The sequence below is a fragment of the Neodiprion pinetum genome, chromosome 5, assembly GCF_021155775.2.
Source record: "Neodiprion pinetum isolate iyNeoPine1 chromosome 5, iyNeoPine1.2, whole genome shotgun sequence".
Lineage (NCBI taxonomy): Eukaryota > Metazoa > Arthropoda > Insecta > Hymenoptera > Diprionidae > Neodiprion > Neodiprion pinetum.
Genome location: NC_060236.1, coordinates 34,877,657 through 35,157,305, shown reverse-complemented (window position 1 = coordinate 35,157,305; position 279,649 = coordinate 34,877,657). Strand labels below are relative to the sequence as shown.

At 41.2% G+C, this 279,649-nt stretch overlaps 14 protein-coding genes and 2 long non-coding RNA genes across 42 annotated transcripts; 10 read left to right on the top strand and 6 right to left on the bottom strand.

The window, feature by feature from the left end:
- The first annotated feature begins 16,670 nt into the window (after window positions 1-16,670).
- On the top strand, window positions 16,671-79,632 carry LOC124218672 (cell adhesion molecule Dscam2). 4 transcript variants are annotated; one of them, XM_046625327.2, is made up of 26 exons: window positions 16,671-16,911; window positions 27,524-27,643; window positions 43,192-43,512; window positions 43,921-44,082; window positions 49,824-49,973; window positions 59,370-59,695; window positions 60,437-60,686; window positions 65,311-65,455; window positions 68,302-68,564; window positions 68,649-68,810; window positions 70,609-70,950; window positions 72,045-72,350; window positions 72,465-72,764; window positions 72,835-72,966; window positions 73,056-73,195; window positions 73,356-73,519; window positions 73,799-74,013; window positions 74,103-74,696; window positions 74,758-75,030; window positions 75,121-75,575; window positions 75,652-75,925; window positions 76,002-76,160; window positions 76,455-76,609; window positions 77,124-77,343; window positions 77,573-77,663; window positions 77,752-79,632. In XM_046625327.2, exons 2-26 carry the CDS (start codon window positions 27,571-27,573, stop codon window positions 77,987-77,989), a joined length of 5,910 nt encoding a protein of 1,969 aa, XP_046481283.1. In that variant the 5' UTR covers window positions 16,671-16,911; window positions 27,524-27,570; the 3' UTR covers window positions 77,990-79,632. The 4 variants fall into 4 exon arrangements, with proteins under 4 accessions (XP_046481283.1, XP_046481282.1, XP_046481284.1 ...); XM_046625326.2 differs by having other exon boundaries at window positions 73,775-74,013; XM_046625328.2 differs by lacking the exon at window positions 70,609-70,950 and adding an exon at window positions 69,282-69,563 and having other exon boundaries at window positions 73,775-74,013.
- Window positions 55,037-57,359, bottom strand: LOC124218674 (uncharacterized). Of its 2 annotated transcripts, none has more exons than XR_006883148.2 (5): window positions 57,151-57,359; window positions 56,797-56,929; window positions 56,472-56,716; window positions 55,825-56,181; window positions 55,037-55,467 (listed from the first exon to the last, which is right to left on the bottom strand). It is a non-coding gene; the product is annotated as an uncharacterized lncRNA (long non-coding RNA). The 2 variants fall into 2 exon arrangements; XR_006883149.2 differs by having other exon boundaries at window positions 56,472-56,713.
- A 9,214-nt stretch (window positions 79,633-88,846) lies between the features above and the next one.
- On the top strand, window positions 88,847-90,688 carry LOC124218673 (cytochrome P450 9e2-like). The gene has a single exon (XM_046625332.2). The coding sequence runs from the start codon at window positions 88,952-88,954 to the stop codon at window positions 90,473-90,475; it is 1,524 nt and encodes a 507-aa protein (XP_046481288.1). The 5' UTR covers window positions 88,847-88,951; the 3' UTR covers window positions 90,476-90,688.
- Window positions 90,689-103,819: 13,131 nt separating this feature from the next.
- Window positions 103,820-154,134, top strand: LOC124218670 (cell adhesion molecule Dscam2). Of its 10 annotated transcripts, XM_046625317.2 has the most exons (30): window positions 103,992-104,033; window positions 115,239-115,351; window positions 116,095-116,230; window positions 119,802-120,122; window positions 121,263-121,424; window positions 121,716-121,865; window positions 126,969-127,086; window positions 133,014-133,257; window positions 134,526-134,730; window positions 138,188-138,484; window positions 138,714-138,824; window positions 139,082-139,240; window positions 143,683-144,018; window positions 146,746-146,865; window positions 147,428-147,607; window positions 147,925-148,072; window positions 148,626-148,924; window positions 149,240-149,388; window positions 149,456-149,610; window positions 149,709-149,890; window positions 149,970-150,281; window positions 150,378-150,674; window positions 150,775-150,916; window positions 151,013-151,140; window positions 151,370-151,798; window positions 151,878-152,162; window positions 152,229-152,518; window positions 152,604-152,862; window positions 152,965-153,055; window positions 153,574-154,134. In XM_046625317.2, the coding sequence occupies exons 3-30, from the start codon at window positions 116,185-116,187 to the stop codon at window positions 154,034-154,036; spliced, it is 6,078 nt and encodes a 2,025-aa protein (XP_046481273.1). In that variant the 5' UTR covers window positions 103,992-104,033; window positions 115,239-115,351; window positions 116,095-116,184; the 3' UTR covers window positions 154,037-154,134. The 10 variants fall into 10 exon arrangements, with proteins under 10 accessions (XP_046481271.1, XP_046481272.1, XP_046481276.1 ...); XM_046625315.1 differs by lacking the exons at window positions 115,239-115,351; window positions 116,095-116,230 and having other exon boundaries at window positions 103,820-104,033; XM_046625316.1 differs by lacking the exons at window positions 115,239-115,351; window positions 116,095-116,230; window positions 143,683-144,018 and adding an exon at window positions 141,877-142,209 and having other exon boundaries at window positions 103,820-104,033.
- Window positions 154,135-156,087: 1,953 nt separating this feature from the next.
- On the top strand, window positions 156,088-171,690 carry CRMP (Collapsin Response Mediator Protein). 4 transcript variants are annotated; one of them, XM_046626457.2, is made up of 11 exons: window positions 156,088-156,485; window positions 159,043-159,137; window positions 161,461-161,773; window positions 163,053-163,232; window positions 163,360-163,473; window positions 164,330-164,562; window positions 165,303-165,639; window positions 165,719-165,874; window positions 166,319-166,610; window positions 166,711-166,786; window positions 167,088-171,690. In XM_046626457.2, exons 1-11 carry the CDS (start codon window positions 156,447-156,449, stop codon window positions 167,128-167,130), a joined length of 1,878 nt encoding a protein of 625 aa, XP_046482413.1. In that variant the 5' UTR covers window positions 156,088-156,446; the 3' UTR covers window positions 167,131-171,690. The 4 variants fall into 4 exon arrangements, with proteins under 4 accessions (XP_046482413.1, XP_046482414.1, XP_046482415.1 ...); XM_046626458.2 differs by lacking the exon at window positions 164,330-164,562 and adding an exon at window positions 163,660-163,892; XM_046626459.2 differs by having other exon boundaries at window positions 166,711-171,690.
- LOC124219196 (epidermal growth factor receptor kinase substrate 8) lies at window positions 169,204-186,418 on the bottom strand. Of its 5 annotated transcripts, none has more exons than XM_069136074.1 (11): window positions 186,294-186,418; window positions 178,067-178,143; window positions 177,744-177,979; window positions 177,321-177,660; window positions 175,132-176,372; window positions 174,554-174,671; window positions 172,282-172,437; window positions 171,414-171,689; window positions 170,920-171,088; window positions 170,567-170,702; window positions 169,204-170,443 (listed from the first exon to the last, which is right to left on the bottom strand). In XM_069136074.1, the coding sequence occupies exons 2-11, from the start codon at window positions 178,110-178,112 to the stop codon at window positions 170,339-170,341; spliced, it is 2,823 nt and encodes a 940-aa protein (XP_068992175.1). In that variant the 5' UTR covers window positions 178,113-178,143; window positions 186,294-186,418; the 3' UTR covers window positions 169,204-170,338. The 5 variants fall into 5 exon arrangements, with proteins under 5 accessions (XP_068992175.1, XP_046482406.1, XP_068992176.1 ...); XM_046626450.2 differs by having other exon boundaries at window positions 171,420-171,689; XM_069136075.1 differs by having other exon boundaries at window positions 186,205-186,400.
- LOC124219201 (uncharacterized) lies at window positions 185,459-187,806 on the top strand. The gene is made up of 2 exons (XR_006883343.2): window positions 185,459-186,946; window positions 187,316-187,806. It is a non-coding gene; the product is annotated as an uncharacterized lncRNA (long non-coding RNA).
- On the bottom strand, window positions 187,575-188,671 carry UQCR-Q (Ubiquinol-cytochrome c reductase ubiquinone-binding protein). Of its 2 annotated transcripts, none has more exons than XM_046626462.2 (3): window positions 188,521-188,671; window positions 187,917-188,082; window positions 187,575-187,823 (listed from the first exon to the last, which is right to left on the bottom strand). In XM_046626462.2, the coding sequence occupies exons 2-3, from the start codon at window positions 188,068-188,070 to the stop codon at window positions 187,729-187,731; spliced, it is 249 nt and encodes an 82-aa protein (XP_046482418.1). In that variant the 5' UTR covers window positions 188,071-188,082; window positions 188,521-188,671; the 3' UTR covers window positions 187,575-187,728. The 2 variants fall into 2 exon arrangements, with proteins under 2 accessions (XP_046482418.1, XP_046482420.1); XM_046626464.1 differs by having other exon boundaries at window positions 187,917-188,095; window positions 188,521-188,656.
- A 221-nt stretch (window positions 188,672-188,892) lies between these two features.
- Kdm5 (Lysine demethylase 5) lies at window positions 188,893-205,400 on the top strand. Of its 4 annotated transcripts, none has more exons than XM_069136071.1 (18): window positions 188,893-189,601; window positions 191,417-191,633; window positions 191,715-191,875; window positions 192,134-192,487; window positions 192,616-192,894; window positions 192,967-193,459; window positions 194,449-194,576; window positions 194,656-194,850; window positions 196,715-197,169; window positions 197,280-197,541; window positions 197,714-198,536; window positions 198,615-198,823; window positions 198,920-199,144; window positions 199,233-199,281; window positions 199,744-200,144; window positions 200,315-200,435; window positions 200,552-200,691; window positions 202,079-205,400. In XM_069136071.1, the coding sequence occupies exons 1-18, from the start codon at window positions 189,377-189,379 to the stop codon at window positions 202,211-202,213; spliced, it is 4,872 nt and encodes a 1,623-aa protein (XP_068992172.1). In that variant the 5' UTR covers window positions 188,893-189,376; the 3' UTR covers window positions 202,214-205,400. The 4 variants fall into 4 exon arrangements, with proteins under 4 accessions (XP_068992172.1, XP_068992173.1, XP_046482404.1 ...); XM_069136072.1 differs by having other exon boundaries at window positions 199,233-199,317; window positions 202,148-205,400; XM_046626448.2 differs by having other exon boundaries at window positions 199,233-199,317.
- A 3,255-nt stretch (window positions 205,401-208,655) lies between these two features.
- Window positions 208,656-225,311, top strand: Fim (plastin-2 Fim). Of its 2 annotated transcripts, none has more exons than XM_046626456.2 (3): window positions 208,656-208,952; window positions 220,421-220,851; window positions 221,133-225,311. In XM_046626456.2, exons 1-3 carry the CDS (start codon window positions 208,902-208,904, stop codon window positions 222,544-222,546), a joined length of 1,896 nt encoding a protein of 631 aa, XP_046482412.1. In that variant the 5' UTR covers window positions 208,656-208,901; the 3' UTR covers window positions 222,547-225,311. The 2 variants fall into 2 exon arrangements, with proteins under 2 accessions (XP_046482412.1, XP_046482411.1); XM_046626455.2 differs by lacking the exon at window positions 208,656-208,952 and adding an exon at window positions 220,071-220,251.
- On the bottom strand, window positions 224,810-231,368 carry LOC124219193 (vitellogenin-like). The gene is made up of 6 exons (XM_046626444.2): window positions 231,255-231,368; window positions 230,304-231,022; window positions 228,547-230,180; window positions 227,997-228,463; window positions 226,148-227,902; window positions 224,810-226,056 (listed from the first exon to the last, which is right to left on the bottom strand). The coding sequence occupies exons 1-6, from the start codon at window positions 231,283-231,285 to the stop codon at window positions 225,035-225,037; spliced, it is 5,628 nt and encodes a 1,875-aa protein (XP_046482400.1). The 5' UTR covers window positions 231,286-231,368; the 3' UTR covers window positions 224,810-225,034.
- A 5,950-nt stretch (window positions 231,369-237,318) lies between these two features.
- LOC124219199 (uncharacterized) lies at window positions 237,319-240,048 on the top strand. Its single transcript, XM_046626461.2, has 2 exons — window positions 237,319-237,578; window positions 238,838-240,048. Exons 1-2 carry the CDS (start codon window positions 237,576-237,578, stop codon window positions 239,294-239,296), a joined length of 462 nt encoding a protein of 153 aa, XP_046482417.1. The 5' UTR covers window positions 237,319-237,575; the 3' UTR covers window positions 239,297-240,048.
- A 5,092-nt stretch (window positions 240,049-245,140) lies between these two features.
- Window positions 245,141-252,381, top strand: Synj (synaptojanin). 2 transcript variants are annotated; one of them, XM_046629430.2, is made up of 8 exons: window positions 245,141-245,626; window positions 247,244-247,601; window positions 247,757-247,921; window positions 247,994-248,054; window positions 248,127-249,051; window positions 249,141-249,712; window positions 249,843-250,017; window positions 250,112-252,381. In XM_046629430.2, exons 1-8 carry the CDS (start codon window positions 245,500-245,502, stop codon window positions 251,125-251,127), a joined length of 3,399 nt encoding a protein of 1,132 aa, XP_046485386.1. In that variant the 5' UTR covers window positions 245,141-245,499; the 3' UTR covers window positions 251,128-252,381. The 2 variants fall into 2 exon arrangements, with proteins under 2 accessions (XP_046485386.1, XP_046485385.1); XM_046629429.2 differs by having other exon boundaries at window positions 247,994-249,051.
- Window positions 252,382-252,844: 463 nt separating this feature from the next.
- calypso (ubiquitin carboxyl-terminal hydrolase calypso) lies at window positions 252,845-259,840 on the top strand. Its single transcript, XM_046629431.2, has 8 exons — window positions 252,845-253,073; window positions 253,318-253,532; window positions 253,670-254,430; window positions 255,027-255,160; window positions 257,827-257,931; window positions 258,646-258,962; window positions 259,043-259,191; window positions 259,274-259,840. The coding sequence occupies exons 1-8, from the start codon at window positions 253,016-253,018 to the stop codon at window positions 259,350-259,352; spliced, it is 1,818 nt and encodes a 605-aa protein (XP_046485387.1). The 5' UTR covers window positions 252,845-253,015; the 3' UTR covers window positions 259,353-259,840.
- Window positions 253,671-257,400, bottom strand: LOC124220482 (uncharacterized). Its single transcript, XM_046629432.2, has 2 exons — window positions 256,880-257,400; window positions 253,671-256,506 (listed from the first exon to the last, which is right to left on the bottom strand). The coding sequence occupies exons 1-2, from the start codon at window positions 257,051-257,053 to the stop codon at window positions 255,181-255,183; spliced, it is 1,500 nt and encodes a 499-aa protein (XP_046485388.1). The 5' UTR covers window positions 257,054-257,400; the 3' UTR covers window positions 253,671-255,180.
- A 397-nt stretch (window positions 259,841-260,237) lies between the features above and the next one.
- LOC124220483 (uncharacterized) lies at window positions 260,238-275,357 on the bottom strand. The gene is made up of 2 exons (XM_046629434.2): window positions 274,527-275,357; window positions 260,238-266,343 (listed from the first exon to the last, which is right to left on the bottom strand). The coding sequence occupies exon 2, from the start codon at window positions 266,321-266,323 to the stop codon at window positions 264,959-264,961; it is 1,365 nt and encodes a 454-aa protein (XP_046485390.1). The 5' UTR covers window positions 266,324-266,343; window positions 274,527-275,357; the 3' UTR covers window positions 260,238-264,958.
- Window positions 275,358-279,649: the final 4,292 nt, after the last annotated feature.

The window sequence follows — 279,649 nt, the reverse complement described above, 5'->3', positions numbered from 1 at the left end:
TGTAAAATGAATTTTCGGTCAACGACTTTGGATTGGAAATAATTGATCGGTTGAAATCGCAACGCATATACGCGAAACACGCGCGTACTCAAGATGATGTTGGCAGGCAGAGCTGTAATCACGTGTCGTTATGCGTGGGAAGGATTCGACACGCGTGACGATAAATATTATTTTGCCATTTAATGTTGACGCAGAGTTGAAGGCAAACCTGCATTCGATCTGCAACACGCACCGGTACCTACAGCGAGTTTCAATGTTTGTTGTGTGGTGTTGACCTCTGCTTTACAAACCGAGTGTGAATTCATTTTATTTATTTATCAATCACCGTGTGTTGACCGTTTTTCGTCAAAACTTTGCGTCGGTTCACATTCGTGCTGGTGCTACAGGTTACAGGTATACCTATGTACACGAAACGGGCTGTAACGGACATTCAACACAGGCTGTTTATTCTGTGAAATAAATTATTAGCTCTGCAAATTGTTACAATTTTTTTTTTATTTCACCGTACGATTGAAATACAAACAGAATATACTTTTTTACTTTTGATTTTCAGTACTCTGCAGCTGTGGTCGTTGTAGATCTCGTTTGTTTTATACCGAAGGAAAATGCGGTGATTATATACTTTATACTTTTTGGTGGAATATTAAACCGGTCAACACCAATTTGGAGTCCGGGTTTTAGATTTCAAATTTTCATTTCTGTCACCTAACTAATAAAAGAAAAAATAATTTTATTAGATAAACTTTGCTTTTGTAGAGACAAGAACGATATGCGGGATTTTAAAAAAAGTTACCTGTTTTCATTAAATTTAAGTCATTTAAATACGAAACTGAAGTTTGTTTGATTGTTATTTATAATAAATGTTTGAGAAAATATACAATTTTTCTTAAAATCCGACATATCGTTCTTGTTTCTACAAAGGCAAACTTGAGCTACTAAAACTATTTTTTCATTCATTAGTTACCTGGAATAAATCTAAATTTGACGTACAGAAATCGGACTCAAAAATCGTGTTGACCGGTGTTATTTGTCAACGTAAAAAAGATGAAAGCAAACTTTACAAGTAACAAATACAGATTTTGGTTATTATTCGATGTATAGAATCAAAATTTATTCATTTAAATATAAACTCGAAAACAAAAACCACTTTCTTTGTGGCCTTTGTTAGTATACGTATAGTACATCTGTGTAATACCAGTGTTGACTCGCCGTGATCAACCACAGCAGTGGCAACAACATGTTAATTAAAATCATAATTAGAAATACCCACTGTGGTTGATTAACGCTGAATTTGTTATGCTGTGGAGTACGTGTGGGTAAATGACCCTATTGAAATGCATAACTTGCAGTGTTAGTCAGACTCGCCTCACATGCACCGAAATACGCGGCTTATATTAATTTCAAACATGATTAACCAAGCCTGCGTGGCGAAGAATGAGCGGACCGTTTGGGCTCGCGGTGAAACGGTCATGAGTCGTGTTACACGATAAAAGCCCCCATGATCGCATTAGGGTTTTTCCCGTAAGCCGCGGCAACAAGCTGTTGCCCTAAAATTTTGAAATCCAAGCTCAGCTACCCTCGTTTCCTGTATAAGCAGACCATAACACAACATGGAGGCAGCACCGCGACGCCGAGACTCACGATTTGCAATTCAAATTCCCAGTGACGCCTTGACTTGATAAATATACAGGAAGGCACCGCGAAGTACCCTCTTCTCCGATTCTCTTGCAGCCGCACGTATACATCTAAAGATGCGTGACCGCGACGAACGGAGGGTGAAAAGATTGGCGGAACATCGCGATTTTTGTCTTTTTCTTTTTTTACTTCTTACGGGGATCCAAGTTCCGCTTCAGTCGCGATTCGAAGAGATTCGAGAACCGAATTGCAGGATTCGTACCTTTCGCGATTCCGATGTGGAATATTGGGCGCAGTTCTAAGCCCATAAACTGCAGCACATGCACCCAGACTGCAGGGGGATGCAGAAGTCGGACAGGAAGCTGTAGCCAGCCAGTGACCCTAATCCTCTCCCCGTTTTATTCATAGCTGACGATAAATGAGAGCAGCTGCGGCATCTGCGGGGGATGAAAATTCCCCGATCAATCCGACGACGTCGCGTTTCACGGCTGTAATCGGGACGTTTTTTGTCTCTTCGTCGATGGAGCGCGGGTGATGGAAGAGAAGAGAAATTATTCGCTCACTCTGTTGAAATGTAAGGTATTTTAAAGCGCACTGCAGGAGCACGCAGGTCGCTAGAATACACCCCCTGATTCCAAAGACTCGTTTAAGAGGATTAAATTCTACACGCTAGGCGAGTCACCGAGTCGTCCGTTTGTAACGAATTAATGACGAGTGAAAATAATCTTATTCAAATCTGCAGCTCTGCGAAATGTTTCAGTTTCTTATTCTTCCGCGTGTTTTTCCTCGAGTGCGTTGCAGCCTTGTTACAAAAAGCTGCTGGTTACAAAGAATGGAAATAAAACAGGTCGGCAAAAAAATATTTCATTTCAGTTAAATGCGATGTTTTTGGTAAATACTATGTTTTCGAGTGTGCTGAATTAAAAAATGACAGCCGTTTCCCTCCATCGTGTACAGTATTTTTGCAGAGTAGAAGGTGTTTGCATAAAAAAAAGCCCAACAATAATGAAAAAACCACCATTTCATTAGCAATGAGCCACACAATATTTCTTATAAAATTAAACAAACAATTTCTTCATGAAACGTACTTAACATTCCGTGATCATTCTTTTTGCCTGTGAAACCCTTTCTTTTTCTCTTTCTCTTTTTGTATGTATTTTTGAGTCTCACTCTAATACATATTAAATGAATATAAGAAGTTACTTTTCCACAGGATTTTCAGAGTCAAGAATAGGATACCAGATTTTGAGTTGAGCCGGAGTTTGACTGTAAATGAAATTGCAGACACGAGTTCAAGAAAAAACCTCACGTGGCGGAATTTTTTTAATATTTCGCCCGGTTCCAGTGATTAAAAATCTATAAGTAACAGTATGAAAAACCTGTGCCGTTTTTTGGTTACAGAGCTGTGTAATTCATATGGACAAAATAACGATAAATTATCGTGAAAACTTCACCAGTTGTATGACTTGCGTAATTTCACAATATATTGTTTACCTGAACACTAAGGACAGGTAAATGTTGATTAAAATCTTCGTCGTCACTACCTCTATAAGCTACCGGTTAAAAGAAGTAGAAAAATAAAAAAAAAAATTAAAACGTGATCAACTTGCCCCATATTATTGCTCGTGGCTGTGCGCTAGTATAGGCTGTGCAGGTGAATACGGTGACAAGAGAGGTTGTTTCCTCGAAAGAATATAGATTTTATGCATGAATAAAGAGGCGTTGAGACCGGCTTTCACAACCCTGGCTGAGGGCGCTGCGCTGCCCAAGAATACATGCCACGATATTGTACATACCTACAGCTTTTAGAAAATTTATTCTACGGCCCGACTCTCTCCCTCTCTTTTCCTCTCTCGGCTCACGCCCTAAAACAGCCGCAGGCTATTCTATCACCCGCCGCGTCGAGGTAGACAGACGGAGCGCGTCTGCATTTTACGTTTTTGCTATTTTATGAATACCTTCCGTACAGACAGCGGCAAAATTTATAACGCCGTATCGTCTATATTTTCAGATCTTATGCAAAAAACTCGCGCAGAAAGAGAAAAAAATGAAGTTATTCTAATCACTCCGGGAATAAGAAGACGAGTTTTCACTGGATCTCGACGTTTCAAGGTCTAGATAATCACCCTCGATTATTTTCGGACGGACGTCTGCGCGTATGTATGCACGCGTGTATGTATGTGATCAATTTTTTTTCCCGACGATATCTCGGGAACGAGTTACCGGGTTTCAATGATTTTTTTATCAATCGACGCGGCTTTTCCAACCTTGGTACTGATTACATTACCTTTTAAATTATATAAATAGCAAATTTTCAAAAAATCAAATACAAATTATATCTTGAGAACGGTTGAACGGATTTGAATAAAAATTGGTGCTATGGAGTTCTTCGGGTCCCTAATCACGAATCTAACGTCAGATTTGCGAAGTTTAAATTTGGCGTATTCAATAAGCTGAAATAAAAAAAGATTTGGATTTTCACGAAAATTGGTACTCGTCGGTTTTTTGGGTGTCTGATCACGAATCTGAAGTCAGATTGCGAAATCCAAAATGGCGGTCCAATATGGTGAAAAAAATCTCAAAATATTTCAATTTTGATAGAAATTGATAGACAGAGGCTTTTGGGTCACCGATAACGAGCCCAAGGTCAGACTTGCAAAGTTTGTAATGTTGCATCCATTACAATGGTTTAAAATAAAAAATATCGTTATATTTTCACGTAATGTGGTACCCTAGGGCTCTAAAAGCATTAACCACGAATCTGAATTTACAGTTCGAAATTCGAATTCGATATTATTGTTTTTGTTCTCTATAAACTTGGAATCTGCAGTGTGAGAACGGGAAGTTTGAGGGCTGGCTCGTGGCCAGTCTAAAGTCGCTAGTTTTTGAAACCAATTCACGAAATGAGAAAAATACTGAAATACTTATAACGCAACAGCTAAGTACGTATAGGCCGAGACGATTTTATTGGTGAATAGCATCCACGCCGAGCGTTGCGATTCCGGATGCACGACTCTTGAGGATAACGATCAAGACGAAGAAAGGAGTACCGTGAAATGTCGTAGAACTACACGTGTGCATGGAGGCGCGTTGCGGGATTTGAGGTTTTGAATAGGACCGATAGAAACGATGAACCCTGTAGATTGCAAACCCGTGTGGTGATGGAATCGATTAATTCGAACGAGCGCTGCACCTAACGCAATAAACGAGGAGTTCCTTTTCATTCGGGTAGTCCTCTGTGTGCGAAATCGCGTCGTTGAACCGAGCCCAGCAAAATCAAGCGAAATGAGGTTGAAAAATTCGCAGGAACTTTCAGGCGACGCCCTCTCGTCTGAAAAAGTCAAGGAGTCAAGTTGTTTCGTACAGCAGTTTAGGAATATTCGAACGGAATTTTATTCATAATGTCACCCTGCAGAGTCCTTCGATCCTTCACACTTCTGCTTCGCAGTAAGAAAAATGTCCGTTCAAATTCATTTTTTGATAACATTTTCTCACGATGTGGACATTTTCGTTGTACGAATCGACATTGACTACCGTTGGAAATCAGGAATAGATTCTAAAATTGGGCGTCTGCTTTCACGTGATGCCACTCAACCTCTTCGCATAGGTACGTAAATCATGCAGCTGAATACTCGTATTTCGACCATAAACGACAGCCCCATGATATATATATATATATATATATATATATATTATTTTTTTTTTCAAATATCCACGACCGCTTCCATTGAATTTCATTATCCTCGTTAATTAACGATATTTTTTTTAAACCACTTAGTACACAAACGTCGAAAAGAGCCCCATGCTCTGCTCGGTGGTTCTATTGAGCATTCGCAAATAGCCGCATGTAAATGTAGAGAAGCCGGTATATTGTTAGCACAACGTTGTCATCGATTGATTTCACGGAGCAAGTCCAGAGGCGGTAAACGAGCCGCGCTGTATGCTGGGGGTTGAAAAGAAGCAGCCCTTATTCATTGAAATTTCCATGTCCTCATAGTATTTTTTTGTTCCGTTTCATCCTTCGACCGAATGATATTACTCGTCTGTGAAATCCTCCCGTGCTGATGCGGGGTGTATTTTGAAAATGGCGAACAGCCCATGAAATTCCAGTGTTTAGGGGGAGCTTTTTTTGTTTGACCAACGCCTGGTGCACGCTTCGCTATGACAACGGCTGCACGTGTCCTGACATTAGCTCGGCATACGTCACGTCACGTGTGAGGCGTGTCATGTGTGTGTACGTCATCTAATGACATTGTTCACGCTGGATGCATGACACCCTTACTGCCCACACCGTTGTTCAAACACACCGGATGTACCAGGCCCACTCAAAGGTCGTTTGGAACCGAACAATTATGCCTGGGCGGTGCCACGGATAGAAATTGCACGAAGAGTCATGACTTTATTTTTATGCCTTGCAGTGATTGATATCTTGGACTCACTCTTCGGGCCTTTTGAACTTGGAAAAGGTCCAAATAATAGTACATTATGTAACAAGGAAATGAAGTCGACTTTTAGATCTGTGTTACATACATATAGGACTTTATTTCCGACTCAATTCTGGCCACATTAATGACTTGAAAATAGTGACTCGATATATCGTTATCAATATTGGGTGTAAAATTGAGAACTTGGATTAATAATTGAAAAACTCGTTCTAAAAAATGCATATAATTAGCAGATAAGAGTAGCAGTAGTAGTATTAGTATATAAAAATCTTCATAGTTTTTTTATTCACGCGTAATAAGTTTATAACAATACATACGGCCGGTTTTGCCAACTTTTTCAATTTTCACCACAAACCCCCCGCTCCCCAACTAGCAAACTGTCGGCGCCCAATACTAGATGAAAAAAGGAGAGAACTGAAAAAATAATTTGCAACGATTTCAACATTTCCCGCAAATGCGGGAGAAAATTGCTACCCTTTTCACGCAGATTAGGGAAAAAAGTTTAGACGGAATAATATGCTGCTTTTGCCCCGCTTTTCAGGTCAAGAAAGTTAAAATTATGATTGAGTCGGCAATAAATGAATAATAATCTTCACCATGGTATAGTTTGTGTGGTTATATCGCATGAAATGATATTCAACTTCGGTGAGTATAAGTATTCATCCGACAATCTCCAACGGCAGCTTTATTTCCTGTCACCGAACGCTTTGTCTGTATCTCAGCACCCCAGTCTCGAGTTACATTCTGGATTCTTTAATCAGAACCTTGTTAAAGGAGCCGATGCGCCTCGGTGAACGGAGCGAAATCCATCGATCCGCGCCACTCTGAATAGCCAAAGAAAGACAATTCAGTAAAAACTCGGGCAGTACAGGAGTTAATGTTCTTGGATTTCTTTACGAGTATAAGAAATGTATGTAACTAAGGTGACCGTTGAAAAGGTAATTTCTGAATTTCGACCGGCTCAGGTCGCCAATCCATTCCAAACAATTCAAAAATAATTCCATTATTTTTTCACGTTTTTATCTCAACTCTAACCCGTGTCAGCAAGAGGTTGGATTTTCTCATTTAACCCTTTCAGGGCACATTACACATACCGGACGGATAGCGATAAAATTTGCTATCGGGGGATTTGTTGGATCGGTGATTACGAATCTGAACTCGAAATTACAAGATTCAAAATTATGAATCCAATATGGCAACACCAAGTGACTTTTGGTATTTTGCTCCGCCATGTTGCATCCGCCATGTTGAATTTTGAAATTTCGAGTCAAGATTCGTAATCAGAGACCCAGAGAAGACCCACTTTATCAAATTTTATCGAAATCCGTTCGGTAGATTCAATGTGCCCCTGAGAGCGTTGAATGGGGAAATCGGTCGAAATTAAAACATGACCGTTTTAAGAACCACCCTGATGTATACTCATCAACGGTTCCACACGGAATCGCGGTAACTATCGTGTATGGAATATGGACACTATTCGATTCTGAAGGCCGGATCAGTAATCTCTGAGATTTCCTGATGTATGCGGCTGGTGCATTGAGAAATGTTAAACTTGTAACCATCGATGGGGAATTGGTTAGGGTTCCATTGAAGCGGATGGGAGCAAATGGCGCTAACGGATACAAAACGTGAATGTTCCGGTGAATCGGATAATCGGATAACCAGCCAGACTGCTCTGCATCCGGCTGCTGGAATTTCCAATAGTTTGTCTTTCATTTGCTGTCGTGCAGTCCGCAGGTGCCAATAGTCAGTTTCGCTGCAATAAATGCACTAATTTTGTTCAGCGATCTGATCCAAGCGATCATCCCGCAGCTCTGGATCCGCGAAAATATACCGCGGAAAGTGGATGAGAATTTTTTTTGTCGAAAAAGTGAATCAAGACCATCAAAAATCATTTCAAACGCCGCATATTTAAACTTTGAATAATGAGAAACGTGCGTTATGCGGTTCTTGCCTGTAGTTGAGAGCTTTCTGCAGATCGTAATTCTATAGGTCTGCACCTTGTCGGCAGGCGTCACATTATAATCAACTCTATCCCGACGAGGAGAAGTTAGTATCGAACAGCGGTAGCGATAGACTGAAACCCCCTTCTCCGCCCGGCATTTATAGCTGATAACAACTTCCAGTTTCGTCCAGTGAAACTGTCTGCAAGCCCCGACCATGCGGTGCGGATCTCTGTATACACGGCTGCCTGGAGAGTCCATCCGAATTGTGCCATGTGAATGGTTCCACTATTCGAACATGGCTTTGTTTTGTAGAAACAGCCTTTGTGCGGAATTGGCGACAAAAAGAAATAGAAAATTTCACATAATTGCTCGAATACTTCATGTACGTATTTTTTCGGTCCAGATTCGCGATGCTTGATGGAAATTAATTTTCATGAGCGATGAAAAAAGTTGTTAAGTTGGCGTCTAGACGATTGACATTCCATTTAGTCTGACAAATGTATATCGACACTTTCAACTTGTCAAAAAGTCATTAACCAGAAATGTAAATGGTCACACGAACACCAAGACAATCAATTACACACGTAGACAGTACTCTGACACCATGTAGGCTCAAATACGGAGTACAAATATATTGCACTGGTATTTAGGCAATGTTCAAATCATGGTCAAATTGGTGACGGTATTTACGGTTTGACCCGTATTCAATCACTCGTAATACCATGGATAGTTTAATTGTCGATTCACTTACAAGGAAACCTAAGTCGGTTGACCCCTTCGATTTTTATCTAGTTCATGTATGTGTAATGCATCGAAAACCAAGTGACCCGGATTTTTTTCATCTGCTAATTAACGGGTTAAAGGGGCAAAAACGACCCCTGACGATGGACACCGAGCAGGGTGGTTTCATTCAAATACATCAAGCGCTTCTATCCGAAGCTGAGAAGGCACCTTGCTGGTGTCCATTTTTGGGGGTCGTTTTCACGCCTTTGAATCATTTATTAGCACGTAACTAGAAAAAAAAATGTGTTTCTCAGTTTTCAATGCGCTACAACATATATTAGTTAGATCAAAATCGCAGCAAATGATCTACCTAGGCTCACTAGCCAGTATTTTCAAACGCAAACTCACTGAAAGATGGAGTGAGACCATTCGAAGCTAATTAAGTCCCTGCATAACAAACGAGAGGTGTTTTCAAACGGTGGCTACCCAATTAGAAGTCTCTGCAAATTCGAATCTCTGGTAGCGAAAATGTGCTAGGAATAGACACGATCTTTTTATCGTAATTCTAGCCAATACAGTTTCGCTGACGACGAGTTCAAAAGGAACACAGTGCCAGATAGTCCGTATTCCTCATTGACGGGACTTCGTTACTACAATTTTCATGTAACGTATTTTTCTCTTCGTATTATAGTACGAAATATCATAGGGGTTGACATGCTCAGGAGTAACAAAATATCTAATTATCGATCAATATAGTTTTTTGCCATGTTCAGCATCGTCGAAGCATAATTCGACCGAAAGACATTCGTGCTCACGTTCACGTAGAGAATAGTTTCTATTGCCATACGAATATAATAACCTTTATTGGTTTCCGTCAGTTCAGGGATATTCATCGGATCAATATCTCCAATAAATTATCATACAAGTTAACAATCGTGTCGAGCAGTTAACTGCATTGCAGTTATACTTTACACTTCCTTCGAGACGCTGTGAAATCGTTATTTCACATTTCTATTGCATCTTTGCTAGGCTAGGGCATTGGTCTTCATTTTCAAAAGTTCCAGAATTCCTCATCGAAATGAGATTTTTCGTTCAACTAACGTATCTGGTAGCAAAAATGTTGGGCTTAGCTCCGTTTTCCTTGAGAGACGATAAGGCTCTCAAGGCTTCTGTCTATGAACGTTGTTATCCTTTGATCTTGGTAATAGTGTACGTAACGTTTTTTTGTAAAAGCGTTAAAGCACCGGCCGAACATTACGTTTGTGATTGATTCAAATTTGTCAACGATATCCTACATCTTTTGGAAGTGCGGAGTACTTCTCACTTGCGTCACGTCGTGGCTTCTTTTCATCCACAAGCACGATCAGTTCGTCGAAATCATCGACACCTTTTACGCGATAGATACATCGTTACAAGACGGATTCGGCGTTTGTCAAAACTATAAACAGTTGTTCAGATGTACCGCCATTCAGGTGCTGATAGTCGTCGGTGGAAATATTGGCCTCGAAACAATAACCCACGTGCTGATTTCACCAACGTCAACCTACGATGTGACGTTTTGGTACTTCTACAACATAACTTGCTTGGTTCGCCACTGCATCGTTTTGATCTTCGTCAATGTTCTGCTCTCTGCGAAACGCCGGTTCAACATTCTGAGCAGAAAGTTGCTCGAGGTCTGCAGCACAGACACGGACGAGCTTTCGACATTTCAAGGGCGAGCCAATACCTTCGTTTCTAAACGAGAACCTTGTTCGGAAAGAACTGCGGATCAAGGAGCCAGACTCGTTTACGAGGCGCAGGAACAAATAAGGAGCATCAAAGAGCTGCACGGGCTCTTGTGCGACCTCACGGAAGATATTAACGACGTTTTTTCGGGGCCGCTCCTGCTCACCATATCTCTATACTTACTGGGCTTACTGGCGAATACCTGGTACATGTACGTGGCGATGCACGCACATTGGATATTTGACAGACCATTCGATCCGGGCCAAGTCTACGCGAGTATCACTGACATTGCTGTGATGACGAACGTACTACTCGCAATAGCCATATTTTGCTCATCAACGTGTACAGCCGTAAAGTTCCTATTGTTTCTCGATGTCTTGTTCAATTTACAGCTTGGGCGGTCGAAAATCAAACCTTTGTTTGTTTTTTTTTTCTTTAATGAAAACACTTTGAGCAATTTGAGTTTGATGGCTTTATTGTTTATAGTGTCAAGCTCAATTTAGAATTTTGTCATTGAAATTGCTAACAAAATGGTGGCATGGCGCATATAAGTAGCGAACGACTCTGATCTCGATAGCTTTTGCGATGGAGCATCTCCTGACGTCACTGTCCAACTTGTGACAGATAGAAATTTTTTTTTCAGATCACAACACTTTTTCAGTTTTGAGCTCGTAGCGCAAATGTAAAGAAAAAACATTTCAAATATATACGATTATGAACAATGAATTTTATTTTTTGACCAAAAATTGTTGTAAGAATATTTATAAAACAATTCCGAAACAGAAACAGCTTCAAGCTCGAATCGATAAACAAGTTTTAAAAGTTATGTGAAAATTTCAAGTGAATCGGATAAATATTGACCGAGGAATCTGCGCCACCGGATTGAAAACGTGGTCGTTCACTACTAATATATGCGCCATGCCGTCATTTTTTTATTAATTTCAATAAAAAAAATTCTAAAATGTTCTTGATACTACAAACAATAAAGCCCTCAAACTCAAATTGCTCAGTCTTTTCATAAAAAAAAAAAAAAAACTCCGAAAGATAGGTATGATTTTAGACCACCCAAGCTATACCCCCCACCCCCCCTTAAATGCTTCTTTGTTGCAGGCAAATGATATGGCCAGTATTCTCCACAACGTTTGGATAAAATTCAGACCACTGGACTCAAGGAATGAGGTAGGTCATCTGGATCAACATCTTGTGATCAAACAACCATTAGCATTTTTCATGCCTCACGATGACCTACATTGAGGTAAGCAAACTGTTAGTACAATATTTTTCGCAAAAGAGCAATGTGGCTAGAGTGCGTGCTGGTAAGTAGTTTTAGTCAACGAGCGCTGCAACATTGCTGCAGGTGACATCGATTTCCATCGTCAGGTGTATAATTATGAGATTCATTTTAAACTGCGGTTACAGCTGGAGTGGTAATACCTCAGTTTTTCTAGTTTTTCACAAAGTGCAACCTCAAATTATCACCGACACCACTCGCCATCTGCTTGTTGCGTTACGACTCACTGGTGGTGGAGTAACCGATTATTTCCCAGACGTAAAAACGAACTGAAATTAGGTGCGCAAGTCCGTCAGTCTCGACGTTGCATTATTTATTATACCCAGCTTTTTCTACTCTAGGTCAGCGTTCGTCGAAACGAAATGGAAAATTTCAAACGTTTTTTCTTATGACGATATACCTTTCTAAGAACCCTCACAATACATTCTGGAGTTGTTAAGTCCGCACTTGAAGTTGATGTCTCTTACAACGAACATTTGGGGCTTAGCACCATTTTGATTGGCAAACGACAGAATTTACTCTCATTTGTCGCTTGAAGTACTCTCTATCCAGTAGTCTTGATAGTGTCTTATATCAATCATACCCGCGAGGTTGATCACAACGGTATTGTTCTTCTCGCAAAGATTATGGATATTTTTGGTATAGAAGTACAAGATTAATTCTGGAATCACTTTTTCATTGATCGATTAATTTCGTAAGTGCTTTGCGCAGTGCTTCCATGTCCTATGAATATTCAACACCTTACGCCTCGAATAGAAGTTCGGATTTAATGATAAGCCACTTCAATCTTTGAATCGATGATAAGATGGTTTATTTACGCGGGGCACAAATATGATTTACAAATACATTGTTATCAATTATGCATACTGTTGGGGTGAAAATTTTTTTGCTTCACTAGGCGTCAACTCAGTGACACGTGGGCTATGAGGTGAACATATACGTTCAAGCTGCACACTTATGTTACCAGCGATTCGTTGCATATTATGTGCACCTCAGTAATATCGACCGAATATTTGCGTTTTCCTTGGCGGCTTATGAAGATCATTCGGGAGTTAGACACACGAAAGGTTACATCACCAACCGCCAAAGTGTGTCAAAATATGCCTGAATCATCGGCTCCGCAGGCAACCTTTTTATATTATTTCGCGAGGATTTGGGGTTTGGCGCCATTGTCCCTTGAAAAAAGTAGAGTGTCTTATGGATCGTTTACCGATAAACTTTGGTGTATTGCTTTGTCCGTCACACACATCGTTGCCCAAGTGATTATCATTTTTGCCAACATGCATACTGAGGGTCAGAATAAGATAATAAAGTCGGGTAGCATAACATCGTTCGAAATTGGAGTTTTTGCAAATTTAATTATAACGTTTACGTTCTGGCGTAAGAGCAATACAACCGTGGATATTATGAGATTATTTGCCATAATTGATGAACGCCTAAATCATCTGGGAATTGAGCAAAATTATACAGAACAGCTCAAGGCAAGTGCAATATTTGTTGGGATATCATCGTGTGTGATAATTTGTGTACAAATTTATATGTTAGTGGTATCTCTGTCCATCGTGGATAAGGATTGGACTCAGGTAGTTAGAGTTATTTTATCAATGTACGCCGTAATGGTCTCGACTCCGCAACATTTGGCAGTGTTGTATTTTTCCAACGTTATGACCTTCGCTAAGAAACGTTACCTACAATTAAACGAATTATTAAGCAACGTATGTGCGACAACTGTCGATTCGCCGGATTTTCAAAATTCGCGCAAACATTTCATAAACCGAAATGCGCTCGGCATTACAAGCGAATTGAGGGAAATTTACTCTGACATTTTTCCCCCGAGTGATAAATTGAAATCATTCGATAAACTTATCAAGATTCAAGATGTGCACGACAAGCTTGACGATGCAACAAATAAAATCATTCAATTGTTTTCTCTCCCTTTGATAGCTACGATTATTTTTTACACCTTCGAAACACTGGTGAACTATTTTCATTTATACAATCTTGTTACAAACGACGAATGGAGTCATTCTCAGATACACGTGGCTTTTTCCTGTTCTCTGTGGTTGATTTTGCTGAAGGTGGAGCTATTTACTATCGCCACAGTTTGTTCTTCGATTCAAGCAACGGTAAGAAGGTATATTTTCAACTTTTCGACATTATGGAAAACAACTTGAGAATAATGCCATTTGTTCAGGGAAATTCGATAGGAACCATTCTTCATAGAATTTGGATTCGATACCATCCAACCCAGTTAAAAAATGAGGTATGTTTAAACCGATGACAAATTGATCTGAAAGATGACGTTTAAATTTTATTTATTTATTTCGAATAGTTGGTATCTGCCATAAAAACGTGCTGGTCTTGTTGCGGGAACTTCCAACAATAGTAAAATCTTTTCAATGATTCGTGTAATTCACTGTTACAGATTCAGATGTTCTCTCTACAGTTACTCCAAAGACCACTCCGCATATCTGCTTTCGGATTTTTTTCACTGGATTATTCTTACCTGTACAAGGTAAGATTGATTTTTCCGAACAGTCTGTTCACAGCGCGTCACTCGTGTCATAGAATTTCACCTCGATTGTAGAATATGATGCAGTATTTACATGAGGTACGATATTATATGGTTTTGCAGATATTCAGCGCTGTGGTGGCCTACTTTCTAATCATGGTGCAACTAGATACTTCTAAAGCGCGCTCTATTTCCACCCCCAATAGCACCGAGTGGAATGGAACGGACATGAATTAGACTACCGATTTGATTGAGCGTGCATAGAAGAAGAGAGTGGTGTTCCGTTTGCGTTATTAATAGTGGGTAACAAGTTATACTTAAATCTTGTTATCGGTTGACCGATGAGCAACTTTTCCTAGCCAAGACGGCCAGGGAAGCTGTTGTGGTCCAACCAAGAGTTGCTGGTTTTGGTTTTGGCTCAGTACCTCGTACAGACTTAAGGCAGACTACAATGCAGACGCGACGAGCTATGTTAGGGTAGAATCGGGTGGAGGCCGAGGATGCAGACCTCGCCAACTATTTCCCAACAATTCTAGCGCACTGCTGCAATTATAATTAATTGCAACCCCTGCCTCCTATTAGAGAATATGCCAGCGTTTGCTTCGAGTGGGAAGCCAGTATAGCTATACCAATACTATGAATACAATAATCCATTTTACGTCGCACCGTGGTCTTGTTCTGGGACTATGCCGGCGCTTCATATCACTTAGACCAGACTCTCGGACCAGTCTACGTAGTGCACTCACCTCTAACATCGCCGTGTTTTCCTCTAAGAGGTCCATTAGAGAATGTCACTTAATCCTGGAGGCCATCGCAAAGGACGGCCCTCTCAGAGTCAAATTCTTGTTCTACTGACTCGCACGATGACCCGGGGACACAGGCATTTGAGGGTCTGATGTCATTGCCTCATCATTTCTAACAAACAGGCCTTCAATTTCGAACAATATGCACCAACGAAAATGTGTTGTCACTGAAAATTTTATTTTTGTCTTTCTGTCTTCCAGAATGATCACCTGGAAATCGGCACCCCTTCCAAATCGCTTTTACCGAGTGAATCAAGTCACTTTTGAAGGACCCATACCTTCGCTACTTTGGAAAACACATTGGCGTGTGGTGATTAACGTGACTCGGTTTTTATAAAGATATTTGCGTACTTTCAATATCCAGATATTGGACGCAGTTTGGTTTTTCTCTGGACGCCTGCGTTTTCGGTTACTGCATACTATGTAAGCACGTGTCGAGGTGTAGATTTAAATATAAAAATTGCGGATTTGGTTTTGGCCAAAGTCAACGGGAGAAATTTAGCGTAACCTAAGCCTGCTCGAATCACTAGTCGTAGTTATGTTTGTATAATTGCATTGATTCAAGAGTTAGCGTTTCACACTGCAAACACTAGGGATGCATTAACCCTTCGAGTCACGGTGGTAAGTATCCTTACCACCTACTTCGCATCCATGTTTTATACATGTAAAGGACTTTTGAAACATATTTCTCTACGATTTTCTGCTATTTATGATAGTGTACTGATAGGTTCTCAATACGCGAGAGTAATCATTGCGATATAATGTAAATTATTATTGTTGGAAACAAATTGATTGAAAAAAAGCTTGAAAATTGAAGGAATAATTCATTTCGAAGAAACTTACCCTTCTACACATATTCATGTTTTACATAAATTATAAGTTTTTGGGGTCACCGATTACGGATCAGAAATCATTTTTTGAAAATTCACTAAGGCGAATCCAATCAGTCATCCCAAAATCCCTGCATAGAGTGTTTTGGCCGTATTCAATGAAATTTGAAATCTTCATCACCATATTGGATCCGCCATCTTGAATTTACGAAATCTGATATCAGATTCGTGATCAGCGATCTCAAAAACTACAGAACGCAATCTTGTTATAAAAATTGACTCAGCGCAATAACGTGTGACTCAAAGGGTTGAAGCCTGTTGTGCGGTTTTCTTGTCGTTCTTGAATAACACCTCTGTATTCGCAGTGTAATTGTACTTCGGTAATAAAATACCGCAGCTTACCGTCATCATATCAAAATTCATACACTTCCTATTCCACCCCAGAAGCAGAGGTTCAAGAATTGGAATTTTCGTACTGGCAGCAGTTGTGATACCCTGAGCCGAAGAATCGACTCCGAATCTTAATATATTAAAAAATCGATATTCAGTCAGCGAGGCTCTGACGCGTCGCAGCAGCCCCCGACACCTTTTACCGCAAGTCGTTGTTTCCGCGCGCTTCCAGCTTCCATCTGCCTGCGACGTCCGTGGTGGTAGGCAGGCATTGTGAGTGTGGGGGCGGAAAGTGGTCCACGGGGGGCGGGTTTCGCGAGCGTTCGGCTCGGCTCGGCGAAGCTAAGGGATGCTGGATCCGCGCGTTTCTGCGTCAGTTCTGCGCGCGATCTCTTCACGATCAGTGGTGTGCACCCTTCGACACATTTGAGGCTAGCCCAGGTGTTTAGAGGCATCCACCGCGCGGCGTGAATTATCAGTGAAACTCCGCCGGCCGGCCCTTGGATTCGGTTCTCGCACTTTTGACCACTGGAATCATCCCTCGGAACTTCTCACACGTGGCAGCCTCGGATCTGCTTCCGTCAACTTTCGGAATGTCCGGCGACTGCAATGTACGTCACTCTCATTATCATTCTCATCGTCGTTTTATATCTGAGAATAATCTCAGCCGGTTATCAGTTGTTCATTTTGTCCTTCGATCGTCATGATATAGACACGAATTGTCTGCGTCTTTCCGGAACTGGCAAATTAGGCTACTTGCCATTAAAGGACCGATAGAGCAATATTATTGATATTATTGATAGTATAGAACCATATGGAGATGCGAACGGGGCGTATAATTGGACAATGCGGAGTCAACTATTGTTTGCTTCTCCACCTCGATGCGTCTAATTGAGGAACAGGAATCGTTGTTCTGGCTGGTTTCAGTAAGCGAATTGAGTGTGTTGTTTAATAAAAATACTATTAGATTACAAAGAGAACTTACAAATATTGAAGTTCTAGTACCGGTCGAGATGTAGAATATTTCGAACGGGACGTACAGAACACCGCATCGAATTATCTATGGGATTTTACGATGTTTACGAGCATCGGAATCTCTTTTTGTCCAAAGATAATTTTGGGCAGAATTATTCAGTAGGATCATTACACCGGTTTAGAAAGTCCGTAAAAATTCGATCGATCGGTAACGAAACTGAAGTACATGAAAGAATACTTTAACTTATTTTACTGAAACCGTGCATCGAGTATCTAAATCACCATTCTGTAGTTATAAGTAAGGCAAAAGTAAAGTAATTAAACATTCCTCGTACACAGCATCGTGACAGTTTAATTTTGTTTTCTTCTTCCCAAGAGTGTGTCACGTTGACGAAATTACTTACGTACAGGTATATGAGAGAGAAAATATCCACGGAATGCAAGAGCAAAGTGAAATTACCTTTCGTTTCCAGAAGAGAAGACAGGCATCTCCTGTACAATAAAAAGTAAGTAACAAAAAAGAGATAAAAAGATAAAAAATAAATAGATGGAATAACGAGCCACATGGTGCAAAAATTCTGACGGGCAAATGAGAAGTTGGCGAGTTGATGAACAAGTAACTACGTACGTAAATAAATAATCCGGTAGCAATTACTCCCCGGATTAGGACCGGAAGAATACTCTTGCGTCATTAAATTCTAGCCCGACGAGATCTTTAATGTTTAACCCCGGCGTGCTATGCTTGAAAAAAACCCGAGGGAGTAAGAATATCAAACACTTTGTACACTGTCGGCGAACCTTGGAAGATTCGCAGAAATGTGGAATTTCGCATTCGTTTAGCCCAACTAATTTCGGTTCTTTCAATGGGCTTGTACCCAGTGCGTACCAGTGTATAAAGCCATTCACTTGCGCACACTCTAGCTTCGTACCAATTATCGGAGCAATCTCCTTCGGAATTACACAGTTCGAAGCATCTGTTCCCCCCATTGCAGAACACGTCGCTGCTCACGGAAACAGAATACGGAATGACGAGACGAGGTGCGCCACCTCGCATAGATACATGTGTAAAAATTTATTGCACCGAGATCGAGTCGTAACAATTACGAGTGTCTTCGGTCCTTGGAGGTTCTTTGGAGTTGAAACTAGTACGAGTGATTTGATAAGCCTGAAATCTCTTCTGTAAAGCCAGGTGGTAAAGAGTACGAAACGGATGAATAAATGGTGGTCCTACAGGAGAGTGACATTGTACGGAATAGAGATAGAAGTTTGGGAAAAACTGGGTCACCTTTTTTTGCCCTGGTTCTTTTTCACCATCATCGGATTTGCCTAAATCGCCCTGAAAATTAGTGACGTGTTTTTGATGTGGATATTATCGTTCCGAGTAATGAAGGGAAGGCTAACGGGAATTTTGAGAACTTTCGGATGGAGAATGTGCGGGACTAAGAACAGACGGACAATGTGCTTTTGTATTCAGTTCGTTTCACTTACGCGCTATACGGCGGAAGCCTTGCGGATGAGAATAAATCTTTCACCGGAAATATATTCGCGGAGGGTCCTTGACGATCCGCAGGCAGCCCACCCTACACCCGCCACCGCGCGAGAAGCCAAGATTGTGTTCTGGCCATTCACGCCAGTTTCGTTTGGTTTCTTCGCAGAGCATTCTATTCACAATATCTAACAAGGTTCTGGTACAGTATAATAACGATTCTTGTATTCCGAGAATTCTGTGACGCGATACGGCGATGTTCTCGAAACAATGACAAAGATACATGCGTTGTAGGCTGATGTTTTCGTGGATTTTAGCGCCAACAGGTAAAATTCAAACCGCAGACATGTAATCCATCATCATCATCATCGGACGCGAAATAACATTTTATATGAGGTTGAACTTATAGCAACGTTAACGTAACGAAAGATCAGGGAAAATATCGTTATTGCGCTGTTTTAGAATGACTTCCGAGTAGTTCGTTTTGCAATATATGAGTATATTTTGTTTATCATGTTTTAGTCGATTTCAGACATTCCCAAAAGTGGAAAGTAACGATTTTTCCTAAACACCCATTGTTACAGTAACGTTACTCACTTCGTCCTCATCATTTTATCGTCTCCATTCACAGGTATGGAAAGGAATGTGTGTATCTATATGTATATTTTGCTTTTCGTGCCCGAAGAATCAAAAGACTCGAGGAACACCCTTACAAGAAACACGGGTCGTTGAGTTTCACGTCAGATTTCACGGTCTTGTTCCCGTCTGGTTTCTAAGGGACGTGACTTTGATCGCGCCGTACGAATTCGCGGACTATTGGTTAGAATAAAACGCGAGAAGAGGGCAAGAAAACTGTCGAGATATGGGAGGAGGCAGTGAAGAGGAGAATCGAGAGGAGAGAAGAGGAGAGAAGAGAAGAGGACGGCAGTGAACGACGGGGCGACGGGGTGTGGGTCGATGGGTCCGGGACGGCGCGATATTGACTAAATAATGCAGGGCTATCCCGCGGCGTGTGTGTGCCAGGCTGTGTGTTGTTATCCTCCATGTCTGCGTGGAACGTCCTGTTGAAATGCCAGTACTGGAGGGCTCGGAGAGAACCCGGCTCGCACCGCGAGGATCACCCTTCTGTCTCAACTCTCAAGTATCCGAGGTACAATGAGGGACTACACACTTATCCAGGGTTCGTGGTTCGTGGTTCGCGGCGGGTTGTAAGTTGGGAAGTATGCTGCAGGCACATGCTGAAAGGCGGAACATCCTCCAGGCACGTTTAGTTTCGAGGCGGGACGCGAGTTCTCGAAATTTGAGTAAGTGGAATGAAAAGCCGTAGGTAGCGATTGTCCGTTTCCAATTCTACAAGTTCTTCATTCTTATCTTGTCCGCTTTGTAATCATGGGCCATGGAAACCGGCTAGACCACTCGAGCAACAATTACTGCCGATGAGTTTGCAGCTTATATACCTTCTTTTAATGCTGCAGGTTATTGTGGAAAAAGGCGAAACTATTTAGGACTGTCCAAAAGTATGCGGTAGACGTGTGCCCTTCAGTCACGGCAGTAATTGGACTGGAACGGATCCTCTGTGCATCGCAACTCCACGTGAAGGCATCGCGAGTTCGATATTTCGGCTCTTGGGTTCAACATATTGCATTTCTTATTTTCTCTGGACGCTGCAGCTGCAAAGTGAGCAGGATATGCATCGGATGCCAAGTACGGAACAGACAGGCTGATGGTTATCTGCACTCGGCTTTAATTGATCAACTCCTGAAGCGTAATTGTGGCGACACGAGCAAGAATTGCGACTCCTTCTTCACTTGCCGTGATAATGTCAGGGCGCAGAATGGAAAGGAATGGTGAGGAGGGATATCAGTAACATGTGGAATCCACCTCGCAGATGCTGACTCGACCGGTAATATCGGTAGCGTCCCGGGCATCGAGTGCGCGGCATCGCGAGGCCATAACCTCACTGGAAGTAATAAAGTGGTAGGCAAGTAGGGAAGCATGGAAAGCTGGCGCGGCGGTGCATCGGTTCATTGGATAAGCTGCAAATTGGAAACTGGGAGTTCGAAGGTGGGAAGGCTGAACTGCACGGCTTTCCCGAATGGTGTGCGCGCGCTCATTACCCGAGCACAATGACCGGCGTCCTCGTCCCGGCGTAGTATTGGCGTTTGCGCGAATTCCGATAGAATTTAATTGGAGAAGATTGAACTAGCGCGGCGCACACCATGGGCAGGAAAATGCCGTCGCTGCCTCGCGCGGCGATACGAAAATTTGAAAACAATAATACTCGATCTCACTCTGTTCCGCGCTAATTGGACAATGCGGGATCGAGTCCTTCTCTCATGCAGACTACACAAGGGTTGAGATTCTGTAATTTCACGTTTCACATTTCCCACCATCCAAGCATTCCGATCGCTTGACCAAACTTTGCAAACCAATCAGAATGCTTGGATGGTGGGAAATGTGAAAAATGAAATTACAGTATCGCAACGAAGGAGACTGAACTGAAATGGGTGAATTGACAAAACTTGTCACAGTAATCGAACGCATTAAGTTTAGTTTTTATACCACTAGCGTCGCTAATGTTCGTTTTGCACCGGAGTGTCATTGATTGCAGGAATGCTCAAGATCGATCAATCGATGATCTCGCAATATGATTGTTAGATAGTTCTCAATTCAAGCCGTCGCCTTATACTTGTTACACTGTCTTCGGTGCATGCGAAACACCAATTCCATCTATGCACTTCATACAGCTGGAGGACTCCACTACTGTTCTTCGGATTACCTCGTTGTTGCAAGTACCCGAACAACGGGCTTCGGTCCTCTCCTGAAGCGAATTCAACGATTAAATTCGGATGCGTTGTTTTATTCTCAGCAACGAGATCAACCCTGCATTGCAACTAGAGCTGCGCAGAAGACTTAACGGTTTCCAAAATTGGCACTTGATAATTAACCTCGCCTATTACGAATCTAAATTATAAATGAAATTGCCTTTTAGGCATCCTGCAAGTGTTAGCCTAGTGCCTAGGGGATTCTCCGAGATCGCGTTGACGGCGTAACTTAGCTCAGGGTATCGGGTTGGTGAATGTTTAATTACCAATTAGACGGGAGGACCGAAAATGAGTTTTGCCTATCCGTACTGCTGGTGCGCGTTTATTAAGCCCAGTATATCTCTGACAATTAAGAACCAGCGTTAAAGGGGCCTTCGTGTCTGTTTGATAATCGCGCGAGTATTGATTCAGCGAGGTTCGTATAACTTCACCTCACATTCCGGCACCTGGGTTCCACCAGCCAGTCCATCCTCCCTCCGTGTTCATCACCCAGCACCCAGCCTGTATGGCGCTTCTTTGAGGAAAGTTTAAGAATTTTTTCAATAGCCTGACAAAGTATCATACTTTCTTATACATGGCCTGTCGCGATATGCACTCAACTCCGCAAACCCATTACGAAACTCTCAACTTGTTTTAGCTTCACAAGAAATACTCTGTATAACGTGACGGAGCCGTTCGTTCGTTGGTCCGTTGCACTTCATCACGCGCCGAGGAGTGCGAGTGATTCAAAGTTACGAATTGAACCGTAGTTACAGTCGATCGGTGCTGTATAAATTGAAATTGACGAGATAACTTTTCTCAAGCATCTCAATGGCTCGATATTTCAACTCTCGCCGCAGCCTGAACAAAAGTGACGCTGACTTTGAGCATCATTACGCAGGGCCGATTACAGCAATCCTCTTTCTGACTCTTGAGGAGTTCTTTGTTCCTTTGCTCGGACAATCAGATGGAGAAATGCCGCGACGTAGTTTCCGCAAGGATGGTTCGTCCTGATTACATCTTTCAATGACCTGTGAAATGTTGCAGGAGGGGAACGAAACTTTGTTTTTCAAGAAAGGTGAATTTGACAAAATGTCGAGGATATACTGTAAATCGAGAATTGCGTGAATGCGATCTTTGCCTAAAATTATTCGATCCCCATCGTAAATACAAAGGAAACATTTATCGACGACAGCTGCGAAGAATGGTGGGCAAAGTGGCTCTTCTCTTCTCCCAGCCCGAAGTATCTCTTTGGTAAATTTGAGCCATAAAAACTTTTTTGTATAGACAAGCCCGAAACTTGACACCGTAATATCATGTTTCGGCCCTTACTTTTCGCCATCCTGGTATGTTCAGTTCGGTCAATAAAACCACAATAGGCGGCACGCTTTTTCGAAAATAAATCTTCCCAGACCGCCGTAAATCGGCGAGAACTTGTGTCAATATGAAAATTGCGGGTAGTCGGGCACTTTAGCGAGCGGCGATGAAATAATCCTCGCTTTGTATTCAGCCCGGCGTCACAGGGTTGCAGTTCTACCAGTATGCTGTGCTTTCGGAAGATCAGCGTTACATTTCCATACATGTATTCTCAGACATGTTCCACATCGCAACTATATGACTGATGTGCTGTTTGATGTTTGAATTATTTGAATTTCACGAGAGGAAGGAATATCGAAAGGTCGCTAGAATTTGAGGCAGATTAACGCATCCTCCTCCGTTCCGTGTTACATTCAAAGGTCGATATTAAAACACGGAGTAAAACATTAATCGCCGAGTTTACAGTGATCCGAAAATCCCCGAACTACGCCAGCAAATATCTCCAGAAGTCGTAGGGATATGCAAAATTACACATGTTCACTAGGGATAAACTTTGGGTGCGTACGCTTCATTTTCCGGTTTTTTTTCCTTCTTCCACAAATCCGGGACAAAGGAATTCACAGAAACAGGTGTAGCGATTCACCCCGTCGCATGCAAGTATTGCCGCAAGGGAAACAGCGGCGAGATCCCGCAATAAAATGTCACCGAATGAACCGTTAGCTTGCTCTGAAGTTTGAGCCGTACGTTCCATTCTTTGCACGCGTTCATATTGCGAAATTAATCAATAGCGACTGCAGTTTAATCGCTATGGCAATACGGAACACGCATACTTCGTCCATGCAATTGAGACGTGGAAAAATTGCGCGCGTTACGTATTGCGATCAATTCACTAGCTGCACGCCGCCGATCGATAAATACCGTCTAATTCATCACGGCTGGAAGCTGGAACGTCACGACGCCAAAAAATGCGAGCTCTCTCTCCCTATCCCAATCGCCAACTCGCTCTATTCGTTTTCAGCCCACAGAATTCGCTGCGTCGTAGCCGCATACCTCGCGCGATCCTCGGCGTACATTCGCTTCCCAATATCCGAGTCATAATTTTAATGAAATTCTCCAGGTATTTGCGGTTCCCGTGTCTATACCAATACCTATAGATGGCGGCATCATCTTTGACAAATAACGAGGATCGTGATGGTACATTGAAAATTGCACTGTTGAGTTCTCATCAGAATCCGGGGTGTACTTTTGATATTTGGAAAGTCAAGATGGTCTGCCTTTCAAGAAGCAGAGAAAAACTCCACTGCAACGTGACAAACTATGGCCGTTCATCACGATCCCCCTGCAGGACTTTGAGACAGACAGGTACTAATTTTGAAAGTGGTCTCCGCACTTGTGAACGGCGATAGAATATAGAGAGCCTGGATTCTTTCGGGTTGAATGCGCAGGAGTTGCTCGTGTGTCAGTAGTGCCGGGAGTGTTAGTGAGGCCTGAGTACGACGGCGAGGATGAGAGGGATATGGATGAGTGGAGAAACTGAGGGAAGAAGAGGCGGACCCACGAAGTGCTTTTCGTGACGCTGCTGGTGGTACTGGTGGCAGGGTGGAAACGACGTGGAGAGACGTCGTTCTGACAGCCCTGCAGGAACGTTTTTCGAGTTCCCAGCGATGGAAAGTAGAGAACCGAAAATTGATCCCCTGTCAAGCCGTAAGATCTTTTCCCTGAAGCCAAACATGCCACGGAATCAGTGTCGTTTCGATATTTCATCCAGAGATTGTAATCAGAGACACGTCTTTTAGAACATCTTCGCGGCTCGTTCTTACCTGCAAATTCGTTGTATGACGACTTTGGATCACCCCGGGTTAATTCAAGGGTGTATGGAGAATAGTCGGCACAGGAATTGGAAGGTGAAAAGGGAAGGGAAGATTGTTTCCTCGCTTTGCCGTTCCAATGTGCAAGCTGGCTGGTTGCCTAAAGTTAAACGAGACATCCATACGAGCTGAGTGAGAGAGTTCCATCCTCGGTCCGGCGGTAGGATGAATTGTGTCCTGACCATCATGAAATGTGGCATTCTGACAAAAACGCTCTGCGGCAATTATATCCAAACCAGAGAAGAATTGTTTCTTCACGTCAGTCGGATGCTGCTGCGTTGTCGAGGGGAGTCGTTCCACTCCTGCAGGACGAACGCGAGATCGGATGATTTCGGCAGGGAGAGTTCGAAAAGGGTGAATGAGAACTGGATGAGTGGAAGACGTGACTGTGCAGCCGTGAGGCGAATCAAACGATTTCACGCTCCAGATTCTACTTCTTTGAATCAACGAGGTAGCCAAGCTGATGGAAATTCATGGAAGTGTCGCTGGTGAATCCCTTATTGAAGGTTCGGGGGCTGGTTTTTCCTCCGCCACCGCTTCGTTTGCTCAAATCGTTGTGAGAGACGAATTTTTTAAATTCGCTGTCGAAGGAAGTTGCACAGCTTTTCCCTGAGAAAAACAGCCGACTTGGACATGGAATCGTAGTTTAGATCGTGTTAGCAATCACATTTACGAGCAGCGACGGGTAAGAAGTTGAACCTTGGAATGAAAGGGAAATCTACATTCGAGAGATGTTGCAAAGAGCTTCGAAACTTGTTGACAGCTCTTTGTGCTCCTTGTTCCATCCGCACATTTCGACGAGGCAGCATTCCTCCGAGGAAAGACCCGTGAACGCCGGAATACATATTTTATGCAAAGTAATTCAACGAAAAATTACTCAAATTGTCACGCGGGCAAGGCGAAGAAACAGAGAGGAAAAATTGAGGGAATCGTTTCTTCAAGGTCCGTTTCTCCTAGGGAAATCTTATTCAAGCAGCAGCTTTAAAAGGTCGAGTTTGGTGAAACAACACACGTCAAAGATGCTTTTCTTAACCCAATTGGGATTCTCCACTCTGAAAGTACACCAATTATGTATCAAAAACACAGGTTTTACCTACGGAATAATAAATATGAAAGGAAGACACCATATGCGATCTGGCAGTAAAGAATATATCGACCCAGCAGAGGGAATCTCAAGCAGGCGGTCCCTTGGGGCGTGAAATATTTTTCCTTCTAGAGAAAAAGCATCTCAGGTCAAAATAACGCAGCTTTTAAAATATGTAATGCCTCGCATTTTCGGAGTTTTAGCAAGAAATGTGCAAGTCTTCCTTCGGGATTTCAGCTAGAAGAAAACAAACAAAAAGGGAGTAAAATTTCAGCTTCGAAACTTTTGGAGAGTGTGAGGGAGAGAGAGGGAAAAGGTATTTCTTGTTGTGTAATACCTAGCAGAAGATTATAAGCTCAAACTGCTTAATTAATTATTCAGTGCTGACAAATATTTAATAATTTGAGGTCAAACCGAAACACCTTGATCGCTATCCATCTTAGCTTGACGATGAGATTCCGTAGGCGGAATTGAAATGTCGGTTTTCATTTCACGGACAAATTTCATTCTCAGGCTCAACGCATTTTTAGCGGAAATCTAAAAGCAGCGTCTCGAAGATGGCTGAGTTTGGTATGAAAGGTACATAAATTTTAGATTCCAAAATTGAAGAAACACCCCAACACTTTCCAGAGACTTCAACATTTCCTTTCCTGTAAGAAAGTCAATTTTTCTCTCCGTCTTTTACAGGCTCGATATTTTCATCGGTAGACTACAGCCTGTCAAATCTTGAAGGCAAAAAACAACCAACTGCACTTGACAATGTTCTTGCGGAGGAAAAAAACTCTTTACTCCAAGAGAAACTTTTGTCCAACCTCGTCTTGACCATAATCCTTTGATCAATAGCCGAATCCTTTGCCTAAATTTTTTGTCAGATCAAGTTTAACGTAACAATATTGTTCAGCAGGAATTTAAGACTAATCACGTACATTCGTAAATTCTTACCCAAGTTTTCAGGCATGGAAAACTGGCATGACGGAATTTAACGAAAAATTGAAAGACCTTGTTTCACGTGAATAACGTCACGTTGCAGAATAGCGAGAATAAACGGACAACATCCCGCGGAACCGGAATGATTGTTTCTACGTTCTACGGTAGACGTGATCCCATCAGGATTCGACTCGACAAGCGAAACCTTATTCAACTATTCATGGAGACGTTATACCCTCGAGGCTATATAATCGGGATAAACAAGAAGGGTAACCGTAACAATAAATCGTGCATTAAAATCAGGCATATTAATGCCGTCGACTCAGAATCGTATTCCATTTCACCCGTCTCATCGTCAGAAACAAGTTAAACAAATCATACTTCTGTGGTACCTTTAAGAGGTTACTCGCCGGTCTGGCTTAAATAAAATCCCATTGCACATGGGTTCATATTACAGTGAATAATATTTATTAACGATTAATTGGCTTTCACATTGTTTTACATTACGCGTTTAATTACGAATTGACGCTGCTTGGCGTCGGCCACAGAAGGTTAGTTATTTAGATTGGACGTCTCGTACACATACGTGTCTAGCTTGTCTATCGGACCTTGGCCTAACTATTTTGCGTTCAGGTTACAACACTTCCGTCGTAGATTTTGACGAGGGATATACATACACTCTAAACTTGAGCTGTGAACAGGACGTAGGGCGATGTATGGATCGATAGGTTGATTGATTGTACCTGCTTTGTATTGTTTCAGGAGGAACCTGAATCGACGTAGCGCAGGAAGCGCTTCAGGCCAGCTCCATGGCCTGCTATCTCCAGCGAAACACGGCCTTGTATGCCGTGTTCCTATTCGTCATACTGGTGTTGGTCAGTGGTGAGTAGCTTGAGCTATGACTAGCGAAGCGATTTTGACGGGGGACTTCGGTGAAGTCTTGATAATATGGATGCTGCAAAGATTATTATGGGACAGGATTTATTTCATGGCACACTTTAACCTTTAGAATGTATTTCTTACGGTATGACAAAAAATGGAACATCAAACAATTAGCATAGCGTCTATTGTAGCCTTATTAATGGCGTCAGTTACAACAAGGTAACGGTATAGAGCTTTCGATGAGAAGGCCATAGAATAACATCTGTCTAGCGGATCAACTCAGTCTATGTCTTAAATCTATCTTTATAGTAAGCCTCTCTCTCATTGGCTTATTATATTTCCAGCAACGGATGATTTGAATTTTTTTATCAAGACGCATACCATTATAATCTGAATCTTGTTGCAACCAATTTTCCATCAAATCTTTTTCAGTCATTTCAAAAATGAAAAACTCATATTTATCAAAATTTCTCCGAAGTCTCCTTTTAAGCTTGAACTTGAGGGAAGGATTGGAATTAATTCAAATATGACGTATGTATGCGCATACCTGTCGGATGCAAACTACGGATTGTAAGTGAATTAACGGCGCATCGAGAAAACGGCCAAAGAAAATTTTAGAGACTTAAATGAGCGCGAGCTTTTTAATGCTGAATGATGAATATTCTCCGTAAAAATACCTCGACGTAATTAAGTATAAAGGCAAAGTACTTTACGGCTGACTGAAATTTGACATTTCTTAAAAGTTCCGAGAACCAGCCACGCTAAAGATGAAGCTACTTTGTCACTGTGGGCATAAAATACCAGGAATGCTTCGCGTGCAGGCTTCTAATAAAAATTGAGGGACGAAGAAACTTTGGCTGAAGAATTTGACTGTCATTGCTCTGGTTTAAAGGCAAACTCGGAAAGTAAGAAACCGCGGCATCATCGTTGCGTAAAAAGCTGCAGTGTAATCTGAAATAAAATGAAAATGATCCTGAAAAGGCAAGAACAGATTTTGCACCCGAATTCGCGGAGGTCCCATTAATCTTCATCCCCTGTGTTCGAGATCCTGATTTTAGGGCTGGAATAAAATTCATTGGTAGTGGAAGTATAATGAATTTGGATAAAGAATAATTTCCGAAAGCGCGAAAAGGATCACCAAGTCATTTAATAAACTCGAAAAAGAGCCGAACGTAGAACCGGCTGAGGGCCAATGAACGTTTCATCATGCAGATAGCCAAAGTGATTCTCAAAGTTTTTTCACCCTCACACGCCGCTTCTCGGGGAAATTCTCTCTGATGGAAATAAGTGAGCGTATTGGCCTTGGGAGCAACCCGTGGCGTGCAGGGCGCTCCAAGAGCTGGCTGTTAAATTTTTTATTGCTGCTTATTTACGTTCGCACTTTCCTTGGCGTGAATTTATTGCAGTTAGGGGTTGCCGGGCGTTTACCACTCTCGACCGTCTTTTCACTCGCCACTTCACCCGCCGGCCGGTTGGCTATACCGATAGTTTCCTAGAACTGGCTCATTCTCGGTCTCTGCCACCATGTCTGCCAGGAAAAAGCCAATGCCCTCGCCTTTTACCCGGCCAAAACACTCTCAGCCAGCCCGGAAATCTTCGGTATAGTTCAAGGCTGCATTTGTCATGTCATTCGCTCTCGATATTATTGCAATTTAATGCCACATTTGCGATTGAAAGGATCAGTTCGTAATGGATGGGATTTCGAGTACCGGCTGAATAAGAGGATCGTATAATTTTACCCTCTTTTATCTCCTGAGTAATAAAGTCGTCTCAAACTTTGAGAAATTATAGTTTTTGCTGCAGTTGTGCTCGCATAGTCGTTGATAAAAGTTCGACAACACCGAATGCATATTCACAGCAAATTTTTACTTACTTTGCGGTTATGCAAACACTGATAGCTCTATCTGAATACTGTATTTTTCTTATTCATGCATTGATTTTCCGGAATTGTCTTCTCGATCGCACAAGTTTCCGCAAGCCCTATCATTCGAGAAATGTGCGATTAGCTAAATTTGTCCATAGAATTCGAAGGCCCGAGGTCCTCGATTGACATCTGAACAAAGTGCGACGGGACTTATCGAGGAAGATTGAACAAGGCCAGTTAACCCCGAGCTAATTGTATAAAGTTTCTCTTCGCATCTATGGAGATTGTGGCCAGAGTCAGGTTGCGTTTAATGCTGCGCGTGATTATAAGCGGTGAAAAAAAAGAAAAGCCAAGTTGGTCAACGACGAACGGGGAAAGTAGCTGCGGGGCGTCGTGAAGGTTGAGCTAGTGATCGTGGGGAGGTTTCTTAAAGACGGCGAGGGAGGTGAACACTTGTTGCATTGGCTAGGTGGCAAGGCGAAGCTTCCACCTTGAACATTTTCACCTTCGGCAGTTCTCACCGACGCCGAATCGCGTCTGTAGTGTCGCGCCTGAACCGTGAGAATGGCAGTCGGGACGAAACGGTGGAATCGAATTGATTCTCCTTTACGGCTCGAGTTACCGTCCTGCACCCTGCACCCGCCTCCTTTGACTGAGTAGGGTTTTCCTCGATTTATTTACCGGTTTCGTGCCGCGCACGTGTCTTACTAAGGAACGGGATCAGTTTATAGAGGACCCTAAAACAATAGAGCACATGCATGGCAGGGGTCCGGATGTTAGAACTGTTATTACCTGGATCTCAATCAGATAATCCGGGGCAAACACATCGGCGTAGAGTCACGGGCACTCGACATTAAATCGGCGGCAAAACGGCCCTGCAATTATCCCTTGGGACCCGCTTCCTTAGAATTATTCGCATGATGTCGATTCTGCGGGAATATTGGTTAGGAAGAGAAATCAGGTCTAGGTTATACCGACGGTCTTCATTCTATACGCGGTTCTTTTGTCAGCCGTCTTCAATGCCCGCCTCGCTCTTTTCCTAAGAAAACTTTGACAATGCCGTTTTCCCCCCAATTGCTTGGCTATTTCAGAATCACGAATTCATCTTCAAGTCTTGATACGGTAATGTTGACGAGAAAAATTTCGAAAATCGGTACAGCGAATGAACTGCTGCAATTCGATTCTCCCGTGAAAAACTTACCGCCAAACACCTTTATCAAGAGATCTTTCTAGCACTTCGGAGCTGATATACTTCGACCATGAGGTTATATCTGAGTGACTTGTGGGATTGATTTTCTCGGTGGCAGCTACGAAGCCAAGCGGGTTCTTATCTTTATCTTTATCTTCACGAGCGCCGAATGAAAAGTTCAGCAAGCGTTCGTTTCTCGTTCGATTTAAAAGCCTTTCACGATGAAATATCACCGTCCATACCAAACCTTTTTTGGCCTCGTGCGGATTCAATGCAATGTAAATATTACAACGTTTGAATTCGACCTCAAATCGTCTATTGTGGATGGTGTTCGCGACAATCGAGTACGTTTTCGGCCTTGAACCAGCCTTGCAAATGAGTTATCAGGTATTTATTGGAGTGTTTCTGCATACAGATGCCGATACCGATGTTTTACCGACATTTCTAGCCGCTTCACAGCTCAGACACAACCGCTTTTTTCGGAATGGGCATAACCCTCATGCCTGAAAAAAGTGGGGCGTCAACCAGAGTGGAAATCGTCCCCGCCACGAAAAAAAGAGTTTGTGTCTGAGCTGCGAAGCGGCTAAAAATTTCGATAAAATATCAGTATCGGAATCTGTACGCAGAAACGGCCTTATATGCCTGACTAACTCATTTGCAAGGCTGGTTCGAGGCCAGAAAAACACTCGATTGCCACGAAGTGAGTTCGATATCTTGCGAGCGCAATTTTGCTGTGAAAGAAAATTGATTAAGACCATGCAGGACAATCGAAACGACGGCACGCAATTTGATGCTAAAGTTGGTGGAAGAGGCGGCGAACATTCGTTTGGGCCTGAAATGTTCATCGCTGTTCAGAATCCAAGATGAGAGAAGGACCCGACATAAGTCCGCGAAGGAGCTCAAAAGGGAGAGGCGATTTAACGCTTGGTCGCTTCTGTTTGACGCTCCATGAGAGGGATTCGCGCTCTACCGCCTCAAACTCTCAAGTCACATTCGCCGCTCCCTCGTCGACGATTTTGAAAGACAGTGCCGCACCCTTGAAGTCGTCGTTGAGACAGGTATTCTTGTCGCAAGCTTCCAAAGTGCACGGAGATTTTTATTCCGTTTGTTTTACATTTTTCTTTTCGCCGATTTCAAATGCAAAGTCAATGGGACGTCTTCAGCTTCCGCAGCTGAAGAGATTAACGCAGATATTACGAAGCCGTCGTTTCACGCTGCAAAGTGAAGAGAAAACAAGGGAGAGCGTTACAACCATTTTGAAGACACCCTAGCTGTCGTACTATTTGATTACCGTCTGTCCGCCTCTTTGGGAGATGGCTTATTTCACCCACGAGTACTTTTTACAGCTCTCATCCCCGCGACTCGCTCAAAGGACTACGAAGTCGCAGTCGTTTCCCGCTTAACTTTTCACCAGCGTTCTTAAAGAGGACGTTCGCTAATGCGCCTAAACGAATGTAGACGTTAAGAAGGTCTTCGGATTCGAAAATTAATGCATTCTATCTTCAAAGTCTTGAATATTTTCGGAGACGTGACTAATTTTTTGCTGCTTTTATTGCGTGTTCGTTGATGATTGCCCGTCTGAAGCCAACCGGAGGACTTAATACCCACAATTAACTTGGAATACATTTCGCTTACTTGCAGTCCTTGCGTTTACTTAGCTCGCTTGTTTTACCCCGGGAGTTTGGGGAGCTGCATGAATTGTTTTCAAATCGGTCAGTAGATTCCGTTTCCCGTTGCGATGATATATTATTCATAAGCGGATCAACAAGGACACGTAATGTTATAAAATTATAATGTAATATTTGCCGTAATTAAAAACGTGCAGGATGTGTTATTAATTCGGGACGAATTTGAGTTTCCAAATTACACTCCCTGTGACGACGAATTTTCTGTTCGCTCGAAATTATCGCATGTAATACCGATTATACCGTATGCACACAATCGACAACCAGAAAACTGATGGCTGCTGGGTGATCAGGAAATTGCTATTCCGTTTGAACGAAAGCGATGTGAATTTTCACCCTTTGTAATTAAAACGATTGATAGCGTGCGATGGAAATTTCAGTCCGTTGTCCGTTGAAAAGGGTGTGCTAAAAAATCGCTGGGCTTTTCCCTCGGTTGTATTTGATCTTCATTTTCGTATTCGATTTTCACATTTTCAATCGAATTCGAAATTCGAACTTGGGGTTTTTTCTAATTTTCCACAGCCCACGTAGCTTTTGATGATATCTTTTGGCGGTATAATTTTCCTTAAACATGACGTCTGACTTAGCCTTCGCAATTCACGGCTTCGCTACGAAACGTAGAATTACGAAGGTCGCGTATAAAAAACTACCCAGCTGGCTATCAGAGCTTAGTTTAAGAGCGAAACTGAGGTCTCGAACACGATTGTTCAGAAAAGATCCAACAAACTGGTATGAAAATAGCATCTAGTGGTGAGAATGCACGGAGACGGAAACATCGAAGCCCCGCGGAGGCAACGCCGCCTGTTTCCAGCCTCGGTTATGCCTTACAGGCACGCCGGTATGCGTATAAACATACGTGTGTATACGTGTATGAATGTACACATGTGCCTAGCTCGTATAACGAGTAAACATCCTCTCCAGCAGTTCCCAATTAAGGGTTTTTAATCCGCGGAGTCGAGCCTCGTACCGCGGTTGCAATGCGCATGCGAAACGCGTGTAAAAGGATTAAAAGTTCACCCCGTGCAGAATTTGCAGCCGTATACATATACGTAATATATATATATATATATATATATTGTTGGCTCAATTGAGAGAAAAGAAGTTTTTTATTTTTGTGAAAAAATTTAAAATTCAACCGAAGCACTGCAGCACATTTTATGTTTTTTTTTTTTTATCTGAGATTTCATCACCGAATATCCTATATTCGCGTTAGAGATGATTTAAGTACGGTCGTTATTGTCAAAGAATGATATAATTTTTAATTACTCGTCGCGAATTTAAATAACGAGAATACACCTACGAGTATGAGCTGTTGTTCTGTATTATAATTTAAATTTGAAACGCGCTCTTACGTACCAGCAGTAAAATTGATAAATTACGAGCATACAGTTTTCATTTGCAATTCTGGAGTTTTAAAGATTCCGGTTCGGTACTTTTTGCGATCTCTCGTCATTTTCATTCTCTTTGATAATGCGGATAAAAGAATATGAGTTTAAAAATTGTCGAGGAGTTTGCGCGGTTTCGCTGAAATCTAATTTCGATGTATAAAAGTGTTTTCAACCCTCCGTTGAAAAGGTGTTTGAGAATTTTCGCGTCTCTGGAACGTCTTTCGCAATTTGTTGCGACTAGCTGATAGAGCTTAATTGAGCGCTTTAACGTTCAAGTCCGCTCGCGACTATTCGATTACCTTCAGGGAAAGTAAAAGCCCAAGAGGGAGAGAGAGAGAGAGTAGAAGGGAGGGAGAAAGGAAGAGCGAAGGGGGGGGGGGGGGGGAGGGGGATGGAAACGACCAAGAAATGGAGGGAAGAAGGTCCCTCAAGAGAAATGAAACGGAGGTGCGAGATCGTCCGCGGAGAGAAGAGATGCGGAATAAAGTGAAGGGGTGAGGAGAGGAGTGGAGAGAAGGGTAGCTGCTCAGTTCGCTTGAGCTGGCTAAACTTTCTTAAACCCTTTCCGAGCCAAAACAGGAATTATCTGTGCTCGGAGGGATTACATTTGCATAAGTTATTACGGACTGTGTCTCATATTCTTCTTCCGCATAAAAGTTTCCTGGCTATATATATGTATGTATATACATCTACATACATAAATGTACTTCATATGTACACGTGCAGATTCACAGACACATACCTCGTTGAAAAATTTGGACGGATGCTGGGAAGTACGCGGGCTTTCAGAAAACATATGGGCTCCTCTTCTCGCAGCTATTCAGCCATTACATTAATCCTCGTGCCGGTTTTCTTCATTTCCTTTTTTATTTCCAACATGGCTATTTTGAACTCTCTTCAGAGATAGCCTTAAAAATCACAGCCGAATTCCGCGGCCAGCAAAAACTCAACGTTGTTAGATGAAAAAAATTCTATAATATTTAATTTTCTTCGCACTCTTCACATTTTCTTGATAGTGCGCGTATTCGACAATGATACCTACGGCTTATATGTGCACTTGGTATTGTCAGCTTATCTCTTCCGCAGCTATTTTCTTATTGTACCGACGTTGAAAGTATTTTCAATGCGATTGAAATAACTTACGAAACTTTGATATTTCCTAAGATTAGTTAGTTTTAAAGTTGAGAATATGTTTGTTCTATAAATACGGGCGCCGTTGTTTCGCGGTTATAATATTTGTTGTGAATACCCCGAGGCGTGCCTGCTTTCTTTTCAATTATTGCAAGAATATACGCTGGAAAACTCGCCCCGACGCGCATTATATACATATATATATATATATACATATGCATATAATACATGGGTATATTTTTCTCAACTTTTTCATCAGCAATTTCTTCACCTGATTGTGAATAACGTCATGGGATACTGAAATGCTCTATGCCAGCTAAAACCATGGATCTATTGTTCTCCACGCGACGCCGTCTCGAGAGAGGGTTTGCGCATATAGAAAAGGCTTCTCGCTGATGAAATCGATAATTAAGAAGCTGAAAGTCGATTGCGAAATTGCGGCGCACGGTGCGAACGACTATCACAATTTTTTCCACAGTCGAGTCTGTTTTAGCGTTCCATTCGTTTTGAATTGACGCGTACACTTTTACTTGTTGTTGTTCAAATTTGTTGTACAATTTTTCACGTTCACAAGAGCTGGAAAATTTTGTAGAGCTTCATTCTTACGGAAATTGAAGCCATCAAACTAGCAATGCATAATTGTATATTGTTACTATTTTTTGTTGTTCATTATAATTGTATATTACTGTATAATTATAGATTACAAATATGAGTATACCCATGTAAGACGCAATTCTAGCAGTTTCCAACATCGGTCAAAATTTTGGCGGAAATTGATACGGTAAAAGAGTCAGCTGAAGCATTTTAAGAATGTTCGAAGCGCAAAAACCTTTCGTCGCGGTATCGATTTTCAAGAATTTCTCCTCACTAAATGCAGAACCCTTAGGAGCTTAAAATACATAACTAGAACGTCGTACAATCAATTACTGAGAAAATAAAATGGGTTTTTATTTTCCGATACTTTTTGCGGCAGTAACCAGTTGAGACTAACGTAATTGTTGATTTCAGAAAAAATGCATCAATATTACACGCAAATTGGGTGTTTAGAAACTAAAATAGCTTGGAACGGCTATAAATTCATAAACTTCTGGATGTTGCTGCCTTGCCCGAGGATAGAATTATTTCTCAGAGAGGGAAATGGCGCCGAAGGAATGAGGTAGAGGCAGAGAGAGCGAGAGAGAGAGATGGAAGCCCTAATTTCTGCTGGTTTAATTGAGCGTGAAAACATCGTCAATGAAATAAGGCGAAGTTACGAAAATTGGAGGATTGTGCGGTACATAACATGAGGCTATAGTGATTACTATATAGTGAAAATTCATCCGAGAATGACGCTGCTTCTCTCATCCAAGAGCCGTTTCTTTCGAGTGACTATAATCAACATGCGAAATCACCAACGAACATTGCGCGAAGTAATTAGGCACAGTGGTTTGTCCCTGGTTCGCTGTATACGGTGTCAGAAGTGGGATTTGCCAGAATGCGTGTTTCGTGATTGGAGAACTCGCAGGAAGTGGGCTCTCGTAACTTGCCCACTTCGAATTTGTTTTCGGTCGAGAATAGCTGGAGCGAGAGAATCCTCGACACTCCATACCGTCAAGGGATTTCGGCAACACCTTTCGGGGTATTCAGCTGGCGAAGAGACGTGACTTGCTTCAATCAATATTAATTCTGTTAGTGAATCGCGGACCCGTAGCCCGAGGGAAGGAACCGGAGGGATGCGAAGCCTGGAGAGTGAAGTGGATGCCACCCGGAGAAGGTCCTATTGTCTCTAATAGGGTTATATTTGGTTGTAAGAGCAGGGCACCGGGCTCAGCCTTGTCTCCCGTAGTCATTCGAAACGATAAAATGTTTGTACAACCGTTGGCAATTTCTGTTGAGAGAAAATTTATACACGTTCCGCAATGGAGAAAGGTTGTTCCGAAGAATTACATGTACAGGTGTCCAAAATTATCGAGAAACCGAAATTTTACAGGGAAAATCTCTTCAATATCCATGCGGACCAAACCGCTTGAATAAAAATATTATCACCTGTCTACCGGCAATCCTTCAGTAGCGATCAGTGGATACGGCAGAATCAATGGACACGGAAAGAAGTTTTGATTGAACGATGATGAGCTGAGCCGACAGACAGATTGGAGAATGACTGAGGTTCACATCGTTTGCAGCATATGAGGTGAAAGGGTCGATTGACTTGCTCTATTGAGTGTGCCGGAGTCCTGCAACGTTTTCCAACCCGGGTTGCAGTTCAAAGCTCGTATATCAAGAAATTAGTTGCGTCATTTAATGCCGGGTTTAATCCCCATCGGTGGGACGGAAGAGGGAACAAGTTTTGACGTTTGATGAATTCGCTGGCATTACCTGCTCGACCAAGAGAGTGAAGATATCAAAGCGAAGCTGAAGGGCCCTGTGGAAGAACGCTTCGTGTCACGCGTCAGTTTGCAATGCTCAGTTGGGTCGGAACTCTCTGTCCCCTTGGTCGTGCCTACCGGGGCTTCAATCGTGGATGGGGCGTGTATGCGAGAGTGCGTATTACGCTTGCGTGCACACAATCGCTGTCCACCGGACTAACGCGATTCCAGCTCCAACTCCATCATGCAGAGCCGGGCTGCGAGTAACCTCCATTCGGAATCCCCGATAGAGCTGGAATATTCAACGTTCACCTTCCTCCCAGCTTGACGCCGGGATATCATCCGTTTCTCTATTTTACTCACCTCCGAAATACACCAGAATCATGTACAGCTCGTACCTTCATACCTTACCTTCCGTCGAGGGGAAAACTTCCCCGAGCATCCAATAACGCGACGAAGTTATCTTTACGGACTATTTAATTATGCATCAAAGCTGAATGAGCACCTTTGTGGTCAAATGTCTGGTGGAGAGAGATTGAGGCGGGCTTACATGGACATTTCGACTACACAGGGTAGGCTGTAGTAATCTACATCAGGTGGAATAGCCACCCCTGGGGACTCCGTTAATTTCGACAAACTAATTAATCGGAAACGGGACTATCACCCAAAGCCGTACAATAACCAGATATCGCGTTGAACCATCGCCTGTCTCATGCCCTGCAACACTGAACACCAGAATCCACAAGTCTATCCCGTCATCAACGAGAATCTCACGTATCGAATACAGCCCATTTAATTATCCCAGCACCGCAAGGCATGGCCTCAATGCCGAAACCTTATGCCGGCTGGATATTGGCCTCTAATAGTTACGGTGTTATGTAATCTATGATCACTTCACCGATAAGAAGATAAAAGTAATTGAAAAGGCGCCGAAATGCTAGACAGTTCACTATTTCTTTACTTTTGCGTGAAAAGAAGTTCTTATACAGTGAGAATCCGCTTCGCTACACTCAATACTTTGAAAACAGCGCGTATCTTTATTGGTCCAACAGTATGCTCAAAGAATCTAATTTCTAGGCACCATTAACCCTCGAGTTCGAAAGTCAAGCGGATGCATAAAACAGCTGAATGAAATTCAGTGACGGAAGTAGATTTGAGGATCTTTACAGCCGGGGGAAGCTGTACTGCGCAGTTTACGAAGATACCGTAGACGCCGGAAGAGAGAGAATCGCTTTCTGACCTACTGCAGAGCAAAGCGGGAATGGAAGGTTTGGTTGATGGATATTGCCGGACAGGTGAGAATAGAGATCTGAGGTTATACCAGCCAATCAAGGATGATAACAGCGAGTGCTGATGAGTAGTTAATCTAAGGTGTCCCTGGAGGCGTCATTGAACCTCTTTCTCTGCCTGAACTCGCCTGCTTATGGTCGCGCCACCTCGTACACGTATCTCGACGGTCGTCACCCCTTCGCATCCGTGACTATCTCCCTGTTCTGATCGATATTCTATTGTGTTGTACCGCTCGAGCATCCCGTTCTTCGTACCTTGCGACGCGCCTCGAGCCATATTATATTAATTCACCCTGTAACAAGAGCCAAGCGTACCTTCGCGGCATGTGTTTTTCACACCTTGTATTCAGTCATGAAAAGCGACGAAAATGATATTCTGATCCCTGTTCGTCGCGTTTAGACTATCTGGATCAATCTTTATAAATAATGAAGTCAGTAACGATATGCGGAAGATAACAGATAACCTGATCCAACCTAATCTTCGGAATCTTGAAGTGAAACCATAACCAAAATAGCACATAGCAACATTCATAGTGTTGCACCTGATACTGAAAGTTGGTATACAGCAATAGTCTTACACTGTTAGAGCTATATTACAAGGAAAAAAGACTGACGCTGTACAACCGTATTGCAAACACTGTAACCGGCTGTTGAAAGTTGGATCACCCCAAACTATCATCTGGGTATTTCCGTATTCTTTGATACTGGGGTTGACATAACGGTTCGTTATTTTAACCTGACCTGATATAACTTCACTTTAGACAAGTTCAGTTCTCAAGACAACCATCGAATAACATCGAAAGCACTGCAGTTATAAAATTTCCCATGATGGCTGACTTTTCGGAAGTATAGCTACTTTGGCTTTCATGGGATGAAATAATTTCTCTCTTTACTTGGAGCAGATATTAGGCCATTTCGGAAAGTGGCAGTTGTATGTTACGGAAGAGTTGTTAACGTTATCTCTGTCTATCCTTGCTCCCCCGGGCAGATAGGGGGATCTTACTGCCTTTTACGCTAGAGTAAGCAATTACGTGCTTATGGTAGATAGCAGGTGTAGCGGCGGCTCCTCCAACCTGACGTCTCAGGGGTCTCTTTCGCGTGTTTACGCGAGTCGTCGCGACTTTCCATCGCTGAGCTGATAGCGGCGATGGCGTAAGAGGGATGGAGATAGAGGTGACAGGGTCGAAAGCCGGATGTAAGTAGCTCGTAAAGTACCCGTAAATTTCGATTAGTGCAAAACGAGATGTTGGTTGCCTCGACGGTTCCTATAGGCTATGAATTGAGACGTATTAGGGAGGTCGGAGATGAAAACCATCGAATTACCGGAGGATTTCAAGTGCGCCGTGCCTCTTGAACGTGATCAGGGCCGATCTCTGTATATAAAAGGATAATTGAAAACTCTTCAGAGGACGGAAGGTTCGGAGATGTCATTCCAAGCAATTAACAATCAGAGCCTTGAGACGAGAGCAATGAAACCGGAATTTTCTTTAGCCACAAATCAAGAAACAGAAATATTCACAAGCAGTGCAGGGTTTCATTTATAACAAATTCATGAAGACCAAGTAGAAGACTCCTCGGGTTGATCGGGCCAACGGCGAATATCCGTAACCAAATCGGGAAACTTAACCGAACTGCAGAAGTTCAGACGTTTAGACTTCAGTCTAGCATGAAGTTGAGGTTGATTGCCAGTCGGTGAGCATCTACGATACCGGCGAGCGGGGAAGAGGCTGAATTCCACGAACATTACAATCCATTTACGGTGAGTTTCGTGTTATTACGAATCGGCGAATCGATCAACGAGCGGGAGAATATTACGGAGATGGAAATTGAGGGGGGGAAAATTGCGTGAATCGCCACGTGCAGTCTGGCTTCGGAGATTAACTCTTGAAGATATAACCCAGCCCTCTTTTTCTGTCTCTCTCTAACCATCTTCGTACACCCGGTATTTTCTACTGCATCGTGAAATTTACCAAAATATTTCCCAAAAGTACCGACCAGCTACCGACAATCAGTGAAGGACTATGTAAGGTACCTTTAAGAAATAATCTGGCAATTCCATCTAGAATTTCTCTTCACGGTAGAGCAAACTGCCGTCATCAAATGTATCACTCCAATCCGATCAATCCCGCAGCAAATTAACTGGGTACTGATCGCCATACACGGTCTTTGTATGTGCTCCGGATGAAACAGCGCCGGGTTTTCATTCCAAGCGGAACAAATGAATGCGACCCATCACCACTAGCATGGGTTTTGTCAGCCAACAGAGCGTACGAACAAATGCAGTAGTTTTTATTCGTTTATTTTTTTATACGACGTGGGGATAATCCGCGAACAGTACATTGTAAAACCACGTGACAACTTTTCTATAGATTGAATAATACGTATACATATTCATCGGGCGTCGCGGGATCTTGATACTGACCCTTGATTTAATTGATTCGCATAGCTAAGGAGTTTTTACATATATTTATTCGAAAGACGTTACGGTTAATTGCATATTACCATAAGTGTAATTTTGACCAATAACGCGTAATTTGGGATTCCAATTACGATTCGAATTGCGGTTCGATGTAACGACGAGGAACGTCCGAGACGTCAGTGTATTCTATGGAATATAAGCATATGAACAAGAGAGGTGAATTTTTTATCAGCTACTCACGCAATTTGACACTCTCCCAGATCAAACGAGTATTGACACTCGCTTGCGAGCTGTTTTTCACATTTTTCGAGTAAGGCAAGCGTACCAGTTATTAACCTCGTACCAATTACTGACCTGTTTTTGTTTGTGCTTGTTTGATCCTTTGTTCTAAATTTATCAAAAAATAAATTTGTAGTGTCCAGCCGTCTAGCAATTGGTTCCAGTCAGCAAGAAATTCACAATTTGTTTCGTCACTTTATAATTTTGGAAAATAAAAGCGTCAATAATTGGATCTAGATGTTTCGACAACTGGTGCACTTATCTTAGGGTTGTCAGCAGAATTCTTCCGGTTTTCTGAATACAGTGAGAAGGACATTTACATGAAAGGGTAGCGCGAGCGTAACCCGGATGAAACGTGTCGCAAGTTACACGGAGCGTATAGAATCCAGGCTTTACCATATAAGCTCGCTAATCCAATATATCTGAGTGTTGGCCTGATGTTGATGCTGTCCGTGCCACGGGGCGACGCAGTAGAACGCGGTTCTGTAATTAATCACTGCTCAGTGCTTGAATACAGATCACCCTGGACCTCGACGATATATGGTCTTCGGACGGAGGCTCGGGAGAACACGAAGGGCACACGTGAGCAAATGCTTTCCGCGACGACTTCCGCAAGCTTGATGGATATGGCCGTTACTGCCGTTTAAAATGTTCCCCGAAATGATCGCGACATTGCAGGAAGAGGGATCAATTGAGAGTGTTTCGGAATATGCCACGCGATATTTCGGGCTGCTAATTAGGACCGATCTTAATTAGAGAGAGTCAAGAGTCTTCCTTTAAGAGCTGTGAGCGAGGCGGATTGCATTATGTGGTCTGGTGGCGTTTGTCGTGGGGGATGAGGTATGTTTTGACAGAGAAGAAACACGTAGTAATGAACGTAGGATTTCGGTTGTCTTATGTCGTAATTTTGGCTAGCCTTGGTGTTAACAAATTACAGGAACGCACACCGGTATTTTCGCATTATTCTGGACCATGTAACGGGTAACATATGAAGGTTTTCTGCACGTGACGAGACGAATGATATTTCTATCGCCTCCGATCGATTTGACCTTTAAAAATAGATAGCGGGCCAGGAACAACCATCCGTCTTGTGTCCGTATCAAGGACCCGGACAGCATGGGGAAAAAGCGAGAGAAATATAAGAGCGGGCTTGTTTTTTGATATTTCGGCAAATGCCCAGGATGGCGATGAATCAGTCAAAGGAGCTTCTCTCTGGATTGTAGAAAATCACCCGAAAGCGGAGAAGCGTGCCAGAGACACTCGGAAAGAGATCTTAACAAAGAAGAAGATAAAGCCCTTTCACGAATGTATTTCTTCGTTATATTTTATTTTTAGTGAAGCGTTTTTGATTGTCAGATATAAAGCCGCAAACAAGAAACCTCTGATAGAGAGTATAAAACAACGGCGAATCACTCAAGAATCAAAGACTCTCACATCCTTGTCCAATTCTATAGGTACGGTAATGTTCATTAATGGGTTCCTAGTGGCTCACTATTATTTTGAAATCAAAACATAGGGACACGTAAGGCAGGAGAAAAAAACGATGCGTTGATCATATACACATACAATTTTTTTAGAAAGAAAACTCGTTTCAGTTTTCAATCCAAAAAAATAGCGAGCCATTGGGCAACCATTAACGAACATTACTGTACAATTTTGAATTGTGCGCAAGAGAAGCCAGACACGACCATATTATATTTCTGATAATTATCTAGTACCACTGATGAATTCACGTCAATCCATCCATTAAATTTATGGTAGCGCATTAATCTCGAGTCATGCAAGCCACCGCGAGGTAAGCTCATAAATCTGAAACATCGAACTGACCGCTTACTTCGAAATGGGGGATAATTACTGCTGGGGATTATATCGCAACCCAACGTAACGGGGTAATTGCTTCAAGCTTGAGAAAAAAATCAGCTAAACTCTACCCTTCTATACCAAATGTGTCTGTTCCAGGACGAGGAGTGATACTGGACAGTCAAGGACCGGTCTTGGTCACGGAGCCACGATCGACGGTGGAGTTTGCCAACGACAGTGGTACAATGATGCATTGTTCTGCACACGGAAGCCCAGCGCCGAGGATCGACTGGTTAATGGGCGACGGTGCCCCCGTGCTGCCGATTCCAAACATACGTGAAATGCTCAGGAACGGTTCAATCTACTTTCTACCGTTTGGGGCGGAGAGCTATCGCCATGACGTCCACTCGGCTATGTACAGGTGCCAAGCTTCGAATAGTGTTGGACGAGTTTTGGGCCGGGAGATTAGCGTCCGAGCCGGTAAGTCCTCCGCTTTTTCTCATGGAGACTACATAAGGAGACCGAACTTCGTGTAAACTAGTAGCTGCCTGAAATAAGATGACACTGCTGTTCCATTTGCACCAATGACGGTACGGGTAGTATGAGGTGGCGGTGAAACCCTTCTACGAATCACATTACAGGATCATCGATTATTCGATCTTGAGCATCCTTGCAACCAATGACACTTGGGTGCAAAAGGAATACTAGCGACGTTAGTGGTATTAAAAATAAACCTAACGTGTACGATTACTTTCACAAGTTTTGACAATTCACCCATTTGAGTTCGGTCTCCTTAGGTAGTCTCCATGGTTTTTCCTGCTGCATCTATGACAAGGTCAACACTCTCGTCAATCGAATAAACAAATCTTCCGCTTCCTGGATTTACAGTTGTCCGGCAAAAGTACGAGGTTCAAGTACGCGACACTTACGTTCTGGCTGGAAACACGGGAGTCCTGAGGTGCGAGATACCGACCTTCGTCAAAGAATACGTTGCTGTTACATCCTGGGTGCAAGATTCCGCCTTTAACATTTACCCGGAACCAAAAAACGGTTAGTGCAACATATAAATTTTCACTGTGTGAAGCAATTATTTAATGCCTACCCTGAGTTTGACAGTGATTTACAAAGCAAACATTTACTCTGTGTGAAAATTCGGAAGCTTCTGACTTTGCATCATGGTAGCAGATGAAGAGGATGAATATCCACTTCAGTGCAGATAGTAATACAGACTTATTGAATATTATTTTGATTACTAATATGCGCGTTCGAGTCGCGGGGAAAGGGGCGAAGGGGAGAGATGAGGAGGGAGGGAGTCAGGATAACGTCATCATTCCAATATGTCGAGGTGAGGCGGAATCGATTAACGACGCCATCTTGATTTGATGCGTTATATGACGTGCGCGACTACAAATTCCAGAAAATTCCACGCTGGTACTGGAAAGTGGTTGTTAAAAATATAAAATTAAAAAAAGGAAATAAATAAACAATGGGTTTAGGAAAAAAATATCGATATAATGTGAAGTCAATATTTTCACTGGTTCGCTCGCAACGGAAAATTGCAATGCGGATTTGTAGCATCGATTTGTTGGCACTGCATTGTACACTTGACACCAAATTGTTTGCTCTGCTACAACAGCAACTCGAATACCTCTAACGATGCACAGATTGTTGAAATGACACTCTTCTACGAGGGCATACCTTCCATCCGTCTCTCGAGCCAATTAAGACCTTGTTTAGTACGTCCGAACCACCTGCAAGAGTCAGCAACATATACATAAGTTGACCTACTGAAGAGGATAAGTTTGCCCTCGGTATGCCCCATGTGCTGTCATCACTGTAAAAAGACGGTTCCGGGTACCTTGGAAACGGTGGGTTCGCTTAGAGATTTCTTTTGAACGCGGATTTGCGCAAACCGAAAGGATATGCGAAACTTTTGACCTCGGCTCGGATGGAATTAGAGTCGGAATGATACGTTTCGAGTAAATATCGTGGTTAATTAGTGGTTGAGAGGGGCCAATTTTTAAGTGCGTGTACTGCAAACTTGTTATATCCATACCGGGATAGGCGGAGCTCACCGTTCAAGAGTGTGGAAAGCCGCATCTGCGCTGCTGCTCAGCGAATTCAACGGCGTGCATTAATGCTGGGAAGTGTAATAAGGGCCTGGTAAGTCTGGAATACAGCTCCTCCACTTCCCTGGGGTGTTTTGTTCGCGTGCCTTGAGCGCCGCTCCTCGTTCCACGAATTTCGAGATACATCTATCCGTTTCTAGCGCGATTCACGCTTTAATTAAAGAAAGTCTCGGATAGAGCTTTGGGGGTTTATGTGCTGACTTGAAAAAGTAGCCATCAGTCTCTTGTCGGTTGCACAAAGGTGGAGATTGGTGTCGACTAACTTTTCAATCGACCGCGAAGAGCTGAAGTATAAAACATCCGCAAAGAACATTCGAGTCGAGTTGATAAGCGTTCCGACAGTTTCCAATGGTGTCTATAGAGGTGAAGAGTGAACGAGCGAAAAGTGTGACAAAAGTTCGACTCTTCATTATCGCGTCTCGTGATCTGATAGTACGGTTAAAAAGATATATTGAGCTGCTGATGGAGGGGGAGCTTTCATTCTCGGGGGATTTGACAAGCGCTGAATTTGAAAAAAAAATCCAATCCTAGCGATCCGCGACAAGAAACCTTTTAAGACTGCCTCCTACCTCCATCTGTGATATCTGAACGCTATTGAAATAAACCAACGTTTGAAGAAATATTCAGAACAAAAGCCTTTAATCTCAACTGTAACAAAGGAGCTGAAAAGTCCTGAACGTTTCTGCGTTTTACCGTGAAAACTGTCGGGAGAAAAGTTTCGCCCGCAGAAATCTGTTCTTCCTTTGTAACTGACGCAGTCTCTCCTTCTACTGCCGCCCATCAAATGTTGGTAAAGTTTCAATCGACCCATTCTGCATCACACACCAAAATCCACGCACACAAACGCAACGCAGACATTCTCGCCTCGCCCGAAACTGCAGTTCAAACATCAGGCACTAAACTCCCAATGCAAATTCAGCTCTGCTGTGTTCAAATGTCCACCATTATCATTGCCTCACTACTAGCCAGCTATGCTCGTCTCTTGTTCATCCTCCGCACTGCAAGTTTCACAGCTCCGCGGTTGACACAACTATTTTCCCATTATCTACACGGAGCAATTGCACTTCTGCTAATAAGCACGGTAAATATTCGTTACTAGTCTTCAGCCTCCTTTTGACGGCTGCATTGAAGCCATAGTTTGAATCGCTTAACCCTTCGCAGCACAGCATTACATATATTAGACACCTTTTTGAATCGGTTATTAAAGATTTACATTCAATTTCAAGATATCGATGTCATTTTTGTAGCATAATTGGACTTCTAAGATGTCAATGTTGATGTTTCAAGAGGGATAATGATGATTCCGGGAATATAGTGAACGATATAAATAAACAAAGTGTTGAAAATTCTTGTTTTTACAGAATAAATGTAATTGTGGGGAGGTTATGGGAACTAGAAGATGAAACTCAGTGTTCTTTGGTTTGGGGTCGCTAGAAACGAATCCGACGTCAAAATTTCAGGATTCAAAATAACGGATTCAACGTGCCGCAATAAAAATATAAAAAAAATTTTTGAAAATATCTCAGATCTGACACCATTTTTGAAATCAGCGACCTCGAGAATCCTTAAATACCCAGTTTCGAGAAATTCGACTGCAAGGAAAAATGTATGCTTCAAAGGGTTAAAGCTGAACGCGTTTCTCCGGTCGAAGAAATGACTTTGAACACTCTTCCGCGTCATCGTCGACTCGTTCGCTGATTTTGAGAGCTGACAAAATTGAAGGGGCATTCTTCCGACAGTCCGAATCAGGGTACAGAACTGCGCGGATCGATTCCAACGATCCTTCGTCGAGCGGGTGATGAGGCGTCAAGCGGATGCTTTATGGGGCGCGTGTTCAACGGGATACCAATCGAGGCTTGGGCCAATGTACCTTACGTGAGTCGATAACACGAATCAATGCGAAACGGGAAGCTCGAGGGTCTGCAACGCGGTGATGAGGCGTACAGTAACACCGGCATTCGGGCAAACGTGAATGAATGGCACTGCGATCACGTCGCGGCTGCATTTAACAAATATTCGAACCGTGAGTGTTTTTGAATTGACGGCAGGAGGCGACGGACGAGACGGACGAGGAGCGAGATATTGACGTTGTTGTTGCGATGGGACCGCAGCGATCTTCTGCACGCGATGAGGCTATCCGCAGAGTGTAGGTATGCGTGGTTGTGAAAAAACGCAGACGTTTTATCGTGCATAACCTGCAGTTGAAGATGGAATCTACTGTGAGAAATGGGCCTAAAAACATACGGTGATTTTAGTTCGTGAAATTTCGTTCGCTTTGTCTACTCTGCCAGCTCACTTATACGAGTGTATAATATTTATGCTCGCCAATAAAAACTCCAATCAAAAAATTCAAATACGTAAAACGGAGAGCAATTTGAACGAGCATTCCTCTTACCGCCTCCGCTCATCATGAAGCAACCCTTTTTATATCGTACCAACTCGTGGGCAATGGGGTTCGAGATACAGGTATGCATACATTGTGGAATTTTTATAACACGCCACGTTGAATATTGCTAACACGAGGATACTTTTATTCACACATGTTTGTACGCTACGAGTCTGCCGGTTGGAGAATATTTTTTAACAGAAAATTACACACATACAATTTTTCTCTAGTCTGACAAATTGGTTCTGGACTTTTGCTGCCTGCTGCATGGATGGAAAAGTACAAAATTATTGGTATGTCGTGGTTCATAAGCTACACGAGAAGACATTCTTTTGAATATCCGCCAAAATTGAGAACTTAGGATCAGACAGACAGCCTCCGTCTTATAGCAACACGGGGATTATCAAGCGGGTGCGAAGGTCGCGAATTTCGGCTCTCTGCCATGAGCTCAGGGGACAGACTTCGAATTTCAGCTATCTCGTTGAAGTTCAATCTCAGATGCTGACAGCTATGATGGAAGAAAGTGCAGGCTGTGTAAATGGATCACGCCTAGTTGGATATGGAAGTAAAATACAACGTGACCGTAATAGTTAACGACTGGCTGGAGAAGTGTGGAATTCATCGGTACACGGTAATATTAAAGTCCGGTGTGCAAATCAATTCTATTAGGGGAGTTACAAAGAGATTTGAAGTTTCTTTGATGCGGCGATTATGAGATAAGAAATAAGAAAAGTTGTGACGCTTCTTTGTTTTCATTCTATCTATTTGTTCCGGGGGATTCTTTTTTTTTGGAGTTTACTCCTTAAGAAACGATTTGAGTTATAGGGCCCGGTACGGAAATTATATGAGGAGTAAAATCAAGTGTAACACGAAAACTTGAGGCGTCATAGAAAGAGACAAACATATATATCGAACGTGCAAAAGAATGAGATGGAATACATTACACAGCGTATCCTATACTCGGGGTCTCCTCTTTGTGCGGTGCTTTGTAGTCTCACTGTATAGTTCATTACCTCTCGACTGAGAGTTGAATATGTGCGTATAATTGTACGTGTGTGTTGTGTGCCTGCGTATGAATTTATAAGACGTGACGTTATTACGTCAAGATATTTGAAAATATGGAAGAAATTGATTTATGATAATGAAGAAGAATCCGAAAAACACATGGATGCGGTTAATTGGTAAGCTTATCGTTTACATTTATGTATAATATACATTTCAAATACGAACAACTAGATCTTCTATTTAGTGTTTTTATTATTTTTGATTGATTGATTTAATATATTTTATATTTATATATTATTTTCATTACTTATATTAACAGTTAGCGGCAAACATTTTTCCTTACTTACTATCGACTTGAGTTTTGTACTCGAGGGTTTTTGGGGTCACTGATTACGAATCTGCACTCAAAATTTGAAAATTCAAGATGGCGGATTCAATATGGCGGACCAAACGTGCAAAAACTCGTTTGACGAGAGCGAAAGTTGGTACCCGGGGGTTTTCAGGGTCGCTGATTATGAATCCGCACTCAAAAGTTAGAAATTCAAGACGGCGGATCCAATATGGCGGACCAAAACGCAAAAAGTCGTTTGACAAGAGCGAAAGTTGGTACTCGGGGGTTTTTGCGGTCACTTATTACAAATATGCACTCAAAATTTGGAAATTTTTGAAATAATATAAATAATCCGAATAATTACAGATATATGTTTGTTTCTCTTATCATTTTGGAAGATGCGTTCATTTACCCTCTTTTTCTATTCAATATATCATAATTATCGTTCGTAAGGAGTAAACTCCAGTAGTGCGTCGGAGCTGACACACACACTTTTTTTTATCTCGTATTTTGCTTTCTCTTTTTTTGCCGTCTTCTTCTGGACTCGTCAGACTTTCACCAACTCGGTTAAACGATGGCGAAGCGTAGAAGAAGCTAGAGAGCAGATTTCCCGAAGAAGTTGAGCAATCCTGTGGGACTTGGATGCTTTTATCTTTATCCGTAATATCTCGTCTTTCGCAACATGACAAAGCCCGAAACCCGTCGAATGTTCACCTTGGTACAAACTCTCATTCATCCAACTAGATCAGCCGCTCCCTCTCCCTTTGTGAAACATTCACGCGCAATGAATTAAATGGAAGTTCTACTTGATTAGGTCAGATCGCAATAAATATGACAGAGATTAACCCAGAAATGCTTACTCAAGTTTATTCATATCCAAATAAAATCAGTTCAAGGATACCAACGCGGTAAATAATGAAAAATTAACTATTGTTCACAGATGGAAAATACCACATGCTGCCGACGGGAGAGCTCCTCATATTCGCGGTGAGCACTGCCGATGCACATTCGAGCTACCGATGCCGAACCGTCCATCACGTGACCGGAGACACGGTCGAAAGTTCATCGTACGCACGCCTGGTGGTGACCGGTGAGTACCGACGGTCGGTAAAGACTTTTAATTAAAGGAACAGGCGTCCAAGAATTTACGACATCGAGAACCCGGGGCAATAAGCTATGGCGACACCCCTCGAGGGGTCATAGGACGCAGTCTGCAACTAGCTGCAAGGCGTGAGAAGGGTGCGTCTGAATAGTGGACGAGGGGAGTGATTTAGAAGAGCTGATCGCAGTCGAGGAGGATTATCAGTTTACACAACGATATTGGAGTGAAATTAATCTTCATATAACCCACGAATTCGTTCCTTCGTCTCAAGCTGATCCCCTTTCGGTGAAATTTCGTTCCAATCGTTCGTTCGATCGAAGTGATGTGGTTGAGGTCAGGTTAGGTTAGGTTAGGTTACGGTACACTATAATGAGGAATAATCAGATGTCTTAACAAGGAAGAAGGAGGAAGGTGGATGAAACTGAAACTGAAGATCCCTTCAGCTCGGGCATTACATATCCAAGGTGTATTTGTGTTTGTGTGTGTGTGTCAGGTGGCGAAGTCTGTAGTTTGAAGGAGGGCTCCATTTGCGGAGCACGGCGCTCGTGCTGATGGGAGCAGATAGTCCTACTGCGCGGCGAATGGAGCCGAGAAAGGCACTGCCAGATAATGGGGGAAGTGTAGCGAGAGAAAAATGACACCGCCGGGAAAACAACAAGGCACCGATGGTGGGAAACGGAGTTTCTCCTGGCGGTGGATCTCGCCATTTTCCGAGCCCTCGACGGGCTCTGTGTATCAGTTAACGGATGTGCCTCGTAAACGGAACCTTCCCTCTCGCCATCCAGGCGGGGAAATTTTTATTTTCTCACTTGAAAAAATAACAATAATATTAACACAAAATCCACTCGTGTGGTCGAGCAAACAACTCCGAAACCGAAATAAAGACGTTATTGATGTTCGTCAGGGGAACGTCATTCTGTAGGGTACCTTATTCGAGAACATAAAAAATAACCCTATTCTCCAAAAATGATATTTGTCTTTCCGACTAACTCGATAGGCATCCTTCTGGGCAAAGTTCAGATGCAGAAATAGGACTACACTGCACCGATAATTAGGTAGTGGTCGATTTACAGAAACCAAATTAACCAAAAATCTGTTTACTCACACTCACACAATCTAACAAATTCTGTGTTCACGTCGGCCAAACTTATGTATTATAAAATTGTGTCGAAATGACAAAAGAATCAATTTTCTCGATCGAAATGAAAACAATTTGATTGAATAATGGTAAAGCCGAGTTAAGTTTAGTTTGATATCATTGGAGTGAACAAAAGATTGGGTCGAATGAGGTGATATTTCGCTGAATTTAATAAACTATGGTCGGCGGGACCGAATGTTTGTTGTTAGCAGAAATCGCAACAATTATTTGACGTGGTTCTTATTAAAAATAATATTCTGTACGATGACGATGGAATATTTAATTAAAGCGGTGGCATCCATTCAACCGCAGGTGCAACCTGCTTCGACCATGTATACTGACCGTGAGTTGGTGCTACTAAACAATGGTACGAACTGTCGAATTTCTAATTAAATCAATCTTGACGTTGAAAACATTCGTCTATTCGATTCTACCTGTAAGAATTTATTATGGTAACCACGGTATATTCATTTTTACAAAATCATAGCTGGAGCAACGATTTTTCCTCTAACTGCATTTGCTTGGTTGATTCGATGACTTTTTTCTCTTCGCATAGAAGCCCGAATTTCACCTGAAGGGTCGAGTTCAAATACTGAATTCATGTTTGTAGTCCAACTGAAGTCAATTTGCATATTATATGATCCAGGACCGCGGCGAATATGTGATCGACTGGAAAAGTGTGAGAGAGGCAAGAGGGGGATGAGCACCTCGGCATACTCGAAATAATAATCGCTTATCACATGGTCCGCGGCCTCCATTGGCTTGCCCGTGGGTTCCCACGCGTATTGTTTCGTTTTCCTCGACTTTTGTTATTTTTCGAGACATCAAGCAGCGTTATTGCGGTCCAGGGCTGGCTAGGTGGAGATTACACATTCCCTCCGGTATTCTCGTGGCTCGGTCGAAATGGGTTAATGTTTCGTGTCGAGTGCTTGCTGGGAGCAGTCGGCACAACATTCACCCAATTTTTTTCCAATTAAAATTTTTTACACGTCAAAACGGGCTTGACGGCTAGACCTGAAGCTTCCAGCTAATTCATTCCACAGGTTCGGTATTTTTTGCCTTTGTTCAGCCTTTAATCCAACTGTTTTTCTGTAGTGGTTCTGCCGGCTCTAATGCCAAAGAACTGCGATAGAGTGGAAACATTGAACCAATCTAAAGTTCTGATGGGTTTACGAATCCCAGATTGAACTCCACCGGGGTATTATCAACGCCGAATAGCTCCAAGAATGCTCAATTCAATTCAACAAACGAGTAGACAGACTTTCCGCCCACCAAATAGACCGGAATTCCGGCCATTGCAACTCGGAGCATTTCGCTAATCGGTGGTTGAGAGGGAACCAAAATTTTTTAAGATATATTGGATCAGACGGTCGTCCACTACCGCCATTCTCCTGTCTGCGGGGCTTGCCACCCTCTACTTTTGGCTTCGACGAGGCAACATTGGCGTCTTGTTTCGTCTATATGAGAACGAAGAATCGGCAAGAAACAATGCGATATTGCTTTCATCGTCTGGGATCTTAGCCAACCAAACTGGCCGTGACGAGGAAAAATGCTAGAAGCATCCTGCGAACATGGTCTGAAAGTTATACCCGGCTTTACCCAACGCTCAGGTCGATACGGAGATGGTATTGGTCCGTCAGCCTTAGTTCAAAGACAAGGTTTCACTGTCAGCTGCAGGTGCTAAAGAGCAGAGCCTTAATTGGAGACGAGTTTCCGCTCCGAGATAAGGTCGGTATTTTCTCTCGAATTCCCATCAAAAGCTCCTCCACGGCTATAGAGTTCTGAAATCCGACCATATGAATGATTCGCCGAGAAACATACATGTATTCTCCAAGCCTTACTCTACAATACAAAACTCAGCACTGCCGATTGTTTGTTACCGCGTATACATACATGTATACCGTATACTTGTTGTTGACTGCAGTCTTTATTTAACGTGAAAGCGGAAGCCACGCGAAGACGCAGGGAAGACATATTTTCCTTTGTAAAAGAAGACTGGATCACGAGCATAATGGCATCCTGGTGTTAGCATGTAAGGTCATGAATGCTGTAGAAGATTTATTTTCTCAAAACATATCACCGTCTCTTCGCCCGTCATTTTAAAGCTCCTCGTGCATTTTCTATTGGGTATCATGTTTCCGAGTCCAATCACGTTATATACAGCAGAATCATTCCTGTATATCACTCGCACTTTATCAATAATGGATTAGTGGCATAAATGATAATCTCTTATGCGAGTTGAACCCCGATAATAAACTCTCGCCTGACGACCTCTTTCAGTACTCTAGTCATCTGTCTTCTCTATTACAAAAGCAGAGCTGCTGCTCTTACGGTTAGAGATAGAAACAAATCAACAGGTTTGATCGATGGCCATTGAATTACGGACGTGGGAAAAAGTTGGATCTGATTGTGAGATAAGGCATAAGCTGATTGATTATTTTTGATTTGTATGTAACAAATCTTCACATCTTCGTCAACTGCATGGTATTGAGAAATATCCTGAAAATTCCCTCTTAATGGACGATGGAAAATGCTGTCACAAAAACCACTCGGGAACTTCAGCAGTGAAGGACTCCGGTCTAACACGAGAGCCTGAAAGCGTTACTGAGAAAAACCCCATCTCCAGAAAACCACTCCGCGAAGTAAAGACTGCAGGAAGAGTGTAAAGTGTGTACGTTATGCTGATGACGGTTATTTCATGGTGCTCTACCGTTCCTGAAGCGTAAAGCTAGTGATACCTACTCCTCTTCTCGCTCAAGGACGACGAAAAGTCTTTAGTCATGCACTACCTCCCTGCTGCAATGCGTACGATATGATCCACATGCGGTGTTGCGGAACCACCGCAAGTGCAACTCAGCATTCTCATGGGAATCGTTGTCTTCCTTTTTCTCCAACTACCTAAGAGCCGCCCACTTGTCAAGGCACTGAGCATTGTCCGCTAACGGGTCCAGAAAAGGTTTGGGCTCAGCCGGTATTTCCATCGATTGCGCGTATCCGGTGGTGTCATCCACGCCGGCATAAGGCAGGGTGTGGAAACTTTACCATTTCAAGAACGAATTATTCACTGGGCTTGGATCAAACTGTAGCCAACATAATAATGATTTCCGCTATAGACATTATAGAACATTTTATATTATCACTAAAGTAGTTGGTAATTCAGTATTTGTGGCAACCTCTGCCGATGAATTACTTTTATACTCACATTCTCGAATGCTGATATAACAGTAATGCTTTGTTACACGTACGAATGATCTCATCCGTGTTATTCGATCCATGGATGATTTTATCTTGAACATGTACACTAGAAAGCGCTACTTGAAATCAAGAATGCTACGAAATAAAATTTCATGTTCTATAATTTTGTCCCATTGTTGTGGTATCGCTTTGGTCCAAACCTTTCGAATAACGTGTGGAGGGGAGTAGTAAGTGTTCACACTCTGGCATAAGGTGCTCTGCAACCAGAGGATGGTGATTTCTTTCGTCTCTTTGCTTGATCGCGTCGTGGGGAAAACATCACTTCCACCTGTCGGAAAGCATCTCGCGTTATGCCTCGCCGCGAGAAATTTCCCATCCCCGTGATGTTAATAATTTTCTAATAGACAGCCAGCACCGAAGGAAGAAAATCGCGATTCGGGATCCATTATTTCGGCTGAAACGGCAGGAGGTAAAAAAGTAGGTATAATCTAGCTTAAGCTAGCTCTTCTCTAGCAAAAACTCGCTTAGAGTGAAACTTTTTGGGGAGTATACGTGGAAGGAAGTGACGTGGCGTGCGGAGTAGTCCATTTGTTATGAGCTGAACGACGGGCAGGCAGGAGTATACAAGTAGAGGTTTTCCGTTCGTAATTTATCAGCCGATCCACTACCCATACATACAATATCAATTCCTTTTTCACCGATATAAGAAGAAGGCTCGTATATTTATGACCCATTCGATTATTTGCAATTGCTAACAAGTTTAGGGTGGAACAGTTTTTAACGAAACGTTTGGTCTTATGCCTACGTAATAATAGTGATACCGATTTGGCAAAGCCTAGTGGTCATTTGCAACGAGAATGAAAATCCATAACTCGATATTTCTAGATGAGTAATCTGCAGCTCGCTTAATGGGGGGGGAGTACCTTTAAGCAAGGAAAAAATCACTGATTTTCATGGTTTTTTTACAAGGAAAGACTTGTTCAAAATTTTTAACCTTTTCGTACTTTTTTTTTTGTTACTTTTCGCAACTATATCGTATTTTTTTTTTTTTTGATATATTTCAAAAAGGCGGAGATACGGCACGGTCTTCTGTTCGGGTTGCGGCGAACCTCATCCGACGGGGTGTCGTGTGGCGTTGAATGGATTAATCTAAAACGAAAGAAACAAAGATTGTTCTGTCAATAATACTCAAACGCGTAATATGAACCTATAAAAAGTGAGAAAAGTTGAAAATTGATGAAATGGTACACTTGGAAACAAAACAGTTGAATTTTCTGACGATAAAATGTCGATATTTTGCAATAAAATAATACTTCTTTGTTCTCATCTAATCTCACAAACATTTAGGTTCATATTTTAGATAATAAAGTTAGGAAGATGTACACTAAGTTTCATCGAAATCGGTGGATTAGTTTTTTAGCTATGTGTCACGCCTGTTTTGAAAATGTAGTTTTGAGAAAAACGCGTTTAAAGTTTTGTTAAGTAAAAACTGTATGACGTCAATACCTTCAATCACGCCCTCGGATTCTTCGCAAAGTTCATTTTCCTGGATTTGCTTCTCTGTTCGGGCTTTCGAGCTTCTTCAGAAGATATTGAGCTTCTGCGCTGCTGACGAACTAATCGCCCCTCATCAAGAAGGACTGCGAATTTAGTTCTAAGCCACGGGATTTAGACTCTTGAAATGTTATACGAACATTTTTTGGAATAAAAAAATTATCGTTTTTTTTTGATCACACGTTACAATTCGCAAATGGCGGATGATGAAACTGGACCGTGCGAAACCGGACGCGATGTATGCAAAGCCTGAGAATATATACGCGTGGGTGGTACGTGTGGCCAGGACTGCGATCAATATATCATCAGCTGAAATTACAATAATACGTGAAAACGGAGGCGAGTCAGGTCGAGTCGTATTAAAGAGCGACAGAGGTGCGGATAAAAAATACAAAGAAAACAAAACCGTCGCGACGCTCTGCTAGAGAAATCATGCCCAGCTTCGTTAAGCGTGGAATCATTTCCATGTGCTGAAAAAAACCTTGTAATTCATTTTGTACATTCTGTGGTAAAACTTATGCATCGTGATCTAGAATTTATTACGGTGATTATAGAATTGAAATAAAAAAAAGGTGATATTGTTGAAATAATGCAAATACCCGTGAATGAAACGAAATATTCAGATTGCCGAGTCCCATTTCACGGTGTTTTATTCGGCGTACCCACATTTGGCTTTACCCTGGCTGCTTAGTGAGGCAGAGGAATTCCATCTGCAAGTCACTCCAAAGGTTAATCTCGTGTAAAGCCTCTTGCGGATCCTTTCCTGGGGAAAAATGCTCTTTGTGAGCGTTCAAAACTTCTTGAATTGCGGCAGAGACTTGAACCGAAAGTTTTACTTCGACTGCTAAAGAATATGCTTCGTTAGTATGCATTTCAAATTCATAACCGTCTCGTGTGTATAATACTCGCTTATTTCATGCGTACCCTTCTCATCCGTTCAGTTACGCATTCTTCCCAACGGATATTACAAACTGGACTCACAAAAATTTTCTCAAGTTCTCAAGAGGATCAATATTTTCCACAGCAGTCTTTCCTGGCCGGATTTCCTCCGATAAACCTTTTAGAGTTATACACGTTTTAGAATCTGCACTCAGAATCACTTGTACTTTTTTGTCGGGTCCTTATTACCGTATAAAGTACAAATCTGGCACGGGTGCATTTTCAAGATTACAGTTATAGAAAAGACGTGATGTTTAAAGGGATGCTAAATTTCAATTCTCATTAGGTTAATGCTGGGCTTACATGCTTCTAGTTTTAGCTTAATTAAGACATACTGACGTAGACTTTAAGGTAGCGTGAAGACGTTAGAAACCACTGTGCAACAGAGTTTTGGCTCATTTCCCCGCATCTTTGCCAGTGGTGGTAGGTACAAGATTTCTCTCACTACGATGCTGTTCCTTTCCTTCTCAAATATTCGTAAGCAAGCCTAAATCAAACTGGAAGAGCAAACTGCTCGTAAACACGCTCTGTAACAGCTCAATCAACGCTGGCTACGTAACATGGACGAAGCTTGATTGGCACTGATCAAAGAGCAACGACGCGTCACGAAACAGTCTGCTGATTACTAATGGCCTATGCTTGACGATTTGCCCAGTTGAATGATTAGTGCTCGAGTTTTATCAGCAAGGACATTATACCGTTAAGGTTTGCGAAAATATAATGCAAGCTGATTAGGATTTTTTTTTTGTTGTCATTTTGAAATTAACGAGCCTCCTCTTCTGTAATTCGCAACGAAGTAGGTAAAACACGACTGCCATCTATATGGTTAACGATTGAAATGATCACTGTTCGCGGAGTTGAGTAGCTATTCGTGTACTTTAAACACTGAAACGGGAGACCAGGACGAAATATTGTGCAAAGACTGAGAGGTGGGTGCAACTTTGACCCGTCCGTTTGCTAGTGTAAATATTGTCCATTCACAACTGTTCCGGAAATTTTCAGGGGTTCAAAGCTACTTACGAACAAAGTACAGGTTTAGTTACGAACACACGAGTTTCCGACTTAAGAAGCTTTCGGTGGTATCGCGAACTGGCAGCTGCAGCGTCGTCAGGCAAGCCAGTTAATGTATGAAGAAGTACGTTAAAATATTTCTCTGTAACAGGCGGCTCTTAACTCAAAAGACGAGGGAAATGAATCAGAAACTGTTTGCCGGATGTTATCTTCGGAGCCCGACAACGTATTGGGATTTATGAATGGGTACCACCTACTTACCTTGCACCAACTACGCAGTACTGTTCGTGGAACAACGAGCTTGTTCGCGAAGACGGAAATTTGGTTACGAGGAAGTAACGTCGGGCAATACTTAGGGGAATCTAATTTCGCACAATCATTGTTCTGCTGCCTGTCTCACAGGAAACAAGAGAATCTTTCAACCATCCGGCATATAAGGAGAATTTCAATTCCAGCAATACTCATTTCATTGGAGTCGTATAAGTGTGAGGCGAAGGACTTCATGCATGAGGCAAGGACACCGCGGAAATGAAGGTCCTTCGATCGCCAGCGTTAAGATTGTGTGACACCCTGAGATATCAGAGAGTTTCCTCTGCAATGACTCAACAACGCCTGACGCGCATTCCCAAACCCATTATGTAAACCACTCCATGTCCATTAGGATTTTCAAAGAGCAATTAGTGAAAGGACGCTTTGTGTCTACAAGCAGACGCCACGCAACTCTCGCATCCCCGACATTCTGAACCGATATACCTAATCGACCCTCGTCTCTAGGGATATTCGATTCTGAATCGATCTTCCGTAGAATCAATCTTTTTGGTGAGAAAAATCGATCTTTTGAGTCAATTCTCCAACGTTTCATGATCCATAAAATCTTTGTACTACTGAGAGAGAGTCAAGGTAGAAAAGAAAGTGCATTCGGCTCCCGCGCTGCATATTTCATTCGAGGCGGGTCTCCAGGTTTGGATTTTGGTTATTCGCTTGGCTATAACTTCCGATCATGCGCTTAATTTGGAGTTTGGATTTTTTGAGACACGTGACATGAAAAGATCAATTTTCACACGTCTGATTCCGAATTGATCCAGAGATCGATTTTTCACGAAAGATCGAACATCCCTACAGTCGTTCCTCATCTTCTCCGTTTCCGCAAATGCTGTTAAATGTTGTACGAGTGGCTGCAGAAGTCGTTGATGAAGAAGAACGGGTGCACCTGTTCTCTTTCGCTTCTTTATCTCTACTGGAATAACGCAGGAAAATGGAGGTGGACACCATCAGCGCTACCGCCGGAACCTGGTAAATTACATGCCAGAGGATGCCTGGATCCGCCTAGCTGGATAACACAGTGTCAGAGGGGGAGTAATTGCTTAATACATACCGGGTGGCGAGCAGGAGGACGCAGTCTGCAATCTGAGCTAGGGTATCATTTGAACGTTGTGGTAACGGGTGAAAGACGTGCGGGAAAATCATTGGCTCGACTGGTCCCTTCGGGGAAAACGATCATCTCTGGTCGAAGGGACAGATATAAACGTGTGAATTCTTGTTTTCAGAACACCGTAACCCGGTACCACCTCGATTTAACGAACGAGTGAGCCCGGCGCCTGTTCGAACGGGGGAAACAGCCGTGTTGTCCTGCATCTCCCAGGGAATTCCACCCCCTAACTATCTCTGGTTTCGTGAAAAGGGAAACGGGGCTGAGGTGGTGGGGAATTCGGAACGAGTCCACGCTAGAGCCGGCGTTTTGGTGCTTCAATCGGCGAGGACCGAAGACGCGGGTCGCTACGTCTGCCACGCCAATAATACAGCTGGCTCGGAAAGGGTGGAACTCGAGGTGTTCGTCATCAGCAGCTTGTCGGTTCATCTAACACCTCAACAGGTGAGCGATATTCGTCGATTCGCTTATGATTGCGGTCCCACTTCACTCCCTATCAGCTCGAACAAGATACTTCAATTTGATGGTCCTTGTCCGGTAGGGGAAGCAGTGTTTGGCACCGGATTGTGATCAAATCTGAGATGTGTTCGTCACGTTAACCGCTTGCCAGATATGAATCAGGTTCGGGGCCCCAGGGCCAAAACAATTTTGTTTCGGGTTGGTCAGTGATAATTAATAAAAGGAACTAAGAACGTAATGCAATCGTACAGAAACAGTATACAAATGTTGCCAAAATCGGTGTTCAGATATAGCTTGTATTGCCTGACCGGGTTTCAGCTTAGGTAGAATGTCCAATAAATGTCGTTATTGAGGAAAACATGATATTCATGTGTACAGCGTTCAGACAACTTCCGGAGTGATAATACATGGGAAATTTTGCAATACATAAAGCTTCAATACTTAACATTCATACTTTTTCCAGGTACTTCGGCCTATCGTTGAACGGATCCCTGACTCTGATTCGTATTAAACGTGAAAAGCTTTAGAATTCTGAGTCCGATGTACCGATTTGTCTGGGACAGAAATTTGCATGCCGTTGTTTAAACGCTGGAAACTTTAGGGATGGGTGATGAGGGGCTTTTCGAGGGCTTCACTCCTGCGGTGCTTGATCAATCCTGAACTCCTGCAGACTACCCAAACTTCGTCAAACTAATATCGCCCTTACACGACACTTTTCTTGAATAGATCACGGTAGACCTTGGTAAGGACACGGAATTCCAATGCGTCGTTAGCGGGCAACCGACTCCCGTCATTTCCTGGACCAAAGACGGTCTCCCGCTGAGGGACACGTCTTCCAGCAGGATCAGAGTCGTTGGTCACAGTGGCTCGACCCTCCACATCACTGGCGTTAGCCGGGATGATCGCGGAATGTATCAGTGTTTTGCCAAAAACGACTACGAGATGGTGCAAGCGACTGCGGAGCTGCGTTTGGGAGGTAAGTGTAGTGAATCCGGATGGTGAACATCTTTCGTTTTCGAATGAATTAGTGTTAAAGATTCATGGAATCCTGTGTAACAGCGGGATGAACAAAAATCAGCTGAAGGATTTATCGTGCCTTCGATTTCCGCAAAATTAAGTGGCATGTCATGTTACCGCATAATCTTGGCCATTGCTAATGAAGCGAGAACGAACTACATGGTTCGGATGCAGGGCACAGATGAGGATGGCAAATGATGTTCGATTATACAACCAGGCTAGTACAATAACTGTTTCTCTTTCATAGAGGGCGAGCAATGAAAAGAGTGATTGGATAATTGAGCTTTTGAAGCAAAATGAGAGATATAAGTATTGTCCTGGGACTAGTTGAGAAAATCACGTTCTAAAGCTCCTCTCAAGACACGAGAGCGAATATTAAAATCAGGTTCAGCTTCACGGCTTCAGGAATGAAATTATTACTTAGTGGAATGTCAAACATTAGAGGTAGGAGGTTGGGGTAAACAGAGATAGAAGTAAGAAAGCGAAGGAAGAATTTATTTCTCTTCATATTATTCACTGAATTATAAACACATACCACATAAAGGATACCTGTTATTAAATTTTTGATTTGTAGTACTGCTTCAAAGTTGAGTATAATTGTTGTATAAAGTAAAATTTCATCTCTTGTACGGTCAACTGCCCAAAAAATGCGCTACACTATTGACGCCCCAAGCGATATTGAATATGAGTACGAAGCATATAACGCAGAACGTTAAGTAGACGTGGACGATCGTTTCTGTCGAGAATATTAGAAGAATCGTCGCTAGAATAACGAAACATGATAACATCCGCAGTCAGATCCATGCGTAAGAATCATTCGATACAGGAAATTCCGGGCCTTGCCAAAATAACGCATTTTGAGAAACAACGACCAGGATATTCTTGTTCTCTCTTAAGTGAGAAATTCTAACTTTTCATCGGAATCAGTAAAAAGGTGCGATGCTGACTTCTCTTGAAAATATGACAGCTGGACCTTGTATAACGTCCCTCTTTTCCTATGCGTACGTACTCGGGTTGCCGCTTCATAACCATGTGAAAAAAAGAATTCTCAGTTCGCATTGTGAGGGTGTACGTCAGTGTCCGTATATACATACCCATAACGTCCCAGTATTTATTTAGCAAATTTCATTTCAAACTTAGTACGATGTTTGAAATTATTATAACTTTACCGTTAGGAATATTTGCAAAATCACAACACGATTGAAACACCGGAGGGCGATAATTAACTTTCATAGTCCGCAGCAATATAAACGAAAATTTTAATATGAATATAATTTTCATGAATATGATTTTAATAACAAAGACATGATTAATATTTTAATATAATTGTATGAAGTAGCAAAAGGAGAAATAAGATCAAAATTTAGTGCATAAATCGATGATCAGAATGGAGTCAGCAGAATACATGCGGTTTCAGTGACGCACAATAGTAAGGTGACTTAAAAATGGTAACAAAAGGCATGCATATTCATACTTGAGTAATAAAGTTTAATCATGTATATCCGGCTACAAAGATTTCTCAAAGAAACCGGATAAAGTCAACTCAACGCTTAGAAATCATGCAAGTTTTTTTTATAGAGAAATAAAACGAATCAGCTTGAATTTCAGTGCGAGCTTCAGTGTTCGTAGCCTGGCAATGACTTTACGGCAACTGTCCTTGATGATTTAGAATTCGAATTAGACGACACAATAATATTAGTGTTATAATTACGTACTGCACTGTTTTTTTGTCTAGTAGATTTTACACTACTCGCTAATCAAAATGTATGCCTTCCGCTTCTTTGCCATTTTTCACTTTATAAACTGAACTTTTGCGTTGTCTTTCCTTTCGACATTTAATTATTCCACCACCTCCTCGGTTATCATTGAGATTTTAATGTAAATTGAGTTGGTGACCCTCCTCACTTAAGGTCGCTTAAAAATTTCGTAACCATGCCCTCGGAGATGAGGAAGTCTCATGAAAACTATGCATAACGAGGAGGTGGGACATCGACTCCGTAAGCATTTTGTTTCATCTTTTTTCATCGCACGAGGTGTTCACCGCAGGCAAAGTTCAAAAATTGCGACTCATTCCTTGAGCCTATCGAAGTCGTGACGGAGGAAGTTGGAATAGCTGATTCAAAAGCGTTTCAGATAACAAGCATTTTTGGTTCATAATCAAGAAAACCAGAGTTCCCTAAGTTGGTGAAACGTGATTCTCCTGCCGGATTATACTTTGTGATATCCGGCCGGAATCTGGGAAAGGATGCCACTGGGCTTCATTGCCGTCCGCAACAGGCCATTCCAAGGGTATAACGACCTCACCCGATATGAAAACGCACAAATCCCCTATTCGCTTCTATCTCACTGATCCAATTTCCTTCAGGACTCATCCAGGGTCCGCGCTTCCGTTTCTACCGAACGTTCATTACCCTTGTGGCAAAAATACAACGGTTCAACAGTCATAGCGGCAGTATATGCAGAGGGGCAACAGTTCGATCCATCCGAAACCTTCCTCCATGTGATTCCACCCATTTTTGACTGTGACCCTGAAGTCATCCTTGCTCGGCGAGGGAGGCAAGAAAGGAGGAAGAATGAACAGTTTTTTCGTCGAGCATCGTTTGACTTTTCGGGTGTTTCGGTCGGTTGAGCAAAAAGTGGATGATCTGGAGGGCAGAGTGACTTTAGTGTAGCTGCTTGAACACCGAAAGTACGAAAAAGAAAGGGAAAAAAGAGAATTAGAAGTAACAGTTCGAGTGGCGTACGCCACACTGACGTTTCGTTAAACAGATATATCCAATTTGTCTTTGTCACGGTCCGCATAAAAGAAAGAACTGCACAGCAAAAACGTTAGGGTGAAATAGCGCAGACAAATAGCGCCAACGTTCCTGCAGTCCTCTCGGTGCTGCCATCTTCGAACCCAAAATTCATGCGTTCGACCGGCTGCCGAGGAAAAGGCAACGCAGACCAATGCCAACATTGCATCGATTCTAATTCTATGAATCCTAAACCTTATCGTTCGCTGCTATCATCTTAAAGAAAAACTGGGGGAAGGTAAGTAATCTTATTTTTTCCGAGTACATTCCACGGAGCACAACGTAAACTGAAAATTTGGTACGCTGAAGTAGTTGAGAGCATCAGACCCTAATGGTTTGTAGTTTGAAAGTTCTCACTCTGGCACCATTTTACGTGATGCTCGAAGTGGGAAGTTAATGGGTGCCGTTTCCCAACGACTTTGCGAATTCCCGTCACGTCTAAGCATCTTACGGTTCCCGAACCAAGGCGGACTTTCCTTTATCCCAGAACGATGAATACTCTTGTATAGTTGGCAAATTAATTACAACAGTACGCACTAAGTCTATACAATCAATAAGACAACGATGGTCAAGTCGTCGGTCAACAAGTTATGCTTACGTCGTTACAGCGAGACGCGTGTAACTCGAAATTAACGAGGATTAAGAACGCGGAAGACTCTATAGCATCGATAGTATCGGTCACCCCATAATTTGACGTACCTTATCAGCGTCAAAGCGGTGTCACCGCGTCGACAGAAAGGATATCCTCCTCCATCAGGATATGTAAAATAAATGATTTTTCGGTAGATCGCATGGTACATCCGGAAATATGAAGCATCAGTTTTTGTTCAAACAGACGTCTTCACGGATAGTTGGAATGAATATAATATGAATCCAAGAGGCGTATCTTCGGGGATCGATACCTAAGTTCTGCATTAATGGATTGAAAAGGAGGCCGGGCGCTGGGGATAATCCCTTTCCTCGTGCCTCTTCGTGATCAGTAGCCACCAAGACTTTCCAAAGCTCTTCCTCATACACCTTTTGTGTACTAAACACAATCAAAGTTTCGACGATCACGGTAAATTATTATCCGCGATACAATCGGCTCCCCCTTTCACAAACTCAGTCCGGTCTCAATCTAGAATCTTTGCAAACTTAGAATACGCCACAGTCTTTTGTACGCCGTAAAGAGTTTCCAAGTTTGGATAACAACGACAATGAAAATAGCAATGATAATTAATAGGAAAAACCGGCGTCACCGGGAACGATAATGATAAAATGGACCAAGAATTGTGGGCCCGGATGACATCTTCGGAGCTCATTTTCTCTAACTCACTAATCCTGCGTTTATAATTGCGATTATTATTGCTGTGATGCAGTCTAGTGAATGACGAGCACTTGACGAGACAAAGTGACCGAGAGTGTGTTTTACATTACACGAACATCCAGCCGTGCGTCGTTGCGTAATTTTGGGGCTTAATTCGCGAGGCAGTACCAGAGCTTAGGCGTCAAACCGCAGATCGATAACTCGCTCCATACACCCAACCCCTTGTGGATGTTGCCTAAACGTCGTCTGTGCTGCATAATATTCTCGTGTTACGTCAAGTGGTCCCGGAGGGCTGACAGACCGACCGACGAATATGAGGCGAGGGTGTAACCTGAAGGGACGTCCCGTATATGTATAAGGGTTGATATGACGCGGCCACACCTCCAGACGACTTTCTCTTCGTCCAAGGACAGGAGAAGTCGTTTGTTTGAAAATATTCAGCCCGTTGGATCGCTTCATTTGTTATACTGGTTTCTGTTTAGATGCCTCGCCCCAGCTGGTTTACAAGTTTATCGAACAGACAATACAGCCGGGACCATCCGTTTCTCTGAAATGCATAGCAGCAGGAAATCCGACTCCCCACTTCACCTGGACTTTGGATGGGTTTGCTCTTCCTCAGAACGACAGGTAAGAAAATACTTCACAACTCGTGCCTCCAATTCTCGAGGTTTAATAGAACACTGATATGAAAACTCAACTCTGACTCTAATCAGTGTGATTTACAAATAATTTCCTTAGCTGTACTTTTTTTTCTTTCTTCATTAGTTGTCTATGTAACAGTTTTCAAAGTGAGGTAACAGAAACAAAACGAAAAAGTATTCATGTAATGGAAAAGAAGAGTTTAGTGCACTAACGAATAACTTTTGAATAAATAGAGAAAAAATACGCCTTCACAAAAAGAACTCTTCATAAACTATGAAATCAATTATTGCGTTATGAAAGGATCGGCAATCTTGATTACATCCTTAGGGTGTTCGTTGTCGGTATTCAGTGAGATGCATGAAAAACAAATTTTGTGAAGGGTACTGCGGACCCTCGGTAGGAAGGTTTCGTATTTTTTTTTTGCTGCTGGATAAAAGAAGTAATTTTAGTTTAGTGACTGGCTTTTCTTCCGAAGCCTTTAAAGTTTTAGCCTGGAAATTAGCTGGATCTGCATAGTTTAATTTATATCTTGAGCCGTTCATGACTTCCGTAAATCAGGGGAAATAATTATTCAACTTCACGTTAGGAAGAAGAATATCGTACTAGTTTCAACCGCTGAGCTTTTGATACTACCATTCTTCTTCAACCGCCGTAGGGTGAAGAGTGTAGAAGAGGGAGTGAAACATGGAAAGCATTTGAAGCGGGAATGCGAATGATGGTTCAGTGTGGTGTCGAGTTTGCAATTTGAAACGTGCTTTTGAACGCTGCTTGTTTATTCAAAAAAGAAATGTTCCTTCGATACGAAAGCAATAAATGTGGAAATGGAGAGCCGCGTTGGCGTAGCTGAGATGTAATTAGTGAAACAGGAATGTAAGGAATTGTTTCAGCGCATTGTTTCGGTAAAGCGTTCCGACGTCGGACTTCTGTCGTCATCTATATGTTAATTCCAATTTGAATACCTCTTGCTTCACTTTGAGACCTTTTTCAAATAGGTCGTGATAAGAGACAGTCATTTAATTCGACATGCAGTGAAGGAGTTCTTTAATTAACGCCACGGATTAATTAAACGATTGCCACGCAGAACTTCTCAACCCTTTTGCTGCCAGTACGTCTACGTGAACATAATCGATTTCGTCTCAAGTCTAATGAGACGCGATTTTTTATTAGAAATAATCGAAAAATGATAATTTCATCATTTTCAGTTGATCTCATTTCGAGACTGGAGAGTAATTCTCCTGAAAGCTCGCTCGTTATTTTCTACTTTGCGTAAAATTCGTGTGCTCGAATTCAAATGCCACTAGTCCTGTAATATTACACAATTTTTGTTAATCCAAATATGAATGAAGGGTATCAATCTCGATGAAGTTGATCCTAACTTAACGACGATGATTAACTTTAGATAGAAAGTGTTTCTTAATACCCCCGGGAATCGCTAAAGCTCCAGACAATGGATAGAAACTAAAGAATAAAGGTGCAGAGTCTGTGTCTAGGTTCGATGGTGGGGCGAAGCATTGTTTGCGGCCCCGGATAATCTTCAGAAATAGCCGATAAATAGTTAATTTCAAACCTTTCAAGAGACACATCGATCCTCGCATTCCCATCTCTAAATATAGACTTGACGTAGGATTACTGATGCATTCTTCATCGTCTAGCCTGGAGACAATTATAATCCTAGTGGGACGGCGAGTAAATTCAATCAATGAGATGTTAGAGAAACGTTGAATTGCTCAAATGAACCACGGACTGATTACGTTCAGAGAAGTTTTCTCTCGGTACTAAAAAAAATGCACTCAGTAAAATCGTGTTTGAACACGTGTGCGCAAAAATGAGTCTATTAATTTAAAATCAAGACGGTATTCAAAGACAGCTGATATCGTATACGATTGCAAAGTTAGGATTGAAATATAAAAACAGCGGAGAAAGTTTCCGGAGCCAGAGGGATAAGGTCGATGTTGTTCGCCGTTGTATGAAAATTGAAATCCAATTTTCCTCGAGCTTACTTCGTTATTGCTTCCAGCGGCATCTGTCTATCCCGTACCTACGTGAAATTATCACTGTGCTATTTCACTTTGCCGTCGCCATTTTATTTCTTTCGTATACTAAGTTTCTTTTGCTCTATCGTTCAAGTGAAATTTAGGTCGACGGATTCGTTTACTCACCGCTTGTGGTGCTCACTTATTCATACCCAATAATTCCGAGTCACTAACCTTAGAAGCCATGGAAACTACATAAGGAGATCGAACTCAAGTGGAAGAATTGAAAAAACTTCACAAAATATTCATACACATTAAGTTTATTTCTTGTACCATTAAAGTCGCAAGCGTTCCTTTTGTCCTGCAGTTTTATTGGGTACAGATATGCCCAAGATCGATTAATTGATAATCTGTTAATAAGACTGGAAGAAAGTCTTCAATTGAAACTGTCGCCCTATACTCCCTCCACTGCCTTCGGTGCATATGGAACCATATATGGCATATGCCATCTTATTTTAGGCAGATATCTGTTTACATGGAGTGCGGTCTCCTTGTGTAGTCTCCATGTTAGAAGCCCCAAAAATTGACACTAGCGCTGCAATATCCGAAGTTAAACTAACGGATCATGTGGTTGATAGCCTATCAGAAACAGGTTTAGTCACATGGTTCTGTCACTTTAACCAACGACTACACAGCGAACCACGTGAATTATTAATTCCATTGAGGTTATTGAAAAGCTGTTGTCGATTTCGTCTGCTGCTAATCGACTCAGGCCGAGGACGCTAGTCAGCCATTCTGTTAGTACAGAGATTAGTGTTTCAAGCCCAGATTATGATTTGTTATCGTAAATATGTACAGGTTCGTAATTGGCCAGTACGTTACCGTTCACGGTGACGTCATATCTCACGTGAATGTCAGTGCAGTTCGCGTGGAAGACGGCGGTGAATACAGATGCACGGCATCGAACCGTGTCTCCAAGGTTCATCACTCGGCACGTCTGAATATCTACGGATTGCCGCACGTCCGTCCGATGGGCAACTATGCAGCTGTTGCTGGCGAAACAACGATTATAAAATGTCCAGTGGCTGGTTTTCCGATCTCCAGTATCACGTGGGAAAAAAGTATGACCTAAATTACCCCTAAATGAACGAATTTTTCGTCATCGGAGTTTAATTGTGTTCGATTTTCTCCTACTCACTTTTCAGACGGTCAGCTGCTCCCAACAAGTCGACGCCAAGAGGTTTCTAGCAATGGGACTTTGGTCTTACACCACGTCGACAGCAGTACTGATCGTGGCGCCTACACATGCACAGCTAAAAACAAACAGGGTCACGCTTCCTCGGAAACCGTGATCATCGAGGTCAAAGGTGAGCTCACTCTTCGTCAGTTCTTCAACGAATTCTTCAAATTTGTGTGCTGTCACCCTGCAGGCTGCAGAGGCCTGCGATCTACAGTAAAGTCAGACACCCCGATTAAACGAATTAGCTTCTACTTACAGATTTCTCTAATCATCTTCGAAATAGCCCAATTGTTGGACACTGGATCCTGTGACCATGAGCCCAAGAATCCACCTATGCCGCAATGATCCGTATCAGGAGGATGCCGAGTCCTGAGAAATTTCACTTAGCCATACTTGATGATTCAATGATCGTGTGATGATGCAGCAGTCTGTGCCTGTTTCTGGTTACGATTTTGTATTTCCGCCGATGCGCTACGAACACGAATGTTCGATAATGTACATACATCGAAATCGTAATCACGGAGCAGTCGCGATTGATTTCAGTAACACCTAACCGATCCAAAGTGAAGAAGTATGTTTTTTGTTGGTGTAATTGCAGTCCCTCCTAAAATCGAACCGTTTAGCTTTCCCGCTAATATCCAAGCTGGGGCCAGAGTTCACGTAACGTGCGTCGTCAGCGAGGGTGACGCGCCGATGAAGATCACCTGGCTGAAGGATGGGCATGCGTTGAAGGCGAGGGGAGCCATGACGCATCAAATCGGAGAGTATGACCTTGCTTTACGGATTCAAAGTGCCTCGCCATCGCATAATGGCAACTACACGTGTATGGCGAGCAACGATGCCGCGAAAACGGCGTACACGGCGTTGTTGCTGGTTCATGGTACGGCTCGCAGAACTCAAGGATCATTTTATCAAAGTGGAAAAGGTCCGCCTGCAGGATCGCAATAAAGACAACCTTGCAATCGGACCACCGCTGGTAAATTTTTGGCTCAAACAAATCGATCCCATCCGGAGAAATACCTCGGAATTGATTTTCCGTAGCGTGTTGTGCCGACAACCAGAACCAGACTCCAAACTTCAGACTCCAGACTCGCCACTACACGCTCTTTGGGCGTTACTCGTCTGACACCCTCTGGCTCTACGTTTTCTCAATTACTCTCAAACAGCCACCCCTTTGTTCCACACCCCCCTCTCCATCTGGCCTCTTGGCCAGAGTTTCTCAACTCGTTTCAGAGTAAGTGGAAAGTAAATATTTCAGGTAATATCAAACTTTTTTCAAAATAATCATCGAATATACCCCCGGCAAAGATGAATTTATCAAAAATAGTACGTCATGAATTTTTACCGTGTAATATGAAACTTTGCTGCATGCTGTGGCCAGAAATACTTCCTTGCTTGAGATACTCTGACCAGCGAGGCATCATCCATACACAGTGCAATACAGTCTCCCACAATCTACACAACAAGACGGTCATACAGTCTTTCACACGAAGTTTCCCACCTGCTGCCATACAAGAACCGAAGCAATCGCCAAAGGCTATTCTAAGACCGGACAGGCAATGTAAGGCGACTGTCATATCATGATGAACCCCCTTCCGACAGTGCTGTTTAGCGAATCTTTGTAGTATCAAGTTTTTCCTTTATCTCAAAGCTGTGAAGAGCTTTACTAGTAAAACTTGTTGTAATTCTGCCACCAGCGTTTGAGTAAAAAGAAATTCGAACGGTGATGAAATTGTGTTGAAAATTTTCAGGGGTATGCACGGTTTATTTCAGCGTTATTTTTAATTTTTGGGGGCACATCGTAGGCAATGTTTCTCCACGTCGGTCATTCCGGAAGAAGTTCGAAATGAATCTTTGGCGAATTCGAGTAAAACCAAGCGATACAAAAGTCATTAGAACCTAGTGTTTCTTCTTGTGCGTTACAGTTCCGCCTAGGATAGCTCCCTTTAGTTTTAACAAGGACTTATCCGAGGGCGTGCGGACCCAGGTGACCTGCATGATCGAAAAAGGTGATCCGCCATTCACAATCACGTGGTTGAAAAACGGCGAACAGATCGATGCCTCCGGCGGCGCGAACTTTGGCTCACTAGGAGCCTCTGGATCATCCAGAGTGATTCAATCTCCCGGACTGAGAGTGACCAGTATCGACGCACATTCCAGTACCATAGTTATCGAACGGGTCAGTGCTACCCACACCGGAAATTATACATGCGTCGCCCGCAACTCCGTCGCTGAGGTCTCTTGGATGGCCGAGTTAGTCGTTAGTGGTAAAGTAGATTGCGAAACGCGACACGTTTCAATGTCATTCGTAAATTTAAGCAATTCTTTAGACTGATCGCGCATTATTAATCGTCTGTTCAAGCATGACTCTATTACAATATAGACGCCACCACGCATAGAACGCAGCAACGCCCGCAGCCAGCCACCGCTCGACGCACAAAGCACAAAGCACATCGCACACAATACTTCACAGTAAATTGCACATGCACCAGAGCTCATTTCTTACATCAGCCCCTTGTCAGGATTTATTTTTCCTCGGGATCCTTTTTCAATATTTTTCATGTCTTCACGTTATACAATACCTTCTTCTTACGAGTATGAAAGAGTGGATACGGAACGGAACCAATTTAAAACGCAGCTCACCCCAAGCACCAGCACCACACAGTCAGCACCGAAACACATTATTCTGGTCTCTCTTTGTTTTCTGTTTTGTATCTCATTTTGCACATCTCACCAATGATGTTTGATCAATTTTTTTCTTCTATCTCTTCCATTTTACGAACCTCTACCTCACTTCTCATTAATTTGGTGCACAGTTTCTGGGTGTCGAAATGTCTGCACAGCACTGTAATCGTCACAGTAAATAAATGGAAATTCGAGTTTGATACTTTACGTCACTATTTCTGTACTTACTATATTATTCGTTCATTCTGTTGAAAATCAGAAATTTGATAAATAACGTAAAGATTGAACGGAACGTAATTCACTTGCAGTAGTTCTTAATTCGTTTCATTAAAAGCTTAAGAAAGCGCTGAGCTATGAAAAGCTGCAGTAGTAAAGATCTATTTGTGCGTATTTTCTGCCATTGCCTCTGGTGTAATGCGCTGCAGCAATTAAACAAAATTAAGGAGACGTCTGACAATGAGTATACAGTTTGCGCCGTCTTATTCTCTCGTAAAATTCTCATCAGCCAGGAGAGCACAATGTGAACAGTATTACAATTTTACACAGTCGAGATCTCCAGACGTCTCTGTAATAATGTCGAAAGCCTCTTTAGCACTTTTCAAAGTAACCAAGAATTCAAACTCGGCTTACGAATGCGGACCAACTTTTAACTTATTTTTCCTGTACATGATAATAGTACCACCACGTTGGGTGATGGAACCTCAAGATGTTCACGCACCGGAAGGCATGTCGCGTTTAGAGCTGCATTGTCATGCTGATGGATTTCCAAAACCTGCGGTTACATGGCGAAGAGCGACTGGTAGACGCCCCTGGAATTATACAGATATAGTCAGCCACCAGCATGCTCAGGATCTGAGGATCCATTCAAACGGATCACTGGTGTTCGGCAGGGTTCAAGAGAATCATGAAGGATTCTATGTCTGTGAAGCTGTTAATGGAATTGGTGCAGGTCTCAGTAAAGTCGTTTACTTGACAGTCAATGGTTCGTACCACGTGATCATCCATGTAAAATTCGTTTCCCAAATCCACAAATCACAACTTAATTGATGAAAAAATTTACGTTTAATCATTGACCAGCTCGTTTGATCGATTCCAGCGCCAGCGCACTTTTTAGAAAAGCATCGTAATCAAACTGCGAGATTAGGATCGAGTGCCAATCTGCGATGCGAAGCGAAGGGCGATCACCCGTTGAAAATTGCATGGCGAAAGGCGGGTTCTTCCTTAGAGCCGACCGTTCCGGACTATCGCTACGTAGTCAAGGAACTGAACACTACGGACGGTGCCGTTAGTGTTCTAGGATTAGTAAGCACAACGAGAGAAGACAGCGGCTTGTACTTCTGCATTGCCTCAAACTCTTACGGCCGTGATGAACTGACTGTACAGTTGTATATACAAGGTGCGTGTTTCACACGGGGATTAAAAATTGAAGAGAACGTTGGCAATTCTCTGCTTGTGTCTATTTCCAGAGCCTCCCGATTTTCCGAGGAATCTTCACGTTATTGAGAAGGGCAGCAGGTACGTGAAGCTCGGCTGGACCACCAGCCAGGATGGAAACAGTCCGATAACTCGGTACATCATCGAATACAAGACCGATGCTGGTGAGTATTGATGCTATTTGAAGATGCTGATAAGCCTACTTTGATGATGTAACTAACGTTAGTCGATTTTTGTTTTTTTCATTCAACAGAAGTATGGCATGATCACACATTTCATACGAACATCCCGGGCAGTCAAGCTTTTGGCCACGTCAATTCCCTGAGGCCGGCTGTTAGCTACCAGTTTCGTCTATTTGCGGAGAATGAACTGGGTCGAAGTCAATCTAGTGATGTAGGTATAACGCACGCTCAAGTGCTCACGAATACATTCCCATTGAATGCGACTAAAAGGTTCTCCAACTACTTTGGAATATGAAATCTGCAGATGCTCAAACATGTTCTATTTGACCTTTAGGCAGCTAGCCTCTTACATGACGTTAATCATTTTTCAGGTTCTGGAAGTTACAACAGAAGGAGAAATACCTGGGGGGCCACCGAGAAATTTGAAAGTAGACGCTGTCAGTTCAACGGAATTGAGAGTTATTTGGGATCCCCCTGATCATGATCTCTGGAACGGTGAAATCCTTGGGTATCACGTCGGTTACAAAGAACACAGGTAATACAAGAATAAAGGCACATAATCCATCGCGTATTGTCATACTGATTTTGATTCTGCATCATCAACAAGTTAAATTTGATGTCAAAATCAATTCAGTGTGGCTTGCCGAGTGCCGGTAAGTCAAATGAAAATTTCAAGGCCTCGGTTAGGAAAGCTCATAGCTTCTCGAACGAAATATGGAGATACCCTGTAGTATGTTAGCCCACAGTCGGTAAGTTCCCTTTCCGTGCGGTATTACAGCCCGGCGGAAAGGAGTAACCCTTTGACCTTGCGCAGATTCGCCGCTGAGCAGTACACTTATCGAACGGTCGAGGGAAGAGTATCGACTGCCAACGTTGCACTGGGGCTTGCGCGGACATCGATACCCGGTCGACAATGTCAACTGACAGACCTAAAGAAGTTCACACGATACAGCGTTGTGGTACAGGCCTACAACGCCCTCGGACCGGGACCTTTAACATCAGAAATCGTGATATCAACTCTCGAGGATGGTGAGTATCGGTTGAATAGAAATACCATTGCAGAGTACTATAAGCTACAATGTCGTCGATTGGGGTAAAACCTTCAAATATGATTCCAGTGCCGAGCAGTCCCCCTCAGGATGTTAGATGCACAGCACTGTCGTCTCAGTCACTTCAGGTATCCTGGGATCCACCACCGGACTCCAGTCTTAACGGTATCCTGAAAGGTTACAAAGTAATCTGGGAGAGCATGGAAAACTTTGTCGCGAATGCTAAGCCTGAAACCAAAATCACGACAGCCCTGACAGTGGTGATGCATGGGTTGGAGAGATATACAAATTACTCAGTTCAAGCGGTGGCTTACACCAGAGCCGGAGACGGCGTTCCATCGACGCCACTTTATTGCTTGACGGAAGAAGATCTTCCGGAGAAACCAGCTAATGTCAAGGCAGTGGCTAGTTCTGCAACGTCGATAATTGTTTCCTGGCAACCGCCTCTCAGGGCCAATGGGATTATCACTTCGTACAACGTGCATTACAGGGCTGTTGGTACTGAAGGGAAATGGTATCGCAGGACCCTAGCGCCTCAGCACACGAGCTACCATGCTGAGAATTTGCACAAGCCCAATCAGTATGAATTCGTTGTTGCGGCCGTGACTTCGGTTGGTGAAGGAGCACACACTGCCTCCATAATACTCAGACCGTCCGCTGAAGGTAACAGGATCGACTGGTGAGGAAATAGGACTTGCGAGATTTATTTTTTACCGTTTTTCAGTGCGTGCGGCGATTTACTCATTTGGTATGGTCTTCGTGGTACCTTGGAAGCAGGATATCACTCTCCCTTGTCAAAGTGTCGGTAAGCCAGAACCCTCGACAACCTGGAAACAGCGGGGCGGTCAGTTAATCAAAACATCTGCGAAAATAGCCGTACAGATCGACGGTTCGCTGAGAATGTCAGAGCTGCAACGTGACGATAGCGGAAACTATACGTGTATCGTAGAAAACAGGCATGGGTCTGACCAGATAACGCATCGGCTGACTGTTCAAGGTGAACCGAAATAGAAGCACACTGTTAAAAAGATTGATAGGCGCAAAACTTTCAGTGCTCAACTAAATGACCTCGTTCATTTTTCAACAGTACCTCCAGCGCCTCCACTTCTACACGCAACTATCTCAACGAGTAACTCGATCACTGTTCAGTGGAAACAAGGAGATGACGGCGGTGCACCTATAAGAGGCTACGTTCTGCAGTATAAGAGAGAATACGGAGAATGGGAGGAAATCAAGGTGTCTCACAAAATGAGCAGCTACCTTCTCTCCCAGTTATGGTGTGGCACCAAGTACCGAGTATACATGACAGCATTCAATCGCATCGGCATGGGTCTCAGGAGTGACATCATTGACGCCGTGACCGAGGGTTCAAAGCCAGATCCATCCCCGGCATCTGGGGACAAGTTCATCACAGTCAATGTCTCTTGGATCACTCTTCATCTTCACACATGGCACAATGGTGGATGTCCACTCCTGTATTTCGAATTGGAATACAGAAGAAGCGGCGAGGACTTGTGGACGCTTGTGTCAAACAACATAGAGGTAGTTCTCGTTCCCGGGTAATGTTAGCATCGATGTCCTCTGAAACTTGTGACCGAATCACATCATTTATCAACAGGTACAAAGAACTTACACGCTGAACGAACTACAACCTGGTACCAGTTACGAGATCAGAATTCGCGCGCACAACAACGCGGGTTCAGCTGTTGCTGAGTATCGTTTTACGACCCTGCAGCCAGCCGGCAGTTCTACAATGTCCGCCATAGACTTAGACCAGTTCATTCCTCGACATACGCCGCTGTACTCGGACCTCAAGCTTATTCTTCCACTCGTGTTCAGCTCTTTTGCAATAATTGCTGCTGCTGGCGCGGTCTTCTACTGTTTCAGAAAACGTAAGGCTTTATGGAACTTTTTGATATGTAGAGTTGCTCCTAAGTATTTCAATACGAATACTTGAATTGTCAATAGGACCGTTTTTGGGCGATGTAGGAAGCTTGCGCGACGCCCAGACGGCTGCAGCGTTGGACAACAAACAAAATATGGAACAACGTGAACAGTACTATGCGACAGTTCGCAAAACCCTTCGCTCGCCAATCAACGAAATGGCAACGCTTGAGAGAATACCAGGTAAAAGCTCTTCGAAAAAATTACCTATTCTTATCGCATCTGTTACATTCCTGTATCGTATATCGGAAAAGTCGTGTTCTAACGTAACTACAGTGAACTGCTGTACCAACTCAGTTTCCGAACTTGGCGAGGGGACTGTTTTCTGGATCCTTCTGATAGTGTCAATTAATTTGAAACCTGATTCATGTTTGTAATTACCGCAAATAAGCGATAGTTAGTTGCACCTGTAAGGGTAGAATGCCTTAACGTTGGTGATTAGCTTTTACTACGGTTGCGATGGCTGGCTGATTATAGAATACTCCGAAGACATCTACCCTTACGCGACGTTCCAGCTGAAGGAAAGCGTCCCTGCGTCGGGGGAGAGCCGGTGCGGCTCCGCTGCGCCTCTCCAGACATTCGTCTATCACGACCCTCGACTTTCCACTGCAGATACCCTTCAGCTGCGGGAGGTAAGTACCGAACTCCGCCTGTAATCGATTCTTCACGCTCTCTTCCACACAGCTCGGTCATGAAAATTCGAATCCTCGATATCTCTACACTGCTCAGTTCACCCTTTGCTACTGTTTTATTGAAATTTGCACTTTATAGCCTGTTCTGTTACACAACACTCTGTGTTGACGTAGTTTGAATGCACGGTTGCTCGATTGTGTACGGTGTAATTGTTACCTATCCTGGCGTTTCTTGATCGCGTCGTGAAGCTCAAGAACTTGGAAGGAAAGTTTCTCGTGGGAATTGAAATGCGACATTTTCAGTGATCGTTAAAATTTTCCAAAGAATGCCGAGAGCCAAGTAGAGGCCAAGGTTAACGAATCAAACGTTACGTCTGCTGGTCCCCCTTTGACTCGCTTCATGTTTATTCAACCGGTGAACTGCTAATCGACCGACAAACCAACAGACCAACCATCAACCAAGCAATGAACCAATGCACCAATCAACAAACAAATATCCCCCGTATGATTGCAGTCGGATTGCAACCGGTACGCAAAGGTTCGCGGTGGCCGCTCGTCATCCGTGCCATTGCACAAAATGAACAAGGTCGGTCAGGGGAAATCCGAGTCCGAAGAGTACGACACCCTGGGCTCGGACAGTGACACGGAAGTGGGGACCAGCAGCCGAACCGAATCTTCGAACCACCTAGTGGACGCCCGGCATCCGGTCACCATGGCGGATTCGCGTGTTCACAGTACGACTGTAGTCCGAACTAGTCAAGCATTGATCGGCGCTCGAGTCATCACCTCAGCTACTATTTGCTAACTTTTTGTTCTTCAATTCCAAATCTTGACTGCCTTTTAACTTCCTGCCACCTGCTAAATGTCAGCTGCATTGTTGGTATAATTCACCTGCACGAATGCACCGACTAATTTTCGACTTTGGTTACGACGCTGTGTGACACATTTGTTTTTGGTTTCCAGACTTCCTGTACCATGGACCAGAATCTAGCACGTCTACAGAACCCTCACCGATTTTTGAGAGAAAATCGTTTCCTCGAAGAGGAAGACCCAAGTGAGTATCTTCGATAAGCCAAGTTCTGGAACCCAACCTTGTTATCTACATTTACTAGTGTCCCACGCTCATCACAATTTTTTTCAAGGATGTTACAGCTGGCGCGTTATACCAGCGAGGAGGCCCGTGCAAGCCTCGGGTCAGTCGCCATGTCTGCCGGTTCCAAGCACCAGTCGAGCAACGACGGATCAGGAAGCTTGTTCGCCACCAAGCTGGATCCACCCTCGGGTTTCACCGACACGCTTGAGTTAAGTGAGGCAGAGTGTGACATTGACAGAGGTCGTGGACGACATCGTATTGCACGTGACTTCACAATCGCTGTGTGAATTAACGTTATCGTTCGTTTGGTTGATTAGGAGACTCGAATTCCACGCTACCACTCGTTTGATTTTATACTTTATCGCATATCACAGTCGAATTGTCCGTTCAAAGTTCACTGTTTCAATATCGAACTCTTTTTATTGATCGATGAATCCAGCAAAGAATTCTTTGTACACTAGATTGTAGAATCAGCATGAGATTTTTTAATTTACCACAACTCGAACTGGTAACGAATCCTAAGTAAAACAAGAGGCTGAATTCATGTTGCACGCGTATAATATTATTATTCTTCATGGTGGTATAGAGTGACTGAGACCTGAAGCTTGTTTCGGAACAACGCTAGAACGATGTAATAAGAGTCATTAAATTAATTCATCTGTATATGTATAGAAAGTGAAATACGTCGTAAGTCGTTATATGATTATAGTAAATCGAATTCTGGGAGTACTTAACTGGCGGTATTGATTAGGTACCATTAATTATATATGTACATCAATTATCAAATTGATAGCAGTGTGTTGTGAAGGGAACGTTGCTGAGGTCGCGTTTATACGAATTATTTACGAATGAGAAAAACAAATTGTATTGCTTTAAGCAGTTTGCTCCCCTTGTACAAAACGATCGAACTTGTTTGACGAGTATGACATTTATAAGGTTATGATGTTTGGACCAAGATGTATTGATTAGGTTATAATGAAAATAAAAAATAAAAATACTAAATTCTAAATCAGGGTCACGCCCAAAATAGAATATATAATATATATATACATATAAATATTGAGAGAAAAAAAAGGAGAAAGAAGAAAAAAAGTTAGAAAATTTTTCTATATTTCAGATAAGGTATTTCTACGAATGAAAGATAATTTTTATACAAATTAATTAAATTGGGCCATTAAACAGCCGTTATGGTTCTGAACATTAGAATAAAGAGATAGTTCTGTTTATTGTTTCGAAATGCGAAAACCATAATGCCAATTTTCAAATATCATATACACGCCTCTCAGCACCGTGACCGTGAAGAAGCAAATGAGTAAACAAACGAATGATAGAATATTGGACGGGAGAAATTCCGATTGGATGCTAGGGAAAAGAAAAAGAAAGTTGTATGCTATAAGGATAAACAAATAGAATTGTAAAATATACGAAATAATGCAAGGATATCGTGATCTGTATAGATGAATCGTAATTATTATTACAGAGCGTCTCACACTACCTAATTACTATCGATAAACTAATTATCACATTAATATACACTTTATTAGATTAAAATTCTATGAAATAATGATCGTACAAAAATACACATTGTAACCGACTGACTCGAACGTCGTAATTTCGCATAAACCGTGCTCATATACTGTTTAAATTATTTCAAAAAAAAAAGAAACGAGGAGAAAAAAGTAAATCACAAACAATAAACGATCAATGGCATACCACACGTCGTGTTACGATCTTTAAAAATGATGATTTACATACATACGTATAAATATATAATTCACAGTTCGTAAGCACATATTCGTTAAACGAGTACTGCCATTCATGTAAATTATACTTAAATGAAAATATCAACATCACTGACAATTGATTATAAATATTATATGGATGAAATAATATTATACACAAGTTGTAAATCGAAAATAATATTATTATGTTAAGGTGTAACTCGCTGTTTCATAATTTCGTACACGCTCATAGCATGAAATTTATTTTATTCAGATTTTTTTTTCCGCAGCTCCTGCCAGCAAAGGTTGTCGATAGTTTTGCTCTAATTTTTCTTCATACGCTTCCTAAAAACAGTTTTTGAAAAAAAGCGAAAAAAAATTTGTTTTCCGGTTGAACACAGCGACCATATATCGGAAATAGATTTCATGTTTCGAGTATTGGTCGAACGATCTTGAGAAAGAAGGTTGATCGAGCTGCGGGTGATACTCAACAATTTTCCGTGTAATGAAGTTAAGCCCAACTCTGGGCTCGGTCGATCTGAGCAGTGGAGCGAAAATCGCGAATACTCCAACCACTAATACCGTTGCGGCATCGTAATCTGTGTGCACCTCCACTCTGGATGTAAAAAATGTTGATTCGGAGCCCTGCCTCGAACCGCCCCGTGCGGTCGGCTCAATCTGGAAGCTTGATTTTCGTAAATATATCGTGGACTATGCGAAAAAGTGGAAAGATCCTGGACGCCTGAAAAGGAAAAGAGAAAGAAAAAGCTGGAGAAAAATAAGAATAAAAGAAAAAGGGTCGGGAGCTAAGACCGGGGGCGGTGATGGAGGAAGAGAAGACGGCGCGAGGAATTGATCGCGAGATGCAGTAGCGTCACTGTCCCCCCAATTCGAGGAGGCTTTTTCCAAATAAATTTTCACGAATCAGCCGAACAAAATCCCTCCCACCACAAACGGTGTCAGGTGTTTTGAATTTTTTTACTACTCTTAATTGTCCCAGAGAGTTGAAAAATCGACTGACAATAATTTTCCAGGAACCTTATCCACAAGTTTCGTTACTTACTACATGAACTAAGTCTTGAAAAAAATCGGTGCGGTTTGAAGAAAATTTTGACCGCGAATTAGACGAAAATAGCCATAGACGGGGTCGACGTCGGGGAACAATAATCTTTCGAACGGGTCACCCGAGGGAAAACGCGTGAAATTGTACAGCCCTGAACTGAAACCGTAGTAGGTATAGAATTTGCGGCGTTGTGCGCCGGTCCATGTTACGCATCCCAGAACCACCACCACCACCTTTGCCGCAAGATCAGCTATACCAAGCCGCAAATTTTTCTCGCTCTTTGCCCCGCAGCACGGTGAACGAGGCTTTATTCTTGTACTCGAAATTAGAGGGTGAAAAATAATTCAATTCCTCTATCTTGTACGACTGTTGTTGGCAGGTTTTTAATTAATTGTCAAGTGGAGAATTATGTCGGATTCCTTGATGGGGATATCGATGTCGTTGATTATGATGAATATGTTACGATTATCTCGCACTACAGATGACTGGCGGATAATGGACGGTCTTTTTCAAATTCTACGTGCAAAGTTCTCGTTGGGAAATCTGAATGCTTTAACCACGAAATCCAGACAAGCTTGTCGTCAATTTAGCATCGGGTGTCGTATGGTTACAAGGTGACAGGAGCGTCTGCTATTCTCTTTCATCTCGACGACTAGTTAATCCGCATCCATATAATTGATTACCTTAGGTACTGTAATAATCATCATGCATGCGTCGCCTAAACACAAGGAATTTCGAAATACTCGTTTATCTCTAGGCAAGGTAATGTTTTTTTATGGGATAAATCCCGTCATCGAAGAACCGCAGTTTCGTTTATCAACCCCGGAAGTCGGAGCTTCCGAAACATTCTCCGTGACTGCGACAAAAGTAAGTCTTATACTGCGGTATATAAATCGGATTTTTATCATGCTCGAGAAGAGCCAAGAATAAGAGAGATAGAATGAAGAACTGGAAACCATGCCAGGTAACAATTCCTTTGTTCTTTATCCATTCATATCCACTTCAGCCTATCCACAGAAGGAAGTGAATGCAAGAATGCATGTTGTGTAACATCGTTGTAAAACAATCGCACAGAATATTAATGGATTTTATCGACTCTATCAGATTCAGATGTATGTAGGTTCTCAGTGTCGTAGTTCGTTAGAAAACGCTGACAAATACTTGAGGTTTCTGCTCTTAGAGCAAAGTAAAAAACCGTTACGATCATCATGTCAAGGAGAAAAGCTGTAGGACGTCAATAAAAAACACAAGGGTATCCTTATGCTTTGTCGCACAGAATTACCGGAAATAAGAGGATTGATACGTTCCGACTTTCGAGCCGCAGAGCAACTCGAACTATCCGCTAGTTCTTCGCGTCTAACTGAAGGATATAACCGAGGCATGCTCGGATGGCCCAACAAGGATGTGTGAAATGTCTGTGGGAGGATATATGTTGGCACACGTAGTGGGCGAGGTGGAATAGAGGGTCCTGGGGGAGATGTTACGGGCTGGTAATAGCCTTGAACCGTTGAGGGAACCTCCCTCTGCCTCGCTCATTCTTTCTCCATTCCTTCCTCTCTCTCTCTCTAGTTCTCTCCTAATCCCTCTGTTCCCTCTCTCTCTCCTTCACGTGTCCACATCTTCCTGTAGGAGTTAAGACCCCGTTGTTAAGACACCTCGACACGCGATCCGAGGTAATCTTTGATGGTGCTCACCGGAGTCCAAAGCTTTTCCGAAGATATTAGAGAAACAAGTGTATACAAAAAACATGCAAGGAAGTTTGGAATAAGGAAAATTAAAAATGGGAATTATTTATGTTCTCTTCTTTTCAGTTTCCACGTTGATAATTCTTTCTTTTCCTCTGAACTCAAATTTTCTCTGTCATCCTCTTCTCCTCTAGAAGATCTCCGATAGAAACTGTAGTACTGTATTTATATTTTCAGAAGACCTTCCTTCAAAGTGCACAGGTCCTTTTTTGATACACTTGCTTTTCCCGTCGAGTTGACTCTTTCCACCGTTACCAATTTACATTAACGAAGTCGTTTCTTTGCGAATCCACGTTCGCCTCCGCGATTCACTTTTCTTACATGCTCAGGTAGTGATTTACTAATTTGCTTACAAGGTGAATTGCCGCTTTTGAAATTGCTGGGTTACCCCAAGGGTGGCAATGCCGGTTGTTCTCTTTTTTCGGTTTCGTTCTTTTGCTGCACTTTTTTCAGGCCATGCCGTATCCCTTCCTGAATACAAATGCTGAGCCATCGTCGTAGCACCCACTAAGCCCCAAGTCTAGATCCACGTCTTAAGGTGGGTCAGACCAATTTTTTCCACATGCCGTCGAGGGAGTAACTCGACAAAACGGTAGGTGGTCAAGGGAGAAGTATCCTTTTTTTTAATCTTGCAATTTCGGTGATAAACCAAGCCGGGTTCGTGGATCAAAATATTTTTATTGTACTAAGATCTGAATAGTTTCACCAGAACATCGTGGGTCTGAGGTCAGAATAAATTGCTTCCTCTAACTGATGGATTCGTCCAGTAAGGAGCGGTGAGTGTATATTCTTTGGTATCGAAGGTTTTCCGAGGCTAGCGAAGTCGTAACAGCGAACATCAGGATGCTGCGGATATATAATAAAAGAAGCCTCCTTAACGACCAGAACCTCTTTCCTAAAAGCTTCGCTTGGTGGTGTACCAAGATAAAGTGCTGGGGTATACGATGCTCGCCTGCTCTGACCTTTCGCAGCGTCGACTTTCCATCGGCTGATTCAAACCAATTTATTTATTTTATTTTTATACTATTTTTTATCATCTTCGGCGTGGAGTATTGATCGAGTGACTGCTCTACCGCAAACCACGTAAGTAAGATTTTCTCTTCATTGCGTACAGTGCAATTTCCACACTTCATACCTGGATTTTAGAGCGCCGATCAAATCACCCGACATCCAATTTCCCTATTTGCGGTGTCTTTCATTCGGCCGGTACTCGTCAGATGAGAGTATACGGGTCGCTCAATCAACCGGGGCTAAGAAGTGGATACGTTGTGTAAAGGAAATTGCCAATTATCGAGACAGTCAGGTCATTTGTTGAGCATGGAAACTGTTTCCACGATGGTAGAGGTAGTAAGTGGAATGTGCAGAAAATTGCACTGGGCAAAAAATATATAATACTTATTGTTTTGATGAATTGTGGGAGAGAATTTCAAGAATATAACAAGAAGCAGAAACTGATACAATTAGCATAGAGTCTATTTTAGTCTTTTAACGATGGCGTCTGTTACAACGAGGTATATTCACTGCTGGGTAAAATACTTCAATGAATCCGTTTAAAATAAAAAATGGAAGATCCTATCAAAAACATAATTTAAACGGATGAATGTAAATGGTTACTTTGAAAAGATTTAAAATGTTAAATGCGTAATGCCATTTACATTTTGAAATACTATTTTAAATTAAACGATTTCAAATATTACCCATCAGTGGGTATATTGTATACAGCTCCAACGAAGAAGACCATAGAATACCGACACTGTCTAGAGGGTCAACTCAGACTCGAGCCTATCTTTATAGTTGGTATCTCTCTCGTTTGCTTATTATATTTATAACACTTACACACATATACATATATATCTATGGAGGAAATATTGACATACTAGAAGATGAGCATGTCTGAGGATCGAGTAACTTTAAGGGGAACATTTCATCCGGGCATATAGTCTCTACGTGTCAGAGAATCAAGTTGACAGCTGAGAAACGCGATGGAGAAGGGTATCGAATTACCATGAAACGGTGTAGGCAGTAAATATCTCAAGACCAGAATGGGAAGTCTTCCAAGGACTGCCCGAAACGACCACACCAACGCGAACCAGTTACTCCTCCATCAGAACAATTTATTTCATTGCATGAAAATTTCATGAGGACTCAAGCGGCCTTTTCACACTTCGCGTTAGCCGCTTACTTCGGCCGCTGTACGCACCTTATCTAAGGGTGGCTAAGCATGGAACGCACCTTTTCGACCCGCCGAAGGTCCATCCTTCAAATTCACCCTGCCCCAAACACCGCAGCACACGCTCCTCTGAGACAGGCTATTAATTATGATCACGGAGATCAGAGGTCAGGTCTGGAGGTGTCTACACCATCCTGTTTCTCCGGGGGATTCTCCAAACCTGTAACACCTAATTGTACGTTATGCGTTGCCCAACTCTCGCGGTTACGAGTACACATCCCACGAATACACGAGTTGCCCTTCTTTGTTTGCGGAATAATTCGTAAATGGTTGAACTGAGTTTCCGAGGACCAGAGACACAAATTACAAGCTTTCGTTTACACCCGAGCATCCCCAAAAGTAAATCGAGTAACGAATTGATTCCCTTCGCATGATTCGCGCTTGCCGGAACTGCTTTCATTCTATTATCCGAGGCGAGTTTTCATACGGACGTGAGACAAGTACCCGACACGTAAAGTTAGTCGATAAAATAGAACAGATGGATTCAAGGGCTACAGATTTATCAAGAAAAATCATTACCAGAGAGAATGAGAGATCGATTTAAGCACTTGAAAATCGAACACTGGGTGTAATTTAAACCGAGCGCAAACGAAAGCGCGGTGGATTCCGAGGTAAAAACTAGATCGTGGATGAGAGGAGAACGCGGTTCCTGGTTTATTCGCGGGGTATTATTTACAGTAGAATGTTGATTTAGGCTAATTGGAAATTCGGTCCGTACGAGGCGAAGCGGACTGTGCTTGCGCACGGCCACAGAGGCATGTAGGTATGCACAGACACCAGCGTGAGGTGCATATTGGAACAATAGTGCGTTCAAAGCTGCCGCCATTCACCACCGGTCGTCCATTGTCTCGAGTTTCACGGTCCAAGGTAGGCCAAATGTTTGTGTACAGGTGTACAGGCGCCCCGCATAGCAGAGAGAATCACTTGAGAAAAGGATTGCCTGTAAATAACAACGAGGCTGAATGATCGACACTGACGCTGATTCGCTTATCAGAAGAATCCGGGACGTCAAGATGCAGGATTTGACAGTATTGCCGTTCCTAGTATAATTCAACTTTTCTAGTACATTTCAACCATTTTTGGTACGCTACTATACTTTGTGAATTTTTAGTACATTTAGCGATGTTTTAGCACGCATTGATGATTTTTAATAGAATTTTTGAAACGCGATTTACCAGGCAATATTAACTTTCCAACTAAACCACATAGACGTAAAATGCTGCTTATGCCAATGTTATACACTACATTTTCCTAGAGACCATATTATAAGGTTTTATGTTTCCCTCCATGTGACCCTACATCATAGCCTGGGTATAGATAGTATGTAACCTAGATGGGGCATAAACCAGGGGCAGTTTCATCTTTACCTGCCTCACTGACAAGTACGAAAACAATGAAACCATCACCTAGCCGCAAAAAATATAACGTCATAATAGTCGAATTTTATTCATTACATTCTACTAACGATCTAGTACATTTTTTTCATAGAGCTACTACATTCTCAATCACCAGAGTGCCAACGCTATGCGGGAATATAATTCTCTTCACCCGACCCATTGCGCACGTCATGTTGTATAATTCTTGCTTTATTCTTAGATCGTGGAGAGAACAGCTACACATCTTCACCCACAATTCCAGTTATTCGACGAAAGATAAGGTTCACCTCGTTCTTCATCAAGACAGACTAGAGTTGAGTGTACTAAAAGAAACATCTGGCACTCTAGCGAAGAAATGTAACGTTGAGATATCAGGTCAGAAAGTGTGATGCAGCATTCATCTTTGAGCTAACTTCTGATTAACCCGTACGCGAGATTGAAGCCAAAGTTCTGGAAGAACCCAAAATTTGCTTATTCAAAGGTTTGGTTTTGTCCGGACCTTCTTCACTGGATTGAATACAGACTTTTTTCCGTAAGCGCTGTTGAACGTCGCGTTGAGCGTCTCGAATATTCGAACTCCAAGGGCCACCGTCCTTTAAAACTATATCAGCATTCCGCCAGCGCGTCTCGGTTCAAGTGGAACCCTTAGGAATCTTTATTCTGGAATAAAAATCCTAGAGTGTAGGTCCACGACTCGCTTTGATAACAAGCTCCAGAAACCTCGTTTCCAGCGGAGTTGAACTGAAGCCAATAGAAATGTAAACGGATATCGTCTACGAGTTTAAAACTTTTTTCCTGACGCTGTATCAGACTCACTATTCAAATCAGTACATCACATAGGATTTTTGGCATGCGGCCGATTGATACGCGAAGTTTCCTACTCCGGATAGTAATGAACCAACTACGTGAGTGGAATGTTGTTGTCAGCCACTAGTCGTAGGCGCTTCGCCACATCAAAACTTCAGACACACGCTCACATAAGTACGCACCGAAGGGTCTTATGGTGCGAAGCGTATAGTGCACAGAATGAATAAACCTCCGTTCAAATTTTACGGCTAGCTATTCGCCGTAACTTGGTCGTGAATATGGTGCAGACACTACGTATAGTATTATTCATACGCATGTGATAAAAACGCGAGTCCTAAGAAACCAATCGTGAACCAAGGCTGCCTTTCCGAGGAGAGAACGAAACGAGAAGCGTACAAAACTTTCATAAAGAGAATGAAGTCGGAAATCTTTCATTTCAAGTAGTCTCTTTGTGACGCTGAGAGAATCGCTCAAGGAGCAAATTACTTATCTCAAAGAAATATATACACATAGGTATATATATATACATAGCATCACCGGCTGTAGCGGAAAGCCCAGTCACTGTGCCATCAAATAAGATGAACCGCTAGACAAACGACTAGCCTGCCAACCGCTTTCAATCGGATAGAGTATGGAGCCAGTTGTCCCAAGAGTTTACTCTGGTGTGCCATTCCTATCGACATACATCCACCGGCTCCCTCGCCTCGGCCAACAAACTTCTCCTGACTGAATTAAAGATACGATCTCACCCTTCGCACTCTTGCCATCCCTCCTTTGACCTCTCGTTTCACCCTCCAACCACCAACCATCTCTTCTCGGCTACTCGAACCTTCTTTTAGACTTTCCCAACCTTCCTTACCGTCGCTTCGCTGTTCCCTTATACTTGCTGACGATGCTCACTTGCGGTTATGAAAGGCGGCAAGCAGTCTGCTATCTCTGATACACCGTCCACCGCATGATCATAAAGTCATGTGCCTTTTTGTCAACGCCTCTAGTCCTTTTTAACACCGGTTCAAATACTCTCATTCTGTTCTTCAACGGGCAATAGTTTTGTTAACATTTTCATACGAGGTTAACTTTCAGCTTGTAATTATATTCTGAGCTATACATTTTCACACAAAAAATAAACGGGACCAAACGCGGCGATGATGAACCCAGGGCACGGCTTACTGGTAGAATGTAAAGTTCAGTATAATTATCGATATATTCAGAGACAAGGACATGATGAGAGAAGAGAGGTTAGCAGAGGCGGGCGGTAAACTGACTATATACCGGGGTTCGTGGTTGCCTCTGGTAACCTGGCATCAAGGCCTGAGCAAACACAGCACGGTTTACGTACCCGTCCACCGTCTACTTAGTAACGTTGCGTTACACGTCAAGTATCTGAGAGAACACTGTCCTACCTAATCTAACTAGGAACTTCATCCACGGGTCCTCGTGAAATAAATTATGCGCCGGGTGAAACGGCCCGAGCTGCGTACACAACGAACTTGGATTTGTACTAACTGGATAAGAGCTTCTTTGAGGTGGATACATCGTCAACAAAATGGAGTGGAGAAAAACGGGGCGAAAAAAGGAGAATAATAATGGCATTGCGAAGCGGCAAACTATTTCCCCTTAACACTTGCATTCTCCAAACTGATTATTTAACAAGTGGATGATGCGGAAGTGTGATATTACAGTGGTTGCCCCAACCGTTCGTTTCCACAATCTGCCAGGCCATTTTTCTTGGACCTGATAAGTGGTGCGTAATATTTCCATGAAAGATTTTTCATTTTATTCCAAAGATGAGAGCCCTCTTACCCACCCAGTGCAAAATTGATTTAAAAGACATCGGGTATCAAAACAAAAACAAGTTTAGCCGAACTACGTAAACATCGTGTTTTCACAAGTTATGCGTGGCAGATCAAGAATTTAGAATATACTGTATATCCATGCAAGTTGTTTATGTTCCGACAGGCATTGGCGGGGATAGTGATAATATTAGTTATGCTAACGGCATAGGTTCTCAAATCAAGCAGCGAGTTATTCATATGAGTGTCGCAGGCATGAAAATTAGGCGACCCCTCTATCTTCGAGATATTAAACGTAGCTGAAAATGTGAGTGCGATCTAAGTGCGAATAATTGACTCAATTGAGCTCGGACGCGTGATGTTATCGGGGGGTCAAGCGATTGGGCGCTGCCTTGACAAGATCTGATGCTTGACGTAAGTGGCTCAGTTGCGTTGTAGTATTCTTCCAGTGATGATGAAAAAAAGTCCGCGTCTTCATCTGAAATAGTGATTGAACGGATATTGATAGAAGAACATGGATTTGTGGACGGTAATACTGACAATAGCGGTGGGTGCATTTTGCGCGTATTTATTCTTCACTCGCAATCACAATTACTTTAAGAAACACGGTATCCCTTACGTGAAACCAAACCCGATCTTCGGAACGTTGACTGCAGCAATTTTTCAATTCAAGACGTTGCCAGAAGTGATTGAAGAATCGTACCAATGTCACCCCGAAGCCAAATACGTCGGATGTTTTGACTTTACAACCCCGGTAATTCTGCTGAAGGATCCAGAGCTGGTAAAATCCATCACGATTAAGAACTTCGACAGTTTTCCTGACCACCAGATGTTCACGGACTCGCCGACAGAACCACTCTTCCAGAAAAACTTGTTTGCACTAACAGGCGAAGCCTGGCGAGACATGCGAACGATTTTGAGCCCCGCGTTCACCTCCAGCAAGATGAAAATGATGTTCAAGACGATGTCAGAATGCGCGATCAACTTCTCCGATTACTTAGTCAAGTCGGACTCCCAACACGGGGCTTTGGATATGAAGGACACATTCGGGAGATACACCCTCGACGTTATAGCGTCAACGGCATTCGGACTGAGAGTGAACTCACTGAAAGATCGTGAAAATGAATTTTACCGGACGGGGAAGTCGGTGGCAGACTTCTCTGGTGTAAAAATGTTCAAGTTCTTTTTTATAAAAAACTTTCGATGGCTTTCGAAGCTGTTCAATATCAAAATACTGGACCGTGCGGCAGAGGAATTTTTCTCAAACGCGATAAAGACGACCATTGCGACGAGACAGAAGGAAGGAATCGTGAGGCCCGACATGATACAACTGATGATGCAATCAGGAGACAGGAAGGAAAAATCCCCCCTGTCTATCGAGGATATGACTGCACAGGCTTTCATTTTTTTCCTCGGAGGGTTCGACTCTCCCGCAACTACAATGAGTTTCGCAGCCCGTCTTCTCGCTCTGAATCCGGAGGTTCAGAAGAAATTGCAGGCAGAGATTGATAGAGAACTTGAAAGAGGCGCGGGAGAAATTTCGTACGAAAATCTTCACACGATGAAATATCTCGACGCCGTCGTCAGCGAGACGTTAAGGATGTTTCCGCCCTCTGTGATTATGGATAGAGTTGGAGACCAGAGCTTTATCCTGCCACCATCGTTGCCTGGACTCGAGCCATTGCAGATACAACCGGGACAAAACGTCTGGATACCATGTTACAGCTTTCATCACGACCCGAAGTACTTCTCGGACCCAGAGAAATTCGACCCAGAAAGATTCAACGAGGAGAACAAGTCGAAAATATCTCCGTTGGTGTACTTTCCTTTTGGACTGGGACCCAGAATCTGTATCGCCACTCGTTTTGCTCTGATGGAAGTAAAGTTGGCTCTGTTTCATCTTCTTGCTAAATGCAACATATTGCCATCGTCAAAAACTCAGCCGCGGATAGAACTGAATCCGAAAACGTTCGTGCTAGAACCCAAGGATGGCTTCTGGCTAAACGTTGAACCGCGAATCAAGGAAGACTGGCTGTAAGTCAGTAATAATTGGTTGAACAATTATTGAGTGTACATACATATTATGTGATTTTCATTCAAAAGTAACTGTAGTTTGATAGCATTGAGATCCAATTTTTCCCGTATTGCAATTCCATGGCGTTTGGCAGATTCATCGGTTACTGTTCAATTCTCTGACAAAATCCTAGGTATGTCATAATTTGATGTACAAATAAATGAGCATATACAATCACGCATTATCCCCGCACCACCCTTCACAAGGCAGCGTAAATATATATCTACACTCAGGCAGGTCTTGTTTCATCTGTTCCCAATTGTAAATATTTTTAATTCCATTAATCATGCTTAATAAGGCACACTTGAAACAGTCGGAAATATTCAAGCACCGCTGCACCGGCGAGGACGGATATTTTCCAGCCAGGCACATTACAACAATATTCATTACTAATTATTACTTTGCCGAAATACTTGTATCGTAGTGTATGTGCACGCCGTGTGTTTCGCATCGGGTTTGACGGCCTCGTAACTCGGATACGGATCGCTGCTTAGTCCAGAGTCTGCGAGAATGTTTTCCGAGCCAGAGATGACGGAGGCAGATGATATTACATGAAAGTGGATGAGCCTGGATGCCGAGGCAAAAATTTCCAAGTAGTTCTAGTGGTTCAGACCGTCAGAGAAGTAGGATCGTACCCTCGACTAATTATCACATCACTCTTCTTATCCACCCCCGAGGTCCTTCACCCTTTACGGTTTCGTCGCAAGGCTTTCGGGACGCTGCTGCTCTGCTGTGTCTCCAGTCAGTGATTCAAATTGATCCGCTGCTAAGGGCTGATCACTAGACTGATCGTCCTGCCAGGTCAGTTCGCTCGTATTTAAAGTCCTCTCACCAATCGTCAAACTTTGGACTCAGAAATTGTTCGAAATATTTTCAAAACACAACTAATTCCGAAATGTCTTTTTTGTAAGAATGACATTTCACTTGACTTTCAGTTTCATACTGTCACGACTTTGCCCGTCCATCCATCAATTTTACGAGTCAGGTAAGTGTTTAAATTTGCAGAACATCACCCCGAGCATAGTCTGCAGATATGGGGCAGATAAAACGGTGAACCAAAATCAGCAAGATTGTGGTCCCACGTTCGGGAAATCTCTAGTGGTATATGCGGGATCGACGTTACTTGCGCTCTGCTCGACTCCGAGCTTTGCCAAAGCGCGCTCAGGGTCGGATCACGCTGTTTCCAAGCCAATTCCACGCGTTCTAATCGAAGAGTTGAGTATCTACCACGCATAAACCAATTCTGAAGGAGCAATTTGACCAATAAGAAATCGCTATCATTTCCCAAGGCCGAAGTTTTATCCTCTGAAATGTAATTATGTAAATTTTTTATTAAAATTATACTACGTTCGATTAGACGCGGTCATGGTAAACGAACCACGTGCTGAATATTAGCAAACTTGTACATATTAATGTTCCGGAATCAAAGAACGATTTTTCAAGTTCGCCAAACGGATATCACGGCCCTGATCACGAGATTTGAGGCTGCTGGCAATAGCCTCGTTGCATTTCCGTGCCCAACTCACCGTCGCGTCGCACCAGTTTCCTTACTGTGGAAATGCGGACTTTGTGAAACGTCATCGTATTTGAATGTAAATGCAATTTGATGCAGCGTTTCGTTTTATTCTGTGCCCAGATCTCGATCTGGTTCAACCTCTTACAAGAAAGTCGTCATGTGCAGAGGGTCGCCGATTTTCGCAGATGAAGAAGATGCGGAAAAGAATTGCGAATTCTCCTACAATCGATAATCAAGGCTGAGGGCAAACCGGGGTGAACCTGTCGCCTAAGATCTTTTAAAGAATAATGAGACTGCTTCATCCTCTCCCAATCGCGTCTAACGTGACCCACGTTAACCTGCAGGCAGACAGAAATTTTTATAATTGGTCTCCCAGGGGTTCAATTCTGCCAAGTGAATTATTCTTCCCCGAAGGTTTGAGGGAAAGCAGAGCATCGTGCGGCTTCCAACTTTCGTCTCAAACATCGAGGGTGAATAATTTGAGGTTGATTAGTGAGGTTTGCCGAGAGACACAAGACCACCGAGACCTGCGGACTCGAGTTGTTTGAAGCCATCACGAATCAACGACCTTTTGATCGGAAAACCCAAAATTGTTCCGATATTCGCCTCCTTTTTTCCGTCTCCTTTCGGTTTTTTTTTCTGTTTTTCACCCCTATGTTATACATAGAACCATGCCTGTCTATTCATCGAGTAATTGTCCGAAGTTTGCAAGACTTAAATCCTTGTATAATATTTGCATTGAGCAAACGAACAGTGAGGATTTTATGTTGGCCATGAGAAAATTGCTAAAAGTGAATAAAAGCGCGAACTCAGCATGCCGCGAATCACGGGGCAGGAGATTTTGCAACTCTGACGTACTGAAACGATCTTCATATTCACGGTTACGCCAATAACATAATTTTTGATTTATTTTTTTTTCGTTCATACATTTTTTTTTACTCCTTAAGCTCCAACCGCGTAATTCGTGAGCGGAATATAAATCGCAGAGAGAAATTGACTCATTCCAAGGCGGCATTGGCGCAAAGACTTGGCACTCAGTGCTTCCTTGGATTTCTCGCCCACCCAGGAAGTCAATCAACGAACGATTGACATTATTTACTGGCGGGTGACATAGCGGTGCTTTCATTTCTCACCGGAGGCCAAACAGGTACAAGACCACCTACGTACGATGATTGTGTATAGTACGTACATACAGCGAAGATGACGGCTTGGCTCGATATTGCGTCGAGCCCAGCTGCTTGCCTTTCGGATATTATCGCTGACTGTGGCTGCAGGGTCGTTGGATCCACGTCCCTGAGCAGCGCCAACCCCTGCGCTTTCCGACCCCCGGTTTGCGGTTAGCTTTACGGTTCGAGGCATTAATTTGCCATCCCTGCGAAGTTGAATAAAAACACGCAACCCGCGTCGTCCCACGATAACTCGTCGATATTGATATTTCATTCGCGTTGTGCCGGGTATAACTATTCCACGATACTGTCTGCTCATAGCTGATAGTTCGATTGATCAATCAATTTTTCATTGTGAATTTCGGAATCTGCTGCTAAATTTTCCTTTCTTCATTTTAAGTACAGAGATAATCATGCGACATTGACAAGATCGAGTCGGACTTGGAGGGACTTTGGTTTGGAATTATGATTGAACAAAAATGAACTATACATTATCAAGAAACTTTTCCGATATTAAGAGTGAATATTGAAATTTACGAAATTTTTCTTTCATTTTCACCGTTTCAAAAAAAAAAAAAAAAACGAAATGATCGATTAATCGAGCCATTTTTACCGATTCAATCGAGTCGGGTCCGCTTATTTCTAGTTTAGTGTCCATCGCTATTTAGAATGGTTGCGTATTTTGTTCTCCTGTGAAACTAAAAACTCTAAATAGTTTATAGACAACGGTATAATATTGTGACGTGGGTAGAGGAAGACGTTCGCTAGAAACACGTCAAAGATCGATAAACCAGCATCAGGAGTCAAGTTAAGGGTAATTAGCCGCAGTTTAAGTTAATTGAATACATTTCTCTTAATTAAATGGCCTGACGGGGTTTCATAGAAATTACGTGTTTGTGGTGAAGAGCGAGATTTACGCTCGCCCGAAAATCCAGAGGTCTTAAAAATGTTATCACCGGGTGACCTCGGAATAAATTTTTCTACTGCGGTTGAAATTTGTGTGATTCACTACAGAGATTTCGGAGACTTCGTTGTAAAAAAAAAGGCATCTCAATTATTATTGCCGTTAATATTCAATCAATTTTAGAGAATTATTATACGTAAATTATAAATTTTGTATGAAAAACAACAACACTTGCTTGACGTGTTTCACAACATTTTCGCTTGAGAAGTGAAAATTTGTAAGCCACCGTGTATTCTGAGATTCGACCAACGTTTTCCTCGGTACGAATATTGCTTGTCAAGTGAATAGCAGCTCGGAGAATTGGAGAAGACGTATTTTCCTTTGTCAACTGCAGCCCCAAGCTATTTTTACTCCTATTCGTTTTACAGACATTTTTTCCCCTCTTCTTTCCTCGTCATTTTTTTCTCTTTTGATCGTAAATAATGTTCGCACCGGAATTAAAGAAATTGAATGAATGGGGAGAATCCAATATGGCGGTTTCTTTCAATCATAAATTTTTCGCGTGAGATTATAATTCACAATTCCCCGAAAACGTTTCCGATCGTTCGCTGACTGCGCGAGAGATCGTTACCGGATCCCTAAGGCTCATTATTACAAATGCTCAAGCACTAATTATGCAGGTGAAATATTTTTACTACCCATATTGTAACAAGTTCAAAAATGATGCGATTCTTCAACGGTTTAAATGCGTTGCAGTTCACAAAAGCCTGAAGCACGAATCCCCCCCACCTGTTTAGCGAAAATGTCGCTGAAGGGAAAATTACCGGAAATGCAAGCTTGATATAAAGGTCCACAAGCTTCTAATTTCTTCACAAGCACCAGAATAATCCGGCTTAGCGCAAATAAGGGCCTTTGGGGGTCGCATAAACGTACGAACTGCGACGATCTCCTCGTCTCTGTGTTCATTTCAATTCGCAAATCCGTGGTAAGCATTCCGTTGTACCAATTCGGTATAGTAAAGTAATTTCAACAAGTGTCACTGCTCTTAACGATATTATAGTACATATCAGCGTTGCCACTCTGGCAATTGTGAATGTAACATCTTTATGAAAGAAAACGTAGTAGGTAGGTAGTAAAATGTACGGAATGGAATTCGACTATTGTGAGGTTATGTTTTTAGCCGCCAGGTGGTGCTTTCATTGTTTTCGCACTACAGTGGGTCTAGGTTTCGCACTTGTCAGTGAGGTAGGCTACTGAAAGGTCTCTTTCGTCATGCTCGTGAGCTATCTAGGTTACATGCTATCTATGTCCAGGTTATCATGTCGAACCGCATAGAAGGAAACGTACGATCGTGTAATACAGTCTCTAGAGAAATGTAGGATACTACATTGGCAGAAACAGAAACACATCTGTGGGGATTAATTGGAACGCAAATATTGCCTAGAAAAACCGCGTTTCAAAAATTGTATTAAAAATCATCAAAGCATACTAGAACATCTCTAAATACACTAAAAAATCGTAAAGTGTACTACCGTACTAAAAACGATTGAAATCTAATAGAAAAGTACAATTTTACTAGAAACGGCAACACTGGACTACATACTTATATGTTTATATATAGTTGCAGAGGAGTCACAATGATGCGGGGAAACGTGGAGACGAGAATCGGGGATGCAAAACACCGGCGTGTGAAAGACTATCAGTAAACGTCACGCACTGCTGGCATAAATTGTTCCAGAACAACCGGCAACTTTACGAGGAGTCAATTTACCTTTTATTGAAGACGTTTCTTTTGTTGAAATCAGGCAAAACGCAACAACAAAATTAGCTAAGGTAAGGATTACCATTCATGTTCAAACGAATGAAGGGCGCTCCTTCGATTTATTATATGGATAATTGTTCCGAGGAACGTGGAACCGGAACAGCTAACGGACTGGAACGCTGAAAACGGAAAGGAAAAAAACTTACATAACCCGAATGACTGGGGCTAAATTGGATCGTAAGGTTCGACTCGACATTCATTGTTAGAATTGAAAGTTATGAGCAGTTACGTGGCCGAAATGCGCAAGCGGTCGACGAGTCGACGATAACTTGCGTTTAGCCGCTGCGTGACGTGTTTCGTAGTATAACTCTCAGGGTGAAAAAGTTCGAGGAAATTCAATGGAGCGATGATAATCCTCGAAATCGTGGAAGGCGACGGAGCTTTTTTCCAATGCTGATCAAGATCGCGACGCGAGCCATGCATTAATAGTACCACAAATCATTCCGGCGAAGAAGAAGACCCTTTATATTCCCCAATGGAACCGTAAGCCTTTCCTCATGTAATATTCATCCGCGGATGCAACAACTGCTGACCCTGAAATTGAATCCATTACTTCTCTTTGATCTCCCATAACGGTGGGTAGCAAAACGACTCAGACGTGTATGACTGTGCATAATTTTCATCGTCTAGTCACGGGACTGGGATTCGCATTCTATGGTGGATATTAGCTTCGTTTGTTTCATTCCTTACACCGTTCAGCCCTTCGTTTGTAAAGTCACAGCTCTGCGATTGGGCTGATAGGCTTAGAAAAAAATCAAAAAGTCGTACTTTTTAGGTATGAATCCGGAAATTTGATGTAAGGGTGACTCGATGACGCTGAATCGAATGGTGATAATAATTTTGCAATCAGCCCCCAAGATCGTTATAAAAAAGGGATGCAAAGGGTTTCGATTAACTTTTACGAAAGCAATTATATGTAACAAAAAACTCGACAAGTACGTGAATTTAATATTTTTATTATTATTTGAAACTTTGAGGTTTTCGCCCCCTCCCATTTAAAAGGTATTTCATTTTTTCTCACTTATTTTTGAAGATACGAAGATAAACACAGGACACTTTCTTATGTTTTTTTTTTGTCCTCAACAACTTTTTTTTTTACACATATTTTGATAAAGATATTAGGTGCCGAATTAAACGGTTTAACCTTTTTTTTTATAATGTTTTCGGAGGTGTAATGCAAAATTACCATCACCGTTCCATTCAGCATCATCAAATCACTCTTGGATCAAGTTTCCGGATTCATACCTAAAAAGGACTACCTTTCATGCTTATTTACTGGAGTATGAAAGCAAAGTTTGAAGCAGACATCAGGGGCCAGCGACTCGAATAAGATAAGGATCGTCGTGCAAATACACAGTTTGCGTTGAGAGGCCACTTGCAGGTCCGCTTTTAGTTGATACGCAGTCTCCAATTTGGCAAGAAATGAACCATGAACATGCCTCTCGTCTATTCGGCTGCTATTCGTGGCGATAATGAATAATTGAACATCCTATAACTTGACGCCTTATTAACTTTGTAAAACGTACATGCATATTGTTTATAGGCCGCGTTTAGTTAGGACTTCAGGAGGGGTGAATCGAGGATGTCAGAATATTTGTTGGTTGTTACGTTTCTTGGGTACCAGGTTCGCTGATTACCCTTCCATTTAATTACACGCACTAATTGAGGTTGAATTTAATAAACTGACCGCGGGATGTACTGGAATCCCCATACGTTAACACTCCGGTTATTTAGAGAGGCTTTATCGCCAGGGGAATCCGCTATTAATTTCAGGGTCTGCCAAAGACTCGGCTGCAGGTATTTTGGCTCTTTGAATAACACGTCAAGTACTTACATTATTATTTTAATACGTAAGGCCGAGCGGAAAAAGAACTTCACATTTCTCTCAAAATATGTAACATATAAACGAACAAAAGGCTGCTGGAGAAGGAAAAGTATTTTTTCAACGCTCCAGTACCGCTGTACTCGCTAATTGTAAATTATTTTAAAACATGTTACTTTTACTCGGATATGATGAATTGTATTTGTTAAAAAATTGGGAACATTTCGCAACTTTTATTTGTAGTAAAAAATTGATGCGTAATTGGTGGAAAAATGTTCAATTAGCGCACTGCAACGGTCCAGGTTTAAAAACACAACACAGCTGTAACAATTTCACATATCGTGGTCCAAACTTGTTATTCCGTCATGTGTATGTTACTCTACTTTAACAGTCAAATATTTTTAGCGACAATAGCGTCATTACTGTTTGCAAATGGAAATCCATAATGAATGTATCGCTGGTCAAAAATAAAGAGCTCGAATTTTGAGGTACAAATTTTATTGGTCGTTAGCTGTAATTAAAAATATTACTAATTAGCGTTGTATATGCAGAATACATTTTAACTTGTGACATTCCGGGCAGGTACTTACTCGAGTTCAAATTTAATAACCGAGTAAACGATCTGGAATTCGAAGAAATAAAATTCAATTTACCTGCCGCTGGCAGTGGAAGAATTACTGATTTTTAATTTTTTTTTTTCTAAAGGTGAGCTGTTTGGATACACGTTTTACGTCTCGTGGTGAACGAACACATTCAAACATTCCAGGAAATTAGATTTGTATAAATGCGGTATTTTGTTAAAAATGAAAGCAAACAATCTATATCAGACATAATAATGTGAAAAGATTGCCCCTGAGGTTCGAAAAAGCGTTATGAAGTAGTATGGTGTTTCTAGAATTTCGATCACGAGACCCTAAAATTTACCAAATACCTCATTTACTGAAAAATAATGGCGTAACGAATGTAAATTCTTGAGTATTCGCGAATGCAAACGCGAATGCAAATGTACATTTTTAAATCTGGCGCCATTTCTCGATGGCTAAAAGTTGACGATTGATTGACCGACAGGTACACCATGTAAGTCGTACACACAAATTAGCGCCGTTTGCATCTTATTCCGAAAATTGCCGAGCTGATCCAAACCAAGCCGATTGTTTGTTTCATCATTTAACGACAAATTGACAACAGAAACAAATTAATTTTGAGGTTAGAGTGTGATTTAAATGTTAAGACAAACTTTGATAATAAAAGTTCATTATCAAACTAATGTTTCTGTCTTATTTAATATTATTTTCGCAATTTTTAAAAGTAAAATATGAAGTGTGTGCGAGGGTCACATTCACAAAATGTTCGCACGTTTTTTGCGAGTGCGAATATTCGTTACATCACTAGAGAAAAGTAAACAGCAGATACATCTGCGATGTGTGTTGTAACTTTTTGTGCTTCGTCATCACGTTATCCGTGACCTGAGGTACAACCTTCAGGATAGCGTATGAGTGTTTCATTCCCTCGGATCCAATAAGGGAAAGATACATCGAGGCAATTACCAGTTTAGACATCGTTCGCAAAACTGGTTCGCCGCAAATGAACAAACCCCATGCTGCAGCAGGCGGTCACGTAAGTAATGTACGCCCAGGCAGGCAGCGTGCGAGCAGAATTCGTGCCACAAACGGAATACGGGGTGATCATTTCGAGTCTACACGATGAAATATTTTGCACAGACAGCTGCTGATGTTGATTGTTGTCTCACAGGCTATACGGGCTCGAACATGTACAAAGCCGCAATCATTTTTTTGTAGAGAATTTCAAAACCTGTCTAATAAGTACCCATAACGCTACTCGGGTTTCAACCCATAAGGGCATAGCGATGCAGCATTTTGAGAAAAAAAACATTTACGAGTGAACTCGTCTTTTCTAACCTAACTTATCCTAACGTAATCTATTTTATTTTCTGTGTGGAGGGTAGAGGTAGGAGGACTATCTCCGTGTATAGAAAGTGTCCACAGAGTAGAGGGATATTAACCCTTTCAGTCACTGAAGCCTACAATGAAGACTATAGTGGCACCCCTTTTTTTCTTTCTTTTTTTTTTTATTTCTGTTCCATACGAAATTCTGAATTTTTTTGCATTTTCAGATAAAAAAAATAAAACTTAAACTTTGGAATGATTAGGATTTTTTGTGAATCCACAATTGTATACAATTTTTATTAATAAACATATGGAGAAATATAGTATTTGCGTAAATGTAATTCGTTAGCGGAGAAATTTGATAATAAACGTACACTTAAAAACGATTGGAATTCATTGGTTGACAAACCAAGGATCTCAGAATGGCCATTAGATTTACGAAATTCAATACATAACGGTAGTTTTCACTCTCTTTGGAGGTGCATATAAATAATATTGGGGGTTGCACCTATTCTCGGCCTAAAATCGTACTGTTTCAAAATAAATATTCATGTAAATTTCACCCAAGAACACTATCTAAAACAATGTTGATAAGTCACCCCGTTTTCACCCCATTTCCCGAGTTGTTTCCAGTTGTAACGAATTTTTGAGATCAGATTCGCATGCAGTGTCGAAAAATACATAGGAAACGTATAATTAATCTTCTGTGTCAAAAACAAACTGACTTGCGTGACTGAAAGGGTTAAGATGGCGTTGCTGCTGCAAAAGTTACACCAAGCACCAATCAGATTGAACCCGATTGCACCCTGATTGCTAAGCGCCAATCAGATTGTTTCCTTTGTTGCTTATGACCGCCATTCTGGTGACTTGTTGACCCACTATTTCCCTCTTTTTGGTGAACCTTTTTTCAGTTGCAAACCCATATGAGACACTTGACGTTACCTCTACCCTAAATAATTGCCTGCTTTCCAATCCCGCCTCAACTAACATGACCTAAAGACTTGAAAGTTCTGGCGAATCCACGTCATGAATGCTGACAGCAAAAAGTAAATTACGGTGTTTTTTTCTGATACCAATAGCTCGTTCAGAGAACAGATTCCGGTCTGAATGAAACACCGCAGGAATTGCATGTGTCAGAAGCATCCTTTGGCAAGCTACCGCGCTACCGTTCTATCAAAGCATTTTGTGGTTGGGATAATACCCTGGGATTCAATGGCATTTTGCTTCAACTGCAGTGATACTTTGGTATAACGCGTGATGTGGTGAATGACAAGCCAGTAACTGCAGTTAAATTAACTTCTCATGTCGTTATACAGAAACAGTAAACATACGAATGAGTTTACAATTGCAGTTTGTAAAATAAATGTGAAAAGCAAAGAAGAACAACAAGCAGAATTTTCAGGTATGTATATTCTTGAATATTAAGGTACAGAAATCAGAACCAATTACGAAAAATTTAAGGTAGGTATTTATTTTTCTTCCTGACTCAACTCTCGTTACGGCTAATTCCTGCATCCAAAGCTGAAAATTCATCAAAACAATTTAACTATTCCTGGCAGTGTTTATTCGAGCGTGTTATTGGCTCACTAACGACGCCATTTTATTGAGCTGTGATGTGTCGTGCGGACTGCAATGCAATTTCTTGTACGTTTCGGAATGGCCATACAATACAAAGGTAACCTTTTATTGCAGCCACAGACTTCTCGACACACCTCCGTGTTACCTTTAAAGAAAAAGTACAAGTGAAAAACCACCACAGAGAAGAATAATTTGTGTAGAAAAATGCAGTACATACAAATAAATCAGGTAATTATGCTAAATGATCATTTCTTCTTTTTCGAATAATCAGGCGAACGTGTAATGAAGTAACACCAATATTTGACTTGTCGACGAGAAAACGATGACGCTCCACTGATTGTAAGCCGAGGGGTTAATCACTCATGTATTTGATGTACACCTGATTTCGAGATTACAAAGATTTTGAAAGATTTCAGGGATTTCACAAGTTTAGAAGAGACTTCATGGAATTTAAAAGGATTTCAAAAGGTTTGATACGATTCCAAAGATTTACAAATATTACAAAATATTTCAGGGATTCCACAAAATTTCAAAAGATTTCAACAAATTTCATCTTTCACGCATGTTTTGTTTGTACTTTCAGTTAGATGTTCCATCCATGATGATTTTAGTTTTTCGCATGGCTGTTGGCATCGTAGATGAGAAAAAAATAATTCGAATATCAAGTTTGCTGAAAATATTTCATTCATGTCAATTCGGGTCACGCAGGCTGAAAGAAAATCGAGCTTCGAGGATCAGGTTTCCGCTGTGGAAAGTTGGGCTTTACGAGAACGGGGTAGACAGCGGGTGAAATTTCCTGTGTAAGGTGGGTTCGCAGGAAGATAGTCCGGAAGTAAAAAGATTTCCTGTAAATAAAGATATACGATAGGTCGGAAGATTCAGCTTCAACTTGGGTAAAGGTTTTTATTACCCTAATAAGAATATATTGGTTCAGCGAGCGTCAGAAAGTTTATCTAGACAATAACCGGGAGATTTATTGGTGTAAATGCAAAAGTATCCCGGGGCGTGACACCGGGTACAATAATACGCGGTACTGGCCATTATACACCTTCTTCGCAAAACTTCAACAGGTATAATGTACATCAGCTTCTGATGATGAAATAAGAATCGGCTAAGGGGAACGTTACGAGAAGACACCCACTTTGCGCTGGTCTCCCCTGATGAAGGCTTTTCGAAATTCTTTCCCTCTTGCAGTAACGAAACTGTGTACAAGTGGGAAAAAATTTCCATAAGCTGTTTGAGCGCAAAATGACGTGACCGATTTTAAGAGTATTTACGAGAATGCATCCCATTTTTCTGTAAAACATTGGTTCGTCCTGAAATTTATTGCCATGTGATAGTTGTGATGTCAGGAAGTGTGCTCTGGTCAGTTGGCATCGATAAATTATCACGAGACTTGAGAATTGAATAATTTTCAAAACGTAACCTCAAAGTCCGTTTTGCAGCGAAACAAATAGAGGTAAAATCTGTACGATATTTATTCAGCCCTAGATGATTAGAGTGAACTTTTTAACAACTGTACGGTCATTGTACGAAAAATTCGATATCGATCCGAAGTTGCACTAAAACATTATCTCGATTCTCGCGAACACTCTCGAATCCACGCGTCAACGAGATTCTTTGATAATAAGGGGACTTGAAGAAACTTTACGAGACTCAAAAATATTGCTATAATAAATAAATTTCAGTAAATTCAACTGACAATGATTTTAACTGCTTTTGTGAGAAATTATTTCATACCATGGTACCGGATTATTAATAGAGTTTTCTAGAAGTAATCAATGATTCTTCTGCGGCAAATAAAACCGAACTGCTTCGTAATATCAAATACCGACGGTACAGATATACCGATCAAGTTTAACTTTTGAAGTGAATGAGACGGTTTTCGGTATACGTAAAGTGAAACATGAGGTCCTCCGATTCATGTCTTTATTTTGGTCATTTAAACCGCTCCAAAAATTCTGAAATATTCAGGCAAGTTCTTTGAGGTTACTAGTTGAAGATCCAATAGTACAAATTTTTTTTTGTAGAGGAAAGCACGCCGCGTACCTTCTTGTTTACAAAATATACTCATTCGAAGAAATCACACGAGCACGACCCTGCTTCTGACAATCACAACAACTTTCAAGTAGCACAATTGTGGAGATCCAAAGATCGCACGGTATTCCAACAGAGTGTATCGACACCCCGTTTTGCAAGTGGGAAAACGTAACCTTTCAAAAACTGCACACCAATTTTGCCACTTTGATGAAAATTTTTTATGCCGCGAATCCGGCTTGTTTTCCGCGGTTAAATCGTATTTTGATATTTAATTTGTTGGCGGTACAAACTTTGCCGTCGAGCTCTTTGAGGCGGCGGAGGGTGGCTTCGCGGTGGGCTGGGTTGCACAGGGCGATAAGGGGGTGGGGGGCGAAGGAGGGCGGTGGCGGGGAGGGGGGAGAGCACCGTGCGATTGGGGGTCGGCGGCCAACAGCGTGCGACTCGCGGTCTGCGGGTAGCGACGAAGACGGCCGAAGCGGGCCGGAAACGGGCGAAAATCGCGGCGGACCGCGGCTTAAGCAGCAGTCTTCGTTTAGCGGTTATAGCGCGTGCAGCCGGAAGTTGGCTGTCCGTAAGCGCGAAGTAGGTGCCCGTGTTGTTGCGGAAGTGGTGGGACCTTCCGGTCGGAAGACGGCGGCTCGCGATGCTGCGGGTTGTCCGTCCCTGCAGGCTATCCACGCGTTTCAAATCGACACGCGCTCGACGCTCCGTCGACCACGTGGAGTTCACCTTGGCTCTCGTTCATCTGCTTCTTGCGCTCACTCCGGGTAAGGATTTTAAATTACGGAAAGCCTATCCTAAAGCGATCGCTATGGATTAGAATTAGACAGAACTAGTCACCGCTTTGCTCTGCTCTCGGCGTTCTTCGGGGTAATCTGAGCTTCGTACAGACGTAGACACCTGCAAAGCTTTTCAATATTTCTCAAACTAGGAAATGCACACTCGAAATTCTCTTCACCGGCGCTGTTCTTCGGATTTTTTTCTACAGAAATATGTTATGCAAAATAGGTATTTAACGGAGATTTTTATCGACCGAAACAATGTTCCGTCCGATTTTATACCTAATAGAAACTTCAAGGTCAGACTCTAAATTTCTTCAATTTTTATAATAGCATATTTACGTACGAAAATATAACCTGGACATAAATTACCCAGATTGCAGTATTAAGGTTTAATTCGGATTAAATGCTCCTATTTCAAATCGAAAATTAGACTAACTACTTACTTTTTATACCTGAAGTAAGTCTGAAAATTGTCACTTTTACTCGAATTCTGTTGAAAACAAATTCTCTCTCCGTTGGTTTTATAGTTGGCGTTTTGAAGGAGGATTTTAAGGAAATTATGTTCTATGTTCGAAATTGCTAGCGATTAGATTCAGTATCGGAAAAAAAAAACTGTTACCGTTGTTCTGCATTATAATTGAACAATTACCGCATGAAGCTGCATTGAATCAACAAACGACGAACTGACAACGGACAAACGATGAAGTTCCGCTGCATCCCGAAACGCGCCTTGAATAATGATGTGAAAAAACTAGTCAGGCCGATGAAAATATATATGTACATATACATACATTAAAAGCAAAAATGTTTACCCGTGTGAAATATACCTATAAGGCAAGTATAAATCTCCCCTGGGAACTGACGTTTCACCGACAGCGAAAACCGAGACGTAAATGAAGACAGATCAGATTCTTCATGAAAGAATATCTGCAGACGAGCCTTTAACAGTGGGGCTGCAGAAGAAAAATGCCAAAATTCGGTTTTTCACCCGGCAACCATCGTGAAAAAATTGCGAATCATGAAATACCGACGAAAGATTAGGTCAATCGGTATATGAACGCAATTTTTGTCGAAGAAAAACTGATATAAATAAGTGTTGTTTGAAAATTCCCGAATTTACGTCCAGAATATCCCAGCATTTAACCGAGTAATAGGATTGTCCTGTCAGAGGATATCGAATCTCGGGTGGAAAGAGAGAACCGGCATAAAAAGTGGTGATCCGCGATTTGGCCGATTCCCAGAAGACGGTAAAAGCGGGAGGCAAATGGGGGGATATTCAAGCTCGGATACAGGGCATGATGCGGAATGTGCCCGCCTTATCATCTACGACGTTTGAAGTCTCGTTGTAGCAAAGACCCCAAGTTTCATACACGCGAGAAGTCTCACCACTATTCTCAGTTACTGCGTAGAACCGTTCGAGTGAACTTCTAATTTTTCAATATCGGCGCTTTTTGTGTCCATTCGTTACTTTTCATTCCTTCGGTGACCTGACCTCAGGCTGCGCATCAAGGATTCAGCCTGTGAAAGGTGAACCGTTGCTGGCGAAGTCGTAAAGAACGAAAACGTGCGAGTTGGACTCTTACCTCTTGAGACCAAAACCTCCCGCTGCTCGGGAGCAAGGGTCTCCGGAGCTTTCCTGGGCTTACTTGAGTGCTTTACTCCACTAATTATGAAGAAGCTCACGAAAGCCAGTCCGCATAACGCGGAACGAAGTTTGACTGAACTGATGCAGAGGAGAAGAGTGAAGGTCGAGCCGGCCGTTTTGACCATGCGTCTGGTCTGCAATCCAGTGAAAACAACGCCGAAGCGAAAGAAGTGCGAAATGGCGAGTGAAATCAAGAGGCCAACCCATGGAATCAATGAAGTCGCATTAGGTCCTAATAATGTTTCCTGGATGCGAAAAACGAGGTTCACGATTAAAATAAGCTATTTATGATTAAAATTGGACAAACTGTACGAACTTAATGCTAGTAAGAGTAGCCCCGTTATGGTATTCCTCTTATAAGGAAGGTATCCCAGGTCGATCTCTCCGATTCGATTTCTTTTGTAATATGTTGAAGTAGATTAACAACTAAGTGACACGTATTGTTTTGTATTTGCCGTCAAACACTTCAAGGGTATGAAAGCAACCTCCAAAGTGAGGCATGTCAAGGGGCGATTAGGCAGTTTTTTTTTTTGTTTTTTTTTTCTTTTTTGTTCAAGAAAATTACATATATAATTTCTCGTTATGAGAAAACTTTTCCAGTTGAACTGATTAAAAAATATTTTTTTCTTGTGGGTGAAACTGCCAAATCACCCCTTGACATGTCTTACTTTGGAGGGTGGTTTCACCCCTTTAAAGTGTTTAATGGTAGATAAAAAAAAAAAAATTTCGCTTAGTTTTTAGTCTACTGTAACATGTTACAAAGGAAATCAATTCGGCGAGATCGACCCGGGATACCTTCCTTGTCAGATATAATATAGGTCACTAGAGGCTGTTCTGCGGACAATTGATGGTATGCAATTTTTTCTAAACCAAAGTTTCAGTTTTCTGGTGAATCTTGACAGGACTCAAGCGGCTTACTAACGCAACATTGCGCCTCTGTTTCTTAATTCTTCGGTTTTGGGACTTTTCCAACCGAGCCACGATGCATCCTTAAAGAAGCTCTGACTACCAGCGGCAATCCGTTACGGAACCTGGCGTTTTATCCGGGTTCTGGAACGGCGTGAGTATCTGCATCGACTCGGCCCCATGCCGCCGCCATAAAAGTTCGCCATCCCCATGCCGAGGCGGATGAGAAACTGTCGGTCCAGGAACAGCGCCGTTCCTTTCGACCTTCGCCTACGCCGACCCGAAGCATCCACATGTCCCGTCCATAAAAGCCGAGAAAATATTACGTTCGGGCGATAACCCGAATACATACACTAAGCCGGCTCTCCTGTCGGCGGGTTTCTTCGAAATCGGGAAGAAGGGGATGTTTTCACCTGGCTGCCGGGCTGCCTCCGATCGATATTAATAAACTTTGAACTTGAGCACCGACATCGAATAGCTGACTCTCATCGCTTCGAGATTGCTGTGAAAACATTTATACTACGGGAATATCGATAATTTCCACTCCAGACTATTATGCTCTTCTAATTACCTTCCGAACTCATTAACGACGCTGGGTAGATTTTACCCCTGCAGAATCCGCTGTCAAGTGTAGGTATACTCCAGACAGTTCTGGTTTGGGGATGACTGCGAGGCGAGAAGGAAGGAAAGGAGAAAAAATATATATGGAGCATTCCGTGATATATCGATCAAGAATCTAAGTCGATGTCTCAAATTAGTTTCGTAATTTTTTGTATGAAAGTGCGCGGCGAAAATCGCAATCGCAATTTTTTTCAGAACATTTCGACCCAGCGTATCTGAAGTGTGATTTAAAAACTTGAAAATAAAAAACCCACTTTTTAAAATCTGAAACTATTTAGAAAAATCTTATAAAACGTAACGAAATGCGCGGTGTAAGTGTCAGAAAACCTATTAGAAGATGAACATTTTATAACTTGAAAAGATAAATAAAAAAATTAAAAATTATTGCTATCATTATTATTATTGGATTGCATTTTTGACATGAGAATGGACATACAAGCTCATTATAATATGGGCCAAAAAATGTCTATTCAGAGAGATATTTTCAAACAAAAAATTGTGAAACCAATCTGAGACATCGACTTAGAATCTTGATCGAGGTGTCATGGAATGCCCTATATGCATATATTCTTTTTAACCGTGTTTTCTCGCTAGAATTTTTGACGTTTGCGGGAGGTTTAAGTTTCCTAATTTTCCAGCTTTCGTCTGCTAATATAATCCGCAAAACTCACCCCAAACTTCTCGCTTTAGCTGTAACCATTCTGAATTTGCAATTTAGAACACTCCGGTAAAGTCCTGCTTATCAAGGTATTCAGTGGGAACAAATTTTAGCGGCACGAAAGACAAACTCTCCGAGCTTTTCCAGAGATTGTACTCATTACCTGACTGCCCTCGTCATTCAAGAGTTTCAAAATTTTCCCGGATTCAGGTTTCCCCGGAAACTCGGAAGCTCGCTTAAAACCGGATTATTATTCCCAGCTCTAACGGATTTGAAACAACTCGAGTCGTCGCGACGGTCTAGAATGTTTTAAAAGTTTGATTTAATCCACCTTACCCTCCACTAAATTCAATTACCGATACATTTTCTATCACAATATCACCGTATATTTGGACTCGTTAAATTCGTAATTACCAACTCGCGAATCGGTAAACCACCCGAAGCTCTTACGAATTCGATACCTAATTTGTAATTCGCAACCGTTACGAATAATTCACCGCTGAAAAGTATCACAGAAGCGACAAAAATCTGCTCAAACGTTCAGAGTGTCAGCATCGCAGTCTCGTGTACTTGAATAATAAATAATTTGACAAAGTTCGTCTGGGCAGTTAGCGAGCCTTAACGCATTCCCGTTGCACGGATATTATATTCAATCCGAGTCACGTCTTCCGTCGAAAAAAAATTGACTGTCGAAAGTTGGGCGAAAAAAGGACGGGACAACCGCCCGCAGCCGCCTGTTGATTTTACCCCATATACAGGGGCGTCCCTCAAAGCACAGCTAATCATCCTCGCCACTATCCAACCATTTCAGATCTTCGTACAGATAATCGCGGATCTCAAATCGGCCCAAATCGATTGCCAGCGAAATTATTGGAAAACGTTCTCATGACGTCAGCCTGATTGTCCGCACCATTTTGTCACCACATAACCTAAGTTTTCAATTTTGATGGAGGCAAATCGTAATTCTTGGGGGTTCAAATTACTCATGTCACATAAATTAATTACACATAATCAATAATATACCTGCATTTTCTACCTTCCACACGCGAAAAAACACTGTCAACGATCGGCTGCAAATCTGGTTGCATTAGTTTGATTTTTTTCCACCAGATGAGGCATTGCAAAATGAAAATCCTCATGTCGCAATTGAAGAGTTCACAATACACTTCGTTAAAAAAAATTGCGGAGGTGGCGAAATATCAGCCAATTTTTACCGCTCATGCATGATGGATAATATTCTCGAGGCAAATGTAAACGGTTCGTGACTCGATGAGATGTGCCGATATAAGACCACGAGCGATCGGTTCAACCAGTCCTTTTGATGATCCTCTTTGGATGCTTGCGGCCATACCTATATTTGTTTCCATAGTATCAGCAGCCCCGCGTTCAAAGGAGGCGGCGACCCCTCGACGGCTTCTCAAGCTGCTTCTGTTGTTCCATTAACTCTCACTTTATTTTTGTCAGCTCCCTCGCGGGAATCCCTCCCAGTTATATACCGCCAAGATCAGAAGCCTCAGCCCCTGGCCAATCTGATGAGGCCATCAAGATACACCGAAGCAAAGATCTCGTCTGCTCTGTTTTCGCACCCGAGACGATGAAAGTCCAAAAGCTTATACGCCATCAAGAGCATCGTCTTCTAATTTGTTCAAATTGCTTCGTTTTCTAATCAATTGACTACCAATTCCTACCACTGCTCAAAATTTAAAGGTCTATTCGCGGACTCAGTTTTGTTTTCTGAGAAATACAAGGACACCAGCTTTAAGGGAGTTTGAAACAGTCGACCATGTCTGCATCCGGTGTATCGTGTATCGCGCGTCTTCGAGTTGGAGTGAAATTTTTGAAGAATAGTCCAGGAGTGGTGTAAGAAGGGGGAAGATGGTCCCCGGAGTTGTGAAAGCTCTCCCAGCAATTCCGGGAATGGTTGAGGAAATCGTAAAAATGTCGAGGGGAAGTGTGAGCACTGTGTGCAGGTATGAAACAGCCTCTGGATTTTATTAGCGTGGTGCAGGCGTAAAAAATTTCGGAATTCCATTTTACGATCTTGCTCGTATTTATTCTTCAGCGCCGAATCCATTCTGATTATCTCCGGGCGCATCGCGCTTTAACGAGTCAAGAAAGCCAAGGAATCTTTGTCGAGTCAACTATCGCGGAAACTGAATTTCCCCGGTCTTGTGTAACGCTTCTAAAATACTCTCATCTTCTCGCAGCCACACAGTGCGATTTCATTATTAAAAATCCAATATCCACTAAATTACACTTAACTACTTGGGCGAAGTTATTTCTAAAGCTTTTCGCATACGATATCGAGCTCCTTGCTATAGAAATAAAAGCGCATACCTGAGGAATTACGTCTACTGGAACCGTTGTTGTCCTCCTAGAATGGTACTGTCCAAAACTGACGTACACCTTGACTGTTCCAAAACGAAGGAGTTGATAAATATTTTTATACCTTATCGTTCTCTGGATACGAAATTCTCTAGATACCAGGAAGCCAAGACCATCAGAATCGATCCGATAATCTAATCGAACGTATGATCACGCCGTTTAGCTTTTGGAATCCAGGTCGCTGATTTCCCGCTTCACACACCTTGTCGTTCTTGTAAGCATAGATGACTTTTTCAACTTGCTTCACCCACCCGCGATAAAGGAAAATCTAAATTTATGAACGCCATCTCTAAACCGATCGAAAAGCTGATGATTCTTTATTTCGTCTCCGTGCGGTTTATGGAAAAATAAGTGAATCCCACTTACCGTTATACGATGCAATACTAAACGTCTCCTGTAAAAGGGATTTTCAGCCACATTTGTTCTTTTCTATAATATTAAGTTTTTACCCAATTTCTGAACAATCCAGTGTAGTTTTCAAACTCTTTGAGTTCGGTTTTATTCCCTTGAGGTTCCAATATGTAGCGGTTAAAGCGAATTGGTTTAAAGGAAACATTTTGTTTCAGAAATAAGTTTTCTATTTAGTTTATATTCGGGGATTTCGTTGCAGTCGAGCTTGTGTACTCACCGTGAAGTTTATTGTTAGTATATTCTCCAGAACGGAATGCAATTATTTCAGGAATTTAAGTTGCGGTAGACCGGCTGCAGCCTCGGAGTTTCGTTTCCACAATATTTTGCCAAGTCGCAACTGTGCCTGCACGTTGCTCTGACGCATAAAACTACCACAAGTATGGAAAACAACGTAATACCTGTCACGTAAAACTAAAAATATCGATCTTACTTCTTGTTTCTTCTTTTTCACCCTGCAAGAATTTCTTTAGTCTGTGAATTCTTTCACTTACGTTCGTGATCGTTTTGAATTTTTTCATCCCCTGAAGCTGAAATTTCTCTCCAAATATCCCCAAACCTGTCAAAATTGTCTCCGTATAGCTCGATATTCATCTATAGCATACTTTTTGGAATACCTGCTTGGAAAGTTTGAGTTTCAAAATCGAATAAGCGTACCTAGTGAAGGTACTCTATTTCCGAACAACGCGGAAATAACAAGTTGACTCATGCGCTCATCCCAAATGTTCTACTTTCCACACTAGAGCGTCTTTTGGCGAATGCGCAGTTGTGAAATATGGAATTTTACGCGTTGTCACTGACTGGGCCATTAGACGTCACTTACGTAACGTCAATTTTATGCGCTCTCAGTGGCAACTTCGATGCTTATCATGTCAAACTTTCCCTCACGAGAATTCGAAAAAATATAGCGTGTAACACGTGCGGATAGGCGATATTCGACTCGTGCAATTTACACTTGTCGTAAATCACCCTCCACTTTCCGCACTTGTAACACAATGTACTATTCCCTAGTGGAATTGAGTAAATGCACGCACATGTGTAAGCCTGTGCGATTTCTCCAATAATACGCAATAAACTCAGCGCAGGTCTTACGGGAATTTGACGTATTCCAATTCGATGACAGAACCACAAATACGGGTAGATTCAACAAAAGTTTAAATCTGAGTGTTACCAGTTATTTACACGAACCGGGAGAGGGTTTTCCGAACAAATAGAACTAGGATCGTTGCCCGTTCGTTTACGAAAAGCAGAGAGTCAGCGAACTCCGGGCGCACCGGATAGTTTTCTCCCTTGCATGGCCAGAGTTCAAGTTTTCAGGGATTATCAACCAGACTCAACAAAGAATTACGGAACAAAATATGCGCTGAAAATGTGACGCAGATCTGAAACCACTAATTAGAAGTCGAGTAAAGCAGCAGCGACATTCTCTGAGTGAATGAACTTTTACGGATGGTTTGGAAAGTAGATATTAAATTGGAGTCAACGGAAGTAGCTAATCGAGAAATGTTGACTTGTAACATTATCGTAACGAAACATTGAGGAAAAAACACTATTTTCTGAATCTTGCAATGATTTCGAATGATCTAAGATTTCAAAATATGAGTGTGTTTTGTTTTATAACGGTTTACTGGATTCCAGACAATTTTAAAATTACGAAATAACGGTTTTTCCTTCTTCAATACGAGATGAAAACCCCTTCTTCATGTAAAATAATGCGTTTCTCTTCAAGACGTCAAATCACTGGGTATTCGTTTTACCCTCTGAGCAAACCATTGCACTAATAACGTCGAAACAATGCAGACGCTTAATGGGAATAGGAAAAGCAAAGCAGCGCGGTTTTAAGTACTTGGAACCATTAAGGTCAGAACCAACGGCTTTGCCCACAATGCAAAGAGGTTCTTAACCGGTGCTAGTCACCGGCCAGCTGTCGGTGGCAGGTTCTGTTAACTCTGAGGGCAGGAAAGGGAAGGCAAGGGTGGGAGGGGGTTGGCTAGCTCAGGTTAGGCGCGGTTAACTTGAGTCGAATTAGGTTATGGAGCGAGAGGAGAGCCTCCGCGGTGCATTCCGAGTTTGGCGAACGGTCTGCAGGTCAACGCCATCGCTGTAGCTGCCGGAAAACACGACACAACAGTGCACAACCTGCACCGTCAACTCGACCATCTCTCGTTCTGAGTTCAAGATACAGTTTCGCGGACCAGCCACAACGCTTAGACTTCTGCTTCCTCTTTATTTTTCTTAGGTACTTCTCCATTTTGCCCAGCTGCCCAGCGTGGCGAAGAAATAAATGAGAAACGTAAGTCAAAGGAAAAAAGAAGAACAGGAAAGACTTCTCGTATGATTGTGTGTGTATTATTTTTTGTCCGTGTAGATGGGCATTCATAAAAAACAGGAAAGCACGCGCGCTGAAGCCACTACCGACCGAGAGGGTAGAAGAACCGGAGCGGAAGTGGAAAAGAGAGTATACGGGATGAAACAAGAATTCAGATAATTGCCGCGCGCACCGCAGAGACGTTGGAAATTATTTCACCTTTGATCTTAACTGGAATGAAAATGGCAAAAGTTGTTTTCACCTTTGTATAGATTGCCAAGGCGTGGTGGCGCACAAAGACGTGGTTATAGGTATACCGTGACTGGTGAAAACGTGAGGTGGGGTAGAGACAGAACGTAACTTCACTCCGTGCTGACGCTTGCTGTTCCCAAGTTATTTCTTTGGTAAGTGAGTTTCAATTCACAAGGTTTCGCAAACCCACCTCGCGATTTCTTGGAGCTTGCTAGCGGGTAATCATTTTTTTCCCCCTCGGCAACGAGGCGAGGAGAGGAGAAAGAACCTTCAATTTCCTCGCGCCATTTTCATCTCGAGATCTCATGAGCGTGGGTTGGACATGTGATCGACAAAAAATGCAAGGTTACAAACCATCTGGGATAGCGAAACTTTCTCAGGGTTCTTTCGTGATGCATTCACGCCATGAACTCGATCGTCGCGGTTCTACTAAGATCGGAGGTCTGGCCACGTTCACGAACAATAAAGATGCAAGCTTAGAAACTTTTTGCGTGGAAAACGTGCCAAGAAAGAAAAACCGCCTAGGTACGCCAAGTACCTGCCTGCCCACCCATCTACGGAGTCAGCCCCTTTATCAAACTTCCCTAGATAACGTCAACGCAGCACCTCTAAGCGCGACCTTCTCCATTCCTCCATTTTCCCTGGGCTGCACGGCTCGCATTCTCCGGAAAAATTTCGAGTTCTCGTTTGAATAATTTGTTGATTTCGAAACGGCGCCGAGCCACGGCCGCTAATTTTTTATACGAACGATGAAATCTTCGCGATGTTTCTTCCCCAAGGAACAGAAGACGCAGATAGGATTTCCCTCCGGGTAGGCTCTCCTCGAAACTTCGAATATTCAGTGAAAACTATCGCGATTGAACATTCTGGAGTTATACAAACAAGTTACACCGATTGTTGAACAAGTTCAGCTTCGTTATGTGAACCTAAGACACTTTGCAGCGGGAGTGGGTGAACATGCAAAGTGGGCTGATAACAAACGTTATGGTCTGTAACAGATGGTGGTTTTGAATATTTTCAGAAACTCAGTTCCTTCGAGAAGAGCATTCGCTCGGTCTAACGTAGAGGAAATTTTCATGTCTGGACACGAATATCCACCACGGTATTTTCATCCTTGAATTCCCACTGTAGGAGTTGCTCCCGTCGGTTCAAATATCGAATCGATCCCTTCAGGTTCCGAAAACCTGCTCCAAGCTGAAAGTACCGTTGCGTTTCGGCCCCATCAACGGATCCTTAGAGACCCTCCACAAGGTCCAGAGCGCCAATGAAGAACAGCCTAATCAAAACACCTACATGCCGAGTCGGACAACACGATAATTTGCAATTAGTGAATTTACGTGCTCCTAGAAATCTCATTACAGCCGACCAATGACGCGAGAAGGGCACGTCGATGCGGGGTTGGAATACGTCAGAAGGCTGGGTGCTGGAGGCAGGAGGCTGGAGCTGCTTCAACATCCACCCAACCCACCGTCGCAGGCCCGTACGTTTCAATTTGTCCCCGGTCTCTGATGTAACCGCGCGGTCTCATTAGTCCAGGGGTGAAGGAACGACCTCTCGTCTCTCTCTCTCTCTGTCTCTCTTGCACCACGTTCGTCTACCATCCACCTCTCTTCCACTGCTCTTCCTCTCTCTCTCTCTCTCTCTCTCTCTTTCTCCCTCCCTCCCTCTCTCACTTTACAATCAACCTTCCGTCACACCACCACGACCCGTCCCCAGCCCCGGATCCATCTCCGACGCTCGGAACCCGTTGGCTCCCCATCCAGCCGAGGTATAAGCAAGACCCTAGATTGTTCCTAAAACCTGAAACAAAGACGCAACGAGACTTTTTCCCTTTTTCACATTTCCTTTTTACTTTTACACTCAACTACAGGAAGACGCTATAGGAAGAAAGAAAAATGAGTATTTCTCCTCTCCTTTGTTCCCTTTTCGTAATAACAAAACCACACAAGGTGGAATAAAGCGAATTCATCAGTATTGAACATTCGGCTCTGTTTTCCCTGTCTGCAGACCCATTAACTCCTGCACGAGTCAACCAGCGACACCTAAGTTTCATGTGCTGCCAGATGTCACAGATCAATCGACGGCAATGCCCCAAAGTCCCGATTTCTAATGATGCTTTGGTGAGTATAGTTTACGTGCCATGTGTTCGACGTGATACAGTCAAATGGCGGGAATCAATCATTTTGAACATGATGCGTGTTGACTGATGGAGAAGTGGTCCCAAGTGTGATACGCTTTAGCGCGAGCCGTCGGTAGTGGAAATTCTCCACGAAATTGGTCGATTTTCGAGGCCTAGTCGGATCAACGGGTGATGCAATTAAGTTAAGGATGGGCTAAGTTGTTCCGGGTTAGGTGTGGTGGAAGGTGTACCAGGATTAAATTGGGTTAAATTAGGTTTGGCATGGGGTATATTCGTTCCCCAAGGTACTTGGCGATACTACTAGTTGTATGCACAGGCAGGTGACACTAACGTCTCCGAGCACCTGCTCTGTAAGGTACTTTTCAGATCTCGTAAACTACCAACACGATGTTTAGTTGAGTTGGCTGTCCTCAATTTCATCTGGGAATGGGTCTACGACAAAGACTACACCACCTTTCTTTTCTACAAAGCACGCTCGTGTCTGTGTAAGGTTTTGTGCTCAACTCCGCCCGTCTGATCACAATCGAATAACAATTTGTTACCTCGACCCGTTGATGCAGCGGTATTAAGCAGGACTCGGGAGTGATGATTAATATCACGACAGTGGGACGAGAGCATTGTTTACCATTTAATAAACGATCGTGGCATCCCGGGAAGGACGAACAAACGCTAAATTCTGAAGGTAACTTGTTCGAAGCATAATATTTTCATTCCCGACTGCAGGAATTCTTCCCCTCGAGGGACTCGAAGAGTTCTATGCTAATTCAAGAGGCAGTGCCGTATGCAACGTTCATGATTTCGAAGTGAGGTGGAATGTGTAATGCAGCTGATGGGGAAAATGCACCTCTAATAAATGAAGGTAAATTGTGCCAGTTTAAGATTGACTCTTGTAGTGCTGAAGTTCGGTAAACTGCAAATTTTGCAATAACCAACTTGTTGTTATGCATAACAAGACTGCAATGGCTCGAGAATACGAAAATAAGATCCGCTGAGTTAGCTCAGACTTTTCAGTCAGCAAGACTGGGGAGACTGAAGTAAACGAAACTGACGATCAGAATTTACGGCTCGTTCATAAAACTTTACGCTGAACCTGTTTCCTCTCGATAAGGCCAATCAAAGAGCTCTTTGACACGACAGAAACACTCACGTTGAAAAGATTAGTACAAGCTTGTGACGATCAGGTATTGCCTTGTCTTTGGTCGGCTAAGAGAAAAGTAGAGAGGAAAACGGTGACGATTCTTTAGTCTGATATTTTTTTTGACATGAGGGATGTCATTGTCATGCCTAGCAAGACGCCATTATTCGTGTCGCAGGATCTCTGACGCCTTCTCTTTTTCTTCAATTCCATTAATTGAATAAACGGGGCCTGTATCCAGCGACAAAATGATATCTGGGTGAACAAAAACGTCAGCTGCAGACTTTTGAAACTTTTTATTCAACTTTTATTCAAATATAAATTTTCATTCTACCTCTGGTTGTTTATCTTATTTCAAGTCATTAAACTTACGTCCATGCTAGCTCGCGTTATGACACAGTAACAAAACATTTCCGCGCTGAAACTGAAAAATTGAAATTTTCAGTTTTTACATGTTTTTAATATACACAAATGTGAATCGTCAATTCAATAACGAAGCCAATTTTGTTGACAATGAAATTCGATGGAACGAAATTAGTGCTGCTTCTTCGGCTTGTTCATTCTCCACTTTGAAGCCAACTTGTCGTGCAAGCATCCTCCAAATTGCATGAAAGCATTTTTAACATGCCTCAACTATAGTGTGTTTGCTGGAAGTAGCAAGACTGGATGAGAGTAGTTAATGAGAGTTACTATTGTTACTGCTCTTGCAATAAAAAGTGTGTGGATAGCTTGCCTCGCTGAATAGGTAAGGTGGATAAGGTAGGTAGGTCGGTAAATAGTCATGTAGATAGGTATACATTTCTGTGTGGTCATTGTACCGCAAACTGGCACCTCGAGAACGTTTACTTGGTGTAATGCTGATCTTTTGTTGAAGTAAAATTATGTACACTTCTCAATCAAAACAAATCGCGAGTAAATACAATTTACACGGTTCGAGAATTTCAGCAGATTTTTGGCGCTCCTGGCCAGGTGATTAATTACAAATCCGTCAAATACCAAAGGTAAAACTTTAATCAGTGAAAAAATGAGCTGGACACGACGATTGTTCCTCGATGAATAGAAATTTTTACCAAGTCACCGCTAATCAGTTACTCGACAATAAGCCTCGTGTACCGTGGATTAAAAGAAGTCTTCTAATTTACCAAATACTGTGCAAAGCGGGGAGAATGAGGTGAGGGAGATTAAGGGAGAGACATGGACCAGCAGCTCGGCGCTTCGCGATGTGGATGCTGGAAACGTCCGAGAGCACGGGAAGGCAGAGTCTGGCGAGGTGGTGGCGTGCTGCAGGGGACCGGACCTACAACACACAATCTCTATGTATGAGGTTCTCGACTCTCCCAGCTTCCTAAGTACACAGCATATTTGCATTTCGGTCTTTGTGTGCCAACGTGTGCTCGGAAGCTGCAGCAAACCCTCCACCGCAAAATTGAACTGGCATTACCGTTCACTGTTTACAAAAGTCAAATCAAAGCATTATGGAGCTTTGCCCTTCTCGCGGACAGCTAACAGACTTTTTCCCGATGCTTATCAGGAATTACTCTGCTCCTATCCACGTTTCTCTTTCTAATTGCCAGCTTTCAACTGGCTGAAAAATTTTCCATTCCCTGCGAAATATATGTTGTATGCAAACATGTACTCGAAGAGCTTTCACATGGGATTATCCTCTTTGAACCGGGGACGCAATGCTAGTTAACTCTCGAGACGTTGCAAGTGGGACAATGGAAACATGATCAATTCTCTTCGGTATGATCGGAGCACCACTAGCGGCAAAGACGTAGGAGATTTTAATTGGTGGTATTGGTTGCTAAGCACACGCGAAAGACGTATTTACACGGCAACAAGCCGTTTCAGAACCGGTATCCATTGATCATCCCGTTGTATTGATCTTGAATTCGTTTAGGATTGAATGGAAAATTATCTTGCAGCGTGAATTCGCGGTGTACCCTGAAATTTGTAGTATACTGTTGAGAACTTGGCACAGTCTTTAGAAACTGCCACTTCCACTGCAATGCGTAACGACCTCATGCAAGTGGTTTTGGCATAATTAAAAATGGTTACCGAAGTTGCCAAGGGGCCGTGTTATGGGGGTTTTAATTATTGATGAAACACTCCCCTCGCGTTAGTTTTGAAACGGCGACCAGCCAGCCTAGGATAGCGGTGAAATGAGACGACAGGAGGATGATCGGAATGAGCTGAAGGAACAATGGAAACAGTACATTGAAATGGGAAAGTTGGTTTGCATTGTTGGACCAACAACAGCGAGCCCCGTGTCTGTGAGGCACAACTGCACAGACGCGTCTGCCCACTGCAGACTAAAAAAAGGTACATATTCTAAGCCTCGAGGATAGATGAGCCGTGATAGCGGAAGGACGCGATTTTTCCATACAGCGAGATGCACTCGACGGAGCTTAATGGAAGAATACTTTCCCCGGTGCATTGCACATTGCTTCGCGTTCGATCTCCGCAAATTGGCTTCTTTCAGGACAGCTAAGATCTAAAAAATCACTTGTTCTTAAGGCTAAAAAACGCTTCAACGAAATGATTACTTCCAAGCAAAAACGATTTCGCAAGAACCCTGGAAAAAGATCCAGCTGCACATCAATTCAGTACGAGAGGGAAGAAACGCTTGTAATTGCTTGTTAAAAAGTATTTGAAAAGGTACTACCTCATCAGAATATCCACACAATAGCCAGGCTATCGCTTGAGGATTCCCCCTTTGAGACCCTCGAGTGCACCGAAGGGTGGAGCTAGAGTACCTTGGAGACTAGCGTACAGCCGGCCACGTGTGGAATCCACTCGTATACACCCTAGCCCCACATCCCAATCTTCACGTCAACTCAAGTCTGATGAAGATGTGTTTCATCAACTGTTGAGGAACTCTCTTCATGTTGCATAAGCATAAAAAGCTTCGTGTACCAGTCTTACGATTGTCGAAAACGTTTTTGACTGGTAATTTCAGTAATTTGACGACACCTACACTTAAACATACCTGTATTTCTAAATACGTCACTGATATTTAGGTTTCACCTTGTCCCCGGAATTTCAAATTCCAGACCAAATCTCCTCGGTGCCCTCTAACGTTCAAAGATTTCCAGAATAGTTGAGACAATTCAGAATTATTGTTGGTCCATTCATCGTTAAATCTAGTGAGATGCTGTGCACCTGACATGCATGAAACACTGAATGCAACACTGAGAAAAATCTCGATAAAAAAAAAAACATAATGAGGATTGAAATAATCCTCCAGCACTGCTTGATTGAATTAACCCGTACATGTTTTCGTGGCTTGTTTCAGGAAGTAGAGCTTCCTACGAAACTCAGGGTCCCAGTTTCACTACAGAGCCATTATCGAGGGTGGAATTTACGAATGTCAGTGGAGGCAAAGTCGAATGCACTGCGAGGGGTAATCCTGCACCAACGGTAGACTGGCTGGCAGCAGACAGCGGCAGAGTAGCCAGCATTCCCGGAATCAGGCACGTGCTTGAGAATGGCACCATTCATTTTCCACCCTTCGAGGCAGAAGCGTTCAGACAGGACGTTCACTGGGCTATTTACAAGTGCACAGCGGTCAACAGTGTCGGCGCGGTCGTCAGTCGAGATGTCACCATCAGAGCGGGTGAGTGTTTCCCTAACAATAAAATCAATTTCGAGTCTCGACCGAATGCCGTGACACCATCTTTAATTCAAGTACCTAATTCTTTTCCTCCTTCACGGAATTATCCTTTGCGGATAGAATAATGCGAGATGCAAATTTCTTCTGGAAAACTGCGAAAAAGGTCAGATTTTGGGGAAGAAATAAAATTCAAGAAAAATGGTTTAGCCCGAAGTAAGAGAAGGTGTGTGTTAGGTGATTAATTCACTGCCCTCAGAGGACGTCAGAAGCGCATTCAGACTTCCGTAGTCATAATTATGCTCCATCCATCAATCATGCTATCTTCTCCTGACTCCAACCATTCACCAAGAAACAAACGTCACCCCGCTTCTACCTCACGGTGATAACATTAAATTAAGACTGTTGATCATGATCCCTTCAGCTCTAATCTGTCACTCAGTTGGTCTTTCATTTCCGATTTTACCCTGATTTGTGACTGCGATCTGTATTCGCTTATGAAAATACATAAACGTGCAACATCTGTGACAGTAATCGGGCTAAACGAAGATAACATTGTAGGAACTGTGGTCCAATACTTATTTTCTCTCGGTACTCTCAATGCCTGATATTTTCGACAGCCGGAACTGATATCGTATCGCATCTACTAGCAGCTACATTTTTACGGTATATGTCAAACGGCCCAATCTGTGTTTATTTTTTCACGAGCAGATTGTGAGATTCTTTAAATCAGTCGTTTCAGCGCAGGTACGTGAATATTTCGCAATATTCATGGCTTATAAGCTCGACGTAACGTGAAAGGCGAAGCTTAGAGCGCAGAAAGTAAAATGCCGGTTGGCTTTGTGCTCGGCTGGGTTTTCTAGTAACGGACGTTTCGCATGCTTCCGAGTAGGGAGGCAGGTTTAGAGGGTTGATGAGTGGTTGGTGAGTCTGCTTCTGCCTCCACACCTACCTCGTTTCCTGAGTACGATTCGAAGGTAGAAAACTCAGCGCGTTTTTACGCCGCGCGGAGGTCTAGTGGTTTTTGGAACGGCAACGGCGGGGTCTCTCAGCTTCTTGGCCCCGTTCAAGAGCCCAGATATTTCTTTTTTCTCTTTCTCTCTCGATCTTTCAAGCCTATACCGTTTCCCCCTGTGTTTGCCGTAGTGGTTAATCAACGCTATGACGCTGAGGTTCAAAGTCCTGGCGGTTTTCTGGGCAACAACGTTCTCATGCGATGCAGCGTTCCAAGTTTTGTACGCGAGCACGTCACCGTTACTTCCTGGCTGCAGGAGCCATCTTTCAACATTTATCCGTCAACCACAAGCGGTAAGTTGATAAATAGCATCGAAACTTGGTGAATACTTCCAGAACGATTCACATAACCCATCTTTTACTATAAATAATCAGATAAAAGGACCAATTTGTTAAATGATTAGCACTGAAAATTACCGATAGACAACAGTGAAGAGAGTTTGATGCGTAACATTTACGTAGAATACATGTGTAAAAATTGAACTCAATCCGAGCGAAACCACCCTCAATGAAGTTTTTTAATTTGAATTGACACGTCAAACACAGCAGCAAACCATTATCGAGTTCCCGCTGTTTGTTTTGCAGATGGTAAATACCATATGCTGCCCACTGGTGAATTGATGATAATTAATATATCGAGAAGTGACGGTCAGATGACCTACAGATGCAGAACTCACCATCGACTAACCCAGGAGCCAGTTGTCAGTAGCAACGTCGGTCGGGTTCAACTAACAGGCGAGTACCTATAATCTCAAAGCTCAAATTCCACCGAGTAATCAACCTGTTCACCAAACAATATGCCTTGCAGTAGTGAAAAAGTATATATTCGTTAATGTGATCACAGATTTTAACAACCTCGCAGACGCGGTGTGTGTATTCTGCAGTCCATGAAATGAGTTATAATATTAAATTAAACGTGCATACCCTGAAAACGAAATAATCCTGGTATATTTCCCCCTGCACGACGAAAAGTTCTCGGGAGGCTGTTAATTAAGTAAAAAATTCCTCTTGGCCTCACGGAATCATATAACGGGTATACGGAACGGAAAACGAGGATGGCAGCTCGATAAGGCTGCGTGGGTCTGCTGAAAAATGACTTCAAGATTGAAAATACCGTGAAATCATCCGCGATATCTCTAAATCTTATCCCCCACTCTTCCCATTTCAACCGATTAATAAGAGGTACGTATCTACTGAAATTTGTGCACCTGGGTTCCCGTTGGCCTCAGCTAATTATAGATTGCCCCGTCGATAGTTAGCTCACTCGACAGTCTAGATATAGGTAACCAAATCCCATCGGGTGACCTGAATCTGACTGATCGTTCATTTCTGAACATTGCGCGTCGATCAATCCGTCGAATAAACACTTCAGCACTAACGGTAAAAGCTGCCGTTTTGCTAATCAAAATAGTATAAATGGAATAAAAATTATTCGGGTGCTCGTCCCCGCTGCTAACAATCAGTATCGAGCGTAATCTGAGTGTACATGGTGTGAGAACTCCTACGACACGCCCCTTTCTTCGAAATCAAAGCCTTTGAGTAAATTTTGTACCCACTGTGTAAAGAAATCCCTATATTGTTAGGGAATTATTTATCGCGTAGAGCGTCTCAGGATGTTTTTAAAAAGACCCGCTCATCTTTTCCCTACGCAAATTCAGGGTCGCAACAATTGATCACCACCGATCTAGGGTATTTTGGCGCGGCTGGTACCGATCTTCCTTAAGTCCAGTCCAGCGCGAAAGAGAAACTTTTTTAAAGAAAGAAGCAGCACTCCTGGAATTGTACTTTATTTGATTTCTATCTATTTGGCGGAAGCTCGGAGCCACCGTGCTTCAGCTAGGCGAACAGAAGGACTATCAGCGGTAGGTCTTTCATAACTCAAAGTACAAGCTGCCATGCCGGTGCAGGTGGCATCCCTGTGAAACCAATCTATCCCTTACAACCACAGACGCGCATTCACAAACCGCGGCCCATTCCTTCGCCCTGGAGCAGTGGAGCTCCTCATATTGTTAGATCGAATTCCGTACCTCGTCTCACTTCCCCGGCCAACCATCGGCGTGAGATCTAACCTAAAAGTCACGCGAAACACATGCGAAGATTCCTTCGAGTGAGACTTTTCACGAGCGCCGAACGTGGCATATCAGAAATCAAATTTTGCTGTAACTCACTTCCGTTCTCACTCCACGAACTCGGATTAAAGGTTCTTTGTGAAGTCGTTGTACCCGAGATATGATACGTTGTGTAAACTTCGATCAATATTCTCACCTCTACCTTACAAAGGGTCATTCTGCAAACTTGATCTTTTGCTTCAATCTTTCTATAACAGAACTAGATTTGGTGGTTTTACTGCTAATGTCAACCCGATGTTTGAAAGTTTACAAATTTTCTGAAGCTAATCGAGTATTTTTTTTACATTCAATTTCATGACTCTTTTGAAAGACTTATGTGACCCTAACTTTACATTGTGTGCAATTTTTTATTCCGTTTTTTTTCATCCGCTACTCCCAATAGCGTTGTGCCACGAGTCAACAGACCGGTAAAAGTGAAATATGAAATCTAAATCTTAATCACGCTGTTCAAAAAATCCATTCCTATTTCAAATAGACTCACTTAGGCACTTTCAAACACCGTGTCAGATTCTCACCCGCCACGTACGAACCCATATCAAATTCCTGTTTCAGCTGCTGTGTGAATTTATTTGGAGGGAACACATTTTGCCGAATCATAATACAAGCACTGGTACGAACCGTATTGTTCGCGATATATCGGAAAGTTTTTTTACCAATATTCCAGTGCGTTTCGGACCATTATTCCAACTGCCCATCGGCAGGTAATTATAAACACAGAAAGCCGCTCATGTTCAGGTCCACTGCGGCTTTTCGTACAGTTATTCACAGGTCACCGGTGTTGCGTGTTATTTTAATCAAAGATATTGATGCGGACAAACGATCCGGCTTAGGAAGCAATTATTATCGTTCCTTCCAAAAGCATGAAATGACGCTTGGTTTGTGCCTATGAACCTGAACGCTACAGCTTCACCATACAGCGTATTAAAAAACATGAATTTACGCGTAATTTGAAACGAGCAAAAATCAGACAAAAATCAAAATTATCGGTAAAACAAACAACAGCTCTGAAAGCTTCAGCTGTATCTCCGTTTGGCAGCTTCGGGGTAACTTGCAGAAATTTTCGAGCTGTACGAGGATAGCTGTATATTCCTAGGAGATGGAATCACTTACGTCCGTGTTTAAGAATGCAGACAACTGCAGGGATCAGAAATGGTCCTATCCTATGGATCTTACTTAATGGGGGAAAAAGCACTGACCAATAGTCGAATGTCTTCCTCCAGGTTTTCTCATATATAAATCAAGTCCAGCAAGAATCGAGACAGACCTTAGACGGATGTTTTATCGAACAGTAGCAGCAGTTGATTTCAACCCAGCTTATGCACAAAAGGAAAATGTGGTGAAAAGCAGAGACAATCTTGGAGCCGGGATCTGCCTTTTAAATTCCTCACAGATATCGTTGGAAAGCGTCTAGCACAAACTTACACGGCAATTTGATAAGGACGAGATGAGGGGCGAGGCGTTTCAAAGTACGTTGTCAGCTCTTCTTCTTTCTCTGCAACGTCCGAAACGTTTCCGGAAATAACGATGACGCTAATAATAAGAAAAAGGACGGTGTAGCAGTCTAGGACTGAGAATTCCACGGCACACAACGGCGTTGCTGCAGTGCGTTGTGACTGGAGGAATGTCCCTAAGTTGCCTGAACACACCCGAGCCCATACTACTGGAATGCAGAGACGGATAATTAGCCGGCTGACTGAAGTGCCGGCATCTCGAGACCCCCTTTTCAAGTTCTTCTGAAAATCAGAGGAGAATAACTCCGTGAGGGGATCTTATTATTCCGGCATTGATCGCATGTGCTTCTTCGTCCCTTACGGTTTTTATTCGGACTGAAACACCCCCGAAGGAAAGTCTTGTCAGTTTCTGTCGAAGTTTGATCTCTTGGCCGTAATTCATGAGGGTGAAGTTAGTCACGTTACTTTAACGATGCACGTTTAGGAAATTAGTTCGTTCGCTCCCTTAGGGTGGTCTGAAATTCAGCTGGTAAATCGTAACAACGAAAAGATGTACACATTTTTAAAAGCTAACTCCTTGAAAGTCCTTCTAAAGATGAACAACGATTTATTTCATGATTTTTCGTTACGTTAACGTTACTAACTTCAGCCTTGTCGTAATTCAGGAATGTCGTTCCAGCTAGCGCGAGAAAAGGATTTTGTTTGCCCAATGTTCGGCGGTTCATTATTACGGCATCCCTTTTCTTTCGTTCGACCCTTCGTGCAAGCACGGCAATCTCGACGATGGTTGGTATTCGTGATGAAAGAACATATCGGATCAGACAGCGGGCGTAAGAGTTACGGATGATTATTAACGCCTGTGGATATCGCGGCCTCGCGTGTTCCGTTGTACTTGTGTTTTACAAGGGTGAAAAATCGCTCCGTATTCATTTAGATGCTCGCCCTTCGGTAGGTAGAATATTCTGGCTATACTCTGTACGTACACCTACGTGTACAGCTGGATACGCATTATCCAGCCCCATAACTTTCCATTAGGACCCAAGCCTTTACACATGGCGACCCGTACACATGGTTTCGCTGTTTATAACTCGCCGGAATGTCTTTTCACAATGTCATGAGAAAACCCTGTCCGATCCATCTGTAGTAAACATCCGTCAAGAAAGAACATGAAACGATTGTTTCTTTCTCTCTGCCTTACAAGGGGAGGCTACGACGCATGGAAAATCGATTCGATCCATGTTTAGTACACGCGTAGGTCATGACTAGGAATATATCAGGTTTGAACAGTAAGGGGCACTTCTCAGCCGTTTCCGAGAAATTAATTAATCAAAATTTCAGTGCGTTCATCTACGTGTACTAAAAATGGATTGAATCGCTGACCCATGCATCGCAGACCCTCCTTGTAAAGGGCAGATAACGATATCGAAAGTACGGAAGTGCTTTTTGTAAGAATTAAAAGGTTTTAAAAGTTTTTGAGGAATATAATTGTAACAGACACTTAAACAAATATCATTATTATTCGTCTACAACGATAGAGCTACTTGATGTGCAAGTTGAACTGTGAAAGAAAAATTTAGCGTGTATTGAAGAAGTTGACGAAGAAGCTCGCGAGAGGGATCCTCTTGGAGTTTCTTACTGCGCTGCGGGTCGGGTATCGTCAAGGTGCTGGGTCAGCTAACTTCTTCTCCAAGAACTCGGAATGCTTAACGGCTCTCTCACAGACTCGTATATCTCGGTTTATTTGCTACTTCACTCTCCAGCCGCGGCAGGAGAGTTTAGACTCCGGACGAGTCCGCGGATTACGACCGAAGCAGAAATTACCGATAACTAGTCCGGCTCCGTTTCCGTCCCATCCGGGAGGTTGCTGCATTAGACGGGTAAGGATGAAAGATTGCCCTTTATATCGTAGTCCAAATTAACCTCAGCGAAGAAGCATCGAGAGAGGAAAAATACACAACCGGTATTATACCGCCACACACTTTACAAATTACACTTGTGTACAAGCCAGCGCAAACAGGTATGATAATCATCGCAGAATCACTCGATACCCTTCGTTCGGTAATAACCTATCAATATTCATTTCAATTAGGCAATCGAGCTTCCAGCGTGTGGAAAGCCATGGTACATACATTTTGGGAGTCGATCATCTGCAGTATCAGCTCTCCATCCCGATTCCTCGGTCATTAATTACACTCGTCAGTTTCAGGAAAGTTTTCTCAAAATGCCTCGTTTATAATGAGCTGCTTTTATGTCGACAGAAATCCGAGGATCGATGCCGCCGATACTCAATGAAAAGCTCGTCTACTTTTCTGCCCGCCTTGAAGACACCGTCGTCATTCCCTGCGTGGCCTACGCAAATCCACGTCCGGAAAACAGGTAACGATGATGAAAAATTGTAGAGAATACCTACGGCTACTTGCTTTTCATCTCGTCGCTGAACGCTGTGTGATTTGTCTGTATGTGCGTTGTACGTGTATATTAGCGCAGTCCTTTATAGGGTTGTTTTTGAATTTTTATGCTCCTAAAGGTTTAACCGCTATCAAATCGATGAAAAAAGAATTCCCTGAAAATTTGAGCTTTCTGCATCAACCCTACGATAGTCCGCTTTGCGATCGAACTATCTTATGGAACTAGCGTGAGAAAAACGTTTATTACTCTTTGAAATTTTACAAGTCGTGGACTAGTATACCGACATTAATGGAAAATACATATTTTTGTGGAGAATTGTGACCTGTGATCTGGACCATATCGACCGAGATTGAATTTTTTCAAATTTTTGGTTTCAGAGTTACATCGATCAATACTGGTAGAAAATAATTTTTCATTTTCGTTTATTATATAATGAGGTTTTAGAGTAATGTAATTACACGAATCTATGTTAAATTTTGTAACCTACAAGAAATATGCAGCATATTTTATCACACGATTGTTCATTTCGTAGCTATACTTGACAGAATGATATAATTATGTATAAATTAGACTTTACACGTTAGTTAACATATGAACTCTTTCATTTACGAATTTTATGCATCAGAGCTTTTCTTAAAGACACTTCAATTCTCCACAAAAATATGTATCCTCCATTATTGTCGGTATATTCGTCAACGACATATAAAATTTCAAAGAGAAAAAAAAGTTCTCCATCTGCTATTTCCATAAGAAGCTTCGGTCGCAAAGCGGACTGTCTTCAAGTTGGTACGGGGAGCTCAAATTTTCAGTGATTTTTTTTTTCAGCAATTTGAAAGCGTTTAAACCCCTGGCAGCATTAAAATTCGAAAACAACCCTATTAAGGACCATCCTAGTGTATATAATATACGGTACGCCTAGAGCGGTTGTATTATAGAAATTGGCTATGCGCAAAGCATGACGGAGGTCGGGAGCCGGAAGCCGCCTTGTAATTGTGAAATTGGCTAGTGTACGTTGTTAACGTGACGAAGCTGATCCCGGCTGCGGAGACCGCAAAACGCGAAATTCCCCTGGACGCTTCAATTATCGCAATCAATTAAACGCATTCAGTCGCCTTTGCTGCGCTTGGCTGTTGGCCCAGTCTGCTGGCCGGCATCTCGATGCATTCCACCATTGTGCCAGGTCCGGCATCTGGAACCATAATTTGGTTTGCCTGGTTCGACTTCACGTACCGCGTATACGCCTGTAGTGGATATGCGCCATTTGCCGTTACCACAACGTGACAACGAATCGTTGAAATGTTTCCTTGACATAACGATATGCTATACTAATAATAACTAAAAATGATTGATTATATTTTCCCGATTAATCGAGTATAATCGATTATTTTTCAAACTCGATTAATCGACCGACTCGATTATTCTTCCTCCCATGAACGAAGCAATGCAACATCAATTTATGTAATTAGAGTATCAATTGTTATCATTGTCTTACTTACTAAGTATACTTAGTTGATATAATAAGTGAAAGATAATGAATGTTTTCGCCTGAAATTGAAAAATATTTTTAACGAAACTATACGTTATCAAAAAACTTTTCCGCTATTAAGACTACATACTGAAATAGACGAAATTTTGGTTTCATATGCACAGTTTCAAAAAAATACGACATTATCGATTAATTTTTACGGATTCAATCGAGTCGTGTTCGATTATTTTTCTGGACTCTTTTCAGCTTTTTCAGCTTAGTGACCATCTGTCTATACTTCTTATTGATACTTGATTTTCGTTGAAAACTCCAGCGTTAGAATGTTTTTCACTATTTTTTAGTGCATTTTTTTTTCACGTGCAATCAACGTTTTTTGTGTGGTAGTATTTTCTCAACTTCATTTAATGCACGTTTTCAGAGGCAAGCGAATATTCCTTATATCTGCTGCTGGTTCGCGAAGATAGAGGAATCCTCCAAGAGTCTGGATATTATGTGAATAACTTAAATCGTCTGAATCTATCGAAGTCTGCGAGGTGAATTATTGTAATGTAAAAATCTCTATTCATGTGTCGAGACGGGTGAAGCTATATTTTGTCTAGAATGCCTAGGTAAAATTAGATAAATTCCTTCTCGCAATACGCGTTCAATTTAATTAAGCAATTGTAAAATAAAACTGGAAATCGGAAGGTATATAGACGACAATTCAATACTAGCAAAATGTAGTGTTTAGTTCCGTTTTGCAGAAACCGATCATCGATGGAATGTTGGAATCAGTCAAGATTCTGATATTTTTTCACTCGAAAGCACAGCTCCCAAGTTTGGATAAGCCTCCGTTAATTAATCACGGCTTGTTCTCGTGTATATGAACTTAATTCGAAATCAGCTAACTAGTACAGAAAAGTAAAAAATTCGCAGCGTGTTTCGTATCCTCGTTAGGTTGAGGGTGAAGCGGGTCGCTCAGAGTCGTTAACAAGCGTTGTTAGTGAGAATTAACTCAAATATTGTTTCTTGCAAAGTTACAGCTTATTGTTACCTCGCTTTGCTTTTCACTAGTATACCGAGATTATTATTACATTCCTTCTTACCTCCACCCTCTTTTCATTTACTTTTAGAAAATACTAATTAGGCGTACCTCTTCCTATATACATATTACATGTTCCGATACATGTGTCCATGTAATGCAATCTCGCCCTGGAGTAAAGAAGATCGAATCGCTTCAGACGTCAATACGTACATACGTTGAATATTGTGCAGCACCAGCCGTGGCTGGTGGGAATCGATAAACTAATTTGGTATCATTGTTACGTGAATTATCTGGAATTGGCATCGTTTTTCCTGACTACAATACCAAGAAACTCGATATCGTAATCAAAACGAAGCCTACTCGAGCCCACTAACGTAACATTCAAGTCCTTAAGCAATTAGTGTTAATTGCAACTACCCCATTCTCGGATTCACAAATAATTTTGCGTCAACCTAGTCGCCTGATGCATGAAAAGAAAACAGCGTGGCTCATTAAAAATCCGAGTTTCTACATTCCACGCAGTTCAAGATGAAATTTCTAAATTCTTGCTCCACAATAATAATCACACTAGGCGAAACTTTATTGTTACTTCGAGTATCAAGGAGTTTATACCTGTTATTGCGAAATTAACCTTTTCTGAATCGAACCGCCTGAACAAACAACCGTGTTCCACCTAACCTAACCTAACCTAACCCAACCGAACTTTTTCTCAATCGAACCGCCTGAATATAAAATCGTGTTCCACGTGTATCTCGGAAAAAAACTCGTTGAAGAAAAAGCACGCAAGACGTTCAGTCATCTCATTATGGAAATGCGATACCTTTTAAACACAAAATGCTGCTCGGTGGGTTTTATCATCTGTGCCTTCAGCAGCTCTCGCCTTCTGTGATCGTCGTTACCCTGGCGAATGTCGATATTCTCCCTCGGGAGAAGGAAAAAAATCGCAACGACAGAAGAGAAAAAGAAGGAACTACATTTTCAGGTGGCTGAAGCAGCTCGGGATAGCTGCCAACAATATCACTGTATATAACCCGACCGGGAATGCACACTCCTGTATTTTCCATATTAATGCTAATTTTAAACATTGAACCTCCCTCTAAGACCTTCGAGGGTCCGTGAGGAAGGGCCAGACCTCCTCTTCGTACGTGATGTCGGATCTCGCCTATCGCCACTTCGCCACCGCGGTGGCTTAAAACACTAATCGATTAAATCCAGCGCCTGCAGCTGATGTAGATTTCTCATGAAATTATCAATTTAACAGGGATCAGAGGTGGATGGGATTTGAATGCAGACGATTTTTTCTTTCTCTTCTTCTCTTCTCGAGTGCGCGACACCCCGCCTGCAGCAACGACTGGTAGCGCCATTACCGCCAATCCATTGCTTCTCGTGATAACGGGTCGCTTCGTTTTACCTGGAAAATAAGCAACCAGATCTCCAAATTAAACGATCTGGAGTTGACAGGATTATAACGTAGTTGGGACGCCGGTTTGCAGCTCAATTACGCGACCGGAGAAAAATTATATGTATGGGAATTGGGGAGAATCATTCGGTTGGTTAAGCTCCGGTCGTTGAGTGCCGTAAGCCGTTTTCTGGATCCAAAAAGCTGACGAGGGTAACTTCTTTCGACGCACGGTCACATTTTATCGATTTCATATTATCATGTTGCAAGGACCCGCTGCAGCGCTGTCTTAAAGGCGAAATGACGGCTTCTTTCCCTCGAAAATCCACTCGTCAGATCTGAAATAACTCTTGCACCGGGATCCATAGTATCGCAAATTTTTCCTTGTCAATGAACTATGCAAATAAAACAGTTTCGATTGTATCGACAAATAGGATTGTCCGGAGAAGGTAGACGCATCGATCATTCTTGTTAGTTTTTAGTTTATGACAGATCCAACTAATGCTGCATTAGTTCCCGCATGGATGCGACTAAAGGACACAAGTTTGTAATCCAATGTAACCTGCGGTGATAAATGCTTGTAATAACTAGGGCCCAAATAAATATGTCTTAAAAATTACAAAATATGTAGATATAATATAGACTGGAAAAATTGAAATACGTAGGAAAAAATATTAAGCAAAGAATGATAGCTATTGTCAAATATGTCAAATAGTGATGTCAAAATAATGAAAATGACATAATTTATGTAAAAATAAAGTGTGCTACTCGACAATAGTTATTATTTTTTATTCCATATTTTTCCCATAAGTCTATACTATATGTACATACATATTTTTTAATTTTGAATAAATATTTATGCGGACCCTAGTAATAACAATAAATTGCAACAATACGATAAGCTATCGAATTATTGTTCTGCGGATCTGGTCAGGCGCGGGATCAGCCAAGCCTGATGAGTGTTGCGACTGGCAGATTTTCGCGGATGTGGTCGAAGTGATGTGGCCCTGAGCGCGTCCCTGAGAGCGTGGGCTTGACTCGACGGAGACAGATTGGCACAGAAGCAAATCACGCTGATTACGAATTCTGCTAGTGACAGGGCATCAAATATTTCACGTCTGTGGGTAAGCCACGTGGCTGAACATTCGCGCTAACGGATTCCGTCTACCAACATCTCTTTGTCATACCCGTTAATAACGGTGTGGAAGTTTACCAGACATGGGTCGACTGTCTAAAACCACGGCACTGTTCCTCCGTTTAGTTTGCCTCATTTTTATCGACTAGTCATAATCCACTGTCCTTCGCGGACAAGACAAACCACTTACATGCTCAGTCAATCTATTTTCAAAGAATCACCGAAAGGCTAAAATCTTTGGTGCTTAGCTTTTGCATGAGGTGTCGGATGAAGATGCAAGACAAGCTTGAATATTATACTAACGAATCGGAGAGTTAGAATTACTTATCCACTCCTGCTGTTTGCCCATAGGAGTTTATATATTTTTTTATCCTTTTTCACCTTTTTTTCACCCCCAATCTGGTCAACCAAGCGTTGAATTATTTTTCAATTACGTTTCATTGTTTCAAAGTGGTTTTATAACCGATGATATGTCAGTGAGAATATTCAATATTTTCAGTGAAATCTGACTGACTGTATCGTTCAACGAGTTTTCTCTTGAAGGAAAGAATCAGTGGTGTGAGTGATTTGTGAGTAACACAGCTTGGAAGTTTGGATAACCGTTTTGATTGACTTTCAAAAGAAATAAACGACCAAACATTCTTGCGTGAGGAAACAAATGTTGAGGATTCAGTGAATAAGATATGCCGAATAAATCGCCAAATTTTCCACACTCATATACCATGGTTCGGAAATTTCAAGATTAATGGTTTACTTCATCCGACTACCACGGTGGGCGTCCATATCTATTGCCACTCCAGCGACCAGCCAATTTCCCGATGGTCGATATTGACGGTGAATTTACTCTTAGGTGGTACTACAGACGAAATCAAAGAGAAGAGCCTGTGGAGGATTCCTCGGGTCGGTTAACAGTGCGCGATGGTTCGTTGGTCATCCAGGCCGTCCAAGAAGCCGATGCTGGTTCCTATCTTTGCATTGCGAGCAACAATCAAGGGAGTGAAACCCTTGAGGTACGACTGACCGTCTCGGCACCTCTGGGAGTCCACGTTCAGCCAGCAATCCAAATTGTTGACTTAGGAAAACCGGCCTATTTGGTAAGTGAGTTTGGAATGGCTCAGAATTATTTTCTCTGTACAATTTTCCGTGGTAGAATATCCTTAATTATAGACTAGAACCATGTACGCTACAGCAAGGCAAATAGAAAAAAAAATAAAAATGCTTGTCAATGGCAGTCGAAGAAATAAAATTATGACTTGCGATAGAGACGGGTATAAAGAGGGGTAAAAGAGTAGGTAAGTTGATCGCGAGAGTTGGAGATAATTAGCCGGAGTAATTAAAAGTTGTCCCGCCGAGTTCACCGAACTAAGAGTTTGAGGGCCGACTAAATACGCGGAGCCACGAGGCCACGAAGTGGCTCGCAAATAGTAGATTAACTCGCTATTGTCTGCGATACGACAGTTAGGGCTGAGTGAGTACCTACCGTAGGAATTTTTCACGCTACTGCAACTCAGGCTGCAGTCACGGGCCTCAGAGTCGTTCAATTGTGGGGATGCAAAAGTTGGCCGACTAGAAATTCTGATCAGCTCGTTCCGGCCGTGTGCCACGCAGCACGGAACGCGATGCACGAGATCATACCTTGGCCAGAAAGGTGGCACAACTAAAAAATTAGCGTTTTTCAGTTAATACTACACTTCAATTGCCGAGATTCGAATCGATCACCATGCCAATTAGTGACACTTGAGTAGTTGCGAAACTCGGCACCAGTGATCAGAAGTGTCGCTATCGCATCACAGCTAGCTTCACAAAGTTCTTATGGCCAACTTCAACTTTGATTCGCATCATTCTATTGGGTGTGAATAAACTTTTTCAAAAAGGGTAAACACAACATCAACACATTAGAGTCTCCTTATACATCGTGCATGCAGAGAAGAAACTTCTTACTCACATATAAACCGGGCACAGGAAAACAAATTCGAACTCACTGGTGATGAGAGAAATTAACGACAACAGAGTCAGGGCGACTAGGTGGTCTAGTGGGGTAAGGCTCCGGTCAAGCATCTCTAGACGCCAGGTTCGATTCCTGGCTCCGTCGTTAATTTTTCGAAATCACCAATTTTTCGAATTTACATTCTTTCATCAATGAATTACCCCTTTAAACCTTTGAAGGATTTTTATTTTTCTTCTTTTACTCGTACTGGAAAATAACCGTTTTATCAGTTGTGTCACCTTATGTTAATAGCCAAGGTGCGAGATGATCTACGCTGAAAGGCGAAATCATAGAAGACCGTCCAGCGATTCACAAATTAGGTAGAGCTTCGCGAGGGCAAAAGAACTGTCTTTGACACGTAATAACCTGTTCCAGACGTGCAGCGCCAACGGTTTTCCCCAAACAGCTCTCTACTGGCTGAAGGATGGTCAGCCTCTACGCACCGGCACCAGAGTAAAGGCCCTCTCCAGGGAAAGGATATCGGTTACATCAGTGGCGCGGGAAGACCGCGGAATGTATCAATGCTTTGTTCGCAATGAACACGAAATGGCGCAGGGGATAGCTGAGCTACGACTCGGAGGTGAGTGTGCGAGTGTTTTTCTTGTTTTTTTATATCAGACGGAGGATTCCTTTATCGAGAGACATTGAAAGGTGAAGAATTATATGAAAATTTAATCTGACGTGATCCCACAACGTTTGTGAAGGCCTCAAACAAGTATTTCTAACGAGGCAATAACACGGCAGTATTGTTTTATGGTCGGGTGGAAAGGACACCCTTCTATTTGCTCGGTGACAGAGGATCGACCCTCCTTTATTCAGCCACTGTCACGTTTCACGGACAGACTTCGCTCTGCTTGTTTTTGTTCGACAAGGGCCAATTGTCTTGGTACGTTAATCAAAACCCTTCGGCTTCGGCACAAGATTCTCGGGTAGGCTGTTGTTTATGAAACGAACCTCACAGAAGGTTTTCCAGAATTACATTATTTTGGGGCAGATCGTTAACGATACCTCAGACTTCGAAGACAGTTTTGTTTTTGCCTGCATTTCGACAACCTTACCATTTGCAGAGAGTAGAACTTCGCCCGTTCTCATTGACGTTCGAACTTTCTCGACATTGCTTAAACCGCGAGACATTGTTAGCCATTTTCTCACGATTCAGTTCAACTAGTGCCCCAAAAATAGTATATTGTGTATCAAGGAGGCCAACTCAGTCTTTTCGGGCCAAGCGTAAGTTTGCAACACGACTCATTTTAGTCAATAAAAGTAAATAAATAAGTAATATCGCAAATACGCGAGGCGAAAAGACCGTTTCTTCTTTGTTGCACACGATTCTTCATGTATAAGCAATGGTATGTAACGCGTTTTTTCACGAAGCACGAAATTGAGGCTAGGGTCGCACAATGTCAGATTTGCTTGCAACAGCACATGCGCGCAGTACAGAAAAGTCCACTTTTAACTCCTAGGAGATGAGCGCATGCGCATTTGCAGACTCAGTCTACCGTCATAGCAACGGGTACTTTGTGTATGGAAAACACGCATGAAAAAACGCGTGAAACATACTCGGATTGTATAAAATACTTTTCTATTCCTACCTTCAGAAAGCAAGGTTAAATGTTTTGTTTGAAAGTGAAGATTTGTACACTCAATATAGTTTACAATTTTCTTCACCTAATCTTTAAATAGTTTTATTGGCCTGGCGAGCGATTTCTTATTTTCACTTTGGAACGCTAGACAACGTGAGATAATTATGAATTCTAAAAACCGTACCAGCTTCCCAGGATTTTTTCTGACATTGCAATAAACATATACCAAATCCTCTGATATTTCTCATCTTTCCTTGCTTTTCGGAGTTCGAACTTTGCTTCGGGAAGACAAGGTATCCACGGTTCGTCTACCCCTCAATCGATTACGTCGTCTGACAGATTCGAACTTCTTTGTCTGCGGATGATAGCGTTTCGAAGACAGCTTAGGCTCCGTCAATTCTGTTTTGCCGTGGAAACCTTGACAGTTTAGGCTCGCACTTAGACCCAGAACAGCTCGCTTGGATCGAGACTTTGAATACTTCAAAATAAATATTAAAGCATAAGGAGTCGGACATGGAAGATGAGGCGAAATATTCCGGTATGAAATTGTAAAACTCTGCTAATGGCTTTACTTTTCAGCTTACTCTTTTTAATATCACTCATCATTATCCAGTCCGCAGAAAATCTCTTACGAGCATCATTCATCACTCGCCACAAGTGCCCAACTCATTATACTGCAAGATTAAACGAACAATGAAACTGGCGAGGTATTAACGTCAATAGCCACGTACTTCTAGCTCCACAAAAGACTGGGTGAAATAAACAATTGTTCTTCGTAATGCGCGTGCTTTTAGGTTTTCAGTTAGTAATGTGGACCACGGGTTGCAGCGGCTGTGTTGCGAACCTAGAGTTATTTCGTCTCGGTCACCAGTATTATCAAGCCTTTATTATTCTCTCGAAGTTCATTGAATAGCACAACAACTATTAACCAGCATCCACCGCCATCTGATCACTTTCGCAAGTTTGGTTATTCAATAATTTGCAGAAATGCAATCTCATCTACGTCCCGCAGCGCTAAATAATTTGTGGCAACTCTGTTCAAGCTTTCCCGCTTTTGGCGAAACGTACTACAAAGTACAAGAGATTATAACTTTCGACTATCTTTACTCTGAGCTAAGAACAATGGGGGACCTTCCGATTAAAGCCCGACTGGTCAAACCCGTCTTAGGATTTCAAAACTTTCTCAATTCTGTTGGCTTTCTCAGCAGCAAGGGATTTCATGGTTCACTACCTCACCGGTAGCATCACTTCAACTCGGAGGGTTGTGTGCACGAATATGTGCTTACATTCTCGACTCCAATCATAGCCAATGATCCCAATCACAACTGACATTGTTACGGTACGCGAGACTTCTACGCCCGAACCGTAAAGCCATGCTGATTAGCCACTTCTCACCGCGGAATGAGCCCTCCCATCAACAATCGCTAAGGCTACGTGATCTCTGAGCTGATAGCTGCACCTCGTACAACCCACTAGATGAAGCCGTCAGCAAAGCGATACGATAGTTGAGTCCCTAAATTTGCATAGGTTAACTAGGCGGCGGGCTTATTGATGCCCGCGACTTTCGCATCCAAGGCAAAGCCCATTCTAACCCCGCGGCAACTCCACCACCGATTACCGGGAAAATGATCCCAAGTCGAGGTTATTCTGTCCCATTGGAGGGAGTAGAATTTTCCCATCATCCGGGGTCGCGAAAAGAGTCTATACTTTTCTCTCGTTTCGTTGTCTGGTCCTGAATATCATCCTGCCGCTTCGATGTTTGAATTTATGCCTGTACATTGATTTCTCGATTCGTTGTTTTGTTCAGACATCGATCTGATCATTTTGAAGGTAGTTTCTTGGGAGTTTTCTTGGTATCATCAATCAGTCAATGAGTTAAAACTTAAAATAACATTAAATGATTAACAAAAAACAATACTTTATACAAGTGGAAAGATAGGATATTAGATTTAGCGCCGAAAGTAAGAAGAATGACAAAAAATATTCCTAAAAGGAACGAATAACCGAGACACAAGAGAAAAACGATGCGTGGACTTATATTTATTTAAGCATGGAGCAGCTTAGAGCCGATTTAGGAATACATTGTGGTTAAGGTACAAATCAATATGCACGCCGGGTCGTCCTCTACAAGGACAAGTTAAACAAAACTGTTTTAAATTTTTTAACAGTGAATCTAAAACAGCAGAACTTATCAAATGGGATGAAAAGACGACGAATTATTTGTCGGGTTCTTCAGGACCCATTTCTTTATCTGAAATTAACTAGAAGCTAGAAAATTTGCGAGCGCAAAGCAGTTGTCGCCCGTTAAAAGTCAGAGAGCCGGCAAGAGGGAGCAGCCATGATAAGTAATTGAACCTTGATAGGGACAACTCGGTTTTACTATAATTCTAGGGAAATTAAACATGATCCGATCACTGCCGTGCGACAAAACTGATCCGGTCTAACTGTTGGCAGAAATTTCGCCGCAGCTGGTCAACAGCTTTATCGAGCAGACGATGCAGCCTGGTCCATCGGTGTCGTTGAAGTGCAGCGCAGCCGGAAACCCGACGCCGCAGATATCGTGGCGCCTCGACGGTTTTCCTTTGCCGCAAAACGACCGGCTTCTGATCGGGCAATACGTCACTGTGTACGGCGACGTAATCTCCCACGTAAACATTTCCTCAGTTAAACCGGAAGACGGGGGTGAATATGAATGCACGGCAAGCAGCCGGGCAGGAGAAGCCAGCAACGCGGCGAGACTCAACATTTACGGTGAAAAATTAACCCAATTCCAAACCGAAATACGGAATGGCACTTCGGGGTGATCATTGATTTAGAGTTCTCGATTCGGCAAAAAACTTTTCACTCGATAAATGCACGCCCGACCGTGTCTCGTTATCTGCTCGGTGCAGCTGCATTCTCACGCTGTTGGTTAAAACTAGCTTGGAAAATAGATAATAGAGAGGGAATAACACGGGAATACGCTTTTTCAATTCCGTAGGTTTACCGTACATCCGACCGATGCCCGCAGTTTCAGCAGTCGCTGGAAAACAACTGCATATCAAATGCCCCGTGGCGGGTTATCCGATTGATTCAATTGTCTGGGAGAAAGGTAAGAGAGCATACGCTAAGCACACGTCATGCATCACTTCCTTCCTTTCTGCTGCTGCGCGAAATGCTGATAGTATCGGTGTTTGAAATTTCTCCTCGGTGGTCAATATATTTGCATACTTTTTCACAATGGCTTCTGCATGGATTTCTCTAAACGACGTTTTTCCCCCATTAATTACGATTATTCTTGATTCTAATATCTTGACAAATAATTTACAAGCAATATAAATTACAAAATAATTTGGCCATTTCTCACAGACGGAGTCAGGCTGCCCACGAATATGCGGCAACGAATTGGTAACGGATCTTTATTGGTTGAAACTGTGCAAAAAAACGCTGATCAAGGCACCTACACTTGCACAGCAAAAAACAAGCACAATTTTACATCGCAGAGAGCGGTGGATGTTCGTGTTCTTGGTAAGTTTTTCTAATCCACAACTCTGTTAAATAACAACAATTACCGAATAGGAGAGAAAATTTTATTCCAGACAATACCTATCTTACAATCAATGAACTTAGTAATGCGCGATAAAAGTTTTCAATATTCAATCTGCGCTTCATAATTCAAATCCCTTCAATTTCACACCTCGAATGAGAATTCCTTGGATATTGCAGAATTATTAGAGTGGGTATTAAAATTGTACTGGGAAATAAATTATGAACAAGGTAAATTTACACAAACGTGAAGTCAATGTTCGTAGTGACCAGAATTTATACTGGGACGTAACTGAGTAATACTCACGTTTATCAATGTTAATCAACGTATAGCAACATCGATTCGATCATCTTTAGGATTTTCAATAACGCAGAAGGCATTCAGAATGTCCGAAGATAAATTATGAAAATTTTTGACATTTCAAACGCGAAATTCTTTCCCCTTGATGAGTTTTGATTATCAGAAATGGTGCGTCTTACCTACGAATTCTTGACACTCCTGATGACAAAGCTTTCATTAACTATCGGAGTGACTGGAAATACCTTTCAACTTGGCTCGGGAAAATATTCGAGCTATGGATCGACTAATTACAAATTCAGCTAACAGATCACCATCGACGTAATTGAGAGTATTGAAACTTCAGGTCTGTTAAAGGGATCGCATCCGGTAGAAGTGAATCAGGAAGAACCGTCCCTTCGCTACAATTCATAACGCGGCATTGTATCCATACGCTCAGGGACAACCGGGATATTTATATGATTCGCGAAGGGTTCGGACCGATAAAAGCTGGGTTGAAACCTCTCGCCAGAATAGACATGTGATGCATACATTTTGTCGCCCCTAAACATTATTTTCCTACTAAAATTGTCAGTCTCTCGATAATGGTTTGTTCATCGTCAAGCTTTCATTTTCGAAATTAACGACGCAAGCGCAGTGAAATTTATGCGCATGTATGTGCATAATATAACGCTTCACCTGTCGTTGGATGTACCAACTACTAAGGGAATGCTATTCCCAAGATAAAAAAGGATAAAGGAAAGAAAGGAAACACCGATCGAAAAAATATCCAAGCACAGAGCACAGCGATTCACTGCACCGCTCAAGCACTGCCCTCCTTGCACGCGTTTAAGCACCACTCTTTTCAGCTCTGCAACATCGTCAAGTTCTCTGGAATCGTGTTGCTTTCCGGTTGCGCTGCAAACACGCGCCTTTGTTTCATTGATGGATTTTCCGAACGTTCCAGGGAACTAGAACGATCTATATATATATATATCTATATATATATATATACACCTACTAATCCAAATCACTCGAGCTGTCTATCGCAAATGATTCAGTCAAAAGTTGATTCTGTTTACACGAACCTGAAATTCCCCTTCATCAACGATTCCCGGTAAAGGTAGAGAAAAATAAAAATGCGTTCCGACGCCTGATCAACTATCCATCTACTGGACGATATTGGTGGTGTGAATCTTTCAAAACTTTGAAATAACCTGATTGACTTATACTGTTACCCATGTTGGAACTTCAGTGAATCCAAGAGCACCGTAATCATACTGATGCATGCAATACATATCAACTCTGAGTGCTATTATCAAGTTGAAAAACGTGGTGAGAATGGGGAATTCCATATTCATGCAAATGGAAAACGAGACCGAAAATCTTTGAGCTGAAGGCTAAGGGCTGAAAGTTAAAAGCTTGCAAGAAGCATTCTCACTCTCATACGACCCATCGATTGATCCAGCAACCAATTTACCACTACTTCATCTGCACTTCTCACTCGCTGTTGTACGTTCCGATTACAAGACAGGAAGAAAAAGGCCACAGAGTGTCGAACCACCTAAACAATTCTCCTTAAAACATTTTATCTTCAATTCACGCTTGCAGCTACAATGAAAAATACCTACTTCTCTCCAGCATTCGCAATTCTTGATGTCTCTAAAGATGTGCAGGTTCAGTGCTACCACATAAGTACGAATTAGAATTGAAACATTTTTTTACAAGGAAGGTATCCCAAGTCGATCTTTCCAATTTGATCTCTTTGGTAGTATGTTATAGTAGACAAAAAACTAAGCGACTCGTATTTTTTTTTTATCTGCCATTAAACATTTTAAGGGGGTGAAACCATCCTACAAAGTAAGGCATGTCATGGGGTAATTTGACAGTGTTTCTTTGTTTTTCGTCTAATTGAGAAAATTACAGTTTTCACATTCCGTTATGAGAAAACTGTTTTAGTTGGATTGGTTAAAAAAAAAATTATGTTCTTGTCGGTGAAACTGCCAAATCGCCCCTTGACATGCCTTACCTTGGAGGTTGGTCTAACCCTCTTTAACTGACCTTCCTTGCGAGTGAATTACTATTTGAAAAGAATATCGTAATCTAGGTAAAAAAACGAAAGAAGTGACAGTGACCTCTTTGAGTACCTGAACAAGTTGGCAAGTAAGAAATATCGGAACGTGCATCGAGCAGTGATCAGCATCAATCGTATAATCGTGATATCATGATTGGCCTTCTGCGAGGTTCGCGTATGTGTACCTATCTCATCATACACACACATGTGTCTTCTGTCCGTACCGCTTTGATATGGAATGCGACCTGTTTTGTATTATTCTTTCAGTGCCACCTAAAATCACACCTTTCAGTTTCGGTCGCGATTTAAACGTAGGAGACCGAACTAGCGTTCAGTGCGTTGTAGCGACGGGCGACCTTCCGCTCACGTTCACGTGGCTCAAAGATAACGCATCGATTGAAGCGTCTTTGGAACTGCCATCCAAGAAAGGCGAATCCCCGGTCGAACGAACCGGCAAAACGATCACCGTACGACAATTCGACGAGTTTAACAGCGCCTTGAGCATTGGAAAGATCGCCCCCGTTCACAATGGCACCTATACCTGTCGTGTAGCAAATGACGCTGCTACAGTCGCACATTCCGCACTCCTCAACGTCAACGGTAAAAAACCGTTGGTGTTTCTCAAGCACCAACCTCATTCTTCACATTCTTTTCTGATCTGGCCACGAGTTTATAGATCGTGGAAAAACGAATTGTGGAAGCGACAGGATTAGTTCGCAGCAATGCGATTATCCGAAGAATTCATATCCAACCACCTCGTGATGAAATTCCTGGGTTAATTTCTTGCTGGGAACTTTTCTTGGCGAACAAGACACGAGGGCAGAGAATGAATTGAACAATTGAACTTGAAAACATTGCACGCTTAAACGATCATTCGAATCGCGTCAGTTTCAAATGGATTTCGATTTCGAATTACTAATACTGACGCGATTTTTGGATCTTTTATCTTCATATAACTAACTTATGAATTTTCTTATTATCAACTACTAATTCCCCATCCTGCACGCTAATCTCTTTTGCACGCTGATTGCACGCTTATGACATTATTCTACTGTATACATAAATACCTTAATACTTGCTCAAAACTCTTACTTACTGGAACTTGGAACTTATTGCCATTGTATTTTTTCATCCGTTGGAATATATAAACATTCTTAGCACACGTTGTGCCTGACGTTCATCGCTCACACGTTGTATATTTGACACTCATCGAAGAATTTCACCATACTGATTAATTGACCTCACCGTTAATAATTGATATTACGTTTATTGAAAATCTGTACATGATGTTGAGAATACGATTGAGTAATTTTCGTTCATATATCTTACCGCATTATAATATACATATCATACACGTATTGTGTGTACACGTCATCATACCTATACTCCCAAGTAGTAGGACATTTTTGAAATTTTCTTATCCATGAATTATCATATTTGGAAACTATAATATATACCCGTATATATATATATATATACGTATATATATATATATATATATATATATACGTATAAATACAATATTCTCTTTGTGTTGTGTCGTATTTTCGACCTGAACCAGTTTCTTTTTACCTTGATCCCGGTGGATGAGATTCGTCCTCAGCGCAGAGGTTAAAAATTAACGGATCTCTCCGTCTGACCGCATCGATCAGAGTACAAAGTGATCTAGGTACTGGTCGGTAGAGTAAATCGTTAGCTACATATATTATTTACTTCAATACTTTTTTGTATCTTGTTATGAACTTGTACTGCGTTTGGTAACGTTGAAACATCAACAACACGAGTAGTGTGATCGAGAAGTGAATTCCACCGGTAAGTAACACGTCTGCAACGTAAGGCAGTTACGAAAATCACATTATCACCATGTACATGTACACGTACACGCACACCGAGACTCCAGGAGGTGATTTAGGGATCTTTCTAATTGAGACCGTGAATTGTAGGGCCTTAGAAAGAATAAGTAGGCAAATAACCGCGAGAAAGTTACGCGGTGTATCCAACTACCTACCTTCTTGCAAAGACGCGGACGCGTCCAAGGTTCATACAATGCCATCACTGCTACTACCCTTATAGTTCCACCGAGGATTTCGCCGTTTTATTTCGAGGATGGGGTCACTGAAGGTATGAGGACACAGCTGATGTGCACTACTAGCCAGGGCGATCAACCGTTCAACGTATCTTGGCTGATGGACAACAGGCCAATTCAGAATGGTCAAATTGGGCCCTCCGCCGAGCAGGGCTCGTCGGTTGCCTCATCCGCACCTAGCAGCATTCAGATAAGCGACTATCCACCATTTTCAAGCATACTGACGATTAATAGCGTCACTGCGAGTCACAGCGGAAACTACACCTGTCAAATCAGAAACGCTGCGGGTATCGCTGAACATTTTGCAAGCCTCTTCGTCACCGGTGGGTCACCAAACCCGTCCAGCATTTTGCTAGCTCTAAGATCTTAGTCTTAAACCATCAGCGATCGGCCCGAGCTTGTGTGGCAGGAGAACCTTGAATCAATGAAAGGACAAGAATTTTGGTATTAGAAAATATTCAAGCTTTGTTCGGCTTCATTCGATAAAGGCCATTTTGGCAATTTGGCTGATATTCTTTTCCTTTCTTGGCGACACGTCGAACTCTGCGCCTTAAAGCTACACCACGAATAGCACTGAACCGAGTGAAGAATGTTAGGAAACTGCGTTTTCACATCCTGGCAAAGTTAAGCACCAGACCAACATGATGCACGTGGCACAATCACACGTAAAAACCAACACACATTGTACATACATAAATACTGCGGAAAATCCAATTTCAAACTAGTGTTACACAGTTTGATAAACAAATTATCATAATCGTTCATTTGGTTATACATAATAATAGGTAGTGCATGCTAAAACACTTGGATAATAACTGTTTACTTAATGTATTGTTCGAGATTATTAATATCATTATTATATAGTCATATATAGTGACAGTTTAACATCCATTACATTTTATACTCATTCTACTTTACGTAATTAGTACATTTACTTAGATAGTTCCGTAGTACATGTACAGATAAAATGACTTACGTTGATTGTGAGTAACACTCGTGACAAAACAATCGTAATTTACAATTCAGACGATACAGTACACAATATTCACACACAGTTGGAAAAAATGTAGGTAATTTTGACACACTCGCCATAGCTATAAAGAATCACATTTCGATGATTCTGTCCGATGTCTAAAACTTTTTACGCGTGAAAAGTCACATTCGCGAAAGCGTTGGAGTGAAAACGGAATACATTTTTTCCGACAACCTGCCATTAACCGATGTAAGACTGTCCAGCATGGAATTCGATAAAGCCCATCAAACAAACAGGATGACGATGAATGCGATATTATGTTATCTTAGTACAGTTTTAAAACTCATTTTCTTTAATACAATCAGAAATGACGGTGTTTTTTTTGATACCAATCGATGGCGCAGTTCAAGAGAATAGGAATGTGACCAATATTGAGAATCAACAACGAACTTTAATATACGAATCACGAACCGCGAATTCCATTTCAATTTGCTTTGATCTCCGACAACTACGCTGTCCAATAAATATTACTATCCGGTCCGTCGTGTATAATGTTCCGTATTCGTCTGACACAATGCGTCAATTAACGTAGTGGAAATGATGAACTTGGTATGAAGGCACGGCCCGTCGGCAGCAGGACTTGTATGCGTGTCACGATAGATAATACAGGATTGTCCAAGTGATTCTGTATAAATATCAATTGAAAATTAATTAATTTCACGTGCCTATGCAAAGTATCAAGTTGCACGAGTATTCGCAATGTGTGCACATATGTCGGATCGATAGTATTTTCACATTTAGCGAATAATTGAACACCTGTTGACCTCTTTCTCATGCTTTACTGAAAACTGAGCATTCAGAATAATATACTCAATTTTCTCCCAACTTTCTACACTGGAAATATTCTAATTGTAAATGTGGCGACTCTTTTGGTTTACAGCACCGCGTCCGCGGATTTTCTCGATCCTATGCGCTCCACGCGTGAAATGACCTGAATATAAGCCATAATGAAAATTCATCGTCAATCCCGACACTGTCGACATTAAACCTACACATGACACACGCACACCATGAGCTCAATATACGATAATGCATGGAATTCTCGGTACGATATCACGTTACGTCTAGCTACCGTAGAATGAGTAATGAGCAAGTTTAAATACGTTGACGAAGCTCTAGCGTAGTGTGCCGCAGGTAGGCGGCAAGTTACTCAGAATCAGATATATACGAACAGAGGTACAGGCACAGGCACAGTGAAATATTCTGAGGCTGTATCTGTGCGTCTGTGATCACGAGGTGTTCCAATTCCGCGTGTAATTTTCGCGCACCGCTGATGTTTACCCGGGCTAAAACGAAAGGCCCGAGGGCATGCCGCTATAGATTCACACGAGAGCACGATAGCTACGGATAAATCACTGTACACGGGGAAAATTAGTATATAATTTGAAATTGTTATTACCGTTTATAATTAACGAACATCCTGCAGGAATTGCCTTGTTTCACTTGAGGATGTAAACAAAGCCACGGCCAACATCAATCTTTTATTTATTTCCACGATATGGCTCTCTGCTTTTCATTTTGTTCGCTCTTTTCTACTGTACAGAATTCAATTTTCATTCTTTGTCAGTGTACCGTCACTGAAAATAAATGCAACGCTAATTGACGCCGTTGAAGTGACCAGTTAATAACGTTAATCGGACTTAAATATCCAATAAAGATACAGTCGACCTAGCATTCGGTAACATTTTATAATACATGGTAGCCTGGCACGAATTTTGGAACACCCGTTTTTGTTTCTTTACGATATATAAGAAATACGATTACCGAATGGCAATCATACTTCTGCGTGAAATCCCGGAAGTAAAATTGGCATTTAGTGTCGCCAACAAACGCGACATTTCATGGTGAAACCGTCGTTTAGTTGATACATATGATCGGACTTGAGATCAGGTCGTTTTCTCCACGCGAGAATATTCACGTGAAAAGGTTTCAGCATGAATTTCCGGTGAGGCAGACTGGTGAATCGAGTGGCCGGAGGGCGGAAATAGATTTTGGGTAAACGGAACCGTATTTCTAGTTCCTCCAAGATGGACCGTGGAGCCTATCGATCAGACCGCCATAGTCGGTCATGGTGTCTCGGTGGCTTGTCAAGCGGAAGGATTTCCGATTCCTTCAGTCGCTTGGAAACAATCTGTAGGTGAGTTTGTTCGTAATATCTCGAGAAATTTTTGCACTTTGGCAAAGATAAGATCTGTTCAATCAATGTCTATCTGAACTGACAGCAATTAGTTGAATTTAAAGTCAGACATCCCGAAGACAGTTTCTATGTTAGGGTGCACTGATAGCATCTTATGTCCAAAAGTAATAAGCAGTGTGCTTTCAGACATCTTGATGATATTTTTCTGCTCTTGGGAAAGTCATAAAGGTCGTGTAAGTGAGTTAAGAGGCAGTTTCTTAAAGAGAAGATCGGTCGAAAAATGTAGACTCAGCACTTAGAAAACATTGAAAAATAGCTGCTCAAAGTATTTGACTTTTAAGTAGTTTACAACAAGCTCATACTATTCATCTGCATCGCGGAAGTTCGAGTTGAGGGGTAACTGCGAGTTGAGTTTCTACGAAAGCCGTTAAGAAAACCGTGGACGCTGTGGACACTCATGAGAGCGCAAAGATATTTTCATAGTTATTCAAATTGTAATTTACCGGGAGTGAAAAATAATTTTAATTTACTAGCGTCAAGCATTTTGTTGTTTGTGTTGCAGGTGAAACACCTGGTGATTATCGAGAGCTGGGTTATGGCGGTACAGAGGGCGCCGGAGTTGCTGGCAACGGTTCTTTGGTCATTCCTCGCGTAGCGAAAGAGCACAGCGGCTTCTACCTCTGCCAGGCAAGCAACGGGATCGGTCCAGGACTCAGCAAACTCATTCGTCTGACCGTTCATGGTAAAATATTCAAATTCCATCTAGGATATCGTACATTCAGTGTCTGACGTGGGTCAGGGTTCTCCCTCGCTATCGAACAATATTTATGGAAGACATTTGTAGGGTACCGGATACTTCTTCGGTAGTCGTAACTTGCACGGTTAACCTACAGACGGAACATTTTTCATTACACCAATCTGAACCACACGAACAGATGACAATGCTGTTTATTACCCGTCACGTCTACTGACCGTTGTGAACCAAATATCTTATCTAACAACAGTGAGCGTAAAATGTTGCTAATTGTATGACATGAGAATCGTGACTCGTTGCCATAGCGGGACCCACTGTGACGGTGAGGACGAGACAGGAGTCGGTACGCCGAGGCGAGGCGGTCACCCTGCACTGTGAAACTGAGGGCGACTCACCCCTCGAGCTCAGCTGGCGTGCTCGCGGCAGTCGGGTCGACCCTAACTACGACATTAGGTTGGTATCCAATCCACTCACGTAGGTCTCCCCAGACCACTTCGCGCCACTCACCGCTCGAGCTAATAGTTGATGTAGGCAACCCCGACCACACCGCGAACCCTAAATACGAAGAGCTCACAAGCCCAACTCAAAACCACAAACCCAAGTACGTGACTATTTCATCGCGATTTTCGTGGGTCGTAATTAATTTATGTAGAGAATGTGATGATTTGGAACTTACAAAGTGAGATTTTCCGCGAAAGCAAAACTTGGTGATGCGGAAGATGATTGCAACATAATCCTGTAAGACGTGCGCGTGCTTCTATTGTAACTTCAAAGGATGCTATCCGAATTTTGTCTGATTGGCAGTAAGGAGTGATAACTTCTGATTTAAAAGTGTCTATTTAACATATCTCTGTGAACCCAAAAAAAAGTCTATCACCGTGAGCATGGCTGGCTTAGAGGTATCTCGAAGTGAGTCTCAATGTATAAAGTATTGCACGAATACGAATGATTTTCGCCAACGACAAGTTGATGGTTGAATGATGTAGCCCTTGTTCTTGAAATTCAGATACACTTTACACAACTCGCCAGTTCCGCGAGGCATGATATCGGAATTACGAATATCGGAGGCCGGTCACGCCGACCGCGGCGAATACACGTGTGTAGCCAGCAACGCCTACGGTCACGACCGCGCAAACGTTCATCTCCTTGTACAAGAACCACCGAACTTTCCACGAAATTTACGCGTGGCCGAACAAGGAAGTCGCTCGATACTCCTGGCCTGGTCGCCGCCCTCCGGCGATTCGGACCCTGTTCACCCCGATTCTCCGATCATCAGCTATGTCGTTCAATACAAAGAAGCACAAGGTGGGTAGACACATCTAGTTCGACAACCACAAACCACCCAGGATCTCCATCTTCCTTGTTTTCACTTCCACTTTAGTTTCCACTTCCATCGTGAGCTTTTACCTTACAATAGGCGCACAGCGTAACCCATCGATTCCCTCGACGAAAGCAACTTTTGCAACCTGATAAACTATTCTTGTACCATGAATCGTGCTTCGGTCAACGCTCTCAAGAAATAATTCAATTTTTTCAATACGGTCTGACAATAACCTTTTTTTTAAAGTGCTGCAGACTCAAGATTAATCACCCTTACCTACATATTCAATTCTTCAACAGACGTTTGGCACGCCCACAACTCTCAAAAATTGGTCACTGGTAATAAGACAGCTGCTCTTGTGACACCGTTGAAGCCGGCAACCACATATCACTTTCGCGTCTACGCTGAAAATCATCTGGGAACGTCAGCTCCCAGCGACATACTCCACGTTAGTAATATCGATCATTATTATCATCAGACAATAACTCAGCTTAATCTTTTACTCTTTATTCCAGGTACAAACTGATGTTGAAATTCCTAGTGGACCGCCGAGACAGGTGTCTGTCGAACCCTTAGGTCCTCAGCAGCTCAGGATTTCCTGGCAACCACCGGACAGATCATTGTGGAATGGAGAACTTCTTGGATACAATATAGCATACAGAAATTTAGGGTACGGGCATTATGAAGTATTATCGTCTTATTCAGTGTCCAGGCCGATCCGCGAATTGTGGCCTTTTGCTCGCTGATTGAACACCTTAATTTTTTTAGTCATGATGAAAAATCAGTCAACACCACACCAGTTGGCATAATGGGAAATGGCGATGGTTCCTACAACTACAGACTAACAGGATTAGAAAAATACACTCAGTACAGTGTGGTCGTGATGGCTTTCAATAGTAAAGGGGATGGGCCTGGGTCAGATCCGATAATAGCCCAAACTTTAGAAGACGGTAAGATAATAAGTTTCCTACCTTTTCCAACAATTCCTTAGCATACAAAAATGTAGCGAATCCTCACTTTGTGACACAGTACCTAGCGCTCCGCCTCAGAACGTCGCCTGCGTTGCTCTGACCGCCCAAAACGTCCAGGTTACATGGAAACCGCCACCGTCCGATAAAGTCCACGGTGTCGTGCAAGGGTACAAACTTCTTTACGAAGCAGCAAATGACGCCACATCATCTGAAATTCAAGGCTCTCGCGAGACAAAAATTACTCATGCTTTGAGTACAGTTCTGCATGGGCTAAATCCTTACACGAACTACACTGTTCAAGCTTTGGCTTATACTCGTGCCGGCGAAGGTGTAAGCAGTAGTCCGGTGTCCTGCACCACGGAGGAAACTGGTAAACCAATAGTTCAGAGTTCTTTGTAAAGATAAGCCGTTTCATCTCAACTTCTGTACAATATTGTCTTGATTTTCAATACTTTCGCCTGCGCAGTTCCTGAAGCCCCAGAAAAAATAAAGGCTGTAACTAGTGGAGAGGACTCAGTTGTGATCTCTTGGCTGCCACCACGCAGACCGAATGGCGTACTGACGAGATACATTGTCTACATCAGAACGTATGATCAGGGTCACGAAAAGAAGATTACACCAAATTCTGTCCCAGCTCAAAATTTGCACTATGATGCTATGGGATTGAAGGTTCGAGACGTATACGAAGCTTGGGTTACGGCGTGGACGAAAGTAGGCGAAGGTTCGAAATCTGCTGTCATCAAACTGCAGCCAAGTTCAACAGGTAAATCAATGAAATTTCTACAAATAAATTCTCAATCGTAGATCTGATGTTATAACAGCTCCGATTTTTGAACAAATAATCATCAACGTTTCAAAATTAGTTCCAGCTGCAATCATCTCGTTCGGTGGTATGGTTTCGGTTCCGTGGAGAGTGGACGTCACGCTTGCATGTCTATTTGTTGGCGACCCACGACCATCAACCGAGTGGAGGCTCGGTGATGTGAAATTGCAGAAGCAGCAGAGGTGAGCTACATCACGTGTTACTACCTCCGCATGGTGTGTCGCATTTGATAAGCGGTGCCATTCGAAGTCTTCTCACTCGGTTTTAAATCATTTTAGATTAGAAATTGGTCTGGACAACACTCTTCTTCTGAGGACTGTGCAGCGTGGTCACCAAGGCAATTACTCATGTCACGTTAGGAATTCTCTGGGATTGGACCAAATTGTTTACAGTTTACAAGTCCAAGGTAAAAACCGTAATAATCCATAAATCATCGTGCAGAAGTTTCATTTGAGACACAAATTTGACCTTCCCCAACGCCCTGCTGAACTGTAGTACCTAATTACCTTGACTGGTATTCATAGTTTGGAAGCAGATTGAAAATTGTTGGGCAGCGCGTATGTGAAACAATACATCAAACCCGCTTTGCTATCCAACTTTTCAGCTAATTGGTAAACTTCCTACTTTGTGTCTAGTTCCGCCAACTCCACCAACGCTTCTAGCTACTGGAACGACAACCGATGCAATTAAACTGCAGTGGAAGCAGGGGGACAACGGCGGTTCGCCAATAAAAGGATTCTTGCTCGCTTATCGAAAGGAATCAGCTGAATGGGAGGAAGTTATACTAGACCGAAGAGCTAATACGTATTTGCTTGAAGGACTTCAATGTGGGACCATGTATCAATTCAATTTAGCGGCCTTCAATCGCATTGGAAGTGGAAGTGCTAGCAAAACCGAGAGTGCAAGAACTAAGGGGTCAAAGCCTATTGCTCCAGCCAAGCAGCATCTCATCAGGTCTAATCTGACTTCAGTACTATTAGAATTAGCCTCGTGGCAGGATGGTGGATGCCCGCTTCTTTACTTTTCCGTTGAATATAGAAAGCTTTCTGATAAGTGGCATTTGGGTAAGCGTTCACGGTACTCTTTGTTATTATCATTAATCATTTTGCGTCAAAATGAATAAACTATTATATACTATTTTAGCTTCGAATGACATTCGACCGCATTCGCGGTATACGATAGTTGGGCTGACGAGTAGTACCAGTTACGAATTAAGACTGACGGCGTATAACAACGCTGGTTCTACGCAAGCAGAGTATACATTTGTCACTTCAAGTTACAACGGTGGAAAAAGGGCCTTCGATGATTCCATGATAGACGTCGAAGAAACCCCGTTGTACTTGGACGCACAGGTCCTCGCTCCTAGTGTTGTTTCAGTACTGGCTGTGATATTGGCTGTTGCTGGCGTTTGCTTTTGTTTGAAGACGCGTGAGTATTTGTTTTTCAACGTTTCAACGAGATGCATTCTGAATTCGTTGCAATAACGCATTTTAGACCCCCGAAGAGCTGGAGCAGCAAATGATCCGCCTTCTCAAACCCAAGCGGCTTTAGACAACAAACATAATATGGAGCAGAGAGAACAATACTACGCAACTGCCAGAAAACCAGGGCATCAGTCACCCTGCCGAGAAGTTAATCATGGTCTTGAACGAATCCCCGAATATTCTGAGGATATATACCCGTACGCTACTTTCCACCTTCCTGAGCAAGAAAATCTATCTGCTAATCCTATGCGGCAGGCCTTCTTCTACGAGCGCGGAGAGACGATGCTTCAAGGAGCTCAGGTATGCCTGCGATGATGAAATTTAAGTCATCGGCCTCATTATTCGGCAGCGAAAATCCAAAGATGATTTGCTAAATCTCTTTCAGCGTGACATGGATCAGTACACCAAGGTTCGCGGACGTTCCCCTCGCAAATCCAAGTCTTTCAAGTCGGAATCAGAGGAATACGATACTCTAGGCTCCGATAGCGATACAGAAGTTGGTACCAGCAGTCGAACAGAGTCTTCAAATCACCTGGACGACTCGGGACCAACTTCGATGATAGCGAGATCGCCCGGGCCAAATTCCGGGGTTCATCGAAGTCGTGAACAACGATTGGCTCGGGTCCCGAGGGCGGTTCATCATAGTAAGTTAGTATTCGGACTTCTGTGTCGATTTTGAAGCAGCTAATACTGTGCTAATCTCACTCATTACTTCTTGTTTACTTTTTCCATCAAATGTACATCAGACGTGATATACCACACGCAAGAATCGAGCACATCAACAGAAGCGTCACCAATTTCTGAACGAAAGACTTTTCCTAGACTGGAAAAGCAGAGGTATGCAGTCATTGTACGTTCTTTACTCAGCTATAATTTGTTGTAAAATAACTTTCGTTGGCATGGCATGTCGAAAAAAGTGAATTGATCTGACCACTGGGGAATGTATGTAAAATTTGCTCTGATGAAGGTGCATTGCGTATTTTTACATTGGATATTATAGAATGAATAATAACTATGTAAGATTTAGAATTTACTACAAATATACAATGTATATTGTACAAAATGCAACGTTTATCGTAAAATGAGGTACACTTTTCAACACTCCTGAATCATCAAGTCTACAGAACGTAACCATATTCGATTGGTGCATTCTTACACTAGTGTAGAAGGTAGAGAAAAGTGTGCAACATTAACTGAAGACCTTGTGTTAATGCGTGCAAATTTTTGCGACATTTTTTAGAGATTGGAGCAACTTACTTTTGCCCATGCAGTAGCGCTGGCTCGGGCAGATGTGAAATGGACCAGATAATCCAGCTTGATAAGGTATTTTCACTTTGCTACACTGATTTTTTTAGGAGTCGTGGAGCAACGCCAGATATTTCAGTTGATCCAGGCCGTGATCCAAATGGGATTCGGACAATTTTAAAATTATCAGAGGCCGGAATGCGTCCGTATTCGGCGAACTTATCATCAAGTCATTCTGCAAACACGGTCTGTAATCGGCTATTGCAAGCTCCAAGTATCTGCAGCAATCGAGCAAAAGAGCTTAACGAGAGAAAATCCGTCGAGTCATTTTGTCTGCTGGATGAACCCCGCGACTTTTGGCGGACCGTTAAAACTATAAACCGCGAGAGAAACGAAGACTGGGGTAGTGAGTTGTCAACCTTGGAGCTGAAACCACCTTCCGGCTTTATGGATGCCCACGAGACAAGCGAAGCTGAGTGCGACATGGACATGAAGCTTAAACTCCATCACAAAAAGGGGATCACGCTCAACGCCCTCTCCAAGTCACCAAAAGACTTTACCATCACTGTTTAAGTCTAACGAATATCAAAATAAATGTATCTTATTGATTATTAAGATTAAGAAAATAAATTTGAATTATATAAAATGACTGTTTCAACCATTGCTGATGACGCTCTATGTACAATAAATACATATTTTTGTATGCCTGCATTATTATATATTGAAGACATTCCATTTCATTCCAACTACACGGTTTTCATGCTGTTCCCTTACCTTGAAAACTAATTCAAACTTTGGTTCCAGCCTCGGAGTATTTCTACTCATTCGATAATGTAGAACTAGAACCAATTTGTTCAACACGACTTACAATTAAACTAATTCTACGCACGACCTTGCAACAGAGGCTACAGTACCCCACGACCGAAATGGTTCGCAGCTTGGGCGCCAGGTTCCGCTAGTAGTGCTGAACATTCTGTTTTGTCTCCATGCCGCCAAGTTGACCAACAGACGGGTCCGACGTCGCGTCGGTATCGGTAATAGACCTTCTAAGCTGTAATTATGTCGGTAGTCAGGAACGAATCGCTGACAAAGAAATGAGTGCTTATCGAAGGCGAAGATCAATAACGCAACTGCACAGCACCTTGCTACGGTACCAGTCCTCTGCTTCGAAATGAAACAACAACCCTACCGACATCTGCAAGCCAAATTACAGAGAGTCTGTAACCCAACTCTTACCCTGTGTCAGTATTAACCTAGGTCAATATGCAGTCCATATTCCGATGACAATTTATCCCTTCCATAAACGTGTCGCAGCATACAAGATATTCGTTGCCAACAGGGTGAACTTTAACAAAAAAATGGAATTCGGTATCATACTCACGAGTGCTGTGATATCTGGATAAATTCCAAGCTAAAAATATCATTGTCCCAAACAATAACACAATATCAAGAACGCACGAAACGAATGCCTTTAGTATGATAGTGAGAACCTGAAATTAAACATAATTCCTCGTAATTTCAACAGCTGTCCTGCGCCTAAATCGGATATAGACTGCACGCATGTATATGCAGGTCCAAAAATGAACGAGAAGCGACTCCCGCAGCAGAGAAACCTCGTTAAATATAAATAACCTTCACCACAACCCTCTTAAATACCATGAGGCATAAAACCTGAGCGATTCGTCTTTTCGCCGAGAGGTATTCGAATCCGGGGTGTTAGAGAGGTAGAAAAGGGCGTATTGACCCTTGAGACTCAGGGAGTCCATCACGCAACTTTTCTCACCAAACTATTCACGTGAGATCCAATGGTTTCACCTACCAGGTTGCAAAGCATTAGCCGTGAAAGGTAAAATAACGAAAGTTACCTGCTAGCCCCTGTTAGGTGAAGGAGAATCTGTAGTTTTCAATAAGGCATGGGCTGCATGGGGCTCTCCATGGTAATTCATATTTGTTATGAAAAATTGCTACAGACTCCACTCAGAAGTATACAAACCCGGAGGCAAACTCTATTCAAGGCTTGAGAAATTACCGTCACGGTGGCCATAGGAAGTTCATTAGTATTTGCAGAGGCAACTACCGGTTCGACTCATATGGTCAAGCTGATATTATACGATTCGGTCTTCGGGTTCAACAAACCTGCGCTACTGTAGATTAAATTTTCGCATGTAATAAACTGGAAAAGAAAATGAAAGAATCAAAACTGGCCGCAAGCTCTAAAGTATACGCATCGAAAAATTCCAAATGCAAGAGGGAAAAGGTATAACTTCAGAAGCCATTTATTAATTCAAACGGCATTCCGCCATCATTTATAAGGAGAGAAATTGTAACAAGCATCGACGAACCAGTTCCGCGCTGTTTCAAAACCGTTTATGGGAATAAATTCTTGTGCAGACTCTCAGCCTTTCGTCGTCTTTGAAAACGGTGAAGCTTTGAAGATAATTCATTACAAATCAAGTTTCTAATATCTTTAAGATTATTTTCTACGCGGAGCATCTTCTTTCGTGTGAGGGCCATAGCGATAAGAAGAAGTGGCTGTGCGGCACCGCGGTGCCCGGATCGCGAACCAGCTACGCGAAGAGATGATTCTTCGAGGTGTTTCGTTAAACCAGTATCCGACTAACCACCAGGCGGTGAGTTCTCGCCGGGTCCGTCAGTCAGTCGATCGCAAGCCGTTGAACCAGCCGCGCAGACTCCGACCGTCGCAAAACCAACCACCCAACGACCGTAGCGTGCCTCTGCGACGATTAGATCTCCGGAAACGTGTTCCGTATAATTCTAGGAAAAACGGCGCAGCGCGTTGTTAGGGTTGTGCTTCTGTTCTCCAGGCTCGCTGTGCACCACTGTTATTGACATTAACACCCCAGGACCTGGGAGGCCAATAGTAACAGCATACGTGTTGCATCGCATCGTGTAGTACACACGGTAGTGCGCATCTTTTCGTCGACACCACTGTGATACTGTGCAGTGATCTAAAACGGGGATCATGAGTACACCGGTGAAGAAGGTGCCAATTCACCTCCAGGTAAGCAGCGATCACGCGTTTACGTATTCCGCAACAAAAGCAGCCCGTTATAGTAGGATGAATGTAAACCGACGCCGGTTACGTAATAAGCTATTTATGCTGTAGTAACGATCAGTGTGTACGTTTGCGTGCACTGGCGATGGCAGCGAATGTTGATGTGTTCAAAAACTAGCTTTGTCAACGGTGATATTGAAAGGCGGGCAGAAATCCATTCGAACATGAACGAGCTGCTTCGGTTTGGAACCGGTTTTCGGTTTCAATCCTCATCGGCTATCAGCCACTGTGCCGATTGTCAACTAGGACACTCTCAGTCCCAACCCTTGAACTCGGGGTCGTGAAGATACCTGTTCCACCATATCACGCCTTCTCTTTCGTGATAACGTATCTGTTTATGTTCTTCGACGGTGTACCGCTCTATTCCAGTTGTTCACGGTGCATCTATCTCCTCCTCCTCCTCCCTGCAGTATTTGTATGCAGACATGGATGTAAAATACACTCTCTACTCCGTAGTGTGTACCTCGTCACCGTTCTTATCGGTTGTCTATGACTGGTACACACCGTGTATGGTTCAAAACAAGTGAACCACACGCTATCCATTGATACATTCACTATCTGGATCAGCGACTGGACGCTGAATGAAAGCACAGTGTTTAATCATTGCCACGAGACTGCCCAGTTATGACAATGTTGTTTCAAGTCGGAATCATAAATTTGGAATTAAATTTATAGAAATTGACTACAGATTATCAATAGTTTTTTCACTTGTTATGAACCCATGGTATTCGTTGCAAGTGACCTTCACTCTCCTGTGTCTAAAAAGAACCTATGTATTCACAGCCTAGCATCCGCTCACGACTGGCAGTTTACTGTTACAGAATATGAATTGAGAAACTCTTCCTTATAGTCTGAACAACAAAAGCGAAAAATTAACCAGCCGAAGATCTCCACATACTAACTCGCAGTTGATACCGTTGCAGGTTAGGTGTACCGTATATGAAATAATTATGAGAAAGTTACGAGGAGACCTGAAAAACTACACCGTGTCATGTGCTACTGAATATTCGCATTCCCTGTGCCATAAACGAGCTGAAAAACTAGTCTTCCGAGAATATCTGCGGTAGACGTCGCAGCTGTACCGCGCTGAATCGATACCAACACTAACGCGTGTCTCCATGGAAATGAACATAACGAGTTGTTGCGACGCGAAAAGTGTAAAATGTTAGACCCAGCTCTTTGCTGGGTCTGCAGGTGTGTCGAAGAAAAAAACATTTTTTTTTTTTGTTTCTTTATTGAACAGTCATTGACCGTTACCTGCCGGAGCTGTCACCCATACAGCCTCGACGGACACGTGAAAATTTCCATACGTTACTTCCGGAAGTGTCGGGAAACGGCGCATGAATCGGCTGGCTACTAGATAAAGTGTACGATACCATTATATATATATGTATACTCGAGGCTACGGGCACGTTATAATCTAGCCGACCGCAACGCTTACGTTGAGCCATGGCAATTCTAGGTCGTCATTTAATAAGGCCTTACGCTCATTGTTCGGAGTTCATTATACAGAGTCCGAGTAAGAGAAAATAGTACCTATACAGTTCCCGGCTGAGTATATTTTTATTTTCGTCGAGCTTCATTATCCTGAACAACAATCTTCGCATGTCAAATCTTAATTTCGGCTACTGCACTCTTTATCGAGTCAGTGATCGTTTCATCTCTGGGGGCAGTTCAGACTCAGGGTTGGTTATTGACAAGGACTGAAATAAAATTACTAAAAGTTCATAGCGTCGTCACCGTCTACTGTGGCTGAAAATATCATGGCAGGGCACAGACCTTCCGTTTCCGCCCGGATCGATACGGTACTAGAGAATTTCCGCGCTAAATCCCGAACGCTTCCGTGCGGGTATATTAATGTTTAGCAGAGAATCGTAGACATGTATGAAATTCGAAACGTGAAGACGATAAGCTCGAAGAAAACTTTTCATCTCCAATCTTTGGCTTTGAAGTCATTGAGCCACGCAGTTTGCTGGTTTGTTATTTCTTTTTTATTTGTGACGCAGAGAACAGTCTAAAATCTGAATATCAGTCGTGCAGTCTTTGTATAAATTTTCACGATATATACTCCATATATTGGCAAAATATATGTAATTCACGAATCGCGACGAGGTTGACGACATGTATTGAGAAAATCTATATTGGTGGCCACTTCAGAGGGTTGGGCATGGACGTAGGTGGCGCTGATACCTTGAACTCTACCCGAGGGTGCAAATACAACCGCAGGACAACGCCCTGGGTTATGATGTAGTGATGTGAAAACCCCTTAAGGAATCGAACTATCTTCCCATGTAATGCGGAGAAAGTCGAAACCTAAAAATAGATGATCCAAGTAGCGGGAAAGGGATTATCGAAATAAACCTGACCCGCACGATTGTATACCTATATCTCTATGCATGAGTGACTCGAAGAATTCCACATGACGAAGTTACTACCATTATTATTATTATTCACACTATTTTTACTTACAGCTCATGTTCTCTGTTTTCATTCTTATTTTCAGAGCGCTCAAAACCGGCTTCTCATTAAAAATGGAAAAATCGTCAACGAAGATGAAATTGTGGACAATGACGTCTACGTTGAGGATGGTGTGATCAAGTTAGTATTGAAAAAAACATTTACAAATAACTACTGTCTATCCTTATTTCATTCTTACTGCACAAAACAATGAAACCGAATCCCAACACAGTCTATCGGGGTTTAGCGCACATTTGATCCCTTTGCAATTCCTAGTGTGAGGGCGGATATATTTGCCTGGGGTGTAACTTTAACTCGGACTACCTTCTAACCAGTTTAAACTGTTGATGCCCAGTGAACAGGAAACCGAAGGGTGGTCTGACCGATTTAATTTTAAGATTAAAACACCCGGCTCATATTCGTGACTCACGATCAGTCACATGGTCGCCAACATGCGCCGCGTCAATATCACTGCAGAGTTTCTAGATCAGTGAATCATTTTTAGTCAAGGCCAATGGAGAGGGTCCTTTCCCTAAACCTAAACAACCCTGAAAGTATAGCTAATCATTATAAACAACTCCCTCTTTCAATACGACCTCAAAGAGGACTGTGCCGAAATCCGCGGAATAATGGAATCGAGAATTGCAAACCCTTCAACAAAGTGCCGGTATTCGGGCAAACTTCCAAATCCCGACATTTCTTCGTTAGCAATCTTTAGCCACGGATAACACGCCTATATGCACTGCGCAATTGCTTTGGATCGATGGTTTGGCTCTAGCTGATGCTGCAATGATTCGACGAGAAATAATCCCTACAAAAATCTTGACCGTTATTACCGTGGAAAAATGTACAGTGTTTTTCGTGAATCCGAAATATATTCACATATTATGTTTACGCACTTTCATATCGCGTTTGTAATGAGTAAATTTGAACTGAGCTTCGGGTTCAGATAACATTAAGTGGTTTATCAAAACTCGACGATAAGTCGATGACATGGTCATTACCAATTTCTATTGACCGCCAATGGAGGCCGAATGAGATTACCCGTAATGTCTGAGATACCGAACCTAAGAGCATTGAAGAAGCATACTTCAAATTTCACGCTCTTAGCTTTGATGCTCTCCGTATGAATTAGATACTGAAAGGAATAAGTATTCATCGGAGTGTAAATGTAAGGAAATAATGGAATTATGTCAGTGTGATAATGATTGAAAACAATGATAAATAATTTCACGGTACTATAAGGAACAAGCGTGAACAAAGTAACGTCAGATCAAAAGAACAGGTATGGTTTTAAACGGCTCTTAAAAGTTTTCTTTTTCCGATCTAACAGCTATTGAAAACAATAGAACATTCTTCGCATTGCAGCTAGCCTCATACACGTACTACAGAAAATATCCGTCTATTTTTAATACATTTCCTAATCTATTTACGTACACGCTAGTTTAAAGCTTAGAGGACATTGCCCACGCTAGGTGCTAAAATGGAATTATAATGTAAATAAAAAAAGCTCACGCAGTATCGTGCTGAAGAGAACAATTCGCGTTATATTTTGCGATAATTAAACTCGGAATACACGTGTACATTTCGAGTGGGTTGTACTAATTATCGTCATGCTATGAAAAAAAAAGAGAAAATAAACCACTAGTCCGAGCCGCGAGGAATAAGTTTGGATAATTTTATCCATTTCTATGTCGTCAAAATGCAAAAGAATCACAACAACTTCGATCGCAGCGTGAATCGTTAGTGGTGTAGAATTAATTCACACCTTATCCACTTCACGTCAGCAATTAGTATGCTCTCTTAATTACTTTCTATTCTGTATTCGTATACGAACGATTGTCAGGATCGACGAACGCATGCTAATGTCCGCCCTCCTGTACATACCATTATTGGCTGAATCATTTTAATCCATCCAACACATGTTTGATCACGAATGCAGGGGCACCAGCAACGGAAGCGTTTGTCACGGTAGACATACATGCCAGATCGAGAGCCGCCACGTATTTTGACGTCCAGACTATTCTTAACCCTTTCAGGCACAATGGGATGCTCGGCGTCCCACTTCAAAAATTTCGACGTCCTAGCCTCAGCCGCGTTTATTTACAACTTAAAATGATCATTGTTACTTCGTATAATCCGAAAAACCCCTGAGTAACTAGTTTCGGTCAGATTCATCGAATTTTGATAGGTTTTTTGATTTTACGTCCGCCATATTTAATCCACCATCTTGGATTCAGAAATCATCAAATCCTGACTTCAGATTCGTGATCAGCGACCCCAGAAACTCCCGATTAACAAAATTTAGGCCAAATATTGAATTGAGAAATGTGTGACTGAAATGGTTAGAATACTGCCAACGAACGAACGCGGAACGCGATGTTGACTTGATTCTTTTCACTCAACTCCGCATATCATACATCGATAGCGTTAAGTATATCACTTATGATATGTTAATTCATAGACAGCTGGGACGCAACCTGATAATACCAGGTGGAACCAGAGTGATTGATGCTCGAGGAAAATATGTGATGCCAGGAGGAATCGATCCTCACACCCATTTCGAGCTAGAATTCATGGGGACCAAGTCAGTGGATGATTTTTATCAGGGGACCAAGGCCGCTGTCGCTGGCGGTACCACGATGATTATAGACTTCGCAATACCCAAGCAAGGGGAGTCGCTCCTCGAGGCTTACGACAGGTACAGAGCAACTGCCGACGAAAAGGTCTGCTGTGACTACGGGCTGCACATCGGGGTGACATCATGGAACAGCAAGGTGAGGAACCTTCACCCTGTAAATCCTTCGGCCAGTCGGCCCGCGAATTAATAATTAGCGTCACTCTTCTGCTGCCGCTTTAAATGCGGCACTTCCTGTATTCGCATCCTTCACGCACTGTCATTTCTGCAGCAGGGTGATCAAAACTACCAGACCCCGCGTTTTATAACTTTAATGATGCTTAATGGACGTCGGCATTTTAGAGAGGCTGGCGGTCGGTCAGTCTGCTGCTGCGCCGAAACGGGGATCAATTAATTTGCATTATTCGTCTCTTAACTCTTTAAGCGGACGAAGTATGCCTACCCACACTTGGCCACTTTCTCCCACTGACATGGTGGGAAAATATTATTGTTTTCGTCAAGTCAAGTGGGCTAGTTTTTCAGCAATTAGACGTGTAACCTCTTACACAACTGTACAATAATGTGCTAGTGCCTTGTTTACATTATTACTGCACAAATTGTAGATATAGTACTTTATACAATAAGTGGATAGGCGGAATCATTGTATGTATTACTTCGTCCATTTAATTCATCCTTACAAGCATTCTGCTATTTGAATTAATAAAAGTACGTTGTTCTTCAAACACGCGGCCAGTATTTAGCAATTATTAGTCTTTTGTCGTTGACTCATTATTATTAAGCCAGAAACAGAATCAATACGAAAAAAACAGTCAACAAATTGATTTCGAAAAGTGAAACAATCAAACTCTAAATTCTACATGAATTTGTTACGTGGTGATACACGATCAGTAAAAAGAGCAATAGTGCTCGATTCAAAACGAGACGGCCAGTTACTGTAGTTGAAGGTCAAGTTAACGTCAGCTTTGCTGGTTACTGTGCAGAGCCATAGACCAGTTATTCTTTATCTTTCACTCAGCCAAAGATGCTCTGGTAACTGACGAACCAGTGCAATGACATATAATTAGAGGCAGTGACCAGAACTCTGAGAACGGGAATATGGAAACGTTTTAAATTTCCTTGCATGGGCAGGTGGTTCATCCACGAATACTTGCTTATACGCTCCATGGTATACCGACGGCTTAGTTGCTCATGAAACATCTGTAACCGGGACAAGCCTCTTTCAAACCAACGAACTCACCATGGAGATCGAAGATTAGAAGTGTCGAAGCTTTCTCTTTTTCCTCAGAACCGATAGGAATCACAATTTGCTTGCTAAAGTCAACTCTCGACTTTTTACGCAACCGCAAATCAATATAGAATCGTATAACTGCAAAGTTTGAACAGCCTAAATCTGATCCATAAATTGAATTTGTTGCCAGGTCAAAGAAGAGATGGCAATTCTTGCCAGGGACCACGGAATAAACAGTTTCAAAGTGTTCATGGCCTACAAGGACACTTTCATGCTAAGGGATCCCGAGCTGATCGAAGTTTTTGCGGCGTGCAAAGATATCGGAGCCGTAGCTCAAGTCCACGCTGAAAACGGTGACCTAATTGCGGAGGTAAGCCTGTCACAGTTCTTGACTCTTTCTGTTCGCACTTTCAAAAAAGTTTGCAATGTTTAACATTCGGCAAGCCGTCTTCTCAATTCTAAAAGACGTCGGTATTCACCGTCTGAAACAATTTCAGAACACGAAACGACTTCTGGCTGCTGGTGTGACCGGACCTGAGGGTCACGAGATGTCGCGCCCGGAAGAGGTTGAAGCTGAAGCGGTAAACAGAGCCTGCGTGATCGCTAATCAGGTAACCCATAGACCGTTTCTTCGTTGTCACGAGCAGCAGATCCAGGCGTACAATTATGCACGAGCAAAATTTTCATTTGCCGATTATCATTATGAGTTTTCCCCACGTCGAGCGAAGAGAAACGGCCTTTCTAGCACGTTTTTTCTTTCACCACTCATTTTTTAAATAGTAGTTGTGCACGACTAGGTCAACTGCCCGCTGTATGTTGTGCATGTGATGAGTCGGAGTGCCGCTGAAGAAGTTGAAGCAGCTCGAAGACGCGGTGTGATAGTGTGGGGTGAGACATTGGCGGCTGCTTTAGGAACCGACGGTACACAGTACGCACACTCTTGCTGGAGACACGCAGCTGGACACGTGCTCAGCCCTCCTCTGAGGCCTGATCCTGACACACCTTACAATTTAATGATAAAACTTGCAACGTAAGTGTTCATAGTTTTTGAATAACCGCTGTGAAACTGGTCGGAAGAGACATGTTTGACTTTACGCCAGCTGCGGAGATAGACGGACGTCGCGGCCAGCCAACACAAACCTGCGTTGAGATTATTCGTCCTCTTCCATCTTATTTGTACAAACTTGATGTGTCTAGTTGCAAAAATCAGGACTGTGCACGCTCATTTAAATTACAGTATATTTTCAATGCACCTCTTTCGGCACGTTTTTTCACCCGTGACGCTTTTATGCATAGCTTGAATATTTTTCTTCAATAGATGCAAATTTGTGGTAGTATTTTTTTTTCAATTTACTTGGTTATTACAAGGTAGCTTAGCGATGATTCGTTTTTTTGTACCATGTGCCGAAATATCATCTCGAAGGGATCTTTTCGAAATTAGAGAACTTTGTATGATCTGACATTTAGGTAAATTGTCCGCTGTACGTATCTCCTGTGACGAGCAAATCATCGGCCGATGTTATAGCTGCTAAACGCGCCAACGGTGTTGTCGTATTCGGGGAACCCCCAGCGAGTAGCCTCGGGATTGATGGTAGAGATCAATACGGAAAGGATGTTAACAAGGCTATAAAGCTGATCACAAATCCTCCATTAAGACCAGATCCAACAACACCTGCATATTTGATTGAGCAACTTGCTCAGTAAGTAGATTAACTGCTGCAAAAGCAGAAACCATAGTACAAGGTCGATATAATTTTGTCACTCAACTTTTATCTCACATTTAATTCTTCATCGTTAATTAGCCCTGAAGTCCGTCAGTGAATTCACTACAAAACCTGAGAGTTTACTCATGCCTACAGTTACACGATGATGCAACTGCACAGTCACGTTAAATGATAATTTTTTCTCGCGTGGGCGTGTAGAAGGCAGTAGTATAAACATATTACGCAGTCTCTTTATGAGGAGGTCGATCAAGCCTGTCTTACATGCTGCAAGATTATTCTAACACCAGCGAAATTCAGATAGCAAAAATACGCGTCAAACAAGTCGAGCACTCTCTCTCTCTCTCTCTCTCTTAGGATGTCTCTTGAATAATGCATTAATTCTTAATCAATCATTGGATCCTACGGATTTAGGAATAGAAAGAAATTGATGAAAAAAAACATCACCGCAATTGCGAAAATATATTTGAATTGCATAAGATAAATTAACTTAAAATTCAATATACCATGCATACGTAAACCGTCATCGGCACAAGATCAAACTCGCACCTTTTACCATGGCGTAAACTCTTGACGAATTTCTTTTCTGACCAGTAAAATGTTTATTTATCGATTCCCAACTGCCAGGGTGAGATCCACTCTGAAATCACATCACGGGGATCATACACCACGGTAGATTAAATTTACAATACTTACAAAATCGTTTGCCTGACGATTAGGGGCGGTCTCCAAGTGACCGGCAGTGACAACTGCACCTTTAATTCGGAGCAAAAGGCTCTCGGAAAGAACGATTTCTCCAAGATTCCAAACGGCGTCAACGGAGTTGAAGACAGGATGTCCGTTGTTTGGGAAAAGGGAGTTCAGGCCGGAATAATGAACCCGACCAGATTCGTCGCAGTGACGAGCACGAATGCTGCTAAGATATTCAACCTCTACCCAAGGAAAGGTGTCATAGCTGTCGGCTCCGATGCGGACATCGTTATCTGGGACCCAAACAGGAAACGCACCATTTCTGCTGAGACGCACGTGCAAGCAGTAGACTTCAACATCTTTGAGGTGATTTGTTAACAGTCGCTACGTATATGCCTAAATTGTACGACCATGCATCAACAAATTACGTGTTCAACCCGATCAGGGTTTGGAAGTCCACGGTGTTCCAGAATACGTAATCGTCAACGGCCGCGTCTGCGTCGACGAATGTGACGTCAAAGTTGTTCACGGCTACGGCAGATTCGTGGAAACTCCGGTGTACCCTCCGTACGTTTACGACCTCATTTCCGAACGAGAACAGGTAATTGTTCAATAATTTGTGATCAGGAATCAATCAGATAACCTTAGTTCCGCAGGGTGGCCATCCATCTGGAAAAACTGGAAACCCTGGAATTGCCAGATTTTTAATTTTGTCGTGGAAAAAACTGAAAATATCAGTTTTGTGTCATAGGAATTAGAAATGATTTTTTGAGATAACAAGTTTATGTTTTATCGTCGATAAAACAAATTTGCTTAAACTGAATTTTTTGTACGCACGTACATTATATTTTTCTTCAATTTGAATTGAATTTGAACCGTATATAGATTTAATAAGCTGACCGATTCAGATTTTAGTAACTTACTAGAAGTGGGAAAGAGTTCGGGAATTTTTTTCCCAAAAATTTGAGGCCACCCTGGTTTCGACAAGCAGTGTCGAGGCAGGCGAATCGTTGATAAAAATACGAGCTTGACGATGAATATTTAGAAGCCACGTGGAGTGGCTCGGACAGAAGTGGAGTTGAAACGATACGCCGAGGAAGACGCAGCCATGGCAAAGGCGAGGGAAGCCGCGAAGGCGGCTGCTGCAACGGCTGCGGCGAGCGCGGCGACGATCGGCAACATTTATACAAACGGTTCGGTGGACAGTCTGAAACCGAAATTGCAGAACCTCTCGTGCGTTCCAACCTTGCCAGAGTCAGCCGTGGTCACCCCATCAGCAAAGGGTCCGCGTCTCGAGGGTCAAAGAAACTTGCAGGATTCTACTTTCTCGATCAGTGGTAAGTCTGCCGCTTATCGCTGCTCTGTCGGTAACGGCGAGGACGTTTTGTTTCCGCTAGTTTATCTATGTTTTTTTTTCCTACCACTTTGAATTTTCAGAGGACGTCGACGAGGCTCGTCGCGCTTGCATCCGCGTCAATAATCCTCCTGGTGGTCGCAGCGCCGGCGGATTTTGGTAATTTAATCCCTTAAGGGTCGTCATGGTTCCGCTTAACGCGCAGGCAAAAGAAAAAAAGAATGATAAGCAAACTGTCCTGGAGTAAGAGAAATTACTAATAACAAGGAAAACCGGCTGAAGGGCAACAGCAAATCCCATCCCACTTTACGTTTTACCTCATAAATACTGCACTACCTGCATCCCGTTCCGTAACACCCGGCGTCCCATCACCGTTACGGCTTGTAATCTATAGCTTTGACGTTTCGCTACTTACCAAATATTAAACGTTAAGTTTTCACCAACGTTCAACTTCATCAAGGTCTGTCCCACCCAAGGAGGAAACGGAGGCGCCAAGTCAGTAGGTTATGCGAATGTACCGCAGACCTGATAGATAGGTATAATCATTATTGGTAATTCGTTCAATCGTTCATTAATTCGTTCGTTCGTTCACACGCTCTGCTTGATAAGACTTGAATTATTGTTACATTTAATCTCGTGTCGAAGTCTGTACGCCTGTCGCTCCAGCTGGAAGCCTGCCTCTTTTCAAGCTTTCACAATAAACGGCATCTTATAACTTACACATCAAAGTACCACGCGCGCCAAGCTTCTAACGTTTATTACTATTCAAATACATAGGTATATATCCGTTAGTTATTCTAACGCGCATGTTGCAGCAGCAAAGATAATGAGGAATGCTTGTAAAATCGCCAAATATTTCTCCGAAGGCGGCGGTGCTTGGGAACATAATAATATTATGACAAATGATTATTTAAACTGAGTCTCGTCTCTTTATATACATAGGTATACATATAATATATTGTTAAGTTCTGTGTTAAGTTTTCATTAGGTACGGTTACAATTTTTTGTTTTAACAAACGTTTTTTTAAAAATATTTCTGTTACAAATAATAATAATAGTAATAATAATAATGACGATATGAGGCAATAATCTTATGGGTTTTATTATATTACGCGATTCTCCTTAATGGATAACATTACTGTGAGTACAAGATTGTCATTATACCGAATATAATGATATTAGTGTAGCTAACTGATTGTCAGAATTTTAGTTATGTACGATAGAAACGTATTCGATTTTAATTACGCTCGACTAATAAACGTGCAGCAGCCAGATAATATGGAAAAAATTAGCGTTCGTATTATATTTATAAATTAAAGTTAAATGAAATAAAATTTACATCAATTATGCAGTATCTGGAGAGTTGATAATCGTATCAATATAAAATTCTTTCTTTGTTTTAACTCGATAACAATTAGGAAACTGAATTTCTTCACTTATTTATTTATTTATAAATATACTTGCTCTCGTCTCGCACAGATTAATCAATTAATACGAGCAAATAATCAATTGAATTAATATTGCGCTGATTATACGCGCAATATAGGTATGGAAGCAAATATTTGTTTCACAATCAGCAGAAGAAGCCGCTCGAAGTAATTTGAAGCCTCTTAGGGTATAATTACTCGTTCTTGTTCTAAACATGGTGCAGAATAAGACATTATACATTTACAGATGTGCATGTATAATTTATAATCTGTACGTACAACATGTTACGTATGTATAACATTAGATAATGAATTTACGCCAAGAGTTTGCAGAATCGGTATTGTGACGCACATTATACGGTTGAAAACACGTGATATCGAGATTTTTCACGGATCGTTGATTAATTGAATAATTCAAGTTATTGATTGAAACTCAAAAACGAATATCCAAACAAGAAAATCATCATACTGATCATTGATACTAACATTGCTTATTCGCCGTAGCTGCAGCTAGAAGAATATTCGATAATTAAATTATCAAAATGCAGCCTATTACAAACACTCTGTGAAATTTATTCTCGCAGCAACGCGTAATTGATAATTAAAGTTAAATACACAATTAAAAAAATGCTGATTTAATAATCTTGAAACCTATAATGGTGTTCAACAGTACTAGGAATATAACAAAACGTAATTAGACGTCGTGAAAGTTGAGTAATTTATGATAATGACAAATAATACTGATTGCCGCCCGATGTGATTTAACGAACAAGATACAGCTGTGAATATCAGAGAATCGACATCATTAATGAACAACCAAGAATTCTTGTGGAACTCAACATATCGTGGAACTAAATATACCGATGACGAACGAGAAATGCAAGAATAGAAGGACATTAGAAGGACAGTAACCCGAATATAATATTTACACTCGTATGTGAAAAGAAGTAAATGAATTCAATTCCTCTGATACAACAGTCCACGGGCGTTAATTACTAACACTCTTCTTTCGCTTAATTAACGAACTTCTGGAAATATTATTATAAATTTTACCTGTACTTTCGCCGTTTCAGGTTACTAAAAAAACAACGCAACAACCTATAGTATGTGTATATTAACATTTTGCAAAAATAACTTTTTTGACGATACTTACTATACGTACTTATAAATTATAATATTACACTCGGATATGTAATTCCGTGGTGTTTTTGTACTGAAGTTTTTTATCGTAAACTCCACATCTTTTAAGCAGAAATTTATTGGCCACACACGTACAAGTGTAGATAATTACGCTAAATAGACAAGCGTCGAAAATCATTTTCATGATTCCAGGACGAATCTTCTACAGTGAAATAATGTACAAGAGTACAAGTATTACAGTATTGACGATTTTTCTGTCAGTTGAATTGTTGATATAAGGAAAGTGATGTTTATATGAAACGTTGGCAAAGGTTCAAGCTGCAGATTTACACTGACAAGAGAGAAAAAAAAAGGAGTTGATGTTTATCGGGAAGTCCGTCTATAACGCATTGCTTCTTCCTGGTGTGATGACCGTTTATATGTGGGTTTTAAAAAGAAACAAAATATCAAATGGAAAACAAATTTTCAAACTTGAAAATTTTACTATTTATCATTTTTCCATGAACTTTGAGTTGAACATGAATGAGCGGTGTTGAATATAATAATTGACAGAGTAGGTACATTATATGTATATACACTATATAATATATATATATATATATATATCTGTTACAATGTATATGGTATTGCTTTAAATAAATGAAAAAGGAATAATAATCGGGACTATGCAGTGATAACTGATACGTGTAGTTTCGTATAAGTTACGGTAATATTTGAGTTTTTCTTCAATTTCCAATATATTCAAGTAAATTCATATTATTTATTGAATTGATGTATTTATGGTATTACTGGAAAGAATTGTATATACATGCATGATGATCAGTACGTTCTAGTTGAAATTCTTACTGACTTAAAGTTATTAAAAATTTTTAAATAACGACAACAACAAAATAGTGCTAACAGGAATATAAGAATATTAAAATCTCTTATTCTTACTGACTTGTGATATTGAATTATTTTCATTAACTATAATACTATTTATGGTTGCGAATGTAAATTGATTGTAGCTGTACATGGAATTCGATTATTGGTTCTACACCGAATAGAAGTGTGTGGCCGAATATGTACAAATGTATTTACATATCATCGATACATATCGAGAGGTAATTATTATTGATTAGAATTTCGAAGGCAAAGGAATAATTCACACGTTGTTTTTTACTCCGTTCCGCAATTCTTCGTCGCCGTCAACTCTTTGGCGTACTTTGTCCAAAATTTGTTTCAGTTCGTTGGATCGCGCCGTCTTGTACTGGAGATGAAAAAAAAAATGAACAAATCAAACTTTGAGTTAATACTCATAGAGCTACACATATTCTACGCAGATGAACGTCACAAAAAAACAATGACTGCCTCCCGAGCCAGATCCACTCACCCCTCTTACATTACGAGACAAAGTGATTTGACTATCCAGTCGCTTGCCTTCTACCTGTCCGCAATATTGCTCAAGTTGACGCTTCGATAACATGAACAACTCGTAACCAGCCATCCCTCGGAGCTGCCGACAGGTTCTGTGAATAAATAAATATGTGTACTGTTCACAACAATATTTCAGGCAATTTTTCACCCATTTTGTGATTCAAAGGGTTAAGACAAGTGTAACGACATTGTGAGAATATCGTTAAAATCAGCAGCTGCACGTGTAAATTGATTCAAAGCATCACGTTCTTAATTGCTATCTTGTCAAAGGTGTACCTTCAAAATAAACAATGGCTATGATGCACGTACTTATCTGAAAATCCTTTAGCTCTCAGCCAGCTTTGAACTTCACTAGGTGTAGAGCGATTATCGATACACACATCCGGCGTCTTCACGATATCTAAGTTCCGTCTCTTTTCGCGAAACATTGTCAGGACGTATTTGAGCTCTTCTTGCATTTGATCTTGGCTGCTGAGTCCTACGAGGACAATCGGAATTACAGCAAACTTTTTTACATAATAATCGATAGCGTGATTCCGAAATCGGGATCCCATGATTATAGCAATATGGCGTCGGTGTGGGTAATCAGCTGATCGTTTTTGATAAATTTAGTAAATTCAAGGTAGAAAAAATAACGTGCCAGCTGCTATAATTTCATTTAGTGACATTGAGTCACTGTGAGATAAAATATGTGACGAATGATCGTTATTATAATTAAATCCGACTCAGTGCTGCATATTCACTGCCAGAAGATGGAGTTTTCTGAATTTAAGAATCCCAAAATGATGTTATAATGGTCTCACCCTCACCTGGTCCAACCGATTTGTTACTCTTGGACGTCCCACTTTTACTAAAACTTGGAGGATCACCAGTGGACCTCTTTGACATTGGCAAAGGCAATGGTGGCGGAGGAGGTGGAGGTGGTGGCGCCTTGGAAAATGAATCTGAATTTGACGCGAGACTAGATTCGTCGCTCCGACGCATAGTGCTGGCCTTCGACTGCGAACTTTGGGGTGAAATACTCGACAGATCGTCGACACTGAGACTGCCACTCGACGTGCTCGAATCTGCTGCAATACCTGTGAAACAATCGAAGAAAGATTTTGAAACACTTTAACGCTGGAAGAGCGACACCGATCACATGCCCTTCACCAAATTTGTGTGCACCTCAAGTTTAAATAAGAAGCATATTGATTGATGTGAAGTTGTGCTGATAATAACGATGGTCGTCAAATGTTTAATGGTGAAGTAAAACTTTCAGGGTTAGTATATCAAACGATGTTATCCTACTTGTAGCGCAGTGCAGCAATATCATCCTTGTCACTAAATTTTTTTCTAGTTCTTTTCAAGTGCGCAGCAATTTGATGAACATACCTTGAGTCATCGTACAATTGTGTTAGCAAGACGGACAAACAAAAGCATCACTTCGATTGAAGATTTTACGATGATTGGCGTTACTTAGAGAGGAGTTAGGAAAATTGACAAACCTCAAGCACTTCCCCGCAAGCATGCGTAAAACGTGGTGAGTTTTCCAATTGTTTAGACAAAAAAAAAAAAAAAAGAATCGGCAGAATCAGCGGTTTGATAAATATCAATAGCTGTATTGTTTTATCATAAAATGCACCGACTTGTTTCTGTATATCAATTGGAAAACCCACGTAGATAACTTACCATAAAAGTAGAGATTTTCATCCTGTCGCAGACGTGTTTTCACTGGTGTGTAGACGTTGGGGGTTGGAATCGCAGTCGTGTCACTTCTTGTCGGAGGAAGCGGTAAAAAAATTTTTGCAGCAACAATTCGAAGCGAAGGTATCGGCAGACATGACGCTTTGATCACAATTGCAGTGCGCGTATAGAGACACAAAAGGGAACAAATAATAGAAACAAAAAAAAAAATAAGGGAGGTAGAGAAACTTTCATCGGCTTTCCTTTGAAGTTTATTTTACGTACTGTATGCGGTATTCGAAAAATTTGATGTATCCGTATGTGCTGTGCGCGTTGAGTATTTTTTTCAATTTATTGACTCCAACGGGAAATCATTAACGAGGTATGAAAACCAGCAGGTGAACAAAAATAATACGTGAATTACACAATGATGCGGCAGATATAACGTGGACACAACTTATTTTGCACAGTCTGTCTATGAACGGCGTGAACATGGAACTAAGTACGTAACTGTCAAATTATACGTGTATATGGACAATCACAACATTTAAACATACATCATTAATCGTATATATTTATTAATAAAAGATTTACATAAATTACAATACAATAAAATACTGGACCGATGTGCAATCCATATCCGGTAAACAACGTATGCGTATAGAAAGATGAAAAACAAAAGAAAAATTCACACCGACAAACAATCATGGAAAAGCGAATATTTTTGAAAGACCGGAGAAAAAACTGAAAAGGGACTCGTGTACGAGTTGAGGCTTTTAAAATTATTGCTATTCCGTTGTTTTCGAACGGGTTTTTCTTTTTCTTTTTCTTTTTCCTCTTTCTCTATCTTTCTCTCTTCCCCTAACTCACTCCCATGCTCACTCTTTCTCTCTTTCTTACTCTTTTTTACTTACTCTTTTTTCTTCTTACATTAAAATGGTAGACGTCACAAAAATCATCTTTCTATCATTCACTGCGATAACAAACTTATGCGACGTATACGTATACATGTGTGTATAATTATGATGCCAAGGGTCGACTAAATGTATAATAACACTTGGAATTAACCGATACTAAATTTTGATAATCGAGCATGCGGCGGATTATTTTCAGATGACGATGTAGGTGTGTTCTAACAATACTTACCACATTTATTTACATTCTAAATACGATACACTACGGTAAAGAAAAATAATTATTTACGAAATATTCAAAACCCAGTTTCGGAATTTGAAGATAAGTAATTCGATGTACGTATAAAAACAATCGTACAACCTCTGTGATGCAAAACAATTACGCATTCTAAAGCGTGTCAACGATATAATTTATTTCTCCATGTTCATTTACTTGTTCCAAGTATTGCAAGTCTATCATTCAAGAAAAATTCATAAAATATTTATACTTTCATGTACAAAAAATTATATTCTGCAACACGTTATTCATTGAAAAACTGAGAAAGAAATTGAAACGGATTATTACGCATCTTTCAAACGTGTATATCTACAACAAATCATTTCATCCATCTCTATGCACGTGTAAATTCATGCGAATGATCACAAACGTCGTTATTTCACATATATTCAACGACACAAACAGAAACCCATATTATAATAAGACAACGGACAAACAGATATTCTGAATTAAACTAAAACGGTTCAACTTCTAGACAGATCAAGTTTCCGATAGGTATGCACCGATCTGGTTGAGGTGTCGACATCAGTTAAGTACTACAAGACAAGCCAAGTACTACAAGGCAACCGAAAATTCGACTCGTCAACCATCTAATCTTTACTTGGACGAAGTATTGGGTGTTAAGTGTTATAATTGTTAAAGTGTATGTATATATGTACTTATATATTTAACTTTAGCACTTTGAAATGCCATGTCTGGCTACGTACACGTACAGATATGGTACGGTAAGAATTTTTTAATAGATAAATACGCAATATTTGTTATAAAATATATGTTTGTCAGTTTTGCAATAGTTAAAGCAAAGACGGGAAATAATTTGAAAATTTCATAAAGCTCGTTCGTATCTAATTAAAGAACGAGTACGAATGAGAACTTGAATGATGTAACACGTGAATCTCTAAAATCATTCGTCCGCCATGATTAAATTTCGAATAAATCGATATTCTCTGTTAAACGGCAGAGGAATATTATCCTGTACTTATCTCTCCGGTTTGTACATTAGCTCGTCTAAAATCTGTTGCACATGTACATAATAATATGGTGTCGGTGAGCTTGACATATGGGCCTTAGAAATATCGAAATTCACCTTTTTTTCCGAGTCGTTCTTTTCGAACCCAGTCAGCGGGGGCCGGAGGCGGTATGGCATGAGGACGATGCGAGGGGTCAGGTCCCGGACTGGTGCTGGTACCCTCGACTTCAGAGTCCTGAATCAAATGATAAACTTGTAGGCGATTAAAGACTTTTCGGAGCATTGAATCAATAATGAATGAGCCCTATCGTCTTAATCGGAAAACAGAAACGGAGAAAAGTGATTCAAAAAATATTCAGAAACATTATTTACTCGAATGATGGTGAACACGAATAAAACAACATCCCTTCTACGTAAAACAAATGGATCTGAGAAAATTTGAATAGCACAGGCTAAGGTTCAAACAAAAACAACTTGCTCGGGATCTTGTAAACGGTCTTTTTCTTTTCTTGAGGTCATGTAGTACTACTACCGTTACCGACCGAGCAAACTCACCCTTCTTGAAGGCTGATGAAAAGGATGTTTGCTCGGTCAGTAAGGGTAGGAGTACTATACCAAATACTTAACTTAAATTTTGGTTCACAGTGTGCCCAGTCGGCCTAATGTAAAAGAGTACTCCAATAATGACGTTGTACCTCGTAATTGTATCCGTGTCCCTGCCGTTGATACCTGCTGGTGTACAGCGGGTTATTGAAGACGTCGTTATCGCCGGCAGGCTGATTCGTCGAGCTGTTGTGAGGCGCGACGATGGTGTGAGGCACGTGGGCGATCTGCCCTTTCGAATTCCTGGCCTTCCACCACTTTCTGCTGTCGTCGAGGAGCTCGAGGTACTCACCCCTAACGACCGTCAGCTCTTTGTCGTTGTTCGCGGTCCGGGGATAGGTAACCTGGACGATCTTCGCGTGTCGCGCCACCAGCTCGTCAAGCCAAGCTTCCTGCGCGCGCTGCTCGACCGGCACACCGCGGGAACCGCGTTCGATCGAGTCGAGGGATATCTCGCTGTGCGCCCTGGTCTGCTCGACTCTTTCCCTGTCCTCACGGCCGTAGAGGTCAGAGGCGGGCCCGTAATTCCGCTCGAAGTAATCGTTGCTCGGACGCTCCTCCCTGCCGCCCTCGTACTCGAGGTAGTCGCTGCTGTAGTGCGACTCGTCGACATCCCGGTGGTTGTAGTAGGGCTCCCCGAGGTTCTGCTGCTCCGGGATCTCGTCCCTCTTCTGCTTGTCCGCGTTTAGCAGCGAGGCGAGATGGTCGTGGTCCCGGTCTTCCGGTATCGGGTACTCTGGAGACCAGCCGTCCATGAATATGGGGTGGTAAAGAGGCACGTGGCCCTTCCACTGGTCCCTGGGTATCAGCCACGTGTCACCGAGGGAGTGCCAGAGCTCCGTTTCTTTGCTCGTCACGCAATTTATCAACAGGTTGACGGCCTCGCGCGTCAGGAGGGGGGACACCACCTTGTTCGGGAGGTTTGGGTCGTAGTTCGTATCGTGAGAGGCGTCGACGATCAGCGCCAACGGGGTGAATAGGAAGTGGACGAGCTCTGGAGCGTTGGGATCGTGAATGTGCGCCTTGAGCTTGGCGAGCAGGTTGAACGAGAGTTTGAACTTTTGGAATATGTCTATGAACTCCATCTCCGGTGGCGGCTTGGCGCGCATCGTCAGCATACCGTCGCCGAGGTTCCTCTTCTTCGATTTACGATTCCGGCGACGACGTTCCAGCTCACGAGACGCCGCCGCCGCATGCTGAAGCCGCGCTATGAACTTTTCTATGTCGTCGAAACAGTGGTTCAGTATTGTCACGTCCCTTTCGTACTTTTCCGAAGACGTCGAGGACACCTCGTCGATGTTCTCTTCTCGCGACATGTCGTTCGTTCCGTCATCTGAAACACAGGATTGAACCGTAAACCGTGTGAAACTCCAAGATCTCATCTCACGCATGCATGAGATTTCTTTAGCGGGACGTGGCAGGAAATAATCTAGCAGAGAAGTATGTAGAGACTATCGTTCATTGCATCAATGATACCGCAGTCCTAAAACGCAGCCTTCCAATCAATCTTACTCAAGAGTTAGGGCAAAGTACACTAGCGCAATTAAAAAACTAGCATCGACAAGATCAAGGGTTATGGTAACTAATTCAAGATTACGTGGGGAAGCGCAGATTTTGCTGGACAGCCTCCGATCAACTGCCAGGAGTAATCCGTCACCATGACTCTTACTACTGGTTTCCGCGTTCCTATCTTTATGGCAAATAATAAAATCATTTAGAGGTGATTCGGTGTCTTAGGCAGAGTCGTCGAGCCAGGTTTCAGTAACGGCTAGAATTGCAGGTTGAGAAGTCTTCAACAGGAGGTTGTGGCTCAGGTTCATAAACTTTGACCTCAGTCCCCTAGTATTCTGATAGACAATATAGAGCTCCACCCCAAGAAGTATTTTGAGCGACGATCACTGTCAGTTTTGGCATTGACAATCATGGGCATGTCATTTTTAAATTTGATTGTTTTGGTTTCTTTATTTTTTTTTGTTACAACACCTACTGCCAAAATGGTTGGTATAAATACACAGGGCTGTGCTCTGCGCGTTATAACGGGAAAACTACTTTTTGGTATTGATTGTTTAAAATTATTATTATCGAAATGAAAAACAACTTTGCCTATGTGATCTTGTTGAGTCAATACAAATGAAAGCAACAAAATTAACTTATTCACATGTTACTAGTGCGTTATTTAGATCAGAGGTTCAAAGTGAATGAAAAGTTCAGTCATAAGAAATCGAACATTGAGATTGCAGTGGTGTTTGAATTATACTAAAGTCATCAGACTCAGACTCACTGTTTGCTGCATTGAATGCCGAAACTTGTTCGCGAACATTAACACCGTTCAACGGAGGTTCCGGAGGAGGGAGAGCCGGTGGAGGTGGAATGTGACCCCTCGGTCCTCTGGGAGAACCACCGGGGACTAATTTCCCCATTTGCAGCATTTTGAGATCTTCGACAAGATCCTGGGCGGAGACGCTCTGACACTGAAATATGTGCATTTCGGCACGTTGACCAGACACACTGTCGTCAGCAACTGTGAATACCAAAATATTGTTGTACATCTCCATTGGATCCCTGGACGTGAAAGCGGTTGGTTCCTGTATCAATGAGGCTGGGAATCTCTCCATTACTGCCTGAAAGATGAAAAAGGATATTGCTGTTTCTAGTTCTTTCAAGGTATGACAATTCATCCAAATGGCAATTTCCCTGAAATTACCCCGGTCTCGTTGTCCATTATCAAAACCCACGACCTCTCCAGACGTAGCTGCATTTTCTGACTCCATATACCATTGCTCTTTTCAAGTTGAAGGAGCCTCCTCATTCCGTCGGCGGGATAAACTATGCCAGTTTCAATCGTCACAGTAAACGTCGCCAAATGCTCCATCAGGTAAGTTGGTTCCGAACTCGTACCAACGGCCCCAGATGTGCTCGGAGGGCCACTGGACCCGCCATCTGAACGATGTGGAAAAATAGATACATGAAATAAGCTTAAATAGCAATTCAGGGGCACGAAATAAGAATGAAATAATTTTTACTCACCTTTGTTGTAGGTCGATGTGCTGTGACCACTGTTGTAGTAAGGCATTGTGCGACCACCGCTTCAACTCAGCGTTTAACTAAAAAGAATCAGAATTGTTATATCGTAGAATTAGTGTATAGAAAACATGGTAAATAGGCATTGAGAAAGGGTTTTGCACTCCAGTGTCGTATAAATATTTTTATATAACGCGAGCATGTTTTACGCGTTTTTCAATGTGTTTTCCGTACCCAAAGTACCATTTTCCATAGCGGCCGAGTGAGTCTACGAATACGCATACGCGGAGTATTGAAAAGACCACTTTTAAGTCCTATGAGTTGAGAATGGTCTTTTCTATACTGCGCGCATGCGTTCTCGCGAACAAATCTATCATTATATCACCCTAACCTCAATTTCGTGCTTCGTGAAAAAATGTATAACACTCTCGTTATACAAAGAATCGTCCGCAACAAGGTGGCAACGGTCTTTTCGCCTCGCGTATTTGCAATATACGTCTTCCAACGAAATCATATAAGCTGCAGCAAAAAAAGAAATAGATAGGAACTGTCAAAAGAAAAAAGTAAGTAACATAACCTTTCTATCGTGTATAGAGTAAACGTTGAAAGTACAGTACCAAATCAATTATTCATAACATAACACGAGAAATGGATTTGTCACAACATTGAAGGTTCACTTTGGGTGCAAAAACGGTGTGATTATATATGCAGTAATCATTTTATTGAAAATAAAAAAGGAGATGAAAACAGTCCAAGTTATATACCGACAATATTTCCTTTAGTATATCCGCAAAGAAGCGTAAATGAAATTATGGGAGCAAATAGATATGATTTAATTAATATATTGATTGATGAAATAAGTCATTGGGGTTTTTATAAAACACAGGTTATAATATGTTTTATTGCAGGCATGCTCGGTTTATAAAGCGGGGAACAGACAACGTAAAATCTACAGTCACTTCACGCAGGCAAAAAATTCTTGAACAATCACTCAAATTAAATAAAAGAACTTGAGGCGCATTGGAGGATGTTGAAATGGAATACATCAACATCAAGACAACAATCGATCATGGGTGTCAAGTTACATCTCTTAATAACGAGCAATTTGACAGTACGTTTATTTGTAATGGGATTGAGTTGGATGGTAAATCTGTGTGGGATGTGGAAATTCAAACGAATACAAATGAACATTCAAATGCGGTAATCACTTCCAAGAGAAAAAATTTTGAAGACAAGCAGTGTGGCACAGAATCGAAGAATTATGTAAATGTAAGTGTAGGACGCAATCTAGAAAATGAGACCTTGAATACTCCACAATTTTCTGGATTTGCTGGATATTTGTCAATAAAAAAAGGGGAACAACTTTTAAATTTTGCTGGTATGACATTTCAGAATTTTAATTTATTACTAAAGCGTTTAAATGACAGATCAGATCATAGTAAGCTTTCCAAAGAAAATCCACTTCTACTTTTTTTAATAAAAATCAAAACTGATTTGACATTCTCAGTGATTGCCGTTTTATTTGACGTACGCAGAACGACCGTGTCAAGAATGTTTTTTGCTGTTTTAAAGTACTTATCTGCTGCCACACAAAATTTAATTTTTCAGCCAAAGAAGTGTATTGTAATGCGGTCTATGCCAGAATATTTTAAACCAAATTATACAAATACTCGTGTAATCACAGACTGTACAGAATTCAGTGTCGCTCAATATTCGATAACAGGATATTCTGTTATTCGAATTACAAGAAAAATTTCACAGCTAAGCTGCTTATTCGAATCCCTCCATTTGGATTCATTAGTTTTAAATCCAAAGTTGCTGGTGGAAGACAAAGCGATACGCAATGGACTGAAGAATCAGGTTTGATAGATTTACTAGAAGAAGGTGACATCGTTTTGGCAGACAAAGGATTTCCGCAAATTAAACAAACGGTGGATGCAAAAAGGAAAAAGGTAACAGTCGTGATGTCTCCTGTTTTGGAAAAAAAAAACAGAATTTAGCAACGAGGAAACTGAAGCCACGTATAGCATAGCATGAGTTTGGATCCACGTTAAGAGGATTATGCAGAGATTAAGAGTCTATAAAATTTGATATAAAATGTTTCATTTCGGTGGTTTTTTGCCAATAACTTTTGATCCAATCAATATTTATCAGATCGCGACGCCTAGCTTTGTAGAGCTTTCAAAGATGAAAAGAAAGTATTGCACTTTATTCTGTACAATTGAAAGGAAAAAAGATAAACGCGAAAAACGTTAAAATCATAGTTTTCATTGACTTTTAAACAATGTTCCCACGCGATTTCACAGGGCGGAATGATTATTTTCATCGTTCGTGTACACCAGTTCTTACTACTCACACGAAAAGTATCAGCTTGCCCCAATAGAATAATGCGAAAGAATTTGTCATATTCGGGGTATATTTCCTGGACTAAATAAACCAGGAGAACTTCGGGCTATCGAGTCACTAGAAGGCCTTACCGGGCATGCTCACAGCGATACGTAAATCCTCATCAAAGCTACCATTGAATTAAAATTTTTCAAGCACCCCAATCTTGACGTATAACAATCCGATAAGGAAAAGCTCGACATTCAGGCATGAAAGATTCTGAAATATTGAACCAGTTGTCAACTCTGATGATTTATCGCAAAATTTTTGTAGTTCCGTAATTGTTCTTTATACACCTTATACACCGTTCTCTTATCTATGTCGTTCCGGTAAATCGAGCCAATACTCAATGGTGCGACTGTTTATGTTGTGTTTTCATGAGCTGTCTGCGCAATTTCTGCAAGGTTTCGGCCTAAGCTTGCAGTCACTCGCCGATTAGATTGCAGAGCTCCTCGGTGATCAGCGAGTATAACTGATAACGTTTACCCAGGCATCTTGTACACACAATCTTCGATATGAGTCTAAGTTGCGATACAGTCTCAATTGTGACTCATTGAAACAGTGATTATTGGGGGGTGGGACTGAATTCCTCCTATATGTCTCACTTGTTGTGCCTCGCGGAAAGGTAGATGAGGAGGGAGAAATGAAAAAACAGATACTTGTACATTTTATCACTTATACCTACGATTTATCATATTCCTTGCTAAGTTATCGCTATTTGCATGCACTGTTTTTTTCCTCTCATTCGCTTTTCTTCACTGTGATATTATAAATCAGAATTGCTGGCAACTGGGGCGTTTAAGTATACAGGAAGTTATATCTCGACAAGGTGAGGTCAACGATACGAAAAACCAGTTCGCGGCAATAAGGCCGCCAACATAATCCAAAGGAGTAGCCCGCAGGAATGCATGCGTGCATGTATTTCCGTTCGGTAAGTATTTACTCTACAGAGGTCACCAAAGGCCATTGCGAAACGTTGCTACAGCTGCGGTTATCCTTGAATAATACCTTTATGCATATTATACTCTCTTACGCGCATTGTTACACCTAATGACAAAACTAATCTCCCACAGTTCTGATTGTCGTCATCACCATGATTGCACCGTTGTTATTCAGATTTTTCTTTCCACATCTATATTATATATATTATTCGCATACAACTTTCCCCGTTTATAATTTGAATTTGGAAAAATTCTCTAGTTTGAGGGTTTATACTGGGTAGCAATGACATTGTCTTAAAGTATAGACTTTAAGCTACTAAAAAATGGGGATGAATTTGGTGTACTTGGTGACGCAAGATTGGTGCTGTATTGTTTAGTTGGAATTATTATTTATCTGGTAAATGCAACTACTCAATAAATACTTCAAATTATAAATAATACATTTTTACTCATATAAGAGTTGGAATTAAATAATTCATTAAATAATTACAGGCTTCAATTAAAGGCAGGAAAATATGTGCAAATGTATGCGGTAAATATATAGGTTCTGCAATGCCGAGGCTTTCTCTTTTCACGCTATCTCTTATATTATTCCCAATATAACGATGCGGTCAATTTCCATTACAAGATGATGTATATGGTACGCGAAAACTATTAATTGACAAAATTAAGGGTTATTCGGAATCAAAGGGCTGAGCGGGTATCAACAGTGACACCTTGCCGATAGTTTTTAAAAATATAATGTATATTTCACTTGAAACCTTATCATTGCGATAGCAAAGAAAACGTTTTTTTCAAAAACTCTCTCTCCTCGAGGATTGGCGACGGAAATAAATAGTTCAGAAGTCATCAATCGGGATGACGACGTGTGTGTAAATGTCTAGATAGCTTTAGATATGACGATGTGAATTCCCCGATATTTTTTTGCCATTTCAAGAGAAATGCCGATGGCACGCACGGTAATTCTCTTTCGCAGCGAAAGTAAGATATTTTCGAAACTCAACCGACTCCTAAACCCCGGAGCTGCGTGATATCTTATACACCAAGCCTTTTCCAGACAATGTTTTCCTGTCTTACAGATCTTTACCTAAACACAAATGAGTACAGAAATTACACTAAAATCATCTAATCTCTCATTTGAATACGCTGCGTATCTTTTTGCATGATTGAAGATAATTAGGAAACCTAAAAACAATCTGTATCTGTCACAACTTAGCGAAACAGTTTTTCACTTATTCTGGTTCATAGTGGCAGTTATACAAATTCAATTTCAATGAAATTTATTTCTTTTTCGCATAAGACGTCGTGAAGAGGACGTCAAATAATTGTTGGATTATTTGTCAGAAGGTAATTTGTGCTTTCGTCACAACGTCTGTGCTGGCAGGACCCTCGAAGTCAGGTTCATTAGCAACTGTTATGTTCGTATATACGTACACCTCGGTATGTATTATATATACATATACACGTGCTGATATATGCTATACACCTCCTCGCCGACGATAATTAAATTTTTACCTTAATTAGTAGTTGGTAATTTTAAATCAGCAGAAATGTAGTTTAACGATTTGAAAAAATAACTAGGTGCATATTTCCTGGTTGATTATAAGAAAAGAAACCAACGTTCTAATAATAAATTAATAAATTATTCATCGGCTGTATGATTAATTATTTTTTGCAAATACCATGATTGTTGTTATTTATTTTTCTGCATCGCTGCTTATATATTTATAATATGTAGCATGCATTCATGTCTAAATACGGCACATTTTGGTTTCACGTTCGACAAAATGGACCACGCACTCATTATAATACGAGTAATAAACCACTGACACATGTTCGCTCATCTACATGTACATACGCATTAATGTATAGTTGGGTTCCCGGATTCCGAGCATCTTTCGATAATCGTATAAAAGTAAGTTGCGATGGTCGGAACCGGGGCAATTCAATTAGTATACACGCGTAGTATGCGAAAAGAAGAAAAAAAATTCTTCAATATTGAATCAACACATTAAGTACCGACGGTAAAAAGTTTTGCCAAACAGATTATGCGCAGCTCATCTTGAACTATTATGTGAAATACTTTCAGTCTCGCATGAAGCGTGTCAACAAACGGCGATTACGTTATATTTACTTCTTCGCAGGCGGTATCTAAGTATGCTTTTTCATGAAAGAAATTGGCGAATGATTGTATGTACGCTGTTTTCTTTTTTCTCAATTGCAAATCGAACGACGGAAAGTCTGCAGCCTGCGCGAGCAAACCAACCAGTCTAGAGAAATAGATTAGATTGGTAACAACAACTCGGCGGTGAATTTCTCCTTCATATACCGTCAAAACTGCGTCTGATCTAAACTCGTTCTGGTATAGAAACTTATAATTACAAAATTCCCACCCAATTCTCTAGAAATATATTTTCAGATTCTCATGAGCATCGCAAGAAGTATGACTCCATGCATAAAGAAAAAGAAATACAACATCCCGGCATCATTGTTAATACTATGTGTGAGATTTTCGCCGCTCAATATCCTCAATACCTAGAGGCTGCCATTTTGGTGAAAATCGTGTCTCTGATATTGTCAAAGATAGGCAAGTCAAAAAAGGCGTACGAAGAGCAAGAATTAGATATCGTATCGCGCCTCAAGAGGAATCAAATTCTCCTCGCGGTTGATTGTTCGGAGTGACACGACCGACGTGCGAACGTGCGTCTCGTACCTATGGAAAATGACATCATCATCGTCATCGACCCTGAATGAGGAAGAAAGAAGAAAAGAACAAAACTCAACGGGTGAAAAACGGGCAACGAAACGTCACGTGTGCACGCGCCTTTATGTTGACACTATCGAATTCGAGATGTAAGCTTGCGAGGCTGGATGTTGGGCAAGTAAGGAAAGGTGCCCCCCCCCCTCCCCCCGCTCATCTCATGCGGCATCAAAGAGTATTAATGCACGCGCCGATACAGGCGTGTGTATGCGTATACCTATGTACGCAAGTGTATGTACCGTGTACGTGTAGGATGTATATAGACAGCCAGAAGGGATCAGTTCTTGGCTGAATCGCATTCCAGAGATTCCAAGGCGACTTTAACCACATTTGAAATTCCCAATCCGTAATGGACGCGCTTATCCCACACACGAAACACGTGTGTACACATACGTATATGTATACAGTTGACACAAATACAGAAGGTACGACGCGTGTACGCATGGCACGGTTCGACTTACGTGCATACGTATACCTATGCATATATACATATATATATATATATATATATATTGTATAGTCGAGAAACTTTCATCTGCTCCCGGAATACACGTACGCATTCATAACTCGTGTATAATAATATAATATGCCTATGCTCGTTTTGAAATATACCTACTAACGTTATGGATCTTCATCGTTGTACCGCAAAGTGCGGTGTGAAATTGATTGACAATTTGAAATTGATGGGATACGGTAGATAAGAAAGTTCGACATTCGGATGCCGAGTTAGATATCGGTCGTCGGACCTCGTCAAGGCCAAGGTCGAAAATCTAATGGCTGGTTGTGAATGTGGAATATGGTGTGTAGCGTCCGACGATCGTGCAGACGCTGGAAGTTAGGCGCAGGTGTTTTCAAGCGATTTTCGATACCGCGAAGTAGAATAGATCTACACACCGTGTACGGCATGGCGAAAATCGGTGCTCGAATCCTGCAGCGCGGTGTCGGTGTGCATACATGTGGCAAAGTAAGACCGTTACGAAACGCATCGGAAATGTCTTCGAGGCGTAGGTATAGGTACCGCGTTGTTCTTCCGTACATTAACATTACCCTACGTTTATGGGAGGTTGCGCGACGACGACGTGCTTCACAAAGCTATTCGTGCCTTAGGCTGACACACCCTGTATCGGAATTGATGAAAAAATTTCCAAGGTGTGCATATCAAGCTCGCATGGCGCGTGCACATATTACCGGAATAATGCGTGTGTTTGTCTAACCGCATATTACCCTAATCGGGAAAGATAAGTCGCGATACTTTTCAATTCTTGATAGGCAAGAAATTAGCACGAACTTATCAGCATTTTGACAAATTTGACTGAGCTGTTCGTCAAGTTTTAATTAATCATCACAACCGAACGGGATCGACCAAAATTGTAAGGATCGAGATGAAATATTACGTCCAATGTAGGTACAGACGCTTAAATAATTCAGTACACCGTGTGCGGCTAGTTCCTGGAACTGATTTCTAATCACCTTGGTTTTCTTGTTAGTTACGCCGGTATGATTTTTGTTTTTCCTTTCGATCCTCTTTCCCCTTATCGTCACAACCCAACGCGATATTTACCTCGGGCTACAGCATAAGCTGGGTACGGGATTTGAGCTCGGCTTCAACCGGCAATTCGGCCGTATCTTAATACACACCAAGAACTGAAACCCTAATTGGATTTTCAAGAGGACAATAACCAAGAAAAACAGACAGCTTGCGAAATAAGCCGCATAATGGGTGAAGTGGAATCGACGCTTGGAGCTCCGTTCAAGTTGTGTTATTCGTACCCCATGTATATACTGATACAAAATTACGGTAGTCGGATGTTAAGACTAGCCAAAGAGTGTCCATATCTCTGCTGCTGCGTGTATGGGCGTATGTGCGTGCGTGTATGTGGGTTTATCGGTGTAGTGGAATATCATCGATAAATACCTTGTGACAGCCGAGTTTTGGTAGATCGCGGGTTTGGCTCGACGAAACTTATAATATCCAATATGACGGTGGTTATAATCGTAATCGCGTGGCACAAGACCAATCGCCGCCGTTTATTTTCACTGTAAACTTATCAACTTACAGGTATAGCTGCAGGTACCAGAACGATAAAAGTTTGAAAACTATCAACTCCGTCAACAAGTGTCAGTCCCGACGTCACACTCTACTCACCTATATACAATACGGCACAGAGCAACGGAGTTTTGGGCGGACCTCGGTCCCACTCATTGTCGACTGGAAATACCTGTGCCGTACCTCTATACCTGACGAAGCCCCAGGTAAACTTGGGCGGGTGTCCCCCTTCTTCACCCCCTTCGACCCACGGACAGGTAGCAAATGAAACGAACCACCTCATTGGTCGAGGTGGAACGGTACCAAGCTTTCCATTCGTCGAGACCTGCGACGGAGCTCGGTACGATCGGTTAGAAGAGGTCTTAGGTTTACCTGGGCCACCGATAGCGGATTCTCGGCTTGCCCTGTAGCGCTCACAAAGGCGGCAAAACAATAAACGACAGTCGTGGGTATTTGCTTGCTCTGGCCATTGAATTCAAGCCAAATTTTACCTGCTCGTATTTCTCGGAACATGGAAGGCATAAACTTCTTTTATTACGGCAAGAACATACTACAGTTAAAGTCCAAACTGTTTTCTTCGCGGAAGGTATTTAAATGGAGTCGGTGAAAGAATTTGGAAGCTCCAACTTTGAAAACTGTACCCGAGATTCTTTCGGAATAGGATGAAGTCAAGATGAAGTAGTAACGTTACTGTAACGGTGCATGTTGACGAAAAATCGGTACTTCGCATTTATAGGAAAGTCCGAGATTTGGTAAACCATTGTAAACAAAATATACTTCAATTTTGAAAAGCCAACTCCTTGAGAGTAATTTTTCAATTGCTTAACTTCAGTCTGATTCTTTCGGAGGATACAGTCAAGGCTGTTGCATTACAATTTTCGCATCCATGAATCGTTATTAGCTAACGATAATCCAGTGTCGATGGGAGAAAATTCGCTATTTTAAAAACGTCCTCTAAAGCCGAAGGATGTTTTTCAGACAATTTGAAAGTCAAAGCCGAAAAAACGTAGTTCTGAAATTTTTTTTTACCATATTTCAATTTTGCTGTGGCCATATTACAAGTTTTTACGAAATCGATTGAATTCGATCAACTACAGCTTGACTGTGTTTCTAATTTCCAGAATTGGCTTTTCGAATTATGCAGAAGTGATTTCTGAACAAATTTTGGCAATGAATGGCCCACAACAGCTGCTTTAAGAATTGAAAACAAAATGAGGAGGATGGTTACGAAGAAATTCAGGTTGTCAATTTTTCCGACGCCGTTTGAACGTTCGATAGCAGGATTTCGTTGGTAAATTATAAATCTTTCAACTCGTTAAGCAGAGTACGTATTGTCTGAAAATTAAATTTCAAACGGTACTCTTAACGAACACTTTCTCGTTAAATTGACAGGAAACTTTATTCGTGTAGTATAACTTTAGACATTCGATACACGCAATATATTCACGGATACTCTGTACAGATAGATATATGCATGTGTGTTGTTTGACTTTCCAACCATATTCTATAAATAAACTATGCAAATACTAATTATTTATACGTCATTTTCATAATCCTTGGGGTTCTTCCTTTGAAGGCGAGCGTGTTCCTTTTCTGCCCAGTCGTAGACCAAGTAGGCTATTAAAAAGGCTTTAACAAGAAAATTTTTCATCTTAGACATTACAGACACAACTGGTTTGGATCTAATCACACAGTCTCGTACGACTTTGTTGAGATACTCACGTGGGCCCATTGTAAACAAGTTCTCCTTTATCCTACGAAATACATTCGGTACACCATGAGATATCGCACCTGCGAATGCCCGCTGCTCGTACGGACTAAGTCGGTAATAAATAATTCCTCGCAGCTTGTACAGGTTTCCAAATACCTTTCCCATCCTGCCAACTGTCTGTGGAAAATATCTGATTTACGTTAAGCTGTTATTTTGTGTGGCGAGTGGTGTGTATACGACAGTTGCCACACGAGCGAGGGGGGGGGGGGGGGGGGGAAGGTGTGTGGAATTGGTGTAGAAAGAAGGTGCCGAACACACTTTTTTGCAAAATGAATCATTCCGCTGGACATTCTTATCGGTCTGATGGCTATGAATATTCTAATGACAACAGAGAAATTGCAACAGAAGACGTAAAGCATCGACTGACTGGCAAATAACGTAATTCAGTACGTAGCCCTCTCTGTGACCAACCTAACAGTCACGTCCGAATTACGTAAGAAGAAATACGGTAAAAACGGCAAACGGAATACCGCGGAGAAACTCATCGAAGTATTAAGTTAGATAAGTCTATCGTTTTTCGAATAAATTATGTAATTATTTGGTAAAGACACCTACCCCTTGCGCAGAGAGCACACGTCGAGTCTAATGGAAAGAAGATACCGACTTCAGACGGGTAGACAAAGTGCACCAACACGAAGAAACGAAACTGAGGAGCGAGTGGCCAGCAGTTCTGCCAACGTTGACTCACTCGGGATACTATTTTTTTCACGGATCTTTCGCAACTGACCAATGAAGGATCGCTGAGCCAGTTTGCTGCCTAACCAACATCGACGATTCAAACGATCAATCTGTTTTCATCCGTAGAATTGACGACGCCTCGTATGCTCCGTAGAGTCTTGAGAGATGAACGCAATAAAACGCAGGTATAACCTCGACGGCAGTTTCTCCGGTGTGGCCGAAAGCTCAGTCAATGGCGTGAAGGTATCAGCCATGTTGGCGGTGAGGATTGAGGAAGCGCCGATGGAAGAAACACGGGAGAAAAACGCATTCGGTTGTCGCATGCGCGCAGAGGTTGGTTCTCGAGCAGCGTGATAGTGGAACAAGTACTGAATGCATACGTACGTGCCAGACGGACTGGTGTGAGTACCGAGCAGCTCTGCCTATTAGAATCGTTCTATAGTTCCTACATAGAACCCGAGGAGTTGTGTGCGGACGGACGGATTGTCACATCGGTAACGGTCATAAATATACGACATCCGTAGCCATGGCTGCGCTAAAAACATTGACGAACAAGTTTTTCCAATTAATACCTGAGTAGTACCGAGTTTCCTAATCGATCCCCACACTATTGTCACGTGCCACGGTGTATTGGTGATTCCCGAGTGAAATCCACGGGGGAATTTAACATACCAAAACTTTGCCTATATGTCCTCGTTGGTGGTGTGCATTCGTTGTGTGACGAAATTACGTGATGGTCTCTAAGGTGGATGTAAATATCGGGTGCGAGGCTCGGTTTGGTACTTATCACGCTAAAGATATGAGTGAAAAAGGTGACAAGGATTTTGAGTTCGCTATACCACCAGAGGCCCCAGTCTTTGAGCCAACAGCGGAGGAATTCCTCGACCCCCTTGGCTACATCTCCAAGATTCGTCCGATTGCCGAAAAATCGGGAATTTGCAAAATAAAACCACCGCCAGTGAGTAATTACAACGATGCGACAGCCCTCCCCGCCTCACCCCTCATCTAGGAGGCCTTTCGCCCTTTATCGTCCCCCCCCTTTCCCTATGCCGTAGAGATGTTAAAATCCAGCGTCGACGAACCGTATGTGTTTGAGGGCTTTGAGAAAGGAAAGCGAAAAGTGATGTAGATGCGATAAAAATGTGTAACAAAAAAAAAATACTATGTACACACACGCGCTCACACCCTCTTTGGATGGATACCTTATTGTTCGGGATGAAAAAAATCTCCCACAATCACCCGTATCCACATGGGCTAGAGTTGTACGATTGAATACGCGATGAAAGGAACAAATGCGGAGTAAATAAATAAATAACATTGGCAGAAACGGGATTCTGTTTGTCGATTTGCTTTCTCATTGCTCTGACGATGCTAACATTGGACGTTAATTTTGGGAAATCGCGTAAACAAATGACATCTAGGTATATTAAATGCTGCGTCTTCTCGACTGTTCCTGTGACTGACATAACGTTTCGTCATTATCTCACGTCCTCTCACAAACGTTAATGTCGCACTTTTACAGTTGTAAACTGTCATTAGAAATATTCTTCCGGAAGAATAATTAATTATTGTTGTATTTGGTGTCGTTTTTCTTTACTGACCGATTTTCTTTCTTTCTTTCTTTTTTTTTTCTTCTCTTTTTGTTTTTCGAACACCTATGCTACCTCTTTCTTTCTACTCGGGCGAAACTACCACCGATGTTAATCTCACCAGCGTGTTACATCCACAAACTATAGCTATATCGATGCACATAATGGTCGTTCGTCATTTTACGATTAGCAAATTACTAGATGAATAAATTTTTATCGCAGCCGCGATCCGCTTATCATCGAGAAAAATTTGAAATGGTGTAAACCGAGAAAATCGGAAACAACAAATAAAAACAAGAAACGTCAATCCAACGACAATGTTTATACGCATACATTATTACCTGTAACGATAAAATCGATCGAAGTTGTTATACCTGATACAGCCATTATTTTTCTTGCATTAAATGTCAAATGAGTTGCAAACCTCGGAAAATAAATCGCCGTGAGCGCATTCGGTCAATTTGTAATTCCGTTACTCAATTTACAAGCGTCTGACGATTGTCGAATCCGTCGAAAGAAAATGAAAGATGATGTCCATTTTGTTTTATGTAGGTATAACGGACATTGCATATCCGTGCGCGTACTGTAAGGAAAAGAAAGGTGAAAAGTAATCAACGGCAAACGAAGAGCTGTCGTTGTTTATATTGCGAATGCCCCTGTTAATTGTGTCTTATTTCTTCTCTAAACAAGAAATTATACGTTACGCTTGCATTACCATTTTATCAATCCAAGAGACAAATCCTACCTCAAGTCTGCTATATCCAATAATTTAGTAAAGTAGGAGTTTGCGAACCGAACCGAAAACTAAGGTCGGCTTCAACTGTCGAGATTTGAAATTAGAACAAAACAGTAATCCAAATGCATCCGTGTTTTATTGCCATTGCTAAGGGCAAAGGGCGAGCGTCAGAGGGGCGGAAGGGGGGAGGACGCTTACCGTTATAGATTCGGCGTATAATTTGTATGACGAAACATGCGATTGCATAGTTTAAAAATAAACGGGAAAAACTATAATAGAATTTTCACCATTTATTATGTAATTGTCGACAGTCGAACCACTATGTACAATAAATTTTTCCAAAACTGTAAAATGTTTAATTCCAATTTACAAACTAAAGAAAATAAGTAAATAAGTAGAACCAAGTTTCCAGTTTGCTCATTAAATTCAATATTTTTTTTTTCCACAGAATTGGCAACCACCTTTTGCCGTTGACGTTGACAAATTCAAATTTGTACCAAGAATTCAGAGGTTAAACGAACTTGAAGCAAAGACCAGAATAAAGCTGAATTTTTTAGATCAAATAGCCAAATTTTGGGAGCTTCAAGGATCATCGTTGAAAATTCCACTGGTTGAACGTAAAGCTTTAGACTTGTACTCCTTACACAGAATTGTCACCGAGGAAGGTAAAGGATTGTTTTTATCGTCCTTTCTCAGTTACCTGTGATTTAACGATAATACTAATACTTTGTAATATTGTTTCATAGGTGGCATTGAAACAGTTACTAAAGAAAGAAGATGGGCAAAGATTGCAAACAGGATAGGATATCCATCCGGTCGAAGCGTTGGAAGTATTTTAAAAAACCACTATGAAAGAATTTTGTATCCCTTTGATGTTTTCAAGCAAGGGAAAACCTTGACTGACATTGTAAGTATCTTCAGCTTAAATTTGCAACTGACTTATCAATGTAGTGTTTATTCATTTAATCAGTAATAAATCATTTGTACTGTCTCCAAAAGAAAACAGAAAAAAAAAAACGCGTTGGCCTCCAGACATTTTATGCAGAGCTGATGGTACAATTTTTGTTTATTTTCAACTATGTGAAGTTCCTGAATTGGACTCTATTAATCAAAAACAAACATTAAATGGTCCAAAGCTTACCCTAATATTGTGATTTTTTTTTAGAAAATTGAGCCAGAGGGTGACGTGAATGAAAAAAAGGACAGGGATTATAAGCCTCATGGAATAATATCGAGACAGCAAATAAAACCACCAAATGAAAAATTTTCACGGCGTTCCAAGCGATTTGCTGGTACGGATGAAAAACCAGAATTAGTCACAGACAGCACATCACCTATTAAGCAAGAAGATTGCAAAGATGAGTGCGATTCTGACAGTGAAAAGGATAAAGATAACAGCAAAGAGCTTAAAAAATTGCAGTTTTACGGACCTGGTCCGAAAATGGCCGGTTTTAATACCAAAGATGTAAAAAAACCTAGCAAAACCAGAGGCGTCAAATTACACTATGATTTTGACCCGGTAAATGAATTCAATTTTTCACGTGTTGAGAAATAAATAATTGTTTGTTTATCGGTGTATTACAGCTTACTAAAGATCTCCTATATTTTTGCACATTCTTATTCCTTTGTCCTTTTTTTTTTTCACAGCTTGCCAAATACATTTGCCACAACTGTGGTAGAGGCGATACAGAGGAGAGCATGCTGTTGTGCGACGGATGCGACGACAGCTATCACACCTTCTGCCTTATGCCACCATTAACCGAAATACCAAAGGGTGATTGGCGATGTCCAAAATGCGTCGCCGAAGAAGTCTCAAAGCCTATGGAAGCCTTTGGATTTGAACAAGCTCAGCGTGAATATACGCTGCAACAATTTGGCGAAATGGCCGATCAGTTCAAAAGCGATTACTTCAACATGCCTGTACACGTAAGCATCATATTTTCATTCAATTTCAAATTACTCTCTCGAGTTACGTCTTTAAACGGTAATTTTTTTCAGATGGTACCGACTCCTTTGGTCGAAAAGGAATTCTGGCGGATTGTTTCTTCGATAGATGAAGATGTGACCGTCGAGTATGGGGCTGATTTGCACACAATGGATCATGGCTCCGGTTTCCCGACGAAGACCAGTGTCAATTTGTTCACGTGCGATCAGGAGTACGCCGAATCTTCGTGGAATTTGAATAATTTACCCGTTCTACATGGAAGCGTGCTGGGACACATCAATGCAGACATTAGCGGGATGAAAGTTCCCTGGATGTACGTTGGCATGTGCTTTGCCACCTTTTGTTGGCACAACGAAGATCATTGGAGTTATTCCATAAACTATCTACACTGGGGAGAGCCCAAGACTTGGTACGGAGTTCCTGGATCTCAGGCGGAAAGATTTGAACATTCCATGAAATCTGCTGCCCCGGAATTATTCCACAGCCAACCGGACCTTCTCCACCAACTCGTCACTATTATGAACCCTAACATACTGATGAATGAAGGTGAATATTACAGGACAATTATAAACGCCCATTGAATATGGTATAAGAAAATTATCACGTTTTAACTGATCCTGCTGATTCGACATTTCGTTGTCAATTTACTCTCTTTCCTACCAGTTTTACACTTATAGATGGCAAGTTCAACAATTCACTGCATTCGGGAAAAAATTCAATTTGTCCATATCACATCTACTTGTGACAATTCTTAAAGTATTGAAAAATTCGCTTCAGTTTCACTCAGGGCACCAGTGCTATCTTTGAATGCTCCCATGACACAGGCTCCAGAGTTTTTGTCCAATATATTCGTCAGGCTGCCATATTCACTTATTGTTCGACATCTCAACGTAACATTTTTACTGTTCGATTAAGTTCCTTTGGTTCTTTCAACTTCATATTGGTCTTTGCTTTAATTTACTTCAGAAAATCGTCGATGGCTGTACTGTCCTGGACCTGGTTGCTCGCCGAGATGCCAGCATACAAATAATCCAACCCCCATGTACATAGGTATCCGATTTCCTAACAACTTCCCTCTTCACGCCATCCCCCATCCTATTTACATCACCTGCTTATTACCTTATTATCTGCTATTTTTGTGAGCAGAAAATAAAAGTTAGTTTTTTATATTAAAAACTGGGCTAATCGAACGGATATTGACGAGTTATTTTATGGCATGAATTGACATCGAATCGAATATGTTGTACATCGACTCCATGAATTTATTTAAAATACCAACAGTTACGGGTGATAATAGTCAGAAAAGCAGCGATCAGTATAACGTTTGATAATTGTTGGAAAAAAAAAAAAAAAAAAACTTGTTTATAGTAGACCAAATTTTACAAAAGTGATTTACAGATCGCTCAGTTTTTACTATTGATTTGTGCTAACTGAAATTTCACCAAATAGATGGATCTCATTTCATTCAATATTGACGTTGAAATCGAATGGACGCAAACTTTTCTTTAACCACTGTTACTGTCTATGTTGTCCAGGAGTTCCAGTATTCAGAACGGATCAGCACGCAGGTGAATTTGTTGTTACGTTTCCAAGAGCCTATCACGCCGGCTTCAACCAAGGGTACAACTTTGCAGAGGCTGTCAATTTTGCTCCAGCTGATTGGGTAACACATATAAGGATTGAGAATCGTCGCTCGTTTATTATGACGTGATTAGACGCCTTGTGATTTCTTTTTGTTACAGTTGAAAATGGGACGGGAATGTATTTCACATTACTCTAACTTGAGACGCTTCTGCGTTTTCTCACATGACGAACTTGTCTGCAAAATGTCTCTGGACCCAGACTCCTTGGACATCGGTATAGCCACAGCAACATATCACGACATGCTTCAGATGGTCGACGATGAAAAAAAATTGCGAAAAAATCTTTTGGAATGGGTGAGTCTTATCCCAGTTTTTATTTTTCATAATCCTTATCATTTTACTTCATTTTATTCTTATTCTTTTGCTGGGAATAAACTTCAAATCGTGATAGACTCAAGAACCGAAGTGAAAACAGTCTTTCTTTGCCTCCACAAGAGTTTCAATTCTCTCTATTTCTAGTATCGAAATTTGCTACGGTACCCTTCATCAATAGACACAGCTAATTGACAGTAAATAATATAGTTTTATCATTCCACATTAAACTTCATCATTCCAAAAAATCAGATAATTGACTGCCCTATTGATATTTCTCATTTACAACGGTTTTTTTCCAACATAAAGTTGTATTTCTTGCGACTACGATTTTCGGCAACAAAATATGTTTCCAAATCAACCACTGTAAAAATTTGGAATTACCATTTACAGTAATGTTCATTAATGCCTTGGGCTTCCGGCTACCTTGTTTTCAGTCCGACACAAAATGCGAGCTCGGTTCTATATGAATTATGTAACAATGACTGACGATGCAGCCAACGTGAGAGATTGAGAGTCATTGTCACATAATTCGTATAGAATCGAACTCGCATTTTATTTTGGACCGAAAACAAGTTAGCTGAAAGCCCAAGGTATTAATGAACACATTGATTATTCAAAAATCGTAGTTCAACATTTGAAAAATTGATACTCCAAAAGAACCGTAACTTTGGGTTTTGTATGAACGAAGCGCAAGATCACTCCTAATCAAATACAAATCAATACATCTGTAGTCTGTTATTCAGCAATAACAGTATCTCAGGAACGGCATTAGTTTAATTTATTTTTTCCATACCGTTCAAGATTAAGGCTCCTAGGTTTAATTTGATCATCGTTGCTCGCTACTCTCATTAGTTGTAACATATTAGTTATACGTTGAAATAATGTATCTCGAAACGAGGATTGACGGAATCAAAGAATCCCCATCCGTAGGCATATTTACACATGCATATATATACAACTGTGAGGTTATATAAAGAATAGAAGGAGGAGAGTTATCAGGAACTGAGTATAGCCAAATGGAAACTGGTCAGCTTATGTTGTTGAGAAGAGTAGTACATTCCCGTTTCCCCACATGCCACATGCCAACAGGCACACAGAGAGGTGCGATGTATTGCCAGTTCGCTGAACATTGTCATATCCCAGCTCCACTTATAAGTTTTAATTGATGCCTTTGCTTACGTACATATTACTTTTTCCATAACTTGCGTATAACTGGCTTGCACTACACCCTTATTGTTCGCACTATCTTAAGCAGAATCTGATCCCCATTATACTTATCCAGTTTTATTTATCGTTCACCAATGATACTCTGTTGTTCTTCAACATTTGTTACGTAATATGATTAGGTGAGTCCAGGTTATGTTTTTTTTCATACTACATCAATCGACTTATGGGTATTCAAGCGATAATACACTGTTGACAAATCACCACGACATTTGCTATTTACTCCTAGGAATAGTACCATTCGCACGTATACTCTATCGCCTTGCTTTCATCCTTTGTACAACCTGGTTTGCACTTTGCACGTTTCTTTTTTACTCATTCACAACGTTTGTTGTCAAACAGTACGAGTATCGAAAGATAAGACAGATGCTACTCCGTGTATCTACTTTCTATTTCAATATTGAGCACGATTTTTAACAAGTGATTCAAATTCTTGGATTCAATTGCAAAGTAAGTCATACAAACTTGATTTTATAATAACCGAATGGTAATCGATTTGTTGGTTCCAGCGTTACGCTTCCTCTTCTATTATTCCGTACACCGCACATAAACTACACAATACTGTGAACCTTTGCTTATAAGTAATTTTTGTCATTTATCTTCGGCTTGTTTGTTTTAGGGCGTAACAGAAGCAGAGCGCGAAGCTTTTGAACTTTTACCGGACGATGAGAGGCAATGCGAGGCATGTAAAACTACCTGTTTCTTAAGTGCGGTAACGTGCGCCTGCCATAACTCGCAGCTCGTTTGTTTGAGGCATTTTACCGACCTCTGCGACTGCCCGCCGGAAAAACATACTCTCAGATATCGTTACACGCTCGATGAGTTGCCCATAATGTTGCAAAAGCTTAAACTGAAAGCGGAGTCGTTCGACTCATGGGTCACCAAAGTGAAGGAAGCAATGGACCCGAAAGGAGACAAAATCGAACTTACGGAACTCAAAGAATTGCTCAACGAAGCTGAAGTCAAGAAGTTTCCAGAAAGCGAATTACTTACCGCTCTTACTACCGCTGTACAAGATGCTGAAAAATGCGCCAGCGTTGCTCAGCAGCTGTTGAACAACAAGCAGCGAACAAGGTTTGCACTATTTTAGTCATTGCATGATCTGTATAAATTGAAAACTTCGTCGTAATCTGATAAACTTTAGTGGTTTTTACTCAATCTTGTTTACTTTTGTATGGAAACAGGACTAGGCAGTCTGTAGACACAAAATATAAACTAACTGTCGAAGAGTTGACCTTGTTTTACAAAGAAATAACAAATCTCTGCTGCGAATTGAAAGAATCTGATGGTGTTAAATACATATTAGACCAAGTAGTTCAATTTCAAAAGGATGCCGAGGAATTGGAAAGTAAAGATGAAATTACGGACATCGAGAAGCTGGAGAAATGCATTGACTTCGGTGATTCTATTTGCATTGAATTACCACAGCTTGTTAGACTAAAACAGGTATTTCTTCTTCGTTTTTTTTTTTTTTTTCACGAAGTATGGCTTATGTGGATTTGAAACATGAATTTATGATAAAATTCATTTTTGATCAACGTCTGTGGGCCAACAGTTTTTCAACGTTTTGTTCTCTTCTTTGGCCATTCCTCAATTGTTTTTGCACTTCGTTTTGTAGAGATTGGTGCAGACGCAGTGGCTGGAAGAAGTGAAATCTATTCAGGACGAACCAAAATCAGCCAGTCACGAGGATCTTGTAAAGCTGGTAGAAAAAGGGATGACAATCCCGCCACACGTTAGCATAGAAAACACGTTATCAAAGCTCCAGAATTTAATGATAGGTATAGAAAAGTGGGAAGATAAGGCGAAAGGGTATCTGCAAAATAAAAATCGTCAGACCATCGCTACGATAGAAGATTTCTTGAAAGAAGCCGACGAAATCGACGCCTATCTACCAAACCTAGACAATTTACAAGACATTTTAACAAAGGCCAAAAACTGGACTCAAAACGTTCAGGATATTCAAGCCAAGGAGAATTATCCTTACTACGACACACTTGACGAACTTGTACGTAGGGGTAGAAACATACCGCTTCATTTAGACGCTCTGCCGATCCTAGAGTCGACGTTGTCTCAAGCTAAAGTTTGGAAAGAAAGAACAGCTCGAACATTTCTCAGAAAGAATTCTCACTATACCTTAATGGAAGCTCTCTCTCCAAGAATCGGAGTAGGTGTGCAAGCTATGAAGACGAAGAGAAACAAGGGAGAGGAGACGGTCGGCGCCGTGTTTGTGTGTGATACAAAATTGGACGATACTAATGACTCCGCGAATGTTGTCGCGGCGTTCAAACTCGCCGAGCAGCGTGAAATGGAAGCCATGAGGAATCTTAGAGAGAGGAATTTGACCAAGACTGAGATGGACGAATCGAGATATTGCGTCTGCCGAAGACCCCGATTTGGACTGATGCTACAGTGCGAACTTTGCAAGGATTGGTTTCACTGTAAAATGATTGCTCTTATTTATTATTCTGATAGACTCGCTAATTTGCGTATCCTAACAAAGTTTCATTTGTCAACAGCAAACTGTGTGCCTTTACCCAAAACCACGTACAAAGGGAAGCTACCGGTGTCGCGAGACACAAAGTTCTTGTGCCCGTGTTGTCTGAGATCACGCCGACCTCGTCTTGAGACGATATTAGCCCTTTTAGTGAGCTTACAAAAAATTCCCGTACGTTTGCCCGAGGGTGAAGCTCTGCAATGCCTCACCGAACGAGCGATGAACTGGCAGGTGCGTGTGTTGACAATAATTCAGTAAATCGAACTCTGTAATAACTAAATGTCCTGCCTATTCACCCCGACTTCCTTTACTTTCTTTCATATACAGGATCGCGCCAGGCAAGCTTTAGCAACTGAAGAATTATCTTCAGCGTTGGCGAAACTGTCGGTGTTATCTCAGAAGCTGGTTGAAGCAGCTGCAAGGGAAAAAACAGAAAAGATAATCAGCAGCGAGTTGAAAAAGGCTGCTAACAACCCGGAGCTCCATCAAAGAGTACAAGCCATCGCCCCACTTAGCGGTGTACATTCCGACGATAGTGTACCGAGTACTGCTGTAAGTTTTCATATTTGCATTACACGTTTTATGAGTAGTTGAGCAGTAATTTATTCGTGAATCACATTTTCGTATTGAATTCTTTCAGGACGATGATGACGACGTTGTTACCATCGAGGATGACGAGCCTACTTGTAGTATGTTTAATAGTAACGAACACGATTATTCGTACGGTAAATTGTTATACATTTTCTCTAATAACATAATTTACCTCTGCGATAAACGATTTTTTTCGAATTACGGGTTAGAATATTTTCTTGATAAAGATTTGACTGTTCATTGAGCTACTGTTGGCACTGAGCATATGCGATCAATCTCTTAGCTTTTTTTGTACAAGATCACACTTAATATTGGAAGTAAATTTCAATGGAAGTTTTATGTTTAAAGTTAAGAGACACAGATTACAAATGCTTCTTTGACGCAGAAGATATTCTTATATACCCAAACAATTTTGCTGTAGAAGAGTCGGTTCGTTATGTTAATTTTTATATTTCTTCCAAACAATTTTTCACTGTTCTGTATTCATCATTCTTACCCTATGTATTTGCAGCTGCACATTAGACTAACATTTTCGTTTTCTTATTCCTTTCGACGCTCAGTTTCCAAGTTTCAACCCAACAAACTCCAAGGGCAAGACACTGACGCCGCAGTAGTTTTGTCAGAAAGTGCGAGGGGTCGGCTCGAGGAGTTAATGATGGAGGGCGATCTGCTCGAAGTAGCCTTGGATGAAACACAGCACATATGGAAGATACTGAGCCACACGAACATACCTAGCAGTGTGCAAAAGTATGCGACCTTCGAGGAAGTACAAGCAACGTTTAAGCACGACATGAAAGACGTTAAAAAACGCGGACGTAAACGTAAATCGGAAGAATTCGAGCTGCTGAAAAAGTTGGGCCGGCCAAAAGTCGACGAAAAAAATATCCTGAAACGTAAAGGATTGAATAAGGAAAAGAAAATTATCATGGCTGTCGGACAGATGAAACGCGGGCCGCGAAAGGTACCGAGTAATATAATTTTGTCATTCGTCACGGTTTCAAATCACATACATTCCTTCACAGTTAACCGGAATAATTTGGTTTGAAACTTCGAGTTCATTTTTGTTTATCAAAGGCTCATTCGGTTCTTAGAATATTGGCTAGCGCGATCTCAGATTAACAAACTTTACAGATGAAACGTAAGGAGGGCGAGGAAGGGCCCAAAAAACGCGGTGGTAACAGGAAGAAAACGAAACAAGACACTTCCGACGAAGAGGACGACTGTGCAGCTGTCAGTTGCCTCCGCCCTAGTGGTAAAAACATTTATCAAACCTCCACAAATTATCACTAGAAATCGGGAAAATTTTTTAAACAATCTTAGACTCATTAAGTCACATACTTTACATTAATTATTTATTTTCCTCATTAGGGCGCGAGGTCGATTGGGTCCAATGCGATGGAGGCTGTGATGGTTGGTTCCATATGCACTGCGTTGGCTTGGACCGTGCAGAAATAGCTGAAGAAGATGATTACATCTGTAGTAATTGCAAAGACAGCGATAATGTCATGGTACGATAAATTAATTAAAGTATTCCTCTACTTGATATTATTATTATTATTATTTTTATTTTTATTTTCTCTTCCCTACGTGTCCGTGAATTTTCGTCTCATCGTTATGCGGAAGACCGTTTCTTTCATTAATTCGCCCTGTTACCGCATCATTTTAATACTATTACTGCTACGCCTAAATAATAATAATTCAATAATTGTTGACATCAGTACAAACATTTTGAATATTCGTTTATTTCAAAATTTATGTTCGACTTTCACTAGGTATGAAAATTTGTGCATTACCCACTTTTTCATGATATACATGTACAGTGAAAGAAAAAGAAAAGAAAAAAAAAAACAATGGAAGAAAGAAAACAAAAAAAAAAATTATTATAAAAAATCAAATAAATGGTATAATGACGAGAACAAATTCCAAAACCATTATCTTTATCATTACTTACTTCTGTATTTTATATTTTTAAAACCTATTATTATTGTTTTATTATTATTATTATTATTATTATTGTCATTATTATTATGTTGAAATATTTATACGACACGACGAAATTAAAATCATTTAACAATTCGAACGTAGGTAATTGTTATTATTTCAACTATGTCCTGTATGTATAATATTGTAGAATGGTTTCAAAGTTTGAATCGTGGGATTAGATTTAAATTTTCTGTACAGAGTTCGATTTCCAAAGTTTACCAATTGTACTGGTGTCATGCCCCCCTCGAATGTATTTAGTTTGTCCCGACTGCGGCACCCATAATTAGCAAAAATAAAAACAATTCAGGGGAATGAAGTCAATTCTAATACCTTTTGTAACTACAGATAATTAAATTGCTACTATTGTTATGTTGATTCCATTTTGCTCTCCGTGCCAAGAAATTTAATTTGTATACTCCTAACAGTGAGAAAGCGTCGGATCTATTGCGCATGTGCAAATTCTGTATCCTCCATTGCTTTGGCGTATGGTTAATGGTTTACAGTGACATGAGAACCACTGCATCGATCAGACGTCGTGTGACAAGACGCGATGTATCTAACCTCGAATTTTCAGAGGACGCAGTATCTCATAATACTACTAATCTTAATCTAATTACCTCGTGGGTTTTACAGTACCATGAGAACCACTGCATGAAGTGTACGAGCAGTGTTTCTCATAATACTAAAAACCCGTATCGAGGAATGATTGTCCGTGTATATATACAAAATTTGCACAAGTGCAATATATCTGACGATTTCTCCCCGTCGAGTAATTCATCCTGTAAATTTTATAACACTCGCATTTCTTTCCCAAAGTAAAACAAAATGTTTGTATTTAATATATATTAACCTCCAGAGGTATTTTTTTTTTTTCCTCTTAATATTTGTTTTTCTACGTGCCAATCAACGTAGTTGCCACGTATAGATCACACTGCTGAATTATTAGGGCTGGATGCACTTCTTTCCCTTTCTCAATCTCAGGGATACAACAGCGGAGATACGGAACCGGAGATACAGGAAGCCTCACCATTCGTTGAGACGTATTAATCAGCTTCTTACTCTCAAGATCTCTGATGACGCAGTAGCTGGTTGTCCCATATATTGATCAGGATAAACGAGACCACACCGTTTTAAACATTCAACAGCCAGCTGTCAACACCGCACTCACACATGACAATGAACGTTTTCGTTCTCATTAATTGTCCTTCATTTTGTTATGCTCTGTTTTTTTTTCTCCAAATTTCAATTTATTTCTATGTTGTGTAGTTCTTGGATTCTCAGTCTTCCACCACGGTGTCTTGCCATTCAAAATTGGAACATTTCAAATTTTTAATCCTCTCTTTATCTCTACGTTTGTTTCTTGTGGCGATTAATAAAAGTAGAGTGAAATTAAAGTAAATACATGTGGCCAAGAATATCGAGAGGAAAACAGAGCCAAATAACTAATACTTTATCGAAACCATTTAGATTAAAAAAAAACTTTCAAACACCTGAAACCACTATATGATTAGTATCATTGTGGTTATTACAATTTTTGTTATTATTATTATTATTAGTATGATCGCACTTAGTCACGTAATAATTCCCATTTCGTCGAATTACTTGTTACAGAGTATCTTATTATACAATCTTTAATAATGTTTTCGTGAATATATGTACATATCTGATGTAACCATAACATCGCGAATTCTTAATAGATAAATGGCAATCATAGCACTTGACGAACTGCGATGTGGATCGGTCGATTACGTTGATTTCAGAACTTAATATTACGTTAGCATGTTTTGTGTGAGTGCCGATTCAAAATCTGTAACAACAACGCCAGTTTCGCTGTACATCTACGATATCGACTTGTATATCCGTCACCGGGTTGTAGATATAATAACGTTGTTAACTTAAATGTAATATAATTTTAGTGTCAGAACGACGATTTGTCTTGAATACAACTCGCAACAAGTTTAATTCAAGATCACAATCGCGTTATACGATCTTTATCAAACGTAGACAAGAAGTCCTAATTAAATTATAAGTTTAAAGTAACAAGAGTATGAAAAATAAAACCAACACTTTTCGTGCACGTATATTTTTATAGGCTCTGGATTAGATTTTTTCATTGATGAAGCAATCGATCGTATAGATATTTCATCAGTACGCCCTACAGAGTAAATAAAATACCGTATTCACGAAAGACTTCGTAGCTAACGTATCTGAGCTTTATCTGCAATGTAATTCCTTCGATGAACGTTGGATCGTACCGCAAAGTTTGGAATGATCGGTTGGTATGTTGTATGTATATGTACAATGCGTAACTTGTAAGGACATGGTATTAAATGGGTATGTTTTGGTATTTTACGACGGATTACAGTCTAGTCTTTAAGTATTTGTAAATATAACGTTTAGTCTAAAGTACATAATTATAGTTATTATATTAAAAGCTAAGCAAATCCATCTTCAATGAGTTTCAATGGTAACATCAACACCTGCACTACTAGAAAGCTTCAACTCGAATAAAAAAATCTGTAAACCTGTCCGGAATGTTTCAAATCGGTTCATATTTAATTTTTTCAGATGAGTAAAAAAAAGTCAATATCCAGCAATTCACTCATGTCAAAGTGATAAAACTGTTAACCGCACTTGATGCGCAATGTGCTTTATGTTTTCGTGGTATATGCTTGACATGATACGGTTCTTTTTTCTTCTACGTGTGTGATATTTTAAGGATGTACTGACATCCTGTTGAGTGGAAATAACTCATCTCTTGGAACATGGTGACCCAACCGACACACTAGATTACTTTATCTTTGATGTGAATTAATCACAGTTTCTCGTTTCAACGATCTCGCAGTAATATCAAAGAGAATTGTAATATTCTGCAAATTTATCAGTCATTCTTTCTTAGATATAATTTCATGAAATGCCTGAGTACACGCAAGCTGGGTTTCACAGCGATAAACATGATTTTCGAACCATGTTCATCGTTCATTTCGTTTTCCTTGTGTTCGTTTAGTCTTTTCATTTGTCTACCTGTCAGAGTTCGGGTATACCGCGAAACTTTTTCACGCGGTATAAACCCACATAAATACATAAATACGATATATAAGTACTATCGAATAATAGAAGGGGTGCGCACTGAAAAATTTTTTACACAGAAGAATGCGGTATGAGAATATATGTATAGACATTTATAATAACGTAAATACATATAGTCAAAATCATTACTATATTTATATTTATATATACATCTAGTATTTAGTAGACATGTTTAACTGTAAGTTACAACAGAATTCCATAAAATACCAACTTGATATCTATCAATTTGTCTGATTAAAAATTACGGTACATATAAATGCATACATACACATACATATACTTATAGTATTATCGAAAGAAGATGAATTCGTGTGATTAGTATATGTAACTTAGTATGCAGTAGATAACCAATACTATATTGTATTACATGTATGTCATTATTATCATCGTCAATAACGATTTTTACACAGGCACATATACACTACTAAAAACTATTTTTAATTATATAAACAATGAAAAAAGGTGTCCATATAAAACATACGACGATTATTTAATTTATGCCTGATGTGACAAACCAAAAAAATCAAATAAACATATAATGAAATTAAGTGTACCTACTTCGAGAAAACATTTTGCGAAAGATTTCAGACACAGAATACAAAATACGAGCGAGAATGGATCGAAATTTTTTTAATTTCTATACAATCGTGGTATGTATATGTATTTACATTACTGAAGATCCGGTATACAAAAAATTGATAGACAAATATTCCTAAACGATCGATCGAGCTTAAGTTGAAACTTTTGGTGACGATTTTGCCCATTTGTATTTTCTCCCAGTTTTCGCATTCGAGTGAATTGTAGAAATATCTCCCTTACTGATAGTATATAGTACGATTACCATGATACCTGGGACATGTAGTCGAGGTAATCAAATAAGACTAGTAAAGAAAAAAAAAGATAAATTCACGACTGTCCCACTTTAAATTAAATTCGGATGTACACAAAGATAATATAGATATATTTATGACGTCTATAGAAAAACGATATCATGACTATACGTGCTGAGATTATATTGGAATATGGGCCAATTGTTGTATAGCTTGTTACATCCCCTGTAAATCATTGAATCATAATAATAATTATTATTATTATAGCTGTAATACTAACAATAATAAAATAATATAGTATCACGATCAAAGTATATTTAGTGTGTGTATTTTTTTCCGATTGAAGGATGCACAAGCATTCGCACATGCATTTGATCGGTACATTCCTCGAATTATTATCGAAGTATGAGGGGAGGGGGACAAAGAATGATTCGTCCGAAAATATAATCCTCATACATTTCTTTTATCTGCAAAGCATAATTGTACCGTAGTAACGTAATCGTAACCATAAAACCACCGTGTGACTTTACAAGGGAAAATATCCGAAACGTTGTGTATACTCAGAATTTAATCGTACGCGGTGAAGGAAATACCGGATAATATAACATACGTGTATATTATATCGACGCGCGTGGTGACACATGTTTGAGAAAACGCATTTGCGAACTTCCTGCGAGAGCACGGGGGACGGTGTATATCCCCATCAATCACCAAGGAATGATTCATCCGTGGTCAGTCTTCCCGCGAGAATTGTTGAACAGAACGGAGAAGATGTATAATATTCCATTAATCGGTTTGGTCACGCGTGTCGTGTCTTGCCTCATCGCAAAAGAGAAATGGAAACTACGGTAAATGCGTAATCATCCAGACGTTACGGACTAGAAACTGCCAGCGCGAATTGTACTTGTTCTCTGACTTTACTGCGACATGGTCAGCTTTTGGCATGTTCAGCGTTTTGAAAATAGCATCCCTGTGCTAATTACACACTAGTTAAATTTTTCAGTGGGACAGTGGGATGGTCATCGTGAGCGTTCCACCTCAAAAATTTCTATGTCCTTTCATTTGTTTCCATTTCCTAGCCTTATGACTTATCACAGTTTATTTGCAACTTTAAATGATCTTTGTTACTTCGTGATTTGTGATCGGCGACCCCAAAAACTCCGAGTAACAAAATTCAGGCCAAAATGTTGCGCTGAAAAATGTGTGACTGAAAAGATTAGTTACGGCAGATTTTCCGTATACGCGGTAAAATAACGTATAATTTTCGAAGGTTCAACGCTTTGAAAACATCTGCATCAGTACGCACCCTCCGGGTTAATTTTCGGCGAGTCACACCTGACGTCGTGAAACATCGCGACATGTGGTACGTATGCGGGGATCATACGCTGCATGTCGTGAGTCAACGATTGACGATTCAACCCTTGCGCAAATTTGAATGGAAAAGTGTTGACACCTCTTCTCGGCACAATTGAGAATAACAAATGACAATCCTCATACCCAGCGGAGGATCGAGTGTATAATCTGTGCCTGACATTTTTCATTTTTTGTGAATGGGCAAGATATTGAATTGCGAAAATACCGAACATTCAAAAAGTCGACTTTTCAAATGTCAGACTCGTGCATTTTTCGAGAATTTACGAATCCAAATTTACCAACATCGACTGATCAAAGACTCGAAAGGTCAAAATTCCGAAACCCACTGACGATAAGACAGAATGGACAAAATACCGAAGGGTTCCAAGACGTCGGAAATGGATTTATTCTTTCCAACGTCATCATTTGTAGCTAATAGATGGCGTTATGCTTGTAAAGTGACACGAGGGCGCGTTACGTGAATGCGGAACAAAATTTAAAGTAATAATGTCTTAAATAAATTAAACGTACGGGGAAAAAGATTTACTCTATAAATGTTATTAAATAGATGTTGCCATTCCTTTGCTTTCTTTTTTTCTCTAATGACACAGACGGTTTTCTAATGCAATGAGATAATCTTGATAAAACTAGCATCGAGTTGACGAATTTCACAAATCCCGAATTCTCAGGAGATTCGGTATTTCCTCCTTTCGGGATTCTGGTCCTTCTGCATTTTGCGGATCGAGATTTTGCTCCTTCCGAAGTTTGACTTTTGAGAAATAAGTCTTTTGCTTTTTCGACTGTTCGAAGTATTAGCCTCTCTCAATTTTTTATTTCGGAACTTTCATTTTCCGATAGTTCTTAAAATACTTTTTCGAATAATAGAGCGTTCGCTTAAGGGGAGATATACACCTAGAAAATTGAAAAAATCGATTTTTTTTTTTTTACATTTTCTGAAAGTTTAAGGTCCTTAGAATATTTGGTGAAAATCGCAAATTAATTCTTCGAAAAATAAGGCAGTTATAACCGAGAACTGGAAACGTTAGATTTCTTTTGTGATAGAATTGTACAGTGCTCCCCCCCTAAGAAGGTCGAATTCGTCGTCGGCAACAAGCTTTAGATGCAATGGGAATTCCGTCGACTGTAGAAGACCTACACTATGGGCCTGGTATTGATGATTCCATGTAAGTTTAAAATTTCATGATTTTTTAATTCCTAAAATTTCAAACGTGTTTTTCTCAAAACTACGTTTTTCAAAGCGGTACCCAAAATTTCTCAAAAACCAATGTACCGATTGCTTTGAAATTTTTTGTGGTCATTCTATATAATATTACCTAGTATTTGTCATAGGATTTTTTTTTTTGGTTACTTACTCTTCATTTTATAGCCAAAGTAATTACACGTTTAAGGCCCGAAAATCGTTACCTATATTCAAATGGCCGCCATTTTGTTAAAAACCAATAATTTTGAAATCGGCTAGACAAGTACTAGATTATAGTATCTTATTTAATAATCTTTTTTTTTTTTTTTTTTTTAGATGATTTTTGAAGATACGCCAGTGGGTACCGTGTGCGCCGATTTTTTCAAGGACCTCCAAGAATCCTACGATATCCTTGTATCTTTTTGATATTTGTACATAAAAAAAATTTGACATATATTTGAATGTATGTACTTTTAGATAATGAAAACTCTGATCTAAAATAAATGATTACTTTTCTTTGAAACATTTTTAAAATAGAACCTTTTTTTACGGCTTCTAGGTGTATATCTCCCCTTAAACGAACTAGCGGGAGCACAGTTATTTTACCGGGTGATTTCTCGAACATCCTAATTTCGGGTTTTCGTCCAGCCGACTTTTCGGTATTTGGAGATTTTGACCCTCACCCGGGTGAGTCTGATCCCGCGCTTCGGGCTTTCGGCCATCCATCTCGTCGTCTGATCGCATCTTTGCGTATCTGATCAATGCAGGTATAATACACGAACACCGAACTAAAGCGCGTACCGATCGTAACAAAAATGCGAATACTGGTGCCATACGACGTTATTGACACTCGTGGTGGCCGATCCGTCCGGCACATGTGTGCATGATAATAAGTGTGACTCAGTGGTGAGTTTGTGGCTGCGAGACGTCGGTATAAATTACGGTTTGCGTGTGTGTACGTATACACGCGCATGCCGCGTCCCGGTGGTCGGAGCTGTATATTCGTTGTTCGAATACGGAACAGAGTAAAATCCAGTGATCCAGTCATATCCGAGGCGGCGTGTGGCGACGTGCGCAGAGACAGAGTGTCGGTCCCGCTTTGCCCGGCTCGTTATAAGCAGAAACGCAGTTTCTAGAGTGGCTCGCTGCTGGAACGACGTTGCAGGAGGCTCCTGTTACCCGGAGTGAAGGAACGCTATCCGGTTCGAGCCGCCAAGGGGAACCCACCGAGAAGTGCCGCGCACTACCAAAAGCTAACAACATGGCGACCGCTATAGACGACAGACAGGAACTCCTCGAACAATTTCAAGCGGTGAGTTGAAATCGACTAACTGCAATTAATCGACGCGTTCTTCCTTTGTTTACCCCCGATCTAGGTACGCGTCGTTTTTACGTTTTTTATTTGTACCAATGCCGTCCCCCTAGCATTTATATAGGTATGATACATACCATTTCGTACCTCTGTCCGCTCTTCTCGCACGAACTTAAATCCTTGTCATTCATGTATGTATATTGATCGCTACCGTTATCACCCTTCCTCTCGCGAGCCGTCTTCGATTCAGCAATTATTCCTCCTACCGGCCCTCGTACCCTACCTTCTGCGATATTCGAGCGTGTATTCAACCCATTGTTGGCGCACTGGGCGGGCGCCAGGCGCCGGGTCCGGGTTATCCTCGTGGACTGCCATTATGACAGTCGATAACCCCGGGGATTGGGGCATGCGTCGAAATCATCGGGAGATGATCGCGGGTTCTTGCCGGAGGTGGGGAACGATGCCGGTAACCCTTTATTTCTCCAATTCCTGTATATTAAGAGTGCCGCAATTTCGAAATTCGTACAAAATGGCCGTTACGCTCCTTATATATTATCAGCAATACTAAACGAATTTACCTTTGTACAGTAAAAAGGTGGAGCGATGTTAATCGCTATCATAAAAATCGATGATTTTACTGCGAAAAAAAATTATCTTATACAAGTTCTACGATAACATAGAGTTTACCTAGCCGAAGATTGAATAGTCGTTTTTCGGTCACTGATTGCGAGTGAGCAGTGCGATTTACTGTTAAACTAATCAAGTATGCACTGTCACCGCCACGACTTTTTGTAAATTGAAACGTTGGAATTCTGTTGGACAAAAAGCGAATCGAAGAGAACAGCGATAAAAATAATTAATCCGCACGTATATAATTCACATGTGTCGGATCGAACTTGAGATTCAACTTTGGTTGTAATGTTGATGTCTGAGGTGTGTGAAAAAAATGTAATCTGCCTACTGCAGATAAAAAAAAATTGCAAATATTTCGGCAACTATGATGATAGCATAATAGCACACACGCACCCATTCACAAATAGATGTCTATAATTATACTTCTTCAAACTAGCTGACGCTGTTCTATTCATCTATTCTTTATTCCTTTTATTTTTATTATCATCATTATTATTGTTCTTTTCTTGTATTTCGAACGGGTGACAATGCGGTGAGCATTGAATATCAATTCTACAGTCTCCTTGAACTATTCCCTACTACCAATTACCTGTTAGAACGCATACGCTAGTGACATATACATATAAATATATATATATGTATGCGTACACATATGTAAGGTATACACCATTCCGCGATGACACATCAACGCAATGTTGTACTTGCATACCGATACGATATACAGTGTTTCGTATCACCTGAAATAGCAAAGTATGCAACGAAATGAATGATAAAAATAAGTCACATTCCTCAAATGACGACTCTTTTCACAACTAGAATGTCACATATATACGCGATATATTATAATATGGGATACAACATGTTATACAAGTCCTGTTATGCTAAAAGTTGACGTATAAATAGTGTTCATTTTTCTTCCATTAATTATTCTTACCTCGGCCATATTAAATTCCTCTGTTTACCTGTAATAAATACAGACTGCCTGGATAAATTTAACATGTAACATCTTCTTTAATTGAAAAAATATATTTCGTGTTATCTACGTGCGGGTAGGTATCAATAAAATAGGCTTCCTTTGAAATTCTACTTTCATTTCTATTCGCGACATGTGAAGATAGGCATCATTTTTCTGCAGGAAAAAATTTATTTCCCGCTTCGAATGTTGCTCGGAATGCCTGTGTAATATGATTTATTGGCACTATAAATTGGTGTAGCATAATACTTGGTTCGAAAAGTTGATAAAAAAACAAAAAAAAAAAAAACCAAAAAAAATTGAACGTACAAATGACTGATCGTTGTTTTATTGCTGCTTGGTTATGTATGTTGTTACAAAATTCATGGCTCATTCGATTCGAGGTACGCGGTCTGCATGACCGTAAATGGTTGAATACATGTAAGTATGTTTATCCATCGAGCTTAGGTAACTATTCTTATCGAGTCATAAGCCGAGGGCTATACATAGATATTTATCGCCTAGTTTCCATAGAGTAGATATTTTTAAAAGTCTCGACGTACGCAGAAGAACACAGAAAGGAATGGAAGATAATAGAACGCAACCGTGATCCTTATAGCCTTGGTTGGTACCACGTGTCTTCAGCGGCTGATCCCCCGGATCGCACTTGCGTCGCGGGGGCAAAAATCGTTGCTAATTTTGTCACTTTCAAGTACTTTTCGAGTCGTATTTAGGACTCCAAGACTGATTCGAGGATCTCGCAGTTTTTTTTTTTTGTTTTTTTTTTTCATAGAAAAATTAACGGTTGTTATTTGTACCTCGAGTTTTTCACGTAAATATCGCACATGTACAAGCTAGTCTCGTTTTGAGCGCAAGGGGTGAAGAGGAATCACATTACGTTCTTGCTCCAGGTGACACGTGCCATTCTTTTTTTTATTCTCAGCTGCTCCTTGTTCATATTCATATCTTTTTTTTTTATTTCCTCTTTTCAAAAACCGGTTGTGACCTTTCCCTCGTACAATGCATATATGTATATATAAATTGTGGTATACCTGCCGCTTCGAAGCGGACAAAAGTTTGTACAGACCAGATAGAAAAACTATAAACACAAGAGCTTACTATTGCTACACTAATTGTAAGCTTTGATCCGTCGAACCGAAACTTACATGCGGAGTATGCCGAGAAACGAGAGAAGTATTTTTGTGAACAATATTTTCCTAGCTTTCGTCGGTCTCGACAAGACGACAAATGAACCTTGATAATGAAAATTTAATTGTGACATGGTAATTGAAGAATTTGAAAGTAAATAAAGACAGATAATCCCTGTAATATTGTGCAAACTATACTCCGAGCACACAAGCACATGTAAACAAGTCTAGTAAATAAAGAATGTTGGCGTACCGTAATTGCAGTGTATTTGCGATTAGCTACTGATAATTACTCGTACACACACAATGGGGTAACCGCATTTCTCGTGGAAAGGATAGAAATCTAGTTCAACATCTGTTTTTAAGTAAAAACCTCGGTCAATTTGAATACCATCCTCATTTAGACAAATCAGGCGATCGACTCTCTTCTGTGACTAACTTCCGCGGTGTATGTGTATGACTAACATGTTGATAAAATGATTTCGACGAATATGCGTAGTATAACGATAGATGGTTTGATTATCACCATCCCAGTAATTTATAGAATCCGTCACCCGTTGATGGTTTGAAAAAAAAAATCACTCTCCTGGAAGTACGTGACCGCGGTCAATTAACCCGCGAGTAGGTACATCAGCTGTTAAAGTTGCGAGCGAAATCAACGATCCCTTCGTCTCCTGATCTCTGGAGTAAAGAATGCAGGACGCATTTTCAGAACGTTTGCGGTCAGATCGCAACTAGGACTCTGCACTCCGATTTTTTGACTTTCAATTCTAGCGGACAGATAAATTGAAGCGGTCAGGAATGGGGCTGCTTTAGATGCGATCCTGCCGCATATACGTCTCGGAATTTTAGTCTGGCTCCTCGGCTGCATGGCCAGTCGAGCTTACTTCGGTTCAACGACCGATTACCGGTCCGGTATACACAGGCTGACTCTATTCTCACGTGTTTATCGGCAGGACGTTTAATTCCTGTGCCCACTTGGTGCGCTGTGCAGAGATCGTACAAGCGCCACTTGTGATTCCTCGTTCGTCTCTCACCTCAAAAGTTCATCATTTCGGATATTTACGAGATCCTTGGGGTCGATGGAGCCGCTTCGACACTTCAAAGCGACGGCGCAAGAAACGCGAAAGAGACGACTTCTTTCCTCACATCCAAGCGATCCTTGTGTACATTCTTTAGTACAGTTTCCCCAACGGTGTATTGAACCTCCTGGATGCCCGTCTAATAGTCTATGGGAAACACTCTCCGACAACCTACTTTGAGCACAATACGCGATGGTTTGCTACTGTTCACACGTAAACATCCTCGGTTTGCATCCTGGATTCTCATGTGAACTGTGTACCAGCGATGTGGGAGTGTCAGGATGGCGTAACAACGATAGGAGAAATCGACGCGCTAAACATTGATTATTAAGAACATCAAACCTCAAACGGAAGAGAGCTGTGGTATTTTTTGTTATTTCCTGTAAACGTTTGAATACAAACTTATACGTATACGTCTGTACGTATCATACGCATGAAGACGTATCAAGTTTACTTTCCAATAAAAAAAAAAAAAAATGTAGCGGCAAGTGCTTTATATTGACCGTATATCAGTGCCGGAAATTTGTGCAGTGTCAAGAAAGTAATTAAACAATCAGCCTCTGTAACGGTGATCAATGTAACTATGTGAATCTCGGTAATTTATTACCGCAGCAACTGATCCATTCAAAAGTTGTGTCAGTTTAATTGAATTCAATCTTTGCACCTGTAGTTTCGCCCACTGTATAATATATCGCACGGATCCTGTTGAACGCAGTTTTAAATTACCGCTTACACTGCGTTTGCACTGAGCAACGGAAAATTCTAATTGGGAGTTAGAGCCCTGATGCAGAAGGCTCTTATACGCAATTGTTGAGTCAGAGCGGATGTATCGTCTTTCGTCGTGGTACGATTTCAGAAAAAATTTCGCAATCCCGATACTCGTATTTCGGCGGTGCGATGTTATACCGGTTTCACTGAAACCTAGTAGACTGCGTTACTCGTCTAGCAATCATCGCGTTGATTCACATACATATATATACATATATATACATGTATGTATATGTATGTATGTATGTATGTATGTATTATAAGTGTCCCATAATTACATCCGCGTCTATCGCAAGCACTTCCCGTGGCGGTTCTTATCGTGGTTTAGCAGAAAAAAGATATTAATTCCTCTGCAGAAGTACTTCAACGTTACAATCACTTGAGTTCAAAATTATGCACTGATCCGAACTGCTTGTATAATTAATCTTTTAATAATACTCATAATTATCGTAATTTATTGTGAGCGAGATCAAAGGCTTCCCGTTAAGTCGGTAAGAGTTGATCGTGCAATCTCAAATTCTGATACATTCGATATTTCGAGTCTTCTTTCATCGATTGAATGGATTTACGGAATGAAATTTTCAGTACCTATAGGAAATTTCCATATAGGTACGGAATAGGTTTTACAAAATAAAAATGATGGTCAAATATTATTTATGCTTTCAAGGGTCTATTGTGTACGAATTATGATATAATCTAGAAATATAAAAAAAGTCAAAAAAAATATAAAACTTATTTATTGATTTATTGCAAAAGTAGCAGATGTAAACAAATTGTTGGAATTCGTACTTTTCCACGAAAAAAAGCATGTTCTGCTAATCTACGATGCAATTCGAAAGCCAATTTTTACACAAACTTAATACACACCGAAAAATTCTACAGAATCTTGTCAAAATTTGTGTTGTTACTATTGTTTGTTCGCCATATTGGATCAGCCATTTTGAATTTTGGAATTTTGAGTTCAGATTCGTAATCAGCGATCCTAAAAGCTCATGTGCGCAAAATTTCAAGTGAATCGCATGGAAGGAAAAATGTATGACAGGGTTAAGTATAGTATAAAATATTGAATCCTCGCGCGCTTCTTCAACCGCAAAACTACAACACTTTCGTGTCAAGGTGCAGCTTGTAATATCGGAGGACGAGCACAACGGGCTATTAAGTTTTTCTTAGTCGCGTCACGTGTGCTGCAACAGAAAACAAAAGCGAAACGTGATGCTGAAAAATAGTCTCGTGTACCGTAAGTTACGCGCTGCTTAACAGGTGCTTTAACAACACTTAATACTCGGTTGCGTGAACCTGAAATCAGAGTTGAGAAGCGTGCCACTTATACCACCACACCCTGAACATGACTTCGTTGCGATGAAGTTACTCAAAATCCAGAACCCGTTTGAACGGTGAAATTCAGGAAAACTGATGACCTGCGGATATGAATTTCATGCGTATGCGCTCGATGAGTGAGGCTGAAGTTGGTAACGTTGACGTAACGAAACATTAGGGAAAATATCATCAGTTCTCGACTTTAGAATGACTTTCAAGGAGTTGGCTTTTCCAAATAAGAGTATGTTTTGTTTGACATGGTTTACCAAATTTCAGGTATTGCCATGGGTGCGAAGAAACGATTTTTTCTAAACATGCATCGTTAAAGTAACGTTATTAACTTCATCCTCATCTCGATGAGCACTTCTCAGCTGAAACCATATTTAGTCGTGTAAGGTCGTCGTTCCCTGGTTTCTAATCGAGAATGAGAAAGCCGGGATTCTCTTATCATTCGCTTACTCACGCGTTTCTGTATATTATTATACGGATGCTCGGACGGATGGAGAAATGATCGGACGTGGGAGTATCTTCTAATCAAAATGATACTTGACGAAGTTGTGAGAGATAGCCTGCCGTCGGAGAGCCAGTCATTCTTTCGGTACTTACGAACTGGTATGTTATGACGAATTATGGAATCCGGGTTAAGAGATCACTGCTGTTGTTCACTAGGTATATACCTGATTTTCACGTCGATATGATTCATCTTTGGCTGCAGGTTGTTCCATCAACCACGGATGACGTGTGCGTTGTTTGACCATGACGACTTTCCCGTTCAACAGTATTGTCCATTCTGAGCGTTTAACTCACTGATCGAAGTTGTATGAGGATGAAGTTAGTAACGATACGTGTTTAGGAAAAACCTTTACCTCGCACATTTAGCATAGTGTTTGAAATTTAGTAAATCACGATAAACAAAACATACTCATATATTTCGCCTAGTCAACTCCTTGAAAGTCACTCGGTACTTTGTAATGATTTTCTCCTCTGACGTTTTGTTACGCTAACGTCACCAACTTCAGCGTTGCGAAGTTGTTAGGTATTGACCTCAGCCATTGATCAGCTACCTCCAAAGGCTATGGTTTCGTATTTTCTGGTTCGCCCGACCTCGTTTTTCTTCATAATAGGGTTCACGCTTACGGTACGCAACATTATGATATTACAGAAGGTATACACTTTTCTCAGGGATTAGGCGTAGTTCACTTGTTAAAAGCCTTGCGTCGAATGTGCTGGCCGATGGTTCTTTGAGAACGTACTTGTAATTATGCCGTGGTTCCTTTGTTTCCTCGTGCAGGAAACTTACTGCAGTAGTAGAAGTAGTAGTAGTAGTAGTAGTAGTTAAAATTGGTTAATTAATTGAATACGTTACTTTGGTTTAATAGCGTCAAGTTCATTGTTAGTTTCGTTTCTAATTCCTTGTACTTTTTGGCTTCCTTAACGACAAAGACCACAATCTACCTTAGCTGTACGAAACTCTAAATTATTTTTTCACTTATCGTTAGTACCTGTTTCTATAACGACACTTCATGTGCACTTCACGCATGAAATCGACTTCGTATATCGCACGCGGTTTTTACGATCGAGTACCTTGTACCGTGCCACATAGCATGTATTAAGTAACATTTGCGGTGTCGTGAATGAGTAAAAAACGGTGTTAAAAAATATGATACGATACCGATGAAATACAGGGTATCGTTTTCTTGCGGGAAATAAATTTAAAAAAATGTTTACACACCATCGTTACACACCATTCCAATCATAATTCACGTCCGTGAAGTCGGTGCCTTGTTGAAAAAAAGATTTGCAGTATTTGTAGTTCTAACATCTCGTTGAAAATTTCCAGAATTTCCGATCGTTCATTTCGTTTTTCTTCAATATATGTATATGACGCTAAGTTCCAGGCGTCCCCGATTTCATTCCTCAGACGAGCAACTGCAACAGCACATGCCCGCTTAAAACTCCTATGTAATTGCGTTGAGTTGCATCACGCTGTAACAACACTCGATGCACACTCACAAAATTGAATACATACCAACACCTGTTGTCGTTAGTGAATTTGAAACCGCTCTCGTTTGTGTTTGGCACACTAAGTGGAGGTAAATGTAGTGTGTATGTCCTATTTCTTGACAAAGAAACACCGCCCTATGCCTCTGGCATTGACTCATCCGAGGATAAATGGATTGTTTTAATGAGCAATCCGACGAGGTGCGACGCAATAGGCATACCTATTCCATTTGGTAACTTGAAGCCAGTTTGATGTTATGAATGAACCCTGAGAGAGGCGGCAACAATACGACTGGTCTTAATTAAACGTAGGGTCAAGATGCTGGTGGCTCCGTTTTATCCAATAAAGATCCACTCAGGAAGCGTTTAAAGAAAGGATCTAAACTCTTATCTACGGAAACATCAATTGGCCGCGAATGTATGAACAAGTGCGTAGTGTCACGATGACGAGTGAATGTACCACGGTACGTCCACGTGGTACTGCAGCCACTGCCATGTGTGAAGTAAAAATTATCGGAAAATTTGTGACGTTGTATGGGATATTAATATTGACTGTTAGTCCGCATCGTTGACAGTGCAATTTATCAGCTGTTGAACGAACAGTCTTGTTTGATCGTGATGCAGAAGTCAGACTTACGCATACACACTTACTTACTTACAATGAAAAAAGACATGCGAGGATAAGGTATGTTGCGGAGTCATCTCATGGTCAGCAGAACCTTATGTGGAGAGAATGAGAAAAACTAATACAGAGAGCTGCAGAATTGTAACGACAGCACGTTTCATCGAACTGAAAAGTCAGGCAGATTTCAGCAGTCTTACAATTGGGTGCGTAGGACGGCCGGTCATAAACGTTCCACTGCCAGTTTGGCGTCAAGAGATGCGTAGGCTCGACTTGTGTCTTATTTTGCATTCATTAAAGAACTTGCGTCATTGCGATGATATAATTACATTGAGATCTGCAGCCCACTTGCTATGTCAAAGTTAGGATTGGCGACTATTTGCTTATTCGACATCGTCGCTCTTCTCTATGCTGACTTTACATGGCTTTGAATAATCACAAAAGAGAATTGAAATTCTACGAGATTGAAGTTAGTAACGTTACCGTAACGAAACATTGGACTTCGAAATATGAGTATGTTTCGTTTTATGACGTTTTACTGAATTTCAAACTATTCCAAAATGGTGAAATAACGGTTTTTCATAAGCATAAGTCGCTACGATAACGTTACCAACTTCAACATGGTCAAATTCTCCAAGTCCAATTTTCGCTCACAATCAGTTCAGTCGTATTTAGGTTTGTATTCAATGGCTCTTGCGTATATCTTATAATGCATGCAGTAACAATCTGTATATATGCGCTTTCCCGCATATCTACCGCCTATGTTGTTTGACTGACTTTCGAATATTGATCAATAGCAGGGACACTCTCACTTTCCTGTAATGCGTCAACGGATTATCATTGAGAGTAGTTGATGTTATTCTAATTTTCAAAACTACTTTGAAACAAGAACATATGGGGAAAAAAATCAGAAAGATCAGTTAGTGTTCGCACTGTTTTACAATAACCTCTTAGAGTCTAATTGAGGGCTGAGAAGAATTTTACTCGTTCGTATTGTTCTCAGATAACAATTAACGTACCCTGCTTAATATTATAATAATTACAGCTCATGTTTGCGCATATTACTCGGGCGGAATTTTTCTCGAAGCGTGGAGAAGAGTGATTACAACGGGGATTGGAATTGGAACAATAAAAACCGTTACAAAGCGGGATTCGTTATACTTTTTTCGATCCGTGTTTACAGCTGTGGATGAGATTTACACAGACACATGTGTGCATCAATGCGTTTCAAACTGTTGTGATCGCGTCATCGGGCGCGCGACGACCTCGCTAGTATAGTTCATGATACAAGTGTGTTTATGAGAAATTCCGATCTCGTCGTGCGATGTCTTCGCTTTAAACAATTCGTAATTATTCATCGTAGCGAAGGAGTGACTCACCCTGAGAAAAATCGCAAGGATCCCGACTGAAAAACATCCAATTATCGTATCGAGTGAAAGATAATGTAATATATATATATATATACCTACACCGCTGTCCAACTGATCGCAGACTAACGGTTATACTAAAACTGATGAATTGTTCACAGATCTATACCTACCAGAAATCGTTTGCGGGAAAATAATTATTGTTAGGTCGCAAGACGAATTTCAAATCATGAATAAATAATGTTAAAAAATATATTATTATATATTTTACTGACTACGAATAACTGTGATTCAAATCGAGCTTAGACTTTGCCCTCCATTTGAAGTCGGACATCACGGAATCGATTAAGGGACGCCGATGTAAGATTATCCAAACTTTTCGTGTGTCACGCGGTGTGATGATTTTCCAGCAGATAGGTTATAGCTCACATTCTAATTGTTCTAAAATCTCGTTTATTCTCAATGATTGACGAAATCTCGTATTTATTATAGAGCATGCGATACTCGCGATTATAAACGAAGAATAAAAACAAAAAAAAAACGCCGAAATCATCTAGGATTGTACAGCACTGTTCAAATGCAGATGGCAACTACTGGTCAACTTCTAGTCCACGTGCCACCGCGCAACCTTGTCCTTGGTGACAGGCCAGGTCTGTAACCTCGTTTCAAGAGTTCGTTGTATCAGAGAGTTCGTTTCTCTCGGATAAACTGAAGTGAGAATGATCCGAGCAAACACTACGTCGATGAGTTTCCATTTTTTCTCTTTTTTTGCATCCGCGCAAAAAATGACAACGACAGTTACACGGCATGATTTGTATTCGCTGACTATGACCGAGTTCCAAAACAGTTCTTCTCCTCCCCCTTAACTTTGATAGCCAAAGATTTTCCGTTGATCGGCATTATGTGTAATAAATCATTCACCCCAATTGTACATTCTTTCCCAACCCGCATAGTAAAAAATATTTTGCGAATGACCGAGCGTACTTCATACGAAAAGATACCTACTTCCAAACATCAAGGTTTAATCAACAGCTTCCATCAATTGATAAAATCTTGTTCAATCGTGTAATACTCTGTCTTATCCGCGTATGTGCGTGGTGCTGTAATAAAAACTAGAAGTGTATTGGTTCCCGGTATTTTTTTTTCAATTTTTTTTTTTCATCGAACCTCCGTATCAATGATAACGTTGATAAGCAGCTGTGTCTGTCCGACTGTCGACTCACTGAGTGCTTTTGCAAGTTTCAATTCGGTAGAGTTCCGCGAGAACATTTTACTCAATTCTTGTCTTCTAGTAATACAATTATTCAGAGTGCTTAAGAACAATAATAGTAACAATGGAGATCCAATCGATGCAAAAATGGGATGTCATGGACGAATATTTCCAAGATTTTTTCAATCTGTTTAACTCAGTAAGTTGTTTTTGATATCGTCCCTCCGTGTTGTCTCTAGTAATTAACATTCGACTCGCAGACAGTCAATAAACCTTCGCAATGATAGAGATTAATAGTTTATTAGCATGACTGATGATTTTATAGAGATGTGAATTATTTGAGAATCAATTTTACCGATTTGTTGCAGATCGATCAAAATGGCGATGGTTTCATTGACTTGGCTGAGCTTAGAACAGCGTTGGCCGTATGCGGATTCAAAATGCCCGGCTACAAAGTTCGCCAAATGATTGAAGAGTACGACGACAAGGAGAGACTGGAGCATAAGGGACGATTGTCCTTTGAGGAGTTCGAGAAATTATGCAAAGAGCTGAAAGCTAACGAGCTTGGGTCTACTTTCAAACAAGTTGTATCTAAGAAAGAGAATTTGGAAACTCTCGGCGGTATTTCTGACGCTTCGAGCGAGGGAACGACCCATTCAGTAAGGCTGGAAGAGCAGCTGGCCTTCAGCGACTGGGTAAATACAAACTTGGGCTACGATCCGGACCTCAAACATCTCCTGCCGATTGATCCAGAAGGAAAAACCCTCTACGATAAGGTCAAGGATGGAATACTCCTGTGGTAAGTCAAGATTGTCGGACACGCAGTGCTGAAAGAATCGTGTACACCATTAATTGTAAGATAAGATAAAGCATATTTTCAGGGCTATCAGATAAAGAGGCGCGGTTTTGAGTAGTTAATCCATTTGTTACATGAACGGCTTACTCTTCATATTCGATATATTGAAAAGTCTTGATCAAATCCCTCCGGATTTGGCAATAAAAATGCCATGACTCATCCGCTTTATAATTTGACGAATTCAGTTGAAGTGCATGTCTAATTTTAAAACGCGTTTGTTACAGTAAAATTATAAACCATTCCTGCCCGGACACGATCGACGAAAGGACTATAAACAAGAAGAATTTGACCCTCTACACGAAGCATGAGAACCTGACGCTAGCTCTATCATCGGCCCAAGCAATTGGTTGCAACATAATAAACATTGACGCACACGATTTGACGAAAGGATCACCTCACCTAGTCCTCGGACTCTTGTGGCAGATAATCAGAATCGGATTATTCAATCAAATAACCCTTGAGAACTGTCCAGGTTTGACAACGCTGCTGCAGGACGGAGAGCGGATCGAGGACCTACTGAAGTTGTCGCCTGAGGCGATACTTCTGCGATGGGTGAACCATCATCTCCAGAATGCCGGAATAGCGAGAAGGTGCAACAACTTCCAGTCGGACATCACCGATTCGGAGATCTACTCGCATCTGATAAAGCAAATAGCTCCGGCAGACGCTGACGTGACTCTGGAGGCTCTGATGGAACCGAACCACAGCACGAGGGCGGAGATAATGCTGCAGCAGGCCGCGAAACTTGGTTGTAGAAGTTTCGTCACCCCGAGCGACGTCGTCAACGGCATTTACAAGCTCAACTTGGCCTTCGTTGCGAATCTGTTCAACAACCATCCTGGCCTGGACAACCCTGAGACCGTGATCGAAGGACTGGAATCACTGGAGGAAACAAGGGAGGAAAAAACGTATAGAAATTGGATGAACTCGCTGGGCATTTCGCCCCATGTGAATTGGCTGTACTCCGACTTAGCCGACGGTCTGGTGATATTCCAACTCTACGACATTATCAAGCCTGGCACGGTCAGTTGGAACAAGGTTCACAAGAAGTTCACCAAGCTCAGAAAATTCATGGAGAAGTTGGAGAACTGCAACTACGCTGTCGACCTTGGTAAACAGATGAACTTCTCGCTTGTCGGTATTGCCGGGCAGGACATTAACGACGGCAACGCGACTCTGACGCTGGCTTTAATATGGCAGCTGATGAGGTCTTACACTCTATCGATCCTTGCCTCGTTGGCCGGGAACCAGGGCAGTCCGATTGTTGAGAAATCGATCGTTCAGTGGGTCAACTCGAAGCTTCAAGCCGCGGGGAAGAGCAGCAGCATTAAGAGTTTTCAGGACTACAGCATATCCGACGCGAAGGTGGTTATCGACCTGATTGACACGATAAAACCGGGGATCATAAACTACGAGCTGGTAAAGGAGGGCGGCACCGAGCAGGAGAACCTGGACAACGCAAAGTACGCGATATCCATGGCCCGTAAAATTGGGGCGAGGGTTTACGCCCTGCCCGAAGACATCACGGAAGTTAAACCAAAAATGGTGATGACAGTTTTTGCCTGCCTAATGGCCTTGGACTACGTACCAAACATGGACTCCGTCAAGGCGAACAACGGCGACGTTATCATCCAGTAACGAAGCGGGGTTTTTTTTTTTCAACACCGCGTATGTTATCTTGTACACATCAAACCATCCCTGGAGCAACGCCGCCGCCTCCCGCATGGCTTGTTGCTACTAAACGTAAAAATTGTACATACGATATTATTATATATTTAGGATAATTTAATTATCGTTATCAAGATGAGAGGCGAACACCCAAATCGGGTTTGTCACATATTCTCTATCGCGTCAGCATGACATCGTGTGTTTCGAAAATGTAAAATTGTATAACAAGAAGGAAAAGAAAAAACGTGCAAGAGTATCTCGTAGCGAAAAATTACTCACAGGATATTTTGTTGCGAAAATCTTTCATCTAAAGAATAATAACAATAGGTATTGCTCTTGTAACAATATTCGGGATATTTCTTGCCTCGTTGCAATGCTTCGCAGTGTACAGTGTTTCACGTTTTAGTAATGCTACACTGTGCGGCGACAGCATCGTAGTACACGTGTTAAACTTTTACAACGGGTTTGTACACCTGAGGAAAGTCGAGTTTCACTGGACCTTAATGGGCGAAATGTTTGTGCCCACATTATGATAATCATGTTCCTCCAGAATTCAATAGTAGGCTATATTTACATACACAATTTCCAATTTTGTACTGCTGCATATTACTAAATCTATAATAATAATAGATTAGGGCTGGCAGTTGAAGAATTTAAAATAACTCTATACTAAAGACCAGAATTCGAATAATTGTACAATCAATGTCATTCTGAAACCTGCACTTATTGCATGTTACCTCTCTGTTTCACAGTCAGTTTAACTGAAAACGAATACTTTAATATACACATATTGGTTCTTACTTTGAAATCGAATTTCATCGCTACTTACTTTGATATACCAATACGTTAATACATAATATCATAATATTAATATTAAAAAGAAAACATTTATTGTAAAAATGTAACAATGGTAATTAATTAATTCACACGTAAATATGAATTTGATATCCATATATTTGTATGATGAACGTGAGAGTGTCGCGGCAAATTACAATATTCATCAATTTATGGATGTTTATACATCAATTTTTGTCATATGAAAACATCTTTCTTGTTTTCTATTTAATCAGCGAGGCGTGCATTGCTGATATACATTCCAAAAGTCACTTCCCAGACACAGTCGCGAAAATTTTTTGCCTTATCAATTGAACGGGAATTAAACAAAAAATTGAACCAAATTTTTCATTTTTCACAGTAATTTGTATGTACTGCTGTTTTCTATTGTATTTTTTTCCTTTTCTTTCTTTGTGTTCGTTCTATCATAGGAAATATAACGTCGGCGGACGTGGATACAGACAAGAAATAGCCCCCACCGCCCCCAGTCGTTCCTTCTGTGATTGACAATGAAATGACAAAAGAGAACAATGTATATGTATAGCCTCTTTAGTACGATATGGTTGGAGTTAAGGTTACAACATCAAATTTTTTCAAGAATTCAATTCTTCATTAATCAACATACTATTTGTTATTTAGCCAGGTTTGTCTATCAAGAATGTTTTTTTCTTCGTTCATCAAAATCCAGCGATATTTTTTTAAACTAATAGGCTCTAATGATATTAGATGCCACATATGTCGTATACGAGCTGTAGACGAAGGCCATATTTAAAAAGTGAGAGATTTCTTGAGTCTTGGGCATATTGCAATTTTGCTATTTGAAAATTAAGAGTTAAAAAGAAAATTTTATTATAGTTTTGGCTAAAAAATACATTTTAGTCATTTTTAGTCAAATATAATGATGTATGCATGCATAACTATTACAATGAGAACGAGACGATAATCCACAACGTTTTGACTGTGACAAAACGATTCTTAATTATTGATTATTCCAATCATTGTAAGTGAATACAATTCAATTACGACTACGACGCAGAAGCATGATTTGATTTCGATTAGAATTCATTAAAATTATTAAACCGGTGATCTTGAGGAAGACTGGAAAGATACAATTAAGTAATCCGTACGTCAAGATCGCGAACCCTAATATATTTCCCAATGAGACAATTGAACGGCGTCATAAATTGTTATGAGTAAATTATTCAGACTGTGTGTCGAAGCCAATGCTCGTCTCTTCGTATGCCGGTATAAATAGTAGGTGTAATTTAATTGTAATTTAAATAAAGACAAAATTATCTAAAAAAATAGAATCTTCTACTGTTGATATTATTAAACTGAGTTTGTTTCCAAATTATAAGTTTGAAGGTGAATACAAGTTAACAGCTCATAAGCGATCACGTGATATGCAATGAAAATTTTTATTCAATATAAATACATGAACTTTGTAATTTTGTAATTTCGTTTTTTTTTTTTCACTTTCACTCGAATTAATTTTTAAATATTCGATAACATTGTAAGTTCTATACTACTATACACATGTCCATAGGTATTGCAGTCGTCATAAAATACCACCAGTGTACAACGTCAGATAAGTGATGAGACGCCGTACTTTCGAAGATGTGATCTATGCGGGAACACAGCTCTCTGGGACGGAAATCCTGGTACTCTTGTTATGGGGTTTCTGGCTGAAGTCAGGGTGAGCTCCCTGATCGATGCGCTGGGTAAGAGAATCGGCGTAGCTGCTCTTCTCAACGCAGTGCATCTTCACGGTCTTTTGCTGCTTGCTGGTCGGCTTGCAGCCTGGAGCGCAGGCGGCGACTGGCCTCTGAGAGAAACACACCTGGCCACCCTCTTGAGTCACGCTGGTTCGATAGGTCGTGCAGCTGCCACGTGCCTGGCTGTTCCTTCCGGAAAAGTTCTGATGTTTGTTACCGCGAGAACTTCCCATGTTCCTTCCACGTCCGGCATCCTGGTCGCTCACGACATTACCTAAAAGAAGGACTTTGCGGTAGCACTTGGCTTGATCAGCTTTGCGTGCGTTCTCTTTTGCAGGTCCTTCGCAGCGGTCTTCATTGGTAAGAGCATAGCTGGCGGCGAAGTACTCGGGCTTCTTCAGGATGCAGTTTTCTGGAGTGGTGAAGTCGTCATGTTCTTCTCCGGTGAATGTTCCGCAAAGTCCACGGATCTGGTCGCGGTATTTGTTGTTTAGAACCAGCTTCATGCGTTGTCCGTCGTAGGCCGCTTTGACGCCGAATGTCTCAGAATGAATCACGACAGCACCCTGCTGTCCGAGGTAAGCCTCAAAATCGTATTCGTCGTCGTCGTCGTCGTCATCGTCGTAGCGGTAGACTTCGTGTTTTGAAAGTTGGACAGATTGGCCGTCAACCTTGATGGAGGGCTGGTTGTTGTTCGGGTACATGTGGATTTCGGTATCTCTGAGAACCAGTTTGCATTCCCTTTGCTTGTCGCTGATATCACGGCAGACTGCGCTGACTTCCATATCGTCGGAGATACCTTCATCGTCGTCGTCGTCGTCGTCATCGTCGGGAATGGCTGTCATCACAACGTGCCAGCAGTTGCCAAGTTCGATAGGGTAGGTCTTGTTGTCGAAAGTAGATGCGGCAGAGTGGTCAATGACGCAAGTTGCTGTAAATGAATTCAACAAGAACGTTATGTTGCGGCGTTGATGCGCTCTAAAAAAGATTGAATATGCTTTTCGAATGTATCGTTAACTCACGATTGTATTGCCCGGCAAGGACTTCCCTTCCAAAACGACGCTGAGCCGATTGAACGGGGTCTATGGCGAGGAGGGGAGCTGCCCACGCGCTGATGTCCAGATCTGTAATGTTGGCGTCGAAACCAGGGGCGTTCATGGTTACGTTAAGGCTTTCAAAGTCGGGTGACATTTCGTATTCGACATCGATCTGGCCTTCAGCCTGGTTTTCGGGATCGACATAGTTTTCGTAGGCGTAGTGATAGGTCAGGTGGCGAACAATGCTATAGGCTTTAGCGGTGATATTCTTTACTGTGTCGGGAATCTGCTGGTACTTGATGGTGAAGCTACCTTCATCCAAAGAGTTTGCGCGAGCCGTAGCGTTGCGGCAAGCTGGCAGAACGTTGTTACCCTCCTGCATCTCTTGAGCACATTGCAGAACCATCGGGTCATCTTGAAGATACTCTCTGCGTTCGTCGGACTGTTCTAATTTACCTTTAATTTGTACTCTTGCGCCAGACTGGCAGTTTTCACCGAATTTAATGTCAACTGCGACTTTGGTTGCTGGCTCGGCCTTCAATGCCTGGGCGAAGTTCATGCGTGGGATTTGAGGACTCGAGCTTTGAGCGGACATGCAGACCTCGTAGTTCTTCTGCTGTGCAGGGTCACTGCCGTAATAGAAGACGACTCGGCTCTTATCGTCAACGAAGCTGCTGGCCACAGCGATAGTGGCTGCAAATTGCGCCTTGTTCTTACCCTGGAATTCCGCACCGAAATCGTAAGCCCGGGCATACGCGTCTTTGATCCCGGAGGCAGCCTCCCTCAGTAACTGCTCTTGACGTTTTTCACTGTCAGGTTCGCGGCTGTGGGGTTGAGGGGCTGAGGCGTTGCTGTCGGAAGATTGGTTATCATCGTCAGCGGAGCTCTTACGGCCTGCCGGGTGTTGGTAAGCTGACTTTGAAGCTGAACTGCCGCTCTGTCCCTTCGTGTAATCGGAGTAGGAGAACGTAAGTTCTACGGCATCGTTGCTGCTTTGTTTAGCATCCCAGATCAAATTGTAATTGGACTGTTGGATGCTTTCTACGTCTGAGGAGAAGATGTAAGATGCCAATGGATCTTCAGACTCAACCATCCTCAAGGCCCAATTGCTTAGCTTTTCAGGTTCATCATCACTTTCAGCTGTGAAACGGAACACAAAACCGGTAGACTTATCTCCAAAGGACCACTCTCGGTCTTCCGAATCGTCATCATCGATGGACTGGTAACCATCCTGTTGGGAAGCTGGTTTTCCATTGAGAAGATCGTACTGAACAGTGTATGGCCAGCTGCTGTAGTGCACAAGGTTATAGCTCTTATCCTGGTCAATGGGCTCAAGGTTCATGCGGATGTGGCTATTTTCGAAATCCAAATCAACTTCAGCGCTCAGTGGCACGTTGATTTGGAAGTTCTGATCGTAACCAGCCATATGGTGACGGTGGCTGGTGGGGTTGACAAAACCGAATCGTGCGATCATCTTTTTGGAGTAGACGGCATGAATTTGGGCACTAGCGTTCACCGCAGCAGGAATAGAGATCTCATGGGAGGAGCCGCTGTAGTCACCTGGGTGTGCTCTAGCACGTACTTCGCCGCCGATTTGTACAAGAGAAGGAGTCTTCATGGTGTAGACAAATGGCAGACCCATCGCCGTTGGGAAAATGACGGTCACTTCGTTGTCACTGTACAGTTTGGTGTAGTTGAATTTCTGGCCATGTTTCAAAGAGGCTGCGGCTGACTTGACCCCTAAAAATATTTATTGCCATGATAAATCGTTCGCCGAAGTAGAAACTAAGTTATCTAGGAAAACTACATTTCTCAAATTATGTACTGTACTTACAGCTGGGGAATTGTTTGATGGTGTTGTTATCGAATGCCATGAAACGGGCGGATTGAAGGAATCCGTCGATGAAAATATGTCCTTCGAGTTCTTCGTCGTCATCGCTTTGGATGTTTAGTGCACTCAAAATGTTTTGAGGACTGAACTTGCTGGACTTGCCTTTGCCTTTCTGGGCATTGTCATCGTCATTCTCGTATTGGTCGTAGAGAACGTCGAGCAAATCATCAAAGCTGGATACCGCGGCACCATAGAAACTAGTGGGCATTACGAATCCACCTTTGTTACGTTTCAAGGCACCAAATATAGCCTGAGGGGCGATGCTGTCCTGACTTCCGATCCAGCTAAGACTAGCTTTGTAAGCAGCGTTCAACTCTTCGTGAACATAATCGTGAAGCCAGCTTCGGGAATACTGGATACCCATGTATTCGGGATTTAGCATATCGCGTGCAGCACGTGCGTTCGCAGAGCTACAAAGAATAAGTCACCATGAGTCATTACTACGGTAATCTGATAATATTATTTCTCTTTTTGAGATTCTTTGGGTACTTACTAATCAGAATCGTAAAGTTCAGCTGTCGATTCGATGACAGACTTGACGGCAGAGTTGACCTGGTTGTTCGTGTCCTCGTTGGTGAATTGAGCCATGCGTTGGAGCATACTGGCGGGTGGTTTGGTTTTCATCAGCTGGAAGACTGCAGCGGTACGAACTTCAGAAGATTCACCAGTATTTTGGTAGATCTTGTACAGTACAGCGCGTGTTTGCTTCGGGTACAGTTCCGCTAAGTTGGCCATACTGAGGACCATGGTCAGGCGTTGAAAGTTTGTGGCATCCTCTTCACCTTCTAGGTATGGTTCAAAAGCAGCGAGCATCTTAGGGTGACCGACTTTACCAAGAGCACGGATGAACACTTGAATTTTTGGACTGTAAGCTTCACGGATAGCGCTCTTCATTTGATTCTCGAGGTAAGGAATCCATTTGTTTTGAACAGCTGGGTTGTTCTTAGGGGAGAGACGACCGTAACTGTGCACAGGATAGCGATTATGGGCCGAGGCGTTGTTTACCTGCGATTCACGTACGAGATCTGCGAAAGCCAGAATTGCTGTAGAGTTGAGGTAAGCTTGTTTGGTGACTTCTTGGCTGGTGGCAAGCTCAAAGAATGCATCCATGTACTGAGAAGTAGGATCTCTGGTGGTCGCTGGCAATACGGCGATCAATTCCGCAGCTTCAAAACCCTTGACCTTCTTAGATAAAATCCAGTCCTTGATCACAACCAACGCAGGTCCAGTACCGGCTTGAGCAACTGCGTCGCGGAAGGCTGCCCACGAAGCACACTTGATACTCTGGGTTTTGCTATCCTTATCACCTGGGCATTGAGAGGCTGGTGTGTACATCTTGGACGCGGCCTGCTCGATCTGCTTCGTATTCATGGTACGTAGGCGGGTAGAAAGGGCAGCAAACTTTTCAAGGGTATCTTCCTTTGGGATGCTACTCGGTTTTTGAAGCTCAGCGCCGATCTGATCAGCGAGTTTCTTGGTGTAGGAAACTAGATCCATGTGATCTACAGTGACTTTGTCGCCGACAAAGAAAAGCATGGGAAGGTCAGGAGCATTTTGCAAGGTAGGTTTTGGCAACCAGTATTCCTCGCTGCTACTAAGGCTGTCACTTTCGCTTGAGCTGCTGGAACTTGAGTCAGAGCTATCGCTTGAGTCATCATTAGCTGCACGAGCTTGACGATGTCCACGTTGGTCATTGTACTGGTTTGGATTCGGGTAGCGACCATAGTTGTGTTTGGATGGCCGACCCTGACTGTGACCGTTTTCTTCCGAAGACGAGGATGACGAAGAAGAGCTAGAGCTTGACGAAGAGGAAGAAGAGGAAGAAGAGGAAGAAGATGAGGAGTCGTCATCATCACGACCGCTGTTTCTTGAGCTACGCTGACGTTTGTCGTTTTCCCTGTAAGGGATGAACACTAGGTCATCCATAGACTCTGGGTTGGATGGAGATTTGGGGCTTCCAGAAGCAGAATCGACTGATTGCAGGGTGATGTTCAGCCTGCTGACAACCATACCCTTTTGTGTGTTATGAATAGTCGGGCTCACTATAATTTTGTTTGTGGTGACCGATGACTGGATGGTGAAATGATCCAGACTTCCAGAAATAATCACACGGCTGACAGACGATTTCTGCAACAATGAAAAACCCCCTTAGATATGTTGATAAAAATTTGAGTATAAACGCCCCCCTCTATTAATATGCACCGGTGCACAAGTGGGTCGAAAATATTTACAGTCAATATATGCACTTACAGAGAGCAGATCACCCATGGAGTTGCTTCCAGCTTCCCAATCAGTTTCTCCACTGAAACCAAAGTGGTAACTCCTACGATTTCCACAGTTACTGAAGTTACTCGTCTTCACAATATCAATGATCTGTCCATCTCCCTTGAGATTTGGGAATGGAGCCAACTCCGGTTTAGTTTGGAGCACGAATTCTGGCAGAGGGCTAACGTCGTAGAAGACCTCACACTCGCCGGTAACAGTATCTTCCATGGTCACGAACGTGGCGTAGGCGTTGTTACCTTCGGGTTCCTGGTTGTAGCGAGATTTTATGGCGTTCTCACCCTGCGTATCAACTTGAAGTTGACTGACGATGGACTTGATAATGTTGACCTGGTCGACTGGCAGAGACTTCTCAACGATAAGGTCGTCGATCGCGCCATTTTTGAATTTGATCTCAAATGGCTTTTCGCTCAGCGGGAACTGCTGGAAATTGGTCTTCTTCTCGGGTAGAGGAGAATCCCATCCACCAGGTAGCTGAGCGTGAATCTCTGCGGACTGAGGACTGTGGATGCTACAGCTCAACGAGTCGGATCCTTTCGGCTGACACTTGAGCTGAGCCTTTAACGCGATACCGGTGTACTGATCTTCGAGTTGGTGAAAAGCCGCCAATGTGCGACCGCGCACCTGATAGGTGTATTCTTGACCTTGCTTCCAGGCATTTTGATTGGCCGCGGAAGCGATTCCAACTACAGGACAGAGAAGGATTTTTTTCAAACATGTTAAAATCAATCTTGTTTGACGAATTACAAGCTACAATGATTTTTCAGCTTTCAACTTTTACAATCATAAAAAAAAAATAGATTTCACCAATTATGATGTAATCCGAATACATTACTGTGCTATGCTTGTGAGTTTTGTGACAACAAGTCAAAATTGAATAGTTGCAAATAAAATAATGTGTATACATCAAGTACTTACCAAGGAGACACAGAAGTAGAGGAGACCACATTCTGCTGCTTGACGTCCAGTTGGAGTGATGAGTACCGATTTTGCAAGGGCTTTTATACCGATTCGATTGATCTCTACGACATTTAACCCTTCAATTCTGTCGACTCTAGCAATAATCAGTCGACATAGTAACAGTGTATCAATCTATGCCACGCGTGGCAATTTTTACGAAAAACTGCCGACTTCCTTTCGCATGTTGAAACTCTGACCTTTCTGTACCACCGGATGCTGCTCTCGATAACGATTTGCTCTGATGCACTGTTGTCGAAGCGTGAAACAAACATCTTGACCGCAGTTCGAATGTCTGCGATGGAGTATTGGCACAGTACTCTTTGCTCACCCAAACTCTGATCAGGTGCGTATTCTCATTTCTCATTTATTGTCCAATTTTCTGCAACGAGTTTAAGATCTCAAAATTTGTTTTGTCAAGATTTCCTAGACAATAGCTTTTTGAATTGTTCTGTTTTTCATCCGTTCTTTTCAAAACCTAATCTGAACCCTATAAAGCATCCTCTATTTCTGTGAATCTTCAATCATAAGCTTCAATTATTGATTTTCTATTTCCTTATATGTGTTTTAGTAATTTTTATCGATTAGGATCTAGTTCAGCGGACATTTATCAAAATCTTGAAAACGTCGCAAAAAATTAATTCCACCTTCTATGTAATCTCAACTTGCTGAGTGAAAAATTCATTGATATGGCATGGAATGCCTCGTATAATATTTTTTGAAGCGGAATAGTTTGCTTCAAACGGTAGTCATATATTTTATCAATTCGTAATATCGATTCGCATTCTCTGATAAATACTATATTTAAAATTTGAAGTCAAATATGATCTACTTATATGACTTTATTCGATCCATTTAAGTATTTTATTCTTTCAAATCACTGATAATTTGTACAGCAACAAGCGCATGCTTTCAACGACAGGCAGATATTCAATTTCTACGTATAGGAAACTGGAATAACAAAATACATTACAAATACTCAAAAATCGATTTTTAATCAGACAAGCTTATCATCTAAACATCAGAAGATTTGAAGGATCAAGTTGTCATCTTTCGCATTTAATTGATTTTGAAAGTTCGACGAAAGCAAGAGAAACAAATCGGGAAATATTCTCGGGTGTTTTTTTTGTGTTGAATTACTTCTTTTAGAAATGAGCCAAACTGCATCACGGGGAAAGTTTTGGGTATCCTGCAAGTATTTGAAAATTTCGATAATTGAGGGAAGTAAATTTTGGAGCTCGGACGTAAGTCTCCTTTATGCAATCTGAGTATATATTCCAAAGTTTATATTCTGGTAGCAAGAAATATAAACATAGATGTGTGCATGCAAATTGCGACCGATTGCAACTGTGACTGCAAGTATGAGTCACCAACATCATCGACACGTAAGCCCCGCATAAATGGGCGAACAATCGAATGCCTTTAGAATGATAGTATACCCAAATAATTCGACAAACTTTCACCGTCGAAATCTAAACTACCTGTATGAGTATGAAACATGATACCGAACCTATCGTCTCTGGTCCGTTGGTAAGAGTAAATATTCGTAAATGTCATAGAGATAGAGAAATTACGTAGCGGCTGCAGGCAAAAAGAAATAAGGCGATTCTATGACGCACCGGCGAATGACGATCGATCAGGGATTCCCGGAAAACCACAAATACGTCCGTCGGGTTCTCTGTTGATCATTTATAATCTTTTACGTCCCAAAGTCATTGCGTTCCATTGAACCGCCACAGAAATACCCGCGAGGCACAAATATACGGATAACAAATGAACCCTGAGAGCGAAAATTTTGGTGACGAAATTGAAAAACACAGAAAGAAATCAAATAAAGATACGGTTTAGCATAAGCCTAGCGTGACTGTGCGTAGGAAAGATAGATAATTTCGATAATAAGCCGAGTCAGTTTCAGCGAAAAGGTATCATCGTGCCGGTTTTTCTTTTTATTATACATATAACAAAAAGGAAAAAGCGAGCCTCATCAGCCGACAGAAATATAACGAGCTTTGCAAATTAACGTCAAACTTTAACTCTACCATTACACGTGATGTAAAATCGTCGGCATGTGACTCGCCGGGTGCAGTATATATTTCATTTCGCCAACTCATACCTATAATGTATTTACAGTGTACGTTTACTTCAAGAAGTCAAGACAGGCAAAAGCCAAAGCTCAGCTAATTGGCTATAACGTGAACCTTGAACCAACGTCGTTAATGATAATGTATTTAATGATCGTACAATGTATTAGAACATAATAACCAATAAGTAGGTCGAACGCGTTGAATGTTAAAAAATTACCGATAGTCAATTATATCTACGCATACCATTATACACATACAGATTTTCATATTATACCAACGGATGCGCAAAGGAGACCCCTAATTATAGGCAATTTTGAGTACACGCCCACTCTGAGCAACTCCGAGTTTCGCATCAGCCGCGTGCTAACAAATGAACAGCGGAGTTACTCAGAGTGGACCTCACGAAAACGTACAAGCTTGATTTTTGTTTGTCACGATTTTCTCGAGGTATATTTCATATGAAATAATTGTCAAGTATATGAAATAGGCGTACATGTTTTGACAAATCCATTTCCGCTATTTATTTTGTGGAATTGTTCTCACATTGTAAGGAAAACGGAAATTTTTAAACATGTCCAAAATATACGAAAACCGTTCAAAAAGTATTTCTTCACTCAAATAAATGCGTTTAGAGTCAATATTTTCATTTTAAAGTAAACGGGTCAAGTTATTCGTAAATTACTTACTTTTATATATCAATCAACAAGTTGCTGTAACTACTACAATGGTAATTATCACTGCGATTTCAATTTTACAGAGAAAGCAATGACGATTGGAAAGACAGAAATTCGATTGGAAACTATTCGACAAAATATCATGAAATTCGAATAATTTTAATCAAATCCCAATACTTTCTTTTCGTATACAGGTGCTAACCACCAGACGTAATATAATATTTATATACGTTGTACGTAATATAATATGTATTAAAAAATACTGTATTCAAAATTTCAAGTTAAATATGATCTACTTATACGATAATTTGCTCTTAACCACAGATATCCAGTTTCTACGAATAGGAAACTGGAATAAAGTAATATGTATAAATTATATTAGAAAAAGGACTATACATATTCTCAAATATAAAGTAATATGTGTTCTTTTCAGAATTCCGAATTCACCGGATTGTCGAAGAACCCAGCGAGTATTTTAATATTAGGTATATTTGATAGCTCGCTGCAGGCAACGCATCAAAGTTTCCGGTTTTTATTTCCACATATGCAGTGTACAAGTATTCACATGCAACGATATATTCAATAGACTTCTAAATGACACATCGTTCTCACTTTTATGGTATACCACGTATATGCAACTTTTGTTCCGATGAGCGCATCCTGGGAAAACCCAAAGTTACAGATAAGCCCGCCGTACCTGGGGCAATTTAATTAACTTGTGCAGACATCCGACGACAGATGACAGCTATTTTGCATACTCTGCTGTGATTTTTGCGGTTTGACCCACTGACATACTCGAGCCTTCTCGTAGTCGAACAGTGTCGTAACAAGACTTTACAGACCCCTATGCAAAAAAAATTTAAGGACCCTCGCCGTCGTTGCCTATGAAAACAAACGTCGACAGTCGTCCTTCGGACAATAAATCGGCAATAGACATCTGAGAGCTGGGTTTAAAAACCACTTACGGTCGCGTAGATAATTAAATTGTAGATCAGCGGGCAAATGTATGGCAAAAGCCTTCATTCATTTTGAATGAAAATTAATTTATGACAATAATACGGAACTTCTCATTAATCGCCGTACAAAGAAACGATTGTGAAAATTGTGACATTGACTGACCAAAAGGTTGATGAAATTCGGTTTATTCCAATACAAAATATTGTTAAATTCATATTCACCGTAAAAAGTTTTATAGTTCGACTCACGTGGGTTCAATTCATGATACTTTATTTTTCTTGTGGAGTTGTCGAGCTGCTTTTTGTTGAAATATACTTAAAAAAAAATATTCGTGGCTAGCTGGGCAGCTCTTGAGTCGGGGCCCCATTGCAACGGGATTGGTTGCGTTGGCATAACTACGCCACCGCAGTCGACCTAAAAATGGAATTAAATAATAAATATTTGGAAAGAGTTTCGTGATCGAAATGTGACTCGTGTTTGCGCAAATGTTGTTCCGAGCTCCCGGAAAGTCCACCGTCAATAAACCTTTGTCTATTTGTATGGGAATGCAAATGATTTTCAGATTTTCGACAATAGCTCGAGGACGCTGTGGACGTCATGCTGTGTCGGAAGTAGCGCACATCGACCTGCTAACTGTGGACCGTGATAGAAATATTTTTCTACATTTTTGTTCAAGCATATGCCAGACGAATCCTCTGTAACATTACTCACACAAATGCAAGTGCTGATCGTTCGGCGAATAAACAGTTCTACAAAATTAATGTAACACACGCGCATGCGGGAGAAATTCTGAAAACTGCAGTCTAGTGGTAAATTAATATTCTTCGTAGAGTATGTTTTTGCGAATTAATTTCATCCGTAAAGAAACATCGAAACAAGTATGCGTAGAAGATTTAGTTTTGAACTTATTTCAATCTCCTTAACAATCGGCAATCGTATTTGAAAAATCTGTGCAACAAACAACTCAATTATACCAGTCAACCGTATTTTCTTATCTAACAAAGCTCAGCTGATACCCTTTGGCTCCTCGCAACGTTGAATTTCTATTTCCATTTCCGTACATTAAATCGCATAATATCGTACATTCTATCGCATTATAGCAATTTTGATGCAAACAATTTACAATCTCCTTATTAATACCTCCCCCAATACGCTGCTCTGGAATTGACTTCATGCATCTCAAATATTTGACACGTGCAGCGTTAATCGAAACGTGATGTCCATGATAATTCTTTTGTTATTCTATCAGCTGCCTGACACACGATTATTACTCGGAAAGAGCTTGGCAGTTTTGAAATGGTTTTCCCCGGGGAGGATTGTAATCTTATTAGTACGGTGAATTGCAGCACATAAATTATGTAAATAATCTCTCGGCCTAACCGAGAAAAGGAGAAAAGAGACACGTTTGTTTTTCTTCAAGAGCTGCAGTTGATAAAATCTAGAAAAAAAATCAAGACTCATTAACATCTGAACACTTTTTTTTGTGTCAAAATATCACATGTTATTCTTTTGAAACGGTTGTTATATAATGCAGAGTAATCGTTTCAATTGTTACAATTTAAACTTATTTTACATTTCAATTTTGTTCACCTTTCTCACATTTCGAAGGAACGTTACGCGGTCAATCAATTCATCGATCGCATTTAATGTTTGGTTTTTATTTTTGGCCTAGAATAATTAAAATATGCAGTTGCTGTGAGGAACGAAGTGGAAGCGAATGATGATAAAGTAAAACAGAACAAAACAACCAGACGTTATTTCACAACCGCAATTGACGCGGGTAAAACCGGAAATGTTGATAGGAAGAATGTATTTGTGTAATGTGTATAACGTATACATTATACACCATTGCGATCCCTACCTTGAGAAAGGTGATTGCTGTTTTATTAATGCGAATGGTTTAAACGTGTAATCGTGTGATGCAGCAATAAACTGCACGAGAATCAGTATCTGTGATTAATATTATAATCGATGTTTTTTTTACGCGTCTTGACGGTAGAACCTGAGAAAGCCTCAAATATTGAGACTGTTATAACGTACGCAGGATGGTTTCTTAGTTTAGTTTATTCGTAATCTTCGTAATATACTCCCGCTCCATCAATATACCGATTGCGTAATCATTGGGTATGATACGTAGTACACAATATTGATGATCATGGTTTATTATATCCTAAGAACATAAGCATGCACACGCAGAGAGATAGAGAGAGAGAAATAGAGAGAGGAGAACCAGATTCTGTGATGCGAGGAATGTATCAGGTATATTAGTAAACAGTTTTGAAGCTCGATAGTAATTATGAGCATACCTTCGTGGTGGGGGAAACAGGCTCGTATTGTGCTTTCGTCACGGATCTTTTAAGAATTTTGGAGGAAGTTGCGACAAAGTTCCCCGTGCCGTGAAAGGTTAGGTGGGATGGCTTATGGGAATCTCGCGACGGTGGGAGAATCCTGTCGGCGGACAATTCATACATATATATTCCCAGTCGAACCGTTCACCACAGGCAGAACGTTTCAACCGCCGTACACAGCACATCTCTCCCTGAAACGTTATTGTTAACACCGTGAATATGGTAAGTCATTTTACACAATCTAATTGCTTTTCTGATAGCAAATGACAGGACAAGCGAAGCATATTGCCTAACACACGAAAATAATAAATCTATGAAATTTCCTATACCTCGCTAATCAAGCCGCACAGCTAGTTTAATCTTATTGAACACATTGCAGTAGTCATTTATTAATCGTACGAACACAAAACAAGTGACACATTTTTATGTTCACATTTGATGTGTTTAAAATGGAATGATCATTGATGTGTTTAAAACATATGGGTCGTAGAATCTAAATCGAAAGTTATAAGGAGTGAGGAGACTGTGCCATTGATAATGAAAACAAATAAAAAAAACGTCCTTGTCAAGGAATAGAAAAAAATCTGAGAACATTCGAATAACAGATGTTAGAATATCGTGAGAATTTGAGAAAAGGTGTTACGATTGGAACGTTCAAAATGATCAACCTTTGGTGTTTCTAATCTTATTTCATTGTTTTTGGGCTTGTCTTTCTGACTGCCCAGTACCTTAAAAATTCTCAGGAAAACGTACACGAAATTTTACATGATATAACCCGCAAATACAAACGTTGACGAATATCTGTTGTACCTTATTTACACAAACCTAGTTTCGTCGAGCCATTTGTGAAATTTTATTCAAGGAGTCTCTATAGAGATCTGTATATTAAACAAAATACGGCCAAAATCATTAAAATCGAATGAAAACACTTGGACATAATCATTTTTAGTAATGTTTTTCCGTATCGTAGCTCACAGAAATCAAAACTCTTTTTTCAAGTTCCGACCTTTTGAGAGGGGCCCTTCTCAGAATTGTAAAATATATATTTATTTAAAATCAAATTAACTTTTAATGTAATCTGAACGTCGATGCGAGAAAAACTACAATCACTTAATATACTTACATCAGACATAACTAAAAATTAATTCGGGAAAAAACACGGCCTTCGAAATCAATTCATATCCAGGGAAGAATAGTAATCATTTTTATCGTTCTCATTATAAAACCGTTTCTCAAATTGTTACTACCAAATTAGCTTGTGCTATTGGAATTTACTCAGATTAGTTTTGGATTAAATGATGAGGATGTTGTTTCCTTCGTGTTCACCATCATGACAAATGACTCTGCTGGAGATTTTTCAAGCTGTTTTTCCTCATCTCCTATCTTCAGCATCAAACGGTAGTGCCCGTTTATCCTGAATTCCATAGGAGAGTCGCGTACATAGAACACAAAGTTTAACGGATGTTAATTTTTAATTACAGATTAAGTACGCCGTCCTTTTCTCCATGTGCATCGTCATGGGACAATCCCAGCGGCCTTTTTACGCCGGAGGCCGGCCGTACCCAGAGGTACTGCCCAGGTTTCGGAACAACGAAACCAGCACGACGAGTTCGACCACGTCGACCACATCAACCCTAGCTGACGTTACCCTGGTCAACCGAGTCGGAGAAAATACAGGATCAACCACCGTTGTTCCTGTGGACAACGCACCGACAAAATCGAATCCTGCGTCACCAACATCGTCCTCGACGCAGAACCCCCTACTCCAGGCTCTTGGATTTGGGGAAACTGCGAAGAAAGTCGAGAGCTGGCCAGCGGAGCTGCAACCCTTCTGGTGGGTGAACCGACAGCAAATCGCTGAGCACCTCAACCCGGTCCATGGTCAGCAAAACGTCGTCCAACCCGGAGTCGCATCGCGTGGATCTTTTTTCGGCGGATAACTGTGATCGCGCTTTTGAATCTGCAAAATTGACTATGAAATTTCACGACGCGAATATTTTTTCTTTGTTTTTTTACTCTACCTCTCTATTTTCGGCTGACTCGTAGTCCCAGAACTCCTCGTGTTTCAGGGGCTGTGAGAATTGGCAAACAGTGCTACCGCGTAGCGGGAAGAGTGTGATACAGACTGATAGACCGCCAGTGAATTGCATGGAAAAAAGCGCGGGTGCGCGTGATGCTCGCGATAACTACCCAGTTTCACCATTCCTATTTTTCTCTTCGAATTCTTATCCTAACACACTTGGTACTGTTGTTAACCTTGGACACTAGAATGACCATTTTGTTGTAAACATTTAACGCACCGCTTGGTCAAACTTATTTCTTTGGTGCGTTGCCTGTTTGTACGAAAATGAATGTCGTGAATTATTAGTGATACTCCCGATACATAAAAATCGGTATTGAGATTCCTTTATTGTTTCACTTGTTCCCATCGCCTGATTTTACAAAGAGTGAATAAGTCAGAGCCCTTCATCTTACGTATGACCAAATTGAGTTCAAGCAATGAAATTTTTAATTCTGTTAACTGCCAGTGGTATCAACTCATCACGGTATTAATTCATTGCGTTCAAGAATATGGATTTAGTTTATAATAAATTTAGTGATTTTTACTACCTTCGTTTACTGTACTGATAATAGCAGTTAGCAACTAGTAAATGTATGCAAATAAATCTCGAAAAATTCTTGTCAAAACTTATTCCACTGTACCAACTATTTATGATGTTATGACATTAAACAGCATTGACATCAGGTCTATGAAACACTATCATGCTGGATATGAAAATCTCTTTTGAGAATAATGATAATTTTTGGATGAATAACATACATGCCTCCCGTGTGCATGTGCAATTTGTTACATAGACTTCTATTGGATAAGACTACGAAAAGACGAACAATACTTACATAGAGAGTAATGTCCATCCAATCGTTTACAGATAACACCAAATTTTTTCCACTTTTTAACTCTAACTTTTGGTTGATTAATACTACCGACAAGGAAATTTTTTCGTTTCTGACTGTCACTTTTGATACGCTGCTCGCATCCCAATCCTCTCGCAAATCTACGTCGATATGGTGCATCAAAGAATTGATTCCAGCATTCTTCAAGATCGCCGAAAGTTTCGTCAAAAATACGAAAAGGTTAGACTTACTTTTTTTTCGTAATTTTCGGAGCAAAAATTTTTCCTCTCAGCATCTATTTGTACGACCCTCATTAAACTGATTCGTCCCTCAGGAACGAAACGTAGACATCAAAGAGAGCAAAGGACCAGCAGCATGGAAATTACCGAGGATTGCAAAAAAGGCATTTGAAATAGCGTAGGACCAACAACTGAGAAAATAAAAGGACTATATGGGGCAATTTAATTATTCATTGCTTTGCTTACAGGTTACAGTGAATGGTAACAATATAATATTACACATATGTGCTAGAACTTGATTATACTTACAAACTACGAAAATAAATATTTTATATAACATTTTTCCTATTCGGCTGGAAGTAATGTATATTACACTTCGTTTTCGTCATATTCTCATTGTCTTTTACTTATATATTACTTGGCAACTTGTTGAACGACTATACACTGACACTCGAACACTTGTACTAGCATTAAGGTATATTGAATAAACTATAACTGAATTGAAATCTTCCACCTATGAATTCGTTATTTTCCTCACCCTTCGTTCTGAAAACCCCACACAAATTTGATGTTTATTCGGAGTAACTCTTGGAATTGGATTAATCGTAATCGATTCCTCTCGCAAAATTACGTCGGAATAGTCCACGAAAGAATTTAATCCAGCACTTTTCAAAATCACGAAAATTTTCGCCAAAAATGCAAAGAGGTTAGCCTAACTTTTTTTTTCATTTTTGGAGCCGAATATTTTTGGTCTCAGATTCGATTTGTATGACCCTTTCCTGACTAATTGGACCTCCAGGAACTCAGAAAACGCAGCGAAAACAGCGTGGGATCAACAGGAGAGAAATTACGAAGGAAAAAGCACTTGCTGAAAAATGTCGAAAACGCAGGTCCTCGTTTTTTGGCTGTAACTTTTGATCCGTTGATAGCAGCGTATTGGGACTGCGCTCAATCGATTTCTCTCGCAAAAGTACGTCGGAATGGTGCCGGAAAGAATTTATTCCAGCACTTTTCAGAATCGCTCAAATTTTCGCCAAAAATGCAAAGGGGTTAGCCTTACTTTTTTTTTCATTTTTGGAGCCGAATATTTTTGGTCTCAGATTCGATTTGTATGACCCTTTCCTGACTAATTGGACCTCCAGGAACTCAGAAAACGCAGCGAAAACAGCGTGGGATCAACAGGAGAGAAATTACGAAGGAAAAAGCACCTGCTGAAAAATGTCGAAAACACAGATTCTCGTTTTTCGGCTCTAACTTTTGACGCGTTGATCGCAGCGTATTGGGACTGCACCCAATCGATTTCTCTCGCAAAATTACGTCTGAATAGTGTCAGAAAGAATTTATTCCAGCTCTTTTCAGAATCGCTCAAATTTTCGCCAAAAATACAAAGGGGTTAGCCTTACTTTTTTTTCATTTTTCGACCAAAAAATTTTTGCTCTCAGATTCGATTTGTATGACCCTTTCCTGACTAATTGGACCTCCAGGAACTCAGAAAACGCAGCGAAAACAGCGTGGGATCAACAGGAGAGAAATTACGAAGGAAAAAGCACCTGCTGAAAAATGTCGAAAACACAGATTCTCGTTTTTCGGCTCTAACTTTTGACGCGTTGATCGCAGCGTATTGGGACTGCACCCAATCGATTTCTCTCGCAAAATTACGTCTGAATAGTGTCAGAAAGAATTTATTCCAGCTCTTTTCAGAATCGCTCAAATTTTCGCCAAAAATACAAAGGGGTTAGCCTTACTTTTTTTTCATTTTTCGACCAAAAAATTTTTGCTCTCAGATTCGATTTGTATGACCCTTTCCTGACTAATTGGACCTCCAGGAACTCAGAAAACGCAGCGAAAACAGCGTGGGATCAACAGGAGAGAAATTACGAAGGAAAAAGCACCTGCTGAAGAATGTCGAAAACACAGGTTCTCGTTTTTCGGCTCTAACTTTTGACGCGTTGTTCGCAGCGTATTGGGAGTGCGCCCAATCGATTTCTCTCGCAAAATTACGTCGGAATAGTGTCAGAAAGAATTTATTCCAGCTCTTTTCAGAATCGCTCAAATTTTTTCCAAAAATGCAAAGGGGTTAGCCTTACTTTTTTTTTCATTTTTGGAGCCGAATATTTTTGGTCTGAGATTCGATTTGTATGACCCTTTCCTGACTAATTGGACCTCCAGGAACTCAGAAAACGCAGCGAAAACAGCGTGAGATCAACAGGAGAGAAATTACGAAGGAAAAAGCACCTGCTGAAAAACGTCGAAAACACAGGTTCTCGTTTTTCGGCTCTAACTTTTGACGCATTGTTCGCAGCGTATTGGGACTGCGCCCAATCGATTTCTCTCGCAAAATTACGTCGGAATAGTGTCAGAAAGAATTCATTCCAGCTCTTTTCAGAATCGCTCAAATTTTCGCCAAAAATACAAAGGGGTTAGCCTTACTTTTTTTTCATTTTTCGACCAAAAAATTTTTGCTCTCAGATTCGATTTGTACGCCTCTTTTCTGACTAATTGGACGCCCAGGAACTCAGAAAACGCAGCGAAAAGAACGTGGAATCAACAGGAGAGAAATTACGAAGGAAAAAGCACCTGCTGAAAAATGTCGAAAACACAGGTTCTCGTTTTTCGGCTCTAACTTTTGACACATTGTTCGCAGCGTATTGGGACTGCGCCCAATCGATTTCTCTCGCAAAATTACGTCGGAATAGTGTCAGAAAGAATTTATTCCAGCTCTTTTCAGAATCGCTCAAATTTTTGCCAAAAATGCAAAGGGGTTTGATGGTTTTATTAAGAACTTTCCCATAGCCATGTTGGGAAATAACAAGAAAAGTATACAAAGTTAAGCTATATACAGAGTCTCAAATCCAAAAACTTAGCCTCGTTCGTTATTTAGAGTAAAGAGGAGCACAGAATAGAGACAGAGAACTACAACGACATAGACAGGAGTAGAAATATACAGATAGAAGGATACAAAAATTGGAAGAGTGAAAGACGGTAAAGACAGTGTTAGAAAAAAATAGAATAAAGTAGAAACATAGAAACGTGGGAAGCAGGAAGTAGAGAAATCTAGATGAAGAATCACCATCAAGAACGAGTCTCTTCTGTCCGGAAGAGATACTGATAGAGTGCACGTTTAAGACAGCAAGCGTCGAGATAGACCTGAGTTCGGTTGGTAAGGTAGCCTGGTAGCAAGACAACGGAGTCCGAGATCTGCGAATCGAGCCAGGTTTCAGTCACAGCTAGTAGCGGCCGAAAAGACGAGAGAGGCAGTGGAGATAGCTAGCCTTTACCTTTACGGGTTAGCCTTACCTTTCAGGTGATTTTTGAAGTAGAAATTTTTTTGTTTCAGAATCGATTTGTACGACCCGTTTTAGACTAATTGGATCCTCAAGAACGCGAACAAGACATGACAAAGAGCGTCGGACGTAGGTACAACTGAGGAAATGCGAAGAAAACACACAGAAATGAATTAGTTCACGTACTTTAATTCAGGTCACATAAAACAATGAAATGTTTTACATATATTATCCTGAGCAGGTACATTGCACCTGTGCGCAGGCTGGAGCCTAATCTATACATGCAAACTATATTAATTACCATTTTATATACTACTTTCCATATGATGCTTAAGGTAATATGTATTGTACTACTTTACCCTAATATAATAGTCAGACTTCTTATGGAATGTTCAATTATTCTCCTGCATTTTTATTTACTCACTTTAGTATTATTTAACAGCTTGTTCACGTACTATACACTGACACTGGAACACTTGTACTAGGACTAAGGCTCGATATATATACCAAAACTGAGGTAAAACGAAACTTGGTAGCTATGAATTCGTTATTTTTCTTCCCCATATTTTTGACAACCTGATGCAAATTTCTTGTTTTTCGGCCATTTCTTCTCATCCGTTGTTTGCAGAGAGTCGAGACTGTGCGCGATGGATTTCTCTCGCAAAATTACGTCGATATAGGGTCTGAATAAATCGATTCCCATATTTTGCAAAATCCACTAAGAATAGACTTAAAAAATCCGAAGGGGTTCCTTCTTTTTCTTTTGATTTACAGAGTCAAAATCAATTGGTCTGAGAATCGATTCAAACGACCCTACCTCAACTAATTGGATCCTGTGGAACGTAGAAAAGACATGAAAAAGAGCGTAGGATCAACAGCAGAGAAATTATAAGTCAATCAATTGATTTCGGCCTTATTAAAAATTGATATATTTTTTGAAAAAATCCAAAGAGGTATTTATACGAATACGAATTTTCTATTGCGATTTCGTAGAATCCGTGCCATTTCTTCATTTCTCCGTCAAACGAAAATGTATTGGAGTGTTTTTGTTCAGAATTATGTATAAAATGGGGCTATTGAGTGTTTTCTTTTTTGTGTTTGGGATACGTGGAGCTCGATATTTTAAGATATATACGTCAACGTCGACATCCACCGGAGCACCCCCTCAACACGTTGAACTTCTGCTAGATTCCTTAATATACGAAACGTAGTAACGATCCTACCTGTTGTCTCTACAGACTGTACGGACTGTACTATATGTAATACAGCGTCCACTCATAGGAAGAATAAGAAGTAAGAAGACAGATGCGCCACCTGGTTCCAAGTACAAAAGTAAAGTATTTCGAGTATCAACTATCGAATTATCGACGTGAAACCTAACCTGACCCAACTGAACCAACCTGATCTAAACCGCGTAGCGCCCCGAGGAGGCGTTTTAAAATCATACATATGTATATCGTCTTGAATTTCTGCTGTGAAGGATAAGTAATAATCTACTGTACTTGGTGGAGTCAATCGTAGAAGTGACGAGCCAGGCGAAGGGGCCTGGAATAGACCCGGAGAGTCATCCTGCAGACGATTCTGTCAGCTGTCAATTTAGCCATTGGTGTGCCGTACAAAACAACCGAGGTACAAGAAAGTACGTATACAGTGTGCGTGTGTATGCATATATATATAAAAACGGCCATAAAGATAGAATAAAAACACAAACACCCTCCCAAAAAAATGGCTATGGGCAAGGGATTTCGGATTTACGAGAAGTTAAAACCACCAAGTCCTCACTCTCTTCTACTTGAGCAAAGAAACCGCAAGGATACCGTCCTCTTCGAATCCCAAGCAGTGGCAGTCTTGTGTGAGTATGCTAACAATAAGCCCGCTCCTCCTATTTTTTCTATAACGAAAAATTGACACGAAGCAAAACAGCCTTACAAACTATCTAAAATGTTTGCCTTATCTGTAACTGTGTCGTAATGTAAATTGACAGTTTCACAAAAATATACCACCCGGTGATCGATGATGGTTTTTATTTCTATACCAAAGTAAAATTAAGTAGAGAAGAAAAGACTACCATACAAGTATGAATCGGGATGACGATCGTGTTGAAGTTAGTAACGTTATCGTAACAATTCATGCTGAGGAAAAACCATTATTTCACAATTTTGGAACCATTTGAAATTCAACAAACCATAATGAAACAAAACATACTCATATTTTGCAATCTCAGTTCCTTCAAAACCATTTTAATAATAAAAAAATAGTGGTTTTTCCCAATGTTTCGTTATAATAACGTTACTAACTTTGACCTCGTGGATGACGTGCTTCTGAGAATTGAAAAAATGCTCATGATTGGCAATATGGCGGGTTCATGCGAGTCGTTTCAGAAGATATAGGTTCTGACCGTTCTAACATACTGCTCCGAATTACCCTTGGTTGATGACTCATTCTATCGAATTGACAACGAATTAACGTTCAAATTTTAATCAAGACTGCTGCTCCGTTCGTATGATCCACCAGTTACGAATTCCGTTAACGCGCTGCGAGCGGTCGAACATTTTACCGCGTTTTAGACCGAATTGAAAATTTCCGAAAAAATACAGAAACAATTATCAATTTCATTTAGGCAGAAAACGTCTTTGTACATAATATAAATTCTAAACTGAAAAACGACAGGGTTCACAATGGTTTCTCGTTGCCAAAACCTGTGGAACTAATATTTTCAAAGATACTGAAAATGAGAGTTAAAGATAACCCATGATTCCGTATAATTTCAAACAAAGGTCATTTTTTGCCGAAACCGAAAAGACAACTTTTAATACGTTTTCGGACATATTAATCAGCTTTAACATTTAAAAATCCTCCCTGGGTGCTAAATGCACAATTGCCATTGTAAATTGGTTTATAGCTTTCCAGATGAAAAAATTCATTACAGCCTCACTATTCTTGGCAATGCCTATGGAAACATGATATGTGGAATTTAAAGACTCACTTGCAGAGATTCAAATTCACATCACCAAATAGTAGAGCGCAGTTTTCTGATCCAGATAAGATTTTCGCCTTTATTTTGGACGCTTGAATCAATAAAAATGCAAATTATCTTTAACCATCCAAATATGAAACGCTTTATTTCACACGTGAAGTACATCTTTTAGCAATAATGACAATTTGATGATATATTTTTGTGGGAATAGCTCAGAATTTTCAACACTTTTTATCTTGAGAAATATACGACACTTTCTCAATTACATTTTCTGCAGTAGCTAAAACATATAAATGAATTGGCATCATTGGTAAAAACAATGTTCCTTATCTGTAAACTAGATAAGATTCCGGACCAGGAGTTGAGAAATACTGAAACGCAATAACACACATTCACTGATAATTACTGTAAATTTAGAACGACACATACAAAGAATTTAGTCAAGTTTAAGGTCGCTCTACTGAAAAATTTCTTTGTTCCTATTTTCAACAGCTGCCCAAGAGACAGAGTCGCTCAAGTCTCAGTACGTTAAACTGTTGGATGCCTATGGGTGCCTGGGTGTGCTGCAACTGAATGCCGGGGACAGTACTTTGCTCTATCTAGTTCTTGTTACGGGCTGCTTCTCTGTGGGAAAAGTTGGAGAGTCAGAGATATTTCGCGTTACGCAGACGCATTTTGTACCACTGCACTATGTCCAAGGTAACGAAGACAGGATTTCAGAGGTCAGAAAAGTCCTCAACTCCGGCACATTTTACTTCTCATGGAGTGCTAGCCAGCAAGAAGCCCTGGACATAACACTCAGTGCCCAGAAGCGCTACAAGTCCAGCATTACAGACAATAGATTCTTTTGGTACGCCCATTATACCTCAGCTAATTGATTGCTACCCTCCTTGTTCTGTTTCCTTAGACTCTTTACAATTCTCGACTAAAAATGGAGGCACATTATTCTTATATCAGTCCACTCTTATCGCTTCATAGAAATGATTGAACGATGATCTTTTGCAGGAATCGAATGCTGCATATCCACCTACTCAGATTTGGAGTCAACACTGGTCAATGGTTGCTAAAAGCAATGTGCGGGAGCGTTGAAATTCGCACTGTATATGTAGGGCATCGGCAAGCCCGCGCTGTTGTGGTGTCCAGATTGAGCTGCGAGCGTGCAGGAACAAGGTTTGCAAATATATCTAGAATCTATAATTACGACAAGTTTCCAACTGTTTGTTCATAATTGTGCAATTTCAGGTTCAATGTGCGAGGCAGTAACGATGATGGACACGTGGCAAACTTTGTGGAGACGGAGCAGGTGATATACTTAGATAACGAAGTGACTTCTTATGTTCAAACACGTGGCTCCGTTCCACTTTTCTGGGAGCAGCCTGGGGTGCAAGTCGGTTCTCATAAGGTGAAGATATCTCGTGGATTTGAGGCCTCGGCACCGGCATTCGAGCGACATTTGTCGATGATAAAGGAGCGTTATGGACAGCAGGTTATCGTAAATCTACTGGGATCTAGTCTGATCGGTAGCAAAGAGGGTGAGGCGATGCTGAGTAACCTGTTCCAGCGCCATCACAGCGTCTCAAAACACCGCACGGACGTTCCTCACATTCTGTTCGATTACCATCAAGAATGCCGCGGAGGAAACACCAAGAATTTGTCCAAGCTGAAGTCAAAGGTCGAGAAGTACCTCAAATCTTATTCCCTCTTCTACGCCGTTGGCACTGAAGTTGTAAAGGAGCAACGAGGTACAATCCGCACTAACTGCCTCGATTGTTTGGACAGGACAAATTGTGTACAGACGTTCTTTGCCATGGAAATACTGGGCGTCCAATTGGGCCTCTTGAAGCTTATGGAAAAACAGCAGATGGTATCGAGGTTTGAGGAAGTATTTCGGCAGATGTGGATAAACAATGGAAATGAAGTTAGCAAAATATACGCTGGCACGGGTGCCATTCAGGGTAGTTCAAAACTCATGGATGGAGCACGATCCGCTGCAAGGACGATACAGAATAATCTGTTGGACTCCAGCAAGCAGGAAGCCATTGATATTCTACTCCTCGGTTCAACTCTGAACACTGAACTCGCCGACAGAGCTCGCCTTTTACTTCCGTCCAATATGCTTCATGCCCCTCCTAGTGTACTCCGAGAAATGTGCAAAAGGTACAACGAATACGTTGTTTCCATGAATCTGCGTGTCGGTGTTGGAACGTATAACGTCAACGGAGGCAAACACTTTCGCAGTGTTGTTTACAAGGATGTTTCTTTAGCTGACTGGCTTCTGGATCCAGTCCGCAAGTCACCTTGTGAGTAGTTTTTTTTGTACTAAAAGTATTGTATATAATTCAACACATTTGTGTAAACTGGTAATAACTTCATGTGAATGATTTTCTAGCTCTAGTAAGTGTGAAGCACGACAATGTTCCTGTGGATATATTCGCGATAGGGTTTGAAGAAATCGTTGATTTGAATGCTAGTAATATCATGGCAGCGAGCTCGGAAAACGCGAAAGCATGGGCTGAAGAATTGCAGAAAGTTTTATCTCGGGACAACGAATACGTTCTTGTAACGTTCCAACAGCTGGTTGGAGTCTGTCTCTACCTCTTCATTCGGCCCGAACATGCACCTTACTTGAGAGACGTTGCTGTCGATTGTGTGAAAACTGGACTCGGTGGAGCGACGGGTAACAAAGGCGCCGCAGCCATAAGATGCGTTCTTTATTCGACATCTTTCTGCTTCGTATGCGCACATTTTGCCGCTGGTCAATCTCAGATAAGCGAACGGAACGCCGACTATGCTGAAATAACGCGAAAAATCACGTTCCCCATGGGGAGAACCCTCAATACTCACGACTATGTATTCTGGTGTGGTGATTTCAACTACAGAGTCGACATGGATAAGGATGAAATGAAGGAAATGATCAAAAAGAATGAATTCGATCAGATTTTGCAGTGTGACCAATTAAAAGTAAGTTTATTTTTGTCCTGCGATGCACCCCTTTTCCAAGGACCCCGATTTGTCTCGTATTGAGCATACTTATGAATAGTATTACACGTTTGCGACATACCATGTTCATTTTTTTCTTCTACCACCTCAGAATCAACAGGAGGAAGGTAACGTTTTCAAAAACTTTTTGGAGGGTCCAATCACCTTCCCTCCTACCTACAAATATGATCTTTTCTCCGACGACTACGATACGAGTGAGAAATGTCGACAGCCTGCTTGGACAGATAGAGTGTTGTGGAAAAGGCGGAAACAGGTGCCCGATATTGGTAAGTTGAAAAAATAAATCTATGCTCACATTTTTCTAAAAAGTAGAGTAACTACATGTACAAAAATGATCGAAAACTTACAATTATTTGCCAGATTCACCAGTAGACTGGAATCCTGGGCGCCTTGTTCACTATGGCAGGGCAGAATTGAAGCAAAGCGATCACAGACCTGTGGTAGCAATAATCGACATAGACGTTCATCAAGTCAACATAGAGAAACGGGAACGTGTATTCGAAGAAGTAATCCAAGACCTGGGCCCCCCTGACGGCACAGTAATAGTGAAAGCTGTAGATGACGGCAGTGAGGAAATGGACAGTGTATTCGATGACAGTTTCATGATGGCATTGCTGCAGGACTTTTCACACATAGGTGAAGTTATCTTAGTCAGGTTTGTCGAGGACACAATTTGGGTTACTTTTAGGGATGGCCAGTGCGCCCTGGCTGCTGTGAACAAGGGAACAACCCAAGTATGCGGTCAGACCTTGACACTGTCTCTAAAGTCACCCAACTGGGTGAGACTCATACAAAAAGAGATCGAAATATGCAGCAATACCACTGTACCTTACTGCATGGACGATACTCCTATCGATAGTCCAGTCCACCAGTTCGAAGGGCTCAATTTAACTGAGCGAAAAAATGTGCCGGAGCGTTACAGTCCCAATGAGGTAATTCCTCCGCCCAGACCGGCGCCCCCCGGTCGCCCTATTCAACCTGGCCAAAGCCCAACTGTGGGAAGGCGTCAGGCACCCCGTGCCGGTGTTTACAGCGTTGTGCCTAATCAGTTCCCGTCATCTCGCGGCCAGCCTTGTAACCTGGAGTCATCTGAACCTGAAAGACAATCACCGGAGTCTGCGATTTACGAGGAAATTCAAGATAATACGCCGAGCTATCCGATTCCCAGCAGGCCTCCGCCACCCTTACCGCGTATCGAAAGTCCCGAGGATTTCGCAAACAGCGCTGCGGCCTCTCTGCCGCCTCCGCTTCCGCAAAGACAAGCGGCTCATCCACCTCCGCAGCATCCGCCGCCAAACTTGCCAATGAATATGCCACCTCCTGTTCCTGCAAGAACGACAGGAGGACCGCCAATTCCAGCGCGGAATCCTCATTAGGTGTGAATTGTTATGTAACTGTTTGTAAACAATATTTTTCAGCCAGTGGTTGCTATTTATTGATCATTGATTATTTTTCGATGATGAAGATAGAGACTGCGCTATTGAAGGCCTATTCGTGGTAAGATCGTTGGAATCCTTCGTGACAGGATGTTCGAGTCGCTCGAATTTTCGAACAGACATTAGTTTAAATATTTAAGTAAGGGAGCAGGTGATCCCTTGCTTCAATATAATAAAGCATTCACACGGGAAGATATACATATAAAAACCATGCTCCACTGTGTGAATTTTATTTGATTCCAGCATCTCAGATTGCAGCTATGACAACTGTACAGCAATGCAGGTCGTGTATGGCTTAATTATAATTTTGTATCTTAATTTTTCTCCGTTATTATTTATAAAATTAACTTTATCTATTCACTCTGCCTTCTTTTTCACAGAAGTGAATTTCCTAAACACCTGTATACATAACTATATCTTGCCCAATTAATGCTCCAAAAATAGAGCTGAAGCCTCAAAGTCTTGGAACAATTGTTGCTCGCGTTAGCTATAGATCAAGACCTCAGTATTATTTCTGTGATGGTAATCTGTTCTTATATCGCCTATAATATGAACAAGATGAATAATGGTACTCAATCTTATTGGGTTTATACGAACAAGCTAATAATTAGTATATTAGCTACGTTGAATGAGGACAAATTTGAATTTTGAACTATTTATTAAGACTTGACGATGTTTCAACGAGTCGTTGATTTGCTATAACTTGTTGTTCTAAAAGTACAGCAGAATACGTACATTGTATTATTAGGAATGTAAAAAAAAATTGTAATGATCAAATTGAACAAAAATCACTACTAGTTATTGAACACGAACGTAATATTGTATATCTTGGAAGCAGTTCGATGTTCACATATAAATAATTTCACTACACATGCAATATAGGTACATATATGATAATACAGATACGAATATATATATTATTATTGTTAACTGCTGATCGTTGTACGTCTCTCTTTGTTGTGCTTACCAAATTATTATTGTATATTAGTACATATAATGAGCTAAAATAATAAACCTGTCAATGTTACTTGTTAGACACCTAGAGATGATTACTACATTAGCGTTAAAGAGATTGTTGAACTGACAGTGAGTATTATTATATTTATTTTGCATCAAAACGAGTTATAGTCATGTTATGTAGTAGAAATATATGTACACGGTGATTATAAATAAAATGTACATGTTCAAAATGAATTATTTTTTACGGCTATCTGAATCTGTGGATCAAATAATGAAATATTAAATGCATTTATTCTTTAATTACTGAAACACCGCAGTCAGCTTCAACGGACGACGCTACTTGATTTGGTTTCCATTAGCTGAATTGTTATCAGTCTATCAGTACAGTCCATCAAGGCCGTGCATACCAATTTTTCACTTGCCTTCGCCCTAATAACGAGTTAGGCCGAATACTCCTGAATTATCTCTTTCATTTGCTTCATCTTCACGTCGACGTAAACAAAATACGATCGTTCGATTTTTTCATTTCAAATAACTTGATATCATTGTCCAGAACAATACGATATGCATGAGTACGCTGTTATTTATTTCACATTTGAGTTCGCCACGCTTTTAACAGCATTGAAAAAACCACGCAGCCGTCGCGGCGCCTGGCGCCGGCGCATCTCGGCTCGATGGCGTCAACGAGCGCCATTTTGTTCGGCTCATTCCATTCGGATTCATTGACAGTTGGAAGTATGTGCGTGATGTTTATGGATTTTAAAAAATATGCAAGGCGCGCCGGATTGCATCGTATTCAAATAATTATTAGTAACTCGATACCGAGCTTATTGCTTTGCTAAATAGATGGACTACTCAAAAGACAATAATGCCGGTCGACATAAACCGCCTGACAGAAGGCTGGTTGGAGTTGGAGAGCGATCCAGGTGCGCAATAAGCAATCAAACGTTCCAGCATCCGGGTCCGAGATAAGAGCGCGTAGATCGCTACAATTCAAATATTTGAATTGTAATTCGAAACTGTGTTCTCACTCGGTTGCATTATAAAAAACTAACTAAATGGCATAGAAAACAGAAATAAGTTTTTCATCGTTTACAGAATAAAGATTACCTCATGTGTATTAACTATCTAATTTTTTTCGTTTGCTTATGTGAATAACTTTTCCATCAGGCCTTTTCACTTTGCTCCTTGAAGACTTTGGTGTGAAAGGTGTGCAAGTGGAAGAAATATACGATCTACAAAAGTCACTCGAGGGTCCGATTTACGGTTTCATATTTTTATTCCGTTGGATTGAAGAGCGCAGATCAAGGCGCAAGGTTGTTGAACAGGATGAGAGTTTCGTAAAGGACGAAGATATAGTCAATAACATATTTTTTGCACAACAGGTATGTAAATAATGTACGTCTACAACTTACACTTGGACAAATTGAACAATTGAAACAAAATTTATGATTTACTCGCCTGAATCGGTAGCAACTGCAATACACAATATATTTGAAAACTTTTCTTACCTATTTTCCAGGTTGTTCCGAACAGCTGTGCGACTCATGCTCTTCTATCGGTCTTATTGAACTGCCCCTCGATCCATCTCGGCACAACTTTGTCGCGGTTGAAAATCCACACCTCCGGCATGTGTCCGGAGAACAAGGGATGGGCGATTGGTAATACGCCAGAGCTGGCCTGTGCCCACAACTCCCACGCAATGCCCCAGGCTAAGAGACGCCAGGACAAAAACACAGGTGTATCAACTGGCAGATTCACTGGAGAAGCTTTCCATTTCGTCAGTTACGTACCGATCAATGGCAGGCTCTTTGAACTAGATGGTCTGAAACCATATCCCATGGACCATGGCCCTTGGGGAGAGCATGAGGAATGGACAGAGCAATTTAGGCGTGTGATTACCGACAGACTGGGGATGGCGACAGGTGAACAGCTCCAGGACATCAGGTTCAATTTAATGGCTGTAGTGCCTGATCGGAGACTGGCGATATCTCATAAACTGACAATGTTGAAGACCAACAGACAAATTGTTCTGGAGGCTTTACAACAGCTAGTGAAGTTGAGTCATTCTGAAAGCGCATCTGATAAAGCTGGTATACAGGGTGAAAGAGGAGACAGGAAGGAAAAAACTGAGAAAATTACCGAGGATGAACACACTATAGCCAAAATTGATGGAGATGGGGCCCTTTCCATACCCACTATTAGTGTCGAACAGTGCGATGCTGTAAATAACGGCGGCGAAAACTCGGCCGCGAGTACCAGCACAGTGAAAAACGAGACAAGGTAATAAGAAACCAATAACAACTCGTGTTAATAGTTTGCCGAGTCCAGCTTTACTATCGTAAATACTGGAGGTTCAAACTACGAAGTTTTGTTTTGGATTAACCCAAGAAACAATTAAATGAATCAATGAAAAGAAAAACAAAACGATACACTCGTGAGTATAATTTCGTCCGGAAATATCACCGCTTTACGATTGACGATCAGTTTCTTAGACTAGGTATTTACAAAATTCGCCCGTACTTTATTGAACTGAATACGTAATCAAAACATACGTTCACGCTGAATATGCGGTTTGCATATTTATTAGTTCAAAGATGCACACATACATTTACTTATAGCTCGTGAAGCTTACAGTTTGGTAGAATCGGTCTCACATGTCTTGAACGAGACATTCAACTATATAAATGTGATGTTGAATAGGACGGGTCGCAAGCAATGTTCTGAATTTCGGCGCACGAGTTCATTCACATAAGATTCAAATTTCTCAAAGAGTGGTATTTTTTCGAATTTGGAAGCATTGGCGCAACCTTATGTTGCGAGATAATAAATTGTTCCCGCCTTTTCTTACATGGATATTGGCGAATGATACTTTTCAGCGGCATGGAGAAAGTCGTAATGTGTGCTTTAGATTACGCGACGCCTCTAAGAATCCAGACGTCTCCAGCCCACAGTTCGTCCAGTACAGATACGTCGTCGGAAATCGGTTCGGCGTTCAACTCTCCCACTCAAGGTAAGTGGAAGTGACGACAATTAAATAGCCTCGCATCGTTTCCTAGTCGTACAGACATTTTTCTGCTGACAAAATATCAAACTATTGGGACACACCATCCGACGGTATTCAATGTCCGTTGATTTCTTCTTGTCAGAGTAACAGAGGTAGTAATGATTCTCGGACGACGGATCCCCGTGCTTTCCGATCGTCTGGCACGGATTCCCATCCGAGACTTTTTCCAGACTGTTCGTAGTCTTAGGTCTCGTAGTAGTAGCCGATATCCTGAGCGACGTCTTGCCAGAGTCTCCCAGACACAATGCGTATTCGTTAGTTTCGCAGAGTCGTTTGTACTGGTTGAAAGCGGTGTTTTTGGGACAAGAGAATTGACGGATTTGCGCAGTATCCGGGTCACAACGGTAATACTTGGTGCAATCGGTAGAATTTGGCAATCTCACGCCACTCGTGCATGGAATCAATTCCACAGTCTCAGTCGTTAGCATATGAGCTATACGCTTGTATTTACTTATAGTGAAGTACTGTCGATTTTCTAGACTGTCACTAACCACGACTATATTGTCAGCAGCTTGAGGTCCGTTCAACACCACATCCAAGGAATCAACGGTAGTCGATTCCTCCTGATCACGCAAGTCCGTTGTCTCTGGCTCCTTCGTTCCAGCATCGCTTGGTAGACCGGCAGCTTTATCGTTCTGCAATTGAGATTTAAGGATGTAATTCTTGATCAACAAATTTAGTATAGCCGAGTCTCGATTGCTATTCGGAAATCTCTCAGCGTTGGTATTATAGCCATTGCTGGTATACTGTGCCGGCGGGTTAGCAATCGTGCTTTTTACAGCCGAAGTCGTCGCGATTGCCGGTTGTCTGTCCAGAGGAACGCCCACGGCTTGATAGGCTATCAACCGTTCGATTAATTGAGTCAAACGCTGCAAGTGATTCTGAAGTTGTCCGCCATTTGCGTTCGAAGGTGTAGCCAGGGCCTGCTGGCCGTTTACGAAGTGATACAGGTAGTTGTCCTCGCTGTGCTTTATCGCTATCGGCAATCCGATGTTCTGAATTGTGCTGTCGATTTGGTTCGAGTAGGTATTCGGTGGCGTTGCTTCGATCAGAGGGTAGGGCGTCACCGTTGGCTGGACACTGTCACCCTTCTCAGAGTACTTGTCCGTATTGTCGAGAGACTCGCCATACTTCGACACACCGTCCTCGGCATACTCCAGATAACTCGTCTGCGTCGAGTCAATAAGGTTGGGAATTTGTTGCGTCGTTGTTTCCGGTGATTCCGTAGAGAGGATGTCACAAGTCCACGAATCTCCCGGCAGGACGCACATTCTTAGGTACGGTTGAAAAACCTGAGATCGAATCAACGATTGAATAAGTTTCACGAGGTTAAAGTTAGTAACGTTGTCGTAACGAAACATTGGAGAAAAATTTACTATTTCCTTAATTTTACAACGATTTTTAAGGAATTAGATTTCGAAGTATGAGTGTATTTTGTTTCAATACGGTTTACTGAATCTCACAATCAAACAATTGCAAAATCTCGAAATAACGGTTTTTCCCCAGCATTGATCGTCATGATAACGTTACCAACTTCAACATGATTTGATTTCTGCACTTTCAGGTGCTCTTGTGTAGCGTCAGATATAACTAAAAAAAGAATTGACTGTCGCGGTGTAGGTCACCTGACTCTTGGTAATGCTAGATAATTGCGACAAAACTCACCAAACCATTCGTGCACTTAGCCGGAGCCCAAACGTATCCTCCGCCGGGTAGATTGATGCAATTGTAAAAGATTGTGCAGCTCGTTGGATGCGGTTTCTTCGGTTCTGGACATCGCGACGTTGACCCGATGTCCAGGAGGGCCAGAAAAATTGAACATATCTCAATACCGCGCATGGTCTTTACTCAGAGGTTTTGGTCTCACTAAGAACTTTCTTGCACTTCGAAATCTTCTTATACGTGTTTAACACATTCTCGCACAATTAGAACAGTCCTATTGACACTACTCCTGACTTCTCCTTTGTCGGGTACAGTTAGATGAACTTGTTTCACTCCCAGCGTATTACATCCTCAACTAACGTGGTGCAGAGTGAGCTATTTCCCAAATATTTTTCAACGCCATTCGAATGGCCGTTTTTTAAAATCTGGATTATTAAAAAAAATTATGCACATGCCTTTGAAAATTTCGGAAAACACAGGAACACATCATTTTTATATGAGATGTATAGAAATTTTTATATGGGTATAGAGATTGGTAACAGTTGTTTTTCGTGAAATTAATGATCGTGTTAGCAAAAAACTTCACTTCAACTTTCTTCTGAAATTTTGGAACACCCGGTCGAAATTTCTGTTTATGTAACGTGTGGTCATATACACTGTAGACATAACTGTCCAAATCACATCTACTAATTGTATACCTATATATCAACTCGAAATACGGCCAGTGGGTATTGAGAACAGTTATAGTTGCGGTTTTCTTGAAAGATAATCATGCGTGCCACTTCTTGACTAACCCGAAGATGACATTTGTCAGCATCATTTTGTAACTTGTGAGCAGAAGAATGGATAATTATGTTGATTAGAATGTGGAATTATCGTCAAAATTTTCAAAGAAACACTAATTTCACTGATTTCAAAAGAATACCACTAAAATTCATTAACATTTACAGCTTGGGGTTGGAACTCTGGTCAAAGTAGTCCGACATCGACAAAAGACTTCAAAAAATTTGTTGTCATTCGCGTGGCGGGGGATGAAAAACACGAAACAGGCTTGAGTAAGATTATTAAGTATAATTTTTTCTTCATCCGTATCTCGCGGCAACTCTAAAAATAACACAGGTCTGCAACGAAATCCTCCTTCAAAAAAAAAAAAAAAAAAAAAAAACAAATATTACAGATGAGAAGGTTTTAATGTGTCAAATCTGTATCTGCTTACCAGTTTTTGCTGTCACGTATATATTACATGATATGATTTTTTTTTTTTTATTGTTGAAAATTCAGAATTTGTTGAGTTTTGTTTTTGCATTTACACTACTTTAACCTATTTAAATAGTATCTGTACATATAAAACCAGTTCTAAATGATAAAAAGAGAATTTGAAGGAGAAATTGGAAAGTGAAGATTCGTTGTGAAACTCCAATCTATGATCCAATCTATGATGAAAATAAAGAAAACTACTAAATAGCTAGAATTATACTCGTATATAGATCTTCTGACGATTTTAATGTTTAAATTTTTCTGGTTAAAATTCGTAACCAAAAATAGAGTTTTATTTAAACAAAAGAACATTACATGAAAAGCATACGTGGTACATATTTTTTATTACCATATTTCGATTCAAGAGCATCAAATCTATTACATACCTATAATTAGACATAATAACGACGAGAAAAAAAAGTTCATTATTTTGCAGACCAATGTAATAATTATGTAATTGTAAAGCCTATCAATGTGTTAATAATCGTTTTCATACCCACCGCCTTTGACAGGTCGCTCGTTGGGTAATATAAACATAAACGGCAAGAGGCTAGTGTCCGACAGTGGTCATCTGCACAAAAAAGTTTGCCTCTCTGGAGAGGTGCGAATACCGCACGCTCGGGTTAAAACGAGTAACGGTGACACGGTAACGGAGGAAAAGAAGGTTGAGAAAATGGATTCAAAATTGTGCTCGAAATATCCGGAACTATTCGAGCCGCACACCTTCGCCCCGAAGGACCTTCTCGCGTTACTGAAGAACCTGGAGCACGAGATAAGCATATGCGAGAACAGTTTAAAAGACGAGAACGACAAGAGAAACAAATACAAAGTGAGTCGGTTTTCGGTAGACTTGGCAAAAAGGAAAAATATGGAAATTTCGGTTCTTATTCTATCGGTGTTGTTTCACAGATCGACGACTGCAGGCGGACTCACAACTATGATGAGTTCATTTGCACCTTCCTATCTATGCTAGCGCAGCAAGGGAAACTCGCGGAATTGGTCCAGCAGCATCTGTCTTTGAAAAAACATACCTCTGTACCAGTCAGCCGCGTTCACAGGTAAGACACTCGTTTGTTCCGACAGATTTTACGTTCATTTGGTTTTCTCAATTATTTCGTGATGTTGATGTTATGCTTGCAGGTCAGCAAAGAAAACGGACTCGAGACCGAATTCTTCGCGACGACGCCGAGGCAGGACCAAATGCAAGAAACGTAAATAAGTTTGTTGTTACAATTTCTAGGTCTACGAATGAAATAATGATCACGATATTAATATTATCGTTTTAACATAATCTTAATCACATTTACCGCGTGATAGAAATAATGAATTGTATATGCATTAATACAATTTTTCACATTAAGTTATTTAAACAATTTTAAATAAACATGTTTGACCACTTTCATTATTACTGCTGGCATTAAACCGATGAAACCAATGTACAATCTTTGGATCTACAACCTAGTAACACGGCATATTACAATAGTGCAAATATCGATTTATGCATAGACGCACACGTATACTGAGAAAATTTCGAAAATCTCCGCAATTCGTTGTCTCTGCCATGCGGAAATTCGTACTTCTGTAATACTCGTATTATAATTATCGCATCTGATTCAGTATAAGAATATGTATACAAGTCTGCTTGTAATAATTGCATAAGTATGCAGTGTATGTAATATAATAATAAATAATACAAATTGAGTCTAACTGTCTCCTTTCATTTATGCTCCATTCCCAAATTTGATCGTTTTTAAATATCTGGTAGGTGGCGCCACTACGTGACGTTTTTGATTTAACACAATGCGATCATTCGCATATCAATAAGTAACAGATACTGTATTAAACAACTTGACAACAGAAGTGAAATGCCTAAACTAATTGTGGAACTTTGATTACGCAATATCGGTGTGGAATAAATTAAAATCATTTCTTACAGATTCTTTGCTCCTTTCTGAAGTAGTAAACGAAAAACCGGGGAAAAAAAGAAGGGTATGGTGAGACTTCGACCGCTCAAATGTTCCCCACTTTGGTTTACTCCAGTTGCACGATAAAAAAAGGTCGACAAGGACACGAATGTTTTTGGCAAAAATGAGTAAAACCTCTCTTAAACATATTCCTATTACTAGGCACATTTATTCACCAGTCGACGCCCTAATCCAATGTATGGTGTGTGTAGTGTATACATGTGTTGACGTGTTCATATATACATATGCTCCTTAGATATGTTTTTATATTATACATACTTATTAGATATTATATATAATTATACAGTACGTACTCAGGCAATATTTGTCGCTTCTTCGCAATAAAAAGCTATCGATCATGTTGCGCACCTTTCCTGAGTAAATATCTGCCACTAACTTTCAAATATTCTGCTCTAGTTAAAAAATACTAGTTAGAAAAATTTCATCAAATTTGCATAAAAATGTAGATATGTATCTATCTACATGTCTATATGTATATGCTACACGGGTGATGAAATACATCGCGGCATGTTTTGAAATTGTTTTTTCTCACTTTGGGGTTACCGAACTTACAACACACAGAGCAGTTTTCTTCTTTCCTTTTTCTATATTTCTTTCCTATTAACTTGCCACCCTCAGAATTATATTTTTGTTTTTCTCGAACCTGTGCTGCATATTTGATCAAGATTATACATAAATATATCTATATACACTCGTCGTTTTTCACGAACAATAGAAAAGAAATAGAAAAAAAACCAAAAAAAAAAAAAAAAAACAGTGAATGATAACGTTTAACCAATAAATAATTAGAATCTAATGTGTATAATAATTGATAAATCGCGTTCGATAGGGTTTCACCGAGACGTAATTTGTATATAACAAATCACACACTTAAGGCATATCAAGATCAAATATTACGGTACGTTGCATATTTGTTGCATATAAACATAATATAATAAACATACGAAAAAATTTCAAAACTTTACCATGATCGTTGTATTATTATAATGCACAAAGTATACATATATCACTTTTATATCTAGTCGACATAGCACTTCTATCAATATTTTTTCCACGGTGTTATTTATTTAAAAATTTTTTTAAAGTTTTTTTTTAGTTTTTTACTTTCTCATATAATAATTCTCCTTACCTCACAAGTCATATAAATATTATTTATATTTATACTATATATGTATGTATAATATGTATGCATACTGAACTACACTATATTTTGTATGTATAATATATTTATATAATAAAAGTAGCAAACGATATAAAAACAATGACAGATAGAATAGGAAAACTTCAGTCCTGTATACCTGCGTACGATATATGCATAATATTTTCATCTTTTCAACACCAATATTTATAAACAGTCTTGCATTGGGCTTACAGAGGATCAATCAATTGTTATTTTCATAAATTATCACCATCAGAATTATCTTCATTATAGTAAAAATTGATTATTTTTATATCACGTTAGCTGTGGCTCTGGCTGCGGCTAGAATTTCATGTGTCTGTCATATTCTTATCTACGATCCTAATGATATAGCTACGTACAAGTTCAAACGCCCCGCCTCTCCCCTCTTGCCAAGAAAAAAACAACAACAAAAACATCCTCGACACAAAATATATTCTCGCAATTACGTGTAGAAACAATTGCACTTCAAATTTCACACTCACATTATTTTATATAACACAATACGAGAAATCTTAGTTGAGTATTGTTACTAAATGGGGTGCAATTTTAACTGTTATTATGATCATTCTCTTGCTGTTTAATGATTTCTTACAATATTATAATATTTATATAAAATTATAGACAGTATGGTCGTTTGTTTGAGTGTGTGTATTTGTGTATTGCGTGTAAGTTTTTCTTTAAATAGTATACAATTTTACACATACAGTTAATATAATAAATAATTTCTGGTTACGTCTACAATATTAGTGTTTTTCTTAACATACAATATAATATAATATAACAATACATATGTATATATAAATGTACAAACATATGCATGCATACAACGGTAATAATGCTATAGCGTTGTTGTTATTATTGTTATCACTATTATTAATATTACTCTTATTACTGGTAATAGATAAACTTTTATATAGTTACACTGTGTATACCCTATTGTATAACGTACGATTTCATGGGCCAGATATTCTTCCGCGTCAAAGTTACTTTTTGCACCACATTTTTGTGATTATTTTTTATTTTTTCATTTTTTTCTAAAAATACGGCGAACGATTGTTAATTTATTTACACATTCCCTTAGAAACGCATAATGGAATCGAATGAAACTTTATAACGCGACGAAGCAATGCTCGACCCATGTAATTATATCCGTACTAATTTCAAATATACTTCATGTCTCTCAAATCTCTCCTAGTTTATATGTAATAGTTTAGAATAGTTTCAAATGATTCTGTTTATGTACGTTTAACTTTTATTTTTCCTTGTTTCACTCAAGTTTGTTATGTCTCGTTTGCGGCCTAGATTCGGATGATAGATTATAGCCACATTTCGGTGCCCCTCCTCTATCTCCTTTTCGCACATCCATGTAAATATAAACGATGTCCAATTTTTTGTTACCAATTCCTTTCTTTTACTCATCTCTTATTATATACGTGATATCCAAAAATACATTGATATTCGCATTCGAAAAATATATGACTTAAATATATAATGTTTGTGTATTGTACGTAGACATATTTATGGATATATTCATTATATACACATACTTATATATTTATATGAATCTGTATAATTTCGTAAAAGTGATGTAAATAGAGACAGAATCGTCGATGGTCATTTACATTGATGAACATATCGAACGTTTTTTTTTTCTCGTCCATTTTGATCGATCGACAGACATTGTTATTGTTAAATCCGAAAGCAATTGTATATATTATTTTAATAACGTCATACAGTTATGCGATTTTCAACGCCTCATGAAAAGCAATTCATGCTACGATGTGGTAACGTACAGAATTTAGTTGGATTATCGAAATCGAAGATCTTCGTAAATATTAAACTGTTTCAAGTGAAACATTACACACCATGGCGCCAGCAATTATCCAAATAAGGATTATTTTTTTTTAATTCCTTCCTAAATACCGCAAGTGAAGGCAAGAACAAGTGTTTCTTCTCTAGAAATGATAATAATAATAAAGATAATAAAAATAACAACAAAAGTGATAACAGTAATAGTAACAATAATATTAACAATACTGGATAATTGGGTACTGAAGAAGATCTTCGATTCCGCAAGTCTCAATCGGTTTCAAAACAATTCAGAAACCAGAAGGAAATTGAAAATTAGGCGGCGAAGGAGTCGAGGATAGAAAACTACGGACAGAAGTATAAAATATATAGTGACAAAAAGCGAAACGAAATGAGTGAGTACTGTCAACAAACGTTGCGTTGTATACAGTGGTGATATTTGTAAAATTGCGAATTCCCTCGACTTTCATTGCATCACGAATAATATAAATATATATAGTCGGTAAGAATATGATGATATTTGATTAATAAATAGCAATCATTGTTTTAGAAATATCGTGGTGGCGATGGTTGCATCGATACGCGTAGTATAAATCCGATTACACCTATACTGCATTCAGAGAGATAGGATTTCACGGATTGAAAGTAGCTAGCGATGCTTTATAATTATACCGATAATAATATTAGTAGTAATAGTAGTAATAGTAGTAGAATAGTAATAGTATAGTAGCAGTAGCAGTAGCAGTAGCAGTCGTGGTGGTTTAGTGTAGTAATAACATCAGGTGTACACAATGGTGGCGAAAAATATTATATCATTATTATTAACATTATCATATTATTATCAGAATCGTCATTAAAATTCATATTGTGATTGTTATCATCATTATTTGTTTACGCAAATTGGTCTAGCGGTCTCTCCATAACGTAACACAGATCGTATATATATATATATATATATGTATACAGTATACACACATATATCTGCATATTGTTGTTCTTCAACAGCTATAAAACGTCCACCCTCAAATCCTCAACGCCAGGGCGAAACTTTAGAAACCATCCGTAGACTTTCCGCTCCACTAGTTATTCGTATCCATCTCAAATTTTTGTCGATATCGATGCAAGTACGCGAGAAAAGAAACGCTTCGAAAGTTATTATTCAATATACTCAATCACATGGAATACTGTTGATACTTGCAGTATGCTTGTTTGTTTCTTTTCTTGGTAACTTTTTTCGTTATCCACTACCTGAATATTCTCTCAGTCATCGCCAAGTCTGCTAGTCTGCTACAAGTTCAAGTTTGAGAATTTCGTTGTTTCCAAGATAAATACGGTCAAAGCAATAAAGAAATCGTTTGCAAGCGTGATTACAATGACTGATGTGCAATGCATAGGACCGTACAGATGTATCAATAGATCGAATAAAATTCAATAATAGAAGGCTTGAAATCGTAAATTCGTATTTTATCAAAGTATATATGAAAAATCTTAGTTATATGTATATATATATTTTTTCGATATAACGATATTCTCGCAGAAGTTACAGAATTTGAAAAACTTGGATACGGGGCACGATTTGAAGAGATATGGGGAGCGGTACCGTAATAAATTGAGGTCCGAAGGGACAGAAGGAGACGGGATGTGATTAATCCATTACCCCGTGTAAATCCGGCTTTTACAATCATTTTCGACTCGTACGAAAGAGTCGTGGGTAAAAACGGAACCGGGCGGTAATACGTCGTTTGTAAATATACATTGATGTCTGTCCGTTCATCGGGTAATCGGTATATATCCATACAGAATCATCACGCGTGATATTTCCAACATTGGAAATACGTGCACCGTAATATTTCACTGTGCCGCAGTGATAGGAACCTGCGCTGCCTGCTGTTGGTGCTGCTGCTGCTGTTGTTGCTGCTGCTGCTGTTGTTGTTGTTGTTGTTGCTGCTGCTGTTGCTGCTGCTGCGGCTGCTGTTGTTGTTGTTGTTGTTGGGGTTGCTGTTGCAGTTGCTGTTGCAGTTGCTGCTGTTGGGGATCTCCAGACTTGCTCAGACGGAGTATCAACTGTAACGAGGCGACCTCTGACGCTAAACGATCGAGCCTCGACTTGACTTCGTGCTCGGTCTCGGGAACGGGGGCAAGATTTCCAGGACCGGGCCACTCGGCCCCGAGGGATATCCCGGAGTCTCTCTCGTCGCTGGATCCCTCGTTGTCCCAGGGCGGCGAGGCTCGTGGGCCGGGTTCCTGCTTTATACCCTGCAAGGCGAGGAGAGCGCTAGCGGCGTCCTTGTCGCCGATCCTCGACTTGTGTCTGAGCTTGTGTGGCAGGCTGTTATTAACAGTTGTCTGAGCGGCGGTAACCTGGGGTCCGCCCTCGTCGCCGCTGCCCGATGAGACCTCGAAGGGTGACTGGGTCCTGCGACCCCTTGACAAGTTGAGAGCGCTCGTCGTGTCGAAATGCATCGCCGGATGGCTGTAGGTGTACTGGAAACTGTCGGTCTCGGGGTAGGCCGTCGTTTCCGGGACGTATAGCTGAGCAGGTGACCTGGGAGACCTCGCGCCGCTGACGGGTTGGTGGATTACCGATGTGGGAACAGGGCTCGGAGACCGGGCGTATAAGATAGCGGCGGTCGGCGGGAGTTTGGGTCGTTTGACGAGCGGCGGTTCGGTTGGTAAAGCAGCGAGCACGTGCTCGGCGCTTATCTCCGACTCGCCGCATATACCGTACTTGTCGCGTATCGCTTCAAGCTGGGCCTTCAGAATGTGGTTCTCTTTGCTAAGCTCCATCACCCGCTGTTCCAGCACCATGTCATTGAAACGGCGTTTCTCCCGCGACCTCTTGGCGGCCTCGTTGTTCCTCCGACGCCTGTCCCAGTAGCTGTCGTCTTTCTTATTGTCGGGTATGAACTCCCGTTGTTTCCTCTGGGAGAAGAGCTCCTTCCTGAGGTCGAAGTTCGGCCCGTATGTATCCGGATGACTTTGGCTCTCGGTGTCGCTGTGAGAGTGCTGCGACGTGCTTTGCGCCCCGTGATGACTCTGGTGACCGGGATGGGCCGGGTGATTCAGGGGCGGCATAGGGCCGTGATGTCCCCCCGTGTGAGGTCCTCCGTGACCTGCGTGAGCCATACTGTGTCCTCCCGGCATATTTAAATTCAGGCAAGCGGTTTCACCGTTGATGGGCGATCCATTTTGACGGGCGACAAATTCTGCTACCATAATTTGTCTTCTTATAACATCTGTAACAGAAATTACGTAATATACAGTTTGACTCGACATTAAACAAATTAAATTTCAATTCAATCAATGTTTCACACTTCGTTGCTAATAACAATATTATACGCACGGTATACAATTTGTGACGGTATAATATAAGGCTGTCTTGAACAGGTGTTTCTTTTATTTTCAAGGCTGTTCTCGTTCTCAAGGAACGAACACATAAAACGAGAAAAAAGAAGAGAGCGAAAGAGAATGATAAGTACTAGATAACCTGGGACGCGATAACGTTCAGGCAAACCGTGATCCTTGGACGTGAAAATGCAGTCAATATTTAATTAGTTATTTTATTTTTTTCCTTTTTCTTCTTTTTGATGAACGCACGTATATATACTTATCGACGCTACTGTACGTGACTGAAGCATCCTATAAAAAAAAAACAGAAAAAAAAACAAACTTGCGCGATGATTACAAAACGGAATTATCCGAGGTGAGTATTAAATACATACTTGTACATTCCAAGGATTGTCGTCAATGTTGCGTTTATACATATACCAATGATAGCTGATCTATCAGTATATGTATAAACCTATGTATTCAATATATTGAAGCCAAGTACACAATGGTTAACTTATGCTGCAGCCAGGAACAAGGAACTAACATTGTATTCGACCTAGAGAAAATAACCTCCGCTAACCAGCGACTCAGACTCGCGGAGAATTGCGGCATGATCGTTTCGTTGTCACCTTGTCAACTCATTGACTTATACGTACCACCTGTATAACAAGTGTAATGTGTGATCATGACAATTTTCAATTGAAAAACTGTCCTCGCGACGACGCGATCCGGCGTATGAATATGTGTAAAGGTATATATATTTAGTTATGACGAATTAGACAACCCCTGGAAATCACATGAAAAGCCATTATTCAACAACATTTCTGAAAATCATAAAAACGTCCGTGTTATTAGACGTACAGTAAATACGTCGGACATAAATTTCAAGTGTCCAGATTTCGGTTTCGAATTGAAAAAAGCAAATCATGCTCAAGTTTCGTAAGTTGTGTATATATACTTAGATACTCGTGATCACCCTGATTGTACATTGTGTGCACACGCAACTATTTATTGCGCAATAGACGAAATCGCAGCAGAGTCCTGATCAGCCTGTAAGTACGTGTTCGGTGTCGTCTGAACGTGTTAACAAAATGAATCGGGTGCCTCGAATTCTGAATGACGCGATGCAACAGTTTTAGTCTTCTACTTGGCTACGAAGTAGCAATAGATAAATAATTGTCACCCTGCCAACTGTACAACCAATGATAATGACGCCAGGAGTAAAAAAACATATATATATATATATATAAGAAAGCCAAAAAATTGTTACTAGCCAAACCTATTAACAGCGAGGCGTATTTAATGTATATTCCGAACGGTCCTCGATACTTGGTGCTCGTTGAATGACAAACCGCCGTTCGACGCGTTCGAAAATTGAAATTCAAAATCTGCCCGCTCCAACCGTAACGCTTATCACGGTGGCTATCGCGTCACTCGGCCGATCGGTGTCTGTCTGCAAATCTAATCGTAAGCCCCAGTGCACCGTCTATAACTTTAACCACATAAGATCCATTTGTAGCCGGTAACCAAGCTTAACCTGGACTAGAAACGGAGAGAGAGGGAGAAAAGGATGGCTTTTATCTTGCGGCTTTGTCGGATTACGCAACCTGCTGCAAGGTTGTGCCCCGTTCTACGGCCACGTGCTCGCAGTCGTTACAACCGCGTTTTAGGTACAAGTTTGCTCGTTTCTCGACAGGCGTCTCTGCTCGGCGTGCCGTGGCAGCGCGTCGATGACCTAGGTAGTCGATTCGCTATTATTTCCGGTTGTCAAATATTCCCGGAATTTTATTAAGCAATTGAGAATTCCCCGCTTGGGAATGCCTGTGTATGTATAATGTACGCATACATATAAATATGTATGTATAGCACACACACATGTAAGACCGGGTGAATCATTCGTGGAATAAATCATTGGATCCGTGTTCGGGCTCATGCACGCGTTATGTTGTTGGAACGGCCAACTACGTTCCGCTTATTATATTAAATTTCCATCCGACGAATCTAAACGCTACACGTCATTCCCTCAGTGTTCGAGGGTCCCAGAATTACCAAAAGGACGAGGAAAGTCGGTCCGAACGCGCTCCAAATAGAAACATGCTGCATACACAATTCTGCGAATACATTAGCGATGGTCATGCAATAATATGCTTGCGTACGGTACAGCCGAGCTGTTTGGCGTTACGCAGTCCCTGCATGATGAAATATTGTGATATTAGTCAGAGGTTAATAGCTATAGATAATTGTGCAGTTATCAGCGGAGGCTTCTGACTATCCTGCTGCGTGTAAATTCCTCTTTTATACACATATACGTATGTGAATACATTGGCACAAGGAAATCCTAATAAAGTCACGCGACGTGATTAAATTTTAATTCAATTCTATGATTCATAATTTTTCCCCTTGTTGTTTTCTCTTCCTCAAATTTTGCAGCAAAATAAACACTAGGCATATTTTTTTTCTTTACTTCGAAAATCGTGCAAGGTTGAAAAATACTCAGAAGAAACATCGAGAGGTTTATGCAGGAAAAAACTATCGATATTTCGGATCGAAAAACAAGATGGTAGTTTTCCTCCAGGAATTACGTAATTCGTGCCACCAGAGTCTTATAATATATCAGAACTATCTATCCGAGTAACTGTCACGTGTTGGACCGTATAATCTCCGGCTATGCCTAGGTTCACTGTTCACGCAACGAAACGCGTCGCGTCGCGTCGCATTCCATCTCCTTGCCCCGCCGCCTCGCTTGCCAGAAGCCTATCTTACTACAGCGCGTATAACGTGTAGGCATCTATTCAGGTATAACGGAAAAAAAAAATTTACCTAATTTATTACGCAAGATAAGTACAGCTACGTAACTTACACAGAGTAACTGTTAATTCTGTTCCTCATTGTCACAGCTACCGCTCGATCTACTATTTGTAAGCGTGTGTTTGCGTGTTTCAACAAATTATATCATCGATGGTGATTTGTTTTGCGTGAAATGATTATTTCGATTCAATCTTATTCTCATCATTTTTTCTTATTCGTGTATGTACTGCAACAGCATAATGGGTATTTCCTCCGCGTGATGTCACGATAAGAACACGTTTGAAAAATAAACGATAAAAAAGAAATGAGAGAAAAAGACAACATAGTACCGACGACGTTGTTGACCAATATCTACTGCACGAAACACATGAATTATAAATCTATGCCCGAGTAGTGGTTTATGAAAGTTTGGGATAAAACGGAACGTGAATCGTCGCCGTAGTATGAGATAAGCGGTTATGTTATTCAACATACTGCGATATAATATTAAGTGGCCTGGTTGCAGGGGCATTATCGATGTGAAGTGTGTATTTTATTCGTTTAAATTTTCCCTACTCCTCCTCCTCCTTCACCATTTCGCTCTCTTTATCTAGTCCCGTCGCAGCAGCTGAGCTATGCCCGATTAATCCCGGTGACGAGTATACTATTAGTAGGTATGTATGTACTAAGCATAGCCGTTGGTAATGGTGGGACGAAAGGAAGGGGGTGAAGCGATCATCTCCGTGTTGCGCCGGCACGTGTTACCCTGGTAATATTGCGCAACGATTATTATTATTACCTATTATACATGTATACACGTGTCATCGAAACTACGCAGTGATACAATGTAACGGTATAACAGCACAAGATTGCTTAAAATTGTGTAAGATAATACATATGATCCATATTATCTCGACCTATAATCATGATTTTGTATAGATATATATTTATATAAAATGCGTATTGATAGCAGTTCAAACTATCCCCGCTATCTTCTTTTCTTTCTCTTCTCAATCTGTCGCGTAATCATAGTACGTATAGACGCCGCAAGCTTTGATTATCAAACACTGTAGATAAACCTCACCATACGAATACACGCGATACAAACATCGGTAGGTGTAAGTATGTATAGTAATATTCATTAGTGTCTTAACTTTCCGGTTACCTTGTTTTCTGTCCAAAACAAAATGCGAGTTCGATTCAGATCGGTAATAAAACATGTAGTAAGCTAAACGAACTTTGTTTTCAAGCTGATACATCTAGGCACTACGAAATTTTAATATACATATACCTACTTTGTTGTTTCAAAAAAAAAAACGGGAATCTTGTGTACGAAATATAAGTGGTAAGTATATCAGTTGCGAATAAGTACGTCAAACTACAACGTAGTAACTAACACGGCGGCTGGTTTTACCGCGTTAAACATGTACATAAGGGATTTTAGCAGCCGTCAGTAACAGAATTATCAATCCCGTTGGGTGTACACAGTTGATTTGATAATTAAATGGATGGGTGGCATCCGGGTTACAGATGGATGGAACAATCACATCTTCGCATTAATATAAACCGCGCATAAATGAATGAATGGATGAAGAAACTCGCCACGACCTATGCACAAAGAGTCAACAATAAAAGGACAAGAAAAAAAAAAGAAAGAAAGAAAAAGTAAAACATCAACTAATTGTAAGTGCACGTATTTTTAGAGAAGTTGTTTTGCAGGATTGCACAAGTTTTGTAAAACAGACCTATAAATCAGTGGTCAATTCATTACGTATTTATTGCGTATTGGACGAACGAGCATGATTCGCTCTCATACACCGAGATTGAGCAAACAGGAAATCGATTAGACGAGGGACACGTGCTCCGCAAATGTTATCAGCTTTTGTATTAAAACGATTGACATACATAAATAGATATAAACGAGTATGAGCCAAAGAGTCGTGCATCACGGTTACGAGAATAACAAAAAAAAAGAAAAGACATCAGGGTATAGGGAATCGACGCAAAAGTGTTCGATGGCTTGTAGGTACAAATAACGCGTTGAACAATGTTCCTGACCGCACCGACCCATCGATGTATCGATCGATTTATCAATCCATCGTGTACCCTATGCAACTCTCGAATGTAGAGAAATACTTGGAAAGTTAGATGGACGGAAATGATAGCGAGCCTCCGTATGTGTGTCACAAAGCACCGTTACCCGCCGACCAGCGCGCGCATATCATTTGCACGATAATATACCCACGCCTATAGTACTTTTTGACATCATTACATCACTACTATTATCACTATCCCGTGTCGATAATCTGTCGTCTATCTATACAAGAGTTCTCGTTTCCACGTATTTTTTCTTCGTTCGCTCATAATACTCTATCTTAGTCAAGTGATGTTAAAGCTAAAGTGAGAACCGTACGCAATAAATTATTGGATCCATGCATAGACTTATAGAGATAGACTGCGCGTTCTGTGCACCGAGCTGAAGCTGTAATTAGAAAGAGAGAGCAACAGCTGGAGCCGGATCTCTCTGTTGCACGATCGAAAAAGTCGGGAGCAGCCGCCGGGCGGGGAGGTATACTTTTACGAGTCTGTGTGTTTCCCCCGTCAAGTTACCGATCAGAGTGAGAGATCCGACTGCGGCTGTTGTTCTCTCTTTCCAGTTACGGCTTCAGCTCGTTGCACAGGATCGCGCGCAGTCCATCTTTGTAAGTCGTCTGTGGGTCCGTGCTCGTCAAATAATGCGGCAGGTATAGAACGCGATGCGGAGAACGCGGAACATTTCTAAGAGCGTTAAAATTCTTCTGTGTATGTAGTTATCGCATCAAGTTATCGCAATGCCGTAGTATGAAATTATCACGTCACGACTGCATACGCACGTCGCGTAAGTAAAGCGTTAAACTTACGCGTATGTAAAGAGATTAGTGTTTTAAGCGGTAGTATATATAAGTATAGTAGTAGTGGATAGTCGTCAAACATGATACACCACGTGCGCGCGTGATTGCGATGTTCGTAGCACGAAGAGTAAATTAGGCCGTGGCCTACTTTGCGTCCTCTCTTATGTAGCTGTATGTGTCGTGCACACAGCGTATACATGTAACGCCTATAATACCGGACCAGAGGAGAGCGTCAAGTAGGCAGAGTTTCGACCCTGAACGAGAAGGAGGCTCTCCTCTTCCTACCTCTTGCCACTTATTTTCTCTTGCATTGTTCGAGTTTTTTTTTCTTGTTTTTTCCCATTATCACTGTATTACTTTTTACTACTTGTTACAGTTTTCTTTTCGGTGTAACTGGTGATTACTCTTTGTTAACGATACCGAGTTAGATAATATCAGCGTACACGCACCCTCTGTTTATCAATACTTTATACGTGATATTTATTCATTCTTTCTACACCCTCGCAATGAGCTGCAGGTAATCAGATAGATACGCAATAATCGCGGGTTTTTTTCTAGGTTCTAAAATATACGCGCACTACGATAGACACGTGCTACTTTTAGCAGTCAAATTGATAATACAGATATCAGATTACCATGTAATCTATAACCGGGCGACAATAAATATGACGGAACAATACGTAATGCGTAAGTATGTAGTGGTAGTGTTGGTAGTGTTACAGCAGTAGGCACGCAGGCAGGTAGCGACAGCGCAGATGTAAAAGCTGCAAAAATATTTGCGAGGACCGACGAAACTAGGTCAACGTTGATTATTGTTATTATCATTATTATTACTGTTGTTTGTGCTATTTCAACTATTATTAACTACTGCGACATTCGATGTACCTATCTGACGATAAGTTATTTTGTGTTGCTCCATTTTTTTTGTGTCTTTTTTTCTCGCAATTCTCTCTCCGCAAAACATTTCTTATCATCGCTCAAGGCGGAATGAAATAACAACGTGTGATCCACTTGTAGCAAATAAGCGTCGCGTGCATACATCGATAGTGTCAAGGTGCGTATGGTGACAGTGTGGATAAGTGTTTGTCAAATTCTTCAGGTTCAGTTGAAACAGGTGGAATCTATGTTGCAAAGTTACAGATTTCTGAACCTATATATGTAAGTAACAATATAATACGATGTCGCGATTTGTTGCATAAGTGCGATATAAATATAAATATGGAAATAATATTGCCGATCGTTGTGAAAATTCAGGTCAACGCCCGATTATTATTAGTTATGCGTATAAATTGTTGAGATAATTTTTTTTTCTTTTTCAATTAACAAAGTGTTGCTGCTTTTCGATGCACACCCCAGACCCCGTGGGTGTTGTTATCTTACTGTGATAAACACGTCAATCATCGACACATCACGGTCCATATGCATAAAACAATATTGATCGCAGAGCTTTTTTTTGTGCTAAATCGCGCAAGGGATTAACGAACCTATTCCTAACAGCCGATATACCGCAATCAATTGTATTACCGATATGTTGCGCCGTTAATAAAACATACCTCCTCAACACGCGCTTACTCATCGCATCGGTATACGTGCAGTATGCGTCTGTCAATATCAATTTGTAGCTTCAGCACAAAGGCAACAATCATCGAGACTCCAAGAATGGCCAAACACTGCAATATGCACTCATAACGTCACTACGTAACAATGTTATGTATATCGACGAGGAAGAGATAGATGACACCGCATGAAGTAATAGTGACAGATCTTTCTCCACGCGTTTATATATTTTTATTTACAAGTTTGGAATAATTTTTATTTTATTTTGCTTCTTGCGGGTTGTACCTGACGAAATAACTTGGAAACATTGCGATATGTTTTTCTTGTAGATCCGATGAGTAAACATTATTTCAACTGTCTGACTCAAGATTTAATGAAGAATTTTAAATCCAGCATTGTGTCATAACAAGATAAGTGTGACAAAATTAAATGCGGCGGGTGAGTATGAATGCATTGTAAGTTACAGGTAGAGTGGGACTTACGAAATTGTAATTAATTATTATTTCAATGTCACTGTCGGTGTAAACGAGGCGCGCTGCTCATAACGTTACTCAATACATCGCTATTTGCATATGATTAAATCGGGTTTATTTTTGCCCATGTACCAATTGCATAATCTTTTAGTTTTTTCGGTGGCCTGCAGACGCGTGCCTTTCTTTCTTCCTCGCTTTCTTCTTGTTTCACATCTCTTTACCTTTGTTGCTTTGTGTTTATGACAATACAAATGTCGTACGTGACGGTAAAAAAATCTCAGAGATAACACCATGTTGTCACAGTTAGACGTCACAAGAAAAAAGAAGAAGAAGAGGAGGAGGAGACGAAAATTTTGAACTGAGCAAAATACGTGTACTTACCAATTTTGAAAGGTTTTTTTGTCGTTGTCCTTCTGGTTATGGTTGTTGTTTTTAAGTCCAATAAAAAAGAATGACAACTCGCTATGTTGTTCACTTGTATTAAAACGTTTTCAAGTCAATCCACACAGCGGATATAAATCGGATGTGTTAAAAACGTAGTTAAATATAATAAAAATAACACTTTCACACACAATTGCTTTCCAATATTTCAGTACCTATTGCCGTATTGTTTGTAAACTGTTGTAAAGTGCGCGCAGATCGTTGATATGGACGGACACTGAAGACCACGTGTGTTCATATCCCTCGTAGCGTCTCGCGAAGACTGACGGTTGATAAAACTCAATATTAAAACTTGGCTAAGGTGGTTAAAACGTTCCAATGTGCCAATTGTCTTCCTCCCCGAGTATAACTGTCAGTGCCAATCACAGTGATATACGACAAGTGTGAGTTCGCCGAAAAGTTGAAAACGGTGTAACTTCCAACTTCCAACTATTACGCAGTGTTTACGTATGTTTACAAGGTAAAAAATAAATTTTAAAATATTCGATTAAAACCGTACGCGTAGTAACGACGACGTAACGAACATTGACTCTGTCACTTTCGTAGAAAAATATTAAACAAGTAGCGCCGTCGTATTTGACTAAATTCCTGTTTCAAGCGATAACGAATTGTGCTTTGAGTAAACGGTTTTCAACGTCACGCATCCACGACCTCAAATAACACGTGCGAACGGCTCGATACCGCGATCAGAACTGACTCCGCCAAGCCGCCTCGAAGTAGGTACGAGACTCAGTCGCGAGTTCGGTCTGCCGCTGCTGCTGCTGCTGCCAATGTCGCCCGCCACCTCCCGGCTCTTTCGTTTAGGCGTCGAGTAGTAGAGGCGGGGGGGGAGGGAGAAAGAGGAGGACGAGGGTGAGGGCGACGCGGCTGGCTCACCGTCGTCGTTCCTCCTGTACGCCGTGTCGCCCTCCGGAGGTGTGTGTGTGTGTGTGTGTGTGTGTGTGTGTGTGTGTGGGTGGGAGGAGGGGGCCTTACTCTTCTCGCGACGATGCCTGGAGAGGGAGACGAGAGCCGAGAAGCCGACGTCGCGCGAAGCACCGCGTCGCGTCTCGTCGACGCACCGTACGGGGGAAGTTTATGTTCAGGATCAACCTTTCTCTCATTTTCTATCTCGTTCTCGCTATCCGGTCGCTGTCTCCCCGCGTTCTAGAGTCAGTCACATAATCCTACACCCATTTGTGTTTACTGCGTTTCTTAGCGTCCCTCGATACCCCGCCCGCGCAGCTTCAGCGTCTGACAAGCGAAGGGTCTGATCGATTGGGGTAGGTTATTTAGGTCTAGGTTTTCGGTCTGAGAGCTAGCTTCTAGATGATTCTCGGAGGACGGGGTTAGAACTTTCCATCTTCGTGTGGATATTACCGAACATTCTTACTCGTGTGTACGTGTATTAATCTTCTTTCGGAAATCGGGCCGTGTTCGATTAGCGATAAAGCAGCATTCCAGAAAACGATATTTCTAACACTCGAAAATTCCCGTTTGCGGCTTTTACTTTGTGATTGGCATTCCAATTTCTACATATTGGGAGGCTCGCAGCACCAAAATATATTCGCCCAGACCATCCGGTGGAGGTCTGCAGGAAAGTATTGCCATGTGCAAAAATTTATTCACTTGAGACTATAGGGCTTTTCGCCTTCACAACATTTTCCGCACTATTACGAAATATGAAATTGATAGAAAGTTTTAGCCAATCAAACTAGTTTCTCATTTTGGATGCACAAAGACGGCTGCCGATCTATTTCTGGCTTCCGAAGTGCACATAACAGGAGCGTCAAGAGCAATGATTCGGTATTATTTGCTCATTGTTATGATTTTTCAGCGAATATTCCACTTTCATCAGCTTCAGGCTCTAAGGTGGACTTTACTGCGCACGGAAGTATATTTGATGGGCGGCACAATTATGGAAAATAACTATAACAAAAGTTAGTCTGCTAAAGTAGTATCCAAGGTAGATCTCGGAGGAACGTGCCACGCTGTCGAGTCCTCTGACTATAAGACTGCGACGCCGACCAAGGTCATTCGGCTGTTTAAAGGTCCAACGATAGTCAGAGTGCAGTACTAAAAGAATTTTATTCGTTGCTATTGTTCATTCCTTGGAAATTTGTTGGTGGTTCAATGTATGTTATGAATAAAAATGTTGTTTTCCGAATTTTGAATAATTATTATAATCCTGATCCTTTGTTTTTTCCACTCTCCCAACTTCATGCATCATTTTTTAATTTCTTCGTATCTCGTAAATACTTCTATATTGCCTGACGAGTATGCGTATATACGTGTATATATATGTATAAGTAAGTAGTTTGTTTTTCACGTATGCGTTTGCGATTACTGAGAATTGAAGTTTTCGAATAGCACAGGCGGGGGTTAACGCGCTTGATATACACACGTATGCCGCGATGTCAAATAAAGGACGACGAGTGACGCACGACATTATTTAGAACGTGATTTCAAAACAGTCTTTGCGAATTTTCCAATTCACAGTCAGAGATCCCACGTTACTTCGGGTTTGGACGTTTCCTCCTCTTTGAAATGATTTTTAAAATTAATGAAGCTGAACCATACGTGACATTGCAATCGCACTGGGATACCGTTCCTGAAATCAGCATCCGTTCCATTCTTTTCAATGTTTCAACATATTGTAGGACATTTACATCAGGGTGAAGATCCTGCCACTTTTTGGTAATAAATTCCTTACCAAGGCGAACGCCCGACCGTTTCTGGTTCTGCATGTACGAGTATATTTGGACGTTCTGACACCCCTGCAAATTAACTGCAGTTCGTGACGGTGGTGGTACATAATCTCTTTGGGTAACTTCCTGCGGCTCTTGCCACCTCCTAACTTCTCCTGAATTCCTTCAATGCGCGGCTAACCCCTCCTTCCTAATCTATACTCGCGTGGCCAGACGAGAGGTCGTCAGCACGTGAATCACCACGGGTCACCTTCGCACTTAACTCGAAACGCAATGGCTTTGTCATCATTTGCTCGGCAACCCTTATCGACCGCGGTTATACGTGCAGAATTTCAACAATGACCGTAGGCAGAACGTAACAATCCACCGTTAGAGTCAGCTGTTGGTAAGCCATTGAGCAATACGATATAACAAGTACAGAGCAACAGCAAGAGAGAGAGAGAGAGAGAGAGAGAGAGAGAGAGAGGGAGAGAGAGAGGGAGGGAGAGAGAGAGAGAGAGAGAGAGAGAGATGTAGTCAAAGGAACAAAATAGCATAGAGGGGAGATAGACCTCTTTACTCAGCTCAGTGCTTTCGAAAACAAAACCTCAAACAGTCTTGTTTTCGTTTCATATTTGCTTGCTAATCACGCACGCGTAATCGTATAAATATCATCTCAATTAATTGCTAACGAACTTCATACACGGGTAAACAATTGGCTAGCTTGGAAAAAAACAAAGAAGAATAAGTGCATGTACAAAGATTACGAATAACAAAGAGCGAAACTTGCTTCATCGAAAAATGCACAGGTCTGCAATGCGATGACCAAATGACTGCATCGAAAATAAGTTTAGCGAGAAGCATCTTGGGTTCGTAATGAAAAAACGTTACAAGTACGTGCATACGTTATGTGGATACATGTTCATGGATTCACAATCGCATCGGGCGTGACACGATCCCATACCACTCAGGCGCATATTATGCGTTTGGGAATTTCAAGGATACTCGGTCTCTGAGCACGCGCTGCAGTTTATTTGTCGAGGCATAAAGGCGGCTTGCTCATACATGTATGTGTATGTATATATATATATATATAGGTACGTCGATGCATCGTTCAGTTTTGTTTTTGCAATTACACAATGACCCCGGGATCGTATTTTCAGTTGAGGACAAAATATCTCCCCGGGTATACGTCACATCGAAAAATGTTTCTGACAAAAATTACAGGGCTATTCAATTCAAGAACATAAACGGCCTATAATTTTTTGTCACTGTATCAACCACTAGGTTGTTATTGTCGATTAATCGTATGAAATCGCCGGGATCTTCATTCGCCTTTCGAATTTGAATCGATGTGTTATAGCAGGCCTGTCTGAAACAAAAATTGTTGGACAAATCGTAGTAAAAATGGACTTACAATTAGATAAAGTGTTAGACATTTTTGCCGCAGCAGGATCAGACGAGATATAACTATCGTAGACAGTTGCGAATGTTGGAAATTGAGAAGGGTTCTGGATTTCTAACGCATTACCCTTGCCTCTGTACTAGGCATTTTTTGCTGTACGCACAAAGACGCCGTAAATTTTTTCACGCCAAGGTGAACGTTTTGCTGTATATAAGCGACAATGCGCAGAGTCTCGTTGCAGAGTCCCCGTTGATATACATCTTATTATTTTGATTGCAAAAGCCGATACGCGATAACAACGCACTCGTTGCTTCAGACCCAGACGTATTTATTTGCTACGATTTATCTAACCTTACCCAAAGTATCATAACCTTCTTCAACGTGGGCGTCGCTTGATTCACCGCTATTTTTGTACCAATTTTGCAACCCTAAACAAAGAAGCAACGCTTGCAGTTCGAAGGATGAATTTTATCCGCGAACATGTATTGAACGCGTTTCGTAACGTTGCTGCGCATGTGTATATTATACACATTTTTCAACGTTTTGACAAAGACTATCAACACTTACTTTATCGAAACCTCATACTGCAGTTTCCACACAATAATATTAATGATTTGCTGCTGTACGCGTGGATTGCCAAGGATTTACTTTAAATCACTCATCCAAGGTTCTACGTGCTCTGCACAACCGATACAATAGAGATATAAAAAGTATCTGAAAACCGAAAACCGTTACTGATTATTGCCATCAGTATATGAAAACGAGTTGTTTTCAACAAGTAATGTTCAACAAGTAAGGAATAACAATTCCTTATTCAGTACTGGATAAATTCCCGCTGCAGTGGCCAATCCCATTGGCCTTCATTTTTGTTATTCGACAGTCGTTGCATTGTATTTGGTCGGATGTCAGTACCGTGACAATAACATCCCCCCATTCGACATTGCAACGCCAGCTCGGGCAGTTTCCTCGACTTTTTTTTATTCATATCTTGT

Bases quoted from the DNA above. Each gene is read 5' to 3' on its own strand.
- LOC124218672 (XM_046625326.2), top strand. From the start codon at position 27,571: ATGGCCTGCTATCTCCAGCGAAACACGGCCTTGTATGCCGTGTTCCTA. The intron at 77,344-77,572 runs GTACGACTGTAG...TTTGGTTTCCAG, and splicing joins GGCGGATTCGCGTGTTCACA to ACTTCCTGTACCATGGACCA. The intron at 77,664-77,751 runs GTGAGTATCTTC...ATTTTTTTCAAG, and splicing joins CCTCGAAGAGGAAGACCCAA to GATGTTACAGCTGGCGCGTT.
- LOC124218673 (XM_046625332.2), top strand. From the start codon at position 88,952: ATGGATTTGTGGACGGTAATACTGACAATAGCGGTGGGTGCATTTTGC.
- LOC124218670 (XM_046625315.1), top strand. From the start codon at position 103,910: ATGCTGCGGGTTGTCCGTCCCTGCAGGCTATCCACGCGTTTCAAATCG. The intron at 151,141-151,369 runs GTAAAAACCGTA...CTTTGTGTCTAG, and splicing joins TTACAGTTTACAAGTCCAAG to TTCCGCCAACTCCACCAACG. The intron at 151,799-151,877 runs GTAAGCGTTCAC...ATACTATTTTAG, and splicing joins TTCTGATAAGTGGCATTTGG to CTTCGAATGACATTCGACCG.
- CRMP (XM_046626457.2), top strand. From the start codon at position 156,447: ATGAGTACACCGGTGAAGAAGGTGCCAATTCACCTCCAG. The intron at 166,611-166,710 runs GTAAGTCTGCCG...TTGAATTTTCAG, and splicing joins TTCTACTTTCTCGATCAGTG to AGGACGTCGACGAGGCTCGT. The intron at 166,787-167,087 runs GTAATTTAATCC...AACTTCATCAAG, and splicing joins CGCAGCGCCGGCGGATTTTG to GTCTGTCCCACCCAAGGAGG.
- LOC124219196 (XM_069136074.1), bottom strand. From the start codon at position 178,112: ATGCCTTACTACAACAGTGGTCACAGCACATCGACCTACAACAAAG. The intron at 176,373-177,320 runs GTGAGTCTGAGT...CCTGTGTTTCAG, and splicing joins GGCATTCAATGCAGCAAACA to ATGACGGAACGAACGACATG. The intron at 174,672-175,131 runs GTACAACGTCAT...CATTTGATTCAG, and splicing joins GACACGGATACAATTACGAG to GACTCTGAAGTCGAGGGTAC.
- UQCR-Q (XM_046626462.2), bottom strand. From the start codon at position 188,070: ATGGGAAAGGTATTTGGAAACCTGTACAAGCTGCGAGGAATTATTTAT. The intron at 187,824-187,916 runs GTGAGTATCTCA...TTCTTGTTAAAG, and splicing joins CTTGTTTACAATGGGCCCAC to CCTTTTTAATAGCCTACTTG.
- Kdm5 (XM_046626448.2), top strand. From the start codon at position 189,377: ATGGTCTCTAAGGTGGATGTAAATATCGGGTGCGAGGCTCGGTTTGGT. The intron at 194,577-194,655 runs GTAACACATATA...TTTTTGTTACAG, and splicing joins ATTTTGCTCCAGCTGATTGG to TTGAAAATGGGACGGGAATG. The intron at 200,436-200,551 runs GTAAAAACATTT...TTTCCTCATTAG, and splicing joins CAGTTGCCTCCGCCCTAGTG to GGCGCGAGGTCGATTGGGTC.
- Fim (XM_046626455.2), top strand. From the start codon at position 220,177: ATGGAGATCCAATCGATGCAAAAATGGGATGTCATGGACGAATATTTC. The intron at 220,252-220,420 runs GTAAGTTGTTTT...GATTTGTTGCAG, and splicing joins TTTTCAATCTGTTTAACTCA to ATCGATCAAAATGGCGATGG. The intron at 220,852-221,132 runs GTAAGTCAAGAT...CGTTTGTTACAG, and splicing joins AAGGATGGAATACTCCTGTG to TAAAATTATAAACCATTCCT.
- LOC124219193 (XM_046626444.2), bottom strand. From the start codon at position 231,285: ATGTGGTCTCCTCTACTTCTGTGTCTCCTTG. The intron at 228,464-228,546 runs GTAAGTACCCAA...TATTCTTTGTAG, and splicing joins GAACTTTACGATTCTGATTA to CTCTGCGAACGCACGTGCTG. The intron at 226,057-226,147 runs GTGAGTTAACGA...ATTCATTTACAG, and splicing joins CCTTGCCGGGCAATACAATC to CAACTTGCGTCATTGACCAC.
- Synj (XM_046629429.2), top strand. From the start codon at position 245,500: ATGGCTATGGGCAAGGGATTTCGGATTTACGAGAAGTTAAAACCACCA. The intron at 245,627-247,243 runs GTGAGTATGCTA...TATTTTCAACAG, and splicing joins CCAAGCAGTGGCAGTCTTGT to CTGCCCAAGAGACAGAGTCG. The intron at 250,018-250,111 runs GTAAGTTGAAAA...ATTATTTGCCAG, and splicing joins GAAACAGGTGCCCGATATTG to ATTCACCAGTAGACTGGAAT.
- calypso (XM_046629431.2), top strand. From the start codon at position 253,016: ATGCCGGTCGACATAAACCGCCTGACAGAAGGCTGGTTGGAGTTGGAG. The intron at 254,431-255,026 runs GTAATAAGAAAC...GATACTTTTCAG, and splicing joins ACAGTGAAAAACGAGACAAG to CGGCATGGAGAAAGTCGTAA. The intron at 259,192-259,273 runs GTAAGACACTCG...TTATGCTTGCAG, and splicing joins CCAGTCAGCCGCGTTCACAG to GTCAGCAAAGAAAACGGACT.
- LOC124220482 (XM_046629432.2), bottom strand. From the start codon at position 257,053: ATGCGCGGTATTGAGATATGTTCAATTTTTCTGGCCCTCCTGGACATC. The intron at 256,507-256,879 runs GTGAGTTTTGTC...ATTCGATCTCAG, and splicing joins CTAAGTGCACGAATGGTTTG to GTTTTTCAACCGTACCTAAG.
- LOC124220483 (XM_046629434.2), bottom strand. From the start codon at position 266,323: ATGGTAGCAGAATTTGTCGCCCGTCAAAATGGATCGCCCATCAACGGT.